The sequence below is a fragment of the Elephas maximus genome, chromosome 7, assembly GCF_024166365.1.
Source record: "Elephas maximus indicus isolate mEleMax1 chromosome 7, mEleMax1 primary haplotype, whole genome shotgun sequence".
Classification (NCBI taxonomy): domain Eukaryota; kingdom Metazoa; phylum Chordata; class Mammalia; order Proboscidea; family Elephantidae; genus Elephas; species Elephas maximus.
In genome coordinates this window covers 32,051,554-32,295,346 of record NC_064825.1, presented here as the reverse complement: position 1 = coordinate 32,295,346, position 243,793 = coordinate 32,051,554, and the positions used below count along the sequence as shown (strand labels likewise).

Genomic DNA, 243,793 nt, shown 5'->3' with positions numbered 1-243,793 from the left:
GGCAATAGGGAACCCAAAGTTAAGAAGGGAGAGTGTTAACATGTCATGGAGTTAACCAATGTCATAAAACAATATGTGCACTGTTTAATGAGGAACTAGTTTGTTCTGTAAACCTTCATCTAAAGCGCAAAAAAAATTTTTTTTTTTAGAAAGCAAACTAAGCCCCAAATACATGTATGTTGGTATATGTGCATATGTACACATGCACACACATATATTGAAAATATATGTGTGCGTGTGTCAAAGAGTAAAACACTCAGCTCTGTAAAAGCAAAATGAAGAGTTTTATTGAGAGAAAAATACAGTTTGAACTGGGAAGCACAAAGTGAGAGTATTAAGTGTTCTACAGTACAGAAGACAAGCAGGGGTTTTTATACAGTAGAATCAGGAACTTAACAAAAACTTGATTGGTTGACATTTTAAAATCAGTTATGAAATGATCATGGGATAATCACAGCATTTCAAAGGTTCCTGTTATTTGTCCACTACTGACCAAATGACCTCTTGAGTAAAGAATTTACAATCTATTTTCTGTTATGGTTTAACTTTTGTGAACATATGCAAGAATCTCTTCCTGGAACATTCTTAAACAATCATTATTGTAATCTTCCCTGTTCGTGAAAACCATTCTTTCCTATTATCTATTTTAAACCATATATTCCTTAAGCCTCTCTGCAAGCATTTCTGAGAACAATAATCATGAGTTGTTGTTCTCAAAGTTAATGATAAGCTGGGATAAGCAGAAGTCAATGTAAGACAAAAATGGAGCTTGGTTCAAGATGGGGTTTGGCTCACACTTAACTCTGCTATCCTGGTCATGCCAAGTGGTTCAGTTTTAAAGTGCTCTTTCGTAGATAGATAAATAGGCAGATAGATAGAAGAACAGATACATATAGATATACATACATAGATATATAAATAGATATAGATATAAAATCAAATATATACATTTATTTGATTTTGAGTTTTTATTATTATGTAAAATCACAGCCTTTCCCTCCCATAATTCAGTGAACCTAAAGAAGGTTAAAAGTTGAATAAGTTCTTATTGCATTCTTTGTTTTAGGGCTTATTAAGCAGAGTATAATCCTGTAAAAATTGATAGTTTCTTCCCAAATACCAAAGAAAAGAAATATAAAGACCTATGGTGATGATCATTTTGTTCAGAGGTTCTTAACCTTCAGTCCTTGCTTGTGAAGATTGTTTGCGGGCCCCCCAAAATTGTATGTAGAAGTCTGTACATACGGAATAATATGAATTTTTAATCAGGTTCTCAAAAAGATACATTCCCCCCAAAATATTAAGAATTACTGACTTGGTCCAAATGAGAATTCTTAATCCGAGAGCGAGAAGTAATTTGCCATAGTCACACCATTAGCCAGTGACACTGACAGCTTTGGAACCCAAATCCCTAGGGCTATTCATGCTAGTGTGCACTCAAATACTAATACCTGAACAAACAGATTATGTTCCTTAAATTTGCTTCAACTTGTGAACAACCTTCGCTGTTTTATTTGTTGCAAAGGTAAAGTGAGATTATACAGATTTCAAGGATACCATTTCACATTTAACATTCATTGCCATTAAAATTAATGACTTAAATCATTAATGACTTGCATGACAATAATTTGCCCTAGAGAAAGAATCCCCCCAAATAAAACAAAGCTCTTTTAAAGGAAGTTCTGATGTCGTTCCTACCTACAGAGGCAAAAAATACCTATGCTTAACTTTTAACAGTAGCTTGAACATCTAACTAGAATTTAAAATAAGCAAGGAGGTTCATCTACAATAGTAGACCTGCACTGAACTATCATCGTTCTTCTGAAAAATCTTACAGTTTTATTAAAATTAGGTATATTAACATAATCACATAAATAAATTAAGATTAGTAAGGAGTTATGCAACAGTATTGCACATCAAGCCTGGACTAACTCACTGGAAAGATTCTTTTTACTGGTTCCTTTGAATACATGTGTTTATGAAAATTCTTTTTAATTCAAAAAGTGCTGCCAAGATGTACTGCTTATTAAATATGCTTTCAGAGCTAAATCTGCAGGAACATTGCACATTTCCCATTACCTTTTCTGACTCACCTTCCTTCCACAGGAGGCAGAAAAAAGAAGTCCAAGGAGAGGAACAACTATCTATAAGTAAACGTGCTTTAGGCATTCAACCCTAAGATGGTTTAGCATGCTTGATTGCTATTGGTGACAAATAGCAAAAAAAAAAAAAAAAAAGATGACAGTACCATCTGTCATGTTATGTTACAGCATGCAAGACTTTAACAAAGGCAAGAAAAATCATACTGCAGATATCAGCAAGGTCCTATATTTGCTAGTAATTGATAGATAGCTACAACACAAAATCACTAAAGTGTACAACAAATGCCTTAATTCTTAAAGTAGTGAAATGGACTTGTCCTTTGAGTTAAGAAATATAATGCCCAGGGAGCATAAACTGATAGAATCATACAGTGTAGTCCCAATATTGACTTTAAATCCAGTAATTCCCTATTGAGACCTAAGATTACACATAAAGCAACAATAATATTCTTGATATTGAACTTAAATCTAGATAACTAATGAAGTATTTCCTGTTGTGTAGTAAAATATGCTTTTCCTGTTCAGGAATATGACTATAGTTTCAATGTCTCCAGTATACACAGGAAAGAGATCTTGTATCTCAATGCTGACTGACAGATATGATGCCCTTTGGTCTTAAAGCACAAATTAAACAAAGCACCTTTAGAGGCTAAAAACTAACAGGAAGTGTGCCTGGGGAAATGGTGATTAAAAAAAAAAAAAAGGCTGAAAAAGGAAAAAAAAAGATATTAGTTTGTAAGTCCCTTTATAATTGAAAGTAATATTTTCTCAGTACTCTATAGTAGATTAAATAAGTTGGGGATGAAATGGATCTAGTAAACCACTGTGTCTAATGCATGCCAAGGGAGGGCAGATTTCCCTTCGCACAGGAAAAAAAGAAAAATATAAAAACAGGTGCTATTATATCTACATCTGCACAAGGTTCAATCAGCATATAGTTTACAGATATCAAGTAGAGGTATGAACATCAGTAGTGAGAAAGATTAGCTGTTGGCACAAAGTACCCGTATCAATACAGAGTTCTGTGTTGTATTTTTAAACATCTAATACATTTGCCTGGAGGTTTTCCAAATTAAAGCTACTCTGTTTATATGCAACATAGAAAATGTAATCTCAGTTTCAATGAATTTTTAATTTTGTTCAATCTTGCATTCGTTCAACCAAAAACAGTTTAAAGAGGACCTAGGCTATCAACCTCACAGTGAGCAAGTTCGGCTCCTCACTAGAGACTTCTTGAATCTGCCATAAAAATCAACAGTGTGAGGCTAATAGTTTTCTTTTAATTAGAACATTGAAAAGTGAATCACCACATCGAATATTCTGCAGGGCCTCTTTGGTTTCCAGATTAAACATGTATTATTACCTGTTATCTTGCCACATTCTCCTCATTTCCATTTTAAATAATCATAAATAAGAAAGCCTTGTTACTCTTTGGCATGACATAACTGATTCAGCTGAGTTTCAAAGTCTTAAAAATTGCACTCATTCCTTTTTTGAGTCCTGGTTCATCTCAAAGGTTTTCAGCTGAAAGATTCTTTATTGTATTCAAATCTTGTCCCGTATGAGTTGTTCTGGTTACTCAGTTTATGAAGAGTCTTGGAAATTGAATTGGGCCCACAGCAGAAAACACCAACTGTTTTCCTGGGAAAAGAGGAGGAAGAAATGGAAAATCAGGTGGAACATTAGGCAGGACATGGCAAGAAGTATGTTTTACGAGCATGATTAAGGGTATTAACAAAGTGAATTCTCTGTTGCTCTCTATATTGAAAACACCCTTCTCAATTATCCCCACGTTTTTTTAGTTTTTTTATAAGTGACTACCAGGAAAATATTTTATTTGCCTCATACTTTTCATATCAGAACTATGGATAATTCAAACAATGTAACTATGAGCACATATTCACTTACTATCAGATAGTGAGTGGCCTGCCTTAGGCTTTTCATTACAGTCCATCAGTGAAGCCAGAAACCAAATCAAGAACATGACTTCCAGTGCACATGGCACCATGTTCTTTCTCCCCTTACTAGGTATTTTACATATATTTTGTAAAAAGCTCACATAGATTTTCATTGGTAGTGATAAACAAGGGGAAAGAGAGAAAAGGCATAATCAATTTGAAAAGATCATTTAAAAAGACTAATTTATATTCACACTGAAACAAAAAACATATTAATCAGGATACATGTTCTTTTTTATTTCTGCACTGCAATAATCATAAGAAATGTAAGTAGGTTTTATTACTCACTAATATAACATTTTAATAGTTAAATTATACATATACCTTCCAAACAGACTAAATAAATCCTAAGAAGTAACTATTATTTCACATTCAAAAGTTTGCTGATTTGCTTTGAATTTTTCCAAGGATATCAAAATGATTCATAATTCATATACTATCTTGGAAAAATACAGTACATTCTCATCTGAGAATAAGTGATGCTGAAATAAGGCAGTGAATCTATTTAAATGGGTACAAATATTCATAGTAAATACTAAGAAAGTTTTATTAAAATTTTTTCACCTTGAAAAACTAAACAGAATTTTTTTTTTTATTTATGAAATAGAAATTTTACTTCAGACTATGGTAGTATAACAGAAAAAAAGTGTAACAGGGACTATATTATTCTCTTGCATTAAACACTAGAAAAGCAAAAGAAACAAAATACATGAAGCAATTCTTTTCAGACCCTGAACAATAGACAGCACAGAACTGTGCTCCCTGAGGAAGGGGGATAAATAAGGTGAGTCCAGCAACTGTCTAAGCTTACTGTCAAGATTTAGTTTACAGGCTGCAGCACAGAACGGAAAAGCCCTTGTAGAGACTGAGATTTCACTGAGTTGAGGTGTCAAAAGAATGGAGTTCACAGAGACCAAGGAAACTAGAATACGTGAACTAGAATACCTATAGAGAGAAGGGAACTTCACAGCAAGAACTCTTGGAGATCTGTAGTTCACAGCTGACATCTGGGATCTGGAGATCTCAAGTCTTTGGCTGAGGGCTTATTCTGCTCATGAATGAGAGAAAACTATAGGAGTTTACTCAAGAACCACCAGGGAGCAGTAAGTCAAACAATTTCCACAAGTCAGAATGAAAAGGCCCCATAATACATGGGGCAATGAGTACTGTTCTCAGAAAATGATTACCGTATATGAGGAAACAGGGATAAAAACTATCTTACACTAAAAGCTGCTCTAGACTTTCATTAACAAAGCTTAAAAGTAAGCTTTCAAAGGATCAATTTGAATCCAAGTAATGTAAATGTATCCCAGAAACAAGTTCAACACTATTAATTTGAATAAAAGAAAATTTGGCATCTAACAATGTCAACTTCAAAATTTACAGGATTAAATAAAAAATTAATAGGAATGCAAAGAGCAAGAAAATGTGAACACAAAAGAGGAGAAAGATCAGTCGATGGAAATACACCCACGATGACAGAGAACATGGAAATAGCAGGTGTGGTCATTAGAACAACAACAAAAAAAAACAACAGTGATTATAAATTGACTTCATATGTAAGAAGGTAGAGGAAAGTGTATCAACATGATAAAAAGAAAAATGGAGGATTTTATAAAACACCTAAATAGAAATTATAGAGCTTAGATACAGTATTCGAAATGATAATAGAATAGGCACTACAGAAAAAAAAATATAAGTAAACTTGAAGACAAAGCACTAGAATATATTCAAATTGAAGCACACAGAGAAAAATGACTAAAAAAATGACCCGTCTAATATTATCAACTAGTATAACCTACGTTTAATTAGAGTCTGTCTTAGACTGGGCTCTCTACAGAAGCAAAACCAATGAAGCATATAGATAGATTAGATAGGTTAGATAGATAGATGATAAATAGACAGACAGACAGATAGATGATAGATAGATAGGTAGGTAGGTAGGTAGGTAGATAGATGATAGATAGATAGGTAGGTAGACAGACAGATAGACAGATAGATAGATAGATTAAATAGATAGATAGATATAGATGAGAAAGAGAGATTTACATCAAGGAAATGGCTCACACAGTTGTAGAGGCTGGAAAGTTCCAAGTCCTTGGGTCAGGCTGGAGGCTTCTCCTGAATCACATAGCTGCATGACCTGGTGAACCCAAAATTGGCAGGTCAGACAGCAGGCCTCTTGCTCATAGTCTGCAGAGGCTGACAAGTTCCAAGATCAGCAGGTAAGCTGCTAGCTTAACTCCCAAGAACCAGAAGTCAGATGAACATGAGCCAGCTGCAGGATCCAGAGCAAGCAAAACCCCACCAGCCTTGACAGAAATTCTACCTCTATTGGATGTAGGCCACACCCTCAAGGAAACTCCTTTCAATGGATTGACAAAGCAGATCCCATCATGGAGGTGATCACATTATATCAGATCTCTTCATGGAAGTGATTACATCATTATACAATTGCCAAACTACATCAAAACTGCCAAACCACTGAGAATCATGGCCCAGACAAGTTGACATACAACCTTTACCATCACAATCCATCCCTTGTCAGCTTGGAACCTGTATACATCTCCTTAAAAGACAGATAATCTCTGAATAAAGACAATTATAAAGTCACACTTGTGTCTAACATGATACAACTAACATGCATACAACCAAAAATGCACTAGCCCTGTTTATATCATATATTTTATAAGTGAAGAAAACAAAAATATTTGATGCACACATACAATGAAGAATACTCATAAGACTTATGGTCCTCATTTCTGCAACTGGTCACATAGTTGTAATTGGTATTTAGAACTACCTTCCCCCACCACCCATTCTGTATTCCCTTTGTCCTCAGCAAACACTTCAGCTGGTTATGGTTCTTTGCCTGGTGGGGTGATCCAAACCTTCATACCTGAAGGGTCTAGGTCATCAGCAGTCATGTCAGAATTGGGTTGCTGTAGTTTTCCATTGACTTTAATCACAGGGCATGGTTGTACCAGGACATACCCTAAGGGATCTCCTGCATTCCAGACATACTCTTCTTTACCTCCATTATGTAATCAAGGTCAATCACAGCACCCAATATGGTAACTACTGTCTTTGCCTGTTGATTCAGAGGCATAAGGAGCCCAAAGCGGCCAGGTAGCATTCTTAACTTCCAGTTCAGTGGAATCAGTGATGTGTCTCCAGGTGGGACCATTCTTCCCTTTGGAACTAAGACCTCTAGAGCCACAGAGCATAAGGCCATGCAGACAGGAAGCAAAAATTTTACTAGTGGATCACTAGGTGCAATAGTGAGTGGTGCCTTCCATTTCCACCCCTTGATTCCTGGACCCATGCATCCTGGCTATGGGAAAAAACTGCACCATATATTGGATGCTGGTTTAGAGCATATACAGCTTCCTGGAGAACAATGCCCCAGCCCTGCAAGGTATTACCATGTAGCTGATGACATAATTGTGTTTTTAGAAGGCCACTGTACCATACTATCAAGCCAGCTTCTTCAAACTGATGGGTGACACAGTAAGTCTAGTGAATTCCATAAGCATGGGCCCATTGCTGCATTTCATCTGCTGGGAAGTGAGTCTCTAAATCTGAGGCGATGCTGTGTGGGATAACGTGACAGTGACTAAGGCATTCTGTAAGTCCACAGATCGTAGTTTTGGCAGAAGCATTGCGTACAGGGAAGGCAAATCTGTATTCAGAGTGTCTATTTCCAGTAAGAACAAAATGCTGCCCTTTCCATGATGGAAGTGGTCGAACCACCAGGTTGCTGGTTGATCACCTTAAGGAATGGTGCCATATCAAGGACTCAGTGTTAGTCTCTGCTGCTGGCAGACTGGGCACGCAGCAGTGGCTGCAGCCAAGTAGGCCTTGGTGAGTGGAAGTGCATGTTGCTGAGCCCATGCATAACCTCCACCACATGATCACTTTGTTCATGGCCCCACTGGTCAATTACAGGAGTGGCTGAGGAAAGAGGATGACGGGTTTCCACTGAATGCATCTTTCTATCCCCTTGATTGTTAAAATGCTCCTCTGCTGAAGTCACGTTTGGTGAGAATTCACAAGAGGCATAATTATCTTCACTTCTTTGGCCCACTCAGAGAGGTCTCTCCACATATTACTTCTCCACACTTCCTTGTCTTCAATTTTCCAGCCATGTTCTTTCCAAGTCCCTGACCAACCAGCTAAACCACTGGCCACAGCACATGAATCAGTATACAATAGCACATTTGGCCATGTCTCCTTCCTAGCAAAGTGAACTACCAGGTGCACTGCTCAAAGTTCTGCCCCCTGGAATGATTTTGTTTCACCACTGTCCTTCAATGAGGTCCCAGAAAGGGGCTGTAGTGCTGCCACTGTCCACTTTTGAGTAGATGCCTGCACATTGCACAAAACCATGTGGAAACCAGGCACAGGTTTTTAACTCCTCAGTCAACTGATCAGAAGGAACTCTCCATGAGGCCATAGGTGCAGATTGGGTGATGGAAGGAAATGTGACGAAGTAGAGACCATGGGCATTTGGGCCACTTCCTCATGCAACTTACTTGTGCCTTGAGGTCTTGTTTGGGCCTGATCTTGTATATACCACTTTCATTTAATGATGAAGTGCTGCTGTGCATGTCCAACTTTATCGCTCAGTGGGTCAGACAACACCCAGTTTATGTTGGCCAACTCAGGCCGCATGGTGACTTAGTGGCCCATTGTTAAGTGTTTGGTCTCTACTACGGCCCAGTAACAAACGAAAATTGTTTCTCAAAAGGAGAGTTGTTATTTGCAGAGGACGGCAAGGCCTTGTTCCAAAATGCTAAGGGTCTGTGCTGTGATTCACCAGTAGTGGCCTGCCAAAGACTCTAAAGAGCATATCTGCCACTGACACTTCAAGCACCACTGGATTAGCTGAATCATATGGCCCAAGTGGCACAGCGGCTAACGTGGCACCCTGAACCTATTGCAAAACCTTCTTATTCTGGGCCTTACTCAAAACTAGCAGCTTTTCAAGTCACTTGATAAATAGACTGGAGTAGCACACCCAAATGAGGGATATGTTACCTCCCAAATCCAAAGAGGTCCACTAGGCATTGTGCCTCCTTTTCAGTTGTGGGAGAGGCCAAATACAATAACTTGTCTTTCACTTTAGAAGGACTACCTCAACTTGCCCCACCCCACTGAACTCCTAGAAATTTCACTGAGGTGGAAGGCACCTGAATTTTTGTCAGATTAATTTCCCACCTTCTAGCACACAAATGTTTTACCAATAAGTCCAGAGTCATTGACACTTCTTCCTTACAAGATTCAATTGGCATAATGTCATCAATGTAATGCACCAGTGTGACAGCCTGTGGAATGGAAAGACAATCAAGGTCCCTGCAGACTAAATTATGACATAAGGCTAGAGAGTTGATAAACCTCTGTGGTAGGACACTGAAGGTGTATTGCTGGCCTTGCTTCTGGCGGTCCTTTGAAACAGGTATGGAAAAAAAGGCATTACCCAGATCAATAACTGCATACCAGGTACCAGGAGATGTATTAAGTTGCTCGAGCAATGAAACTACATATGGAACAGCAGCTGCAGCTGCAGTCACCACCTGGTGAAGACTTTGATAATCCACTGTCATTCCCCAAGAACCACGTATTTTTTGCACAAGCCAAATAGGCAAGTTGAATGGTGATGTGGTGGGAATCACCACCCCTGCATCCTTTAAGTCCCCATTTGTGGCAGTAATCTCTGCAATCCCTCCAAGAATGTGGTATTGCTTTTGGTTTACTATTTTCCTAGGTAGGGGCAGTTCTAATGGCTTCCCGTTGGCTTTTCCTACCATAATAGCCCTTACTCCACTTGTCAGGGATCCATTGTGGAGGTTCTGCCAGTTGCTAAGTATTTCTATTCCAATTATGCATCTAGAACTGGGGAAATCACTACAGGATGGGTTCAGAGAGCCACAGGACCGACTGTAATATGGACATGAGCTAAGACTCCTTTAATAACTTGACCTCTATACGCCCCCACTCTGACTGGTGGGTCACAGTAATGTTTTGGGACTCCTGGAATTAGTGTCAGTTCAGAGCCAGTATCCAGTAATCCCTGAAAAATCTGAATATTGCCTTTGCACCAATGAATAGTCATTCTCATAAAAAGCTGTAGATCCCTTTGGGGAAGGCTGAGAGAAGGATTAACAGTACAACTTTTTGGTGATATAGAGGGGTCTTTCCTCAAGGGGACTGCCCCCCACCCCCTTCATTCAAGGGGTTGTGAGTCTTTAAACTTGCTCAAGTCTAGGAACTGACTAAAGAGAATTGACTCTCTATTCTGGCAATTTGAGTTAGACTGCTATTCACTTGACCTAGGACTCTTTCTCTTGTATAGATCAAGTAAATGTTTTGTAGATTTCCTATCTACTTCACTCCTAGGGACAGCAGGGCTAAGTAGCCAACACCATAAATCCATATGAGTCAGACTATTCTGATTACTGCTTTGACTCTTCTGTCCATTAGGGTAACCATGCCTACCTTGTCTTTGTCGATTGTGTGTTGCCACTTGGCTCCTGCCACCATGGGGTTCAATCAGTCCCACTGTAGTTACATGTCTTAATTCAGTTAGGGCAGTTCCCACTGTCAAATCTAACTTACATAAAATAGCAATCACAGTAGTCTTCAGTGATGCTGGGTCTCCCTTCACAAATTTGTTTTTCACCGTTGTGGTAAAAGGTGTGTCCTCTGGGCACTCCATGTGTGGGTCTATGGGTCTAACCTGATAAATCCACTCTAGCGTGCCAATTTTCTTAAGCTTTTGGATACCTTTTTCTGCAGTATACCAAGGTAGGTCCGATACTTCAACTTGATTTAGTGTAGACCACCGTGTAATCACTGCTTCGGTGACTCAACCAAATAAACTATTAGATCCTTTCCTCTCGAGCTGAAACGCTGAATGATGAATCTGTGCTTAATGGGCCTATATCAATAAAATCAGACCGATCCATCTTTATGTTCCTTGAGCCATTATCCCACACCCTTAATAGGCATATTCCACACATATTCCCCAGGTTTCTGCTTGTACATATTAGGAAAGTCAAGCGGTTCTTTTGGAGTGTAGCATACTTCCTCCTGTGTAACACTCTGCACTTCACCTTTTGTAGTTCATTGGGACTTAAGTCTAGTTACAGATCTAGAGGTCAAAATGCATGATGGAAATATGTTTTGAGAACACTCAGCATTATCTCGTAAGGCATCTATCTCAGGCAATGACCCAGGCAATGACTCAGACAAAGGCCTTCAGACACAGCTTGGTTAATCCCACCAGATGGGGGTGGAGGGGTTAATGGTTTTCCTGGAGCAGGTGGCTAAGCAGAGAAGAAGGGAGTGAAAGGCCTGGTTCTACTGGCAGTAGCGATTCAATAGAATTTAGGGACTCAGTGTTACCAGCTTCCTGATTATCTACCCATATGTCCCCATCCCAAGTTTCAGGATCCCATTTCTTTTCAGTTAATGCCCTCACTTTAATTTCAGGCACCACTCAAGGTTGGGAATTCAGTTGGCATTACAATTCAGCCACTCTTATAATAAGACTGTGGGTTTGGTTTTTGGCAATATCAGCTCTGTTACAAGAAGTAAGGCTTTCTTTCAAGGCACAAGTGATACGTTTGAGATCATTTATGTGGTACTTGAGCTTTGATTCTGAAGCTCTGAGCTCATCTCTTTCTTTCACTACTTTGTTTAGCAAAAAGTAGGATCATCCAACCAGTTTCTTTATACTTCTCATTCTGATAAAATTGTAGAAAGGTATCAAACATGCAATCATCCAGTCTCACCTCTCACCAATACTTGATCTTTTGGTGGTGATATTTTGCATATTTCTATTGCCACCTCATGCTATGGATTTGCACTGCCTTTTTTACTACAGGAAGCAGTGTCATCAACATCTTTTTTTTTGATGATTTCTTTAACTCAACATCTTTAAGACTAACCAGACTTTAGAACCAATTTAGAAAACTCATCCTTACGATTTTGTTTTTCTAGACTACACTCTCAGGTACCAAATGTCTTAGGCTGGGTTCTCTAAAGAAGCAAAACCAGTGAAGTATATAAATATATTTATAGGGAGAGAGATTTATATCAAGGAAATGTCTCATGTGGTTTTAGAGGCTTGAAAGTCCCAAGTCCATGGGTCAGGCTGGAGGCTTCTCCTGACTCATGTAGCTGCCCAGGTTGGTGAACCCAAGATTAACAGGTCAGACAGTGGGCCTCTTGCTTACAGGCTGCAGAGGCTGACAAGTTCCAAGATTGGCAGGTAAGCTGATAGCTCACGCTCCAAGAACTGGAAGTTAGATGAACAGGGGCCAACTGCAGGATCCAGAGTGAGCAAAAGCCCAAGGGCCTTGACAGAAAGTCCACCTATATTGGATGCAAGCCACACCTGCAAGGAAACTCCCTTTTAATTGACTGGATACTCACAGCAGTTCCCATCATGGAGGTGATCACATTATATCAGATCTCATCATGGAGGGTATAACATCATAATACGACTGCCAAACTACATCATAGCTGCCAAACCACTGAGAACCATGGCCCAGCCAAGTTGACACACAACCTGAACCATCACAGAGTCCCATCTAAATAGAAGGCACAGAGGAAGAGAAAAAATATTTCGAGAAATAATTGCCATTTTTTCCCCAAAATTGATGACAAGAAAACCACAGATCCAAGAGTATCAATGAACCTCAAGGAAAATAACAGGCAAAATCTCACCAAGGAAACTCATAAGAAAATTGCTGAAAAGTAATGATAAAGAGAAAAACATAAAAGCAGCCATAGGGAAAAAACAAAAACATATTACACATTACAAACAGAAGATCAAAGATAAAAATGACATAAGAGTTTTTGTCACAAATTATACAAGTCAGAAGGCAATTAAGTGACATATTTAAAGTACTGAAAAAGAAAAAAATATGTCAACTGGAGTTCTATGTCAAACAAACTATCTTTGAAAAATTAAGACAAAATAATATATTTTCAGACGAACAAAAGGTGAGAGAATCCATCATCAATAAACCTCCTATAAGAAATAGTAAAGAAAGTTCTTCAGAAAGAAGAAAAATAAAATCAAATGGAAATTTTAATGTACCTAAGACATGAATAGCACAAAAATTGAAAATATGTGAATAACTATAAAATATAATTTTGTCTAATTTTTAAACTCTTAAAAACATAACTGTTGTTTAAAAATTATAAGAAAAATACATTACAAATTTACAGCATATGTAGAAGTATGATGAATGATAATAATAGCAAAAAGGCCAGAGTGGGAGAAATGGAATTGATAAAGTATTATAATATTTCTTAAACGTAGACCGTGATACCCTAAAGATGTATACTATAAACCCAGAATGGTGTGTTTCTGATTTTAATTTCATCAGAATCCCTGAGGGGTTTAACAAAACACAGCAAGGCCCCACACCCAGAGCTTCTGATGCAGAAGATCTTGGATAAGTCTCAAGAATTTGATTCCTTAACAAGTTCCCAGGTGATGCTAGTCCAAGGCATGCAACTTGGGAGAGCTAATATACTAAAAACAAACAAGTGAAAACAATGAAGTGGTATGGCTAATATGTCAGTGTTGGAAATAAAAGTATTAAAAAAAATTAATCGAAAATAAATCAAGAAATGAAGAAGAAGAAAAAAAAGGAGATAAGTAGAAAAATAATTAGTAAACTCCTAGATTTAAACCCAACCATATTGTCTACTATATTAAATGTAAATAGTTGAAGGATGAAATCTAAAAATCAGAAATTACCAAATTGGATAAAAAAGTAAAATCGAAATATATGTTGTTTACAATACATTCACTATAAATAGTATAAAAAAAGTTGATAGTAAAAGATACACTAACTATGTAAACATTAACCTAAAGAAACTGAGGTGTCTAAATTATTTCAGAAAAACCATACCTCAGAATAAGGATGTTATCAGGGATAAAGAGGAACATTTGATAATAATAAAGAGATCAAATCATTAAGAAGACATAACAATTCTAAATATATATAAAATCATAGAGCTTCAAAATACATGAAGCAAACACAAATAGAATTACTAAGACAAACAGATCCACAATTATAATTGATGATTTCACCACTCCTCTTTCAATACTTGACAGAACAAGTAAACAGAAAATCAGTACGTGTATGGTAGACTTGAATACCACTATCAACAAATAGGAACCAGTGGACATTTATGGAATGCTCTATCCAACAACAACAGAATACAAGCAGTTCCTGGATTATGAATAAGTTCCAATCCTAAATCTAACTTTAAGTCAAATTTGTACATAAATTGGAACAGTTAGTGTGATGGTTAAGATTGTGTTAACTTGGCTGGGCCAGAATTCTCAGTGTTTATCTATGATCACCCCCATGATGGGATCTGCTGTAAGTAGCCAATCAGTTGAAAGGGAGTTTCCTTGGGTGCATAACCTGCATTTGAATATAAGTGGACGTTCTTGGCTTTTGCCTGCTCTGAATCCTGCAGCTGGCTCCTGTTCGTCTGGCCTCTGGTTCTTGGAACTTGAGCTAGCAGTTTACCTGCCGATCTTGGGATTCGTCAGTCTTCACAGCCTGTGAACAAGAGCCCTGGCTCTCTGACCTGCTGATCTTGGGTTCACCAGCCTCTGTGGCTACGTGAAGCAGAAGAAGCCTTTATCCAGATCCACAGACTTGGGACCTTCCAGCATCTATAATCATGTGAGCCGTTTCCTTGATATAAATCTCTTTCTATATATATTATACGCTTTACTGTTTTGGTTCTCTAGAGAACCCAGCCTAACACATTTGGAACCAGGAACAGGGTGCTGCTCTAATAGATATCTAAAATGTGGAAGCAGTTTTGAAATTGTGACCAGGTAACGGACTCAAAAGGAAATGGGAGTGCTGTTATACTGTTGATGACGTAGACAGCGAGAACCAGCAGCAGCAGAGAACGGGCAGCGGCAGAAGACCGGCAGCAGCAGAGGACCAGAGGTCAGACGAACAGGAGCCAGTTGCAGGATCCAGAGCAGACAAAACACAGAATGTCCACTTATATTTGGATGCAGGCCACACACCCAAGGAAATTTCCTTTCAACTGACTGGCTACTCATAGCAGATCCCATCTTGAGGTATTCGCATATAAACACTGAGAATCATGGCCCAGCCAAGTAGACACACAATCTTAACCATCATGGTTAGATAAGGACCTTCCATAACTTCAAATGCTTGCCTTAGAATATAGTATACAGTGTACCTTTCTTTGTATAACAAAAACACCAAACCTGCTGCCATCGAGTCGATTCCAATAAAAACATTAAATAAACACTTCCAGGCACACTAAAACATCTTTAACATAATAATAACCCACTGCCATTGAATCGAATCCGACTCATAGAGACCCTATAGAACAGAGTAGAACTGCCCCATAGAGTTTCCAAGAAGCACCTGGCAGATTTGAACTGCCAACCTCTTGGTTAGCAGCTGTAGCACTTAACTGCTATGCCACCTGGGTTTCCGAACATAATAATACAGTAATAATAATAATAGCTTTTTATTTTATTTTTCACATTATGCTTTTAGGTGAAAGTTTTGTTGTTGTACCAGTGCCAGGCTGTTTTGACTACTGTGTTGGTATAAAAGGGTCTAAACTCAGGTAGTATGAGGTCTCCCACTTTGTTGTTATTCTTCAGTAACGATTTACTTATCTGGGGCCTCTTCCCTTTCCATATGAACTTGGTGATTTGTTTCTCCATCTCATTAAAAAATGGAATTTGGATCAAGATTGCATTGTATTTGTAGATCTCTTTGGGCAGAATTGACATTTGCACAATGATGAGTCTTCTTATCCATGAGCAAGATATGTTTTTCCACTTATATAGGTCTCTTTTGGTTTCTTGCAGTAGTGTCTTATAGTTTTCTTTGTATAGGTCTTTCACACCTCTGATTAGATTTATTCCTAAGTATTTTATCTTCTTGGGGGCTATTTTAAATGGTATTGATTTGGTGCTTTCCTTTTTGAACTTCTGTCGGTGTAAAGGAATTCATTTCATTTTTGTATGTTTATCTTGTATTCTGATACTTTGCTGAAATCTTCTATTACTTCCAGTAGTTTTCTTGTGGATTTTTAGAGTTTTTTGTGTATAAGATCATGTCATCTGCAAATAGGGATACTTTTACTTCCTCCTTATCAATTTCAATGCCTCCTATTTCTTTATCTAGCCTAATTGCTCTGGCTAGGACCTCCAGCACAGTGTTGAATAAGAATGGTGATAAAGCGCATCCCTGTCTGGTTCCCATCTCAAGAGGAATGCTTTCAGACTCTCTCCATTTAGGATGATGTTGGCCCTCGGCTTTGTATAAATGCCCTTTGTTACGTTGAGGAATTTTACTTCTATTCCCAAAGGCTCCTCTTAAAAATTTCATAATAAAATCATTTTTTAAAGCATCCATAATATCATGATGTTTTTTACTTTTTCTTTTTCAACTGTTAACTTGTTTTTATTCTGTAAGATCCTCATTTGTGTGATTTGAAGCATTCCCCACTGTTACTTTCACTAACTTAATGAAATCTTGGAAGTTTTTCAATATCTACAATTTCTTTGCAATCCATTTGCACACTACACTTGCACTAGACTTCTGCATTCTAAACACCACCCAGAGATTTAGCTGTAAAAACTTCAATGAGAGAAGTGGACATAGACACAAGTTCTAAGCAGCGAATGATCTTTAGAGGCAGATGTTTAGAAATAGTTCTATTAGTGTCCAATATATTTATACCAATATTTGTTTTTCTACGCAGATTTGTGTGAGACTGCGTATGATGAATACCTGGTCCCTTAGAATTGGAAGGGATCGTAGAGCTTATTCATTCCAATTCCTTGTACTATAGATGCAGAAGTTTTGAGTCAGCTGACCCAGGAACACAGAAACAAATGTAAGAGGCCAACTCTAGGTATTTCTATTCTGTGTTGTTTTGAAGACATTCCAAGGTAGCAAAATAAAGATACAATCTCAGATATTTCACCCAATCCCAACAATTCTTTACTCTAAATCCACGTAAAATCAATTCTTACTTTCTCCCTTTACATTTTGCATAAACCTAGACAGCTAAATATAGGATATACGATTTTATTATAAATGATAAAAAACTGAATTTGGGCTAGATATAATAAATTATTTTCTGACAGGTCATTAAATACTGAGGTTAATAAAGTAATATTTAGAATATCTCTGCTTCTGAGAAATTAGTTATTGATGCTTTTAATATATTACAGTTAGCATTCTGCTGCAACTTATACAGTGAACACAGCAGTTTACTGCAACACTTCACTGCCCCCAAGGAGCCAGAAAACAAAAACCCATTGCCTCTCACTGATTCCGACTCATAGGGACTCTAAAGGACAGAATAGGACTTCCCCATAAGGTTTCCAAGGAGTGGCTGGTGGATTCAAACTGCTGACCTTTTGGTTAGCAGACTGAGCTCAGCCTGAACTCTTTTTTTTTTTTTAGTGATTTTTATTGTGCTTTAAGTGAAAGTTTACAAATCAAGTCAGTCTCTCGCACAAAAACCCATATACACCTTGCTACACACTCCCAATAATTCTCCCCCTAATGAGACAGCCCGCTCTCTCCCTCCACTCTCTCTTTCATGTCCATTTCGCCAGCTTCTAACCCCCTCCACCCTCTCATCTCCCCACCAGGCAGGAGATGCCAACATAGTCTCAAGTGTCCACCTGATCCAAGAAGCTCACTCCTCACCAGTATCCCTCTCCAACCCATTGTCCAGTCCAATCTATGTCTGAAGAGTTGGCTTCGGGGATGGTTCCTGTCCGGGGCCAACAGATGGTCTGGGAGCCATGACCACTGGGGTCCCTCTAGTCTCAGTCAGACCATTAAGTTCGGTCTTATGAGAATTTGGGGTCTGTATCCTACTGCTCTCCTGCTCCCTCAGCGGTTGTCTGTTGTATTCCCTGTTAGGGCAGTCATCGGTTATAGCTCGGCACCATCTAGTTCTTCTGGTCTCATGATGATGTAGTCTCTGGTTCATGTGGCCCTTTCTGTCTCTTGGGCTGGTAATCGCCTTGTGTCCTTGGTGTTCTTCATTCTCCTTTGATCCAGGTGGGTTGAGACCAATTGATACATCTTAGATGGCTGCCTGCTAGTGTTTAAGACCCCAGACGTCACTCTCCAAAGTGGGATGCAGAATGTTTTCTTAACAGATTTTATTATGCCAATTGACTTAGATGTCCCCTGAAACCATGGTCCCCAGACCACTGCCCCTGCTACACTGGCCTTTGAAACATTCAGTTTATTCAAGAAACTTCTTTGCTTTTGGTTTAGTCCAATTGTGCTGACCTCCCCGTATTGTGTGCTGTCTTTCCCTTCTCCTAAAGTAGTTCTTATCTACTATCTAATTAGTGAATGCCCCTCTCCTACCCTCTCTCCTTCCCCCCTCTCGTAACCACAAAAGAATGTTTTCTTCTCAGTTTAAACTATTTCTCAAGTTCTTATAATAGTGGTCTTATACAATATTTGTCCTTTTGCAACTGACTAATCTCATTCAGCATAATGCCTTCCAGGTTCCTCCATGTTATGAAATGTTTCACAGATTCCTCACTGTTGTTTACCAATGCGTAGTATTCCGTTGTGTGAATATACCATAATTTTTTTATCCATTCATCCGTTGATGGGCACCTTGGTTGCTTCCATCATTTTGCTATTGTAAACAGTGCTGCTATAAACATGGGTGTGCATATATCTGTGTAAAGGCTCTTATTTCTATAGGATATATATTCCAAGGAGTGGGATTGCTGGATCATATGGTAGTTCTATTTCTGGCTTTTTAAGGAAGCGCCAAATGGATTTCCAAATTGGTTGTACCATTTTATATTCCCGCCAGCAGTGTATAAGTGTTCCAATCTCTCCACAGCCTCTCCAGCATTTATTATTTTGTGTTTTTGGATGAATGCCAGCCTTGTTGGAGTGAGATGAAATCTCACTGTAGTTTTGATCTGCATTTCTCTAATGGCTAATGATCGTGAACATTTCCTCATATATCTGTTAGCTACCTGAATGTCTTCTTTAGTGAAGTGTCTATTCATCTCTTTTGCCCATTTTTTAATTGGGTTAGTTGTCTTTTTGCAGTTGAGTTTTTACAGCATCATGCAGATTTTAGAGATCAGGCGCTGATCAGAAATGTCATAGCTAAAAACTTTTTCCCAGTCTGTAGGCAGTCTTTTTACTCTTTTGGTGAAGTCTTTGGATGAGCATAGGTGTTTGATTTTTAGGAGCTCCCATTTAACTAGTTTTTCTTATATGTTCTTTATAATGTTTTGTATACTGTTTATGCCATGTATTAGGGCTCCTAACGTCCCTATTTTTTCTTCTATGATCTTTATCGTTTTAGATTTTATATTTAGGTCTTTGATCCATTTTGAGTTAGTTTTTGTGCATGGAGTGAGGTATGGGTCTTGTTTCATTTTTTTGCAGATGGATATCCAGTTAAAAAAAAAAAATGCCAGCACAATTTGTTAAAGAAACTGTCTTTTCCCCATTTAACTGTTTTGGGGCCTTTGTCAGATATCAACTGCTCATATGTGGATAGATTTATGTCTGGATTCTCAATTCTGTTCCATTGGTCCATGTATCTGCTGTTGTACCAGTACCAGTCAGCCTGAACTCTTAACCACTGCACCAGCAGGGCTTCATCCCCAAGAGGGATATGGTAAAATAAGACTGTCACTTTTTATTGGGGACAAGCAAAATGTGCCTTATGGTGAAGTCCATTGAACCTGTAGTCAGAAGATATGGGTTCATGTCCAGTTTCTAACTCATTAGCCATTATTTTAGACAAATCATTATCTTTTCGGTTCTCACCTTCTTCATTTGTAAAATAACGATGTAAGACAGGGTGACTCCAAAAGCTCCGTCACTTTTCATGTTCATGTGATAAAACCATCATGTAATTCATTTTCTGACTTAAAAAAAGCCACACAAAGAACCCCTCTCATGCAAGTGTGGAAAAGTAAATTGATTCAGATTTTTGCCTTGTAGGGCAATGTCTAAATGTGTCAGCAGCATCTGAGCCAGCAATTGCACTTGTAGGATCCTAAGCTACTGCAATACTTTCACAAGAGCGCTGAGAATTTATGTAAACAGACAATTACTACAGCACTGTTTGTAACAGTGAAGAAGCAGAGGTAGCCTGAATATCCGTAATAAGGTAGTAATGGTCGAATTATCCATATTCTAGAATACTGCCTCATAGTATTGCATGGAAATTATTAGTGATCTATATGGAAACCCTGGTGGCGTAGTGGTTAAGTGCTACGGCTGCTAACCAAAGGGTCACAGTTCAAATCTGCCAGGCATTCCTGGAAACTCTATGGGGCAGTTCTGCTCTGTCCTATAGGGTCACTATGAGTCGGGATCGACTTGATGGCACTAGGTTTGGTTTTCGGGTTCTTTATATTAGAGTGCATCTGAAAAAAAGTTGAAGAATTATACTAATTTATAAGGTTGCTATGAGTCGGAATCGACTCGATGGCAGTGGGTTTTTATATGCATCTCTGTCCTATTTTTTTTTAATTTATATTTCTTCAAATTATGTACATGTGGTGAATCAAAATGTTATACCTAAAATGTTATATTTACATGGTCACTGTTAGCTAAATAATGAATCCTAAAAATGTGGATCCATTCTTTTCCTCAGTATGCTACACAAAAATCTTTTTAAAAATAATGCATTGTATTAGATAGCTGCCCCATAAAAAAAAAAAAAAAAAAATCAAGTACATAATGTCAAAAGTGTTGTACAAAATGTCAACAGTAGATGGTGCACATCTACTCTTCTAAACCAACTTTGCTGTTTCAAGAAAATTAACAAACAACCAAACCAATATAGGAAACTATCTAAAACATGAGTATAACAAACAAGAATCCTTAAAACTAACCAAAGATATCAACAATCTCAATCTAATTTGCTGTAAATGATCCTCTGCGGCTTTGGGGCTTAGTTTTAGAATTCAGGAAAAGAAACTAGCAAAGTTTTCAGCACAATACTACGAAAACCAGTAAAAGAAAGTCTGTCAGAGGTCAGTTAAATGGCATTAAGGAAGAACACGCCTGTAGTACATAGCAAGAGACTAGTGAGTATGACAACACTATAAGACCTAAGGCAGGTGATATTGGAGAAACATAGGAAAGGAATATGGCTGAACTGGTTGGCATACATACGGAAACCCTGGTGGCATGGTGGTTAAGAACTACATCTGCTAACCAAAGGTCGGCAGTTCGAATCCACTAGGCGCTCCTTGGAAACTCTTTGGGGCAGTTCCACTCTGTCATATGGTGTCACTATGGATCAGAATCAACTCGAAGCAAAGGGTTTAGCTGGCATATACATACTTTGTTTTGTAAATAATGCTTTTTCACCCTCAGCCCAAAAACACTTTCAGGGAAGGGAAATACTACAGAAGTGGTTTCAAACATGGCTGCAATCTGAATCAATTCTTCACCAACACCAAAATTCAAGGCATCAATTCTTCTTCTGTCTTCCTTATTCATTATTCAGCTTTCGCAAGCATATGAGGTGCCTGAAAATACCATGGCTTGAGTCAGGCACACCTTAGTTCTCAAAGTGACATCTTTTGCTTTTTAACACTTTAAAGAGCTCTTTTGTAGCTGATTTGTCCAATGCAATCCGTTGTTTGATTTCTTGACTGTTGTTTCCATGAGCATTAATTGTAGATCCAAGTAAAATGAAATCCTTGAGAACTTCAATCTTTTCTCCATGTATTTTGATATTGCGTTTTGGTCCAGTTGTAAGGATTTTAAATATAGGTCTATGCAATTTTAAAAACAGGAGAGTCTATTTTATAAACACATTGTTGACTCTTTCTAGGCCAAATTTTAATTATTTGGACTTGCAGATATTTGGTTGATTCCTGCCCCTGCTTCCTCCTTTGAGCGTGACAATTGAGAATTTAAGTGAGTTTGTAATTTGTACATCTATTGCTAATTCATCTTTTTAAAACTTCAGGTGGTGATTTGGAAATATTTTCATATGACCATTAACCACATGTCAAGTTCTTGGAGGAACAGTACTTACCCTCTGTTACATTTGGCTATTTCATCAAACAGAATTTTCCACCGAGGCCGTCCAATAAAAAGTCTCGAATTCAGTGCCGGATATTTTTCTCCAATTATTTTCTGCCAAAAAGAAAGCATTTTATTTTATATGACTCACAGATTTAGACAAATAACTCACTGCTCTAACATCCTTTCTGCTGGTGCTGTGGCTTCCTACCAAATTGCAGTGATGTAAAGAATATAAGTGTCAAACAACAAACCATTAAGTACAGTCATTTCAAAGCATCATTTCCTTCCTCTTTTCCTTTAAAATCCATTATCTCCCTGAATGCCATTCTCACAAATGGCTGATATTCTTAGACTTCAGTTCCATTTTTAAACAACTGCAATGTAAAACAAAGAATGCACTCTAATGGCTCACTCTCAAACGAGGCTCAGCACATACACTTTACGGAAATATATGCACCACAAGTACAGCTATCATCTTTGGCTCATTATATGAATAAAATACTGCAAAATGTCATCGTAAATTGGGAAAAAAACAATCCTAGAAAAGACAGGCCAAGACCGCAGAGCTCCAAACCTCATGTCTATCACCAAATGACTGCAAATGGGCTGGTATTTCCAATTAACAGAACCCAACTCAAACCAAACCCATTGCTTTTAAGTCAATTTCAACTCATGGTGACCTATGGGACAGAGCTGAACTGCCCCATAGGATTTCCAAGGCTATAATCTTTACACAAGCAGACTGTCACATCCTTCTCCCACAGCACTTGCTGAGTCTGAACCATCGACCTTTTGGTTAGCCGTTGAGCACTTAACCACTAAGCCACGAAGGATCCTTAATTAACAGAACATTAGATATAAATAGATGGTGAAAAATTACACTGAAGTGAGCAGAGAGGAGAAAGTGTCTAGGACTCAGGCCGACTTAAACTGGGAACCAAATGTAATTTATGATCCAGGCCTTAACTACAGTGATATCATGAGGAATAATGGTACTGACCTATTTCATGACAGTAGCATAATAAAATGATTTTTTTTTTTTTAATGTGACAAATAGGTTAGAAATCTGACTAGAAAAAATACGGTTGGAATAATTTTTGGCAACTGACAAGTCTTATTTTGTATGCAGAGTATTACGTAAATGTATGATAGGAAACACTAAAATTTGGTGAAAACATTCACACCCAGATTTGTATTCCTATCCTGCTCTTCAAATGCTGTATCTAAACACTAGTTTCTTAATCTGTAAATGGAGATAATAACATCATCTGCTTTTGGAATCTGTTCAGATTATATGAGATAATAAACATGAAATGCTTAGCAAAGGGTCTACCATAGTGAGTGTATAATGTATGACAGTTATTAATTTTTAGTTTTCCATGGGGGGAAATAAGCTGAATTGTGTATGACCTCATCTTCCATCTCCTCATAAAACTTGCATTTGACTAACACGGTCACAAGGCTTCATTTATGGCCTGATATCTAAGGGTAAGGACTTGAGGTTACACATAAGGGAATAGAGATGGACTCAGAACGTCTGTTCCAGCCTCTTGTGAGGAGGACAAATGAAAGGCACAGTATGGTTGACTTCAACTACTAGCCAAGAGTTTTCTGGATACAGTCCAAAGGAAGCCTTCCTCTAGGAGACTTCTGTATGAAACACCTGCAGAAATTCTCTTCCAGCACAGTTCCTATAGTAAATCTTCTATTATCAAGAGACTTGTTTAATTTACAATAATATCCAACCACATACCTGTATTCCATCTGTTTGACTGAGGTACAGCTGGATGTTAACATAGTCAGGTCTGTTCTCTTGCCAAAACTGAAGAGACATAAAAATGAATAGGTTTATTAAAATTCTTTCTGTACACTCAGACTTTCCCTATTTTAACACATGTAATCCTAGAATTTGTTAACATATATCTTGGTTTATCATGGTCAACACCCATAAGCAAGTGGATATATATGTACACACACACACTCATAATATGGACTGCCAGAAGAATGAACAAATCTGTCTTAGAAGAAGTACAATGAAAATGCTCCTTAGAAGTGAAGATGGTGAGATTTCATCTTATATACTTTGGACATGTTATCAGGAGGGACCTGTCTCTGGAGAAGGACATCATGCTTAATAAGGCAGAAGGTCAGCAAAAAAGAGGAAGACCCTTAATGAGATGGATTGATACAGTGGCTGCAACAATAGGCTTAAACACAGCAATGATTATGAGGACGGTGCAGGACCCAGGCAGTGTTTCCTTCTGTTCTACATAGGGTGGTTATGAGCTGGAACTGACTGGATGGCATCTAACAACAACAACAACATATATATACATGATTCTAACATTAATAACCTGCCCCACTGGTATAGCTAGATATGATGGTGCTGATGGAAGGGAATAATTATGTTATCTTAATAGTTACATAATCTAGCAAGTTAAACCCTACACTGATATTTAGCTAAATATTTCACAAATATTATTCTTTATTTTCTTCCCACCGAGTTCCTAAATTTTACCCAGGGGTTCATCCATAAAGAACACGATTCTCTTTTAAAAAGCAGTAGTGATATGTACTAGGTATACTAGGAAATAATCATAACAAATTTCTTAGCCTATTATTTGTTTTTTCTAACTCTCCTGAGCCTTAGAAAGTATAATACAGAATGTTAAAATACAAAACAACACAAACAAAAACAAACAATGAAAAGACACATTCCTCTTTCTGCCTTCCTTCTATTCAGCACTGGTTTCCCTTGTATAAAAGTCTAAGTGGGAACTATACCTGCCAGAATAAAACAGTATGGAGAATATATTGAACAGTTCAATATCTTGAAAAGCAAAACTTAGTAAGAAAAATATCATCTGAAGGAAAATAAATTCAACAAAGGGGCAAAAGAGTTGTTGTCTTCATATGCTTCCTTTTTCTAGAAGACAAAAATGAATCTCGTAATGGTTGGCTTTGCTCTGACTACACTTTATTGCTATTGGTTTCTCTCTCTATCTTCCTCCCTCCCCGGATGCACATGTGCAACCCTGCGCACATGCGCGTGCACGCGTGCACGCACACACGCAATGAACTTGGTGACATAGATGCCAACACAGAAAAGATACATCTATACTATAAAATACTTTAGCATTATAAAAAGGAGGTAATTCTATATGTACTAATACTAAAAAATGTTCAAGACATAAAGTGGTAAGTTAAAAAAAGCAATTTTCAGAATGACACACACAGTATGATACAATTTATAGAATATCCACAAGGTACCTCTGTTTATATAAACTGGGTGGGGAAAGTAGTCAGGGAGGATTTTGCTTTATTTATTTATAATTTAATTTATTTGCATTTGTGTATTAATTGTATAATTTTAATAAATAAAGACAAATAAATAACAGGTAAATAAGTTTCCCTTCATCTAGCTTTTCTCACTACCCTACAGACACATGCATACATTTCTATGTAAAAACATTCTTTGCTATAGATATATATTCAAACCCACAAACAGTGATATCTGGAAAGATATGTACCAAATTATTGATAGAAGTTACCTCTGTGTTTTAGGCTTAAGAGATTTTTTTCTCTTTGTTATTTATCTGCATATTTTCTCATTTATTCTATAACAAGCGTTTGTTATTTTTGTAATATGAAAGGCAATTGCTGGATTTTTTTCTAAAATTAGAAAAAAAATTGCAAAACTAATTTTACCTTGTTATGCAACACACAGAGTAAGTCTGCAAACCAACGGAAGGATTGAATATCTCTGCACACCCAGATAAAATACAGTCTTCTAAGCTTGTATGGTTTCCAGTCATCCCTTTAAAATTAAAATTACATAACAGGCATTAGGAGGGCAAAAAAAAAAAAAAAAAAACCCTAGATTCTTAAAAGTTTGCTTTTCATTAGTAAGTAACCAAGAGAGAAACCAGTCATTTACATTTTAGTGTCTGATATAGCACTTTCTATAACCACAAGTAAATTTAAAATGCAACATGATGACTTAACGATATGACATACCCCATACATTTAAATGATTATACTTGTGAATATTATATGCATATCACCTGTTTCTAGTAAAAGCTACTAGGTTAAGCTTCCAGATCAAGATAATATTGGATACTGCATCTAAGAAAAACAAGTATTCTATTTTCAGTAAATTCTATCACTGAGCAGGTCTCCAACGTCATCCAGTCTTATCCTGGCTTCTGATCAAAATGACCCGAAACCATTCCAGAAAGTTGGTTGTTTATCCCCTTCTTAATAATCATTAAAGAAAGAGATTTCACAACCATCTAGTATGTAATGCATTCCAGCAACCCATAATTTCAAGTCTGGATACATATTTATAATTATGAAGTAGGGTTGAGGTTAAGAAAATGTTCTTCCCTTTTCATAACATTAAAAAAACATAACATTAGGCATCCTAATAACTTGTAATGTGTTTGTCAGAAACAAATGTTTCCTGGCTTAGAATATGGTTATTTTTGTAAGAAACTCCAAAAAGTTTCAAATTTATATCATGCATTTAAAATTCAAATTAGATATCATGAAAATATATTGTTTCAACTCAGTGTTTGTTTTTGGGCACTTCATAAAGCAGACTTTTAATGCAACTGGTACCTACCTGAAAAATGAATGGAACAGATTTGGAGATAAGTTCCTGCTGTCATTTTATTTGTGATTTCATGGCAATTAATATCAATCAATTAATTTTTGCTTGGAATTAAAATAACGTAGAATTTTCCTAGAATTAATATAACTGAAATAATATTTTCTCTTTAAGCAATCTTACTTTTGAAGTCTCTTTTCTTCAGTCTGTTGTAAATTTTCTGAGTAACAGACCAAGGAATGATGTGTTCATCTGTCGTCTCCTCAGAAAAGCCTTCACTGACCACATTTCCACAGGAACCCCAGTTCTTTATTTCCAAATCCTATTAATCTGTCTTCTTTTCATGACAGTTCTAATCATCCTCTGAATTTTTATATTTATGAATTGTTTATTTATTTTTTACAGGCCCCACTGAAAGCAAGTTTCTTAAGTACACAGACTCTGTTTTGTTCATTTCTGTATTCCCAGTATCTATAAGACCAATGGAAACCCTGGTGGCGTAGTGGTTAAGTGCTACAGCTGCTAACCAAGAGGTTGCAGTTCAAGTCCACCAGCCGTTCCTTGGAAACTCTATGGGGCAGTTCTCCTCTGTTCTATATGGTTGCTATGAGTCGGAATTGACTCAATGACAGTGGGTGTATAAGACCAACTGGTCCTCAGGAGAAGCTAAAAAACATCTGATAATTGAATGAATGAGTAGTACCCCTTAGCACTGATGAGAAGGTAGAGAAATGGACAGTAGGGAATGATTTTAGTAGAAGGAAAAGAGAAGAATGGACAATCCTGATACTGACATATTTTATAAGACAGCTTAGTGGGGGCAATAAAGCACATGCTGAGAATAACTGAATTATCCCCCTCATCAATCAGTAAATGGAATACCTCAAACAATGAGTAGAAGAATTCTGTAAGCAATTATTCCATACTTCAAAAGACAGACCTCTTAAATGTTCACAGTTCTCTATCTGGACTAATAAAATGGATCAAAATGACATACAGCAGAGTGTTGAGTATTGATGCAAATGGGGTTACTCCAATGCCTCCAGCCACGCAGAGGCTAACCTCATAGTTCAGTGATTCTTCAAATGGACTTCCAAATGGACCATCGATGTATAGCCTGTAGATAAGGCAGATGAAGTTAGAGAAAACAAAATAAGGCAAATCGATTTTATATAATATGGAATAAACATGCTGAATCTAAAGCTTTATTTCTGGGCTTCATGATAGCTCAAGTTTTATTTCATTGCCTCTCATAGTTTTGAGCCTAAGGGAATAAAGAATGTTGTTTATGAAACGTCAGTATTAAAACAAGTTCATATGCTTCTAAGTAGGTCCTTTTTTGGAGGAAAACATTAATTAAAAATGTGGAGAAATATAAATAGGGCCATGTGGAATAAGCTAAGGACAAATTCAAGTTCTTACATTACTATATTTGACTAAATTATTAACTGCTTTGGTGTGTCTAAATTCAATCAACAATGTTCCTATTGACTGCAAAGTCAATGGCAGAAATACTTACCAAACATTTACTATGTACCTGCAAAAAATAATAGGAGACAAAAATCTAATGCTGTTACTCTTCTTGCCCTAGTTAGGTTTTTAAGAATAGAAGCAGCTGGAGAACAATTTCAAAGGAAACTGGCATCATATCAAAAGTGTGTGTGGGGGGGAGGGGGAGGTTTGTTTAGAATGCATTAAATGTATATTAACGGTGGTGGGATACTTCATAAAAAGATAGCAAGAATGGTTGCACAACTTGAAGGATATCACCAGTGTTACTAAAGTGGACATGTAGAAACTGATGAAATAGCTTATGTTTTGTGTGTACATCACTATAACAAAACGTGTGTGTGTATGTGTGCATTGTGTGTGTGACCCTTCTTAGCTACAGCAGAAATTGCTAATTGTTCACTTAATATCTATTCTCAGATTCTTTCTTAGTAACACAGCATTACTTTTATTCAGGGAAGCAAAGTGGCCAGCCAAAATATGTTTCCCAGAACCACTTACACTTACGCGTGACTATGTTCTGGCCAAGGTGGTGGTGGTGGAAGTGTTATTATAACAACAAGGACGGCTCCTTAAAAGTTGTCTCAGTTGGACGCTGGCCTTCCTTTCCCTCTCCTTTTCCCCTTTCCTCCTCCCTCCTAGTGCCTGTAACATTGACTTTATGATCTAAATCGTTATCTTCAATAAATGGAGAGTTACCATACCCTCTGTGGACTGCCTTGCTCCAGATTTCTTTACATAAGAGCAAAAATAAACATTTATATAAGACGCTTCCATTTAAAATTATTTTTCTATTATATATATATAAAAAAAAAAACTATTCTAAAAAAATAATAACTGTCCTAAAAAGTGCATTTTATAGTCAGACTTAACTATATTCATGGAGTATACATGTCTTTTATGGTTAGGAGCCATTGCGGCAGTAAATAAGATTAGGCATCTATGGGCCTTAAATTAACAGTTAAATGCTTAGTAAATGTTCCCAGTTGTGACCGAATTGATTCCTACTAATGGCACCCTATGTGTGTCAGAGTAAAACTGTAGGGTTTTCAATTTCTGTGACCTTTTGGAAGCAGATCAACAGGTCTTTCTTCTGTGGTGCCTCTGGATGTGTTCAAACTGCCAGCCTTTTGGTTAATAAACAAGTGCCTAACCAATTGTGCCACCCAGGGACTTTAAATGTTAGTTAAATGAATTAATAAATGTGCATTTCCTTGAGCTCTGAGCTCTACGGCATGTAGACTCTATTATTGCCATTATATCATTTCCTGTCCTTCCTGAGTACTCAGTAGACCAGACTTGCAGGCTTCTTGCGGTTACTATGGACCATATGACTAATCTGACCACTGGACTATGAGTGCAAGCAATACTTGGCACTTCTGGAATGAGCCAGGGAAGTCATTTCCCTTCCATGGGACCTAAAAGACATGAGTTGAACCAGAAGACAGATGCAGACTGAATCCTTGAATTACCACTTAGTGGAAGCTGCCCTGGGGAGTCACAAGGCCCATGGAAGTCACTGCATGGGCAAGAGATAAACCTGTCTTGTGATGATTTGTCACTCATATTTCAGAGTTAATTAGTTCTGCAGCAGAACTTAGACCAACGTGGACATTACATACTTGGGAACTGAAGGGAAACTTGCAAGACTGCTGCTTTATAAAAAAAAAATATGAGATCTACTAGAAAAGCTACAATTTTTTTTTTCTACACCCCAAGGAACAATAACTAATGTTTAAATGCCTAACACAGTGTCCCGAATAGAGCAGAAATTCCAGAAACCTTAATAAGATTCAAAAACTTGTTGCCATCAAATCAATTTCAACTCATAGTGACCCCATAGGACAGAGTAGAAGGGCCCTATGGGGTTTTCAAGGAGTAGCTGGTAGATTCCAACTTTTGGTTAGCAGCCTGGCTCTTAACCAGTATGCCACCAGGGCTCCCCATGATAAAATTATATACTAACAAATACACTTAAATCTTATCAGATCCACTTAATTAACATTTTACAGTTTAATTACACAACAAACATGCACTATGAGCCAACTATTTGTAAGATGCTATTTTGGGTACTAGGGCCTCAAAGATAAAAATGACACTATACCTACCCTGAAGAAATTTTTGTATCTTCATGTGAAAACCACACTAAGTGGGCTTGGAGGATGAAAGAAACACAAAACACTAAAACACACTGATCTTTGTAAGAATAAGGCGCTTCAAAAAAATTAAAAATAGTGGTGAAGTTAGCAACTTATTTTAAAATACCTTTTTAAAGAGCAGAATTTAGGATAGGATTCTGCTTTGTGCTTGTCTAAAGATGTGTATGATAGCTTCTAAAAAAACATTTCCACTGAAGAGAAAAAAAAAAACCCATTGCCATTGAGTGAATTCTGACTCATAGTGACCCTACAGCACAGGGTAGACCTGCCTTACAGGGTTTCCAAGGAGCACCTGGTGGATTCGAACTGCCGACCTTTTGGTTAGCAGTCGTAGCTCTTAGCCACTATGCCATGAGGGTTTCCAATGAGAAAAAGGACACCCTTAAAACAAGGCTATTAGTGGAAAATATATGAAAGTTAATGAGATTAATATTTTGGATTCTTGATAGAAATTTCAAAATATCAGTGACTTAAAAACAACCTATGTGAATTGATTCCGCCACTTCTCACCAAATAAGCAAATCTAGAACATAAACATTCAGCAATATTAGTATTAAAAACAAAATGACAACAGCAACAAAAAATATTTAAATGCAAAACAAGATTCTTGCAAATCTCTACAACTATTTTAGAGTCCATTAGATCTAATACGAGCTTCTCTTAATTAGTGATTCATTTATTAATTTACTCAACAAATATTTTTATGCACCTGCAATGTGCCAGGGATTGTTCTAAGTGTGTGTTCTCGTGGGTCTTCAGTTCTAATGGGGGAGGGAGTAGCCTGTAAATAAAGGTATTTTTAAAAAGTATATAACACCAGGCAGTGAGAATTACTTTTAAAAATAGGTGACGCATAACAATTGCTGAAGCTTGGTGATTTTGGACATGGAGTTTTATTATACTGATCTATTTAAAATATCTCTTCTGCCCTCAACAATTTTGGTGATGACCACTTCTTTACTCATGACTGGTTCCCAAAAGATAGACACAAGGACATTTTATTTGTAAAGGATAAGGAAGGAATAATGTAAAACACCCCATTCCAACTTGTCTTCTTTCCAACTTCCATAGCAACAAATCCTGTCCCCTGTCCCCTCCCCCCCAAGCCATGCAGCTATTCTTCAGTGTTTCTGAATAACTTTGGAATAGAAGACAAGAATTCAACTCATGGTTCTAGTCACTTACTAGGGATGGTATTATGGACAAGTTATTTATCCTCTCTAAATCTGATTTCCTGCATCTATAAAATGGTTGACCAGATATGATAGCACAGAAGCAGCCTGCTAAAAATTGTAGAAAACCCAGTGCCATTGACTCGATTCTGACTCATAGTGGCCCTATAGGCCAGAGTAGAACTGCTCCATAGAGTTTCCAAGGAGCGCCTGGCAGATTCAAACTGCCGACCTTCTAGTTAGCAGCCATAGCACTTAATCACTACGCCACCAGGGTTTCCAAAAATTGTAGAAGACCACACAAATGTCAGAAATGCTTTTTGTTAATAGCATCGATGAGTGCCTACAGTGCAATATTGGGCTGTCCTAGACAACCAGCATCCAGATAAGAACTAGACTAACATTACTGTGACGTGAGAAATACAGAAGGGAATCTGATTTGCAGAAACTTAGAGAAGCAGCTGTTTTCTCATTTGAAATGCTTTTGTTTTGCACAAGGTAAGACAGAATTTTGTGAGGAAGCATGAAGAAGGAAGGTACTAGTAATTGGTTACTTCACAATCCCTGGGTTTTTGAGGGAGGCAGAAAAAGGAACTGCTTAAAACAATTTTCACATATTTAATCTGGTTCACATGCAAAATATGTTGCCTTTTATTTACAAGCAGTGGTTTTCCACCTATTTTAGCAGGTGACCTTTAAAAGAATGCTGTTACGACTATCATTACACAGGTAGTCCCTGACTTACAGCTCCTTCCTTAATCGGTTCTGACGTTAAGTCGAATACCTCTTTTTTACTGTTAAATATTATTGCCTTTTATTATCAGCATTTTTATAGATCTGATCTTCAAACACCTGTAAGTGACCACCTGAGAATGATAATATCAGCAAATTACATGCTGCAACACTGTATGTAGTACATATTACTAATGGTAAAATGTAAACAAAATTAAAAAAGACAGTCTAAAGTGGGGTTTGTCCTGCTCGAATAAGTCATAAGCAGGGGACTACCTGTTGACGTGCTGAGGCCACAGAAATGAAAGGAGGCTATTCAAAGTTTTGCAATCATACAGTGAAGATGAAACCAAACACATTTTTAAACGTTCACTGATGACTAATTAAAAGATCTTTTTTTTTTTTTATGAAGGACTGTGGGTCTAAGAGAGTTCTAAGGAAAGGAGGGATCCTTTTCTCTGCCTCACTCAAAAATATACAGATATTTTTTGAAATTTAAGTTTTTCCTCTTGAAATTGAGTTCATTCATATTTTTTTTAATTGATTTAATCGTTTTAATGAGTAAGACTGATGGATTGTCAGATCAGGTATATCAGATGTCTTTCTTCAGTGGCGAAATGCATCAGCTACAATATTAATTCAGTTTCCCACCACCTCTCCCTTAACATCCTGCTATCATTTAAAAACAAGTAATGACAAGTGTTTGAGGTAGGCACAGTATTTTTACCATTTAACAAATGAGAATCTTGAGACTATAAGAAATACTATGACTAGTTTGAAGCTCCACACCTCCTAAGTAGGCTACTAGGGTGGGTTAGAGGAGGAGGTATCAGGAGGAGCAAAAGGTGAGGGGAGAAGTAAACAAGGCTAAGTCCTTAAAGAGCCCTGTAAGGTTGTACATCTCAGTCACAGGTCTAAGCACATCTTCTTGACCAAGCAAGAAATGGGTGTGAAACACATGGTATCACACATATGGGGTCTTTTTCAAAAACCGTTTCCTCTGCCTGCCTGGAAAATCCAACTCAATTCCTCATAGTCTCTTTGCCACCCTAATCACACCCTTCTCCTCACCCCTCCTCCACATATCAATCTTGCTTGATAGACTTTTTTTTTCATTCTTTTAAAAATAAGAAAATTCAGTTCTAATGTCCTCTCTTCCATAAAGCCTTCCCTGACCGTTCCTAGGTACTCTTCCAATGCACTCCCATAATATACTGGGCATATCAATTACTTCATATTTGTAGTTTTAACAGGTCTGTCTCACCCACTAATTCTAAGTCCCATGAAAGAATTCTTCTTCTATATCTGCATTCACCGTGTCTAATACCTGCAAAGGTACTTTTTGTTACATACTAAATAAAAAAAAAGTCCCCGTGGAGTCGATTCCGATTCATAGCTACCCTGTAGGACAGAGTAGAACTGCCCCCCTGCCCAGTTTCCAAAGAGCACCTGGTGGATTCGAACTGCTGACCTTTTGGTTAGTAGCCTTAGCACTTAATCACAATGCAACCAGGGTTTCCTTTTGTTATATATAGCTAAATGAAAACACACCAGATAAAGCTTTTAGGACAGTATCTGGACACAGTAAGCATTTGATAATACTAAATATTATATTGCTATCTAATTAATATAATCTAATAATACCTAATTGATATTACCTAATATCTAAAGCTTATAATTCACTTCCGTTTAATTTGATGTAAATGTACATTTTTGGAAAATCATTTGGTTTTCTTATCCTTATGACTAGCTCTTACTTTAAATAGTTCTTCTAATAAATTTTTTTTTTTTTCCAAAAAATATCTGAGGCCCTTACCTCAGAAACCTAAAATGAGACAGAATAACAATACATGCTCTTACCTGAACATTTAAGAATTCAAGCGAGGGCCTGTACTAAAAGTTCTGCACGTATCTTCACTTCTAGTCTCGAAAAACTTTCACAAGGAAGTGTAATCTCCGTTATTCTAGGGTGGGACCTAAAACTCAAAAATGTTAAGTAATGTTCTCAAGGCCACACTTCTATGAAGTTGAAAGACTGTTACTAAATTTCTTGTATGTCTGACTCCAAAGCTCATTTTCCTAATAATCACATATTAATCATTACAACCAATTATCAGTTATTTTTGATAAGGATACTAAAAGCCAAAAAAAAATCTGAAAAGGACACATTGTGTCAAGAAACCTTCGCTGAACAATCCTGCTTTGTAGGCTGGAAGGGTTCTGGCCATCTGTCATCTAACAATTCTTTCTTCTTCCAGGAAAAGGAAGAATGTGAATAACTATTCTCCAGGAGAGGATAGTATTGCAGTTTTAGACCATTCCCTTCCCAGGAGATAATCATACCAGTAAAACAACAAGAAAAAAGGAGGGTACAAAAGTCTGAGATGGTCTTCAGGATCTTTCTTTCTGGCTCTAATGGTTCTCAAGTTGAAGAGTGCATCAGAATCACCTGGAGGGCTCATTAGCATAGAGTGGTGGGTCCCATCCCTGTATTTCCGATTCAGTAGATCTACTGTAAAGTCCAAGAATTTGTATTTCTAGAAATAGTCAGGTGATAATGATTTTCCAGGTAAAACACGCAAGGAGATAGAAAATGAGGTGGTGTGCAATGTAATTTTAAATACTTTCAATATTTCACCTTAGGAAGGTGGGATTTGAGCAAAGACTTGCTGGAATGAGGTGGTAGAGGTCCTCATTGCTAGGGCTTTAAAAACAATTTAAGGAAAGAAAGCTTGGCAGCCCAGGACTAAGGAATTCCTGTAATTAAAGTGTGACTATTTTTTTTTATTACCTCATACTACCTCATGCATACAATAAAAACAACAGTGTTGGAAAAACCACTTTGATTGATATTTGTCTCTTAGAGTGCTGAGTCATTAAATAAGGCCCTTATAAACAAAAGTCATTCTCTTTCTTCAATGAGAAAGAACCTTTAGCAAGGAATTCCTGTAAAATATGCACACTGCAAAACTATACTACTATAACCATTAAAAAATGATAAATTTAATGTAGGACAGGCTTTTAACTGTTGTTTTAATGTTCTTTTTACCTAAATTGTTTCTGAATACATAGTTTAACTCTGATAAAATCTCACTCTTCCAAAGCTGAGAATATTGGTGAGGAGCTACACATCTCTTAAGTAAAAGGGGAGTGGGTTAGTTTTTAATTCAAAGATGTTAAGATGGGATTTTAAGATTTTTAGCGAAGGATGAACTTTGGGCCACTTTCCTTCTTAAGTGACAGACTTAATTTCTCTATAATGTATAGGTCTTACCACATTGCTATAATTCCTCCATTACACTCTGTGGAGTCTACTTTTTCACACTGAACTCAAGGTCCCTGAAGCTATAGACCATGTTCTAATCATTTTTGTATTCTCAGTAATTATGACTGTTTCTGGTATACAGTAATTGCTCAATAAATATTTGTTGAATGGCTGGAAGGATGGATGGATAGATGAATAAAAGGAAATATAGAAGAGTTCAGTATACTTTGGAGGCAAACAGAACTGGGTTTGAGACTCAGCTTTACCAGTTACTAGCCATGTGATTTTAGGCAAATTACTTGTTATGTTCTAAATCTCAGTCTTATGACTAAAATTGGAACAACAGGACTTAACTCTTATGAAATGGTAAGGACTGAATTAAACAATGCATTTTAAGTTGAATGGTTTAACTACTTAAGTTGATCTTTGTCCTTGTTTCCTGAGAAATTACACTAACCCCTTGAAATTTTCTGAGTAATTGAAGTGCTTTTGTTATTTACAGGCCTCCAGACCACATACGAGGGTTTATGTTAATGAGGTGATGAGGGGGGCAGTGCTAGCTAGGACATAAAGACCACCAGATGATATCAGCCCAACCTGGGGGTTGGGGGACAGATTCAATCAATCATGACTATGTAATGAGGCCCCGACACAGAAGCTCTACGAGCTTCCTGGTTGGTAAAAGACACTGCTTCATGTGGGAGGGTAGCACATCCTTTGAAACATGGATGCTCAGCATTGTGAACCCTTTCAAATCTCACCCTAAGCACCTCTTCATTTGTATCCTTTTGCTATAATTAAAACTGTAATTATAAGCATAGTGCTTTCATGAGTTCTGTGAGTAGTTCTAGTGAATTATCAAACGCAAGGGAGTAGTAGGAGCCAGCAGGTCAGAAGTGAGGAAGGCTGGGGAGCCTTGAGCTTAAGGTTGGTATCCTGAGGGGGTAGAAGGGACCCCCAAATTTATGACTGGTATGCGATGTCTTGGGCAGACATGGAAGTCTGGGGGACTATGTCCTTTACTTGTGATCTGCTGGGCAGTCAGGGTCAGAGGAAAAAATGCTGCACGTGTCGCTGATGTCAGAACCAAACTGGAGTTGAACAGGTCAGTACAAATGCACATTGTGTAAGTCTTGGCATGTAGAAAGTCTTCACTGAGTGATAATTTTTATATCAGGTGATATGTATATTATAGAAATGGAGAATAAACAAAAATTACTGAAGAGGGAGTAAGGGTCTCTAGAAGAAAAGTTCAAAAAAAAATTTGGGAAAAGAAAGGAAGGTAAGCTGGACAATGGGAAAAATCTCAGCAAGTCAGATGAGGCTTTGCAGTTTAAGGGTATCACTCAACATCACCATCTGAAGCCATTTTTAAGCAGTCCAGTGGAAATGACATTGGGTTGGGATCTGCTTTTATTCTCTAAACAATCGAGGTTGTTCTTTGGTGTTGAAATAAGCCAAACAAGAACAGCTCTGAACTTTGTCAGAAATAATATCCCTCTCTCTAAACAGTTCTGACATTAGACAGCCCAGGGAACCAAATAAACATATGCTTACCTTTTATTCCTGTATTTTTACAATATTTATATGTACAAACCTTCCAGAGCCATTGGGTCATGTTTTGCTGGTCTAACTGCCAAAGTGGATGCATGTCACTGGTGAGTAAAATGATGCCAAATGTCCTCAACTATTTTACATATCCAAGGAGCATTGACAAAGATAAGGAATACTATAGTTACCCTCTAGTCTAAATACATTATAAACCTAAACCTTCAGAGTTAATGACAATGTTACCAGCTAAGGAATGAGCAACAAAACTTAAGTTCCTGTATCTCCATTCCTTTTCTTAATCTATGAATTAACAACATGAGTTTTGTATTAAAAGTACATTCCTTTTTTTTTTCCACTCCTCTGTTTCTCTTTCTGACAACTGTTACACGTATTTATGCTCTGAGAATTTTCATGGAGCAGTCTTTGTAATTACATTCTGATGACAGTAGATGTACCTGGCTTCGGCAACGGGTCTAAATGCAAGTTCCTGGATGTAACAGGATGATTAATGAACATTACTATTTTTAGATCACTATCCTCCAGCTTCATACAGGTAACTCAAACACACACACGAACCCATACACATTTCAGAAACTGGACAGTCATTTTCTTCTTCATGGATGTTTCCCCCAGATAAAGACAAACTTTCACACTTTTCCATATTTCATTATTTGTTAGGTTTCCCTTGCTAACAAGATTTTTAGAATTATAGGGACACTCAAGACCCAGCCAAAATTCTAAATTACCACAGTGCATTAATCAGACTACATGAACCAATGTACAGTGAGTCAGACTTAAAGATGGCTGGCGGGCTATGCTACACTCTGTCAATATTACTGAGACGCTACATGCAATAGGACAATCAACTTGCTTTTTCTCCTTTATTTTAGTTTTGGAAACATGTCTCTCACTAATAGTCTATATCTAATGAATCAGCCAAACAACCAGGCCAATGAGGGAAAAATCTCAATGTATATACATATAATAGATTGTGAACAAAATAAACAAATTCCAATTGTTTGACTAAATGTTCAGGTTTTTGGAAGTTTTTCTGTGTCACAAAATTACAAATGCATTTGCTTTCAATTATCTACAATAACAAACAAAGCATCATTGTAAATAAAACCATGGATAATACAAAATTATTTTAAATTGGGTCTTGATACCCACAAATTCCTATTCACCCATATTTATTAATTTGCTTTTACCACAACTCCCTCCATTCCTACCCCAATACCTTCTTTACATGGCCAGAGTCTCTGGCCCTTCACCCTTCCCTGGCCTAAATCAATACTCCTAAAGCACAGCACAAATACACAGGTTTTTATTATTCTGTCTCTGTCTCACTCTCAGCTCCTAAATTCTGCTGCCAAACTAGACATTAAATGAGTAATAGGAAGATGGAAGTACTTAATATTCCATAATTTAAGTAAACTGTATATGATCCAGAATTGGTTATATAAATATTATTCAGATTCCAAAATCTTTCATTAGCTTTTAAATATGATCCCATTTGATAGTTTGGAAAGCTGCAGCACATAAAGATATTGAGTGATCATCAAAGCAGTGCCTCACATTAACATCTAACAATAAGTTAGAAATACTGAGTAAATAATACTTCCCTAGATGTTAATAGGGGCAAGTTGACAAAAGTATCCTGATATAAGTGCTATCCTTCCAGATCAATGAACAATCTATTTTCCTAAGGAGTTCAGAAACTTGCAACTGTCATTAATTCTACACTCAATTTTAAATGAATAATAATAATACCCAAGTCGATTCCAGCTTATAGAGGCCCTATAGGACAGGGCAGAACTGCCCCACAGGGATTCCAAGGAGTAGCTGTTGGATTTGAACTGCTGACCTTTTGGTTAGCAGCCAAGCTCTTAACCACTGTGCCAACAAGGCTCCAATAAATACTAGCAGCTAAAATGGAGTATTTACTATGCGCCAAGCATAGTTCTAAATATTTTTTATTACTTCATTTTATCTCACAACAATTCTCAGAATGATACGTATTCTTATTATCCCCCTTTAACACAAGTGGTAACTGAGGCACAGCAGTGTTATGTTGTTCCAGGCCATAGAGTCAGTTAGTAAGACAGTCTGCTTCAGGCTTAACTGCTATAATACGTTGTGTGGTGTTATCAATGACACCCTTTTTTCTTCTAATTCACCAACCAAAACCAAACCCAGTGCTGTCGAGTTGATTCCGACTCATAGTGACCCTAAAGGACAGAGTAGAACTGCCCCATAGAGTTTCCAAGGAGCACCTGGCAGATTCAAACTGCTGACCCTTTGGTTTGCAGCCGTAGCACTTAACCACTACGCCACCAGGGATTCCTTTTAATTCACAGGTGTCAAAAAAAAATTTGCACCTCCAGTTAGACACTGAAGAATGATTATCACGTGCTATTTCTCTTAAAGATTGGAAAGGGTCACATCACCATCAAAAAATGTAATCTTAGATGAAGAAGGAAGAATGTAAATCAACACAAGTCAGGAAATTTAGGAAGTAGCTGTAAACAGATTACCAGCTGAGAAACCACTGTGGGTCTCCTTTTGAAGCAAAGGCTTCAGGCAGACAGTAAGCCTAAGAGGCAGAAACACAGGCATCATTGGCCTCTGTAAACAACAGCTGTGGGCAAAAATACTAAGAGTCATGCACCAATCTCTTCGGGCATATCCATGCTCCCTGTCAGGATGAACCTGAAGGGCAATGTATGCATGTGAGGGTGTACAGGTGCATATATACTTCTGCGTGTGTTGTAAGACATCAGAAGGTTGTTACTAAAGATTTAAACCGGATTAATACCTGTCCCTAGAGAAGGGCATCATGCTTGGTAAGATAGAGGGTCAGTGAAAAAGAAGAAGACCCTCAATGAGATGGATTGAAACAGTGGCTGCAACAATGGGCTCAAACATTACAATGATTGTGAGGATGGCACAGGACTGATAAGTGTTTCGTTCTGTTGTACATAGGGTCACTGTGAGTCGAAACTAACTGGATGGCACCTAACAACAAGAATACCTGAAACAAGAACAGGCAATATAATTAGAGCTTTATATCTATGTATTGCCATCAGAGTTAAGTATTATCAAAGCTAAGTGCTATATAGTATTGAATTGTATCCCCCCAAAATATGTATTGTAAATCCTAATTTCTGTGACTGTGGCTATAATTCCAACTGAGAATGGGTTGTCTTTGTTATGTTAATGAGGAAGGATAAGTGCTGGGTGTGTCTTGAGCCAATTGCTTACAAGACAAAAGGAGCAGATTAAGCAAACAAAGGTGGGGGAATATAGATGCCAAGTCATATGGAGATCGCCAAGGAACCAGGAAACAGAAGCTGAAGAGACAAGGTCCTCTAGACTCTAGAGCTGGTGCCCTGAATTCAGAGTTCTAGACTCCTAAACTGTGAGAAAATAAATTTGTTTGTTAAAACCATCCACTTGTGGTGTTTCTATTATAGCAGCACTAGATAACTGAGACACTAATATTAAAACAAAAATTAATCTCAGAAAATTAAGTTCAATTATTTCAATACATTTGACATAATGGTTAGTTTTGAAGAAATACATGCAAACCAAGGTCTAATTCTTTATCATAGTAACCTTTTCCTTTTCAATATCAGTATTAGTTTATTCATTCTCCAGCTTCTTGCATACTAGTCAATAAAGAAAATCAGACACTCATAAAGCAAAGATTCACAAGATTCCACAGAAAGGATCAATATACCAGCATCAATCTTTAGAGAAAACCCAGTGCTGTCGAGGAGACACAAAATAAAAGCCTGGTATGTTCTTATCCACTGGGACAATAAAGGTATATTCTTTCAGTCGCTTGTGGCACTAAGAGAAGGAAAGGTCTATCCCAGTTACCAAAGAGTCAGAAGGGTTTGTGCCCCCCTCCCCCGTATCGACATGGTAAAGAAGAATATATAAAAATCATTAAAATCTTACTTACTGTATTTTTACACAAATAATGCATGCCTTCTATGTGCCTGCCCCCCTATTCCTAAGTGTGCTATGCGAATTTTTTATTATACCAACACGTAAAAAAAATTGGCATAGCAGAGCTTATGTAAATAACTTGTGGGGGGAGGGGGCGGTTGGCAAACAAACGTAGAAGGTGCATGTCATTTGCATAAAAATACAGTAGCATGTGGTCATTTTAAAGAGCACTTATCACAATATGAATTAATTAATGGATTTAAAGAAAGCATGAAACCAGATATGAAGAGTACGAAACGTTTTTTTTTTTTTTTTGCAGGAGATGTCCCTGTTGGTTAAGTTAAGTTGTTCAAGCTTTTTCTGAAATTCTAACAATGAATAAATTTTGTCTTTGCCCTCCTTGATCTCTCCCTGCACAATGCCTGTTCCCTTCTGAATACTAAGTGAACTCCTATTGCTTACTTGGGATAATTCCTAGATTGAATGAAGGGCAGAATTTCAGAGTCTTGACTAGGTGAAGGAAGTAGTAAATCTCGGAATCGTTCTGTCAAAAGAAAAATAAACATCAAGCTGTGGAAAAATAAGTCATGAAAATAATTTCAACGTAGAATTTTTACCTATTATTTTATTTCATTAACCATATTGACTGCATATCTTTATTATAAATTTATCCACCATTTTGTATATATCTTTTTCTAGTAAAAAAAAAATCCAAATTCTGCAAATACGAAAATACCAAATATTCATTAGTATAAACTCAGGATCTTATAATTGAAAGGTTAGACATGTATAACCAATAAACATACGAAGAGGTGCACAACCTCATTAGTAATCTGGGAAATGCAAAATGAAAACTTCACACAATTACATAGGATTTACATTAGGTGTCATTCAACTAATAGAAATTAGTCTGAGAAGATCAAGTGTTAGAGAGGATGTGGATCAATATAAGCTCTACATTGTTGGTGGGAGTACAAATTGGTACATTAGCTTTGGAAAACAAACTGGAATTACCTTTTAAGTTTAATCTTTGCATACCCTATGACTCAACATTTCTATTCCCAGGCATAAACCCTACAGGAACTTTGACATATATCTTATAAAGCAAGTAAGAGGGTGTTCCTAGCAGCACTGTACATAACAACATAAATGGAAACTATCTGAAATATTACACTGAAATGGAACTGAATGACTTCAGTTACACATAGAAACATGGTGATCGTATTAATATAATGTGTAACAGAAAAAAAAAACAGTATATAACATAGAGCAAAATATTATTTTATTCAGTTAAAAAGCAACTAAATTAAGAAATGCATTGTTTAGGTATGTTATACATAAAACAAAGTAAAGAAATGGGAAAAAAAGAATAATACATATAACTCTCCATAATGATTACCTTTTGGAAGGCGTTAGGAATGAAATGGGAGAGAAGCAAAAAGGTAGGTGTAAGTAATTGTTAAGTTTCCTATGTATTACTTATAGTATTATAAATAAGCGAATAAATGAATGAGGGCCACGAAGAGTCCCATGATGACAGTAGACCATGAATAACAAGGTGATTAATTACATTCTGTGCAAATGAGATCCATAATGAAGGAAAGAAGGGAGGGAGAAAAGCTGGCCTAAAGGACAGGGGGGAAATGAAAGGGGAAGAAGGTGGGGGCGTCAGAGGGAGGAAGGACCCTCAGTTCTCTCCTGGATATACGTATACAGCATAGCTATCTCTACTGTACAGAGCAATCTACCACTCTAGTAACAATCCTATATTTTCAGGGTTAGATGTTGATTACCTCTAGAGTCAGGCCTATGAGAAGGCTTCCTTGATTCCTTTCTTGTTACTCTTTCCTCCTTCACCTACCAATCTGGAATAGGTGGTCCTACTGTATTCACCTAGTATACTCTACACTTGCACTTTCACAAAATTTATCACATTATGTCTTTATATGTATTTGTCTATGCACTCCCTCCCTCTCCTTCTAGTAAATGGGTATGGTACCCCTGGGATACAGAATTTTACCTGATAACATATTCAGGTGCTAAATATTTGTTCACAGAATAGCATCAGTTTCCATTTGTATTGGATACAGAAAACTGTTTGCCAACTCTTAAAGAAAACAACTGGGCATATACCAACCTCGAAAAGCAAGGGAGCCCACACTCAGCTGCAACAGAATCACACTACCAGGATAAGACAGGTTGCAAAGATAAAACTCCGGGCTGCAAGAATTTCATCACTAACTGAAGGTGAGCAATTTCCATGTTTTACTGGAAATCTACTTGATGACAATCCTCATTTTTCCAGTTACTGTATGTTAAATCATTTGTGAGCACCATGGTTGCAAAGCATGACTGAGAAACAGGATGTGGATTTTACTTATTTTCATACTTATTAAAAAAAAACACTGAATCAAAGATTCTTAACTGCCCTCCATTTTACCTTTTTTTAAAAAGGAGTCCTCGTAGTGCAGTGGGTAAGCACTTGGCTGCAAAGCAACGGGTCAGCAGTTTAGACCCACCTGTCATTCCCTGGGAGAAAGATGTGGCAAGAGGCTTCCACAAAGATTACAGCCTTGGAAGCTTTATGGAGCAGTTCTATTCTCTCCTACCAAGCCACTATGAGTTAAAATTGACTCAATGGCAGCAGGTTTGATTTTGACATATTCTAAATTTTGTTTTCACCAACACTCACAGTTCTTACAATACACTTGGGGTGGAACTAAGAAGATCCAGAAATAGAGATGGCTATATTCTGGAGTTCACAGATTCAAAAAAGTACCATTTTCTTTTCTCCTTTAAGTTCCTCTAGTCTTTTAATACCTATAGCATCGCTATGAGTCGGAATCGACTTGATGGCAGTGAGGTTTATAGAGTCTTTAATTTGAGCTCATATTAAAAAAAATATATATATATTATTGACGGGCATACTGTTAATTTTAATCAACAAGGTAAACATTTTTCCAATGAAATGCTTAGTAAGTTCATCTGATGGTATACGGCCCTTGCTTTTCATTCTTCTTCCCACTGTATGTAGCATCTCATCATATACTAGTGATTTGCAGTGTTTTTCCTTTTTTTTTTTTTTTTTAGGGTTTATCCTTTTTCAAGGTTTTTTTTTCCCCATTTAGGCCTTTTTCCAGCAATGGTCTTGAAAAATAAAACCAAAACCCAATAGTAAACAATAACTTTACATATCAAGTAAAGAATTTTTTGATCAAATGTGTATATTGGATATGATATTCATTGGTACAAAAAGTATAAAGTTTTAACTGAATAAGCTTGTTTAAAAGCAAACAAAAAATCAGAATTTTTAATGCAATCATTACATAATGCATCGATTTCTCAGTGATAGCTTTTTTTCCTGGTCATATAATCACAAAGGACATTTGACTGTAAAGCTGGAAGAAAATCTCACTATAGTCAAAAGATTTTAAAAAATCAGCAAAAGCCACATAAAACAGATCACTTATAACACTTCTAAGGCTACTCGAACTAAGAAATCTATAACTAATACTCCTACATCTGAAGCATCCTTTAATCAGAAGCACAACATCGTAAAAGCAAAGAATACCAAGCTGTCGTGACTGTCAAGAAATAAAAAGTTCATATAAAAACAAACAGAAAGTATATGCAGAACTTTTAAATTATGTCTTTGTTAGGTTTACATTTTTATCCTTATATCCATAACTTCATAAATGTGAACAACTAATTCCACCACGTTAAAGTATATTGATTACTTTTTCTTTATGGGAATAAAAAATAAATAAAATGTATCCTTAGAAAAATCCAAGCAAATGAAAATTATTTATAATTTTTACATTAGTCTCTGTTTAGATTTCTACCTAAACCCATTGCCATTGAGTCAATTCCAACTCACGGTGGCCTTACCTCTTACAGAACAGAACTGCTCCACAGGGTTTTTTTTTTTTTTTTTTTGGCTGTAATCTTTACAGAAGCAAATTGCCAGACTTTTCTTCCCAGGCACTTCTGGGTGGGTTCAAAATGCCAACCTTTAGCCTAGTAGCTGAGAGCAAACCATTTGTGCCACTCAAATATTTATGTAGCATCTCATTCTTTATCTTGTGTTGGAAAAAAATACCTAAAAGTAAATTGATGTTCCCTTTGTTAAGTAACAAAAATTTTAAAATGTTACCTCTTCTCTTGCAGCAAAATATCAAACCAGATGACCTTGTGCTTTCTCAGTAGACCCAGACTTATATGCAGAACTTTTAAGCTGGCTAATATTTTTTAAGTAAATGGCCCAGTTATCCAAATACTAGAGCTCAGTCCTTTCACAAGGCTTCTTAGAACAAGTTATTAAAACTACTGAAAAGAACCAAAGGATTTTTTGCAATGTGACATTGCCATGAGCTGACTCATGTGGTAAAGTCTGAACATGATTTTCCACCAGTAGGAGAGATATCTTAATTATCTCAAGATTTTGGAGACTTTTACCCGCTTTTCCATTCTCTCATTCAATCAAAAAAATGATTCTGAGGCTACCAGACCTGGATGACATACTAAGCACGATTACATTAATTTGGGTTCTTTGGACACTCAATGTGAGAAAATATGCTTCATTATTTAAAAATAAAGATGAGAAAAATAAAATATTCTTTCTAGTTATAATTCAAGGGCTTTTTTTTTTTTTTTTGGTACATTTACTATGATGTAAGTTCTTTCTTTATTTTTCCCTTTCTGGAAAATGGTCAGTGTATATAATTCTCCCAAATAATGGAAGTATACCAAATGCAGTAAGAATCTGCATAACTACCCCAGCTACCACATAGCCAGGTAATTAAAAACCTAAAACCAAACCTGTAACCTTTTTTAACCTGTAATTATGTACATATTCTAGTCATGGTCCCTTCCCCAAATATACAGTCCCACCTATGACAGTGACAAATTGACCTGCTACCAATCATGATTCTGTGATGATTTTCTTTGTCCTCTATAGTATACGGTAGACACAATGACTGTGATTCAGTGGATTCCTTAGGCCTCTGTACTGAGCAAATGCTGAGACTCCCTCATTTGAATGACTGTCTTTGTCTTGGCTTAATAAGAATCTTTTATGATTTAAAAAAAAAAATTTGCATAACTACAAAAAATTAGCATATAGATATATTCTTGGGATGAGAAGAAAATAAAATTTTCTCCCTAGAAAACACAAAAGAAGAAAGGAGGAAGGTAGGAAGCAGGAAAGCAGGAAGGAAAAGATGGAAGGAGGGAGGGAGGGAAGAGAGACACAGAGAATGAGAGAAAAAAGAAAGATAAAGAGGAAAGGAAAGAGGAAAAAAAGAAAATAAATGGGGGGAAAAAAGCAATGCTGACAAATGCTACTCTTTTATAACTAAAAGTCCTTTGTATCTCGAGATGTGATCACCCCACCTAAATAGTGGCCTCGACAACAACCTAAGGAAGTGCTTTCTTTACTGGAGGGATACTGTCAAGGTCTTACCAACTCCAAATCATTGCTTGCTTCCTGGCAATCCTCCCTCGCCATATCTGCCTCCCCACTGTATCCAACAATTGACGCCTTTGAATTATGGTGTTGGCAAAGAATAATGAATATATCATGGACTGCCAGAGGAGTGAACAAAACTGTCTTGGAAGAAGTACAGCCAGAATGCTACTCAGAAGCAAGGATGGTGAGGTTTGTCTCCCATACTTCAGATAAGTTATCAGGAGGGACAAGTCCCTAGAGAAGGACATCATGTTTGGTAAAGTAGAGGGTCACTGAAAAAGAGAAAGACCCTCAATGAGATGGACTGACACAGTGGCTGCAACAATAGGCTCAAGTATAACAACGATTGTGAGGACGGCACAGGGCCAGGCAGTGTTTCATTCTGTTGTACATAGGATCATTACGAGTCAAAACCAACTCAACGGCAGCTAATTACAACAACAACGTAGTCCCTATATGAAAAATGAATATTTTAACTAATTTGATTATTAGACTGTCGGGGCAAAGAAAGAAAATTTGATAAAACTTCTTTAAAGAGTTAGAATATTGTCCCCCCCACAAAAAACAAAAACTGAGGGGTTCTTTGCATTTACTAATAGATACAAAATTTTTCTTCATTCTCTTAATGCTCATATTACACTTAATATGCCAGTTTTATTTTTTTCTCAAAAAGTACTGTAACAAAATCCTTAAACCCCATTAAAGACTTAATCCTAGTTAACAAAAAAAGGCCAATATAATGTAACATAATATTGGACATTATAGAACAAATTTTGCAAGGAATTAGACATTTCCCTTATAACTTAGTATTAAAACAAAATCAACCAGATGATTATGCCATAACATATATATTGGTGTTGGTATTATTTTACATTTCTTTTGCCATAAAGACAGGATTATCTCATAATATGAGAAGTATTATAAACAAGTATGCTCGATAAAGGAACATACCTTTATTTAGTTAGAGTTTGTAATACTTAAAAGCAACAGGTTACAACAGAAAGGACACTGAATTGGTTTTCAGAAAGCATGAGTCTTTGATCTCCTTTTGCCCCTATTCTTAATTCCTTTTTCAACTGACCCACCAAACCAACCAATTCCATTGCCATCAATTCCGACTCATAGAGACCTCATTGGATTTCCACAGCTGTAAATCTTTATGGAAGCAGACTGCCACATCTTCATCCTGCGGAGCCACTGGTGTTTCCAAACCACCAACCTTTCTGTTTGCAGTTGAGTGCTTTAACCACTGTGCCACCAGGGCTCCATTATCAACCGACAAATGAGTCAGATGAGTTCAATGATCTTTAAGCCATCTTTCAACTTTAAGCTTCTTAAGGAACATATGCTTAGGGAAAGGGAGGGAATTTTGTCAAAGCCAACGATGGATAGGGTGTCCATACGTTCTTGATTTGCCTGGGACAGTTCTAGTTTATGCTTGCTGTCCTGGTTTCCTGATCCACGTAGTATTTATCCCATATTTTCATCTTTTAATTAAACATTACTAGCAAAATAAGCTTGGGATCTAGAGAAAAAAGAAAAACAAACGATTTGCCATGGAGACGGTTCCGGCCTATGGCAACCCCATATGTGCCAGAGTAGAACTGTAATCCATATGGTTTTCAATGGCTGATTTTTCAGAAGTAGATCACCAAGGCTTTCTTCCAAGGTGCCTCTGTGTGCATGTGAACTGCCAGCCCTTTAATTAGCAGCTGAGCTAACCACTGCACCACTCAGGGACCCTGATACACAGACCAAAACCCAAACCCACTGCCTTCAAGCCAATTTCAACTCATAGCAACCCTATAGGACAGAGTAGAACTGCCCCAGAGCGTTTCCAAGACTGTAAATCTTTATGGAAGCAGATTGCCACATCTTTCTCCTACGGAGTGGCTAGTGGGTTTGAACCGCAGACCTTCTGGTTACCAATTGAGCACTTTAATCACTGTACCACCAGGGCTCCCTTGATATATAGACACACACTCCCAATTTTCATTCATGGAAGGACCTGTTTCCCAGGTGTGGAGAGTGCAGTCTGCAGGCAGCTTCCAACTATCAGCTTTTTCAGGGTCTGCCCAGTTGCAGACAGTTGTCTGGCAGAGGTAATGCCTTTCCTAGAAAAGCTCACACTCAGTGACTGAGCAAGGGAGGAGCAGTTCAGTCCTACACAGCCCTACAGTCTGGCTGAGAGTTCCTCCCTGGTCGGCAGAGGCTTTCTTGGGTGCACATGGCTGTTCAACTTCTTCCTCTGTCCAGTCCCACTTCACTCCCCCTTCCCTTAACAGGTATTGATCCCTAATAAGCATTTTACATTCACAAATTCCTTCCCCATGCCAGCTTCTGGCAAACTCAACCTGCAACAGATAGACTTGATAGGCCTTTACTTTGTACTTAAGAGCGTCTACAATAGTCGCAGAGGCCGGCTTGATAGGCCTCTACTTTGAACTTAGTTTCTGCCGTGGTCTCATCTACTATTTGATGCACATGTATGTGGTTAAGTCGGAGTAAAGATCAGCAATAATATATCTCTTTTTGAAACCTTTTCCAGATATATTATAACCAACACCTCCCCTCTAAGTATACATGCTTATTGTTAAAATGTAGGGATCTCAGGCACATGTACTTAGGACAAGTAACACCATCCAGCCAGGGGTGATAACAGGAGAAATAAGCAAGTGCCCCTGGTGAACACTTGGTGTACCAGCCACTTGTGCCATGCCCTGGGGTGCAACTCATGAGATACACAAAGTCATCAAGCCTTTAGGTGGTGTGATGAGTGGAAATACAGAAAATTATAATTTAGGTTGATATGAAAAATGTATAGGAAATAGAGGTTAAATATAAGTATACATAGTTGCCTGAACACTTGTTATACTGGTTTTGTCCCTTATTATAAGGTGAAATAAACCAGTCCAACAGCAATAAGCCAAAAAAAAAAAAAAAAAAAAGGTTTATGCTTAATAAAACAGTAAATACTAAATTTCATTTTCTTTTTCAAGGACGTTGATGATGAACATGTAACTTGAACAAAATGTTCTTCAATATTTGCTATCCACTCTGGTCGACAAAATGATTTCACGTGAAAACGCTCAAAAACTTTGCTGCAGATAAATCATCTACTTCAAAAACTATTCATTATTTTATGAAAACTATATCCAACAATGACGGCTCAACACATAAAATGTACAGAAGGTAAAATAGGTAGCCAAGATAAAGAATATATGCCCTCTCCTCACTTATCGACATGGCTAGGTTCCAAAGACCAGGTTCTTATGCGAAATCGGCATTATGTGAAAATAGAGGATGAGCACATCAGATCACAAAATGGAGGATGAATACATCCTTACATACCTGCCAAATTATATCATTACATAACTGCCAAGCCACTGAGAATCATGGCCCAGCAAAATACACACAAACTTAACCATCAAATTCAGTGTTACTCTTGCCTTGCACCTCCGCATTCATTACTGTCAGACGTACGTTGTTAAGCGCAAAATAGTCCGATAGAAGATTTTTTTTACTATTGCCGTAAATGTGAAATGTCAGAAAACAACATAATCAATAAGTGAGGAGAAAGTGTATATAACTTGAGTATAACTGGGATCCAGATGGCCTCTCTGTGCATAATGTCAAGTTAAAGATTAGCTACTCATCAAAATAAAAAAAAAAAAAAAGCAATTCTAATTTTACAGGCTTACTTAAAAACCATTCATCGGTGGGAAGATGGGTAAGAGTGAGTAAAGAGTACATTCTAAGTTCACATTTTAACCTGTCCCAGCACTTCTTCTCCCACAGGCTGTTTATCTTAGCATTCTCTGTTGGAAGGCCGCCTTTTCCCCAGAAAGTCTCAACTTAGGAAGGAGCTGTGCCTCTTTCATTTCTCCTTTTTTTCTCCTATCCTTGTCCCTACCCTCAATTCTCTGTTCTTCTTCTTCTTCTTCTTTTTTTTTTTTTTAATAAAACTCAATCTCTTCCAATGAAAACCCCCTTTTCCTGCTTCTCTATTTAGTCCTTTTCTGCTCATCCTCTTGACTGGGCATCACAAAACCCAGTAATCGTTCCCAAAGACACCCATCTCTTTAGAAGGTGGACTGGAGGGAAGGAACTAAGCTGGTAAAGTCAATGTTCTGGTTTGTGGGGTATATGCTAGAGGTGAAGTCTGTGAACACTTACCTTTTAACAGCTTTTATACAAGTATAAAAGAATGGTGTTTAACTACTGAAATCAAAGAATATTGGTATAGGTGAAGAAGTAAATTTAAGACTAGCAACAAAATGAAACATAGCTTAAGGCTCCTTTCTACCTGAAAGTGCAAAATATCAAGAGTAAATTATACACACACACAAAATAAAAAAGGGAGAAAAAGGAGATTATACAGGTAAGAGAATTTCTGAGTATGTTTATTCTAATCATGCACTCTGGAATTGGGCAAAAAAACATGGGATAAACTCAAGGACCCATGGGACCTATAGTGACACAGACTCAAGCCAAAACTCTATTAATCAACCATAAGCCCCCAGTGTTACAGTAGTCATGTTTTGATTCCTCAAAATAGCGTCAGCTTAGAGACAATGTTCAGTTCCCAAAAAGTTGAATATTTCTCTTTCTCCAATGCACAGTAATACAAGCAAATGGCTGAGGTCCCTTTGGGAAAGGCTAAAAGAATGATTTTACAGTTAAATTTCTGACATGTAGAAGGGTCATTATTCAAGGGGATCTGGATACCATCATTAAAGGGGCTCAGAATCTATGAATTGGCTCAAGACAGAAAACTGGATGAAGGGCTGTAATTCTCTATTGAGATGATTCAGACCATTAATCCTAGAGTTTTCTTTTAATGTATATAAGTCAAGTAAGACTTCACTAAGTTGTCCATCTATTTTAGCACTAAGAACACCATGGTCAACTAGTCAAAATCAAAGAACTCTACAGGTCAATCCATTCTGATTACTGTTCCAGCCACGCTTCCCATTATGGTAATCACATCCACACTGACTCTTTAAGTGCTACCACTTGGCCCCTGCCTCTCTGGGGAATCATCCCCACAACTTCAAGGAGCCCAATTCAATGATAGCCTCTCTTTGTCACTCTGAGCCAAACAAACATCTCAGAGCCTTTCAAGTATTCTGGAATGCCCATCAATAACGTATGCCTAAAAATCTTGGTGAAAGTCTCCCTGGGAAATTACTTAGGGAGTTGATCACCAAAAACCAAATGCATTGCTGTTGAGTAGATTCCGACTCATAGTGACCCTATAAGGCAGAGTAGAACTTCCCCATAGGGTTTCCAAGGCTGTAATCTTTAAGTAAGCAGACTGCTAGATCTTTCTCCTAAGGAGCAGTTGGTGGGTTTGAACTGCCAACCTTTTGGTTGGCAGCCAAGTGCTTCTTAACCACAGGGCTCAAGTAATAAATTCACCACAGCATTCTAATCTCTCTAAGGCATGAATAACTTCATCTACGATATACCTAGGAAGTCTATCAGCTTATACACCAAAGAGTAAAGGATTTGAGATTAAAGGAGGGGAGGGAAAAGGTGTTCACTTTTTATTTAATCTATATCTTAGATTGTATGAATTTTAACAATTTTTTTTATCTATATCTTAGATTGTATGAATTTTAACAATGCTATCTAAAAATAGTAATTTTTAAAAAGAGTAGATGTAGGTTGTGGATGAAGAGTAGTTGACCACACTCCCCACATTACAGCTTTTGTACTGCTGTCCACTGTCCCACTTCCTGAGGAAGATACAACACTGATGCAGAAACACATACACACACATGCTTTCTAAAAGAGAAGGTACAACATTAATTTTTCCCATAGCACTTAGGAAGTACTATTTACATATATTTCCCTGAATGATTCAAATGGTTCATGTGCTTGCTTGCTAACAGAAAGGTTGGAAGTTTGAGTCTACCCAGAGATGCCTGGGAGGAAGGCCTGGTGATCTACTTCCAAAAAGTCAGCCGTTGAAAACCCTACGAAAGCACAGTTCTGTTCTGACACACATGGGCTTGTCATGAGTTGGAATCAGCCTTGTGACAATTAGTGTATTATTATGTAAACATATACACATAAAATAATGTACATCTAAAAAATTATTTTTTCAGAAAGCATTTATTGATCATGTACTAAAAGTCAAGCCCCAAGCTAGGTGCTCAAAGAGCTAAAAGTCTAGTGGGGAGGCACGTGTAGTCAAAAGATACATACACTACAAATAAATAACTGCTAAACGTATATTCTTGAAGTCCAGAAGAAAATAATGGCCGTTTTTACCTGGATAAGCTTGTAATAAACAGCAAAAGAAGCATGGAGGTTTTGTTTTTAAAAAACAAACAGAAAAAACCCAAAACAACAAAGAAGTCCTTATGATCCCTAGTGTTAGCTGAAGTGAGTATGTTTGCTTATTTTCTTGCTCTATTTCCTTGTCTCAACAGTCTCTAATTGTGGAGAATTTAGAACTGGGAATAAGACTGACATTTTGAGCAGAGGGAATCTTATCAATTAAATCATATTTTATTCATTATTCACTAACTCAATCAACATTTATTATGTACCTATTATTTGTCATGCTATGAATAAAACAAATTCTTATCTTCAAGGGCAAGCCTGTTTATCACCAGAGAACCCCAGTACAACAAAAGAATTAGAATGTCATTACAGCTACTTCAAAAGGGATTTACAATGTAATTACAAAATTACTTAAAGAGAGAAAGAAGGGCTTTTCTCATAAGAACTCAATGAAATTAATGGTTTGTCAAAATTTGACATTTTATTTTACTTGGGAAAAGAAATATGTACACTAATATTAGAAAAACAAATGGCTTCAAAAAATGAGAGAGGGCAGATTTAGAGTACATCCATACCCACTAGAGACATATAGAATATAAATTTTATTTTTCTGAAAAGTTTAAATCAAGTGAATGTTCTTTATTGCCATGGTAACTCAGCATTGAATAACAATAGTTACAATTTAAAATATTGCTTTCAAAGCAACATCAAAGGCATTCAAATTTTACTCTCCAGATAAATCAGGAAATGTGGTTGTAGAGCAAGAATACTGTCTTATTAAAGACATAGTTAAACTTCTGTTGATAAAACTGAAATGGAAACAGACTATAATTTTAGGAGAAAAAAAGTCAGTTGCATGCTCTGGCTATATAAACCCACCTTCTCCACAAAAATTAAGACTAATGTCAAAAGAATATAAAAAATTAGAGCTATTGTTATCTTAGAAAAGGAGAAAAACAAAATAAAATATAAGTCCATACATACAATCTTGCCAATGGCAACACAGAACACAATGTAGATACAATCAGAGCTAATAAATTAATAAAACTGGAATAAAAAACCCATTGCTGTCAAGTTGATTCCAACTCACAGTGACCCTACAGGGTCACTATAAGTCGGAAAATTGTAATAGGAAAAAGAAAAGCACTATAAAAGATACAATACTTGGATTATAAAACCACAACCTGTCGCCGCTGGGTCAATTCCGACCCATAGCGACCCTACAGGACAGAGTGGAACTGCCCTATAGGGTTTCTAAGGAGCAGCTGGTGGATTTGAACTGGCCACCTTCTGGTTAGCAGCCAAGGTCTTAATCACTGCACCACCAGGCATCTTACTTGGCATATATAGCCCCCACAATATTCCTATGAGCTTTTCTCAACTATACGAAAATCAATCTATTATTGTTCCCACTTTATGTTGAATTAAATGATCCGTATTTTAGAATTTATTTCTCTGAAAAGATTTATATAAAGTTTTACATTAGCAATGACCTGAGACGTGAGGGAAAAACTCCCTCAATGCAGCACGTTGATGGTGAGGAAAGTAAACACCAGAAAAGCTGGCTCACGGGCCCACGGTCTCAAGACTCGCAAGATGCCAAGAGATTAAAACACAAATAAAAACAAAAACACGCATTCTTTTCACTGCATCACACTGCCTCGACCTCAATCACTGGAGAGAACACACTGCAATCCCTTTTTCTCATCCTCCCTCCTTTTACTTCCTTCTTGTCTAAGGGTTACATAAGAAAAACACTGCAGAGTCATACAGTCTACACGCCTTGACACCTGGTTCCTTTAAACATTGTAAAGTCTGAAGGTAGACAATACAGTAGACAACTTACAAATAGGGAAATTATTTAATATATCCTTCTATATTCAGAGGAGCACAATCATAAAACTCTATTTCTGTGATACTCATGACTCTACCCAGTGCCATCAAGTTGATTCTGACTCATAGCGACCCTATAGGACAGAGTAGAACTGCCCCATAGAATTTCCAAGGAGCGCCTGGCAGATTCGAACTGCTGACTCTTTGGTTAGCAGCCATAGCACTTAACCACTACGCCACCAGGGTTTCCAAAAAACCAAACCCACTGATGTCGAGTCAATTCCGACTCATAACAACCCTATAGGACAGAATACAGCTGCCAGATAGAGTTTCCAAGAAGCGCCTGGCGGATTCGAACTGCCGACCTCTCGGTTAGCATCCATAGCACTTAACCCCTGCACCACGAAGGTAGTTGCTCTTATGACTCTGGAACCTACTTTTTAATCACACTATTCAAAAAAAAACAAAAAAACAATTCAAAAGCAGCCTTTGAAAAAACTGTAAACAGACTTCTTGGCCTCTAAATACATCAATGAATCAATGCCTGTAACTGGCTTTCTTTTAAAATATAAATTCTGTTCTATTGCCACCAAGGCTAAACTACAACAAAAGTTGACAGGGAGAAAAAAACCGAACAGAGGTTCAAGAAAAGTGAAAGCAAGTAGCAGAATCATATTTGGATAAACACATTGCTGCTACTAAGCTTTTCCATAATCCACCTATTAGGGAAAATGGTGCATTTTTCATTTGTCACAGCAAATGCATTTTTTAACAATGTCAGCACTCCATAAAAGCAATACCTCAAAATGACCATGGCTCAGCTTGACACTAATTCAGTTCCTACTGTCTGCACAAACTCTGAATGGCCTTCCTGGGGGCATATTCAAGAAGGACCAGGCAATTTTATCTATAAACAAAGAAACTGGAGGTTTTCTTTTATATTATTATGAAGTTTTAACCTGAAATCCTGTGCAAACAACATTGAAGACATGCAATATACGGTCCTTTGAAGCCTACCAAAACCAACCACGGCAGTCAGTCTCCTCTGTTCTTAAATAGGGGACATCCTGGCCAAAGACCAAACCTATGGCTTATGTGGATCAGAGAAGAACAATAAATTTAAGAGTTCACTTCTTTTGTTGTTTCACTGAACAACTGGGTTTTCCTTGACCCCTCTGATTTTCTCTTGCATATGCTTTTCCCGCTGCCAGGACTAATTTTCTTCCCTTAACTAAACCCTGTCCAAGATTTAAGTGCCGGCTTTGATTCCCTTTCCTTGAAGATGTCTTCCCTGACTATGCTAACCGATAATGATCTTTATTTTCATTAAACCCCTACAGAAATCATAGTTAATAAGAGACATTCCAGCACAGTGATTAAGGGTTTAGGCACTTGATCCAACTCTTCAGACAGGGTTTGGACTGGACAATGGGATGGAGAGGGATGCCGGTGAGGAGTGAGCTTCTTGGAACAGGTGGACACTTGAGACTATGTCGGCATCTCCTGCCTGGAGGGGAGATGAGAGGGTAGAGGGGGTTAGAAGCTGGTGAAATAGACACAAAAAGACAGAGTGGAGGGAGAGAGCGGGCTGTCTCATTAGGGGGAGAGCAACTAGGAGTATGTAGCAAGGTGTATATAAGTTTTTGTGTGAGAGACTGACTTGATTTGTAAACTTCCACTTGAAGCACAAAAAAAAAAAAAGCGTTTAGGTGCTTGAGTAGGGATTCTCAAAGTCACTTGGGGAATACAGAGTAAAGTTTAATTTGTCTTCGAGCGTAGAATTCTTAAAAAACCCTGGCTCCTACTTATCTTTGCAGCTTTATCTCCTGATCATTACCATTATGAATTCTAAATTCAGCTGCGTTAACATCACCTTGTCCCATAGTCACATCTGTCTTTTACATTTTGAGCCTTACCATCCGTGTTGTTTCTTGACAGGGCGCCCTTCCCTGCCTTCTCTGCCTAGAAATCTCCTCCTCAATCTCCGTTTCAGCTCTAATATAGCCTACCACTTCTACATGAATTTTCAGATTTCTGAAAGCAGGTTATGCGCATTCTCTTAAAGAACTTTAATCACATATACTTGAGACTAAACTGTCAATACTTTTTAATCCTCATAAGCAATAAATATTATCAATAGAGAAAATCTGTGTTCATTTGATAGCTAAAACATAGTAATACAGTTATTTCAATTAACATTTATTGGACTATTATACCTTTTTCAGAGATTATTCTTTTTGAATTGAAATAACTCTTTATATATTAAATATATTACTAGTTAGCTGCTTTTTTCTGTTTAATTCCCTTTTGTTTTTGACATAAGTTCTTAATTTTTGTGTAGTTAAAGCTATTTTTCTCTGTGAATTCTTCCAGGAAAAAAACGGCCTTTCATATCCAGAGATTGGAGACCATTAATTTCCATTTTCTTCTGACTTTTTTAAGAGACTGATTTTTTATGTTAAAGTATTTAACCTATTTGGAATTAATTTTTTGTAATCTGCTTTTTCAATGGTTAAGTGGCAAATGCTTTATCTATTCACAAACTAACACTTCCTATTGATTTAGGGTGCTTCCTTTACCATGTAATACATATTTTTATTTGTGCTAGGGTCTGTTTCTAGGCTGTTTCACTCTGTTGATACATTTCTTCTCATTTTTGCTCCAGTACAACAGTGTTTAAACTATTTGAACTTTATAAGAGGCAGCATGGGTAGTAAAATAATGCATGTTTTAACAAGGACTCAGGTACATGTACACCAATGCTCACTGTAGCACTATTCACAATAGCCAAAAGGTGGACAGGACCTAAGTGTCCATCACAGAATGGAATGGATAAACAAAATGTGGTATATACATAGAATGGGATATTACTTGGCCATAAAGAGAAATGAAGCTCTGATATATGCTACAACAGGAATGAACCTGGAAAACATTATGCTGAGCAAAATAAGTCAGACAGGAAAGGACAAACATTGTATGATCCCACTTACATGAAATATCTAGAATAAGCAAATGCACAGAGACAGTTTATTAGTGCTTACCAGGGGCTCAGGAAGAGGGACATGGGAGGAGTTAATACTTAATGTACGCTGAGTCTTTGTTTAGCGTGATGAAAAACATTTGAAAATGAATCCCAGAATAATGGTGAAAAATGTACAACATGGTGAATATAAGTAACGTCACTGGATTATACTCTTGAACGTGGCTAAAATGGAAAATATTATATATATTTTTGTTAAACTATAAGTGAAACTATAAGTTTTATTGTGCTATAAGTGAAGCGTATCATTTACTACAATAAAAAAAAAATCCATGGTCAAATAAATATGGAAATATTAACAAAAAGCCCCAAGTGTTTTAAAGTGAAGCTGAGTTCAGATTCCAACTCGTTCACTTAACAGAGCTTTATTTTCTTAGGCAAACTAACATTGTGAATTCTTGGCTTGCTTGTAAAATTTATTTCACTTTATATTTCAATAGGGCAAGTCCTACCCTGTTATTCATTTTCAATTCTTACAGTTTCCCAAATAAACATTAATAATATTTTTATTTCTTATTTTGACTGAAATTGTATTAAGCATATAATTTATTTTGGAAAGAACGAACTTCTACAAAATTCAACCTTTCTATCTAGAAACACAACATGTCTCTCTAAACTTCTCTATCTCTTAAGAAAATATTATTTTCTTCACATAGCTCAATTCTCATTTCTCACTGAAATGACATTAAATTTTTCTCAAAATGATTTTTTTTATTTGAAAAAGATAACAAACACCATATAAAGGCCTTTAATGGACTTATGAAATTTTTTTCAAATTTTTTGCTTTGCAAAGACCAACTCCCCTGGTTAAATGAACAAACAAATGAAATACATAATAAATGTAATTAAGAACTTCTTTAAAAAAGATGACTGAAAATGTTGCCCTCAGTTCCTGCTTTGTGGAAAAAATGCAGCAAAAGTGGGAATACTTACTCATGCAAGCTCATTCCCATACCAAAAAAAAAAAAAAAGTTTCCCATTTCTATTGGGCTTAGAACTTGCCCTGGGCCTGTCTCACTCTGAAGTCTGTTCTCTTTTCCACTACACACACTGCCAACTTTGAAGGTCTGGATGGTTGAATACTATGTTTCAACCAGGGAGGACACAATATCCCAAGCTACCACTGAACAGTGCTCCATTCCAGGATCAACAAAAGATATTCAGTATTATTATGAAAGTGGAATGTCAAAAGACTACACAGTAAATAAGAAGGAATTCGTGAAAGAAAGGAAGACAAATCTCTTGATTACTCATGAATAACATTCCAACTCTTAAAATGTGTTTTTTTATTTGCTCCAATTGGAATCACAGATTTTACTAGGTATTGTCACTGAAAACATCTAGATATACAAAAATTCCTATGTGTATCATCTCTCCTTTCCCTTCCCTCCCAATTATACTGATAGCTGCACCCCTAAGAATTTTATTACTTTCTCCAGAGAGTGCCAACAAAAACACAAGATCAACTTCTATTTTTAAGGTCTTCATCACATTGAAGCAGGCCATTTTAACCACTTACTTTTCTACCTTTTATCTTCTCTTGTTCTTGTTAGCTACCATTGAGTCTGCCCCAGACTCATGGTGACCTCATGCACAAAGGAATGAGACCATTGTGATCTACAGGGTTTTCAATGGTTAATATTTCGAAGTAGATCACCAGGCCTGTCTTCTTACGCTATTTTAGTCTGGAAGCTCTGCTGAAACCTGTTCAGCATCATAACGCGCAAGCCTTCACTGACAGATGGGTGTGGCTGCGCTTGAGGTATACTGACAAGGAGTCAAACCAAGCTCTCCTCATGGAAGGCAAGAATTTCGCCACTGAACCACCACTGCGCATTGTTGTATTCCAGCCAGGTGTATTTCTCAGTGTTCCCTAGCATTCCATGTCGATTACAGAAATGCCACCTCCAAATTTTCTCAAAATCTCACTTCATGGGAAAGTTCAGAGTTTTCCATTCTGCTGATATCCCTGCTTATAAAATCACATCCTCCTCCATTGTTAAAGTTCAAAAATCATAATAATAGCAGTAGCATTTTCACCAGACACCATTCCTACAACTCCCTGACTTGTTTTTTTGAATTCACAAAAGATAAATACCTTCCTCTGGTATTAATACATTTAATGTCTTTGGTGTGTTTATTTGTATGACCTTATGAACTCCATCTACATCATTACTATCCATCAAGTTAAAATTCTGCTTTAAAAATTATAATTTATTTAGAGAACAGGAACTTCATTCATTTACCTCCCTTTATAAAGTACTTAGCAAGTGCATCAAGAAAATGAGTACTTTAAAATGTTCCCCGTGGTAACGATAATGGCATAAGACTACTGCCTTTTTGTCTTTTTAAAAATTATTTAGTGCATTAACGGTGGACTGACTTGGCGAAGTGACATACACCTTCTTGACCATCAAGTACATTACTGTCATACTCTTGACATTATTTAAAAAATTTAGTGACTAAGAAAATTTCTCATTATTCTTATTTTCCTTGATTGTATGTAGTAAAAATTAAGCAGGAAATACTAATTTAAACTTCCCTTAGGAACAGAACAAGTCCTAATATAAACAGAAAACATGCAAGTAATCCACTAGGCTCTCCTAAAAAAATAATTCTGCTTCCAAGTGCTTTAGAAACTATATAATTTATGTTCAAGTGTAAAATTCAACTATTTTTTTTATTGGATAGAAAATAAAACAAAATTTCTGTATATCCCTCAGATTTCAAAATGGCTAGACTAGAACAAAACCTGACGACTAGTGACTTCCAGTAAAACACTAGGCAGTCCCTATATTTTTGTGACATTATAAGTGAGCTGTCATCTACTAAAAAATGACAGCATAGATTTATTTCATCTCCATAAACTGAGAAACCAAAGGAAAAACAATTTATCCTCCCTCCTGAGAAAAGATGGCCATTTAAAGGATAAAGCTCAGATCACATGCTTCTCATTTCCCTGATATAAAAACTTCCTTGATTTCTAAGGCTATGAATATGAAATTTAAACCCAGTTCTTATTTATTAATACTTGTTATATTACGATGGCAAAAAAATCTATATTAACTTCCATAAATTAATTAATAAATTATCTTCGATGATTTCCACACAGCCTAATAGAGTCCTATTTGCTATGAGTTGGAATAGACTCCACAGCAGTGGGTTTGGGTTTTAGTTTTTTTATTATAGAAATGGAGCCTGGTGGCAAAAGGTCAGCAGTTCGAATCCACCAGCCACTCCTTGGAAACCCTTTAGGGCAGTTCTGCTCTGTCCCATAGGTTCGCTATAAGTCAGAATCAACTTGATGGCAATGAGTTTGGGTTTTTTGGTATTATACAAATAATACATACTTTAAGACATAATAGGTTAATCCCATCCTTACGCAGATCTACCTAGATATACACATAGGTAATTGTATCTGTATTTGCTAATCCTCTCCCATTGTAAATCACAGGCCAGGTAAGCATATATTCGATCACTCGCAGAGTTCTGGGAAATTTAGAACTAGGCCCATTTGCTATGTGCCTCTTATTGTACACTAGCACTGCACTTACAGGTCTCCAATTCACAGCAATCTGTACCATCTCCAAACCTCTCCCCTGTATTTCCCCAATGAGATCATTTTTATAAGGTTAGCAGTAATCCTTTTCCATAGTTATTTTTCAGCCCTATTGCACAGGATACCATAGATTACTTCCTCCTCAGAACTTTCTATGTTCCTGGCTTCCTTAACACTATGATAAATCTTCAAATCTTCAAATTAGTCATTTTGCCTCTAACCCAGTCTTCCTCCTTTCCATCCTGTATACAAGTAGTCCCCGACTTAAGATGTACTCAAATCATGATGAACTGCACTTAGGAACATGTTTTTTGTACATCTTATGGTTAGCAATACGTACTACATACAGTGTTGCAGCACATATCTAATGAAGAAATTAACAAGAAACTTTTAGGTAATTTGTGGCCATACATTTGAAAGTAGAAAGCATGACTTATTTTGGAAGGGGAACAAAATATCACTTCAATTCAAAGAGAAATCTACTTAGGCAATCCACTCCAGCCCATTCTACCACCGTCATTTCAAGGAAAAATCCTGAATTGTGTTTAAGGGGTTTTAAGAGTTTTCTAAACTTAAGTCTTCAGAACACACAGGGATGCATCTAGATGTCTAGGGGGAAAATATGAGGCTTTGATGTCTCCTGTTGTGCGATAGTTGCTTCATTCGAGACCTGGGTACTCTACAGTTGGGTGGAGTTGATTAGTCTTGGAAAGATCATCAATGGGGCAGTCTTAAACCTGTCCTTTATACCCCCTCAACTGCCCATGGAAAACGTATTTCAGGGAAGAAAAGGTCACTCTAAAACATCTCTTATTCTATTCAGAAAAGTAAACCTCTGATATTCAACCTCCTAAGCATCTCTATGGTACTTCTAATACCTACTGTTGTTAATGCTGAGTTTCAATCAGCTCTTTCAGAATAAAACCCAGCAATCCCTGATCCTTTTCTTACCTAATTATAATTCCACCGTTTTTAGGACAGCCTAACCTTTTTTTTTTTTTAACTAAAGTGTCAGATGGTGGCAGGATTATTTAGAGGTTCTTTGCATGAATGCTTGACTTTTTTTTCCCCCAAGTCAACAAATATTTAAAAGTCAACAACCAAGAAGGTCTATTAATTGAAAAGCACCTGACTGAAAATGAACTCTGAATAGAATGATCTTGTTTCTTCTTCAATGGCACAGTACATAAAAAAGGAGGATAAAATTAGCACTATTAAGCATTCCTTATTAGAGATTAAAATAAATGGTGAGCCAATCAATTATTTTAATGAGCTACTGATATAGAAAATAACTGTGTAGAAATTCAGTAATAATAGCTAGTAGTATACCATCATGAAGTTTCTGCTTACCCTTAAGAGTTAAACAATGTCTTCATTGTGCCTGTTTTCCACTATAGAATTCTGTCAATTACCATTCATTACTGAACTTAATTCTTAATATATTAAGATTCTTACCAGAAAAGAATGGTACTCATTCCTAATGTCACAGTGTAAAACAAGTGTGATTATTCCACTCATATACCAAGTTACGAAAATTAATATTTCCATACTATACCAAGTGTTCTCCTAACAATTGACGCCTATGATTTATTTTGAATAACACTACATGAACAATATCTGTTTAAGCCTGGCTTCCCACGGCTACATATAAATCATTACTGCTTAAAGATCTTTTGATTCATTTAGTTGCTTGCCCATCAAATCCCATGTTACATATTTTCTTCAAATTTCCGATTCCATGCTGGCTGCCCTCTCTATAGACAAAGAACTTTATAAACCTATTATTACTGTTTTTTTTTTACTATATGATATAAGCTCCTTCAACTTCCTCCTCCTCTTCTCAAAATATCTCTTGCTCTTTACCTAACATTTTACCCTTCCCTGATTATTACAGAAATTGATTCCTCCTTTTATCCAATGCTAAATTCTCAACCTTTGCTCGTAAATCCCATTCCATCCCAGCCTCCTCCACTGACTCCTTCCCCTCCGCCTCCGAGCACCCACAAGTTCTTCTTGACTCTAATCCATACAATTAGCAATTTAATAGCATTTTTTTCATCGTGTTGCTTCGAATCCTTCCATGATTCTCTAAAGTCTATGTTGCTGTTGTTAGCTGCCGTCATGTTGGTTCCGACTCATATGACCCTATGTACCACAGAACGAAACACTGCCCGGTCCTGCGTCATGCTCACAGTCATTGTTATGCTTGAGCCCATAAAGTCTACAGGTTCTTCTAATCCAAATATCTTTTCAAGGCATTTACCTAAACTGACCCCAGCTGATTTTTTCATACTACTCTCTAGAAGAAAATCTTTGCTTCTCCTAGACTGACTCATACTACATGAATAAGCTTCAATCATTATCTGCCCTGATTTTTGGCAATGCTGTAAACTTCACTTTAAATTACCTACTTTTATCTTCATTTGCCCAATTTCTAAGGTTCAGCTTGAATTCTCTCTTCTTTATGAAATTTCTTTCACAGCCCCACCTATACTGAGCTTTCCTTTTTTTGACATCCTATAGCTTTTACAAACCAAGCTCTTGTTTAGGATTTAATTATAAAAGCCTTCAGTTTACATTTACATTCATGTTTATACCGCATCCGTTCCTTCAAACCCCCAACCTAATCAATCAACCAACAAATCAACATTTATCGAGCACTCACTTGTCAGTTACTCTGGTGGGTCAAGGAAATATGAGAATGAATAATATTTCTTATATTTCCTCAGGACATTCAATGTAATATATCTCTCAGATAATCAAAAGAATTTATTGAATAGATGAATGGCATACCACGAGTAGATCTGCTATTAGTAGTGAACACTATTCCAGATACATATATACCACAGAAAAGATCATGCAAAAGCTGGAATATCTGAGTGATATCAGTCCTAGGTGTTGATTATTTTGAGAGCCAAACCAACCACTAATTTAAAGATTGTGTTATCTAATAGGCGAATTTCAGTGCTCTTGTATTGCTCGTGCATCTGGCAAGTAAACAGAACCTCTGAAGTGAAAGCACAGTGAACTGTACATCATTAATAACTACTGACACCCAGGATACAATTCCAAAAATGTGTCTCACAGGAAGAAAACTGATGTCAAAACTGTACAAGCAAAGAAAGAAAACAAACAATAGCCTGAAAACATATGCATACTTCTATACATGCTGGTTGTTTTACTACTCAAACACATTCAAATTATTGTATATCCCATTATTTTCAAAATATGTATCTTAAAAGTCTATGTTCTACATACCTGTCCAGTCTCCTACTATTTTAAGATGGACTCCAAACGTTGCTTTGGTTTTAGTAGGACACTAAAAGAAATAAACACTAGAATCAATTCCAAATAATACATATTCATTACCAGACTATCATTCAATTACAATTTCTATTCTCATAGCAAGTCCCCCAAATCAATAGAAAACAGGAAGGGACAGACTAAAATCTATATAGGCCTTCGTTAGTCGGAAGAAAGCCATGCCTACCACTCAAAGAGACAACTTATATTTCTCTAAATACCCGTATTTACAATATACAATCTAAAATTGTTAGTATATTATAAATACCGTAAGTATAATCTAATCTAATCTAAGTACCGTAAGTGCCATGTGCCAAGGACTGTACTAAGTACTTTATTTCACCCTGAAAAGTTATCTCTTATATATAAGAAACTTGAATAATTTAGACTTAAAAATATTAACTTGTCCGAGAGCATACAACTAGTGAAAACCACCTCAGAACTCGGATTCAGGTCTGTCTGACTCCCCAGTTCTAAACTATGGTATCTCACTGTCTCAGTTAAGACAAACATGTGGAAAATGGGCGAAGAATGCATGAGAAATTCAATGGAGTAAGAGGAAAGAAACTGTTGAGTATAAGTATAATCAGCATACAATAGTATGAATCAAGGGGAAGGATGGATTTATAAGGTCCAAATTAAGGCACAGATAAAAGAAAATGGCAGCGGTTTTGAAGGGTCCTCTGAACAGAGACTGGGTTATATAAAAAAAACCTCGCGATCAGTCGGAATTGACTCGACGGCAGTGGGTGGAACCAAATCTATTGCCATCAAATCGACTCCAACTCATAATGACCCTGGAAGACAGAAGAGAACTTCCCCATAGGGTTTCCAAGGCTGTAATCTTTATGAAAACAGACTGCTGTATCTTTCTCCTCTGGAGCAGCTGGTAGATTTGAACCGCTGACCCTTCGGTTAGCAGTTGAGCACTTAACCACTGCACCACCAGGGCTCCTGGGTTATATAAAGCAAGCCTAGTATCCCTGAGTTCACTGTGTTGGTTAATTAAAGTAGGTCACGTAAGAATGCTTTGAGGAAAGAAAACAGAGGAAGAAGATGCAGATACGTTTGCAACCCTTGATAAATGTAGTTTTAAAGTCAATAAAAACACTCATTAAAAAGTAAGGTCTTATAAACCAACTAAAAAGCACATGATCTGATAGCTCTTCATGATGGGAATTAATGTTAATGTGGGATTTCCAAACAACTACTCTGCAATCGGTGTTTTCAATAGGATTGTTGCTGCTAACAGTATAAAATATCAAAGTAACCTGAAATACTTTTTAAATTATGTTATTTAAATATTTATATTGTTAAATATTATTTTAGTTCTAACTGTGACTCTGATACTCAATTATCCCACTTACATTTTGGTTTTTAATAACTCTGACAGCAACCAGTTCTGTCACTAGTAAATCAGCCAATAAGATGTTGTCATCTGTAAAAACCTCCCACTGTTTTTACTTCATGACATTTAAAGCTGGTTTAATGAAAGCTCTAGCTCATAGAAAGCAAGAAGCCCAGCTGTGTTCCCTGCTACCACCAAGCTGATTGCCACATACCACTTGGTGTCTCCTTTACTGCAAGCTGTATTTTCAACAACAACAAAAAAAAAGAACATCAACAGAAAGATTCATATAAGAAAAAGAATCCCAGATACGCCTTTTAGAAAATAAAAAGTTGAGGGGAGAGGGAAAATGCGAGTAATTTATCAAAATACCACTGTAAAAGACACTTGAAAAAAATGAATTTTTCCTACCATTATAAAGCAAACTATTTTGATGGTACTGACCATGAATTGTATCGATAAAAAAAAAAAAGGGCTCATATGGGGGAAGAAAAAAAAAAGATCTAAGCCAAGAAAGTATCAGAATGGGGAGCAAACAAGTTAGTCTTTGTGTGGCTCAATTTGCTTCTGGCTTGATTTAATCTTACGATGTATTCTAAAACAAAACACATGTTTTGCCAAATATTCTTATCTCTGTGCTATTCTTTCAGTATAGACATTATAAAATATAATTACATATGATGTTTACCATCCCCTCGGGTCTTGTAGGAGACTATAACCCTCCCTCTCCTAAGTGCTGGCCGAATGCATCAATATAGGTTCAAAGGCTAATATGGTTCTGAATGGATAAAACACAATAATGTTTCTCAACCACCTTGGGAATGATGCCTTTATAAATTACTGATACATCCTCAAAGTAACTAGGAATTAAGAAGATAGACTTTAACATAGTCTTTATCTAAGCAGATCACCTGAAATTTAAACAGGGCCTGAACAGAGTAACACAAAGAACCGCTTCAGCATGTATGATATGAAGCACTGAGTGAAGATCTTAGAATCATACATTTCAGTATCTTTGCGCAGGTAACGCTCAAATTCACTTACGTTGCCTAAAGTACGGTATGGTGAGTCTTCAATATTTTCTCATTGTCTTTATAATCGGGTTTAGAAAACTTCTCAAAGGAAAGAGATAACAAAAGTATTGATATTTATGGCTATCTTGTTTCTCTTAGAACATTCATAAAGAAATATGCTTATGGAAATTTTCAGTTTAAAAAGTTACAGCATGATATGTGTAAAGTTCACTTTATTAAAATAAAAAGACATAATATTAGTGTTTTTCTCTACGTAAAGAAAAAAGTTGGAGAGACTATATAATAAGCTATTAAGAGCACTAACTTCTGGGAAAGTAGAATTGAGCGCAGAGGAAATAAGGGCTCTCGTTTATTTTATATGTACCTATGTTATTTGATTTTATTATAAGTCTTTGTTATTTTTGTGATTTAAAAAAGTTTAATTTCAAACATAAACATTAAAACGTTGCTAAGCATCTTAGTTTCCCAGGATGTAAAGAATGGATTTTGGCTCCTGTTGACATTAATATAAGTACCACAGAATATGTATCATCTAACTCTAAGGATAAGAAAATAAAGAGTGACAGATTTTGACTCTAACAGCAGAGTTGGAAGAATGTGTACTTTGATATCCTGGAGAAAAATAACTTTTTTTTCCTTCCAGTTATTTGTTCAGTATGACATTAAGTTTTTAATGTGCCCAAATGTCTAATGATTTTATAACAGGCCCACAAAAATATAAAAAGATTTTGCGTAACTCCTCTGATCTTTGGGAGCTAAATGTTTAAAAGTGATGTCACTGAACTAAGATTTATTTAACATGGAAAAGAAATTCAAAAGAAGCTGAAATATTTTTGTTTTTAAATCAAGAGCCTTGAAATAATAAGTTAAAAATAAATAAATAAAAATAGTAACATGTAAATTTTCAATGTAACCAAATTTGTTAAACCAGAGAAAACGATCACAAGATACGACGTTCTTTAATCGTTTTTTGTCAGGTCTTTATTTTTAATACTTTCTTCCCAACCTCTAGTTTCACACTTTCTACTGCCTGCTGGACACTTCCTCTTGAAATTCACTCTAAATTTAACATATCTAAAATTGCTGTTATCTTACTTCCTAAATTACCTTCTACTGATTCCCCTACGTCTGAAAATCAAACCTACATCTTTCTCAGAACAGAGGTTCAAATCTCAGGGTAATATCAGGTATTTCTCTTGCTGACATCATTCAATCAATTTTCAAGTTCTTTCAAATAATCTTACCAAAGAAAATGTCTGATCACAGCAATCTCCAACTGATTAACCTTTTGTGTCTTCTTATGGAAAAACACTCAAATTCTTTCTTCCCTATAGTCTAAGGCCAATCACAATTTTCTCCAAAGTCTTTCCAGCTTTATAGTTCTTCTTCTTCATTCATTATAATCTAGCTAAATTAACACTGATCCAACACAGGGTTCCCCCGCTATCCCAAAGTAGAGCATTGCCATGAAATCTTTTGTAAGCCGAAATGATGTAAGGCGAAGAAGCAATCACCATTTATTTACATGGGAAAATTTTATGAGCATTCCCAGAACCAAAAAATAACCTACCAAATAACACATAAACCCTAAAATAACACCAATATATCATAAAAGCTGGAATGATATGACAAAATGAGCTTGGCGACATCACTCTTGCTGCTCAGGGTACATGCTACCTCTCTAAAGGCTTGCTGTAAAACAAGGACTCAGTGCTATTTCTGCTTTTCATCTTTTTTTCATAAAAGCAAAAATCCTCTTCTGATTTCTTTCCGTTAGCCAGAACAGGTACTAATGTAGGTCTTTCATAAAAGTGGCCTAATGTGAACTTTCAAAAAGTAGGGGATGGCAGTAACATGTTTTTCTGCCCCTTTATTTGCATACTTACTAGTATGCTCATTTAGAATGGCTTCAATCCCGTTTCTCATACTGAACCCTGGCAATTCTTTAAGGACTAGCTCAAATGCTACCATCTTAATGAAGGTATCCCTGAATTTCCCTCACTTATCTGACTTCCCAGATTGTATGACTTTATGCCACTCACTAGATTTTACCTCTTCATTTTTGTATCATTTTTCTTTCTGTATTAATACACTGCAACTGTCTTAAGACCAAGAATTATTTCTTACTCAAAATTGTATATTCTTTAGTACCTTACACATAGAGCATGTACAAATATCAGTTGAATATGGGAGGATTAACTAGAAAATAGATAAGAACTTCAAAGACGGACAGTTTTCCTACAATTTATTCATATACTCAACAAATATTTATTGAGTGTCCAAAATGTGCCCAAGACTATACTAAGAGCTCATGTAAACTTCATAAATGAGAATTGTTTAAAAGCAAAAGAGCAGATAATAGGCCAGGAACACTGAGTCCATCACAAGGAATATAACCTCATGACACTAAACATTTGACAAAATCAAAAAAAAAATTAATTTTTATTTGTCTAGTTGAAGGAAAAGGGGCACAGGTGCACAATGGTTAAAGCACTCAGCTGCTAACCCAAAGGTCAGTGGTTCAAACCCACCAGGTGTTCCATGAGAGAAAGATGTAGCAGTCTGCTTCCATAAAGATTTTCAGCCTTGGAAACCCTATGGGGCAGTTCTACTCTGTCTTTTAGGGCACTGTGAGTTGGAACTGACTCGACAGCAATGGGTTAGTTAAAGGAAAAATGTTGTGTTTACTTGTATATTTAAATGAAAATTATACTCATTATTAAACAGATCCTTGAAGAGTATATAAATGTGATTTTTAACTTGGATTGACTGTGTGTTTATTTCAATTCACTCAAGAGAAACGATACACTAAACTAACAGTTTAAAAAAAAAAAATTAGAGATATAAAAATACAAACCACAATGGCAAAGATAGCATGGGCACCGACAACAACAAAACGATGTCAATTAATTTCTGAAAGATGAAATGTGGATGGGATATTTATGTGGGAACTGACGTAACAAAACATATGAAGTTGAAAGTCCACTGCCTTAAAAAAGGGGATCAACTTGAGAAGTCCATCTTTCCCTCACAACGTCAAAAAAAAAAAAGCACAGGTATGAGAGGCAATAAGAGCAGGCCAGGGTTGAGGATCATGACTAAAAAAAGAATAACTATGTTCGTGTCTATATGTGGGGTAATTTGACCTCCAGATCCATCTCACCCCAAGCACAAGCACAACTAGTCTTCCCCAAACCCAAAAGGTTCTAGATGCAGGAATAATAGGTATAGTGGAAAGCAGGGCTGAGTTGCCATTCATTCATTTAGCAAATACTAAATGAAAGCATACTATGTGCCACTTCAAACTAACATGTCCAAGACGAAGGTCTACATATTCCCATCAGCACCTGTTCCCTTCATAGCTGTCCCTATTCTCAGTTAACACAACTCCAGATGCTTAGGCCAGACATTTTGGAGTATAACTTGACTCTTCTTTTTCTTTCATATTCCATACCAATTTATCAAGTAATCTTGTTAGCTGTCACTTTAAATTCAGAATCTGATCACTTCTCACCACTTTCACTGCCACCATCTTGGACCAAGCCATCTTCATACCTCCACCGGATGACTGCAACAGCCTCCTAACTGGTCTCCCGGCTTCTGCTCTTGTTTCCCTTCATCTATTCTTAATACAGTAGCCAGAGTGCTCTCGCTAAAAAGGAAGCCAGATCATGTCATTCCTCTACTCAGAACCCTACAGTGGTTCCCTTCTCACTCAAAGTCAAAGCACTTACACAGTTCAATAAAAGACTGCATAATCTGGCTCCTTGTTACTTCTTAAACATCGTCTCCTGCTATCCTTGTAAGTAGCTCTGGTGGTAGAACAGTTAAGTGCTTGGCTATTAAGGCTGGTAATTGAAACCCATCCAGTGGCTCCACAATCTGCTTCCATAAAAATTACAGCCATGACTCATGTACTCACCATGAGTCAGAATAGACTCAATGGTACCAAACAACAACATCCTCCTTTTGCTTAGTGCACTCCAGTCACACTGACCTCCTCTCTTTCACACACACACACACACTCACACAGATACAGCTCAGTAGATATCAAGTATCACTCAGAACGAAAACTAAATTTAAGATGTATTTTAGACTTCCAAATAGAAATATGTGGTAGACATTTGGATATATGAAGCTGAATTTCAGAGCTGGTATCTGGGCTGGAAATACATATTTGGGAGACAATAGCATACAGATGCAAAAATAAGACTAGATGAGATCAACAGAGAAATGAGTGTGGCTACCAAGAAAAAGTTCAAGGAATAGACCTAGAGAACTCCAATATTTAGAGGTCATGTGGATGAGGAGGAACAGCAAAAGAAATTGAGTAACAGTGGACAGAAAATTAGAAAAACCAGGTGAACGGATGTCCTAGAAACAAAGTGTTTCCATAAAGTGAATGATCGGCTGTATCAAACGCTGCTGATATGTCAAGCCCATTGAGGATGGGAAATGACCACTGGATTTAGCAATATCATGGTCATTGCTGATCTCGGGAAGAGATGTTTTAGTGGAGTGCTGTGGGCAAATTCCTAGTTGGAGTGGATTAATAGAGAATCAGAGAAAAGGATTTAAGAGCTGAGAAACCGAGCAGTAGCAGGATAAAGAAGTAGGTCAAGAAAGTACCTGGGTAATAAGAGACATCCAAATTATCAATTAAGCAAATTAAGATTATTATTAAGTAGTAGGTCTGTTCTAAATTCATTGATCTTTTTAGGTTAATATTTATCATGCCACCTCTCAGCACTGAAGGAATATTTTCTCTTCCCCTGGAAAAAAAACAAGCAGCATAGTAATGTAGAACAGTTAGGTGACATTTAACCCTCAAAGAAATCAGATATCCTGGTATGTTTCACGAACATTAATGACCTTCTGAGGCAATTCCCATCACTGTGTCTGGTTTATGGTTAAGACACATTGTTGTCGTACTTATTTATTATCTATCCCAACTGGGTCTCTAAGCTGTCGAAGCAAAAGATTTGTGAAACTCTGTGAAACTCTATAGAAAAGCAATTTTTAATAGTTAAAGAGAGCAAGACCAGAGATCAAAACAGCTGACGCAGACTTCCTGGTTGTTTTTAAACTCCTGGAATTAAAAAATTGCAACAATAAAACTCTGCCAATTTGAGAAACCCATGCACATTCTTGTCTGGTTTTTATTGAAAACTGGAAAAACTATTCCCAAAGTGGCTAGCGGGGAGATTAAAAACACAAAACAGAAAAAATGATGGCAAGTGGAGGCATGCTATGTAAAAGTACAGACAATAACAAACTAACAGCTAGACTTGCCTCTGACTCATGGAAAAAGAAATACGTGAAATAAGGATATGCAAGCTTAAAAATAATGAATCACACAACTTCGAATACAGACGTCAAGAAAGCACGTGTTTCCAAATAAAAATAATAATGCAAGGACACAGAGGTATCCATGTAAACTCCAATATATTACTATTATTAAAAAAACGACAGACTGCATTATTTCTATAATTGATAATGCATGAAAAAATATTAATGAACATAAAAAATGTTTACCTCACCTAAATACTAGGGCATGCTGTATTTTGTAGTAAGTAGGTTTTCATGCTCTTTAAAAATCATCTCTGATTTACAATCTAAATTAGGTGAGAACACCTTAATAGAGATTGGGATTGGTAAGAGAAATCCAAAAATTGATAATTATAGAGCACAGCTGGAAAACACTTTTAGAGACTCACTACATAACTGAAAAACAAAATGTGAAACTCAAACCAGATTTTAAGTCAATAAGGGTCTAAAGAGGAAGAAGAATCAGGAAAGTTGGATTCTGGTTTCAGCTTCATCATTAATTGTATGACTTTGGTTTGACTTACTTCAACAATCTATGGTTTAAACTCCCAACAAGTAAAGAAACAAATACATTTGGACTATAAATTCTTCAAAGTCAAATGAGTTTAGATAAACTAGGATTTATATAGTCTCAATTTTAATGTCAAGTTTTAAAAATATAAAACTATCTCACAGAAGGTATATTTTTAAAACATACCATTTGTAGTGGAAACTGTGGTGTACTGCCCAGGTCCTCTCCATTCTCCCTCTCGCCCTCCTCTTCACCTTTCACAATGAAAGCACTGATTCTCCTTTTACTCAGGTACCAAGAAAGTTATCTGCTGAGAGCTCACTGCTGAGATGTACCCCAAAATCTGCCATGTATAGAAGGAAGCTCCCTTGCTCATATTTAAGTACTTCTCCCTGGAGGCATCCCCAACCCAATGACTGGTCAATTGGAGGCTACAAAGTTTTCACCCCCTACTTCAAGATAGGTCACATCTGAACTATCATTTCACCCATCTGTGAGGTCTTTGTGTGACAATATCCCAGTCCGATGTATGTCTTTGCTTCCCAAGTCCAGTCACTTCTTACCAGATGTTGATTTGAGTACACTCCCTAACCAACCTCCTGCATGCAAATCTCTGCCTCCTTGTCTGTTTCCCAGGAAATCCAACTTCAGACATCATTCATCCTTAATGCTAATAAGCCACTAGGGGCAAATCATTCGTCCCCCCAAATGACTGTTCCTAAACCAGTTAACAGCCAGAGTTTGGTTAGTTGCCATGCTGCAGAATGAGGCAAAATATTCGGCTTAATCCTTGTCTTGGTTCCTTGGCCAATAACTGAAACAGCAACCATAACAACTTCCATTTATTTAAAGCTTACTACGTGCCAAGCACCATGTTTAACATTTGATAATATCTTTGTCATTAGCGTTCTGAGTAACTCTATAGAGAAGTTAATATTATTATCCGCACTTTATAAAAAAGTAAATCAGTGGTTGAATGGGTTAATTATCTTTCCCAAGGTCAAAATACTAGTAAATGGGGGATCCAGGCATCCAACCCATGCTGTAGGATACCAAAATCCATGGCTTAATCACCACATAATGTCCTCTGATCTCCATCAATCTTGTCAGTAGACAAGTGCTTGCTATTTCAGCCCTGAGAGGGTGCAGGTGCACCCAGAGAAAACAATCATGAATTTCTGGGGAAAAAACATCAAATCAGCATGTCATCCTCTGTGTAAAAAAGTCAATGCCATGTATAAGAAATGTTGAAACACACTAATTGAAACTTTAACCTTTTGATTCCTAACGAAATTCATGCTCAAAACTAGTTTTGCCTTGAATGAAGCTGGTGAAATGACTACAGTACTGCTGTGCTTTATCTTTCGTACTGCAGTTGTATTTTCAGTTTTGTAAGCTTAAACTCCATTAGAAAAAAATAAGGTGAAATGCAAAGCTAATGGATTTGTGGTCACTGTATTTTTTTGTATATCTTATATATTTGATTTTTTTTTTTTCTGAACACTGACACAGGATATGAAGTAAGTATTACACATTTTTTTTCTTAGAGAAGAATTTATTTGACTTTCAACTCTCCATAATATTAGAAGGGCTTAATAGTAGGGACAATCCAAAGCTATAAACATATTTCTCTTGAGAATATATTTTTACATATTTCCATTAAGTCCCTCTTATAAATGATAATTATTTTTGTTCTTTGATTCTTTCAGCAAAGATGTCCAAAGGGAATAGAAATAATAGAAATATGAAAACCCGGAGCATTGAGGGGTGTTGGGAAGGATAGAGAGAGTGCAGAAGAGCTAATAACAGCCTTTCTGCCAGGCACATCTGTGTTTGTGTCTGACCTCTGCCACCAACTAGTTGTGTGACTGTGGGAGTTCCATTATTTTCTTTATCATATAGAGTTAACAGTACATGCCCCATAGGAATATAGTAAAAATTAAATAATATAAAGGCTATGAAACAACTTCATAAGCACTTAATTAATGTTGTTGTTGTTAGGTGCCTTCAAGTTGGTTTCAACTCATAGAGACTCTATGTACAACAGAACAAAACACTGCCCAGTCCTGTGCCGCCATCATAATCATTGCTATGTTTGAGCCCATGGTTACAGCTACTGTGTCAGTTCCTCTCATTGAGGGTTTTCCTCTTTTTCACTGACCCTCTATATATTACCAAGCATGATGTCCTTCTCCAGGGACTGGTCCCTCCTAATACATGTCCAAAGTAGGTGATACTAAGTTTCACCATCCTCACATCTAAGGAACATTCTGGCTGTACTTCTTCCAAGACACATTTGTTCCTTCTTCTGGCAGTCCATGGTATATTCATTATTCTTTGCCAATATCATAATTCAAAGGCATCAGTTCTTCTTTGGTCTTCCTTATTCACTGTGCAGCTTTCACATGTATATGACGTGATTGAAAATACCATGGCTTAGGTCAGGCACACCTTAGTCCTCAAAGTGACATCTTTGCTTTTTAACAATTTTCAGAGGGTCTTTTTCCAGCAGATTTGCCCAATACAATATGTCATTTGATTTCTTGGCTGCTGCTTCCATGGGCATTGATTGTTGATGCAAATAAAATAAATCCCTGACAACTTCAATCTTTTCTCAGTTTATCATGATGTTACTTATTGGTCCAGTTGTGAGGGTTTTTGTTTTCCTTATGTTGAGGTATAATCCATACTTAAATAATTGGAACTATTTTCTTTGACAAAGATGGGATCTATACATGCCCCTGCCCCGCCACCATGGGAATCACCATGACAGAAATAGCTTTGCTTTGCTTTGCTTTGCTTTATTTAGAAAGAACCGTTAAGGGAACTACGGAGTAAAAATGTTTGAGAAGTAGGCATGACTTTTTACATGTAAGTGCAAAATAGATGTAATTGGACCAAAAGAAGGAAATGGCAGGAAAAGACAGTAAATTAACATAATACTGTATTAAAAAAATATTATTTTTTTTATAAAGTAAAATTCAGCTTAGAAATGTTTGCTCTACTCAAATTTATTTCTAGACAGCAGGAAAATTTCCCTCTTTTGAAAACAGAAACTCTCATGAGGGATAGTTTGAGTAAGTCAACTAACAAATCCCTTCCTTTCCAAATCTGGGAAGGCTATAAACCATTTCCTAAGCCTCCACACAGGACATAGCACACAGATGGTCTGATGAAAATCATTTCCTTTGGGTAGCCAATTTAAAATATCTATGAGATATATTTTTAATAAGTATACTTCCAATTTTAGGTTTAAAATAACAAAGCCTATAAACAAAAAATAAGACTGCATGTGATTACAAAGCTTAAACTTGCACAATTGAGAACCGTTTTAACTTATATTTTATGAAGTAAACCTAAGAAATGTTGATAGCATTTTCCAGACAGACACAAAGTCAGAGATAAGTAATTTTCCATTGTTGTTAGCCCTGGGATTGAGGGTAGGAAAGGTAAATGTGATCCACTGCCTCTGACCAGATGTTACCCATAAATTGTTTCTCCTTTGGCTTTGATAGGAGTCTCTGGGAGCTTCAAATGGTTAACACATTCACCGTTAACCAAAAGGTTGGCTGTTCAAGTCCACCCGGAGGTACCTCAGAAGAATGGCCTGGCAATTTACATGAAATTGGTAGCACAGTTCTATGCTGATACACACGGGGTCACCATGAGTTGGAATAAACCGGACAGCAACTGGTTTTTTGTGTTTTGTTTTGTTTTCATCTTTTGATGATTCTTCTGCCACCATCTTTGCTATAGGTACATTTTTTCCCTCTTGCCAACTAAGGCATTATAACCATAAAGATTAGACTTAGCACCTGGCTGGCCAGCCTTGCCTTTGATAGACAGCCGCTGCGGCAAAATCACTCCTCCTTTCCTGTTAGTCCTAACTTTTCCTTCTCTCCAGCTTTACCTTCCAAGTAAGGTATGCTGAAAACAGAAGGGAGGAACAAAAGGAGGCTAACCATAAGGTATTTCTTAAGCAAAGTTTCAAACACTAATTATCTGCAACATTAGGCGTTTTTCACTCTTTCAACAGATATTTATTTACTATTCTACGTGCCAAACACTGTGCTATATCGATGAAAAGGCTCATGACGTTTATGGTCTAGGAGGAAGACAGGCATTAGCCAAATCATTAATTTTATAACATTGCTGTTGACCACGGTACACACTATGCTGATAAGAGCAATAGGCTGAGAAATCCACCCTAACATGGAGCGTCAGTGAAGATTCCTCAGGGGACGTGACCGTGCGATGAGATGTGAAAGATGAGCAGGAGTTACACAGGCAACGACAATGTATGGTGTGGTGTTTGGGGTTTGATTAGGTGGGAGAAGTAGAGTGTGGTTCCCATATAGAAGAGACTAGTTTATTATGCAAAGGTCCTAAAGTGAGAAAATAAAAGGTTATGTAAGTGGGTAAATTATATTTAATGAATTATTAAAGAACTTTTTATAACCTTTAATATGCTAATAGGCACTATGAATTTCTAAGAGTGATATACATTAAGCAGCAGCTCCCAAATTACAAAAAACTGTCTTTTATTATTTTTTCCCTTCCCTCAATGAATTGAAGAAATGATCCCAATAACTTGCTTTAACTGCATTTATTCTCTTTCCCCTCTCTATCTGTCTGGTGAGAAATTCTGGTAGAAGCAGAAAGAGTAAGAGGGATATTTTGCTAATTGTAGAGAAAGTAAGAAAGAACACAAAAATGTGTGAATTAAACCTCTCTGCCTCCACCCAATGCACTTTTCTGTTTTAAGAAAGCATAAAAGTTTTAAGGTATAGAACATTACTGAAACATTAACTATCTTCCATGTTTCTGTCACAGTTGGGTGATAGGCACGTGGCGATTTACTGTTCTATTATCTCTACTTTTGTACATATTAGAAAAGATTTTTTAAAAAAATAAATAAACTATCTTCTCTGTAGTTGGCATTCAACAAATTCCTTCCTTTCTTATCCCATATTCTCTATCTACTGTGATGGTAAAGAAACAATTCTGAAAATAAATCTTCAAACACAAGAAAAAGTTAATTTTTGAAGTCAATTTATCACACCACCAAGATTAGGCCAAACTACTCAAACTACTAAATAAAGGCAAACTTGTGCATTTTCACCTTTTCAGTTTGTCCCCCCCCTCCTTTTTTTTTTTTTTCCTGGTATCACTTTCTTGTTTATGGAATGTATAGATGCAGAGGAATGGAAAAATATGTATTGCTTTATTTAATGAATTGAATTGTGCCCCCTAAAAAGATATGTTGATATCCTTACCCCTAGTACCTGTGAATGTATCCTTGTTTGGAAACTGGTTTTTGAAGATGTTATCAGTTAACATGAGGTCATGCTGGGGTAGAGTGAGTCCTAATCCAAGATGAGTGATGCCTTAAAAAAAAAGAAAAGAAGAGACAGAGAGAAGGTGGCCATGTGAGGAAGGAGGCTGAGACTGGAATGATGCACCCACAAACCAAGGAATGCCAAATATCACCGGCTGTCACCAGATGCTAGAAGAGATACACAGAACATCCTCCCTCAGGGCCTTTGAAAGAACGTGGCCAACACCATGATTTCATACTATCAGCCTCCAGAATTGTGGGGCAATAAATTTCTGTCCTTATAAGCCACCCAACTTGTGGTACTTCTTCACAATAGCCCAAGGAAACTAATACACCTTACAACTATCAGAAGTAAAATATAAAACTTTTGAGTATATTGGACCCAATCATGTGAAAATAGCTTCATGATTCAGCTGAAACTCCACACCCAAAGATTTGTTAATTAGATTTATTTGCCACGCTCCCTGCTACCCTCACGGTGCATGGATAATCCTATCAAACTACCTTGTAGGGTGTTCATAGTCTATAGGAGTGATGGACATGTCATGGCTACTCGGCTGCTGGTAACAGCTGTGTCCTAAAGACTCTGAGGTCATGGTTTTATATTCCATGTAGGTAACTAAGTTTTACTATTCCTCCCCTTTAGTCTGCCACTTACACTAACAGCACCAAATGAAAGCACGTCTGGACTGTATTCAGCTATCACATCTATTAGGGAAACAAGTATAAATTAATTTCCTCTCTGTGGCAGGTCAGTACTGCCATTTTCCTGACAAAACACAAAGTTGTTCATTATTTCACTAGCTGCCAAACTACCTTTCTTTAATCATTAGTATATACGTTTGCTACATACAGAGTGCAAAATTTGGAGTAAATATTTATTTTTTCCTTTTAAGAAATGCTATTTAATGAATAACTTTTAGTTTTCCCCTAACCAATTAATCACTTCTCTTCTGTCTCTTTTGTTCATTAAATACAGATTTTTCTGACCTAGCTGTCCTCGCAAGTATATGTTCTTAAAGGGCAAACTCAAACTGAAAATCTAAATACCAGTTATCAATGGGCAATATTAAATAAATTACAGTACTTTCCTATTATGGAATATCATGCAGCCATTAAAAAGAATGAGGCATATGTAAATATAATAACAGGGAAAGTTGTTCATGGTACATTGTCAAGTAAAAAAAGCAAGTTAGAGAAGAATATGACCCAGCAAACAAATGTTAGACAACCGTATACATCAAAATATATAGCAAAAATATCTGGAAGGATATATGTCAAAACTAAGGGGAGAAGAATTGGGAAATGGGAGAAATGAGTAAGACTTTCCTATTTTATTTAATACACTTGTGAACTGTTTGAATTTTTATAATGAGTTCATGTTATTTTTATAACGTAAGAAACAATTCTGATGAAAAATCCAAGGAAGTTTTAAATAAACGGACATAGTTCATGGAGAGGAAGACTCAATTTTGTTAAGATGACAGTTCTCCCCAACTTGATCTTTATATTCAATACAATCCCAATCAAAATCCCAGCAGGTTATTATGTAGATATCCACAAACTAATTCTAAAGTTTATACGAGAAGGCAAAAGACCTAGAATACCCAATACATTATTGAAAAAGAAAAACAAAGTTGGAGTATTGACACTACTCAACTTCAAGATTACTATAAAGCTATAATAATCAAGACAGTGTGATATCGGCAAAGAATCAAACAAACAGATCAAAACAGGAGCAGAATAGAGAGCCCAGAAACAGACCCAACACAAATATAGCCAACTGATCTTTGATAAAACAGCAAAGGCAATTCAGTGAAGAAAGGGGAGTTTTTTCAACAAATGGTGCTAGAACAAATGGACACCCACATTAAAAAAAAAAAGAATCTAGAAACAGAACTTAATTTTTTTTACAAAAATTAGCTCAAAATGGATTACAGACCTAAATGTGAAATGCAAAACTATAAAATTTCTAGAAGATAGCATAGGAGAAAATCTAGGTAACCTTGGATTTGGCCATTAGTCTTTATATAACACCAAAAGCACAATCCATGAAAGGAAAAATTGATAAGCTGGACTACATTAAAATCATAAACTCCTGCTTTGTGAAAGACACTGTTCAGAGACTGAAAAGGCAAGCCTCAGACTGGAAGAAGATATTTGCAAAGCATATATCTGATAAAGGACTTATATCCAAAATACAGAAAGAGCTCTTAAAACCCAACCATTAGAAAACAAAAAACTCAATTGCAAAATGGGAAAAAGATTTGACCAGACACTTCACCAAAGAAGATGTACAGACAACAAAAAATCATATGTCATTAGGAAATTGCAAATTAAAACAAGATACCACTAGACACCTATGAGATGGGTTAAAATTCAAAACAATGAGAGCACCAAATAGTGAGGAAGTGGTGCAACAGGCTTTCTCACTGGTTGGGGGCAATACAAATAGTGCAGTCACTTTGGGAGACAGTCTGGTAGTTTATTACAAGATAATCTCATCACCATGCAATCCAACAAATGCACTCCTAGGTATTTACCCGAATATTTTTAAAACCTATGTCCACACAAACACCTGTATATGAATATTTACAGCAGCTTTATCCATAATGAAAAGGAAATGAGCTCTCAGTCCACAAAAAGACATGGAGGAGCCTTAAAAGCATATTGCTAAGTGAGAGAAAACCCATTACCCACCTTAGGGTTTCCAAGGTTGTAAATCTCTATGAAAGCATACTGCCACATCTTTCTCCTGTGAAGTCAGTGGTGGTTTCAAACCACTGATCTTTTAGTTAGCAGCCCATCACTTTAACTACTATACCACCAGGGCTCCTAAGTGAAAGAAGTCAATCTGAAAAGTCTACATACTGTATGATTCCAACTATATGACATTTTAGGGAAAGCAAAACTATAAGGACAATAAAAAGATCAGTGGTTTCCAGGGGTTTGGGGGATGGGAGGAAGATGAATAGGCGATTGTTAGGGCAGATCAGCAGCAAATCACTTGCTCAAAAATCAAAACGGAAAACAGCAGTCTTAGTCATCTAGTGCTACTATAACAGAAATAACACAAGTAGGTGGCCTTAACAAAAAGAAATTTAATTTCTCACAGTCTAGTAGGCTAGAAGTTCAAATTCAGGGCATTAGCTCCAAGGGAAGGCTTTCTATGTTGGCTCTGGAGGAAGGTCCTTGTCACCAATCTTCCCCTGGACTAGGAGCTTCTCCATGCAGGAATCCCAGGTCCAAAGGATGCGCTCTGTTCCCAGCAGTGCTTTCTTGGTGGTATGAGGTCCCCAACTCTCTGCTTGCTTCCCTTTCCTTTTATCTCTTGTAAGATAAAAAGTGATGCTGGCCGTACTCCAGGGAAACTCCCTTTACATTGGATCAGGGATGTGACTTGAGCAATGGTGTTACATCCCACTCTAATCCTCTTTAACCACAGGCAGAGATTATGATTTAATACACATAGGAAAATCACAAAGTGGAGGACCACACAATACTGGGAATCATGGGCTAACCAAGTTGACAGATATTTTAGGGGGACATAATTCAATCCATGACATTCCATCCTTTGACCCCCCAAAATTCACATCCTTGCCACATGAAACATATATTCACCTCATATCATAGCAAGTCTTAAATCAACTCCAAGTCCAAAATCCAAAAATTCATCTTCATCTGTGACATCTAGAATACAAGTTATCTGTTTCCAAAGGTACAATGGCAAAACAGGCACAAGCTAGACATTTCCATTACAAATAGGAGAAACTGGAGGGAAAGAAGGGATAACAGGCACCAACCAAGTCAGCAGAACTCATTACATTAGCCTTCAACACTTGAAAATAATTCTCTGTTCTCTGAGACAATTTACACAATGGCCCAGCCCTCCAGACTCTAGGTATTGACCACATTCTCAGGATTCTGAGTGGAGGCCCCTTGCCCCTGGGCTTCAACTCCACCTTCCAGGCGTACTGGTAAGGCAACTCTGCTCCTTCAGCTTTAGGCGGAGGAGTCGTCATCCGAGTGGTGACTCCACCCTTAGAAACACCAGAGGTCATGGCTCCACCCTTTGAAATCCCTGAGGTCGTGGCCATACCTGTGTTCCTTGGCCTCTCCACCCTCGGACCTCACGCCTGCATCTGCCCTGCTGGGGCAAGTGTTCCAAAGCTCGGTAGCTCCACCAATAAGTGCCTGGAGGCACCCCACTCCACCAGGAAGCCTGCACACAGGCGTGGGTCTCACTCTGTGGGTCAGCTTCAGTGCTTATCTCCTGGTTCTGTTGTTGCTGGTTCACTGTTGCTGCCAGTCCTCTGCTGCTGCTTCTTACCATCTAACCATCTACACCTTCTCTGGTGTTAAAGTTCTCCTCACTTCCTTCTGAGTCTTCTATTCATTCACAGTTTCAAAACTACTTCCACATTTTAGGTTATCTGTTAGAGCAACATCCCACTTTGGGTACCAAATTTTGTCTTAGTCATCTAGTGCTGCTATAACAGAAATACCACAAGTGGATGGCTTTAACAAAGAGAAATTTATTTTCTCACAGTCTAGTAGGTAGAAGTCCAAGTTCAGGGTGTTAGCTCCAGGGGAAGGCTTTCTCTGGCAGCTCTGGAGGGAGGTTCTTGTCACCAACGTTCCCCTGGACTAGGAGCTTCTCTGCGCAGGAACCCTGGGTCCAAAGGACATGCTCTGCTCCTGGCACTGCTTTCTTGGTGGTATGAGGTCCCCAACTTCCTGCTTGCTTCTCTCTTTATATCTCAAAAGAGATTGGCTTAAGACACTATCTAATCTCGTAGATCTCATCAATATAACCGCTGCTAATCCATCTCACTAACATCACAGTGACAGAATTTACAACACATAGGAAAATCACAAAATGGAGGACAACTACACAATACTGAGAATCATGGTCTAATCAAGATGACAGATACTTTTGGGGGACACAATTCAATCCATGACAACGTCCAATTGTTTTTTTTTGTAAGTTCTTCCTTCAAATGCAAATCTTCTGTTCTCTCAGCAGTTCTGGGTAGTTCTGCGTGTTTTTTTCAAAAGCAAATCTGAGAGGGGCTCAGGTTTTCAACCTAAAGTCCCCACCCTATACACAAGGCTACTGCATGCAAACAACCTGTGTTTCTCTTGGGCAAATCCTATTTCCCCTTTTAGCAGATCCAATCAAATATTGGCTGAAGGCAGAGTTACACACTCTCTGTAATCTATAATACCCAATATTCATTTCTAGCATACATTTAGGTCTGCTTTACAACATGAGATATGAGAAACATTCATATATCCATACTACCCTCAGATAAATGAATAATCCTAAACATATAACCCTTTTAAAATATTCCAGTTTAGTTTTCTCTACACCTTAACTATCTTCCCATTCATATGCATATGGTCTTGGGCCTCTGACTGGGTGGGACCAGAAGACCCTGGTCCCCTATCAATCATTCTCCTTATGTGGCCTGGCTTTTGCCCCAGGCCACTCCAGGTGCAACTTTTCAGTCATTACAGGTAACAACTACCAAAGTAATGATCTAAGAATCAAAAGTTTCACTTCCCAAGCCCCTTTAGTCTTTATCCTACAAAGTCCCAAGCTTTCATGAGTCTGGAGCCATTGCAAAGAATCCCACTTCTGACACCAGCTGTAAAAATGGCCAGGGGGCAGTCTCTGACCTTCTCTTCACAAGGGAAAAGGAGAATCAAGATCAACAGCCTGTCTGATTCCCAGGAGGCAGAGATCAGACATGCCTCCTCTCTCTGCCATCTTTACTAATTCAGCATCAACCATCCCTTCCACAGTACTTTCTACAGGGTTAGATAATTCATTGCGATGGCCCCACAGAACTCACAGACCATATGCACAATTATGGGGTTTATTAGGGAAGTAAGAGTTACAATTCAGGCTCAAGAACACCTCAGGATATAGTTCTTCTATCAGGATAGCCTCTTCCCAGCTGTGCTTGCAGACACACCTCTCCCTGGCCCTCAATCTCTGCCTGAAGGCACTCAGCTTTCTCTCTCTGTGGGCTAGGATGCCTACCATACTGTCTCTTGCTGCTGGATCTCTCCTTCCTTGGTAGTGGTAGACTCCTCCCCTTTGCTCTGGAACTGGCTCTCTTTTAATGCAGAACTGACTAATCCTCTTGGTAGTCCACAATTACCCTACCACACAATCACCTGAGTGGGAGTTACAAGACCATGGCTAGAAAGGCCACATGCAAAAGTATTAATCCACCACAGGTAGTGAAATTATTCTGTGTGAGTCTGTAATAGTGAATATATGACCTCATACATTTTTTAAAACCCAGAGGACTATACGACACAAAGAGTGAACACTTATATAAACTATGAACTTTAGTTAATAATGTATTAACATTGGTTCATTAATTATAACAAATGTAACACACTAAGATAATAATAGGGGAAACTGGGGTATGTATATGTGAAATCTTTGTACTTTCTGCACAATATTTCTATAAACCTGAAACTGCTATGAAAAGTAAAAATTATTAATAATAATTTTAGGAACATACCAATAGGTTACAAGTATTTGATGGCCCCAATCAGTTAGCTGGAATCTCCATTATTTACACTACTTTATTTCTCCAAGTTTATTTTCCACTACCTCCCCCATACATAGCATGGATACTAATGACATTGGGCTTTACCTATTCTAAACACTGCCTAGATTTTCTAATGCTTCCATCTCAACTAAGAATACCCCCTTTTTTCTTAAATTCAATTACCCTAAAAAGAAAATATGCCCATATGAGACTCTGTGCACATACGAGAATTGTGCACATAGAGAATTGTACAAACATGAGAACATGATGTACTTTATAAAAGAAAAAGTAGAGACTTCCAAGGAATTTTCTGCATCTTGAATGAACACGCTTTAACAAATCTTTAATGTATCACCTCCTGAATTGTAAAGTAACAGAAAATAATAAATAAGTATAAAGTTTCTGAACAGATAACCGTATTTCTGTATAAAACAATGACTTTCTTAAACATTAAGGATATTACGACATCCCTGAATAATTTTTAGAATAAGATAGAGAATACAAAGAAAGCAAAAAAGTGCATTTCACTTCAAATAAAAAAATTAAAAATCAAGAACCAAATTTCTTACCATTGTGAGGGTAAATGGATGATTTTCTAATGCAGACACACTGGGACAATGTAGGATGATATACTAAAAAGAAACAGATCATTTTTAAATGATCAAGAAAGGAGCTCACATATTCCAATGATGCTATGTCTGCTAATTTTCAAAAACTAAATAAGAATAAAGGGTATGTTAAAAGTTGCTGACCACTAACTCACCTGGCCAGGTCTTGCTTTAAAATTTTCTTTGACCATTCGAATTTCCATGACATTTGAGGGATGACTTATGACTGAGATGATGGTCACTGGCTTATTGCTTCGAATACATCTGTAAAGTCTTTCAGCACAGTATAGACACAAAGGTCCAGAAATCCAGAGCCAAGTCTAAAGAATTTTTGAAAATACCCTTAAGAAATTGCTTATCTCACACATTTTAGTAATAACATTTGAATCTGTATTTTTTTTTTTAATGATTTCATCAGGTTATTAACTGTCTTAGGTAAATTTTTTTTTTTTTTAATTTTTGTTATGCATTAGATGAAAGTTTACAGAGCAAATTAGTTTCCCATTCAACAGTTTGTCCATGAAGTGTTCCATGACATTGGTTTCACAACGTGCCAGCACTCTCCCCATTTCTGCCCCAGGTTCCTCGTTTCCTTTTGTCCTGATTTTCTACCCCTTCCTGCCTTCTCATCTTTGCTTTTAAACAAATGTTGCCTTTTTGATCTCATTTTTTTTTTTTTTTTAATAATTGGTCTAAGGAACACCTTCTTCTCAGGTGTTACCGTTTATTTTACAGGACTGTCTATGGCTTGGCTGAAAGATGGCCTCAGGGAATGGGTTCAGTTCCAGTTCAGAGGGGTGTCTTAGGGTCATAGTCTTGGGGGTTCCTCTGTATTTTAAAATCTATATTTTAAATAATAAAAAGTGAAGGACTAAAAAACAATAAGTGCTCACTGCAACTCATTCAAATAATACAGATATAAAAAATAAAAGAGAAGTGATGCTAAGACCACACTATCAAACCCCAGGCCCCAGGTATAACAATCATTAACAGATAGGTATACATCCTTTCATAATTCTTCTGTGCACACAGCAAATGTATAATGTGTATATACAATATCTTTCTGTAGAAAGAAGGAGGTTGAAAGCACAGGTAAATCTGAGAATGAGTTTAGAAAAAAATGTAACAGTCCAATGTTTATTAAAAAAAGAAAAGAGAAAATCGTAGATATTTTATAACTTATAATAGACACATATTCTAAAAAATGGGATATGTTAGGCATTATTTTGCAAGTTACTTTTACATAATATCATATAAACAGAAGATAATGCTTAGAATTTGAAAACAATGGTAAATTTTAAATATGTGCTAGGTGGACAGCCCTGATCCCTGGATAACTGAGTACTTTGGGAAGTATAGAAGCCTGTGTGGCCAACCTTTCTCCTACAACTGCACACTACATCTTCCTTATCACTATGAGGCCTCTACTCAAAAATCACCATTTTAATGGTTACATTTTAAAATCTTATTTATATAGTTGTCCTAGATCTACCACCTTCCATGCAGACAGATCATGTCTCTTCCTCATATAAGAGCATTTAGCCCAACAGTGTGTGAAGACCAGGCAACACAGAACAAGCCCTGCTAGGTAGTAACCCTGCAACTTTGTGACAAATACCCTTTAAGCATCAGGTCCAACATGAGTAAAATAGGAGTCCCCATACCTGCCCTATCTAGCATTCAGCATTGTGTAAAGGCCAGAAAAATTCTCAACACTGTCAATTCTAATGGAAATTAAAGGACTATTATTAATAATAAACACAAGACTAGCACACTTATTCCAATATTATCCTCATATTGACTGTAGCTTTCGGCTCCCTTTTCTTCTCTTTTGAAGACAGACATTTAGCATCACTATTTTAGAATTCTACTTTGTATAGGAAAAGAGTACAATTTTCTGTGTGGGCAGCCACAAGTGAAGATTTAAAAAACCAAAAATGCATTGTTGTCAAGTTGATTCTGACTTATAGCAACCCTATAGGACAGAGTAGAACTGCCCCGTAGAGTTTCCAAGGAGCACTCGGTGGATTCGAACAGTTGACCTTTTGGATAGCAGCCGTACCATTTAACTACTATACCACCAGGGTTTCCAGTGAAGATTAGGACCCTTATTTAACTACCTGAGCAATTACTTTCATGAAGTAATATGAAGAAGATAGTCTAACATGCATTCATATGACGCTTTATAGTCTACAAATCACATTTGCATGCATTGATCTAATGGCTGTACAACAAGCCTTTGAGTTCTTATCATTATATCCACTTTACAAGTAAGATGAGTTGAGATTCTGACTATTTAAAAAAATTAGTTGAGTTCAGAGGTAGAGTCAGAAAATAAACTTAGGTTTTCCAACTCTTGGTGCAGGGTTTTTCTCCCAAAGTTAACCTCCCATGGTGCTTCAATGACATTTAGGGAGTATCTTTTCACAGGTAGCAGGGATGCACACATAAGAAGGCAGGGGAAGAAAATCTCTCTCAGGGATACTACATAAAAGCCTCAGGGACTTTCTGTTGCCAGGGTAACTTCAGTTCACAAACTGTTTGTTTATCTTGACCTCATTCTGAGACGGGGCCTTACTCTTCTAAATTGTTGCTGAAGAATACACAACTATGTGAAATAGAACCATTAAACTATAAGAAAAAGGGGCAACTTTAATCCAATTTCCATAAGAAAAATGTTTAAGATTTAAAATAAACTCATAACTATGTAATGTGCCAACCACAGTGGGCTTGCATTTCCCAAATAAACTAAGAGGCAGGCTCTTCGGCTTTAATAAAAGCTACCAGTTTAAGAATCAAGTACTTGAAAGTCAAGGTACAAGTGGAACCTCAGAAGTGAAGTGGAATGCTGATTAGTAAGAAAAGAGGAGGAAAGAAAGCACAAGGAAAGCGCTGTTGATCAGGCAATGCAACATTTCCTTTGTGGGTAAGCACTTTTCCCTAAGTTAAAAAAAAAAAAAATGTAAGAACTTGGGTTTTTTTTGTTTCAAGTGAACCAAGGAAGATATAATAGGAAAGAGAAATTGTGAGGAAAGATAGCATCTGAAGGGCACATTTGTGTACCAATGGAGCTATCACAATATAACCTCTGGTTTCCTTTTCCTGATATGAAGAATGACTGCTATTAAGTCAACATTTCTGTTTTTTTCTGCCCAATTTTAGTGTAATTATAAGACAAATAAGGAGCCTTGTTAGTAAGTGGTTAAGTGCTCAGTTGCTAACCAAAAGGTCAGCGGTTGGAATCCACTAGCCATTCAACAGGGGAAAGATGCTGACAGTCTGCTTCCGTAAACATTAACCAGGAAGACCAAATTCGTTGCCATCAGGTAGCTTCTGACTCATAGTGACCCTACAGGACAGAGTAGAACTGCCTCAAAGGGTTTCCAAGGAGTGGCTGGTAGGTTTGAACTGGCAACCTTTGGGTTAACAGCAAAGCTCTTAATCACTGCACCACCAGTATACCATGAAGATTAAAGCCTTGGAAATCCTATGGGGCAGTTCTACTCTGTCAAATAAAGTCACTATGAGTCCAAATCGATTCCACTCCAACGTGTATAATACAAATATTCAAAAAGCATTCTCATCATTCCACAAGAATAATTGCTTTATATAGCTTCAAAAAACCTATTTAAATACAATTTTGATCAACCATTATAGGAACCGGGATTTGCAGAAACCATCTAAGACACAGAATTAATTTAACCTGTGGAAAATTAGCTTGGAACCTGGGCTCTTCCTTACAAATCTTCACAAACATATTCCGTGTAAGCTCATCTGGTTTTGAAAATTCTCCAGGGAAAAGTTCATGGAAGTCCTCTGAGAGATACTCTGGTAAGGAAATATTCTGGTAGCGGGTCCAGTTAAGACTGATGCAGCCAGGAGGGTGGGTATCTAAATTAGTTTGATACTTCAGCAGCCCTCTAAAATTGAAAAAAAAAAAAGAGGGGGATAAAAAAATAATTGAGAGCAGGGGACATAATAAAGAAAATAACCCTTCTCTTGGTAACTTCACATAGCATTTTTCTAAAAAGTATTCCTTACGTATCATATTTAGGAGAAACCTCAAAATTTTTAATAAATTATTTTATAGGGAACTAAATGAAAATTTCTGGCCTCCCAAACAAATGCCAAAAATGCGTAATAGGGAAGAACAACTGCACTCTAACTATTCCTGAACTTGACAGCCTTTACTTCAAGTCTATTAGACTTCTGTGCAATCACACAGAAGTTTTTACTTCAATAAACACTGTAATGATGAGCGATTTTGTTATACCTTCAAACAGAAATGGAAAAGTACAGGGATCACATCTGACTTGGGTAAGACTAGATAAAACAAGCCCTCCTGATTTAGACAAAAATGTTCAACAGTAATAATAACAACAGGAACTGGAAGCTTGCCTCCTCTATGATCTGAAAACAAAATTACACATACCAATTAGACCCTAAACCTGTTTACTTTTCTATTTCTCCATAAACAGGATGACATATAAGTCTCAAAATAACGAAATCTGGCAGGAGAGCCTAAAGTCCTGAAATTCTATTTTGATTCTTTTTTTTACTTTGTAACATTCTAAGACAAAATATTCAACTTTTTATTTCCTACTAATAAGGAGTTAAGTAGGATCTACCTCATGGGGATAGTGCTTCAAATTATAGATTTGCAGAGCATCAATAAGAAAGAGCACTGCTTCATAAGCAAATGTAGAAAAAATAAGGTAAGATTATGAAAGGCACTGAAAACTTTGTTGTGTGTTTTATTTTTACTTTAGAGGGCAGAAAAAGTATTTTGCTTCCAAAATGATTTTTTCTGGTTGGCTAAGGAACAGGGTGAGGCAGTGGTTAAGTGCTCAGATGCTAACCAAAATGTCGACAGTTCAAACCCACCAGTCGCTCCACCAGAAGAAAGATGTGGCAGTCTGCTCCCATAAAGATTACAGCCTTAGAAACCCTATGGGGCAGCTCTGTTCTGTCCTATAGGGTTCCTATGAGTCAGGATTGACTCAAGGGCTGCAGGATTTTTTTTTAAGTGTGTGTTATTTTCAAATTACCCTTCATGTTCCCCAATAATTAATTTAAATAGCTTAAAAGATGTATCTTTAAGTGTATCATAGGTATAATAATTTTACAAAGACAATATTTTAAAATAACAAAAACTGTAACACAAATAATGATACTAAATAGATAATAAAAAATAATGATACTAAATAGATAATAAAAAAGTTAGGAATGCAATGGCTGAGGCAGACCTTGGCAGAATTTGCTATCTCTTTAACCTGACCACTTTCCTTTTTTTTACTGTTTATGTTCAGCTCCTTGTATCTCTTCTTTTTGTTTTGCTTTCTTCCTTCAAACTAGTCATCATAAAGTCATTAGGGAGCACAAAGTACAGGTCGGGGCAACTAACTAGTGGACTGCATTACACCACATTCATCTATGGTAGGCCACACACACATATTTTTCCTTTTTGAGTAAGAGTAGATAATGGCCTGGGTGTGGCATAAACTGACAGATATCATATAAGTCAAATATATAAGTATTTTCTTTTTGTCAATATCCCTTCATAGGGTTCTAATCCCATATTACAATTGTTGTAATATTATCTTGGACAAGCTATTACTTTGATTTGCCTCCATTACACTTACTGATTTACCCAACCCTATTGCTTCCAATAGTAGTTGGAAAATATGGCCTTGGTGATAGAAACAATGCCAGAGATCGAATGATAGAATTTTGCAAGACCAACGACATCTTCATTGCAAATACCTTCTTTCACCAACATAAACGGTGACTATATACATGGACCTCGCCAGATGGAACACACAGAAATCAAATTGACTACATCTGTGGAAAGAGACGATGGAAACGCTCAATATCATCAGTCAGAACAAGGCCAGGGGCTGACTGTGGAACAGACCATCAATTGCTCATATGCAAGTTCAAGCTGAAACTGAAGAAAATCAGAGCAAGTCCACGAGAGCCAAAATATGACCTTGAGTATATCCCATCTGAATCTAGAGACCATCTCAAAAACAGATTTGACACACTGAACACTAGTGACCAAAGACCAGACGAGTTGTGGAATGACACCAAGGATATAATCCATGAAGAAAGCAAGAGGTCACTGAAAAGACAGGAAAGAAAGAAAAGAGGAGACTCTGAAACTTGCTCTTGAGCATCAAGCAGCTAAAGCAAAAGGAAGAACTGATGAAGTAAAAGAACTGAACAGAAGATTTCAAAGGGCCTCTGGAGAAGACAAAATAAAGTATTATAATGACATGTGCAAAGAGCTGGAGATGGAAAACCAAAAGGGAAGAACACGCTCGGCACTTCTCAAGCGGAAAGAACTGAAGAAAAAATTCAAGCCTCAAGTTGCAATAGTGAAGAATTCCATGGGGAAAATATTAAAAGATGCAGGAAGCATCAAAAGAAGATGGAAGGAATAAACACAGTCATTATGCCAAAAAGAATTAGTCAATTTCCAGCCATTTCAAGAGGTGGCATATGATCAGGAACCAATGGTACTGAAGGAAGAAGTCCAAGCTGCTCTGAAGGGACTGGTGAAAAAGGCGGCTCCAGGAATTGATGCAATATCAATTGGGATGTTTCAACAAACAGATGCAGCACTGGAGGTGCTCACTCGTCTATGCCAAGAAATATGGAAGACAGCTTCCTGGCCAACTGATTGGAAGAGATCCATATTTATGCCTCTTCCTGAAAAAGGTGATCCAACCGAATGTGGAAATTATACAACAATATCATTAATATCACATGCAAGCAAAATTCTGCTGAAGATCACTCAAAAACGGCTGCAGCAGTATATCCACAGGGAACTGCCAGAAATTCAGACTGGTTTCAGAAGAGGACGTGGAACCAGGGATATCATTGCTGATGTCAGATGGATCCTGGCTGAAAGCAGAGAATACCAGAAGGATGTTTACCTGTGTTTTATTGATTCTGCAAAGGCATTTGACTGTGTGGATCATAACAAACAAACAAAGTGTGGATAACACTGTGAAGAATGGGAATTGCAGAACACTTGATTGTGCTAATGAGGAACCTTTACATAGATCAAGAGGGAGCTGTTCAGACAGAACAAGGGGATGCTGATTGGTTTAAAGTCAGGAAAGGTGTGCATCAGGGTTATATTCTTTCACCGTAACTATTTAATCTGTATGCTGAACAAATAAAACGAGAAACTGGACTATATGAAGAAGAACGGGGCATCAAGATTGGAGGAAGACTCATTAACAACCTGCCTTATGCAGATGACACAACCTTCCTTGCCGAAAGTGAAAAGGACTTGAAGAACTTACTAATGAAGATCAAAGACCACAGCCTTCAGTATGGATTACACCTCAACATAAAGAAAACAAAAATCCTCAGAACTGGACCAATGAGCAACATCATGATAAACGGAGAAAAGACTGAAGTTGTCAAGGATTTCATTTTACTTGGATCCACAATCAACAGCCATGGAAGCAGCAGTCAAGAAATCAAAAGACTCATTGCATTGGGCAAATCTGCTGCAAAAGACCTCTTTAAAGTGTTTAAGAGCAAAGATGTCACCCTGAAGACTAAGGTGCACCTGACCCAAGCCATGGTATTTTCAGTGGCATCATATGCATATGAAAGCTGGACAATGAATAAGGAAGACCAAAGAAGAGTTGACACCTTTGAATTGCAGTGTTGGTGAAGAACATTGGATATACCATGGACTACCAAAAGAACGAACAAATCTGTCTTAGAAGAAGTACAACCAGAATGCTCCTTAGAAGCAAGGATGGCAAGACTGCATCTTACATACTTTGGACATGTTGTCAGGAGGGATCAGTCCCTGGAGAAGAACATCATGCTTGGCAAAGTACAGGGTCAGCGGAAAAGAGGAAGACCCTCAACGAGGTGGATTGACACAGTGGCTGCAATAATGAGCTCAAGCATAACAACGATTGTAAGGATGGCGCAGGACCGGGCAGTGTTTCGTTCTGTTGTGCATAGGGTCGCTATGAGTTGGAACCGACTCGATGGCACCTAACAATAACAACAACAACATTGCTTCCATTGACCCTCCTGAGGGTAGTGGTTGACAGGCGGGTAAGCAGAAATCTCAGGGATTTATTCTACTTGTCAGAGGTTGAACAAACACTGGCACGATACACTTAGCACTACTATAACCCAAATAGCACTACTATAAACCCACTACCGTAGTACCTATAGAGTTCAAAGAAAAGACAATTCTGATCCCCACTCTCCAGAAACTTAAATTTTTGTTTGGAAAATATCACTGGAGGAATACAACATAAGTCAGACCACAAATAATAATTGAAATAGAGTTTTTATAGTAACAGCTCAGTAGTTCTTGGTCAACACCACGTATAGCACAAAGCATTTTATATACATTTCACACTCTCCTCACAATGCATGCATAAGAATTATTATTCCCATTTTACAAATGAAGACTTTAAAAGAGTAAATAAATAATATGCCTATATTTGCACAGCTGATAAGTGACAGAGCCAAAATTTGAACCCCGATCTGACAAATTCTATGCCCTTCACCTTTCACTAAACAGAAGACTAGTTCCTTGGATCCTGAGGAAAATTGATATTTATTAGTAAAGTATCCTATCAGGGTTTCTTAAAATGTCTGTTTCTCATTTAAGCTTCTAAAGAAAATAATCATATAAAATAAGTTTTCTCATTCCCATTTCATAGATGAGAAATCTAATGCTTTTGCTTGGGCAAGAGATTAATCACTCAGCTGCTAATGAAAAGTTGGCGGTTTGAACCCAGCTGATACTCCATGGGAGAAAGATGTGGCAATCTGCTACAGTAAGGAATACAGCCTTGGAAACCCTATGGGGGCAGTTCTACTCTGTCCTATAGGATTGCTCTGAGTTGGAATAGACTTGAGGGCACACAACAACAGTCAAAGCATGGGGTTCAGAAACCTGATTTCCCTCACTCCAAAAACCAACGTTATGCAAATCAAATATGCTGGTTAAAGAAGAAGACATTTTAAATGGTTCAAAATGAACAAAAGCATGAAAATAAGATCAGTGTCATGGATTGAATTATGTCCCCCCAAAAACGTGTGTATCAACTTGGTTAGGCAAGTCTGTCTTAGTCATCTAGTGCTGCTATAACAGAAATACTACAAGTGGATAGCTTTAACAAAGAGAAATTTATTTCCTCACAGTAAAGTAGGCTAAAAGTCCAAATTCAAGGTGTCAGCTCCAGGAAACGGCTTTCTCTCTCCATTGGCTCTGGAGGAAGATCCTCGTCCTCAATCTTCCCATGATCTAGGAGCTTCTCAGGCACAGGGACTCTGTGTCCAAAGGATGTGCTCTGCTCCTGGTGCTGTTTTCTTGGGGGTGTGAGGTCCCCAACTCTCTGCTAGCTTCCCTTTCCTTTTATCTCTTGAGAGATAAAAGGTGGTGCAGGCCACACCCTACGGAAACTTCCTTTACCTTGGATCAGGGAGGTGACCTGAGTAAGGGTGGTATTACAATTCCATCCTAATCCTCTCAACATAAAATTATAATCACAAAATGGAGGACAACTACACACTACTGGGAATCATGGCCTAACCAAGTTGATACACACATTCTTGGTGGGACATAATTCAATCCATGACATTCTACACTTTGGCCTCCCAAAAATCAGTATGTGTGAATGTGTGCAGGGTGTATGTATGTATGAATGTGTGTGGGAAGGAGAGATAATAATGGAGAGTTTAACCTCAGGCAAATGAATGTTACTTATTCCTTCTGCTAAGCCATAAGAGCGGTCAGGTGGATATAGCCTTGCCATGTTAATTAATGGTCCTTAGAGTGATTAAATGTTACCATACAGTATACCGCTTCAGGTCAGCCCAGTCAAATAAACAGTGTTGTTGCTCTTGACACAGAAAGTGACACACAATATTCTATTGTCCTTTTGAGAGCTTTATGAACTACTGCTATGCTAAACAGTGGAAACTGGTGATGTAGTGGTTAAGTGCTACGGCTGCTAACCAAAGGGTCGGCAGTTCAAATCCGTCAGGCGCTCCTTGGAAACTCTATGGGGCAGTTCTACTTTGTCCTATAGGGTCGCTATGAGTCGGAATCAACTTGATGGCACTGGGTTAGGTTTCGTTTTTTGATGCTAAACGGTATAGGTTATCTCTATCTTAAAATCTCACTAAAATTTCCTTTCTTTGTCTTAGTTTATAATTGCTGCCATCAAAGAAACATGGATAAGAGAAAAGATCTAAAGACAGAAAATGATAACAAACAAAAAATATCATTCATCAAAAAAGAAAAATCAAATATAGACTCTCATGTTATTTGGCTCTAACTAGGGGGTGAAGATACTGAAAGTCCAACAAGGAAAGACACTCAGTAGTCAAAGGACTAGTGTTAGGTACAACACACACCTGCTTTGCTTAAATTTCATAACAAAACTGTGTGGTAAGAATCAATAACCCTATCTTACCAATGAGTGAATATATTCAGAGGGTTTAAGTCATTTGCTTAAGACTACACTGTCAGTGTCACCATGAGAACCTAAGTACGACTGTGAGTATATCCCACCTGAATTTAGAGGCCATCTCAAGAATAGATTTGACACGTTGAACATGAATGACTGAAGACCAGCAGAGTTGTTGAATGACATCAAGGACATCACACGTGAAGAAAGCAAGAGGTCATTAAAAAGACAGAAAACAAAGACCAAAACTGATGTAAGAAGGGACTCTGAAACTTGCCCTTGGGAAAGTCAAGAAGCTAAAGTAAAATGAAGAAATGATGAAGTAAAAACTGAAAAGATGATTTCAAAGGGCAGTTCGAGAAGACAAAGTAAAGTATTGTAATGACATGTGCAAAAAGCTCGAGATAGAAAACCAAAAGGGAAGAACACACTCGGCATTTCTCAAGCTAAAAGAACTGAAGAAAAAATTCAAGCCTTGAGTCGCAATAGTGAAGGGTCGATTCTATGAGGGAAAATATTAAACAATGCAGGAAGCATCAAAAGAAGATGGAAGGAATACACAGAGTCACTATAACAAAAAGAATTGGTCGACATTCAACCATTTCAAGAGGTAGCATACTATTAGGAACCGATGGTACTAAAGGAAGAAGTCCAAGCTGCACTGAAGGCATTGGTGAAAAACAACACTCCAGGCATTGAGGGAATACCAATTGAGAGGTTTCAATAAACGGATGCAGCACTGGAACTGCTCATTCATCTATGCCAAGAAATTTGGAAGACAGCTACCTGGCCAACTGACTGCAAGAAATCCATATTTATGCCTATTCCTAAGAAAGGTGATCCAACTGAATGTGGAAATTATCGAACAATAACTTTAATGTCACACACAAGCAAAATTTTGCTAAAGATCATTCAAAAGTGGTTGCAGCAGTATATCAGCAGGGAACTGCCAGAAATTCAGGCCAGATTCAGAAGAGGACGTGGAACCAGGGATATCATTGCTGATGTCAATGAACCCTGGCTGAAAGCAGACAATACCAGAAGGATGTTTACCTGTGTTTTACTATGTAAAGGCATTCAACTGTGTGGATCACAAAAAATTATGAATAACATTGCGAAAATGGGAATTCCAGAACACTTAATTGTACTCATGCGGAATCTGTACATAGATCAAGAGGCAATTGTTCAGACGGAACAAGGGGATACTGCGTGGTTTAAAGTCAGGAAAGGTGTGCGTCAGGGTTGTATCCTTTCACCATACCTATTCAATCTGTATGTGGGGCAAATAATCCAAGGAGGTGGACTATATGAAGAAGAACGAGGCCATCAGGATTGGATGAAGACTCATTAACAACCTGCATTATGCAGATGACACAACCTTGTTTGCTGAAAGTGAAGAGGACTTGAAGCACTTACTGATGAAGATCAAAGACCACAGCCTTCAGTATGGATTGCACCTCAACATAAAGAAAAAAAAAGTCCTCACAACTGGACCAATAAGCAATGTCTTGATAAATGGAGAAAAGACTGAAGTTGTCAAGGATCTCATTTTACCTGGATCTACAATCAACACTCATGGAAGCAGCAGTCAAGAAATCAAAAGACTCATTGCATTGGGCAAATCTGCTGAAAAAGACCTTTTTAAGGTATTGAAAAGCAAAGATGTCACCCTGAAGACTAAGGTGCACCTGACCCAAGCCATGGTATTTTCCATTGCATCATATGCATGTGAAAGCTGGACAATGAATAGGGAAGACTGAAGAAGTGACACCTTTGAACTGTAGTGCTGGAGAAGAATACTGAATATACCATGGGCTGCCAAAAAGAACGAACAAATCTGTCTTGGAAGTAGTACAACCAGAATGCTTCTTAGAAGCAAGGATGGCGAGATTGCATCTTACATACTTTGGATACGCTGTCAGGAGGGATCAGTCCCTGGAGAATGGCATCATGCCTGGTAAAATACAGGGTCAGTGGAAAAGAGGAAGACCCTCAACGAGTTGGATTGACACCGTGGCTACAACAATGGGCTCAAGCATAACAACAATCGTGAGAATGGCACAGGACCAGGCAGTGTTTCGTTCTGTGGTACATAGCGGTGCCATGAGTTGGAACCAACTCAATGGCACCTAACAACAACAACACACTGTCACTCAGAGGCAGAGCTAGTGCAGAAAAGCCAGTCTGATTTCAAAGTCCATGCTGCTTCACCTATGCCTAGCTCACTTCCCTTCACAGAATATCCGTTCTACTTTTTTGTATGCATTGAACAAAATTTTATGACACTGCATGGTCATATATTTAGAAAAGGCAGTAGAGTATATTACTACCAAACTGGTAATTTCTATATTTGCTGTTTTCCAAATTAAATTAAATGCAACAACTTACTTTTTCATTGTGCTAGTAAAAAATAAGAGCGCACACTTGTTACTAGTGCAGAATTTTTAGAATTCCCAGAATATGTATTTTTAGAAGACAATATTTCATAAAGATTACATTTCAAGCCGATTAAAATAATTTCTTTCTGAAGAAGTTTGGATAGGTATAGCTCTTTGCCACTGAGTTGATTCTGACTCTAGTGACGCAGACTAGATATTATAGATACCTCGATCGACAAATTAAAAATCAGATATTGTCTCTGTAGTGTATTATTTCACGTTAACCACGTTTGTTCAAATTTGAGTGATAAGTTCTGTGTGGTTTTTGTAGCTGTTTTGAATCCCCAGTACCTTTATTTCAGCTGACATAACATCCATGTCTTTCTTAAGAGTTTGATGTAACCATCTCATATATAAAGGAGTCCACTTTTAACAACACGCAGCTCTGTCCATTTACCAGATAATACTGATCCCCCTCCTTGCCCCACATCACTAGCCAAATATATCTATTTTCAAATGTATTATTTTACTAATTTTTGAACCTTATTTATTTAAATAATACAGCTTAAAGAAGTTTACAATCTAGTGTTGTCCAATAAAACTTTCTGTGATGGTGAAAATGTTCTAAATTAGTGTTCATTCAATATAGTAGCCATGAGTCATATGTGGCTACTGCCCACTTGAAATGTGGTGAATGCAGGTGAAGAATTGGATTTTTCATTTCATTTAATTTTAATTAAATAGCCACAGCTCAGACCTCATGGGTACAGTCAGATATGAAAGCAACAACACCAAGGCGAAATAAGTAAATGTTGCATTATTGTATAGTGACCTCTTGAGGGCATGTAAGTGTGATGAACTGTGACTAGGAAATTCTGGAAAGGAAAAGGAGGCAAGAATACAGAGATCCCAGTGGTGAGAGAAGAGCAGGATGGCGTTCCAAGAGAAAGGTACAGGATGAATAAGGATACATGGATTATTACCAAATTGGAAGGAAGTATGCCTTATGCAAAGAGTCCTGGTGGGGCACTAATTAAGAGCTCAGCTGCTAACCAAAAGATTGGTGGTTTGAACCCACCATGGGTTCTGTGGGAGAAAAGACCTGGCAATCTGCTCCTGTAAAGACTACAGCCTAGAAAAGCCTATGCGGCAGATCTACTCTGTCCTGTAAGGTGACAATGAGTCAGACTTGACTTGATGGCCCCTAACAATAAAACAACATGTCTTACGCATTTATATATCCCTTTACGTGTCTGTGCTGTTGTTTGCTGCTAGACAATCGATCCTGACTCATGGTGACTCCACGTGGCCGAGTAGAACTGTTCCATAGGACTTTCCAGGCTGGGTCCTTTCCAAAGCAGATCGCCAAGTCTGTCTTCTGAAGCACCTCTGAATGGATTTAGACCACCAACCTTTGGCTAGTAGTTGAGGGCTACAGTTTGTGCCACCTAGAGGCTGCATCATGTGTCCATAAAAAAACACTGACAAATACTACAGCCATCCAGCAAGTTTCTTGCACACAGTAAATCTCCAGTGCATTTATTATTTTTTTTATTGTACTTTTGATGAAGGTTTACAGAAAAAACTGGCTTCTCATGACATTGGCTAACAACCCCACAACATGTCAACACTCCCCTTTCTCAACCTTGGGTTTCCTATTGCCAGCTTTCCTGTCCCTTCCTGCCTTCTACTCCTTGCTCCTGGGCTGGTATGCTCCTCTAGTCTCATTTTGTTTTATGGGCCTGCCTAATCTTTGAATGAGTGGTGATCCTCGGGATTGATTTCACTTCTGAGCTAAAAGGGTGTCTGGGGGCCATACTCTCAGGGTTTCTCCAGTCTCTGGCAGGCAAGTCTGGTCTTTTTATTGAATTAGAATTTTGATCTACATTTTTCTCCAGCTCTGACCAAGACCCTCTATTGTGATCCCTGTCAAAGCAATCAGTGGTGGTAGCTGGGCACCATCTAGTTTTACCGGACTCAGTCTGGTGGAGGCTGTGGTATAGTTGTGGTCCATTAGTCCTTTGGACTAATCTTTCCTTATATCTTTAGTATTCTTCATTCTTCCTTGCTCCCAAAGGGGTGAGACCAGTGGAGTATCTTAGATGGCCACTCACTTTTAAGACCCCAGACGTTACTCACCAAAGTAGAATGTAGAACATTTTCTTTATAAACAATGTTATGCCAATTGAGTTAGATGTTCCCCAAGACCATGGTCCCCACAGCCCTCAGCCCATCAATTCGATCCCTCAGGGAGTCTGGCTGTGTATATGGAGCTTCCATGACCTTGCCTTATACAAGTTGTGCTCGTTTCCCCAATACTGTGTACTGTCTTACCCTTTACCAAAATTACTGTTTATCTATTCTCCATTTAGTGTTTTTCCATCACCACGCCTTCCCTCCTTCATAATCATCAAAGATTGTTTCTTTTTGTGTGTAAGCCTTTTCATGAATTTTTATACTAGTGATCTCACACAGTATTTGTCCTTTTGTGACTGACTTATTTCAGTCAGCGGAATTCCCTCCAGACTCATCCATGTTGTGAGATGCTTCAGAGATTCATCATTGTTCTTTATCATTGCCTAGTACTCCACAGTGTGTATGTACCATTCATCTGCTAATGGGCATCTAGGCTGTTTCCATCTTTTTGTTATTGTGAACAATACTGCAATAAACATGGGTGTGCATATGTCTATTTTTGTGACGATTCTTATTCCTCCAGGATATATTCCTAGGAGTGGGACTGCTGGATTATATAGTATTTCTATTTCTAGCTTTCTAAGGAAGCGCCATATCGTTTTCCAAAATGGTTGTTACCATCTTGCATTCCCATCAGCAGTGCATAAGAGTTTCAATCTTCTCACAGCCTCTCCAGCATTTGTTATTTTCTGATTTTTGTTCATGCCAGTAATGCCAGGGTAAGAAGGTATCTCACTGTGGTTTAGATTTACATTTCTCTAATGGCTAGTGATCAGAAGCATTTCCGCATGTGTCTGTTAGCCACTTGAACATCTTCTTTGGTAAAGTGTCTGTTCATTTCCTTTGCCTATTTTTTAACTGGATTATCTGTCTTTTTGTTGTACAGGTGTTAGATAATCCTGTAGATTTTAAAGGTTAGGCCTTTGTCAGATTTGTAATAGCCAAAAATTTTTACCCAGTCTGTAGGTTCTCTTTTTACTCTTTTGGTGAAGTCTTTAGGCGAGCATAAGTGTTGATTTTTAGAAGATCTCAGTTATCTAGCTTATCTTCTGGAATTTGTGTGTTGTTGGTTATGGTCTGCATTCTATTAATGTTGTATATTAGGGCCCTAGGCATTGATCCTATTTTTTCTTCTATGATCTTTATAGTTTCTGGTTTTCTATTTAGGTATCTGATCCATTTTGAATTACTTTTGTGTATGGTGTGAGGTATGGGTCCTGTGTCATTTTTTTGCAGATGGACATCCAGTTTTCCCAGCACCATTTGTTAAAAAAGACTGTCTTTTTCCCATTTGATGGACTTTGGGCCCTTGTTGAAGATCAAATGACTGTAGGTGGATGGATTTACATCTGGGTTCTCAATTCTGTTCCACTGGTCAATGTATCTGTCATTGTACCAGTACCAGGCTGTTTTGACTACTGCAGCTGCATAGTAGGTTCTGAGGTCAGGTAGTGGGAGTCCTCCTACTTTATTCTTCTTCTTCAATAGAGCTTTACTTATCACGGGCCTCTTCCCTTTCCATATAAAGTTAATACAGAGGGGTGGGGCCAAGATGGCACAGTAGTCAGACACTTCCAGGGATCCCTCTTACAACAAAGACCCGAAAAAAACAAGTGAAACAATTATATATATAACAAGCTAGGAGCCCTGAACATCAAAGGCAAACTTAGGAAATCAGACTAAGCAGCAGGGGTTCAGAAGTGGCGAGGAGTTGCCAGACCTGACTCAGGAGAAACCAGTGCCTCTCAGGCACAATCTGCTGTAGCAACCACGATGGGGCTGGTGGTAGCGTTCGGGATGCACTTTCCTCAGGAAGAGACAGTGAGCCGCAGAATCTACTCATGCTTTCAGAATCAGAGAAGAACAGAGCTCTCAGCAAAAGCTAAGTACTTGTGTTTATTTTACCACATCCCCAGCCCCCAAGCTGGTTTCAGTGGCTGTCAATTTCCCTGGGCCTGAGATAGGTCCTGCTACACGTCTTGAGCCATTCTCCTAGCCTTGGTGAAGGAATAAATTAACAATTGGGGTAAAAGATAATCTGCCAGATCCACTAAGCTGGGGAGCTCAGGACAGAAGTGGCTCCTGTCCGGGCACAAATGGTCCATGGACTCTGAATACCTCTCACCCCACATGAACCTGTGTGGGCCCATTATAGGAGATTAGGTCTTTGTTACTGCAACAGTGTATGTGCTTGAAATCTGACTTCAGCTGTTTCAGATGTGCAGTGGAGAGGTGGGTTTCTGATGTCTGACATCTCTTTGCCTATTAAACAGGGCCCTCACCTACCCACATCAGAGGCCTGTGGACTGGTGGCTCCACCCACATCACCTAGCCACATGCGACAGGGGTCCAAGGATAAGTCATGCCTCCCAGTCCTTACAACCAAAATCATTGGGTGCCCTCAGTCCGGCTGCAGAACTGACCCACTTCTGTGCTCTAGGGAACAGGGACACGCTTTCCTCACAGATACTCGGGGGATGGTTGTCAGCTCGCTGCCTTGTTCAGAGCATGACCCCCTACTGCAACCAGATACCTGTGCATACATCAATCACCCCCACCCCTCTAAGACTATAGGGCAGAGCCTGTACCACACACTTGATGACCAACTACCTGGGCACCTGAGCTGAATCCATACAAGAAAATTGAATGGACTCCTAGGCTCATATACCTGGTAACAGCTCTAGCCATCCAGTGACAGGACGTTAGAGCTTCAAAGGTGCAAATAACCAAGCTAGCTCACTCAAACAGCTTATTTTGGCATGTCAAAAGAAAACAAGGCAAGAAGCTAGGATACAGAAAGCAAACATAAAATAAATTAATACTAAATTTTTTTTTTTTTATAACTTATAGGTGGCTCGGAGACAACAAGTCAATATCAAATCACATAAAGAAGCAGACCACGATTGCTTCAACAAGCTCTCAAAGTAAAGAACCAAGGAATCTTCCAGATGAAGATGTATTCCTGGAATTACCAGATGTAGAATACAAAAGATTAATATATAGAACTCTTCAAGAGATCAGGAAGGACGTCAGGGAAAATGCAGAACAAGCCAAGGAACACACAGATAAAGCAGCTGAAGAATTTAAAAAGGTTATTCAAGAACATAATGAAAAATTTAATAGCCTGCAAGAATTCATAGAGACAAAGCAATAAGAAATTCAAAAGATTAACAATAAAATTAAAGAATTAGACAACTCAACTGAAAATCAGAAGAGAATTGAGGAAACGGAAGGCAGAACTAGTGAGACTGAAGATAAAACACTTAGTACTAATTTATTTGAAGAAAAATCAGATAAAAGAATTAAAAAAAATGAAGAAACCCTAAGAATTATGTGGGGCTCTATCAAGGGAAATAACCTACGAGTGACTGGAGTACCAGAATAGGGAGGGATAACAGAAAATACAGAGAGAATTGTTGAAGATTTGTTGGCAGAAAACTTCCCTGATACCGTGAAAGATGAGAAGATATCTATCCAAGATGCTCATCAAATCCCATATAAGGGAGACCTCAAAACAAAGTCCCCAAGGCATATTATTCAAACTTGCTAAAACCAAAAATAAAGAGAGAATTTTAAGAGCAGCTAGGGATAAATGAAAAGTCACCTACAAAGGACAGTCAATAAGAATAAGCTCAGACTACTCAGCAGGAACCATACAAGCAAGAAGGCGATGGGATGACTTATACAAAGCACTGAAGGAGAAAAAATTGCCAGCCATGAATCATATATCCAGCAAAACTGTTTCTCAAATATGAAGGTGAAATTAGGACATTTCCAGATAAATAGAACTTTAGGGAATTTGTAAAAACCAAACCAAAACTACAAGAAATACTAAAGGGAGTTACTGGTTAGAAAATCAATAATAGCAGATATCAACCCAGGACTAGAACACAGGACAGAGTGACCAGACATCAACCCAGATATGGTGGGGAGGTAGGGAGGGAGAGGGGTATTAACTAATTAGATAGTAGACAAGAACTATTTTAGGTAAAAGGAAAGACAACACACAACACAGGAGAGGTCAGCACAACTGAACTAGACCAAAAGCAAAGAAGTTTTCTGAATAAACTGAACACTTTGAAGGCCAGAGTAGCAGAGGCGGGGGTTTGGGGACCATGGTTTCAGGGGACATCTAGGTCAACTGGCATAATAAAATCAATTACGGAAACATTCTGCATCCCACTTTGGTGAGTGACGTCTGGGGTCTTAAACACTAGCAAGTGGCCATCTAAGATGCATCAATTGGTCTAAACCACCTGCAGCAAAGGAGAATGAAGAACACCAAAGACACAAGGTAATTATGAGCCCAACAGACAGAAAGGGCCACATAAATCAAAGACTACATCAGCCTGAGACCAGAAGAACTAGATGGTGCCTGGGTACAATCGATGACTGCCCTGACAGGGAACACAACGGAGAACCCCTGATGGAGCAGGAGAACCTTACTGCTCTAGCAAGGACTTCTAGTACAACCTTAAATAGGAGTGGTGTTTCTGTCTTGTTCCTATTCTCAAGGGGTATGTTTTCAGCCTCTCTCCATTAAGAATGACGTTGGCTGTCCGTTTTGTATAGATGCCCTTTATTACGTTAAGGAATTTCTCTCAATACCTATTTTATTGAGAGTTTTTATCATGAATGGGCATTGGACTTCGTCAAATACCTTTTCTGCATCAACTGAGATGATAATGTGATTCTTTTACTTGTGTAGTAGATTACATAGATTGATTTTTGAATGTTGAACCATCCTTGCATACCTGGTATGAATCCTACTTGGTCGTGGTATATTATTTTTTGATATGATGTTGAATTCTATTGGGTAGAATTTTGTTGAGGACTTTTGCATCTATATTCATAAGAGATATTGGTCTCTAATTTTCTTTTTTGTGGTGTCTTTGCCTGGTTTTGGGTATCAGGGTTATGCTGGCTTCACCGAATGAATTTGGAAGCATAGCTTCCTTTTCTATGTTCTGAAATAATTTGAGTTGTATACAGAGCATTTTTTGTGAATGAATTTTAAAAGCAAATAATGCTTACATAATTAGTTTTAAATGTAGCAAGTGCATTTAAGAGTCAAATAAAAGGGAATAATCTTGCAGGTATTGTATCTTTCATATTAAATAATATATAATTTGAAACTGAAATACAGGAAGGAAGATATTAGTGAATGGTAAACAGAATCTTGCCAAGTTAGGACAGTGATATGGTGGAGGACCAGAAGGCAGCTCACAGGCTACGCGGGGATAGGCATGTTTATTACTAACGTTTTTAGTTGTGTTGTATTACATTTCCAAACAGAAATGCTGAAGTATCTGTGGAATGGCTAGTACTCTCCTATCATGAGAAATTAGGGATTTTATGGCGTATCAAAATACATGTTTGTGGATGCTACTGTTTTTTAAATTCATAAGATCTTACCATGTGCTTCCATCAATCAAAAGTGTTTCAAAAAAATAGGTGTCTTTCTTCTTTTTCTTTTTTCCTCAAGAGCCATTAAAGTTACACTACCATTTTTAGAAAAATTCCTGACTGTGGCAAAGTCATAGAAAATAATACACATAACTTAATGCTATTAGGTTAATCAAAAACCAAACCCATTGCTGTTGAGTCGATTCCGACTCATAGCGTCCCTATAGGTCAGGGTAAAACTGCCCCACAGAGTTTCTGCCTGGTGGATTTGAACGGCCAACCTTTTGGTTAGCAGCCATAGCACTTAACGACTATACCACCAGGGTTTCCTGCTATTAGGTTACAACATACAAATCATAAAAATAATTTTATGGCAAGAGTTAAGTATTACAAAATACCATACCTGCCAGGAGGACAATCACAAAAATCATCCCTACTTTAACTGCATGTTAAAAACCTCTTAACAAATGCAGTGTTATTTATGTGATCTTTATGTTTGCGGTGATTTTAATCCTTATTCAAAGAGGAGAAAAAACACCCCTGTCCCATGAGGAACCTGCTTTTATCCAAGTATTCTGTAAGACATAAAATGCTGCTTTTTTTCCGAAAAAATAATAGCTTGTTTCTGACAGCTCTTTTTATTTTTCATCAAGTACAAAAAGAGAGTTTAGTCAAGAAAACAAACCAAATTCTACATTTCAAAATCCACTGGAACACTCTAACATCTGTGGAATCTACCAGAATGTATACCACGTAAGGTCAAGGATTTGTCGTTTCACTGCTATTTTTCTGGTTTCTAGAAAAATGTCTACAGCATATAACAAGTATTCAACTATTCACTGAAAGAATAAGTGAATGACTATGCAACAGTATAAACAATTTGTTGTTCTTATTGTTGAAACACATAACTGAGGAGTCATCTAGTTTTAACAAACTCAGGGCTGGTTTTGAACTCAGAGTCTACCTTCAAAAAAGATATCCAAATTTTAGCAAATGGTATTCAGTAAAATGAACCATATGATTATATTCACCTTTGCAGGAGGGTAGCACTAAGTCAGTCCACACCTCCCTCACCCATGGGTTCTGCCGCATCCCCTTTCATTCTGAAAAAGGAGTCCTGGTGGTGCACTGGTTAGAGTGCTTGGCTAACCAGTTCAAACCGAGCAGCCACCCTGAGTGAGAAAGACATGGCAGTCTGCTTCCATAAAGATTTACAGCCTAGGAAACCCTATGGAGGCAATTCTATTCTGTTCTATAGGATCACTATGAGTCGGAATCAACTCAACGGCAGGGGATTTGGGTTTGATTTTGCTTCATTATCAAAAGTGTCCAATTTGGGCAATGAATTATACAGTTACTGAAAATCTAATGACAAGGAAAGGGAAACTCAAAAGAAAATAAAAGGGAAACTAAAATTCTCCCTCAGTGCTAGAAAGATTTGGCTTAACCCAAGTTAAATTAGGAGTGTGGCCCCACCCAAGCTCCCATTTGACATTCTAAGAAGAGCAGGTGACTCTCTCTATAAGAAAGAGTACCCAAGCCTCTCTCCCTGTCACATCAGTGGGTAAAAAGAGAGAAGGTATTTCTAAAAAAGAAGATAGATACTTAGGAATCAGCAGCTATACTGCCTAAATACCTTCATCCCTAATTTCCTAATAAAAAATAACATACCCCTAATTTCCTCATTTTTTTTTTTTTTAATTTCCTCTTCCTGAAGGCACAGTGGAGAGAGAATATATTAAAATCTGCGCAATAAGCTAGCCTCACAAATATTTGTCTAGCCCTGGCTAACTACTTGAGGCTAAGCTCCTACGAAGCTGACAGTGCCTCTGGTTCATGAGTGCCCTTGCTTACAAAGGCTACCCACCGTGTGCCCCTGGTTTAAATAATAAATACCTATAGAAACATACACGTAGAAAACTATTCTTCTTAAATCCCCTAGAATAAAACTTATATTCTATATTCATATTTATATTCAAGCAGAATATAAATCGTGGTCCACAGTGAACTCCTGTCACCTAAAAGACATACAACTCTATTTAAAGAATTCTTCAGGTATCCTTATATAACAAAAATGGCCTGAGAAGTCCAGCAGAGCTGGCATAGGATATTATTTACACCATTAATTTGCTCTCATTACTATTCATCATGTTTGAGTAGGATTTTCCTCCCCTCGTTTCCAGTATTATTGCATTATACTCACTCTCTCATTTAAATGGAAAAATAATACAATCACTACCCACGCAACACTCTCAAGCCACAACCAGTGGGAGTGTTGACTAGGGGAAGACTGCAGAGGTGACGGTGCCATATCTCATTGACAATGCATTCCCTCCACATGCCTTTCAAAGAAGCAGGTCACTGGGGCTCTGTGACTTGCATAATTGCTTTTCCCTCCAATATCCGTTTAGTCAGTAAGTGAGAATAACACTATAAGTCTCCTCCTGATGAATCTTTCAAACGAAAATGAAGAAAGAAAGTCCAGTTATATACATTTCTAGAAAAAGGGAATGGTTTTGGCTTCCCCCTGCCCAGCATCTTCTGAATTGATACATCTTTAATACAGTAAACAAATACTAATCTCTTAGGAAGATGTACCAAAAATTAGAAGGAAAATTTCCTTAAGGCTTTTTTTGCTAGTCCCAAGATAAACGTTCATTATTAAAACCAATTCAATTTTAGAGACTTCCTAATGCTTTAAAAATCACTGCCCTTTTTATGAATAGTCTTTTGATCTGCTAAGCAGTTTTCATTATATGTTCATCAAATTACTTTGCCAGTAGGAAAATTGGGGCTGTTCTAAAGTGATATGCCTAATGTTGTTAACAATAAAAATGATTCTTCAAATAGTCAAATGTGGTCTTTCCTTCAGCATACCACTTTCAGTGAAGGAAAGGACATCCAGTAAGAAGCTCAATAAAGACATGAAAGATCTAAATGTCACAACCCACCTGACCTCACAGACATATACAGAACATTCCACCCAACAGCAACCAAGTATACTTTCTTTTCTAGTGCACATGGAACATTCTCTAGAATAGACCACATATTAGGTCATAAAGCAAGCCTTTGCAGAATGTAAAACATCGTAATACTACAAAGCATCCTCTCAGACAATAAGGCCATAAAAGTAGAAATCAATAACAGAAAAACCAAGGAAATGAAATCAAATACTTGGAAACTCAACAATATCCTGCTCAAAAAAGATGAGGTTATAGAAGACATTAAGGAGGGAATAAAGAAATTCATAGAATCCAATGAGTATGGAAACACTTCCTATCAGAACCTTTGGGACACAGTGAAAGCACTGCTCAGGGTCAATTTATATCAATAAAAGCACATATACAAAAAGAAGAAAGGGCCAAAATCAATGAACTGTCCCTACAACTTGAACAAACAGAAAGAGAGCAACAAAAGAAACCCTTAGGTACCAGAAGAAAACAAACAGTAAAAATTAGAGCAGAATTAAATTAATTACAGAACAGAAAAACAATTGAAAGAGTTAACAAGACCAAAAGCTGGTTCTTTGAAAAAAATAACAAAATTGATAAACCATTGGCCAGACTGACTAAAGAAAAACAGGAAAAGAAATAAATAACCCAGATAAGAAATGAGATGGGTGATATTACAACAGACCCAACTGAAATTAAGAGTCATACCAGATTACTACGAAAAATTGTATTTTAACAAATTTGAAAACCTAGAAGAAATGGATGAATTCCTAGAAATACTGCCTACCTAAAGTAACACAAACAGAGGTAGAACGACTAAACACCCATTACTAAAAATGAGATAGAAAAGGTAATCAAAAAACTCCCTACAAAAAAAAGCCCTGACCCTGATGGCTTCACTGCACAGTTCTACCAAACATTCAGAGAAGAGTTAACACCACTACTACTAAAGGTATTTCAGAGCATTGAAAAAGACGGAATACTCCCTAACTCATTCTATGAAGCCAGCACATCCCTGATACCAAAACCAGGTAAAGACACAACAAAAAATGAAAATTACAGACCTATATCCCTCAAGAACATAGATGCAAAAATTCTTAACAAAATTCTGGCCAATAGAATTCAACAACATATCAAAAAAATAATCCACCACGACCAAGTGGGATTTATACCAGGTATGTAGGGATGGTTCAATATTAGAAAAACAATGAATGTAATCCACCATATAAATAAAACAAAAGACAAGAACCACATGATTTTATCAACTAATGCAGAAAAGGCATTTAACAAAGTTCAACAGCCATTCATGATAAAAACTGTCAGCAAAATATGACTAGAAGGAATATTCCTCAATATAACAAAAGGCATTTATTTTTTAACAGCCAACATCATCCTAAATGCAAAGAGTCTGAAAGCACTCCCCTTGAGATCCAGAACCAGACAAGGATGCCACTTATCACCACTCTTATTCAACACTGTGCTGGAAGTCCTAGTCAGGGCAATTAGACTAGATAAAGAAATAAAGCGCATTCAGATAGGTAGAAAGAAGTAAAAGTATCTCTATTTGCAGATGACAGGATCTTATACACAGAAAGCCCTAAAGAATCCTCAAAAAAACTACTGAAACTAACAGTTCAACAGAGTAACAGCATACAAGATAAACATACAAAAATCAGTTGGATTCTTCTATACCAACAAAAAGAATATCAAAGAGGAAATCACCAAATCAATACCATTTACACCAGCCCCCAAGAAGATAAAATCCTTAGGAATAAATTTTACCAGAGAGGTAAAAGACCTATACAAAGAAAGCTACAAGAAACTACTGCAAGAAACCAAAAGAGACCTACATAAGTGGAAAGACATACCTTGCTCATGGATAGGAAGACTTAACATTGTAAAAAGCTACCTATAGATAAAATGCAATTCCAATCCAAATTCCAAAGATATTTTTTAATGAGATGTTGTTGTTGTTAGGTGCCGTCAAGTCGGTTCCGACTCATAGCGACCCTATGCACAACAGAATGAGACACTGCCCAGTCCTGAGCCATCCTTACAATCATTGTTATGCTTGAGCTCATTGTTGCAGCCACTGTGTCAATCCACCTTGTTGAGGGTCTTCCTCTTTTCCGCTGACCCTGTACTCTGCAAAGCATGATGTCCTTCTCCAGGAACTGAGGCCTCCTGATAACATGTCCAAAGTATGTAAGGTGCAGTCTCGCCATCCTTGCCTCTAAGGAGCATTCTGGTCGCACTTCTTCCAAGACAGGTTTGTTTGTTCTTTTGGCAGTCCATGGTATATTCAATATTCTTTGCCAACACCACAATTCAAAGGCATCAATTCTTCTTCGGTCTTCCTTATTCATTGTCCAGCTTTCACATGCATATGATGCCACTGAAAATACGACAGCTTGGGTGAGGCGCACCTTAGTTTTCAAGGTGACATCCTTGCTCTTTAACACTTTAAAGAGGTCCTTTGCAGCAGATTTGCCCAATGTAATGCGTCTTTTGATTTCTTGACTGCTGCTTCCATGGCTGTTGATTGTGGATCCAAGTAAAATGAAATCCTTGACAACTTCAATCTTTTCTCCATTTATCATGATGTTGCTCATTGGCCCAGTTGTGAGGATTTTTGTTTTCTTTATGTTGAGGTGCAATACATACTGAAGGCTGTGGTCTTTGATCTTCATCAGTAAGTGCTTCAGGTCCTCTTCACTTTGACCAAGGAAGGTTGTGTCATCTGTATCAGGCAGGTTGTTAATGAGTGTTCCTCCAATCCTGATGCCCTGTTCTTCTTCATACAGTCCAGTTTCTCGTTATTATTTGTTCAGCATACAGATTAAATAGTTATGGTGAAAGAATACAACCCTGATGCACACCTTTCCTGACTTTAAACCCATCAGTATCCCCTTGTTCTGTCCGAACAACTGCCTCTTGATCTATGTAAAGGTTCCTCATGAGCACAATCAAGTGTTCTGCAATGCCCATTCTTCACAGTGTTATCCATAGTTTGTTATGATCCACACAGTCAAATACCTTTGCATAATCAATAAAACACAGGTAAACATCCTCCTGGGATTCTCTGCTTTCAGCCAGGATCCATCTGACATCAGCAATGATATCCCTGGTTCCACATCCTCTGCTGAAACCGGCCTGAATTTCTGGCAGTTCCCTGTGGATATACTGCTGCAGCTGTTTTTGAATGATCTTCAGCAGAATTTTGCTTGCGTGTGATATTAATGATATTGTTGTATAATTTCCACATTCGGCTGGATCACCTTTCTCAGGAATAGGCATAAATATGGATCTCTTCCAATAAGTTGGCCAGGAAGCTGTCTTCCATATTTCTTGGCATAGACGAGTGAGCATCTCCAGTGCTGCATCGGTTTGCTGAAACATCTCAATTGATATTCCATCAATTCCTGGAGCCTTGTTTTTCTCCAATTTCATATAGAAGGGAAAGAGTCCCCAGATAAGTAAAGTATTACTGAAAAAGAAGAACAAAGTGGGAGAACTCACTACCTCATTTTAGAACCTATTATACTGCCACAGTAGTCAAAACAGCCTGGTATTGGTACAACAACGGACACAAAGACCAATGGAACAGAATTGAGAATCCAGACATAAATCCATGCACATATGAACAGCTGATATTTGACAAAGGCCCAGTGTCAGTTAATTGGGGAAAAGACAGTCTTTTTAACAAATCGTGCCAGCGTAACTGGATATACACCTGCACAAAAATGAAACAAGACCCATACCTCACACCGTGCACAAAAACTAACTCAAAATGGATCAAAGACTGAAACATAAAGTCTAAAACAATAAAGATCATGGAAGAAAAAATAGGGACAACATTAGGAGCCCAAATACATGACATAAACAGAATACAAAATATTACTAAAAATGCAGAAGAGAAACCAGATAATTGGGAGCTCCTAAAAATCAAACACCTATGCTCATCCAAAGACTTCACCAAAAGAGTAAAAAGACAACCTGCAGACTGGGAAAAAGTTTTCAGCTATGACATCTCCGACCAGAGCCTGATCTCTAAAATCTACATGATTCTGCTAAAACTCAACCACAAAAAGACAAACAACCCAATTTAAAAATGGGCAAAGGATATGAACAGGCACTTCACTAAAGAAGACATTCAAGTAGCTAAGAGATACATAAGGAAATGCTCACAATCATTAGCCATTAGAGAAATGCAGATCAAAACTACAACGAGATTCCATCTCACTCCAACAAGACTGGCATTAATCCAAAAAACACATAATAATAAATGTTGGAGAGGCTGTGGAGACACTGGAACACTTATACACTGCAATGGGAATGTAAAATGGTAGAACCACTTTGGAAATCAATTTGGTGCTTCCTTAAAAAACTAGAACTAGAACTACCATACGATCCAGCGATCCCACTTCTTGGACTATATCCTAGAGAAACAGGAGCTTTTTCACAGATATATGCACACCCATGTTCAGTGCAGCACTGTTTAGAATAGCAAAAAGTTGGAAGCAACCAAGATGACCATCAACAGACGAATGGATAAATAAACTATGGTATATTCACACAATGGAATACTGTGCATTGATAAAGAACAATGATGAATCCGTGAAACATTTCATAACATGGACAAATCTGGAAGACATTATGCTGAGTGAAATTAGTCAGTTGCAAAAGGACAAATATTGTATAAGGCCACTATTATAATAACTAGAGAAACAGTTTAAACAGAGAAGAAAATATTCTTTGATGGTTACGAGACAGGGGAGGGAGGGAGAGAGGGAGGGAGGGAGGGAGAGAGAGAGGTGTATTCACTATTTAGATAGTAGATAAGTTTTATTTTAGGTGAAGGGAAAGACAGAACCCAATACAGGATAGGTCAACACAACTGAACTAATCCAAAAGAAAAGAAGTTTCCTGAATAAAGTGAAAGCTTCAAAGTCCAGCGTAGCAGGGGCAGGGGTTTGAGGACCATGGTTTCAGGGGACATCTAAGTCAATTGGCATAATAAATCTATTAAGAAAACATTCTGCATCCCACTTTGGAAAGTGGCGTCTGGAGTCTTAAATGCTAGCAAGTGGCCATTTAAGATGCATCATTTGGTCTCAACTTACCTGGAGCAAGGAGGAATGAAAAACACAAGGTAATTATGAGCCTAAGATACAGAAAGAGCCACATAAATCAGAGACTACATTAGCCTGAGACCAGAAGAACTAGATGGTGCATGGCCACAACCGATGGCTGCCCTGACAGGGAACTCGACAGAGAAACCCTGAGTGAGCAGAAGAGCAGTGGGATGCAGACCCCAAATTCTCATAGAAAGACCAGACTTAATGGTCAGACTGGGACTGGAGGGACCCCAGAGGTCATGGTCCCCAGACCTTCTGTTAGCCCAGGACAGGAACCATTGCCAAAGCCAACTCTTCAGACAGGGATTGGACTGCAATAGGGGATAGAAAATGATACTGGTAAAGAACGAGCTTCTTGGATCAAGTGGACACATGTGACTATGTTGGCATCTCCTGTCTGGAGTGGGGATGAGAGGGTAGAGGGGGCCAGAAGCTACCCAAGTGGACATGAGGAGAGAGAGTGGAGGGAAGAACTGTGCTATCTCATTGGAAGGAGGGCAATTAGGAGTATATGGCGAGGTGTATGTAAATTTTTTTTATAAGAGACTGACCTGATTTGTAAACTTTCACTTAAAGCACGATAAAAATTAATTGAAAAAAAAAAATGTGATCTGTCTTTCTTACACAACTATTAGTACTGGTATTAACATATTTTTTCTTGCTAACATTTACTGTGCACTTCTATGATCTGTCTAGTTTGCTATATTCACTTATTTAAAGTCAAAACGACCCTTCGGTGTAGGAAATTTAATTATCCCATTTGATAAACAAGAAAAAGTGAAATTATCTGCCAAGTCATACAGCTATTAAGGAATCTAACTCTTAACCACCATGCTATACTTGCCATCTTGGGAAAGAAAATCAATTTATTTTAAAGATCTATTTGGACACTGAGAAGAAACAGCTGTGCTTAGTATATATAAACTGCAGTAGTTTTTTAGACTGCCATGCAATATGGACTTCCTTCTACGTGATAAAAAAAAATCTAAACTATAGGTAACAAGAATGAAAATCAGATTAAACTAAGGACATGGATAACCATGAAATGGGATAACTGTATCTTAAATAATACTGACTGCAATGTTTAGAGTGAAGAAGGTGCGGCTTCCACTATGCCGATATCACATCACACTACTCTGAGAACCAGGTGGTATTCACACTTTAAAAGGGATACTGAGAAGCTGAGCCAAACTAGAGGCAGTACAATGGTTAGTGGTTAGGAATGTGGGTTCTGGAATCAGATCGTTGTTGTTAGGTGCCTTAACATCAATTCTGACTCACAGCAATCCCATGTGACAAAGAACTCCCTCAAAGGGATTTCTTGACTGTAATCTTTACAAGAACAAGTCACCAGGTCTTTTTTTCCTCAGAGCAGCTGTTGGGTTGGAACACCACCTTTCAGTTAGCAGCCAAGCACATAACCATTGTGCTACCAGGGCTTCTTTGTAATCAGGTTACCTAGATTCAAATGCAAGCTCTTCTACTTAGTAGCTGTGACCTCTCACCTTTCCTGTCCCCTCCTTTGTAAATGGAAATAACAATATCTACAGTGTGTTGGGAGGATTTATGAGACAAAGCATAAGCAAGAAAAAAAAAACAACAACTCAAGCAAACCTGCTGCTGTTGAGTCAATTCCGACTCATAGCAACCCTACAAGGACAGTGTAGAACTTCCCCATAGGGTTTCCAAGGAGTGCTCGGGGGATTCTAACTGCTCACCTTTTGTTTAGCAGCTGTAGCTCTTAACCACTATGTCTTCCAGTTCCACACAGGTGATATCAGATTCTAAACTCAGTGTTCTTGCCATATGAATGATTTTTCCACCGAGCTCTTCTATGATATTATCCTGATCAAAGGCTTAGAGACTGTTAACATAACTCAGCAATTTTTTCCATATCCCCTGCATGCATTTTCCCATAACTTCCTCCCAGGAAGATGCAATGTTCCTGATACACTGAAGAACACTCTTCTTCTTTCAGAAATCATGTGTTACCGTACCTCTAGCCATTGCAGCTATTGCCTGAGCAAAGGTAGTCTGTAGAAGTATGCCTTGAAGGTGGCAATTGAACCTTGCTTGATCCATAGGCTGAATCTCAGCTGTCCTATCAGGAGATATGTACACCACTTTCACATCTTGATTTAGATCATCTAGGCGAGGAGCATGTCCGGGGGGTATTTACAAGTAGCAGCAAAATCTTGAAAGGAATGTTCTTTTTGCATGTACTTCTGGAGTGAAACAACTTAAAAACTGGTCTTAAAATAACGCAATCATCATCCAGGCCTTGGAGTTACTTCTGAGGTAGACCTACAGCTTATTTTTGTCAATGTTTTTGAATGCTGGGGGGTTTTCAGAATAGTAAACAAGAAAAGATTTTTATTTAAATCCTGCAGCATTTCCTCTAAGCAGTAGTGTGATTCTGTCTTTAAATGCCTTGAAGCCAGGCGTTGACTTTGCCTTTTTGTGAATGTAGCTCCATTCTGGTACCTTTTCCAAAACAAGCCTGTTTTATCCACGTTGAAAACCTGCTCTGGTAGATATTCTTCATCTTGTATTATCTTGTCGGGCTCATCAAGAAATTTTTTGACAGCTTCTACATCAGCATTTCCTGCTTCTCCAGTTATATGCATGTTATGTAAGCCATATCTGCATTTGAAGAGGTAAAATCAGCCTTTGCTAGCACTGAAGTACTGAAGTAATCTTGTCCTTGCAGTTCCTTCTGATTTCAAAAAGGCGCATGCTTTCATTTGAATCATCAGTAAACTCATAGGAATCCTCTTCTGGATTTGATCTTCTATCAAAATCATCAACAGCTTTTCCATCTCGTGAATTGGCCCTTGCCTCTTCGTTAGAATTGTCAATTTTATGCCAATAGCTCCTTCAGCTGCCCCCAAAATACTATTCTTATCCTTTATGATTGTCAAAAAGGTCATATGAGACAGCCCTTCCTGATAGGCTATTTCACTGACTTTCTTTCCCTCTTTCCATTATCAGGCCTTAATGATCTTCATCTTTAGAGCCATGTCTATCTAGAGCCTTCCTCACCTTCTTTTTTGGATTAGAATTTCCAGTGGCACAACTTCTTTTGCTAGATATATTGTTGGAGGTATAAGCAGTGCAGGTGTTACAGTTAGAGAAAGTTAAATAACTTAGCTTCAAATTAATAACTGATGCTTCTTATAGTCTGAAACGGTGAGTAAGAACGTGCTATAGGCCTGGTCTACAACAAAATCATCAGTGTCATAACGATGAAGTCGGAATCATAACAGCTGTTGGGCGCTTGCACTGTTCAACTGTTAAATGTTGTTAGAGTTGAACACTGCCCAACTTTCTATTCATTACGACTCCCAACACTGACTATATTGTAGACCAGGTCATATGGCAATGTTTTGAACAGTAAATCATAAAACTGATTATCTTGGAGTGAACATGTGAGAATAACATCAACAACTTACTTGCTGCAACACTGTAAAAAAAAACACTGTATGTAGTATATATTACTATGATAAAATGTAAAAAAAAAAAAAGGGGCAGTCACAAGTGTGGTTCGTCGTAACTCAAATACGTCAAGTCAGGGAGTACCTGTAATAGGTTGATTAGTACAACTTTTCCTGTAGATGCCTTTTGCTATTTCTTTGAGCAAATTAAAGGTATCTTATTTTATGATTCTGTTCTACAAAAATAAAATCAAAACCTAAATATGTTCTACCTTTACCTCAAAAAAGGAATAATGAAGACGCTCTAAATATAATCAATCTTCTTTAAACTTAAGAAATCTATTTGAACTCCTGAACCTCTAAAAAAAATGGTTCTACTTTGAATTACAAAGGAGCTAATTTTTTTCAGAGTTTTAATTTAGTAAAAAGTGAAAGCAAAAGAATGCATAATTCATTATACTAACAAGTGACTGCATTTTTCTCTCATCTTATGTACACATATAGATCACAACTCCAGATAAGCAAAGATCATAAACTTAAAAAAAACCCCAAACTTAACCCAAAATCTCAGAAGTACAAAGTTGTACAAGAAATAAAGCCTAGTAGTAAAGAATAAAGGATTTGATGGCAATGGGTTTGGTCTGGTGGTGCAGTGATTAAGCACTGGGTTGCTAACCAAAAGGTTGGTGGTTTGAACCACCAGCCACTCCATGAAAGAAAGATGCAGCCGTCTGCTTTCATAAAGATTACAGCCTTGGACACCTTATGGGGCGGTTCTACTCTGTCCTATAGGGTCACCATGAGTCTGAATTAATGGCAATGAGGTCTTTTTTTTTTTTTTTTAGGAAAGAATATGAATTTTTGAATCAGTGTTTGACTTTGAATACAGTAGCCATCAGTTATATAAACTTCAGCAAGTTATTTAATGTCTCTAAACCTCAGACTTCCCACCCATAGAGTACGTTTAATATTTTTATCTATCCTCATAAACTTCTGGGCATCTAGTGACATACAGTATAGAAACCATTTTGAGTGATATTGGCATACACTAAACGTTCTGTAATTATTTGAAATAATATTTATATATAACTCAATTCGTATTGTTATTATCTGATTACCTGTAGGCCACTCTGTGATAGCCCTGAGCCCTCTAAAACAGAATATAAAGCAAATTTCTCTATCAAGGGCTTTTTGTAGCCCTAATGCCCCACAAAGATTGATAAACAGAATGAGGAACATTCAGTGGCCACGGCCCTCTTCCCCGGGCTGAAATGGCTAGAAGTTGGGCTTCCAGTGTGTGGCCACGTTTCTGATCTGCTACAGCTGTATGTTCTAGACTCACGGTATAGAACAAAAGCTAAACAGTACATATGGGAAACCAAAAACCAACCAAACCCAGTGATGTCGAGTTGATTCCGACTCATAGCGACCCTACAAGAGACTCATTTAATACCGTTGTTTAAACTGGCAGTCTCCAAAATTAAGGGAAAAAAACATTTTGAACATGCACCCTGAAATAAATCTGTAATTTACATATATGTCCTGCTGTACTGATAATGTACATTATAAAACATTCTAAAGAAAGGATTAACAGCATGCCTGAACCTTTCTCCAAACACTTTCTCCCTGGAATCATTTTCGGTTAAGATAAATGGGGCGTGCCAGCTGTGTTACCATGCATCATTGTTTATTATTAGTGAAATGCCTTGGAACTGGGAGGACTGAGTGAACTCTAAAATAATTTTGGGAAACACAGGCCTCAGCATCCCTGTGCACAATGTTTTCTGGCAACTCAGTGCATTCCCCGAGGGGTCTCAGGCTGTTACCAAGATAGTTGTTCTTGTGTAGCATGAGGTTTACCCAAGGGAAGGTAGTCCATGTCCATCCATCCAGTCTTCTCTTCTCCAAAGAGTTGTTACATGAGTTGCTACATTGGGTGGGGTAGGAGGCAGGTGAAAATGGTTCCTGAGCAACTATAGAGGCCCCATTTAAGAAAACCCTGACATTTTTCTACTAACATCCTATGTCTCCTGTTCTGCATCCTTCTGCTAAACCAAGTGAACCTTATACAACACAATGGCCTATTGCGTCATATGAGTGTGACTAAGTTCACTAGTGGTCAGGCAAACACATGCATACACAAAAACAGAAATTCATAAAGTGTGTATTATAGATATGTGTTTGTGTTATACATACATATATATGTATTCTATCTTGGAAGAAGTATGACCAGAATGCTCCTTGGAAGCAAGGATGGTGAAGCTATGTCTCACACACTTTGGACATGTTATTAGGAGGGATAAGGACATCATGCTTGATAAAGTGGAGGGTCAGCGAAAAAGAGGAAGACCTTCGATGAGATTAACTGACACAGTGGCTGCAAAAATGGGCTTAAGCATAACAATGATTGTGAGGATGGCGCGGGACAAGGTAGTGTTTTGTTCTGTTGTACATGGGGTCTCTATGAGTCAGAACCCACTCAATGGCACCTAACAACAACTGCACCTATTACTGCCTCTAGGCTTTTCTAAATGAAAAGACTAGTAATGCCACTGTTAGAAACTCTGCAGCTGTAAGACATAAGCGGTTTCTGAAAATAAAAATACTAAAACATCTCTTCTTGAAGGTCATCATTCTTACTTTAATTTAGAGGCTATCAGGATTTCTTTATAAAAACCAAAACCAAACCCACTGCTGTCGAGTCCATTCTGACTCACAGCAACCCTATAGGACAGAGTAGAGCTGCCCCACAGGGTTTCCAAGGCTGTAACCTTTATGGAAGCAGACTGTCACAGCTTTCTCCCTCGCAGCAGCTAGTGGGTTTGAACTGTCGACCTTTTGGTTCGTAGCCGAGCACTTAAACCACTGTACCACCGTGGTTCCTTTGGATCTCTAGGGGGCTATAGAATTAATTATACGTCATCAATTTTAATTTACTTTAAATTATGTGTAGAATTAATTCTAGTCATCAATTTTAATATTCTTTTCTACCAGTTTCATTAAAACATGATACGTTAAAAACAGAATTATGCTTCTCTATAGAGTTCATTCAAAACCCATTTTTAGGCACACATGATCTTAATTTTGTTTCAGTTATTTTCCACGTTACCTACTAGTATATTTGAAACTATATTAGAGTACCTCGATCTAAAATCTCAACTCAATCATACCCAGGAATAAGATATGGACTATTTTATGCATTCTTTAAACTTACCCTGAAACATGCAACATCAGCAGCATGTAGAAGACAAAGAAGAGATTATGAGTATACCAGAAGATGTCATAGTTAGAAACTCTGAAAAAACAAATAACAGTTTCAGTACTACTTTACATTTCTTCTTGCTAAAAAGAGTGCACTATTTCAAACATATGCCTCAATTTAACAAACCTAAAAAAAGAGCTCATCTTAGATTTTACTCCATAATACCAAAGCATCAACATACCACACAAACAAAATTGACAAAAATTATAAATAACAAATTATCAGTTTGAAGGTTCTTTGTATTTCAAATAAAGATATGTAAAAAGGACTAAAATAAGAGGATGTTTATTTTAAAGTTATTATGATGTAAGGCTAAGAAGTGGCTGATAGCCTGCTAATTTACATTTTTATTGCTCTTTATCAATATTCTCAATTTTCAAGTGATATCTAAAACTAATGCTCCCATTCCAATATATATTTTGAGTGTAGTTCGAAGGGAAATCAAATGCAGAGCAATTCAAATAAATGCTTGTCAAAGCTTTTTCTTGTCCTGGACAGTGTTAAATACCTTGGAGTTATTGCCATGGGGGTGGATAAAGAATCTGAAAAGGAAGGACTATGAGAAGCACAATCAATGAAATGTTTGGGAGAAGGAGAAAGATCAGCAATTATTTCATACGCTTGCGAGTAGGCAGATATTCATTATCAGCATCTTGGAAGTGGAGGGCAGGTATTTGTAGTCTTCCCAGGTGATTCTGATACAACCCCTAAAACCTTTCAGACCCTCTGATTTAATCAACGGCTAATTGTTTTTTTTAAAAAAAATTCACAGTTGTTGCTATTTTTAGAAAAATCATTAACATCCTGATAATAATATATAAAAAATATATATATACAGTATATAAAATCTCCACTGAATTTCTTATCTCAAAGAGTGTTTGAAAGTACTTTGAAAAGGAGAAAAAATATATGTTGTTGTGTTTCTTCCTTTTACTTTCTTTAACCTTATTGCACAAAGTTGATTCTTTATTGAATCTAAGTTCCCAGAAATGGAATCACTAGATCAAAGGACATACATCTGTAATGCTTTTAATCCATACAGCCAATTGCTCTCTACGAACATGTTTATCAATGAGAGATCCAAGTGTCTGTTCTCCCAAAGCCAGACCAAACTTGGTATTATCATGCTAAAAAGTCATTCAATTTTGACTGGCTAAAGTGGTACCTCATTTTATAAGTTTCCATTATTTTTTTATTAGTGAGACTGAGCAATACTTCCTATGTGTATCACTTTAATCTCCTGCGTGATTTCTGTTCACAGTCACTACCCATTTTTAATTGGGTATTATTCTTAATTAGTATGTAAACTATTTACATTTTAAGAATGCCAACCTGCAGTAGTTCCATGTGACTGGTAATAATTTCCCCAATAACGTGTTTATTATTTCTATGATATATATCAATAGGCACAAGTTTTAGTTTTCATATTTTTAGGCAAACATTTCCTAAATGATCCCTTGCCCATCCTGAGGTCTGATAAACATTAACTTAAAGTTTCTTTTAAAATTTTAATGGTATGTATCTATCTTAGTCATCTAGTTAGGTTATAACAGAAATACCAAAAGTGGATGGCTTTAACACAAAGAAGTTTATTTTCTCACAGGGTTGTTTAAAGTTGACTAAAAGTCCAAATTTAGGGCGTCAACTCCAGGGGAAAGCTTTCTCTCTCTGTCAGCTCTGGAGGAAGGTCTTTCTTGTCAATCTTCCCCTGAACTAGGAGCTTCTCTGTGGAGGAACCCCAGGTCTAGAGGACGTGCCCTGCTCCCAGTGTTTTTTTCTTGGTGATATGAGCTCCCAGTCTCTCTGCTTGCTTCTCTTTCCTTTCATCTCTTAAGATAAAAGGCGGTGCAGGCCACACCCCAGGGAAACTTCCTTTACATTGTATCAGGAAGGTGATGTGAGTAAGGGTGGTGTTACAATCTCACCCTAACCCTGTTAACATAAAATTACAATCACAAAACGGAGGACAATCACACAAAACTAGGACTCATGGCCTAAACAAGTTGATTCACATATCTTTGGGGGGACATAATTCAATCCATGACAATACGTATCAACTTTTATAAGAAGCCCTGGTGGCATACTGGATAAGTGCTCGGCTGCGAACCAAAAGTCACCTTTTACATTTAACTCTATAATTCATCTAGAATTTTATTCATTTAAGCTTTATCTTCCTCATAAGTTTGTAATGGCACCTTTACTGTTTTATTTTTTGTTTTTAGAAATTAGAACTTCTATATATCTTCAATCTTGTAAACAAATCTGGCAGATGCCCTAATTTTTCTTCAAGAACTCCTAAAAATACAGAAGTTTGCCTAGGACTGTTTTACCCAATTAAAATAAAATATCTCCCACAAAATGCATAGAGATCTGCCTTTAAATAAGGCAGTTTTTCTATTCGTATAAAAAGTCTTAAAAATATGCTTACCACTTGACTCAGCTACTCTACATCTAGGAAAGTGTCCTTAGGAAATAATTGAAAAAGTTTGCAAAGACACGAGAATAGGATGTTTGCTTCAGTATTGAAATAATGGAAAACTGGAATCGACCTAAAATCTTGAAAAATAAAGGACTAGGAAAATAAAGTATATCTATTTAGGTATATGGTAATATGCTATGCAGTCAGTAAAGACAATGACAGAAAAATATTAAAGTGGAAGAAATGTTCCTAACATATTTAAATAGAAAGCAAATTAAAATACTTTGTATAACATGATCAAATTTTTGCAAAATACACAGATATATGGAGAAAGAGAGAAAGATCAGTAGCGAGAGAGGGAGAGAAAAAGTGTGGTTTGGAGGGGGAGCAGGAGGTGGGTAAAGAGTAAGCAGAGATAAGTAGGTTCAAGTCTATAAACATAAATGCCAAAAAGGTTATGATGAGATTACTCATGAGGCTTTGGCGTGTGCATGTGTGTATAGGCGTGTTTACCAGTGTAGGGACAGACTCATTTGAGTATATTATTGGGCAATTATTTTAAAAGCGTGTGTGAGAAACAGAGAGAGATTTTATATATATATGGACATATATATCTTCAAAGAATCTTCACTCTACTTGTTGAGATAAGAAATTTAGTGGAGATTTTATATATCTGTCTATATATATAGGTATATGTATTAGTGACGAAGGTATACATGTATATATGTATACATACGTACACAATCTCCAATGACTTTTTTTATCTCAACAAGTACAGTGGTTGGAGATTGTTTCAAAGACAGGAAGAAATATATGTTGTTGTGTTTTTTCCTTTTACTTCCTTTAACCAAAAGACTTGATAAGAAATGGAAGACACTAAAATATTCTGAAAAAATCGCATGTGTCCATCAAAAAGGACATGTTAAAGTGCTCAGAACAATGTCTACCTGTAATTGCTCAAAATTTTTTGAAGTAGGAATAAACTCGAATGCATATACTTCCAATTATTTTACCAGAGTTCAACTTCTGAAATGTTTCCATAGCTTCTTTTAGAAGAGTAAGCTAAATTACAGCAAAACGAACTCACCTCAGGAAGTTAGTTAGAAGATAGTTTTAAATGGCATATTCCAAGGATTCTCAAAATCCCTGTGTCTGTGTTAAATTCAATCCCATGTCCCATAGAGGTACTCTGCCCTTCAGAGGGATAATCCTGAAGAACTCAAATTTCCTCAGTCATCACATTAAGTCTCCATATACAATTCCTTACCAGCCAAGAGAAGTTGACTAATGAAGAGATTTTTAAAAAACAGGAACTCATAAATAGAAATATTTGTACTTCAGTCTTTATTATTCAGAACATTCCACTAACCAAGTTATTGCATTGGCTAAGGAGTTTTTGGTTAATCAAGGCTGTTTCTACATGTGAAAATGAAGATAATCTGAAGAAAAATTTAATAATCTGACCAGTAAACATGGAAGTAATGACTCTGAAACTTACCGGATTGCATATGTAGAAGCTGTAATCATGAGGAATAGCACCAACACCATGCAAACCCCTGTCAGGCCAGGAACTATAAAAATGTACATAAATACACTTTAACTTAAATCATACGGAGGAAAGAGTACAAAGAATTATGACCTTGCACTCCAAAGTACTATGCTGCTCTGTGGGACGCCCAACTCAATCACTTATCTTCATGTATGTTTCTGCCTCAGAGATGACTTTTTGCTAATTGTCACAGTTTCAAAGCACTTAAGACAAAACAGGCTTTTTTGCTTCCTTTAACGGAAGAACCCCTTTTTTTTTTTTTTAATAATCTTAAATATGCCATTCAGATTGGTGAATATGTATAATAATTTTTACCTCCACAGGCACATGCTATACCACATGTCACTAATCAATGCAAAGGGAAGATTTAACATTCAACACTCTACAGTTCTGATTTTTTCCACCACAGTACTAAATCTCCCCTAACTACCTGCTTTTAATGGAATCATTATCTCTTTCAGTTTCAATTTCAAATAATTGCTTTTGGTCTTCACTACCAGCAATAATTTTAAAGAAAAAAATAAAATCTAAAGCTTTCTAAAAACTATAACTTCAAATATAGAATATAATGTATTTCAAGAAAAAAATACAATGCTGATATTTTTAGAACATTTGCAGACATATTTCCTCTTGGTATTGAAAACATGCTGAAATCATTTCTTCTAACACGGCATAACATTTGCTTAGGGAAAAAAAGAAAGAAAACATGCAAATGTGTTAGTTTTGGGAGTTAATGACAGGATAGATTGTTACAAATCCATTGTCAGTCCATATTGCCTGTTCAAAATGAATAGCTGATAGGCTATACCTAAAAAAGGTAAAAACTCAGTTCTTATTACTTTATTACTACCAAATTAAATATCCTGTCTCTAAATTACGTTACAGTCATAAAAGTAACATCTAGACCAAAATGCCCAGGGGAGAAACTCCACCTTAAGTCAGGGCACACAGAAAAGCTACTGGAACAATTCTCTTTCAAAAAGTACAGACATTCCCCTACTTCTGTTCTTGCCAAGGAACCACCTAAGAAACAGGACTGTCATAGATTGTGAGCCACTTAACAGAAGCAGACAAGCTGGGTACTATGTAAAACCAATACAGGTGTGCATCATCAAGATTCCAGAGACTCTAAAATCATTGGAAAATGACAAAATTAAAAATCACAGTATAGTAGGAACAAGTTTGTACTTATGGGCCTACATGGGAAATAAGGAGAGAATATCTTTGGATTCTTATACACTTTATTACCTTTCCTCCTCACTTCTGCCAATACAAAGACATAGTAGCCTAATAAAACTTTCTCTTTCCCCATGTGCCTCATTCAAATCATCTCTCCTCTATACTTCCTTCCCAGGTTCCTCTCTTTCCCAAAGTCTTTTCCATTTTCTCCAGGTGAGGGCTTACTTCTTAAAACCAAGAAAATCAAACCCATTGCCGTCGAGTCAATTCTGACTCATGGCAACCCCACGGAACAGAGCAGAACTGACCCATAGGGTTTCCAAGGAGTGGCTGGTGGATTCGAACTGCCGAACTTTTGGTTAGCAGCCAAGTTCTTAATCACTGCGTGACAGGGGTAAGAAAAAAAAGCAAACTAAACAAGTTCACACTAAAGAATCAAAGAACAGAAAATGTACTACGTAAAAAGAATAGCATCCCTGCAAAATGACCCGGCCATTTACCCAAGAGAAACACTGCATATGTTCACACAAAGACTTACTCAAGGATGTTCACAGTCAGTTAACTTTTAATAGACAAAAACTGTAAACAAATCTTCATCAACAGATGAATGGAGCAACGATTTATGTCCACAGCTGGAAAATTAATCAGCAATACACAAAACCATAAATTGATGACATATGCATCAACATAGATAAATCACAAAATTATTAGGCTAAGTGAAAAAGCTGTGTTGTTGTTAGTGACCATCAAGTTTATTCCAACTCATGGCAACTCCATATGTGCAGAGTAAAACTGCCCCATATGGTTTTCAAGACTATGATCTTTCAGAAGCAGATCGCCAGGCCTGTCTTCCAAGGTGCCTCTGGGTAATTCAAACAGCCAACCTTTTGGCTAGTTGTGGAGTGCCTAACTATTCGTGCCACCATCCTAAAAAAAAAAAAAAAATTATCTTTTTTTTTTTTAGTGTAAACTTCTAGAAGATTCAAACTATAGTAATAAACACTATATCAGAGGTTGCCTCAGAGGAGCAGAGGAATGAATGCATTACAAGGGGCACAAAAAAATTTGGGGGGTGATGGAAATATTTGTTATCTTGATTTTGATGATGGTGTCAAATGTGTACACATGTCAAAACTGAACAAACTGCATATCTTAAATATGTGTAGTTCAGTGTAGCTCAATTACAACTCAATACATCTGAAGGAAAAAAAGAGGGGGAAAGTCAACCTCTCTGTCCTCAAGTCATGAAAAAAAAAAAAGACCTTTATTTGGCCAAATAACAAAATGATAGCATTTCAGATGGCTCCATAAGTATGAAATTTACAGTTGGAGAGGTCTTCTCAATAATTTTATTGGACCTTTATTAATGTTCTACTCTGTCTACATACGAGGTTTCCTATGTGGTTCTCAACATGCCAAGATTAGTTATGGAATGTCTGCAAATCAATTCATCTGAAAGACACTTGAATAAAATGAGTATGTTTAGCATAGAGCCGTAATTTTCAAAGTGTACTATTTGGAACATAAATTCCTTGAGATATTAATTTCTATTACTCAAAAATGTTTTATCCATTCCTTGGAGAGTGTTACAAGGCATATTAGTATAATAAAAGATTTGAGAAGTAGCAATGTCAAGAAATCCTTTTAAACTTAAACAAATTTCCCTCAAACTCATTTGACTAGAGAACTTCCTTTAGAGCAGAACATGGAAAACATATTGGAGAGACTCTGAGGGGGCAAAATAGTTGACTTAGGTTATTTGAAGATGAAGTAGAAGCCCCAGAAAACCCAACCGATGGTCAATATACCCTAGGGTTATTTGTCCCTTAGGCAAATTCCTAATCTTGTTGAAACTCATCTCAAGACTGAGATCAGGGAGAATGAATTCAATGATATTAAATGTTCCTTCAGACTTACGAAGTTATTTATCTAAAGAATTAGTTTTTCCTTTCTATCTCCCCAAAATATAAAAAGACTAGAGTTTAACATTTACAAAGTAAAAAATTTCAGATCAATAAAAAAGAAAAATGTATTACAATTAGTATGGTCAAAGAAAGAAATATTGGGCTATCTTGAGAAGTAATGAGTTCCTATCACTGGAAATAACCAAACAGGTAGGCTAACCTATTATCTGGATGTTAACAGAGATGATCTATGCATCAGATAGAAGAGTTAAAGAAACGGGTTTTATGCAGTCAATAAATATTTTCTGAGCATCTATAATGCACTGTCAAGTGCAAGAGATAAAATGAATGCTGCTCTAAAAGAAACACTGGTCCAGTAGAGGAGACAGAGATAGGCAATAGCGACATAGGATATTAAGTGTTAAAGGAGCGCTAAGTACATAAAAAGATACCCTACATAGCCTTGGGTGACAGCTAAGTCCCAATATATTAGCCTGTAAGATTCCTGGGGGAAACCCTGCTGGCATAGTGGTTAATAGCTATGGCTGCTAACCAAAAGGTTGGCAGTTCAAATCCACCAAGCACTCTTTGGAAACCCTATGGGGCTACTCTGTCCTATAGGATCACTGTGAGTCAGAATCAACTCAACAGCAAAATGTATTTTTTTAAGGTTCCTGGGTGGCACAAATGGTTTGTTCTTGGCTACTAACTGAAAGGTTGGCAGTTCAAACCCACTCAGCAGTGCCATGGAAGAAGGGCCTGGTGATCTGTGCCCATGAAGATGACAGCCGAGAAAACCCTTTGGAGTAATTCTACTCTTTAACACATGAGGTCACTATGAGTCAGAATTGATTTGACAGCAACAGGGTTTTGTTAGTTTATGACCACACGTGGAGTCCCTGAGTGGTACAGACGGTTAATGTGCTCGGCTGATAAAAAAAAAAACGATTAGAGGTTTGAGTCCACCCAGAGGTGCCTCAGCAAAAAGACCAGGTGATCTACTTCCCAAAAATCAACCACTGAAGGCCCTACGGAGCACAGTTCTACTGTGACACACACAGAGTCCCCATGAGCCGGAGTCAACTCCATGGAAATTGTTTGTTTCTTTCTTTTTTTACTACACATATTCCAAAAGCTAGGAAGCACGGGTTGGAGACCTTCAAGCTAGTCTAATCTCACTAGGCAAAATTACTTGCACAAGTCAAGTACATTGATTTGTCTCTGAACTCTTTAAGCCTTCCAAGTTAAAAAGTCTAACTGATACATATTTCCTTAGGAAAAGTCATGCTTGTATGTTTATACTTATTACTTTTAACCATGCATATTAAATTAATTAGTTAGCAGCCTTTATAATGAATTAATGTACTATACTGCCATTTCTAGATGAACCTGACCATTTTCATCCATACTCAGATGTCGTCAGGAATATACCATCTTGCATTCATTATCTTATCTTTTCTAACATAATTGGAAACATAATTATATTTGATTATGAAAGTGTTTCTAAATGAAATTGGATATTATACATTTTATTCTCACCATACAAGATACTACCAAATTTGGAGATACGGAAGAAGAATTTTTATAAGAATATTTAGATAATTAGGTCTATTTCACTATTTTATAAATTTTAATTGGAATGTTTTTAACATCTCCTTTCCAGTGAGTCTACCTACCATATTTATGTCACTTGTACTACCACTGGCTTTATTTTCCATGTGACAATCTTATTTTCTCGGTTACAGGTTACAAACTGAAAATTTTTAAAGAGAGGAGATTCTATATGACATGAAACAAACTAAAATCCAAGAAAACCGTATACTAATAAAAATATTTTCTGTCACCGAAAAAATTTAAAAGCATGCATGAATTCATTCATCCAAAACTTAATTTTTGCTAGGCACTGTAAAAACATTCAAAGATAACTGTGGAATAGATTTATTCAGAAATGCACCAGTAACACAAGCTAAATTAGGTCTATTTGTGGAAAACATTATCTCCCACCCAATTACAGTCCTTAGACCTGCTTTTCTCTCTCACCTGCTACTCTACAGTGAGGTCAACCAGATGCCCCAGGAGTTCCAAGCTCTTGTTTAGGGGTCATCCCTGGCCCCCATGTCTGAGCTGCACCTCCAGGAGAAGGGCCTGGCAAGTAGATGGCCCCTGAGCTGGAGCACACTATTTCTTTTGTGGTAGTGTGTAAGATGGGCCACCAGAATGGTGCTGACATGCCTATTTGGTGAAAGTCAAATTGTTATTACTAACAGGAGACCTACAAAAAAAAAAAAAAAATGCCTGAGGCCCTGCATGCCCTACAGAAGGAAGCCCTGCCCCATCCTGGAGAAGCCCACTTTCAAGTGGAAGGAGATAAATTAATCTAAAATGTATTTTTATAAGTAGCTTTAGGAACCTAGGACAAAGAGAGAAGAGCTTATGCATGATGGGGCATGTCAGCTATCACTTAAAGGATGAACTGGTGTAGACCAGGCAAACAAAATAGACTAGGCTATTGCAGGCAAAAGATATGTACTGGTGAGAAGTATGATGAGATAGATGTTCAGCAGTGGCAGAATGGTAGCTCCCAAAGTACATGGGAAGGTTGGTAAAAGACATTTCCGGGCCCCACTCTAGACAATCTCTAGGATGGGGGTCAAGGAAATTTGAATTTTTAAGTATCTTCTCCACTTAGACCATTCAAAACCAAGTATGAGACCCTTGGGCAAGAACATAGGGTGATGGGCTCCATTCTAGGTGATAAGGATGGAGGTTAAGAGTCCACCTACTTATATAGAAGTATTAATTACACTAAGTATTTAAGTACACTATTTTTGTCACATAAGGTTTTTTTTTAAATATCTTTGTAAACTTCTCTAAACACTTTAAATGTTCCCAGTCTTCAAATAAACTTTGTACCATAAAAATAATACTAAAACAACATTCGTTTATTTCTCTTAAATTACTGCAATATAAACCAAAAAATACATTGATTTCATACATAAGGTTTTATTTTTCTGATTTTTCCTCCTCCTATTTCTCATCCAATTCTTAACTGCCCCAATTCTTAAGGCTTAAGTAAAAACATGTTTTCAGTGAGCAAAGCTATAAGCAAACCTAAAATGTATTACTAAGGAGAACACTGAAATACTATACAAGTGACAAATACATGTCTATATGTGGAAACAAAATATATTTTGTAAATCTAAGTACACAGTCGTGACATGGAGGGAGAAAGCATCTGAATGTTTGCTGTTTTTCATCATAGAACTGATTCAAAAGAAAAACAATGTGCTTAACAAGGCAAAGCCTCAGTCCCATATCCAGTTCTGATCCTGAATAGGGTGTTACAGCCAATCACTTAGGACAGACCATCTCAGCTAGTCAATTATCCTAGTCCCTGCAATCTGTGCTAAATATCCTAAAATGTAGCTTTTTCCTTTCATCATTATACATGTGAGGTTGAGAGACGAAGAATGCTAGCAAGAATTGTACTAACATCAGGGCAAGATTTTGTTGCGTTCAACTGTGCTCTAACAAAATTAATAGTCTAGACTGAGATTTCATGGGCAACATGCTTAAGAAGGAAAAATAAATTGCAAATGAAAATGGAGACATGATTCGAGAAAAATAAGTTATTTTCATGACTATGTTTCTCCTCCCTTTTGCTTAAATGTAAAATTGCTATATCATATAGGTTTTTGATCACAAGAGGTCCTACTCAATTACTGAATAATAAAAACTACAGTGGTACCCAGAGTGCTTGGTGTTTCCTCTCATTATACATGTATTATCCTCCACAGTACTTGCCACAGCACTGATCACAAAACAGGTTCTCAACAAGCATATGGTGTTACACTGTTTTCATTGCAAGGACATATGAAAGGGAAATGTTTTTGCTCACTTTTACTCTCCATTCTTTCACACCCCAATTTTTGGCCTTGGCCTTCTGGTTTTTTTTCCAAAATTTTATTTATCTTACTGCTGCCATTGAGAACATACACAGCAAAACACATACCAATTGAACAGCCTCTACATGCACCACCCAGTGACATCAACCACATTCCTCAAACTGCACAACCATCTCCACCCCACCCTCCTGAGGTGCCCCTCCCCACCAACACAAACCCAGAGCCCTCAAGGTTCCTACCCAACTCCTGAGCTGCTGTTCTCCATCAGATCCCACACAGACCGTTCCCAAAGCAGGCCTCCCACCACCAGCCAAGTCAAACCACTGTTTTACTGCAACCTTATACCTGACCCCCTAATATTTGCTCAGATATGCAAATTTACGATTACATTTTAACACATATCTAATTGCTGTACCATTTGAAGATGCTTATTTTCAAAGATTTTCCTGAATGTTCAGAGAGAACAATAAATAACAACTTACCAGTTGTGAAGAGAAGCTTTCTAGGATCCTGAGAGAAGGAAAAAAAAAAAAAAAATTAGACCGAAAAATAAAACACCAACGATGTAGAATTCTACAAGGGATCTATAGGGTCTAAGAGGCATGTATTGGCCCATTAACATACTGTCCTCCCAGTGGAAATGAGAGGTTTAAGTTTCAATTTTTTTTTTCCATAATACTAGAGAATGATTATAACAAGTACAAAATCCAACTCAGAGGAACCTATCCATCTGAGAAAGGCCGAGTGCTAGATGAGAGGTCAGAAGATCTCGGTTTTAATTCTAATGGCCACTTACAAGCTAGTGGCAGTGGCTTCAAGCCCACCTTCTGATCATTTTGAGACTTGGTATCTTTGGCTATCATGTGAAACCATTAATACATACACCGTGTACCATAATTTTCAAACTGAATTCATAAGGAGTCAAAACAGGAGGATCACACGTAGTGAAATCTGTAACAGAAGGTGTACACTTTAAACTTGGTCCTAAAAAGACTAATTGAGAACTTACTCTGTTTCAAACACTGTAAAAAGTGGTGAGGGTACACAAATAGAGGACAGAGTTCCCACTACTCACAAATATAAAACAATATTATTAATATTGTAATATTAATTGTTATTGTAGTATTTCCTTTAAATTATATCTCTCATGTTTAAATGGATCAAAGTCAACTCCCTTTCTTCCTTCTGGAAAACACTGATCAATTCTTAATAGATTTTTGGATTCATTTTTTATCCTCACGGCAGATACTGCTGCACAATTTCTGAATTCCTTTCCTTATCTCTCCTTTGAATCTGAAGTCAGGCCAGGTTAAATACTGAGGAGGAAGTCATTTAGATGGTATGATTTCAGGGGCCATGAATAAAGGCCCCTTGTTCAAGAAGTTCCTCAGCTGGCTTAGCTTAAATGACATACCCCTGGTATTAAAAACATGGCTAAAGGGTGAGATGGAAAACCTAATATATAAAAAACTAGTATTAATATAATACAGGTTGAATGAAGTGACAATAGTAGAAATATGAATGAACAGCTTTGGAAACCCAGAAAATGGAACACTTAATATTGTCAAGGAAGGAAAATAGAACATGAGAGTCAGAGACTGTTTCATAAATGACAAGATGAGGTAAGTTTAGTTAGGCCAACAGAATGTGATACAAGTTGGAGGGTAGGTCATTTCAGACAAATGTAAAGCATAAAGCAAGAACAATAAGGTGCACAGCACAAATCTGTTTTTCCAAAGGCATTTCACATATATACAGAGAGCCCTGGTGGCACAACGGTTAAGCATTCGACTGCTAACCAAAAAGGTCAGTAGTCAAACCTATCAGCTATTCCACAGGAAAAAAGACCTGGAGATCTGCTCCGTAAACGTTACAGCCTAGGAGATCCTATGGGGCAGCTCTACTCTGTCATATAGGGTCGCTATGAGTTGGGATCGACTTAATGACATACAACACACACACACATAAATATATACATAAATACATATGTATTTTTTATTATATATTTGTTAGTTTATATAATTTTTTTCATCTTACCTAGCATATTGCCCTGTACCTGCTAGGTGCTCCGTAAATATTTATTGAAAGAAGAGCAGGATAAAGGAAAAAGAAAAGAAAAATAGGAAGGAAGAAAAGGGAAAATATAAGTTAATGAGTCGACATTCTTCCACCAAATTGGCAAAAATTAAAAAAAAAAAAGACAAGATAAGCAAACAGCCATTCTCATGGCCGAAGTATGTAAACTGTTAAAGCCTTTTTGGATGGTAATTTGGCAATGTCCACCGAAACTAAACTTTTGAACCAACGGTCTAATTTTATGAATTGGTCTTACAGGAATACTACTAGAAGCGTACAAAGAAATAAGTTTACTGAAGTGTGGTTTACAACAAAAATATAAAATCAACCTAGATGTCTGTAAATAATAATGAAGTTTAAAAAATTATGGCACATCCATATGAAAAGAATTATATACACATTAGAGAGATGGAGAGAGAGAATGAGCAGGCAAATATGCCAGAATAAATGGATACAGGCATACTGCAGAAACATATGCTTCATGAAGTACAGCTAAAAATATCTGCAAAGAAAACATAAAATAATTAACTGTGACTATCTCTTTTTTTTTTTTTTAGTGGATATCTCTGGAAGAAGATTTCACTTGCGTTTGAGCTTGTATTACCCTTGAAATAAAACAATTTCAATAACTAGAAGTCCAAAAATATCTAAAAATTTTGGAGTACTAAGCAAAAGGTTGGTGGTTCTAACACATCAGCCACTCCACAGGAGAAGGATGTGGGACTCTGCTCCCATAAAGATTTAAAAAAAAAAAAAAAAAACCAAACTCATTGCTGATGAGTCAATTCCAACTCATAGCAACCCCATAGGACAGGGTAGGACTGCCCCATAGAGTTTCCAAGGAGTGCCTGGTAGATTCAAACCGCCGACCTTTCTGGTTAGCTGCCGTACCACTTAACCATTACAACACCAGGGTTTCCTACATAAAGATTATAGCCTTGAAAACCCTATCTAGCAGTTCTACTCTGTCCCAGTTCTACTCTGGGTCACTATGAGTCAGAATCGACTTGATGGCACACAACATACACATACATATGTTTATGTGGGCAGCCCTGGTGGCATAGCGGTTAAGAGCTTGGCTGCTAACCAGAAGGTTGGCAGTTCAAATCCACCAGCTGCTCCCTGGAAACCCTATGCGGCAGTTCTACTCTGTCCTATAGGGTTGCTATGAGTTGGAATCAACTCAACAGCAACAGGCTTTAAGCAAAAGTATACTACATTCAAAGGATATAACTACTACAGTTATTAAAGTTTTAAAAACTTACAAGAAAAGCAAAGAAGGAAAAGAGAAGCAAAAAAGTAAACAGTAGGACAGGAGCAAGAAACAAAAACCCCAAGATATATGAGCAGAGGGGGAAGGCAGTGAGAGACAGAGAGAGGTGGTAACACTAGATCAAAAATCCTTACATGTGAAGAGCTTGCATTGGCATGCTACGCAGCTGAACTTTTCAGTGGTTCTCCAATAGTCACCTGGTGAGCTTTTTAAAAGTATCAATGCCTGCGCTCCACCAGAGACCAGTTAAATCACATGAGTGTTTTTAAAAATTACCAGCAGAAGTAAGGGCTGTATCAAAGGCTACTTGCTACTTCAGTTTCATGATTTGTTTCTGTTTGTTAATATTCTTTCCTTCGTTTTGTTTTGGGACACAGACCAAGCTCATGATCTCGACGGTATTAACCTAGATAACTCTGGTGACAGGTGGAGTAGGGAATGGAGTGGGTAAGATGGAGAACAGTCTTACTTAGTTACCACCACACTGAGTCAGCAGAAGGGTCTTGGTCAAATAGGACACCACCCCGAGCAGTTTGGTTGCAGGTATAGCCTTGGTGTTGGGAAGCCAAGGCAGGCTGAGGACAGTATGAAAGCACCAAGCAACAGAGACCTATTGAGGTGTGTGCATATCCCATTCATCGGGCTCTGACCCAGCACCTGGCACATATAATTTCATTTGCTGGGTCACTTCTTATGGACAGAAGAGCCCCTGGGTCACATGTTGCCTACTTTAGAATTCAGCTCAAGAGCACCTCTTTCAAAAATAAAAAATTATAGAATGAATCATGAAAACTCAACAATAATTTTTTTAAAGTCAAATAAACTGATTATCCAGGATCTACAAATAATCAGTCATCCTGCCTTCCTGCCCCTCTTCGTGCACGCACAGTATTTGGGGTGTTAAAGGATTTTCACCTTCTAATGACACTGTCCACATTCTCCGGTGAATGACAGAAATTAGACCAGAGTTTTGAGAGTCAAGAGGCAATCCTGAGTGGCACCCAGGTGAACACTGCAGAATATAAAAAGAGGATACTCTCCAAACTCCCATTTGCAGCAGGAAAAGACTATGAAATAGTAATTACCTATATTTTCTATTGAAAAGGAATAAAACTGAACTTGACAACTGCATTTTAAAAGCACTCGAAAGGAGCAGCAAGGTACAAATTTCCTGTGAAAACTGCAGACCCTCATTAGTCATCCTGTGACAAGTGAAAGGAAAACAGGAACACAGCCCACCCACCTCATCTCGGTACCTCGCTGCATTTAGTTCCACAAAATCCTCGCTGTAGTTCACTGAGAAGTTGAGGACATTCACCAGGTGGGCAGCCACATGCACGCCTACAGAATCACAAGAGGCACAAGTCATTGGGTTGTGCTCCATGGCAAGGAGTCAGCTCCTCTCCCCAGAAAAATACAGGGTCAAACTTTGACAGCTACATGAGCAGAGGAATACTAAAGAAAAGAGTAAAGCCTTAAGATACAAAAACATTTGAATATAGACAGTTTGGGTATTAGAGATCATGTAGAAGGGCCAAATTTTCAAAGGCTGGGATGAAATAACCCCAGCAAGTAAAGCCTAGGAAATATTTACACGCATACATTAAACACAGACACACACGTGTGTGTATAATATGTATGTATATATATGTATGCACACATGCACGCTGCTCCTGGATATTTTAGATGCTCGACCTTTCACCTCTACCATAGCTCCGACTGTTCTACATACCTTGTGTATTTCACTATCATACCTAGAATATAGGCCACAGATTCAAATCATAATATTCTAAACCCAACAGCAAAAGTGTGGGTAACCCTTCATGGAGAAAGACGTCAGGAAAATAATCATAACATTTAATAAATAATCTACCTTAAAGGAACTGCCATTCTCTCTGAATTCTTCTGAAAAATAACCTTGGATAACAGCAGTATGAGATATAACCTTAAGTGAAACATTCACCTTCTTTAAAAGGCCCTTTAGTTTAAAAAGAATTCAGGACCTCTAATTTTAGACAAAGGGAAGAAGTATGTCAGGCACTTTGTATGAACTGTCCCTAATCCAGAAGTCTCCGGGTGCTGCAAATGGTTAAAGCACTCAGTTGCTAATGAAAAGGTGGGAGGTTCAAGTCCGCTCAGAGGTGCCTCGAAAGAAAGGCCTGGAAATCAATTTCTGAAAAATCAGCAATTGAAAATCCTGTAGAGCACAGATCTACTCTGACACACATGTGGTCACCATGAGTCGGAATCGACTGTATGACAACTGGTTTGATTTTGGTTTTTAACCCTAATCCATCTTTAATCTGGGCCTCATCTCGTCCTGGACCCTTACACTATCTCTACCCTGGAACTACACTGGAGTCATCATAATCCCATTCCTGAGCCTCTTTTCATTTCTTACCTTCAGAGGTGTGGACTACCAGTGAGTAGATACTTAGCAATAGCAGAGTGAAGATATATGCTTCACTCTACTTGGCAATCTTGAAAAAGCTAAAAGTTTAATGATATTTTTGTAATGGCTGCATCAAAACCTTGCTGAATCGAAATGGCTATACATAAATGACCAGTGAAAATGTCCTTAGTATCAAAGCAGGTATGTTGTATCAAATAGCAGCCAAGTCAAGATGGCAAGTACTATGCCACTAGGATAATTAAAACTGAGATTGTAAATTAGAATAGCTAATTCTAAGAACTTTATTTGTATTTTCTGGTTTTAGCCTTCCAACGACCTATGAGGTAGGTACAACTATCAATCCATTTTACAGTTAAAAAATCAACAAACAGGATCTGAGAGGTGGTGTCACACAGTAAGACAGAAGAGCAGGTGGGAAGAGAACCTAGGCAGTCGGACTCTGGAGTCCATGTACTTTATCACTACGTTTATTGCTTTCTGTTAAAAAAATGTGAAAAGTATGATATAAATGCTCGGAATAAAAACTTATTTTATAATGACTCTTAAAAACCAAAAGATACTCACTCTACTTTTTAACCTAGAATGAAGCAAGGCAAATTTCCATAAATTTTGACATTTACTCTTCTACTCAATTATTACCAAAAAAATTATAAAATATAATTTAGGGTGGAATCATATTCTACAAGCTTGCATTTTACATTCTAATTTTCATGCACTTTTAAACTCATGTCACATTGTAACTTTCAGAGCTTAAAACTTTTAGTCTGCTTCTTTCCATCTGTCTAAAGGAAATTATTTACGTTAAAAAAACAGCCAGTATCAGCTTGGAGGCCAACAGTTGGATACTATAATGCAAAAACATCATAAGAAATTTTCTGTAACCTCCAAAAACATCATAAGACATTTTCTGTAACCTCCCCCCCAACCAAAAACCAAACCCAGTGCCCGCGAGTCAATTTCAACACATAGTGACCCTTTAGGACAGAGTAGAACTGTCCCATACGGTTTCCAAGGAGCGCCTAGTAGATTTGAACTGCTGACCTCTTGGTCACGCCTCCAACAACCCTTTTTAAACACGCTGAGGAGAAAATTAAGTTATATAATTAAAAAAAAAAAAATCACAATTTGGTAACAGCACATAACGTACAGAAAAATAAAGATACCATTTATAAACATATAATTTTAATGTAATATTTAATACCTTTTGACGTTCCTACCTGAGAAAATACAGATAGTAACACCACAGGTTATGTGGAATGTTCTGCTTTTATCCAACAATCTTCTCGTTCGCCTGCTTGGAACCTAAATAAAATAATTTATTTTGGTAAAAATGATGCAACAAATAAGATACGTGTACACAGTTTTTCACTGTAGTATCAAAAACTTGGAAATATGGAAATTTCTAGAATATTTGAGTTTTACAATATATACGATTTCCTTTTGTAGTCCAAAAATGAATTATATTTTTAAATGAAGCAATCCATTTATGGTTTTAAATGCCTGCTTGATCTTACAGGAAAATGTCAAGCATCTTTTAATGCCTATGTTTCACACGAGGGGACAATTATTGAAGACTTATTAAATGCTGAGAGACTTAGGTAGGCACTTTTCATTTCCTGCCACTTATCTTCTGTTTCTTTATGCCAAGCCAATGGCCAGCCACGGGGATCAAAACCTTTTACAATGGTAGGCAGCCTGGGGAAAGAGTTATTTCCACAAATTACTGCATTAAAAGTAGAGTTTCCAATTATAATTACATGAAAATGTTGAAAAAATTTTCTAGAGTAAATCCACTGATACGAGCTTCACAGACCATAAAAGCTACCTCAAGTTAACAACCTCTGTAGTATCAGCATCTATCCAGCAGTGCCTTATCTTAGTGAGGAAAAGAACACACACACACTTACACACACACACACACACATGCATGGAAAATCGAAAAAGAAAAAGAATTTCAGTTTAGTTTTAACAGAATGATTCTCAAAGTACTTTTCTGTTTTCTTACATCTTTCGTGTTATAACAATAAATATCACACACATGACATCGGTATCTAATCAAGGCATCTTTTCAAGCTTGTTATACAGCTTAAAATAGGTATGTGTTTTAAGTAGAGGTAAGTTACCCCCAACATCAGCAATCATCCTGTGTATTATTCTAAGGTCACCGGGCTCTAGATTGCTCACTTGGATTTGACTAAATGAAAATACAGGATCTCAATAAGGCATAATACAGTTCTGGAAGGAGCTCAGAACTGGGATTGATTTTAGCCCTGCCATTCACTAGCCTTATGATCTTGGTCAAGTGATTTAAACTCTCCTTGCCTCAGGTTCCTCACGTGTAAAGTAGAATTAACAATATCTACTTATGGAATTGTTGAGAGGTTGGATGGTCATCTATGTGAAGTGTTTACCACAATGCCTGATACCCCCCTCAGTAATAATTATTGATAGTATCCTCTGCCCTTATCTAGCTTTGCAGAATAGCTCACGGATCACGTTGACAGGTGACATCGCCCTGACCATCATCTTTGAAGAAATCACTCCGGCAGAAAGTCAGAAGACACTTGGTCCCCCCAAAATATGTGTTGACTTGGTTAGGCTATGATTCCTAGTATTGTGTGGCTGTCCTCCATTTTGTGATTGTAATTTTATGTTAAAGAGGATTAGGGTGGGATTATAACACCACCCTTACCCAGGTCACATCCCTGATCCAATGTGAAGGGAGTTTCCCTGGGGAGTGGCCTGCACCACCTTTTATCTCTCAAGAGATAAAAAGGAAAGGGAAGGGAGCAGAGAGTTGGGAACCTCGTATCACCAAGAAAGCAGTGCCAGGAACAGAGCACGTCCTTTGGCCCCGGGGTCCCTGTGTGAAGAAGCTCCTAGGCCAGGGGAAGACAGATGAGAAGGCTCACAGAGAGAGAAAGCCTTCCCCTGGAGCTGACACCCTGAATTTGAACTTTTAGCCTACTTGACTGTGAAGAAATAAATTTCTCTTTGCTAAAGCCATTCACTTGTTATATTTCTGTTATAGCAGCACTAGATGACTAAGACGATCCTACAAGGAAAACTAAGCAGAACTAACATGCTATTGTTACACTCGATTTTTCTGCTGGAATCTGTAACTAGGATTTTTTTTTCTTACCTTCTGGGATCCTCGAAGGTAAGCCAGGAGGGTTCGGCACATGGGCAAAAGGATAAGGCTGCAGTTGAGGTTAAGAACAGATGCGGAAGCTCTGCTTAGACACAATCCTAGCTGAACAAATAAGGCAAGGGTCAAAACACAAAGACAACAAGAAACTACAAACAACCCTGAGCTCAATCTACACACTCAGGTCTCACTCTTCTCAGCCTTTAAGGATCATAGAAATACCAACTCCTTCAAAAGTCTTGGATAATCCTTCCCTTTAAGAAAAACTGGTATCTTTCTGTTCTGCGCTCCCATCAAACTTAGTATTTCTCTCACTTCTGATAGCATTATAATCACCCAGGTGCATTCTTCAGCACAAGACCAGTTTTTTGCTCTGCTCCCATTGTAATGTTTTGGTGTTGAGAGCCCTACGGAGCCTCAGCACATTCTGCACCTCCACGTTGGCACAGTGTTGGAGGCTTTGTTCACTGATGATGTCACAATTTCAAATGAAGCTTTTTCATTTCTGTTTTTTCTCTCTGGAACACTCTCACCCTGCAGACAATGCCCCCCACCCCCTTACACACCACTGACTGCCTCACTCATATTTCAGATTTCATTTTAGACACTATTCCTTAAGAGAGCCTCCCTGGCCCTAAACTAGGAGAGATCCCACTGTTAAATCGCTTTCATTGATTTCTGTACTTCCCTCATTATAACATCTTCTAACACTTCACCGCAATCACTTGTTTTAATAGACTGTCATTTCCTGGTCGAAAGTGAGCTCTGTGAAGAAGTAAAACATGTTTGCCTTGTTCACAGTTGTATCTACCTGATACTGTCAAGAGTCATCACACCTTGTATATAAACCAAACCTGTTGCCAGAGTCAATTCCATCTCATACCGACCCTACAGAACAGAGTAAAACTGCCCCATCAAGTTCCCAAGGCTGTAAATCTTTACAGAACCAGACTGCCCCATCTATCTCCAGTGGAGCGGGGCGGAGGTGGGGGGGGGGTTCAAACCACTGACCTTTCGGTGAGCAGCTGAGCACTTAACCGCTGTGCCACCAGAGCTCCTTACACTTGTATATAGTACGTGCTTAAACATGTTTGCTGAAGAGATGAATAGAGGAATAGAAATCTTAAGCCTCTGATACCTTCACCAGTTTATCTTCAGCATTTGCAGAGAGATTTCCACCTCTCCTTCCCAGCTGACCCCACCTTCCCCGAACCCAGTCCCTCCTTTTCATCCTCATCCTCTCCTCAGGGAACAAAATTTGTAGTCCCTGTTGCTGGTAGGATGATCTTCTTCAACAGGAACAGCATTTACAAATAATGTAAACACGTAAGGTAACAGAAATCTACTTTTGATTATTTGAGCAAAAGCTCACTCTGTAACTCAATAATATGCCTTGGAGAAGGCTTGGAAACCGTGGTGGCGTAGTGGTTAAGAGCCATGGCTGCTAATCAAAAGGTCGGCAGTTCAAATCCACCAGGCACTCCTTTGAAACCCTATGGGGCAGTTCTGCTCTGTCCTATAGAGTCGCTATGAGTGGGAATAGACTTGATGGCAACGGGTTGGGTTTGGTGGCTTGGAGAAGGCTTTGATGCCTGAAGCTTCCATTCCAAAGCTTTCCACGACCTCAAGCTCAGCCATAAAATTCAAAATGACTACTGTTTGCTCTTATTTTTACAAAGAGGTCAAAGGGCATATGACCTTCATGTCTCCATTTATAGAGATTCTTATTTCTTATAAATTGCATAATTCTGCCTTCCAAGTCCCACATGTTAATTCTAACCAATTAACAGTTGATATGTCTGGAACTGAGGCATGGATTCAAGATGACGATATCACAGTGGTGTATTAGTAAGCCAGCTCCCTAGGGGGAAAAAAAGTTGGATTTTTAGCAATTTGCCCATATCCGTACTGCAAATAAGGAGCCCTGGTGGCACAGTTATTAAGCACCCAGCTGCTAACCAAAAGGTTGGTGGTTCAAATCCACCACCCACTCTGTAGGAGAAAGATTACAGCCTCGTAAACCCTATGGGGCAGTTCTATGTTATCACATAGGGTCACTATGAGTCAGAACCAACTTGATGGCAACGGGTTTCATGGGTGGTGCTGCAAATACTCTCACCATGACCAATTTCAAACTACCAAGGTGACATTACTGAATATAGAGTTGGGAAGATACGAGAACAAATGCCTCCCGCAGCTGGTGTGAGTGGGCTCCAGAACACCACCACATGTACCTGTGCCTCAATGTCTCATCTATTTACCTGAATAGTAATGGCACCTACTTCACTGGACTTTTAAGAGGATTAAATAAGACAATACTATTTTAAAAATACTTAGAATCCTCCCTGGAACCCAGTAAATGCGCAACTAACTGTTAGTTGTTTGCTGCTCCACTGAATGATGGTGGATCGAATTCCAGGTGATAAGAAGTAGGAATGAGATGGTTCCATTGATGGCCCTGGGTCATTTCCCTCACCAAAGTTCTCTGGAAACATGAATGCACAGAATAGGATGCAAAGGTCTCCTAGCAGATCCACAGACCTACTACGGTCACTAAAATCACTCCAGGGATGATGGGTGGAAGATGAGAAGAGTCCCAGTGAACTGAAGAAAAATCTCTGGATACCATCAAAGCTATTCTATAAACACACCCCGAAAGTCTTTTTGTAAAAAGTTTCCTAGCTTTTTCCCATCTTAAATAAGATGGTGCCTTTAAAAACTGGGATTCATATGTTTGAGTATATGTTGGGAGCAGGATATAGCTGTATTTTTTTTTTTTTTTTTTGAGCACCAGTTACCATTTGTTACTGTTGTTGTTGTTACACGCCATAGAGTCAGTTCTGATTCATAGTGACCCTATGTATGACAGAACGGAACACTGCCCAGTCCTGCGCCATCCTCACAATTGTTATGCTTGAGCCCACTGTTGCAGCCACTGTGTCAATCCTTCTGGTTGAGGGTCTTGCTCTTTTTCACCACCCATCTACTTTACCAAGCATGATGTCCTTCTCCAGGGACTGGTCCCTTCCAATAACATGTCCAAAGTATGTGAGACAAAGTCTTCATTTATTTATAGCTTATTTGAAGTATTATCTTCATATTGCAAAAAATGAAGATTATAGAGTAGAATGCAAAGATATTAGCAAACACATATATCAACCAGTTGCCCATTGAGTTGATTCCAACTCAAAGCAACCCCATGTGTGTCAGAGTTGTATGTGCGCTATTAGGTTTTCAATGGTTGATTTCTACAGAAGTAGATCACCCGGTCTTTCTCCTGAGGAGCTTCTGGGTGAACTTGAACCACCAACCTTTTGGTCAGGAGCCAAGTGCTTAACTGTGTTTGCACAACCAGGGATTCAAACATATAAATGCATATATACATACATACATATATATATACATATATACCTCTTATTATTAACCAAGCACATTTTGAAGTGCTTTATATTCATTAACATAGTAAACCTCCTACAACTCGGGGAGGTAAGTAACATTACCATCATCCCTCTTATATAAGTGGGGATGTTGACTCATAGAGAAATTATGAACTTACCCAACATAACAAAAGTAGGAAGTTGCAGAGTCAGGGTTCAAATCCAAGGCTCTATGACATTAACTCTACTTTCTACTGCCTTTCAAATAGGTTTTTTAAAAAATGCTAGAGGGTCCTAGACAAAGCAGGAAGGAGAAAAGTGTAGAACAAAATTCAAATGCACAAAAGAAGACCAGGCTTACTGGTCTAACAGAAACTATGGCCCCCTAATATTCTGTTGACTTAGAACTGAGGCCACTGCGGAAGTCCACCTTTCAGCCAAAGATTAGACAGGCCTATAAAAGAAGTCTCTCCAGAAGTCCACCTTTCAGCCAAAAATTAGACAGGCCTATAAAACAAACAATAACACATGTGAGAAATGTGTTTCTTAGTTCAATCAAGTATACACGACCAAATGGGCAACAGATACCCAAAAGCAAAGATGAGAAGACAGGAAGGAACAGGAAAACTGGACCAATGGACACAGGAAACCCAGGGTGGGAAGGGGGAGAATGCTGACAAATTTTGGGGATTGCAACCAATGTAACAAAACAATTAATAATTTTTTGAATGAGAAACTAATTTGCGCTTTAAACTTTTAACTAAAGCACACACACATACACACACACACACACACACACACACACACAAATGCCTGTAACACTGGCTAGTATATTTTGTCGTATGACTCAATGAGTGGAAGTTTGAGGTAAGCACTTTTAGACAACAGTCCTAGACAAGACTCCCCTTTTTACCCTTTTGCCCAATACCAACAAAGTCATTGTTCAAACTATCATCAAAGAAGCTTGAGGTAGAAATGTCTGAGAAGTACTGAAAATGGTCATGGCACATACTCACTAAGGACAGCCTACACCCTGTGGCTGGAATGGGACACCAAGTACACCTACTCTCCACTATGTCCATTTAGCATGTGGCATGTTACCTTGAACCTTTTATGTTTTTGTCCTGTTTCTCCAAGCAAATAGTGAGCCCCTCAAGGACAGGGTGCTGTTGTTGTGTGCCGTGGAGTTGACTCTGACTCAGCAACCATTTTGGACAGAGCAGAACTGCCCCATATGGTTTCCAAGGCTATAATCTTTATGAGAGCAGACTGCCACATCTTTCTCCTGTAGAGCAGCTGGTGGATTTGAACTTCCGACCTTTCAGTTAGCAGCTGGGTGCTTAACTACTATCCCACAACGGCATGGTAACTCTGTCTATAATGCTTTAATATCATCTTACATTTTTATTTCAAATCTCACTTTATCAATAGCTTTTGAATATTTTTTAAATTCAATTCTCAGGACAACACTGTAAGGTAGGCTAAGTAGGTGTTATAGTTGCCACTTCAGAGATGAAGAACTTTCACAAAATAATAATAACTAGGTCCATAGCCAGAAATTCTGATCTAGTAATTGGCTTGGGGTAGGGCCTGGACACCAACATTTTTGAAAGCTTCCCAGATGTCTCTAATATGCAATCTAGGTTGAAAACCACTATCTTAAGCAATTTAGCTAAATTTTACTATTTTCCCTACCAGACAAAAAAAATGTCAAATCAATAAATTATAATGGTCTATATAACACAAATTATAAGTAAAAAAAATCACATATTTCCAAATTTACTGGCCAAATTTAACTTTAAACAATTAGTTACATTTTTATAATAAAAGTTACAAAAGTAAATATTCTAAATGGGCATAAATGAAAAAACAACAGCAAAAGCTTCTTCTATGGAAGGATGACATAGGAAGGCACAACAAACGTAAGGTTTACCATCAGCTGCTGCTCCAGTAGGTCTGGAAGGCAGAGCTGAAGCCCATGGCCAAGGGGCCTGAGCTCAGAATCCACAGAGCGTGGCCAATACCTACAGTCTGGGGTTGCTATGAGTCAGAAACGACTCGGGGCAGCAGCTTTGGTTTTGGCTTTAGAGGGCAGGGCCATTGTGTAAATGGTCTCAGAGAACAGAAGACTACCTTCAAGCCTTAAACGTTAATGTAATGTGTTCTGCGGACTTGCTCAGTACCTGTTATTCCTTCTTTCCCTACAGTTTCTCCAATTTGCAACGGAAATGTCTAGCTTGTGCCTATTACACCACTGTCCTTTGGAAGCAGATAACTTGTATTCTAGATTTCACAGATGAAGAGGATTTTCTTGGATCTTGGACTTGGAGTTGATTTAAGACTTTGCTATGATATGATAGGGTGAATATATTTTATATGTGGCAAGGACATGAATTTTGGGGAGCCAAAGGATAGAATTTCATGGATTAAATTGTATCCCCCCAAAATGTCTATCAACTTTGCTAGGCCATGATTCCCAGTATTGTACGATTGTCCACCATTTTGTGATCTGAAGTGATTTTCCTATGTGTGTTAATGAGGTGAGATTAGCAGCAGTTATATTAATGAGACAGGACTCAATCTACAAGATTAGATTATATCTTAAATCAATTTCTTTTGAGACATACAAGAAAGAAGCCAGTAGAGAGACATGTGAACCTCATAACACCAAGAAACAAGAGCCAGGAGAATAGTGTGCCCTTTGGACCCAAGGTCCCTGCACTGAGAAGCTCCTCAACCAGGAAAGACTCATTACAAGGGCCTTACCCCAGAGATGACAGAGCTCTTCCCTTGGAGCTGGCGCCCTGAATTTGGACTTCTAGCCTACTAGACTGTGAAAGAATAAATTTATCTTTGTTAAAGCCATCCACTTGTGGTATTTCAGTTATAGCAGCACTAGACAACTAAGACACCATCTCCTTGCTGTCTAATATGGAAAGCCACTGGGCTAGGTGCTATTAAACGCATCACAGGAAACTGTTTTTGAAAACTTGCAAGGTAAATACAAAAAGACAAACAACCCAATTAAAAAATGGGCAAAAGACTTGAATACACTTTTTACCAAAGAGAATATGCAAATGGCTAAGGTGTGTATAAAAAGATGCTCAGCTGTCATTAGCCATTAGGGAAATGCAAATCAAAACCACAATGACATACTACCTTACCCCCACTAGAATGGCTATTATTAAAAAAAAAAACCCTGAAAATAACAGGTGTTTGAGAGGATGTCAAGAAATTGGAACCCTCATCCATTGCTGGTAGAAATACAAAATGGTTCAGCTGCTATGGAAAATGGTTTGGTGGTTCCTCAAACAGTTAAACATCACATGGTCTAGCGGTCCCAATCTTACGAATATACACAAAAGAACTAAAGCAGGACTGCAAGCAGAAACCTGTACGCCAGTGTTAATTGCAGCATTATTCACAATAGCCAAAAGCCAGAAACAACCATCAAAATGTCTATCAACAGATGATGGATAAACAAAATGTGGCATACACATACAATGTAATATTATTCAGCCATAAAGAGAAACGACGTCCTAATGCATACCACAACACAGGTGAACCCTGAAAACATTACACTAAGTGAAAAAAATCAATCACAAAAGGACAAATACTATATGATCTCACTTATATGAAACAGGAAAATACATACAAACCAAAGCTTATTAGTGGTTACCAGGGGTGGGAGGGAGGAAGAAAGGAGGAGCTTCTGTTAATGGTGGTAGAATAATTTAGTAAAGGATATTGGTCATGGTCGCACAACATGATGAATGTAATCTATGTCATTGAATAATGTAAAAATTGTTGAAATGGCAAATGTTTGTTATGTATATTTTATCACAGTTTTTTTTTAAAAAAAAACTATTATACTCATTTTACAGATGAGTTAGGTAAAGGTCTGAGAAACTAAGTTACTTGCCCAAAGTCACACAACTAGTGAGAAATAAAGTCTATACCCTGAACAATATAACTGTGTTCATCTGAGGGTTAGCCAAGGCAAAAAATTTGGTGCTAGAAGATATGGAAGAGAATTAAATTAAGAACAGTGAGGAAAGCTTGTTCTAATAGTGCCCACAGACCGTATATATTATGGTGTAGATGGTCAGAACAGGGTTAGTCAAGCCAGCGACTTGGGTTTCATTGGCCTTCGGGCCCGAATGCTTCACTTCATTCCTTGGTTAGGAGTTACTCTTTTAGTTCTAGTCAAAACCATTTCCTTTTCAGGGGCACATTCATAAATGTGTTTATGTGTCTTCTTAGACTCCAAACTTTGTTGAGTTTCTACCCATTCCCTTGATTCCTATATATTCTCACAAGGACAGTCCTTACAGAGGCAGAAATCTCAAAAGTACCTCACGTCTCCTCATAGCTGCCTCCCAACTCTAGGATTTGGAACTACTGAAACTGCTTACTTCTTTCTATTCTTTCTTCAGGTTATAAATTTCTCGAAGGCAGGGACCTTGTCACTACGCCTTTGCACCATCAGCCCCTAACAACATGGCAATATGTGGTAAAAGTTTATTGAATTTAACTGAGTTTTTCAACACATATATACCATGCTTTGATAGTCATTTTATTTGGTTACAACTCTAAACTTAGTTCAAATATTTGCAGTTTTCATGATGATTTTATCATGAAACTTGGTTGTCTACAAATAACTGTAAAACGATCAGTTTATGAGTGTCATATGAAAGAGATATGAAGGCAGTCACTCACTGGAAGTTTATCGCTATTATCTAGGAGACAAAGTTCCTCTACCTACATGAAATACAGTATTACACAAGTCGATAAAGAGAAAAATATGTCTTTTACAAAAGACAGGCACTTCAAGAAAATAAATTTCTAGTTTCATTTTTCCTACCCTCAGAATATGTATGAAAATTCTTCCATGAAATGGACACTCAATAAATCTTGAGTGAATGAATGAAGGAATGAATACAAAAATTGAATAAATTCATGGCAAATACATTTATACGCACACACATATAAATGTTCATATTCACAGATTTTGAAAAGACTGAAGAAAATATTTAGTCTAAAAAAAAAAGAATATTTAAACCCAACATAAACCAAAAAAAAAAAAAACCAAACTGACTGCCGCTGAGTCGATTCCAACTCATAGCGGCCCTACAGGACACAGCAGAACTGCCCCCATAGAGTTTCCAAGGAGTACCTGGCGGATTCGAACTGCCGACCTCTTGGTTAACAGCCATAGCACTTAACTGCTATGCCACCAGGGTTTCCACCCAATATAAGCTTTGGGACAAAAGAAAGTGAAATAAAAGCACCAGGTTCTCATTAGAGAACGCTTTATAAGTCATAGGCCTTGGAGTCAAATTGACTAGAGTTCAAATCCCACTAGCATTTCTTCCAGGCTCTGAGACTGTGGGCAAACTATTTGACTTCTCTGATCTTTGCTTTACTCATCTGCAGAGAGAAAACAATACCATTTGCTGAGAAAACTCAACCATAAACTACTTGTAACATGCCCAAAAGAGGATTTCTATTCAACAAATAAACAAAAAGATTGACAAATTCAACTATATAAAATGAGTAATTTCTATATACTAAAATATAGCCTGTCTTAGAAGAGGTACAGCCAGAATGCTTGTTAGAGGAGAGGATGGTGAGACTTCATCTCATGTACTTTGGACATGTTATCAGGAGGGACAGGTCCCTGGAGAAGGACATCATGCTTGGTAAAGTAGAAAAAAAAAAAAAGTAGAGGGTCAGCAAAAAAGAGGAAGATCTTCAAGGAGATGGATTGACACAGTGGCTGCAACAATGGGCTCAAACACAGCAAAGATTTTAAGGATGGCACAAGACCGGGTAGTACTTTGTTCTGATGTACACAGGGTCACTATGAGCCAGAACTGACTCAACAGCGCCTAACAACAAAAACATACCTTAATAAAAGTTAATTGTCAAGCCATAAACTGGTAGAAAATACATGCAACACAACTAACCAAAAAGTATTAGTATAAAATTTTACATAGCACTCCTACAAACCCATAAGAAAAGACAACCTAATAAAGTTTGAGGAAATAGGCATTTCCCAAAGAACAAACATACATGGTCAGTAAATCTAAGAAGAGATGCCCTACCTCATTAGCAATCAGGGAAATACAAATGAAAATATAGAGCTACTACTCTATACACATACAAATAGCAAAAAAAAAAAAGAAGTCCGATACTACCAAAAGATGGTGATTAACAAGAATACTATACATGTCTGGTAAAAGTATAAACTGATTCAGCCACTTTGGAAACCTATTTTGTACTATCTTGTAATACGCATTCATATAACCATGATCCTACAGTTCCACTCCAGGTACTGTACACAAAAGAAGCCTTTTACATGCAAAACAAGTGCTATATACAAGAACGTTTATAGAAGCACTGCTCATATTACTAAAAAAAAAAACTAGAGCAAAACACAAATGCTCATTGACAGGAAAACTGAAAAAAAAAAAACGGAGAATGTTCACACAATAGAATTATTGTACAGCAGCAAAAAGTGAACAAACTGCAGCTTTCGAATACAATGAACCTTAGCAACATAATATCAAGTGGAAAAAAAACCGTTCTAAAAAAAATACAGAATACCGTTTTAACAAGGCTCAAAATCAAGCAAAATAAAAAACACATTAAGTATACACATACGTGATAAAACTCTTTTTTTTAACGTCAGAGAAATGACAAATCCAAAATTCAGAATAAATAGGGGTAATCTCTGGAAGGATAGGGGAGAGAGAGGCAGATAACTGATAGGTAGGATAACTGATAATATCCTAGGACATTCATTATATTAGAAGTAGTATTATAATAAATGACAGTCACTAATTAAAATGATGTTAGTGTGGTATCAACTGAAAGAAAAAACAGTAGCTGTTGAGTCATTACAAACAGAGGAGTGTTATTAATCAGATTCTGTGCTCCTGAAGCTCACTTAAAATAAACAAAAGAATGTATGTCTTTAACATTTAACATGCTTAATTCAATGCCTGCCACATGGCAAATCTCAATAAATGGTAAAAAAGAAAATTATTAATAAGAACAATACTTTCTGGGTCACCACTGAAGTCTACATCCCAGATTGGCTGCACTTCATACAAAGGTAATTGTAACCAGATTGTACAAAATATTTTTCAAAGAGTCAATCCCCTTCAGTGTTGATGCAATACTTTCTGGCAACTAATTTTAGATCAAATCCTTGCTAGATTGTCATCTGCTATTGTCTGGTACTATCCACATTTTTATATTAGTAGTGTATCATGCAAACAAGAGATAGAGTCGTATTTGTACACTTGCCCTGAAGTAAGCACAAAGCTACTCAATTTTATGGGTAGGACTAATACTGTGTAACTCAGACGCTTTTCTTTCCGTGCCCCTGAGATTTTCAACTTAACTGCTGGCAAAATATCAACTCTCTGACAAAGTGTTTGTCAGTGTAAAATATTGTTCCTAAAAGCAAACAGGGTAATGAGTGGTGTCTGTAGAAAAGTAATAATTTTCATTGACTGATATCACAAGTAATTAATGTGTCCAGTTAGGCTATTTTTAGACCATGAGTTAGAACACCTTAGGGATACAGTCAATAAACATGCCAGTAAGTGTACAAATAGAAATTAAGCTTCCTTGGAATATTTCAAGAATATGTTACATATAATTTTCTCACCTCAATCAGCAAAGTTACGATGATTTGGGGTCATGGATTTTCACTGTTTAATTAGGCCTCGAGAGAAATAAGAGTAATTCTCTGCATATCTCTTTTGATCTGGGATCAGCATATATGAAAATTTTAGCTTAAGGGATTTTAGATGACAAGTTTATCTGAAATTTGAATGTACTGGGACAATAATTCATTTAAAATAACTCAGCTAAAAGCTTTCATACAAGTTCAAGTTATAAGAGAAACAAAGAAATTCTTTATATTTCTTCTGGGGTTCAGTAATTTAAAGAATACTCTTATTTATCTTCATTTTCTAACCATTTATTGCATGGTTATAAGTGTTTTATTATAGTGTTTACATTAAATCATGTAATAATTTAATTCAAAGTGGCTTCAAGTATTCCCTTGGGATAGGTGGAGTTTATTTTGGCATTCTGCTAGCTCCTTATGATACTGCAAAATTCAAACAGAAATTTTACCAGTTACCCATTTTCACATATATATTCATTCTTCAATATACTTAGTTCCTTCAACTAAAACTGATTTTTACCAAGCTTTCAGAGTGCAAAATTCTCTCCTTCAGAAGTAGTGGAGAGAGCGGAAAAGATGGAAACGGATCCAATTCAAATGGTACAATAACAACAAACAATGTTATTTATTTACTACATGGGTAATATTCTAACACATAAAAGCATTTGTTTTATTTAGTCATTATTGATCCATGAGCTCCTTAAGCATCAGCTACCTCCAGTGTTCCTAAATAATAATAAAAAAAAAAAACCCAGTGCCGTCGAGTCAATTCCAACTCATAGCAACACTATAGGACAGAGTAGAACTGCCCCATAGAGTTTCCAAGGAGCGCCTGGCGGATTCGAACTGCCAGCCCTTTGATTTGCAGTCGTAGCACTTAACCACTACACCACCAGGGTTTTCAAAAAAGAAATACCGGAAACCAAAAACCAAACCCAGTGCCATCAAGTCGATCCTGACTCATAGCAACCCTATAGAGAGAGTAGAACTGCCCCACAGAGTTTCCAAGGAGAGCCTGGCGGATTCGAACTGCCGACTCTTTGGTTAGCAGCCACAGCACTTAACCACTATGCTACCAGGATTTCCAAAATAAGAAATAATAAAAAGAAAATAGCTGTCCTAAATTAGGTATCTGCCCCACTCTTTGTGACTGAATTGTTTTACCATTCCCAGAGGGCTTAATCTGACAATCCGAAGTTTTCAAATTCCATGCAGGTTAGTTGTCAATAGATGGCAGTGTTACCTGCACATTGCAACTCCCACCTGTCCACCTGTCAGGTCTCTAAGAAGCATAAAAAACCAAAACCAAACCAAACCCAGTGCCCTCGAGTCGATTCATAAGCATAGTGAACAGAAAAATCTATATGTAATTGCTAAAATTATGAATATTTTAAATGAGTAGGTTGAAAAAAACATAGCTTACTTAGTCCTATAGAAAATTATAAGAAAATAAGCTATTTGAGGCAAGATATAAAAGAATATAACACCTAGGCACAACAAATACACGGTCATTTTCCTAGAATCTCAAAGACCTAGTTTATTATTTCAAATCTGGTACTTTGTAATTTTTAATCTTGAGCTAGTTAACAGACCTATTGAGACAAAGTTTCCTTAACTCTAAACTAAATGTAATATTACTAGCTCTCGGGGCTTTTGTGAAAAGTGAAAAACACTTAAAAATATGCAAGCACTATATAAAATTAACTTATTAATTTATAAAATGTATTTATTACTTAAGGGTCACTGTATTACATCCTTACCCTAACTGCTCTCTTCTATATTTCTACCTTAAGTGTTATCTGTACTACTTACTTAATTCATTTATTGACAAATATTTATCATTGACCTACTGCGTGCCAGGGACTATGCAAAACACCAGGGGTTCAACAGTTAAGTAAAAACAAAAAATGCCCTTCCCCTTAGGCTACTTATATTTTAGAAGGATAAAGAGATACTAGTCAAATAGCTACATAAGTAATTGTAACTGATCAATGTTGTGAATGAGAGATAGAGAAGTAACAGCACATATAACAGAAAATTAGGTCTACATAGGAAGGTCAGGATGGCTTCCTTGATTGAGTGAAACGTGAGCTGAGATCTGGAAGATCAGACTAGAAGTCATCTTAGGAAGACTATCCATGCAGAAAATATGGCATGAGAAATGGTGTATGGCAAATGGCAGCATGGTGTATGTAAGAAATTAATAGTTAAGTCAATATGGTTGGAATGAAAATGGAGGGCAGTACAACATAAAGCTGGAGAAGTAGGTAGGGTCCGACCTTGCTGGACTTTGAAACTCATGTTAAGAAGGAGGTGGTATGAAGAGATCAGTATCTGGTAACGGTTACTCTGAATGAGAGCGCAATAGTGGTTCAAGTGGCAGAACTCTCGTGTTTCACGTAGAAGCCCCGGGTTCAATTACCAGCCCGTCTGTCAGTGGAGGCTCGCATGTTGCTACAGTGTTGAACAGGTTCCAGGGGACCTTCCAGGTGGAAATGAACTAGGAAGAAAGGCCTGATGGTCTGCTTTCAGAAATCAGCCAATGAAAACCCTATCGATCACAACGGTTCAGTTCCACTGTGCATGGGGGTGGACTTGACAGCAGCTAACAACTCTAAATGAAGTGTGAAGAACAGATTGGAAGGAAACTATTTTAGCAATAGATAATCACACTAGTAAAATTTTACTAGAGACAAAGACTACATTTTATGGTAATTACATCTGAGTCTTATATATGGAAGGGATTCGAATATTTTACTATTCAAATATTTCATTAAACTTATTTTGCTAAATAATTTACTAAAACATACACTTGTAAAATTGGAGAGGTGAAAAGGCCTGGACCAGATCCCATTTCCCACTCAGTGTCTAGATCCCCTTTCTAACAGCACTGAGAAGGCAATCCACCCTCTGCTTGAATCCTTCCACGAACAGCAGCCTGCTCCACTGTCAAAAACTTCTATTTTATTTTCTTACACCAAGATGTAATGTTTCTCTGTAACTTCCACCCACTGAGTTGCTCTTGATAATAGTTTTCATAAGACAGACATTCAAAACTGAATACAAAAGGTGGGTGGGTTTTGGGTTTACGATTTCCTAGCCCAATCTTGTTTTTCTCCATGCTAAACACAATTTGTTGCTGTTGTTAGGTGCCGTCAAGTCGAGTTTTGACTCATACTGACCCCACGTGACAGAGTAGAACTGCCCCATATGGGTTTCTTGACTGTAATCTTTATAGAAGCAGGTCACTAGGTCTTTCTCCCGCAGAGCAACTGGGTAGGTTCAAACCACCAATCTTTCATTTAGCAGCTGAGAGCTTAAATGCTGCACCACCGGGGCTCCTTTAAACATAATTAATTGCCTCTATAATTCTTGATATAATACAACTTTAAGGCTCTGTCATAATCTCAGTGACCTTTCCGAGGGATCATCATTAAACGTGGTAGCCAGAATTCAGCCAATCCTCAACACTGACAAACAGTACAGAGTCGTCCTGGAGGCCATTATCTCCCTGGCTCTGAATAACCATCCAGTTGTTGATGAGTCCACCATGGCTCATGGCGATGGAACTCCCGGGCGCTGCACATGGAGAACACACCTGGCTGCTAACTGAATGGTTGGACGTTGGAGTTCACCCAGAGGTGCCTCAGAAGAAAGGCCTGGGGATCTATTTCTGAAAATCAGCCATTGAAAGCCCTGTGGAACACAGTTCTACTCTGACATGCATGAGGTCACCATGGCTCTGAATACGATCTGTTAATTCTAAATACTGTGTTACACTGTGGTGCGCTTATGTTGCATAATGGCTATGTTAAATTTGCAATGTATAGATTTTCGTCACGTGAATTACTATCAAGCAATAATCTCTCTACCCTATATTATTAAAAAAAAAAAAAGCGGATGGAGAGGGCAGTTGCATAAATGCAAGAATTTATCGGTTCCAGACCATTCTAATGGTTATAAATTCTGATATTTATCCCTTTCGACTTTGGATCAACTGAAAATTTTACATTCGTATTTTCTACATCTTCATCCAACTTCTTGATGAAGCTATTAAAATGTAACAAATCCTGTGAAATAGCTGACTCTAGAGAGGGCTTGCAAACTACCTTTTCTGGTAAATTAACTTGCAAATAAACAATCTGCTGTCCAGTGGGAATTTTCTCCACAATCTTGGGGAAATATGATATTCTACAAGTAAAACTATTGTTCAAAGGAGTCTGAAAAGGCCAGAGAAGGATAAATGTAAGTGTTAATAGCTGGTCATTTTTCTAGCTACCTCTTTTGGTGAGTCAACAATTAGTCATTCCAGGAAAAAATAAAAATTGCCTTAGGAGTTTATAAATGATTCTTTCTATATTCTGATTTGGAGTTTCCTACTCCTTATGTTTGTGTAAAACATGTAAATTTGCACTCACTAAGGTCAATTTTTTTTGGCTCTTTTCCCCCAAGGATCCATTTTTAATTAGACCAAATAAAGCCTATATAACATCTATATCTTACATGTTTCATCATCACTCTAACCTTGGTCCAACTTTCTTTTTGTCTCTACTGACACTTTATGTCTGTAAAGAAGCAGGATTAGAATCCAGACCTCCCCTCCATGCTCTCCATCTTTCCCGAACAACACGATACTCTCCAGAGATATGAGACCAGAATCATCGTCTAGTGCTCTTTCCAAACCATAATACAGCAAAACCTGCAAAAGCCGGAACCTGCGTAATTCAAAAACCTGTCAAAGAAAGAAAACGCAAGTATTTTCCACTAAAATGAGCAATATAAAAGTGGTAAAACCACACTGTCAAAAGTGGAAAACTTGCAAGATCCAGAAAAACCAGGCGGTTCTATCGAGTTATAGCTCCCATACGTTTCACTGTACTGCCTTACACACCCAGTTGCTTATATTTTTACCCAACCTGTAGGCTCTTTCCTGCCATTCTATGTAAATCGTTACAAGGGCTCTCCCAACCTGACTGCACATCTAAACCACCTGATGGGGCTATTTGAAAGTAAAGGTTTTTTCTGCTGTACTTCCTGGAAATTTGATTCAGTAGGTCTGGAGTGGGGTCCTGGGGGATATAGCCAGGCTTGGCAATCACTGTGACAAAACACTCTGAAGTCAGACAAGCCTAAGTTTGAAGCCCCTCTATTAGCTATGCAGCCTTAGATAATGCTCTTAACCTCTTTCAGTCTTATTTTCCTCATCGTTAGAGTAAAAAGATAATAATAATACATCTATCCCAAAAATTACTGCGAGTACTATGTGAGCGAATTTAGTACTCAGTGCAGAGCCTGGCAGATAGTAAGAAGCTTTTATGATCACCCAGGTCCCTAGCAATCTACAAAAGTGATACAGCTTCAGAATTTAAATTCTCTGATAGCATGGCTTCCTGCTGCCCACTCTTTCCGGACTTGTCTTTCCATCCTCAGCTCTGGAGAGTGATGTTCCAATTGGAGCTATGGGAGCTAAGCTTTATTCTACTCAACTGCAACTAAAGATTTCAAGGAGACGTCTATGCACCTAGTACTAGGTAAATAAATGGTGACTGAATGAATGAATGAACGTACCTAAGAGAAGATCCTGTTCAATATCTTCACTTTAAAAATTAAAAAAGAAAAAAAAAAAAACAAGTGATTACCCAAGAAAATGGCAGATCCAGGACTAAAACTCAGGACATGCTCTTTCCATCATACCATATTGTGCAAGGATAGTGACTCCTTCGCCCACCCCACCTATGGAATTTACCCTATGGAACTCAGCAACACTCAATTTCAAGAAAACTGTCAGGGGCAATATAGCTCTTTGACAGTCTGTATAGCTAATATAAGGATCACTGGTGGTGCAGTGGTTAAAGCACTCAGCTGATAACTAAGTGGTTCAAACGCACCAATCATTCCATAGGAGAAAGATATGGCAGTCTGCTTCCACAAAGACTTACAGCCTTGGAAACCCTATGGGGCACTTCTACTCTGTCCATCGGGTCACTACATTGTTTGTTTGTTTTATAGGTAACCTAGCCCAACCTTCTCTTTGTCTCATCATATACTACAAATCTCTTTTTAAAAAAGCCAAATTGATGGTCCCATAAGGCCACATGGCAATATTTTTATGTTATATGACTCATTTCACCTCCTGGCTGCATTACCCAGAATAGCCATTCCAAGTTTTTACTATGTCTCAGTTCCCTCACTATCCATCACTCAGGCCATTGCCATTCCCTCTATCTGAGATGCCATTCCACCTCTTCCAACCCCCATGCGAACAACCAGATGAGCTATTTATTATTTGTCAAGTCTCAGCACGACAATCATTTTTTCTGTGAGTCCTTGCTATAGCCCACATCCCCACACCCCTACCCACATTTCCATCTCTCTTTTTCTCCTTCTTCACATAACCCTGACAAATTCAGAACATCGTTCTCAATACTTCCATTTTGTCTTACACTGTATCTCTCTTAGAGAACCTACCCCTTTATACTGTAACAGTTTACCTGTTGGTCTGCCCCGAAAAGGTAGTAAGTGGAATTGCTGGAAACGTGGTAAAGCCCAAACTATCTCTCCTCCTTGGGAACTTCAAAAATCCACGATCATTAATGAAATTATTTCTAAAAAGTACTTTTGGGGGATAGTAAGCTCTGAGCAATGAAAGTAAAAAAAATAATAAAATAAAATACTAGTCACGGGGCAGACAGATGCATAAAGAGACACAAAGTATTTTCCAAATTATTTTTCATTGTCTTTCTAGCAACCACCAGGATCCAAGGCAGAAAATCAAAACAATTTACTTTTCTACACCTATAAATCAAACCCAAACTCATGATCCTAATTTAAATGTTTAGTTTACACCATTAATAAATTATGATGCTGTTGTTGTGGTTAGATGCTGTCAAGTCAGTTCTGACTCATAGCAACCCTATGCACGACACAGGGCTGTGCCATCCCCAAAATCGTTGTTACGCCTGAGCCCATGGTTGCAGCCACTGTGTCAATCCATTTCATTGAGGGTCCTTCTCTTTTTTGCTGACCCCTACTTTAAAAGCATGATGTCCTCCTCTAGGGACTGATTGTCCTGAGAACATGTCCAAAGTATGTAAGATGCAGTCTCGCCATCCTTGCTTCTAAGGAGCATTCTGGTTGTACTTCTTCCAAGACAGATCTGTTCATTCTTTTGGTAGTCCATGGTATATTCAATATTCTTCGCCAACACCACAATTCAAAGGCATCAAATCTTTGGACTTCATTATTCATTGTCCAGTTTTCACATGCATATGTGGCGCCTGAAAACACCAGGGCTTGGGTCAGGCCCACCATAGTCTTCAAGGCGACATCTTTGCTTTTCAACACTTTTAAAGAGGTCTTTTGCAGCAGATATGCCCAATGCAATGTGTCTTTTGATTTCTTGACTGCTTCTTCCATGAGTGTTGATCATGGAGTCCAGGAAAACGAAATCCTTGATGATCTTTGATCTTTTCTCTGTTCATCATGATGTTGCTTATTGGTCCAGTTGTGAGGATATCTGTTTTCTTTCTGTTGAGGTATAATCCATACTGAAGGCTGTGGTAAGTGCTTCAAGTCCTCTTCACATTCAGCAAGCTTGTGTCATCTGCATAATGCAGGTTATTAATGAGTCTTCTTCCAATCCTAATGCCCTGTTCTTCTTCAGAGTCCAGCTTCTCGGGTTATTTGCTCAACATACATATTGAATAAGTACGGTGAGAGGATACAACACTGACGCACACCTTTCCTGACTTTAATCATGCAGTATCCCCTTGTTCTGTTCAAACAACTGCCTCTTGATCTATGTACAGGTTCCTCGTGAGCACAATTAAGTGTTCTGGAATTCTCATTCTTCGAATGTTATCCATAATTTGTTATGATCCTCCACACAGTCGAATGCCTTTGCACAGTCAATAAAACACAGGTAAACATCTTTCTGGTATTCTCTGCTTTCAGCCAGGATCCATCTGACATCAGCAATGATACCCCTCCCGGTTCCATGTCCTCTTCTGAATCCAGCTTGAATTTCTGGCAGTTCCCTGTCAATATACTGCTGCAGTCGCTTTTGAATGACCTTCAGCAAAACTTTGCTTGCATGTGATATTAATGATATTGTTCAATAATTTCCATATTTGGTTGGACCGCCTTTCTTGGGAATAGGCATAGATAGGGATCTCTTCCAGTCGGTTGGCCAGGTAGCCATCTTCCAAATTTCTTGGCATAGATGAGTGAGCACTTCCAGTACTACACCCATTTGTTGAAACATCTCAATTGGTATTCCGTCAAGTCCTGAAGCCTTGTTTTTTTGCCAATGCCTTCAGTGCAGCTTGGGCTTCTTCCTTCAGTACCATCGGTTCCTGATCATAAGCTACCTCCTAAAACGGTTGAAGGTTAACCAGTTCTTTTCGGTATAATGACTCTCTGTGTTCCTTCCACCTTCTTTTGATGCTTCCTGTGTCGTTTAATATTTTCCCCATACCCACTGACACCCACTGCCATCTCAAGGCTTGAATTTTTTCTTTGATTCTTTCAATTTGAGAAATGCTGAGCATGTTCTTTCCTTTTGGTTTTCTGTCTCCAGGTCATTGCACATGTCATTATAATACTTTGTCTTCTTGAGCCACCCTTTGAAATCTTCTGTTTAACTCTTTTATTTCATCATTTCTTCCTTTAGCTTTAGCTACTCTACGTTCAAGAGCTAGCTTCAGCGTCTCTTCTGACATCCATTTTCTCCTTTTCTTTCTTTCCTGTCTTTTTAACGACCTCTTGCTTTCTTCATGTATGATGGCCTTGATGTCATTCCACAACTCATCTGGTCTTTGGTCATTAGTGTTCAATGTGTCAAATATATTCTTGAAAGGTCTCTAAATTCAGGTGGGATATACTCAAGGTTGTACTTTGGCTCTCACGGACTTGTTCTAATTTATTTCAGTTTCAACTTGAACTTGCATATGAGCAAATGAGGGTCTGTTCCACAGTCAGAACAGATAAGGATATTCATTCAGAACATAATAGATATTCCATGGAAGTAAGATTGTACTTAACAAAAAAAAAAGGACTTTTCAGTGAAGGGCTACATCAAAAGTATATTACCTAACAATTTTGATAAAGTTTCATATGAAAACAATAATAAAGAACATGTCCTGAGCAACTAGAAAGTAGTTCATAATAATTGGAACAATCATTTCTTGAAAAAAATTCCAAAATTAACTACCAATTCAGTGCTCTTGGGATATATCCAAAAGTTCATGAATGTCCCTCCATGCCATAATAAACTGTAATTTACTCCTTGCTGGTTTCTGTCAACTAGCTGCCCTGGAGACTTTTAACCATGATGTCATTTTTGACTCATGTTGACCTCTCTTTCCATCTCTGAACTTCTATTCCTCTCTCTCAAACACTGACTCCCAAAGAAGCCATCAGTTCTAAAGGAAGAAGCTGGGGGGAACATTTTTTTTTTTTTTTTTCATAAAAGTAAAAAAAAAAAGAAACACCAAAATTACATAATCTATCCTGACTTCCTATTCAGAATTTTTTTTTATCCTGACTTCCTATTCAGAATTTCCTTATGCGTATCTCAAATCTTTCTTATCTTTTATATTTCATCATCCTTCAGTCTACCCTTACTAAAAATGAACTGTCTTATATTTCTAATAGGAATATGGTCTTTCTCTAGAAAAGGAGTCCAAAGAAAATATAGGTATTTTAGCAAGAGAAGAAGGAAACAGAATAGTAATGTACCACAATTTTGTCTACCTTGTCTTTCCCATGCCAAAAGCTCAGGAGGCAAAAGGGAAGAGATTTACTTCTAGACCATGTGTCTGTCTGGGAGGTTAAAGTTCAACATAAATGGGATTCAGAATTGCAATATGACCACATCCATGGGCTTCCAAAGGCAATGTTGTCTAGTAGACGGGTCACCAGATTGAAAGGCATGAATTTTCATCGCAGCTAACACCTATGACCTCACTTGACATCTCTCCGGAACCTATATGGAACAATTTAACGAAACATTAACTTTACTATCCCTTTAGGGCTTTTCTAAGGGCAAAAATACATCAAAAGAAAATGGTCTGAACTCTTTGACAAAAAATACTATTGAAACAGAAATTTTTTTTTTAATTCATCTACTAAATTCTTGTCACTATTTATGCTCGTCCCTTAGAAAGTAGTAAAGATACTCCTTTCTAAGACACAGTAATAAAGGCCTCAAGAGTTACAGATGATCTCATTTTAGTTCATTGTGACAGTTCCCTCTTTCTACAGAAATGACCCATGCAGAGGGAAAAGCATCAAGGAGTGGAATGTATTTTGCAGAACCTGGTCAGCTAGAAAGCTGAGACAGGCCCTGTGTTTCTCCTACATCATGAGTCCAGCACATCTGATCACAATTACTATGCAGTTAGTCGCCTCTCAGCTACTCTTCATCAGAAATAATCGTTCCAAAACCTTGCATCGTCTTCTTTATTTTTTAACCATTTTTAGTTTCTTAGCATTACTCTTATAATTTAGAAGCAAAAACAGATACACCGGTGGCCTGAGCTGATGGAAAAATTTTTGAGAGGAAACAACATTCGTAACAATGGTACCCCTCATCTAGTTATAATCTTAGACTATCCGTAATTAGATATATTAAAGCTCATATGTTAAATATAAAAAAAAAAATCAAATCCACTGTCTTCAAGTCAATTCCCACTCATAGTGACCCTATAGGACAGAATAGAATCGCTCCATAGGGTTTCCAAGGAGCAGCAGGTGGATTCGAACTACTGACCTTTTGGTTGGCAGCCGTAGTTCGCCACAGCTCTTAACCACTGTGCCATCAGGGTTCCAGCAAATTGAAAATAGGGTATTTAATACTAAAAGTTTTTTCTCTCATGTCTGCCAAGCATATCCTACTTAATATTACCTATTTTCCTTCTGCACTCAATCTAGTTTCTAATTCTTTTTAATTGAGTCTATAAAATTCTCTTTAAATTCTATCTCTGCCCTCAAAGTACTGGCAATCTAGCTAACTCAGCATATCTTTTCACCACAACTTTAACTGTTGAATCAAGTTGGACTTGATGTTCATCATGATGCTGCTTGAAGTAGCAGGAAATTGGATAAACTAAGAGTCCATCTCCAGGAGAATGGATAATCGAACTGGGGTAAATGCAAACTATGGGATTAAAAAAAAAAAAAACCTGTTGCCATCCAGTGGATTGCGACTCATAAACTATGCCACAATTAGACATAATGGGCCAAAAAAACACGGAGTAACAAGTACAGTCTTAGAAAACATAACAACAGGAAGAAAAAAAAGTAGTAAGAAACGGAATTAATCTTCTGGCACAATACCATTCTTGTGAATTAAAAGAAACATACACTTAAAACACCAATTAAAACATGAGAAAGTTTTCTATTGTAGGGAGAAGAATGGGAGTAGAGAATGGAGAATGATTAAAGGAAAGAATTAGTAAATGAATGAGTGCTAAAGAAAGCCAAAAAGGAGCCTTACATAGACCCGTGAAGATAGCATGATATGAACAGAGGTATATATTTAATTAAATACCCTGGCCTACTTCCAAAAACATAAGTGTTTGCATTTTACTTAATCTTTTGTTTTTACAGAAAGGATTCACTGCTAACATCATATGAAAGGAGTCCTCTTCCTGTAAACATCCATCTATGGGTTGTTTGACAGGGATTTGAAAAAGGTCAAGAAATTTGGAGCTAAAATTTGAAATTCATGGCCAATTGAAAATAAATCAACCATGAGTTAGGATATTTTCAAAATTATAATTAAGAAAACAAAAAATACACTGCCATTTGAAAAACATTTTTTAAAACACTTCAGAATTTATATATTGTGAAAATTAGGAGCTGATGTCTCTCAGTTATGGTAAGTTTTTGCAGTCATTACAAATACATAAAAGTAGATTTTAATATCAGAAGTCTTAACAGTTGTTTCCTGAAAGGAATGACTCTAGCCTTGTCATAAATTGGTCTACTATTCATTAGGAAGACGGGTTTTAACACTCACTTCTTCTTATATAATCCTCCCTCTGAAAAAACCCTGTAAAAGAGACATTCGGTTAAACTCAGTAAAAATGTCATTTTTATAAGTAAAAAATATTTTAATATTGCCATTTTCATGCAGTTGAACTTAATATAATTTCCAGTTTAAAATTGAGGCTCTGAAGGTTTCAATACGTTAATTAAAGATACATTTGGTAAGAGGTAAACTCAAGATTTCAAGTTAGGTCAGTTTAACCACAAAAATCAATGTTCTTTTCACTACATCATCCTGCTTCCACTGAACTTTTGGAGTTTTTGCAGTTATTATATTTGAAATTTGACCTAACAGTCTCTCCATGCTTAGAAAAAGGCAATAGCAGACCTTTGATTTTAATAAGAATTAGAATTAATGTCCTAGATAAGACTTTAACAAATTAAATTTCATGTATCCAAAATCTGTGGGTTGAAAAAAATGTTTTATTTTCTTCTTTAAGCATGACACACTCAAGCTTTAAAGCCATACAAGTCTAAGGCCAGTTTTCTTCAGGCAAACCAAAATTAGGAAAATGTAACTAAATTCTTCCAAGATTTTCATTTGACGTATTCTTTCCCTCTTACATTTTTAAAAATGTACAAGATCAAAAGAGCTGACCAGTTCAGTGATGGGTTCTACATTGTCTAAGCCAACCCTCAATTTGCATAGAAAATTCCACGGCAAATTACAAATGGAACACAGACAGACAAGCCCAACAGCAAATGGCATTTCTCTAGTGGAGGAAGAACATTCTTGTTGAAGGTCTACATTCTTTAGTTTGAAATGAGTCTTTTTTTTTTTCCAGCTGGAATCCATTAGTGTAGACCACTGATGGTGTCTGCTTGGTTTTCTCTTTAGCTACTCAGTGTCATGGGAAAAAAAAGGAAAAACCTACTTTCCACCTTTTGTTTGCATAACTCAAAGTACTTTATAAATGTGCTTTGGGGCTCATGCTTTTCAAACCAAGACAGTGAACAAAGCTCAAAGGCCCAAAGTAGCTTATCAAAGTAACTTGACCAAGGAACATCACTGAGAGGCAAAAGCACTCTCATTACCCTATCTCATCAGTGTCCTCAATAGATGGTTCTCATCTTCCTGTTCCATAACTCTCACTCCTCAGGGCACCTTCACCCCCCTTGAAAAATCAAAACAAAAGATTCATAGTCTTTCCAAGATGTTGAAAAGTGATTAGGTTGTGTAACAGGGATATTACTCAGTATAAGATACCAGTGGGAAGGCACACAAAGGAGAACATGTTGAGTAAAAAAGACAGTTCAAAAGAGAACCAATAGTGTGGAGGGGAAAAAAAATGTGTTTGGATCATTGCTGCTCCAGCTCCTTCCGATGGCCCTGAGCTTTCTAAGATTACATTAAGCAAAATTACTTGCAATGTGAAATAAGCTATTTGAAAATTCTATCATAGAAAAAATATAGTCAGAGGCATTCATCATGGGTCATTTTTACAAGTGTATCTTGTTAAAGTCCCTACCCTTTTATCTCAGGTACATAAACGCTTGCACTCTGAGTGCATTATCCACCTTGTCTCACCTCGAACTACATCAGACCTCTGATATTCTGGATGCGTCTGAAGAGCTTTAACAATTTCCAAATCCATAAAAACCACTAAAGCACGTATTTTTTCCCACATAGAACATATGCTGGATTCATTCATTTATAGGTGGCAGTCAATGCCAAATTTAACTTTCCAATTTCTAAAACTGTACACAAATTCTATTGCTCACCCTCAGTTCAAGCCTTAGAAGAAGTATTAATTACAACATGTCACAGATCATCAGGATTCCACTTCAACAGTTAACACTGTATATATAAAGAGTACTGGATGGTAATGGTCATCTGCCATTTTTTTGTCATAAAGGCAAACTTTCTCTATTCCTTTGTCCAGGCTGTTCTTAATAACCCGACAGATGCTGTGTAATGGCACCATGGCTGGAGCTTTAAAGGCTCCGAGGAATGACAGCAGACAGAAAAAAATACGTAACAAACGTATACAATAAAAATCATCTTTCATGTCTGTTGTGCTTTCAATTCTTCTAAGTACTTCCATATCTATTAAGTCATCTCTAGTGCTCAGTACAGCACTCTGAAATGAGTAGGAGAGTTTCATCATGTTTTACTGGGATACAGAACAGTTCAGTGAATGGTTGTCTAACACCTTGAAGAATAAGAACAGAAGGGAAAAAAAAGAGGAAAACTGACATTTTTGGAACTTATATTGTGTAACAGGCTTCATGCTAGGTGCTTTTTAATCCATGGGCAAGACACTTAAAATTTCTGTGCTTTAGCTTCCTCTTATGTAATAGAACCTACCTTGTAGTGTAATTATAATTACCTTAGCACAATGTCTGGCCCATGAGAAGATTTCAGTGAATGTTGGTTCTAGCTATTGTTTTTACTATTTCTTTCAATTTAAGGTTTATAATAATCTTGCGAGATAGGTATTATTTCCCCAATTTATCTGTGGATTACTACAAGATTCAGTGAAGATTAATAACTGCTTTTTTGAATGAAACATATTCCAGCTCAAACTAGAATTCCACACAGCAATCATAACCAATTGCCCACAAGTTCTGTGCCAATTACAAATTGAAGTACATCTCCTTCTTCCATCCAGAAGGCTCAGGGAGGCAGCCAGAGGTCAAATAAAAGACTGAGGCTAAAACATTCCAGTTAAACAGCAGACACACAACCTCATCATCAAACATCTATTTATTAAACAGCCTTGTGACCACTGTACTAGTGGACTGAAGGATAAGTCTGCCTGTCCTAGATGCCATCTGCTATAAGCTCAGCAAGTTCCTCCAATCTTTATATTTCTCTGAATTCTTTTTAATACTTATGTTGTTGTTGTTAGGTGCCATTGAGTTGGTTCCGACTCATAGCGGCCCTATGCACAACAGAACGAAACACTGCCTGGTCCTGCACCATCCTCACAATTGTTTGTTATGCTTCAGCCCACTGTTGCAGCCAGTGTGTCAATACATCTCATTGAGGGTCTTCCTCTTTTTCTCTGACCCTCTGCTTTACCAAGCGTGACGTCCTTCTCCAGGGACTGATCTCTCCTGATAACTTGTCCAAAGTATGTGAGACGTGGTCTTGCCATCCTTGCTTCTAAGAAGCATTCTGGTTGTATTTCTTCCAGGACAGATTTGTTTGCTCTTTCAGCAGTCCATGGTATATTCAATATTCTTTGCCAACGCCACAATTCAAAGGTGTCAATTCTTCGGTCTTCCTTATTTATTGTCCAGCTCTTGCATGCATATAAGGCGATTGCAAACACCATGGCTTGGATCAGGTGCATCTTAGTCCTAATGCATTTATATTTATGTATAAATAATTTTTATATTTACTTATAATTTATATTACTATTTAATAATATTAATAATAGGAATACTATTATTAATAAAAAATTTTGCTGGTATTTGAAATACCAGTGGCATAGCTTCCAGCATTAGGAAACATGCAAGCCACCACAGCACAACAAACTGTGCGAGAGCTGAAATAAAAAAAAAGACAGAAGAACTGATGCATTCAAATTGTGGTGTTGGCAAAGAACACTGAATATACCATGGATTTCCAGAAGAATCGGCAATTTAGTCTTAGAAGAAATACAACCAGAATGCTTTGTAGAAGTGAGGATGACAAGACTTCTGCTCGCTTACTTTGGGCATGTCATCAGGAGACACCAATTTCTAGAAAAGGACATGATGCTTGGTAAAGTTAGAGAGAGGGTCAGCACAAACAAGAGAAACCCTCAATGAGGTGGACTGACAAAATAGCCAAAACAATGGACTCCAACATACCAATGATGGGGAAGATAGTGCAGCACCAGGCCAAACTTCATCCGTTATACATAACATCACTGTAAGTCAGCGCAGACTTGACAGCAGCAGCAACAATATTTATAACTTTTTTTACCACTTGCTGAGTGACAAGTGCTAGGTATTTCACGTGTACTTTCTCATGTAATCCTCACAACTAACAACAGAGGAAGGTTTAAGCCCTATTTTATAAATGAGTTAAACTTAGGCTCCGAGAAGTAATTTGCGAAAATCATAAAGGGGGAGAAATGTCTGAACCAAGACTCAAACTCATAATCTATAACTACAAAACCTATGATATTTTCTTTTTTTTGGTTTTTAGTTTATTTTATCCCACAACATGTCGACACTCTCCCTTCTCGACCTTGTGTTTCCTATTACCAGCTCTCCTGTCCCTTCGTGCCTTCTAGTCCTTGCCCCTGGGCTGATGTGCCCATTTAGTCTCATATTTTTTTTTTTATATGGTTCATCCACATGTGTTATTGTTTGTTTCATAGGCCTGTCTAATCTTGGCTAAAGGGTAAACCTCAGGAGTGACTTTGGAACTGAGTTAAAACGGTGTTGGCGCCATACTCTCAGAGTTTCTCCAGTCTCTGTCAGCCTAGTAAGTCAGGCTTTTTTTGTGTGTGTGTGAGTTTGCATTTTGTCCTACGTTTTTCTCCTGCTCTGTCTGGGACCCTCTATTGTGATCCCTGTCAGAGCAGTCACTGGTGGTAGCCGGGCACCATCTACTTGTGCTGAACTCAGTCTGGTGGAGGCTGTGGCCGTTGTAGTCCATTGGTCCTTTGGACTAATCTTTCCCTTGGATCTGTGTTTTCTTCATTCTCCCTTGCTCCAGGTGGGGTGGGACTAGCAGGCAAATTTTAGATGACCACTCACAAGCTTTTAAGAGCCCAGATGCTACTCACCAAAGTAGAATGTAGAACATTTTCTTTACAAATTGTGTTATGCCAATTGAGCTAGATGTTCCCTAAGACCATGGTCCCCAGCCCTCAGCCCAGTAACTCGGTTTCTCAGGGAGTTTGAATGTGTCTATGAATCTTCTAGGACCTCGCCTTGGTCACAACTTAGGCACTTTTAAAATCAATTTTATGATAAATTTAATGCTTAGCATGATAGGCATAAAGTACTTCTGACCAGGAGTTAGAAAACTTACCATACAAGTTCAGCTTTGCACTGCATAAAGAAGGTATTTATTGTTATTTATTGCGCTATTTTCAACTCATAGCGACCCCATTTGACAGAGTAGAACTGCCTCATAGGATTTTCTTGGTTGTAATCTTTATGGAACAGATCGCCAGGTCTTTCTCCTGTGGAGCCACTGGGTGAGTTCAAATCACCAACCTTTTGGTTAGCAGCCGAGCACTTAACCTTCGTGCCACCAGTGCTCCTTAAAGAAGGTATTCAACTATACTAAGTCAATCTATTAATTGACACAAATGCACTAAACCAATCCCTAAGGTCCCCATTTTGCAGTTCTACAGGTCCCCCCTCCCTCAAGGAATGCATACATGACGAGGACAAGGACAACCATGACTGCTACTACTAATGGCCTCAGCAGCATGAAAGGCACAATTAGCCCCTCAACATTTACTCTGCTCTTTTTCTGGGAGTCAGGTAAAAACTCAGTCTCCGCAAGTACTGCTCTTGATGCCAAGGTCTAAAAATCAAAACGAGATATTGATACTGTTCCTCAGGGGTACTTATTTACCTCATTTTTTCCTTTTGGAGAGTACAGGGAGTAAGGGGTGTGTAAGAGCAATTCATGTCCAAAATAGTTGTAGTGTGACACTAAAACTAAAGTTCTACAAACAGCTGAACAGGAACACCGCACCATGTTCCTAAATGGGATTGAGAAGGGCTCTTTGCAATGTCATTCTGGAAAGCTAGTGTTCAGCTGGGCTTTTAATATCAAGGAGAACAAAGCTCCGTTAAGCCAAGATTACTTCCTCAAAATGCATGCTTAGGTTTCAAAGGAAGACTGGGAAAGTTGGTAGTTATCAGTTTGGACGGGATATGCTTCAAGCTTAAGAACAATTCATAGACTATATCCTTACCTTTACTTCTGATTGACTAACAGATACAGAAACACACTAACAAACACACATTAAAAAAAATAACCACAGCCGTCGAGTGTATTCTGACTCACAGTGACCCTGCAGGACACAGTAGAACTGCCTCATAGAGTTTCCAAGGTTGCAGTCTTCATGGAAGCTGACTACCACATCTTTCTCCCACAGAGCGACTCGTGGGTTTGAACCACCCACCTTTTGGTTAGCAGCCAAGCACCTAATCACTGAGCTATTAGGACTCTTAACAAACACACATACGCACATATAAACGGGTCTATTCAGAGCCAGTGTTGTAGGAGGCAAAAGAACCCTTGGAAAAGAGGGAGAATTCCAAGTTCTAACCCTAATTGTGCAAGAACGTCACCTGGTAAAGTGCAGTGATCGATAGCATGGCCTTCGGTGTGAGGCTATTGTTGGGAGTTGCCATTCAGTCAGTTCTGACTCATGGCGACCACATGTGTGCAGAGTAGAACTGCTCCATAGGGATCTCAAGACTGTGACCTTTCGGAAACAGATGACCAGGCCTGTCTTCCAATGTGCTTACAGATTGGGGCTCAATTCGGCTTCCCTACTTGTTACTTGCATGATCTGGGGAAAATGACATACCTAGTCAGCATCTCAATTTTGTAAAAAGGAATATTCTAATTCCTATCTTCCAGGATTGTTCTAAGGATTAAATGAGATTACAAAAGAAAAGACCCCAGAACTGTGTCTGGCACATAGTATGTGATCAAAAAATGCTATCAGCTATTATTAGGTTGAACCATATGAAACTGATGATATTTAATTATTTTTGATCTACTAAACTGAAAATTCCAAATGGCTCAACCTAATATTTATATCCCTTAGAGGCAGAAAAGCATAGTGGTTAAGAATACACGTTCTAGAACGGGGTCTTTGGGTTGGCAAGTTATAGAACTTCTGTAATTCAGTTTCTCAGTTGCAAAATGAAAAAAAAATTAAATAAATAAAATATATATGTGTATATATATACACACACACACACATACGCCAAAGGATGAATGACAGGGTTAAATAAATTGATCCATTCAAGTTGTTAGATGAATGCTTAGTACTTAGTCCTCAATTAATGTAAGTGGCTAGTGATATTATTAATAACAAAATGAAGAAAGTAGATTTGAAAACCTCTGAGACTCATGCCAGCTTCCAATCCTATGCTATTTTGGATGGTGTTGATAAAAGAGAATTATACAGTGGGAAATTAGCTGTATATAACAAAAAGGTTAAACATTTTTGAGCAGTAGAATTCTGGTATTATGGAATGAGAAATAACTTTAAAAGTCTCATTTATCTGAGACAAGTTTAAAACAAATATAATACCAAAAATAAATTTTATCTCAACAATAGATCAATACTTTTCTTTAACTTGACATTTTTAAATCTCATTTCTCATACAGTGAAAAGCTAGTGGTCCATAGAGTATGGGGTTTAGCGTGTTCTCATGTGTGTACATACGGCTGTTCACTGCAGGGGGCTGAAAAGTGTACTGAGAAGGTCAGTAGACCTGAATAGTGGCCAATCCACTAATTCAGTGTGTCATAATGAACAAATCATGTCAACTTCATTTTTCTATTTTGGAAAATGAAAAGAAATCTAAGTAAAGATACCTAAGCTCCCTTCCAAGTCTAAAATTCTATGATTCTTTATATTGTAACTAGACAAAGAATATTATTTCATGAAAATAATACAACCTATTTCACCTGTCAATAGACAGGAATAAAACTGTTATCAAATAGTAGAATGTAAGAATAAAAACAATTAAAAAAATAGTAATAATATTTAACTAAAAAAATATTCCCTAAACTGAAACCATAATACATGCCTGGACAATTTCAGCCAGCAACTTTTATATTCCATGCAGGACAAGGAAAGAGTTAATGATCAAGCCTCTTCTGAAACTGACAGGAGGCACGTATTCCCTCTCAGCAGAATCAAAACTGCCCAGGCCAAGTGTAAAACCAAAACTGATATAAAATCCTAGATCCACTGGTCCAGAGACTCTAATCTCTGACCTTAAGAAAGTCACATGACATCAGATTTCTGTCCCTGTAAAATGTTAATTAAGATATAACTTCTAGGACTCTTGAGAGGGTAAAATAGTTAATGTTTCTAAATCACTTACAGGATAATTATTGACTAAAGAGGTCATCATTTGTGTCTCACTAGAAAGTTAGGGAGAATCTCAATGCTGACAATTTCCTTCTAATTAACACGGGTATCATAATAAGAGTTAAAAAATAAGATCTGAATGACTATGCCACAGATCTAAAATAATATCTGTTAAAAAAAAGGAAAAAAAATTTTAAATCTCTTTATGGCATTCTGAGGATGTTGTTGTGTGCCATCCAGTCGATTCCAACTATACATAGGGACCCTATAGGACAGAGTAGAACTGCCCCATAGGGTTTCCCAGGCTGTAATCTTTACTGGAGCAGACTGCCAGGTCTTTTTAATCCCCTGAAGTCAATGGTGGGTTAGAGCTGCTTTCTTCACTTAGCATCTGAGTGCTTTACCATTGCTCCACCAGTGCTCCTTATCCTGAGGCTAATCCCACTGCAGTCGGGTCAATTCCGATCATAGTGACCCTATAGGGCAGAGTAGAACTGCCCCGTACAGTTTTCCGGGCTGTAAATCTTTACACAAGCAGACTGCCACATCCATCTCCCACAGAGCGGCTGGTGGGTTCAAAGCAACGACCTTTAGGTTAGCAGCCAAGCCCTTACACTGCGCCACCAAAGCTCCATCCTGAGGTTGAAATACTAGGTTGAAATTTAACATTCTACACACAAGTGTTAGTTTGGTGGGGAGGTGGGGAGAAGGGTATAAAACCAAGAACACCGAATCTGGTACCAAAAAATGCATTATCTTTTCAAATTATAATGTTTATGTGAATTACATATCCTTTAGTTATTGAAATTTCAGAAATACAACTTAAAAAATAACAGCTTGAATGTGAAGCCCTCTACAGATAGCTGAATTAAATTGCCCCAATATTTAAAAAAACTTAGGAAACTAAACTTCTCAGGGTTGATCACAACCCTTTTGTACTTTCTATTAAAGTACCAAAGGAAAGGAATGCTCGTGGAGCAGTAGTTAAGTGCTCAGCTCCTAACCAAAAGGTTGGTGGTTCAAACCCACCAGTTGCTCTGTGCGACTTCCACAAAGATTATAGCCTTGGCCAAAACAACTAGATGGTGCCTGGCTACCACTACCAACTTCTCTGACGAGGATTGCAATAGAGGGTCCTGGACAGAGCAGGAGAAAAAATGTAGAACAAAACTCAAATTCACAAGAAAAGACCAGACGTAGCAGTCTGACAGAGACTGGAGGAACCCCTGAGACTATGGTCCCTGGACACCCTTTAACTCGGAACTGAAGACACTCCTAAAGTTGACCCTTCAACCAAAGATAAGACAGGTCTATTAAAAAAAACAGTAACACACGTGAGGAACATGCTTCTTAGTTCAATCAAGTAGATGAGACCAAATGGGCAACAGCTGCCCAAAAGCAAAGACGAAGGCAGGAAGGGAAAGGAAAACTGGATAAATGGAAACTTGGAGCCTGGGGTAGAGAAGGGGAGAGTGTTGATGCATTGCGGGGACTGTAACTAATGTTACAAAAAATTTGAGGATAAATTTTTGAATGAGAAACCAATTTGCTCTGTAAACTTTCACCTAAAGCACAATTGAAAAAAAAAAAAAGATTACAGGGCAGTTCTATCCTGTCCCATAGGGTTGCTATGAGTCATAATCGACTCGACGGCAGTAGGTATTAAAGTACCAGCAACCATATTCTCCATTCCTTGAAAACAAATAAATGACAATAAATTTCATGTTAAGAAATCAGTAGAGTCTTTTATTTAAAAAAATTGCTATGGGAGGGTGGAGGAGGATATTCTTTGGTTTTTGTGCGTGTGTGTGTGTGTGTGTGTGTATTTGACTTCCCTCAAAGATTTTTTTTCCCTCCTAACCAATTTTAAGATTCCAAAACTCACAGCATGTCATAATTAAACATCTCCTAGGAAGTGCACAGCCTGATTAGCACATTAACTCAAGCATAAACCAGCCGTGACCATGCTGCCTCCAGGTCTGGGTCAGACCAGCCTGGAAAGGACAATCACGATAAAAACTCTCACTAAACCATATTAATCCAAACACTATTTTATCTTCCAAAATTTAGTATCTTATTTTCCCTGTCAGTTCTTATGTAATTTTTTTTAATCCTTCATTTTGGTCTGGGGATAGTCACGGATCAGCCTACCTAAAAATAAAAACATACACTCCAGTTCTGAGAATCAAATACTTTTACCAATTATGGTCACTATGAGTTGGAATCGACTTGACGGCAATGGGTACGGGTACCTTTACTCAAAAGGCTCCTACCACCGGATAGCTCAGAAGATGAGGCAGAAGTCAGAGAGATTTTTATAGCGGTCCATCAATAACCATAGCCCACAAACTTCTAATTATCAACTCCTATTTTAGAGAAAAGGAACAAGAAGAAGACTAACGACATCCTGATGTCTTAGCTATCTAGTGCCGCTCTAACAGAAATATCACAAGTGGATGGCTTTAATAAACAGAAATTTATTTTCTCACACTTTAGAAGACTAGAATTCTGAATTCAGGGCACCAGCTCAACAGAATGCTTTCTCTCCCTGTGGGCTCTGCAAAAAGGTCCCTGTCTCTTTTGTCTGCTCCTGGGCAATCTTCATGTGGTTTGGCCTCTCTCTTCCTCCATCTGTGCTCTGCTTGCTTGTTTAATCTCTTTTATATCTCAAGAGATTGGCTCCAGATATAATCTTTACCAACCCTGCCTCATTAACATAACAAAGATAACCCATTCCCAAATGGAATTATAACCACAGGCGCAAGGTTAGGATTTACAACACATATTTTGGGGGGACATAATTCAATACATAACAGTTGGTTGTCTTCAGCTCAATGATAAATGCATCTGACAATGAAGGTAGAGATATCTTCCCCCACAGTATTTGCCTGTGCTGTCCAATATGGTAGTCACTAGACACACATGGCTGCTGAGCATGTGAAATGTGTCAGGAATACCAGCGTATTGAATTATTTAGTTGATTAATTCTTCTCGATTTAAATTTAAAAGCCAATGCACAATTCTGTTATTGACAAATTTTTAAGTATGTTTGGAAACATTTGAGTATGTGAATCTACTTTTTCACCATAAATTTTACGAAATTTCAATCTAGACCAAGTAATTCTGATGAAAATTCAGTGACTGAATTGTGATGTGCGTGAGTATAAAATACACACCACACTTCCAAGAATTAATAGGTGAAACAGAATGTAAAATATTTCATTAATTTTATCACATTGACTACATGTTGAAATATTTTACATATAAATTGTGTTAAATAAAATATACAATTAAAATTAAAGCCACTGATTTCTTGATACTTTTTTAATGTGGCTACTGCAGAACTTTAAATTATATATATAAGTATATATATAAATATAATTTACATATATAAATATATAATTTATATATAAAAATATATATGACTTATATATAATAATTATACATATCTCTATATAATTATTATACATAAATTGTATATATTTTTATATATACGATTTATATATATAATTATAGATATAGATATATAATAATTATATATAGATATACATAATTATTATATATGAATCGTATATATTTTTATATATAAATTATATATTTATATATGTAATTTATATTTATATATGTAATTTATATTTATATACATATATATTTATATAAAATTTTTTTATATTTATAAGTATATACATAAAAAAATTTTTATACTTACATACATATATATATACACACACATATATATGGCTCACATTACATTTCTATTAAGCAGCACTGATAAAGAATAACACTAACCAGTGTTCTAAATACCTGTAATGGGTCAGTGAAGTGTCTGTAACTACCGAAAAGCTGTGTAGTATAAGGCAAAAGCAAAAATACAAGATGTGACCACATTCAAACCCTCGCTCTGACACTGACCAACCAAAGGGACTTGCACAAATCATTCAGTTTCCTTAGCCTATACGTCCTTATATGGAAAATGGGGAAAATAATTTCCACTTAGTAAGGCATTCAGGAAAATTAAACAAAATATTAATGCCTGGTATAACATGAGTATAAATAATTGTTTTTCAACAGAAAACAGAGGTTTCAAACAATTACTAACAGTTAACTGCTTCTCAAAGTCCATGTCTTCCTGCAAATGGGCCATATTCTGTGGACCCTTCCTGCCCATAACACTACTGCAACTTTACACATTACGTTTTACAGATGCATACTCAACACTATTATCAAAATTTCAACAACTAATGGAAGTAGTGTTTTTGTTTGTATTTTAAGCGGTAGCAATCAAATTCATTTTCAGAAATACCATCATGATTTTTACGAAACCTATAATTCATCTTAAAAATACTTATAATATCAGAAAGCTTATGCCCTTATCAGTATTTCTACATTTCTACCATGGTGGGGGAAACCCTGGTGGCACAGTGGTTAAGTGCTATGGGTGCTAACCAAGAGGTCAGTAGTTTGAATCTGCCAGGCGCTCCTTGGAAACTTTATGGGGCAGTTCTACTCTGTCCTATAGGGTCGCTATGAGTCGGAATCAACTCGACGGCAGTGGGTTTGGTTTTGGTTTGGTACCGTGGTGGGACCATTTTCTTGTGAGTATTTGGTTGGTTCTAAGATGTACTGCTTTATGGCATTAAGTTAATATGTTGTTGTTGTTTTGTACTGTCAAGTGAATGCTGGCTCATAAAGACCCTATATGACAGAGGAGAATTGCCCCATAGGTTTCCTAGGCTGTAATCTTTATAGGGGCAGATTGCCAGGTCTTTTCTCCTACAGAGCGGCTGGTGAGTTCAAACCCCCAACCTTTCAGTTAGCACCCAAGATATCATTGTGCCACCAAGACCATAGTTAATTATATATAGTTATTAGAAATGTAAAACATGGGAATTTATAATATCTGCATTTTCTTGTGACTTGTAAAATGCCTACAGATTCTCATCCTACGAATAAATGAATAATTTCTTTTAGAAGGGTCAGCACAAAGCTGGTTCCTATGAGGCGGAGGTTAAAGATGTCCCAAATGTCTAACTTTTCCAAGCTGCTGTACCACTCCATCATCTCTAACATCAACTACTGCCTCTCACCTCGGTGCTGTCCCTCTTGCCTTTGAGTCTCCTAATTCACTGCAACTTCTCACAGAACTCACGGACCACATAAAGGAAATGGCTCATGTGGTTGTGGAGGCTGGCAAGTCCCAAATTCAGTTTAAGGCATAGGTTTCTCCCTGGCCCTCGGTTTCTGCCCAAAGGTACTCAGCTTCCTCGCTCCACAGGCCAGGAAGCCCACTGTGCTGTCTCCTGGGGGTCTCTGCTGCCAGTCTCTTCTTCTTTGGTGGTGGTGGGCTCTCCTCTCTGCTCTGGAATTGGCTATCTTTTAAGGTAAAACTGACTAATCCCCTCGGTGGGCCACAATTATTGTATTTGCATAGCCCCACCCAATCACCTGGGTGGGAGTCACAAGACAATGGCTAGAAAGGCCACACACAAAAGTAATTACTCACACCACAATTAAATAATACAAGGATCATCAAAAAATTAGAAAAGATAACCCTAGGAAGAATGACATGAAACAATCTTTTATAAAGCAAATAGTAAAACTATACAGAAAGCTCCTTTTTCACTAAAAAGTAACATAGGCAGAAAATATCTATTCCAAAGTGGTTTAGAGAAATTAATGACTGGAAAATTCATAACAGGTGATTACTAGAAAATGAGGAGTTTAGAAGTCATCTTTTATCTTCCAGCATGATGGCAAGAAGACAGACCATTCCTGTCCACAATGACTTTTGGTAAAATGTTGAATCCTGACCAGACGGCTTAAGTGTCCACGCATTATGACCATTCTTATGTATGCATGGAAACTGATTTAAAATGACACCCTTCTTCTTCAACCTGCTTCTTGCCCTTTTTTCTCCTAGTCATCTTTTTTTTATTCATTCATTCGATCAATGTTTACTGAGCCCATACTATGTGCCAGAGAGAAAGATGTGATTACTTCCATAAAGATTCACAGCTTTGGAAACCCTACGGGGCAGTCATACTCTGTCCTGTAGGGTTGCTATTAAGTCAGAATCAACTTGATGGCAACAAGTTTGATTTTTTTAGTTTACTCTGTGCCAGCATTCTACAGGCCTTACCACTGGACCTCACTAGCCTATCACTGACATTATCCAAACAAAAGCACTAAAGGGAGATGGAAGTAGAGAGAAGTGGAATATATATACATTTTTTTAAAAAATCAGTTCTGAGATATAGATAGATAGACAGACAGACAGACAGACAGGTAGGCAGGTAGATATACAGATAGATCGATCTACAGATACGGAGTCCCTGGGTGGTATAAACCGTTAATGCACTCGGATCTGCTGCTAAACAAAAGGCTGAAGGTTAGGTCCACTCAGAGGTACCTCAGAAGAAAAGCCTGGCTATCTACTTCTGAAAAGTCAGCGATTGAAAACTCTGTGGAATATAGTTCTAACACACATAGCGTTGTCATGAGTCAGAATTGACTTGATGGCAACTGGTACTGCTATGGGGGGTGTATGTGTATGTATGTGTGTCTATATGCATGTGTGTGTGTGTGTGTACGTGTGTATACATATATATATATTTTTCTTCATCTGACTGGTTACCAAAATAAATTTGAAGTTCAGTTACACAGCACTCAAGTTCATAAAATTAACTTCTTTTCCAACATAACTATCTTTTTTAATATGGCATTATTTTAGTTTATAAAAATGTTACAAAGCTGAAATCAAAATTTCAGCTGTGGCTTTCCAAGATGCCTATTCTCAGACTTTATACTAACACACATACCTCCTGTAATAAACATCCTGTAATGATCAAGAGCAAAATTCACCATCATAATTCTCAAGAGTTTTTTCCAAGTTGTTGACCAAGTTATGTAATAGATCAGAGAAATCTCCCACTGAAAAATCTCATGTTCACCAGCTCACACATAAGGGGAATATCTATGAAGTAAAATAAAAAATGATAAGCCAGCAAACCTCATGTATTTATTAGAGAACACATTTATTTTTAATGGATTATAATTAACTTGTTAGTTTTTCCTTCTGATTGCAAGCAACTTGAGGGCAGAGATGAGGTCTCTACTCTTTATGAGCCCATTTGACAAGTACAGGTATTTATTACAGTTTACTAAAAAAATTAAAAACTAGATGGTTGGATATTGCATTGTTTAAAACCAGGAAAGGTGTGCGTCAGGGTTGTATCCTTTCACCATACTTATAAAATTTGTATGCTGAGCAAATAATCCAAGAAGCTGGACTCTATGAAGAAGAATACGACATCAGGATTGAAGGAAAACTCATTCCCAACGTGTGTTATGCAGATGACACAACCTTGCTCGCTGAAAGAAAGGGGATTTAAAGCACTTACTGCTGAAGATCAAAGACTACAGCCTTCTGTATGAATTACACCTTAACATGAAAAAAACAAAAATTCTCACAACTGGACCAATAAGCAACATCATGATAAATGGAGAAAATATCAAAGTTGCCAAGAATTTCATTTTACTTGGCTCCACAATCAATGCCCACGCAAGCAGAAGTCAGGAAATCAAATGACATATTTAATCTGGCAAATCTGCTGCAAAAGACCTCTTTAAAGTGTTAAAAAGCAATGATGTCACTTTGAGGACTAAGGGGAACCTGACCCAAGCCATGGTATTTTCAATCACCTCATATGCCTGCAAAAACTTGACAATGAATAAAGAAAACCAAAGGAGAATTGATGTCTTTAAATTATGGTGTTGGGGAAGAACATCGAATATACCATGGGCTGCCAAAAGAATGAACAAATTACCTTGGGAGAAGTACATCCAGAATGCCCCTTAGAAGCAAGAATAAGGAGACTTTGTCTCACATACTTTGGACACATTATCAGGAGGGACCAATCCCTGGAGAAGGACATCATGCTTGGCAAAGTAGAGGGTCAGAGAAAAAGAGGAAGACCCTCAACTAGGTGGATTGACACAATGGCTCAACAATGAGCTTAAACATAGCAATGATTGTGAGGACCAGGTATTTTTTCATTCTGTTGTGCATAAGGTCACTATGAGTTGGAACTGACTTGAAGGCACCTAACCACAACAACTGATGGTTGGATGGAAGGATGGATAAATGAAAGAAAGAAATGAGTGTTCAAATTTGAGTAATCAGTAAAATGAGTTTAGTCTCTGAGACAATTTTTCTCAATCCATTAGCTAAAAATATATGTACAAAACTTGAAAAATATAAAAAATTATGTGATCTAATAAAACCAAAAACCAAACCCAGTGCCGTTGAGTCGATTCCGACTCATAGTGACCCTATAGGATAGTGTAGAACTGCCCCACGGAGTTTCCAAGGAGCGCCTGGTGGATTTGAACCGCCATCCCATTGGTTAGCAGCCGTAGCACTTAACCACTATGCCACCAGGGTTTCCATGTGATCTATAGTTGTTTAAACTAAAATATCAATTAATTAATTAAAAAAAAAATTTTTTTTAATTTAGCTGCTATTTATTGCAAGCTTAACATGTGCCAGGTACTGTGACAGGCACTGAGGTTTCAAGATGAATAAGGTCTGCAAGTGTAAAGCATGCAAGGGGTGGCTGGCTCACTGAACTCATCCATATTATTCATAACTTTAATCATTAAACCATGAATAACAAAGCAATTCATCTACCTAGAATGCCATCTCCCTGTACAAAGTAAGATGTCCTCAGTGACACTGTCTTTTGTCAATGAGTCAAGTAGAAAGGTGATGGAAAGGAAGATCAGAAACATCATGGAAGAGACAAAGGAAGATTGCTTCAACAAAAAATAAACCAGAGAAACAACATTTTTCTTATATTAGACCAGCATACTGAAACCACAATTGGCCACTAACCTCTGGAAAAGTAGCTGAGAAACGTCTAGAAATGAGTAACTCCATTAGATAGAGACTTTGTGAGAATTGCCAGTAAAAGTAAACAGTACCCAAATTCTCTGAGTAAGCTCTCTGGGCAGCTGAAAGTCTTGATAAGTGAAAACTAAAAGCCTGTCATCAGTTCTCCTGGTGAAGCAGATCCCTCAGGGCATCTTGCAGCTGCAAGCAGCAACTTTTCTCAGGCACTACTAGAGGGTCCTGCAGGTTCATTCGTTTTCATTGAGCAGGTATTATTTTTAGTTCTTAAATGAGCAGCTCTTTTTCAACTGGACAAACCAAGAAAACCTGTCTTGACCACTTTGGAGAACAAATGTTTCTCCAAAGAATGGAAGAAATGACCAAGCCTTGCAGCAATGTCTCCTCACATTAAGCCCATTCCACCAGGTCACCCAAGCCCCACTTACCCCCAACATCTGGTGGAGGTAGTGATACTCTGGTCCTTGGTTATACTGCAGAAAAGTTTTCCAAAAAAGCAGGACGTTCAGGGAGAGCCAGATGACCTAGAATAATCAGACAAAGGGAGAGAGAAAACAAAAATTAAAAATAAACATTACCTGATAAATGGAAACCACAAATTCATTCACTGGACACGATTTTCAATGGAACCTCGGACAAACAGAAATTGCAGAAAGCAAGCGTTCTTAATTAATCGGCAAGCTGAAAACCACTCAGAGGGGAGAGGAAACCCTGACCTCATCTGTCCCTTCACCTGAGATGAATTAGGTATTTGGGTTGCAAACAGGTCTCCTAAGTATCTACAGATCTTCCCTTCTGTATGAAATGGCACTAAGCAATTAGTGGCATCATGCTCCAAGTGTTATGTAGTTAAAACAACACATCAAAAAAACAACCAGGGACAAGAGCAAAGGGGAAAATGTTTGAAGGGTTAAGAAAAAGCTGTGTTCACTTCCCACTTCCTCCACATCCGCCCTGCTATCAGTATGTATGAAAGTTCGCAAGGATTTGGAGGAAGGGGGATGGTTATTATCTCTAGGTAAGCAAAGTTTTATAAGTTAAAAATGTTGGAATAGGCGAAACTTCCGCTTCCCTCTTCCCACCCGCGCACGCTCAAAAAATGAATCAAAATCGCTGCACAAGAGACAAAATGCAAGAAAAGCCTTGCCCGCCATCCTACCAGGCAGAGGTGTTTAACCCCTTCGTTGGCCAGCCAGCTCTTCCAGGACACAGCCATGCCGCCGGCCCCGCCGCGCTGCGCTCTCCGCCGGCCAGCCCGAGAAGGAGCGGGCGGCCGCCCCGGCTGCGGCTACAGTTGTGCGACCCGCTGGGGGTGGGGTCGGGTGGGGACAGAGGGTCAAAGAGTGAGTAGAAGCCCGGAGGCCCGGCGCCGAGCCAGCCCGGGCGGGGTCTGCGCCCCGGCGCCGGTTCTTCCGGGCCCCGCAGCCGCGGAGCGCGCGGGGTCTGCGCTGCCCACCCTGCAGCCCCGACCCGGCTCTGTGAGCGCGCGCACTCAGGCCCGCGGCCCGGGCTGCACGAGGCTGAACCGCCGCGCCGGCCCCTTTGTCCCGGCGCGAATCTTGTGGCTGCTGCTGTTCAGGATGTCCCGGGCTGGGTACTAGGGGCGGCCCCCCGCAGCCTCTAGCCCGGCCTGCCCAGCTCTGCAATACCGACAAAGATGTGGAGACTGATACTCATAGTAAAGTGGTGACGCTCGGCCGGCCCCTCGTTCACACACGGACACACACACGGACACACACACGGACACACACACACACACACAGACAACTAGTTCTTTTGGAGTGATTGTTTTCCAAAAAGAAAAAAGTTCAACTCATGGAGCCTTAGTAATGAAATTCGAGCCGGAAATAGCCTTTTGTGTACCGGCGTCCCCTTCTCCCGCCCAACAATTCATCAACCCCCCCCGCAAAAAAAAAACAAATGCCTTGCTCAAAACCCTTCCTGAAAGCGTCCGTCTATCCTCCCCAGATACTGATGCAAAACGTTTTAGAAAATTCTGGATAAAAAGAGCCGGTGGCTTAACGGTTAAAGCTGTAGCAATTCCCACGGGCTTCAGGGAAGCTTGGAAACTCTGGTGGCCTATTGGTTAAGTGCTACAGCTGCTAACCAAAAGATTGGCAGTTCAAATCCACCAGGCGCTCCTTGGAAACTCTATGGGGCGGTTCTATGAGTCGGAATCGACTGGACGGCAGTGGGTTTTTTTTTGGAGGGGGGGGGTGTTCAGGGAAGCTCAATTTCACTCTACTTAGGAATTTGCAATTTATTACCTCGTATCAGTCTGTTTAGTAATAGGAATCTTCTCAGATTTGTACCAGAGCCCCCAGGAAGGGTGAAAAGAGGTGGAATTGACAGAGGCTACCTGTTTTTCAGTGCAATTTATTAGTGGTTTATGAGCTGTTAAAGTAGCAGGATTAGAGAAGAGAAAAAAAATTCATTCATATGGAAGAATGTCTGACACAAAGTAGGTGTTCAATAACGGTTTTTTAAACCAAGATCTTTCCCAATTTTAAGAAATAGCAAGTCACAGAAGTTAACCGTTAGTAACTTAATACATTAGCTTTCAAGCTCTTTACTTTTTTTTTTACTAAATACATTTTACAACACAAGCCAAAGTATACAATTGAAAGTAACATTTCATAAAATCGTACTATCTTTATACAATTTACCAAAGCCATTACCCCAGTCGATTCCAACTCATAGGACCCCATAGGACAGAGTAGAACTGCCTCGTATGTTTTCTAAGGCTGTAAATCTTTAAGGAAGCAGACTGTCACATCTTTCTGCCACAGAGCCGCTGTGAGGTTCGAACCACCTCCAACCTTTCATGTAGCAGCCGAGCACTTTAGCCACTTCGCTACCAGAGTATATATATAATTCCATACATACATACAATGTATACATACAATCCCAATTAATTTCATGACCCACTAATGATTGCAACCCTCAGCTTGAAAAACTGGAATGAATCCATATAAAGCCACTACTAGATTTAATGCAATTCTCTTTCTAATAGTCTTCATCTTTCTTTGATGTGTGACTCTCCTTTTTCATGTGCGATCCAACATTGAAAACTGTCTCAAGTTTTTCTGCAGTTAGAAAGCATATTATTCGTAAATAACACCCTGTTCTTACTGATCATGTGATATTTAAAGGGCCAGAAAAAAGAATTAAAAAAAAGAGAGTGTCAGAAAATTCAAATTTGGGGACACATTGGAACTCCTCAAATCACATCCTGGAGCCTTAATTTCAATAGGTTGGTTGGAGTGGATCTGACAAAGTGGTTAAATTTTTGTAATGAGTTGAGAGGAGTGAGGCAATGGAATAATAGTAAAATAGAAGGGAATTAACTAAAAAACTTATCTACTCTCAGCAAAAATAAAAACAAAAATAATGGATCCAACTCTTACTGTGTACCTACCAAATACCAGGCCTGTCCATGGCATTTCATATACAGAATCTCACTTAATTTTCATAGCAGTCCTCCATGTGGATGTTATTGTGTGCCATCGAGTTGATTCCAACTCATACTGACACTATTATAACAGAGTAGAACTGCCCTATAGGGTTTCCTAGGCTCTATAGGAGCAGGCCGCTAGGTCTTTTCTCCTGCCATGCCACGGGGTAGGTTTGAACCAGCACCTTTTTTTTCTGGCTAATAGCCAAGCACTTAAAGATTTCACCAAGAGGGCGCCTTTGTGTGTGTGTGTGTATGTGGCAAAACTGGATTTATTTACAGTTCAAACAACCCATAATAGGTACTTTTGTAAAACAATGAATGCTCTCGGAATGTCATCATTTGTATCACTGTTACTTTGTAATACCTCTGTAAAAGGGGCCTGGGACCTGACCACCCATGGTGCCTCAGAAGAAAACAGTAGCACAAGCCATCCCCAAGGGACAAAGCTTGTTCTCCTTGCTCTTCTTAATGAGTTTCTTTGCAATAAAATTTTCTCTAGGTTGTTTTTCCCAGCTTAGGGGAGGTTGTCTTTGAAAGTAATGAGGAGAGAGTTCTGTAGCTATATCAGTATTGCACAGACCATAATGAAAATCACACCTTTGCCAGGAAAATGCTCCACAAGAAAATCTCAAATGACAAATACCTTTGCTTTTCGCAGAAATAATGGTAAAATAGTAGAGTAACACTGGTCATCTTATGCTGACTATAGACATTGATCAGCTGTTAGAGAGGTTCTTGATCTAATATTACTTAAAAGACACATGCTTTGTTTTAGAGAAGAGGTAGAGAAAGTCCTTCAAAATATGGACTCCACGGGGGAAACGTGACAGAAGTTTACCCCTTCAGCCTGTTTTATTACTGTGCTCCTTTATATCGCAGCTCAGAGGCACACCCTTCCCATGAAGCTTTCCATAGCCCACCTCCCCTCCGTATCATCACAAACTCATCTTGGTGATGTGCACTCTTCAGTATGTTCATAATACTCTGTGCACATGTCATTACTGCATTTTCATATATTAATTTTATTATTTGTACATTCGAAAATGAAGCCAAACCACTTGCCTTCAAGTCCATTCTGATTCATGGTAATCCGGTGTGTTTCAGAGTGGAACTGTGCTCCACAGTGTTTTCAATGGCTGCGAGCTTTTAGGAAGTAGATCACCAGACCTTTCTTTGAAGACATCTATGGGGGGTTTCAAATTGCCACCTCTGAGGGATTTCAAACCACCAACTTTTTGTTAGTAGAAGAGTGCTTAACTGTTTGTGCCACCCAGGGCTCCTAATTATATGTATGTTAAAAACAAAGCGTATCACCATACTCTTTGTCATTGCATTGATTCCATGTCATGGTGACCCCATGTGTTACAACATAGAACTGCTCCATAGGGTTTTCTTGGCTGTAATCTTTATGGGAGCAGATCACCAGGCCTTTCTCCCACTGGATCAGTTCAAACCACCAACTTTTCAGTTAGTACTCAAGCGAAAACTGTTCCACGTAGACACCTATATGTATGTCAAACAAAAAACTCATTGTTGTCAAGTCGATTCTGACTTGTAGCAACCCGGTAGAACTGCTCCATAGGGTTTCCAAAGACCGCCTGGTGAATTTGAAGCACCAACCTTTCGGTTAGCAGCGGTAGCTCTAAACCACTATGCCACCAGAGTTTCCAAACAAAACCCACTGCCATTGAGTTGACTCCGACTCATAGTGACCCTATAGGACAGAGCAGAACTGCCCCATAGAGTTTCCAAAGAACACCTGGTGGATTTGAACTGTCAACTTTTTGTTAGCAGCTGTAGCACTTAACCACTATACCATCAGGGTTTCCGTTATGTAAGTAGGTGTGTCTAATTCCCCCAACAGACTGACCTCCTTAAGGACAAGGCTCCTGTCTTAATCATTTTTTATTCCAGGGCTAGCACAAAGCTTGACACGTGTAGAAACTCAGACAATGTTTGGTAAATGAATAATAAATAGTGGATAAGTGCACAATCCTTCTTCCTCTGCCTCTCTCATAGTCCAGTTTCTCAAGTGTAACTTTTCAGTAATATAAAAGAAGTAGCTGCCCAGCCTGATAATGACTACAAATGGGATAGGGCTCCTTGATATGGATGACATCTGTACCACAGGTCACGTAATATGCATTTGAGACAAGTGGGCACCTAAGTACATGTAACTGATGGCAATTTTCTTTCCCTAGTTGGATTGCCAGCCTTAAAGAAGAGATTTTTTGAGGAAATCTACCTTAAGAAATAAAAGGTAGGGCTTCTAGTTAGCATTTTTGTCAAGAGGTTAAAAATGATAGACCAGGAATCAGGTCTGATAGAATGCAATAAGATTTCTTAATCTGTGTAACTTGATTGAGTTTACTGTTTTTGTTATCCCATATCTGTTTATCGGGAGTGATTAGCATTAAAACTTAAAATCAAAAGTCTATGTCTTCTTAGGAACATCAAAGAGGAAACTAGGAAAACTCTGACCCAGTATGCAGCATAATTGGTGGAGTAGGCAAAATAATCCTAAAGGTCTGAATAACCAACAGCAACACTGACGAGAAATGGAAACTACACCATGTGCTGAGTCCTTGGCAAGGGAGAAGGGCCCACCAGGGAACCAGTGAGAAATGGCCCAAAGGCTTAACATCTACAAGTCTGAGGACAAGTTCCAGACAGTGACTCATTGTCATTTTTATACAAAAACAAACGTAGACCACCATCTGATTCAGTCATTTAGGCATGTCTACCGTGCACTCACACAGCTAGGTCAGCTCCTGAGCAACAGTGAAGATGCTGGGGATGTTCCTACACCCTCAAGGACCAGATATTTTGTTGCAGAATAAGGCTTAAAAATTTGAAGGGAATTTAAAAACACCAGACTAAAAATGCTCAATAAAAGTTTCTAAAATAAAATCAAATAAAAATAAACTCTTGTTTCAAGTTGCAGTACACAAAATACTCTTCCAGACTTCTGGATTTCCTAGACCAATAAAGTATTAAAAAGAATAGACAAATGGAAGCCAACACAGACTTGCCAAATTTTTGTTACAAATAAGGACATTTTTTAAATGAAAAAAGAAACAAAAATACCTCCCACTGCCACATTTATTAAAGAAAAATAAATGTTTTGCCAAAAAAAAGTAAAAAATGTTGAATACCGTCTACTTCCAAAGAAACTCATTACATTTTCTCTCATGTGCTCTCACTCTCTCTCTCATTTCGCAAGAGACCTATGAGTAGATTATTTTTCATTGTTTGATCCTCAAAACTCTTCCATAAGATGGTTAGGGCTATTCTTACTGCCACCCTAATTTTATAGATGAGGCAACTGAGGCCCAAGAACAGAGTGACTACCTTACTTGCCCAAGATCACCACTGTATTAAGCAGTAGATTCCCAGGAGCCAACACCCCTGCTCCTTCCTCTACAGCATGTAATCATTGCTGAAAAGGACTTCCATGTGTTCTGAGCTGTAATATTCCAGAGACCAAAGACAGCTGTGGTTAGCAACTCTCCCCAACCATCTGATGTGTACAGGGATTTACCAGTGGGCCTCTGTATTCCCAAGGCAGTACACACTCCCAAAACACCAACTTGTTTGACTATTGTTTGTGACATTATTTGTGCTTCTTGTATAGCATCTCCCGAACTTAGCCATTAACAGAATAATTCCCGGATGTTTGTGTTATGTCATTGTTTTACAAAGTTTTAAACAGAAGAAGTGTATTGAGAGGCTAAAAAATGTTCCTAACACCTGGCTTCCAGGATTCTGGTTGCATCCTCAAACAGCTTTGCAATAGAAAGAATAAAATTGGACTTGTTCTGTACTCTCACTTCACTTTCTGAACATATCATAAAAAACATAATGCATAACTGTCAGAATCCAGGCTAAATGATGATGAGTTTTAGAGTCATAAAATATTAGAGTTGAAAGGAACCTTGGGGAGCACCGTATCCTACACTTATTTTATTAGAAAGGAAACTGAAGAACTTTCCTCAGCCCCTTGAGCTCACCATGCCCCCTCATGCATAGCCTGTTAGCTTGTATTTATATATTTATTCATGAGCTTATTTGATTAATCCATCTTTGTCACAAATTGTGAGCTACCCAAAGGTAAGCATCATGTCCATTTTCTCTCATTCTTATTTCCCCAGAGCCAAGCAAAGGGCTTGGAGTTTGAGTAAAATCACACCAAATCTGTTGCCATCAAGTCGATTCTGACTCATAAAAAAGAAAATTTTTTTTTTTTTTAGTGACCCAATATTACAGAGTAGAATTGCCCCATAGGGTTTCCAAGGAGTAGCTGGTGGATTCAAACTGCTGACTTTTTGGTTAGCAGCTGAGCTCTTTAACCACTAGGTCTCCAGGGTTTCCTTTGTTTCCTATGCCTGCCACAAATTGGGAGGCTTAAGAAAATAAAATCGTATTCTCTCACAGTTCTGGAGATTAGAAATCTAAAATTAAGGTGTTGGCAGTGTTGATTGTTTCTGAGTACTCTCAGGGAGAACCTGTTCCATGCTTCTCTCCTACCTTTTGATGATAGGTAGCAATCTAGCAATCTTTTGCTTTTGTTGGATTGTAGACACATTACTCCAATCTCTGCCTGTCTTCACATGTCATTTGTATGTCTGTCTCTTTGTGTCTCTTCCGCTTTTCTTATAAGGACACTAAAAAACCCAAACCAAACCCATTGCCATCAGTCACATTGAATTACGGTCCATCCTAATTCATGTTATTTCAGGTTAACTAGTTACATTTGCGAAGATATTATTTCAAAGTAAGGTCACATTTACAGATACTAGGGGTTAATACTTGAGCGTATCTTTTTGAGGGACACAAATCAACCTATAACAATGCTCAGAAATTATTCTGAGATACTGAAATGAAATCCAGAATGAGAACCTAGATCTTCCAAATTCTCTTCCAATAATCTTTTCACATTGACACTCCCTTTTCCACACTGATATGATGTACCCAACCCAGTGAAAAAGTCACTGATATGATGTATAAAGGACCTCTTTAATACTTTCTCTTCCCAAACATAACCTGTTTTGTCACAATGTCAACTGTATGTGCATGCTATGCTTGCTTCCTGCCACAGCTTACCTGGGGATGCTCACTTTAATCTCCAGGCTCAAGACAGGTATTGCCTCCTCTTGGAGTAGTATCCTTGTTCTTCCCAGATGCATCAAAACCTCTTCCCTGTGAGCCTGTGTTCACCGTGTGCTGCCCCCTATCAGAACAGTTATCACACTGCATTTCTTGATGTCTTTTCTAGGTTATTCCTCTGATTAGACTGTGAGCACCCTGAGGATGTGAAATTCTTCTCCACCACCTAGAGCCTGGTACACTGTGAAAGTCTAGCATGAAATAACAAAGTTATTTTCAAAATGAAAACTCAGTACGAAATGAATACTTAGCAATCTTATTCTAATTGCCAGGACTGTACCAAAGGTTTTAGGTTAGAACTTGATGGAGAACAATTTCAGGAATATTAAAAAATAAAGAGCAACTTTGACTTTTGTCGTGTCTACCTCCAGCTTTCAGCCAAACGTGTTTCCTATTCTCCAAGAATTTGAAGGTGGAAATTTCAAAAGGTTTTCTGTTTTTATTCCCATTCTCATATATTGACTCACTCTTACTATATCTGCAGAGCATCTTAAATGTTCCTAATATTAGTTCATATCATACTGTATAATACATATTGGTTTATCTATCTCTGTCATGGGAATTAGTCTTCTTGAGGCCAAGGAAGGTATATGATACATCTCGCTATGAGTTGGAATTGACTCGATGGCAGTGGGTTTGGTTTTGGTTTGGTTTTTGTTGTCCCAGGTCTTAGCACAATGACTGTCTCATACTCCAATCAATAAATATTTGATAAACAAAATAATTTTTAAGAGCCTTTCCCAGATTTTGTATCATTCTAAAGTCTGAGGAGTTTGACACCGAGGTAAAGAGTGAGATGGAGAGAAAAACTATATTAGGGATGAAATTATATTTCAAAGATAAATATCTTTGAAAACAATTATATAGGATCAAATGCTAAAAAGACGAGCGATCTTTCACCTTGGCATTCTAGATGCTTGCTTGATATTATGAGCTGAATTCTATCCCCCCCAAATAATTATTTTGAATCCTAACCTCTACTCCTGTGATTATAATCCCATTTGGGCATAGGTTGTCTTTGTTAATGAGGCAGGATTAGTGTAGATTATATCTTGGGTCAATCTATTTTGAGATGTAAAAGAGATTAAACAAGCTAGCAGAGCAGAGATTGGGGAAGAGAGAGGCCAACCCACATGAAGATGGTCCAAGAGCAGAAGCTTAGAAGAACCAAGGACCTTCCTCCACACCCGATGGAGAGAAAAAGCCTTCCCCTAGAGCAGACACCCTGAATTCAGACTTCTAGCCTCTTAAACTGTGAGAAAATAAATTTCTGTTTGTTAAAGCCATCCATTTGTGATATTTCTGTTATACCAGTACTAGGTAACTAAGATACTTCACAAATGAAACTTTCAGTTAAGAATAAAGTTTTGCATCTTTAATGCCCCGTTCCTTTTCTCTCCATGTTCTACCTATTTTTAAATCTGGAAGCTTTCTTGAATCTTGAAAAAGTCTCCTACAGAAGGCAGCGCTGTGTCTCCTCTACTCTTCCATAGCCCTTTGCTCAAATTTACATAAATTCAATTATCACACAGCAATGGAACTATTTGCTAATCTAATATCTCCCTATCGATGGTATTTTACTGGAGTGGCAGAGACTGCAAATCTGTCATTCTTCTCTTCTTCCCTTTAGTAATAAAACACTCTGAATTTCACCTGGGCCATAGCTTTCTATCTAGAGACTGACTACATGGCCCAGTCTATCTTACAGTAAAAGCAGGCATTGCCTGTGTTTCCACAAATGGGATGTGAGTGGAAAAAATGTGTATCTACCTATCACAAAGGGAACTGCACATCACTTCCCTTGTGCACATCACTCCCTGAAAATGAGCTTTGAGCATAAAGGTAAAGACAATATTCTAAATTATGATAAAGAAATAAGGATATTAAGAATCTGAATGGCCTTGTGAGTGAGTCACAGCTGACCACCTTCTGGACTCTGTGAGGGAAATAAATAAAAACCTGCTTTACATTAGCCAGTATATTTGGAATAACAGGTGCTTAAATTATACTCTATTATAATAGAAATTGGTTCCCAAAAGTGGGGTTGTTGTTGTTAGGTGCCAGGTTTTTCAACTCATGATGACCCCATGTGACAGAATAGAGCTGCCTCATAGGGTTTTCTAGATTGTAATCTCTATGAGAGCAGATCCCCAGGTCTTTGTCCTCTGGTGCCACTGGGTGGGTTTGAACTTCCAACCTTTCAGATAGCAGTCAAGTGCTTAACTGTTGCATCACCAGGGCTCCTTAAAAGTGGGGTAACAGCATAATAAAAAATAAAGATACTCGGCACTAGTTCAGCATGTTTGGTGGCAGATAGAGAGGACAATACATCAGGCTGGAAAGCAAGGCTCCTTGTTTATGCCATCCTAAAATATATGCTAACTTGGAAACAGTCCCAGCTTTATAGCTCTAAGGGAATTGCTTGACTATCAAGCTTATAGCACTAATAGGCTAAAAAATACCAGATTTTTGGTGTGTGTTGGCTACTGCTTAGAACTTTTAGCAAATTACTACAAGAGACACGAGATGAAGCTAGGCAAGAAATGACTACTTTGCAAGTGAGGATGGAAGGGGCTACAGCTCTATGACTTGCAATCTAAATGGATTTAAAGTCTATTAATTTGGATCCTTAGAAGGTTGAAAACCCAACTGCTTCTCTCTCCCAAAAAGCAGGGCATAAGAACCAGTCCAGTAGCAAGGATCAGTTTAAGATTTTTGGCTTCCCAATTGTAAAAACGGCTCAGTGGCATCAGAGGTCCTCTAACTTCAGAGGGGTAGAGGAGAATTGACAACAGCATCAGCCTGAAGTTGATTCCTATGAAGTGGAGGCCAGACATAATACCTCCCCTCTCCAACCTTTTTACCAATTCTGACACTAGCCATCCCCCCACGACAATTTCTACTTCTCCGCTGGATTCAATAACTTGTTGCAATGGCCACACAGAGCTCACAGACAATACTCACGATTGTGGGGTTTATTAAGGAAGTAACAGGTTACAATTCAGGATCAGGAACAACTCAGGATACAGTTCTTCACTCAGGACAGCTTCTCGACCATGTCCACAGGCAGGCGTCTCCCTGGCCTTTGGCCCCATGGCCCCTTGGCTCCACCGGCCTTTGCCTTGCTTGGACAAATGTTAAAAATTTCTTTAGCTCAACCAATAAGTGCCCAGAGGCACGCCATTCGATCAGCAAGCCTCCTGCCCCAAGACATTCAGCTTTCTCTTTCCACCAGCAGGGAAGCCCGCCATACCATCTCCTGCTGGTCTCCTGGTTATGCTGCTGCTGATTCTCTGCTGTGCTTGCCACCACTTCTCACCATCTTGTGCCATCTCCAGTGTTATAGCTCCCTGTCTCCTGGGTCTAGGAGGTTCTCAGTGCAGGGACCCGCAGGTCCAAAGGCCATGCTCAGCTCCCAGCTCTACTTTCTTGGTGGTAGTGAGATCTCCCTGTCCACCTTTAGGATGGCTCATTTTAAGCCTAGTGAGATGACAAAATGTGACCAATCCCCTCATTAGGGCTCCATATACCTTATTTGCATGGTCCCACCCCCACAAGGGTGACATACACTTATGCATTATTAGCAAGCTATCCAATTCCCTTGGTGGGCCACAAGCACCCCATTTGCATAGTCCCACCCAGTCATTTGGTGGAAGTTACAAGACCATGGTGAGAAAGGCCATATAAAAGCCCAGTACTAATCAAATTCCCAAGCTTTTACTTTCAGATGGCCTCAAGGTAACTGACATTAATCTAAGGGAAAGATGGATGAGTAGAGCAGAGCAAACTGTAAATAAATGAAGAGAGCTTATGGGCTTAAAGGCTTTGTCCAAAAGATGTCTTCGGGTGTGGTTACTTCACATGGAATTGACTGGGGGCAATCAGACAAGAAGCCTACTAAGGTATACAAGAGCCTATGATTGTTAGATCTCTAATACAATACTCAAATCCCCAAAGATGCACCAAAGTGAGCACACTCTCTCTTGTCCCCTTCTGATATGGATAGTGTACAAGGAAGAACCTCCAACATGAAAGCCACAGGGACAATGGCAAGGGAGATACTCCCAGAGAGCAGAACCATTTATGCAGACGAGTTAACCAAGGAACTATCTCTATCAGGAGGATGGGGAGCTCTCACAATTCCTGCCCAGCAGAATTTAACATCTGCTATTTTTATGAATAAAAAAAAAAAAATTTTTTTTTTTTAATGAACCAAAAGGAAACCCTGGTGGTGTAGTGGTTAAGTGCTACAGCTGCTAACCAAAGGGTCGGCAGTTCAAATTCGCCAGGTGCTCCTTGGAAACTCTGTGGGGCAGTTCTACTCTGTCCTATAGGGTCGCTATGAGTCAGAATGGACTCAACAGCACTGGGTTTGTTTTTTTTTTTTTTTTTGGCTATTAACCAAAAACTGCTGTGTGCTTTTTATTCTTTATATTTCGAAATGAGCATTTTAATTGCTACGCTAGTGGCATAGTGGGTACATGCTTGGCTGCTAACTGAAAGGTCAGCCATTCTGACCTACCAGCCACTCCCCTGGAAAAGATGTGGCAGTCTGCTGCTGTAAAGGCTACGCGTGGGAAACCCTAAGGAGCAGTTCTACTCTGTTCTATACGGTTGCTATGAGTCAGAATCCACTCAACAGCAATGGGCTTACTCTACCATCGTATTCTTACTCTACCATCATATAGCAGGGTTGAGAAGGCATATAACTTGTGTTTAGGTGATGGGCTGCCAGATCACAAAGAACCACTTACAGAAGTAACTGAAAAGACTACACTTCTTGGATTTTCAGCTGCATATAGTAACTGGATAGAATTTTAGCTGGGCCCCCTGGAAGAAAGATTGAGTGCATTTATGGAAAATGAGGCTGCATAGATACCTGTGTGGCTGAAGGGAAAAACTGTGATAGAGACTGCAAATTGTCTGTGGTTATTCATTCTCCCCTAGTCCACTTAATAATAGAACTCCCACAGTTTAATCGGAGCATAGAACTGCCTTGCTAGAGGCTACATTTCCTAGTCTCCCTTGGAAGTAGGAGTGAGCATGTGACTACGTTCAGGACAATTAGATATTTTAGAAGTAATGTGTTAAACCTTCTAGATACATCCAATAAAAAGGAAATTGCTTACATTCCATTTCCTCTCTCTTTCCCCTTTCTATGGGACTAAAAAATGTACTGATGAATCACTTTTCACCAGGAGATTGAGGGCCACACTTGATAAGGTAATTGAGCAACATGATAGAAGAAACTGGTTCCGTAGATGATCTCCAGGAGCAAAGGTCCTTGATAGCCAGGATTGGGTGACCTCCTATTTAAGAGAGAAAAAGAATCTACCACCTTGTTCAACCTGCTGTATTTTTGGAGACTATATGTTACAGTAACTTAGTCTATACCCTAAGAGTTATAATTAAATTATGAAAATATGGACTCATAATGAGAGAATATTTTTCATATTGAGAAAAAAGCCATACTAACATTCAAAACTTTTCTTTACATTGTAAGCTATTGATTAGTCAGGAACTGTATCTTAATCTTTATATTCCTATTGTTGGACCTGTAATCAAGCCATATTTCTTTCATTAATTGGTCAAATAATTTAAATAATGATAACAGTAAAGTAAGAACAGTTTTATGATCTAAATAGCTTTTCAAATGAACATTAGTTCCGTTGCCTCTACTTATTCATTGCAAATTTTTCCCCCTCAGTATCTATCTCTGTGCCTTACCATCAAGAATTGAACTGAATTACTACTCATCACGTTTCTTCTAAGGAGCCCTGGTGGCACAGCAGTTAAGCGCTTCACTGCTAACTGAAAGATCCGTGGTTCTAACCCACCAACCACTCTGTAGAAAGATGGGGCAGTCTGCTTCTGTAAAGATTACAGCCTTGGAAACTCTATGGGGCAGTTCTCTGGTCTATAGCATCGCTATGAGTCAGACTTGACCGAATGGCAATGGGTTGTTGGTTTGGTATGTCTCTCCTATCTGAATGAAGAGTGCCCTTGATCTCTATTTATTTGTCCTAGAAAAATCTAATGATTTATTTTAACAGTAAATTTAGAACAAAGGCAGTACTAAGTGTTTGATAGTGTGGAGATGTACTTGTTAGAAGATTTAAAACATCTTTTTTAGTCTTACAGCCAAATTTTCAGTGGCAAATTCCATATTACAGAGAAAGTATTCCAAAATTTTACAGGATTCCACAGAAAAAAGTCCTCAAATTACCTCTCCCACCCCAAATTAATTAAATAAGAAAAGAGTTCAATTCTATTTTTGATAACATCTGAGTGGTAATGCTTATTAAAATGGACTCTGTAACAGAATATAAACCAGAAATGTGCTTGGAGAACATTGGAATAAAACAGCTATGCCACAGTCTTCAACACAACGGAAGAAAAAACCTGCCGTTTGTTTTCCTCTTATCAAATTGTGTTTCCTCTTTTAAGCTCATTAGTGCAGGATATGGTATTGTTTTCCTCAGTAAGTGAAAAATCAGATTGTGAAATTAAACATGATGCATTAGGGAGGATGTCTGATGTATTGGGACAGAGCAGTGAATTGGGAGTTAAAAAACCTAGGTTCTGCTTCCTCCTGACTCTGCCACTAAACTTTTAGGTAGCTTTGGTGAAGCAGTTTAGCCTTTCCAAACTTCAAGCTCTTAATTTATGAAATTAGTAGGATGGGCTAGGTGATTACTAAGGTATTTCATGGCTCTAGAGTTTTATGAGTCTGTAATTTCCGAATCCATCCCCCATAACATTAAAAATTTGTGCAACATATATTAATTGAACAATATATTTTGTGTTAGGCACCATGGTAGATCAAAGCTAAGGATAAATGGCCAAGATAGACATGATCCCTGTCCTTCTAGAGCTTACAGACAAGTGAAAAGATAGACACTATATTAATAATTACAGAACTAAATAATCAATTATGTTTGCGGGACAGTCTGCGAAAAAAAGAATAAAGTGCCATAAGATATAAAATAAGCAAACCTATTCTAGCCTAGAGTGCTAGGGAATCATATTCGATTAAGAAACATTTATGCTGACTTTAGGACAGTAGTAAGGGAAAGAGGAGTTGGAGCAGAGGAGGAATCCAGAGGAAATAGCATGAGAAAACCCCTTGGTTCAGTTGCTGAAAGCAAGCCTGTGTTGTTGGAGCACACAGAGTGAAGGAGAAAGTGGTACAAAATGAGATGGGAAAGGCAAGCAGGGTCAACTCATTTAGGACCTTACAGACAGGCATATTATCAAATTTATGAATTTTGGGCTCTGTATACAGAACTACAGGAAGAGATGGGTTTGTTTTCTTGTTTTTGTTTTCTAATTGTACTTTAGATGAAGGTTAACAGAACAAACTAGTTTCTCATTGGACAGTTAGTACACATATTGTTTTGTGACATTGGTTACCACCCCACAACATGTCAGCGCTCTCCTTTCTCAACCTTAGATTCCCTATTACCAGCTTTCCTGTCCCCTTCTGCCTTCTAGTCCTTGCCCCAGGGCTGGTGTGCCCCTTTAGTCTCTTTTTGTTTTATGGGCCTATCCAATCTTTGGCTGAAGGGTAAACCTCAGGAGTGACTTCATTACTGAGCTGATACGGTACCCAGCGCCATACTCTCAGGGTTTCTCCAGTCTCTGTCATGCCAGCAACTCTGATCTTTCTTTTTGAGTTAGGGTTTTGTTCTACACTTTTCTCTAGCTCTGTCTGGAGCCCTCTATTGTGATCCCTGTCAGAGCAGTCAGTGGTGGTAGCTGGGCACCATCTAGTTTTACTGGACTCAGTCTGGTGGAGGCTGTGGTAAATGTGGTTCATCAGTCCTTTGGACTAATCTTTCCTGTGTAAGAGATTAAAAAAAAAAAAGGTTTTTTTTTAGAGATGGAGGGGTTTTAAGTAGGGATGCAACATCATCAGATTTACTTTTAAAATATTACTTTATTGTTGAGGAATACGTTAGAGGTACCAACTGTGGGTATGGGGAGACCACACTGGAGGCTATTGTAGTGATTCTAACAGGATGGTTAGAGTTAATATAGTAATAAATGGATAGATTCATGATATATTCAGAAATTAGGACATACCAAAATTGTAATCAGATGGATATTGGTGTTGAGGAAGAATGAGGTGTCAAGAATGATTCCAAATGCTCAGGCTCGAGTAGTTAGTGGATGTGCATACCATACATTAAAGTAGATTACATCACAGGATGATCACGTGGGAAAGAAGAGAAATCATGAAGTGCTCAGTACCTCCCATCTTTTACATAAAAGTTTAATAAAAATTTAGAGTTTCTTTTGAAGCAATGCTAAATCAGCCTGTCCAGGCTGCCCATTTCATTTGGACCAGCACTCAGAAAAAGGAGGAAACACTAAGCTACCTGCTAGGGGTCATGGCAGTTACTCAGAGAGCACTTACTGGAGAAGGTGACAGGGTAGAAATTAGTTAGCTAGGAAAAAGGTGAAGGTGTGAGGAAAAGTTTTCAAGGAAAGAAACAAGTATATAGCATATGTAAAATCTCAGAGTAGCACTTTATTCTATACAAGGATATCCATTCAGAAATTGTTTCTTTCATTCAAGGAAAGCCCTATACTGGCCAAAATAAATAAATAAACCTACTGCAGTCAAGTCAATTCTGATTCATAGTGACCCTATAGGACAGAGTAGAACTGCCCCATAAAGTTTCCAAGGAGTGCCTGGTAGATTTGAACTGCTGACCTTTCAGTTAGCAGCCATAGCATTTAACCACTATACCATGAGGGTTTCCATATACTGGCCACTCTGAGGAATACAAGGATATGTTAGAACAGTTCTTAATGAGGCATATTGAAAGCAAAGACTTGTAGCTTCGCCTGGACTTTTTACTTCCTAGATTACAAATTTAAGGATAGGGAACATGACTTTTTTTGAACACCTCGGTTCATTTAGTACCTAGCCTAATACTTGGAATATGGTAGGTATTCATTAAATATTGATAAATGGATGAATAAATTTGACTACTAGTGTATACCCCAGCATGAATTATGTAACTGTATTTGTGAACAGAATATTTATATTTAAACTAACACAGAAATATACTTTACTACACCTTTGGGCAAAGACCATATAATCTTTGTTTTAGTACCTCCAATTTCAGAGAATGTGCTACATTTTAAAGAAAACAATTGATTTTTGGGTAGTTCTGGTTGTTGGAAATATATTCCTGATATTGTGCCAAAATTCTCTGCCTGTAATTCCTACCTTCATTCATATGTCATACTTCTGAATTCCAAAGCAACTGAGAAAATTATAAATTCCTTCTCCACATGACAATGATTTAAATACATTAAGGTGGTTACCACTTATTACCTTTCCTTCTATTCCCACCTTGTTCCCACACCAAGCCTTCTTTTCTTTAAGCTAAATATAGAAGTCTCTTCTTTCTTTCATCAGTCAATCTTCGTTAGCCGTTACTCATTCTTTGAATCTCAGATTAAGTACTGCTTTTTCAGTGTAGTGTAACATAGGAAGATTAGGTCCCCTCATTATACACTCCTATATATCACCTTAATTTTTCTCCTTCAAAGCACTTCCTAAGTTAAAAATTGATAATGTCTGCTTTCCCTGCTAGATAATAATTACCTCAAGAGAAGTGGGTCTGCAAAGAGGAAAGACAAACAAAATCACTAGCTATATGGAGTTTATAGCCTTTTAGGAAGATTATTGTTAAATGAGCAAGTAAGGAAGTAGACATAAAATTTGAAATTATATAAATCATAATGAAGAAAATACTCAATAGAGAGTAACACAGGAACATAAATTTATGTGAAAGGGAGAGTCAGGGAAGGCTTTTCTAAGAACTGATATTAAAGCTGAGGACAAAGGAAGAGTACAAGTTACTTAGGTGAAAAATTAGATTAAGGATATTCCAGAAAGAGAGGGCCCACATGGCAGAGGGCTCTGAGGTATAGCATGCTCGTATAGCTCACCTGTAGTTAGTGAGGGGGCAACTAGAGGAAGAATTCAAGTGAAGAGAGTGAGGATGTTGGATTGTTTGATGAAAGTGTTATGTTAGAGAAAAATAAGGATATTGAAGCTAGATAATTTACTTTTTTTTTTAATTGTGCTTTAGGTGAAAGTTCACAGCTCAAGTTAGTTTCTCATACAAAAATTTTTATACACGGTGGACCAAGATGGCTAACTAGTCAGAAGCTTCTGCTGAACCCTCTTGCAACAAGGCCTGAAAAAACAAGAGAATTGATTACATATACGACAATCTACAAACACTGAGCATCAAACACAGAACTAAGGAATCTATCTGAGTGACCGGGGAGCGAGGGATGGAGCAGTAGCAGTGATGAGTTGCCGAACCCGCACAGTGCCTCAGGTCCAATTCCTTGGTGCCATTCTTTAGCGTGGCAACAACGGGGCTGATAGTAGTCTCCTGAGACACGGCAGCTTCAGTGAAAGAAGACAAGCAAAGAGGTGCACACCTGACCCTGTGGCGTGTCTACAGCAGGGCTTCCCACGGCGTTTAGGAAGTGGCTGCTTCAGAGAAAGAAGGAAAATGAAGTGCCTGCACCCTGATCCCCTGGTGTGACTGCCGTGGGTCTGGCTGTAGGGTTTAGAACAAAGCTGCTTCAGCTAAAGAAGGCAAGTTCTGGACGCAGCCCTAACCTCCTGGGGCAATCTCAGCAGGGATACAGCCAGCTCACACAGGCTACACATGCATCTGGAAACTGAGATGAAACAGAGCTCTCGACACAAGATAAGTTATTTTGTCTAACTTACCACATGGATCTAACAGCTCCTTCTTTTGAAAGAACTCTCTCCTATCTATCTGATCCCTTCCCTCTCTACCCCAGCTGGCTTCATTAGCAGTTGAATTCCCTGGGCCTGAGCTAGAATGTGCCACTGACTCAGTATCCTTGCCTGGGAGAATGAGCAAACTAACAAACAGGGGATGGGGGGGGTGGGGGCTGGGGGTTGGGGGGGCAGGGGGTGGAATACTTTCATGGCTCCCCTAAACAGGAAGCTTAGAGCAGAAGCAGCTCAGTCCAGGTACAAGCGATCCACAGACTTTGCCCTTCAACCCTACGTGGAACCAGGTGGCTATTATAATGCAAGGGCTAATCTGTTATCGGTCTGACTGTAATTGTTTCAGCTGTGCAGCAGAGAGGCAGGTTTTAGAGGTCTGATACCACTGTGCCTATTAAACAGAGCCCTCACCTACCCACAGCAGGGACCTGAGGGCTGAGACTCCAACCACTCCACCTAGCCACCCATGAAAGGGGTATGAGGATAGTGGTACCTACCAGACTTTGCAGGTATAAGCGTTGGGTGCCTAAGCTACAGCTACAGAGCTCACCCAGAAGAGTGCTCTAGAGAACAGAGACACTCCTTCCTCACTGACACTTGGGGGAAGGAGGTCAGCGACCTGCCCTCCTCAAAGTGTGACTCCCTGCTGCTACCAGAAACCAGTGCATACAAACAACATCACTACTACTCTAAGTAGATGAGAGCCTATACCACACACCAGGTGACTATCAGGACACCTGATCTGAATCTATACAAGAATAGTGAATGGACTCAGGCTCATATACCTGGTAACAGCTCTAACCATCTAGTAACAGGACATTAGTGTTTCAAAGGCTCCAATAATCAAGTTAGCACACTCCAGTAGCCTATTGGGGTAAATTGAAAGAAAACAAAGCAAGAAGATAGGACACAGTGAGCAAACATAAAATAAATTATTACAACAACTTATAGATGGCTCAGAGGCAACAGTTGACATCAAATCACATAAAGAAGCAGGGCATGATTGCTTCAACAAACTCCCAAAGCAGAGAATCAAGGACTCTCCCGGATGAAGATGTATTCCTGGAATTGCCAGATGCAGAATACAAAAGATTAATATACAGAACACTTCGAGACATCAGGAACGACATCAGAAATGACATAAGGAACAAGATCAGACAATATACAGAAAAAGCCAAGGAACACAGAGATAAACCTGTTGAAGAAATTAAAAAGATTATTAAAGAACGTGGTGGACAAATTAATAAGCTGCAAGAATTCATAGAGGTAAAGTATTCCAAAATTCAAAAGATTAACAATAAAATTACAGAATTAGACAACTCAATAAGAAGTCAGAGGAGCAGAATTGAGGAATTGGAATGCAGAACTGGAGAGATGGAGGATAAGGCACTTGACATCAATATATTTGAAGAAAAATTGGATAAAAGAATTAAAAAAAATGAAGAAACCCTAAGAATCATGTGGGACTCTATCAAGAAGAATAACTTGCTAGAGACTGGAATTCAGAACAAGGAGGGATAACAAAATACAGAGAGAATTGCTGAAGATTTGCTGGCAGGAAACCTCCCTGACATTGTGAAAGATGAAAGGATATCTATCCAAGATGCTCATGGAACCCCATACAAGGTGGATCCCAATACCAAGAGGTATTATCATTAAACTTGCCAAAACCAAAGATAAAGAGAAAATTTTAAGAGCAGACAGGGATAAGTGAAAAGTCACCTACACAGGGGAATCAATAAGAAAAATTTCGGGCTGCTCAGCAGAAACCATGCAGGCAAGAAGGCAATGGGATGACATATATAGAGCATTGAAGGAGAAAAATTGCCAGCCAAGAATCACATATCCAGTAAAACTCTTTCTCATATATGAAGGTGAAATTAAGTCATTTACAGATAAACACAAGTTTAGGGAATTTGCTAAAAGCAAACAGAAATTACAAGAAATACTAAAGGGAATTCTCTAGTTAGAAAAATCAAAATTATCAGATATCAACACAACACTAGGAGACAGAACAGAGCATCCAGATATCAACTCAGACAGGGAAATCACAAAAATAAAATAAGATTAAAAAAAAAAAAACTCAAAACAGGGAATCAATGATGTCGGTATGTAAAAGGTGACAACAATCAATAACGAGGGAGTAAATAAAGTAGGCAAAGATCTTCCATATGGAGAGGAAATCAAGGTGATATACGGAGATACAAGTTAGGTTTACACTTAGAAAAATAGGGGTAAATATTAAGGTAACCACAAAGAAGACTAACAATCCCACACTTCAGAATAAAAACCAAGATAAATATAAAGACTCAGCATAAACAATTTCAACTACAATGAAAAAGAGGAACACATAATTTACAAAGAAAAACTTCTCAGCACAAAAAAATAAGTGGAAAATGAAACTGACAACGCACAAAAAAAAAGGCATGAAAATGACAGCACTAAATTCATACCTGTCAATAATTATGCTGAATGGAAATGGACTAAATGCACCAATAAAGAGACAGAGAGTTCCAGAAAGGATAAAAAAAACATGATCCAACTATATGCTGCCTACAACAGTCGCACCTTAGACTTAGAGACACAAACAAACTAAAACTCAAAGGATGGAAAAAAATATATTAAGCAAACAACAATCAAAAAAGTAGGAGTGGCAATACTAACTTCTGACAAAATAGACTTTAAAGTGAAATCCACCACAAAGGATAAGGAAGGACACTACATAATGATTAAAGGGACAATTTACCAGGAGGATATAGCCATATTAAATATTTATGCACCCAGTGACAGGGCTGCAAGACACATAAAACAAACTCTAGCAGCCCTGAAAAGTGAGATAAACAGCTCCACAATTATAGTAGGAGATTTCAACACATCATTTTGGTGAAGGACAGGACATCCAGTAAGAAGCTCAATAAAGTCACAGAAGATCTAAATGCCACAATCAACCAACTTGACCTCATAGACCTATACAGAACACTCCACCTCACAGCTGCAAAGTATACTTTCTTTTCTAGTGCACATGGAACATTCTCTAGAATATAACACCCATTAAGTCATAAAGCAAGCCTTTCCAGAATCCAAAACATCGAAATATTACACAGTATCTTCTCTGACCACAAGGCCATAAAAGTAGAAATCAATAACAGGAAAAGCAGGGAAAAGAAATCAAAAGCTTGGAAACTGAACAATACCCTGCTCAAAAAGATGGGTTATAGAACATATTAAAAAAAAAAAAATTTTTTTTAATTTTTTTAATGGAATAAAAACATTCATAGAATCCAATGAGAATGAAAACACTTCCAATCAGAACCTTTGGGACACAGTGAAAGCAGTGCTCACAGGTCAATTTATATCTATAGATGCACAATACAAAAAGAAGGAAGGCCCAAAATCAAAGAATTACGCTTACAACTTGAACAAAAAGAAAAAGAACAACAAAAGAAACCCTCAAGCACCAGAAGAAAGCACATAATAAAAATTACAGCAGAATTAAATGGATTAGAGAACAGAAAAACAATTGAAAGAGTTAACAAGATCAAAACTGGTTCTTTAAAAAAATTAACAAAATCGATAAACCATTGGTCAGGCTGACAAAAGAAAAAACAGGATAGGAAGCAGATAACCTGAATAAGAAATGAGATGGGCAATATCACAACTGACCTAGCTGAAATTAAAAATAATCATATCAGATTGCTACAAAAAATTGTACTCTAACAAATTTGAAAACCTAGAAGAAATGGATGAATTTCTAGAAACACACTACCTACCTAAACTAACACAGAGGTAGAACAACTAAACAGACCCGTAACAAAAGAAAAGACTGAAAAGGTAATCAAAAAAACTCTCAACAAAAAAAGCCCTGGCCAGACAGCTTCACTGTAGAGTTTTACCTAACTTGCAAAGAGTTAACACCAGTACTACTAAAGATATTTCAGAGCATAGAAAAGGACGGGACACTCCCAAACTCATTCTATGAAGCCAGCATACCCCTGATACCAAAACCAGGTAAAGACACCACAAAAAATAAAGAAAATTACAGACCTATATCCCTCATGAACTTAGATGCAAAATCCTCAACAAAATTCTAGCCAATAGAATTCAACAACATATCAAAAAAATAATTCACCGTGACAAAGTGGGATTCATACCAGGTGTGCAGGGATGGCTCAACATTAGAAAAACAATTAATGTAATCCATCATACAAATAAAACAAAAGACAAGAATCACATGATTTTATCAATTGATGTGGAAAAAACATTTGACAAAGCTCAAAACCCATTCATGATAAAAACTCTCGGCAAAATAGGAATAGAAGGAAAATTCTTCAACATAATGAAGGGCATTTATACAAAACCAACAGCCAACATCATCCTAAATGGTCAGATTCTGAAAGCATTCCCCTTGAGAACAGGAAACAGACAAGGATGCCCTTTAACACTGCTCTTATTCAACATTGTGCTGGAGGTCCTAGCCAGAGCAGCTAGGCTAGATAAAGAAATAAAGGGCATCCAGATTGGCAAGGAAGAAGTAAAAGTATCTCTCTTTGCAGATGACATGATCTTACACACAGAAAACCGTAAAGTATCCTCAAGGAAGCTACTGAAACTAATAGTTCAGCAGAGTATCAGGATACAAGATAAGCATACAAAAATCAGCTGGATTCCTCTACACCAACAAAAAGAACATCCAGGAGGAAATCACCAAACCAACACCATTTACAGCAGCCTCCAAGAAGATAAAATACTTAGGAATAAATCTAATCAGAGATGTAAAAGACTTATACAAAGAAAACTACAAGACGCTACTGCAAGATACCAAAAGAGACCTACATAAGTGGAAAAACATACCTTGCTCATGGATAGCGAGACTTAACATTGTAAAAATGTCTATTTACCAAAAGGCATCTATAGATACAATGCAATTCCAATCCAAATTCCAATGACATTTTTTAATGAGATGGAGAAACAAATCACCAACTTCATATGGAAGGGAAAGCACTACTGAGAAAGAAAACAAAATCGGAGGCCTCACTCCACCTGAATTTAGAACCTATTATACTGCCACAGTAGTCAAAATAGCCTGGTACTGGTACAACAACAGATACATAGACCAATGGAACAGAATTGAGAATCCAGACATAAATCCATCCACATATGAGCAGTGATATTTGACAAAGGCCCAAAGTCAGTTAATTGGGAAAAGACAGTCTTTTTAACAAATAGTGCTGGCATAACTGGATATCCTCTGCAGAAAAATGAAACGACCCATACCTTACACCTTGCACAAAAGCTAACTCAAAATGAATCAAAGACCTAAATATAAAATCTAAAATGATAAAGATCATGGAAGAAAAAATAAGGACAACACTAGAAGCCCTAATACATGGCATAAATAGTGTACAAAACATTACTAAAAATGCAGAAGAGAAACCAGATAACTGGGAGCTCCTAAAAATCAAACACCTATGCTCATCCAAAGACTTCACCAAAAGAGTAAAAAGACTACCTACGGACTGGGACAAAGTTTTTAGCTATGACATTTCTGATCGGCGCCTGATCTCTAAAATCTACATGATACTGCAAAAACTCAACTACAAAAAGACAACTAACTCAATTAAAAAATGGGCAAAGGCTATAAACAGGCACTTCACTAAAGAAGACATTCAGGCTGCTAACAAGTACATGAGGAAATGCCCACAATCATTAGCCATTAGAGAAATGCAAATGAAAACTACAATAAGATTTCATCTCACTCCAACAAGAGTGGCATTAATCCAAAAAACACAAAATAATAAATGTTGAAGAGGTTGTGGCAAGACTGGAACACTTATACATTGCTGGTAGGAATGTAAAATGGCACAACCATTTTGGAAATCAATTTGGCGCTTCCTTAAAAAGCTAGAAATAGAACCACCATATGATCCAGCAATCCCACTCCTTGGAATATATCCTAGAGAAATAAGAACCTTTACACGAACACATATATGCACACCTATGTTCATTGCAGCACTGTTTACAATAGCAAAAATTTGGAAGCAACCAAGGTACCCATCAACAGATGAATGGATAAATAAATTATGGTATATTCACACAATGGGATACTATGCATTGATAAAGAACAATGATGAATCCATGAAACATTTCATAACATGGACAAATCTGGAAGACATTATGCTGAGTGAAATAAGTCAGTTGTAAAAGGACAAATATTGTATAAGACCACTATTACAAGAACTCAAGAAATAGTTTAAACAGAGAAGAAAATATTCTTTGATGGTTACAAGAGGGAGGGAGGGAAGGAGAGAGAGAAGGAGAGGCATTTTCACTAATTAGATAGTAGATAAATTTTATTTTAGGTGAAGGGAAAGACAACACACAATACAGGAGAGGTCAACACAACTGGAGTAAACCAAGAGCAAAGAAGTTTCCTGAATAAACTGAATACTTCAAAGGCCAGAGAAGCAGGTGAGGGGGTTTGGGGACCATGGTTTCAGGGGACATCTAAGCCAACTGGCATAATAAAATCTATTAAGAAAGTATTCTGCGTCCTACTTCGGAGAATGGCACCTGGAGTCTTAAATGCTAGCAAGCGGCCATCTAAGATGCATCAGTTGGTCTCAATCCACCTGGAGCAAGGAAGAATGGATAACACCAAAGACACAAGGTAATTATGAACCCAAGAGATGGAAAGGTCCACATAAACCAGAGACTACATCAGCCTGAGACCAGAAGAACTAGATGGTGTCTGGCACAATCGATGACTGCCCTGACAGGGAACACAACAGAGAACCCCTGAGGGAGGAGGAGAGCAGTGGGATGCAGACCCCAAATTCTTGTAAAAAGACCAGACTTAATGGTCAGACTGGGACTAGAAGGACCCCAGAGGTCATGGTCCCCAGATCTTCTGTTAGCCCAAGACAGAAACCATTCCCAGGACCAACTCTTCAGATAGGGATTGGACTGGACTATGGGATGGAAAATGATACTGATGAAGAATGGGCTTCTTGGATCAAGCAGACACATGAGACTGTGTTGGCATCTCCTGTCTGGAGGGGAGATGAGAGTGCAGAGGGGGCCAGAAGCTCCCTGAATGGAAACGAGGATAGAGAATAGAGGGAAGGAGTGTGATTTCTCATTAGAGGGAGAGGAATTAGTAGTGTATAGGAAGATGTGTGTAAATTTTTGTATGAGAGGCTGACTTGATTTGTAAATTTTCACTTAAAGCACAATAAAAATTAATTAAAAAAATTTATACACACAATGTTATGTGACCCTAGTTGCTATCCCTATAATTTGACAGCATACTTCCCCTTTCCACCCTGAATTTCCCTTGTCCGTTTTTTTTTTTTTTAGTTCAACCAGCTCCTATCCCTTTCTGCCTTCTCATTTCTGCTGAGAACAAGAGTTGCCCATTTAGTCTCATGTATCTTTTTTTTTTTTTTTTAATCTACTTGAACTAAGAGCACTCTTCACGAGTATCATTTTATGTCCTATAGTGCAGTTTAATCTTTGTCTGAAGAGTTGTCTTTGGGAAAGGTTTTAGTTCTGGGTTAACAGAGACTCTGGGGGTCATGTCTTCTGGGGTTCCTTCAGTCTCAGACATACCATTAAGTCTGGTCTTTTTACTGGAATTTGAGTTCTGCACCCCGCTTTCCTCTTGCTCCGTCAGGGATGCTGTTGTGTTCCCTGTCAGGGCTGTCATTGGTGGTAGCCAGGCACCATCTAGTTCTTCTGGTCTCATGCTGAGGAACTCTCTGGTTTATGTGGCCCCTTTTGTCTCTTGGGGTAATATTTTCCTTGTGTCTTTGGTGTTCTTCATTATCCTTCTCTCCAGGTGGGTTGGGACCAACTGATGCATCTTAGATGGCTGCTTGCTAGCTTTTAAGACCCCAAATGCCATTCACCAAAGTGGGATGCAGAATATTTTCTTAATAAACTTTGTTATGCCAATTAACCTAGATGTCCCCTAAATCCACAGCCCCTAGACCCCCCACCACTGCTGCAATGTCCCTTGAAGTGTTTCATTGTGTTCAGGAAACTTCTTGGCTTTTGGTTTAGTCCAGTTGTGCTGACTTCCTCTGTATTGTGTGATATCCTTCCCTTCACCTAAGATAATTCTTGTTTTTTTATCTAGTTAGTGAATTCTCCTCTCTCTCTCTCCCCAATCTCATAACCATCAAAGAATGTTTTCTTCTGTGTTTAAACCTTTTCTTAAGTTCCTATAATAGTGGTCTTAAATAATATTTGTCCTTTTGCAACTGACTAATTCAGTCAGCATAATGCTTTCCCAATTCATCCATGTTATGTGATGTTTCACAGATTTTTCATTGTTCTTTATCATTGCATGGTATTCCATTGTGTGAATATACCATAATTTCTTTATCCATGTATCTGCTAGTGGGCATCTAGGTTGTTTCCATCTTTTTGCTATTGTGAACAGTGCTGCAACGAACATGGATGTGCACATATCTGTTCATATGATAGCTCTTATATTTCTAGGGTATATTCCAAAGAGTGGGATTGCTGGATCACATGGTATTTCTATTTCTACCTTTTTAAGGAAGCTCCAAATCTATTTCCAAAGTGATTGTACCACTTTACATCCCCACGAGTCATTTATAAGTGTTCCAGTCTCTCCAAAACCTCCTCAGCATTTATTATTTTGTGTTTTTTGCATTAATGCTAACCTTTTGGGATGGGAAACCCTGGTGGTGTAGTGGTTAAGTGCTACAGATGGTAACCAAAAGGTCGGCAGTTCAAATCCACCAGGCACTCCTTGGAAACTCCATGGAGCAGTTCTACTCTGTCGTATAGTGTCACTATGAGTTAGAATCAACTTGACAGCAACAGGTTTTTTGTTTTTTTGTTTTTTTTTGGTTTTGTTGGGATGAGATGGTATCTCATTGTACCTTTGATTTGCATTTTTCTAAAGACTAATGATCGTGAGCATTTCCTCATGTATCTGTAGGCTGCCTGATTGCCTTCTTTGGTGAAATGCCTGTTCATATCCTTTGCCCATTTTTTTTTTTTTTTTTTCTTTCTTTTTTTTTTTTTTCTTTCTTCTACTGATTAATCAATAAAAAAACCCTCTCCCACCCCCCCTCCCTCCCCCCCTCGTAACCACAAAAGTATGTGTTCTTCTCAGGTTTACTATTTCTCAAGATCTTATAATAGTGGTCTTATACAATATTTGTCCTTTTGCCTCTGACTCATTTCGCTCAGCATAATGCCTTCCAGGTTCCTCCATGTTATGAAATGTTTCAGAGATTCGTCACTGTTCTTTATCGATGCGTAGTATTCCATTGTGTGAATATACCACAATTTATTTACCCATTCATCCGTTGATGGACACCTTGGTTGCTTCCAACTTTTTGCTATTGTAAACAGAGCTGCAATAAACATGGGTGTGCATATATCTGTTTGTATGAAGGCTCTTGTATCTCTAGGGTATATTCCGAGGAGTGGGATTTCTGGTTTGTATGGTAGTTCTATTTCTAACTGTTTAAGATAACGCCAGATAGATTTCCAAAGTGGTTGTACCATTTTACATTCCCACCAGCAGTGTATGAGAGTTCCAATCTCTCCGCAGCCTCTCCAACATTTATTATTTTGTGTTTTTTGGATTAATGCCAGCCTTGCTGGTGTGAGATGGAATCTCATCGTAGTTTTAATTTGCATTTCTCTAATGGCTAATGATCGAGAGCATTTTCTCATGTATCTGTTGGCTGCCTGAATATCTTCTTTAGAGAAATGTGTGTTCATATCCTTTGCCCACTTCTTGATTGGGTTGTTTGTCTTTTTGTGGTTGAGTTTTGACAGAATCATGTAGATTTTAGAGATCAGGCGCTGGTCGGAGATGTCATAGCTGAAAATTCTTTCCCAATCTGTAGGTGGTCTTTTTACTCTTTTGGTGAAGTCTTTAGATGAGCATAGGTGTTTGATTTTTAGGAGCTCCCAGTTATCGGGTTTCTCTTCATCATTTTTGGTAATGTTTTGTATTCTGTTTATACCTTGTATTAGGGCTCCTAGGGTTGTCCCAATTTTTTCTTCCATGATCTTTATCGTTTTAGTCTTTATGTTTAGGTCTTTGATCCACTTGGAGTTAGTTTTTGTGCATGGTGTGAGGTATGGGTCCTGTTTCATTTTTTTGCAAATGGATATCCAGTTATGCCAGCACCATTTGTTAAAAAGGCTGTCTTTTCCCCAGTTAATTGACACTGGTCCTTTGTCAAATATCAGCTGCTCATACGTGGATGGATCTATGTCTGGGTTCTCAATTCTGTTCCATTGGTCTATGTGTCTGTTGTTGTACCAATACCAGGCTGTTTTGACTACTGTGGCTGTATAATAGGTTCTGAAGTCAGGTAAGGTGAGGCCTCCCACTTTCTTCTTCTTTTTCAGTAGTGCTTTGCTTATCCGGGGCTTCTTTCCCTTCCATATGAAATTGGTGATTTGTTTCTCTACCCCCTTAAAATATGACATTGGAATTTGGATCGGAAGTGCGTTAAATGTATAGATGGCTTTTGGTAGAATAGACATTTTTACTATGTTAAGTCTTCCTATCCATGAGCAAGGTATGTTTTTCCACTTAAGTATGTCCTTTTGAATTTCTTGTAGTAGAGCTTTGTAGTTTTCTTTGTATAGGTCTTTTACATCCTTGGTAAGATTTATTCCTAAGTATCTTATCTTCTTGGGGGCTACTGTGAATGGTATTGATTTGGTTATTTCCTCTTCGGTGTTCTTTTTGTTGATGTAGAGGAATCCAAGTGATTTTTGTATGTTTATTTTATAACCTGAGACTCTGCCAAACTCTTCTATTAGTTTCAGTAGTTTTCTGGAGGATTCCTTAGGGTTTTCTGTGTATATAATCATGTCATCTGCAAATAGTGATAACTTTACTTCTTCCTTGCCAATCCGGATACCTTTTATTTCTTTGTCTAGCCTGATTGCCCTGGCTAAGACTTCCAACACGATGTTGAATAAGAGCGGTGATAAAGGGCATCCTTGTCTGGTTCCCGTTCTCAAGGGAAATGCTTTCAGGTTCTCTCCATTTAGAGTGATATTGGCTGTTGGCTTTGCATAGATGCCCTTTATTATGTTAAGGAATTTTCCTTCAATTCCTATTTTGGTAAGAGTTTTTATCATAAATGGGTGTTGGACTTTGTCAAATGCCTTTTCTGCATCAATTGATAAGATCATGTGGTTTTTGTCTTTTGTTTTATTTATGTGATGGATTACATTAATGGTTTTTCTGATATTAAACCAGCCTTGCATACCTGGTATAAATCCCACTTGATCAGGGTGAATTATTTTTTTGATGTGTTGTTGGATTCTATTGGCTAGAATTTTGTTGAGGATTTTTGCATCAATGTTCATGAGGGATATAGGTCTATAATTTTCTTTTTTTGTAATGTCTTTACCTGGTTTTGGTATCAGGGAGATGGTGGCTTCATAGAATGAGTTGGGTAGTATTCCGTCATTTTCTATGCTTTGGAATACCTTTAGTAGTAGTGGTGTTAACTCTTCTCTGAAAATTTGGTAGAACTCTGCAGTGAAGCCGTCCGGGCCAGGACTTTTTTTTGTTGGGAGTTTTTTGATTACCGTTTCAATCTCTTTTTTTGTTATGGGTCTATTTAGTTGTTCTGCTTCTGAATGTGTTAGTTTAGGTAGGTAGTGTTTTTCAAGGAATTCATCCATTTCTTCTAGGTTTTCAAATTTGTTAGAGTACAATTTTTCATAATAATCTGAAATGATTCTTTTAATTTCATTTGGTTCTGTTGTGATGTGGTCCTTCTCATTTCTTATTCGGGTTATTTGTTTCCTTTCCTGTATTTCTTTAGTCAGTCTAGCCATTGGTTTATCAATTTTGTTAATTTTTTCAAAGAACCAGCTTTTGGCTTTGTTAATTCTTTCAATTGTTTTTCTGTTCTCTAATTCATTTAGTTCAGCTCTAATTTTTATTATTTGTTTTCTTCTGGTGCCTGATGGATTCTTTTGTTGCTCAGTTTCTATTTGTTCAAGTTGTAGGGACAGTTCTCTGATTTTGGCTCTTTCTTCTTTTTGTATGTGTGCATTTATTGATATAAATTGACCTCTGAGCACTGCTTTTGCTGTGTCCCAGAGGTTTTGATAGGAAGTATTTTCATTCTCGTTGCTTTCTATGAATTTCCTTATTCCCTCCTTGATGTCTTCTATAACCCAGTCTTTTTTCAGGAGGGTATTGTTCATTTTCCAAGTATTTGATTTCTTTTCCCTCGTTCTTCTGTTATTGATCTCTAGTTTTATTGCCTTGTGGTCTGAGAAGATGCTTTGTAATATTTCGATGTTTTGGACTCTGCAAAGGTTTGTTTTATGACCTAATATGTGGTCTATTCTAGAGAATGTTCCATGTGCGCTAGAAAAAAAAGTATATTTTGCAGCAGTTGGGTGGAGAGTTCTGTATAAGTCAATGAGGTCAAGTTGGTTGATTGTTGTAATTAGATCTTCCGTGTCTCTGTTGAGCTTCTTACTGGATGTCCTGTCCTTCTCCGAAAGGGGTGTGTTGAAGTCTCCTACTATAATTGTGGAGGTATCTATCTCGCTTTTCAGTTCTGTTAAAATTTGATTTATATATCTTGCAGCCCTGTCATTGGGTGCGTAAATATTTAATATGGTTATGTCTTCCTGATCAATTGTACCTTTTATCATTATATAGTGTCCTTCTTTATCCTTTGTGGTGGATTTAAGTCTAAAGTCTATTTTGTCAGAAATTAATATTGCTACTCCTCTTCTTTTTTGCTTATTGTTTGCTTGATATACTTTTTTCCATCCTTTGAGTTTTAGTTTGTTTGTGTCTCTAAGTCTAAGGTGTGTCTCTTGTAGGCAGCATATAGATGGATCGTGTTTCTTTATCCAGTCTGTGACTCTCTGTCTCTTTATTGGTGCATTTAGTCCATTTACATTCAGGGTAATTATAGATAAATAAGTTTTTAGTGCTGTCATTTTGATGCCTTTTTATGTGTGTTGTTGACAATTTCATTTTTCCACATACTTTTTTGTGCTGAGGCGTTTTTCTTAGTAAATTGTGAGATCCTCACTTTCATAGTGTTTGACTTTATGTTAGTTGAGTCGTTACGTTTTTCTTGGTTTTTGTCTTGAGTTATAGAGTTGTTATACCTTTTTGTGGTTACCTCATTATATACCCCTATTTTTCTAAGTAAAAACCTAACTTGTATTGTTCTATATCGCCTTGTATCACTCTCCATATGGCAGTTCAATGCCTCCTGTATTTAGTCCCTCTTTTTGATTATTGTGATCTTTTACCTATTGACTTCCATGATTCCCTGTTATGTGTATTTTTTTTTTTAATTAATCTTAATTTGTTTGTTTTTGTGATTTCCCTATTTGAGTTGATATCAGGACGTTCTGTTTTGTGACCTTGTGTTGTGCTGATATCTGATATTATTGGTTCTCTGACCAAACAATAACCTTTAGTATTTCTTGTAGCTTTGGTTTGGTTTTTGCAAATTCTCTAAACTTGTGTTTGTCTGTAAATATCTTAATTTCGCCTTCATATTTCAGAGAGAGTTTTGCTGGATATATGATCCTTGGTTGGCAGTTTTTCTCCTTCAGTGTTCTGTATATGTCGTCCCATTCCCTTCTTGCCTGCATGGTTTCTGCTGAGTAGTCAGAACATATTCTTATTGATTCTCCCTTGAAAGAAACCTTTCTTTTCTCCCTGGCTGCTTTTAAAATTTTCTGTTTATCTTTGGTTTTGGTGAGTTTGATGATAATATGTCTTGGTGTTTTTCTTTTTGGATCAATCTTAAATGGGGTTCGATGAGCATCTTGGATAGATATCCTTTCGTCTTTCATGATGTCAGGGAAGTTTTCTGTCAGAAGTTCTTCAACTATTTTCTCTGTGTTTTCTGTCCCCCCTCCCTGTTCTGGGACTCCAATCACCCGCAGGTTATCCTTCTTGATAGAGTCCCACATAATTCTTAGGGTTTCTTCATTTTTTTTAATTCTTTTATCTGATTTTTTTTCAGCTATGTTGGTGTTGATTCCCTGGTCCTCCAGATGTCCCAGTCTGCATTCTAATTGCTCGAGTCTGCTCCTCTGACTTCCTAGTGTGTTGTCTAATTCTGTTATTTTATTGTTAATCTTTTGGATTTCTACATGTTGTCTCTCTATGGATTCTTGCAACTTATTAATTTTTCCAGTATGTTCTTGAATAATCTTTTTGAGTTCTTCAACAGTTTTATCAGTGTGTTCCTTGGCTTTTTCTGCAGATATCCTAATTTCATTTGTGATATCATTAAGCATTCTGTAAATTAGTTTTTTATATTCTGTATCTGATAATTCCAAAATTGTATCTTCATTTGGGAAAGATTTTGATTCTTTTGTTTGGGGAGTTGGAGAAGCTGTCACGGTCTGCTTCTTTAAGTGGTTTGATATGGATTGTTGTCTCCGAGCCATCACTGGGAAACTAGTTTTTCCAGAAAATCCGCTAAAAAAAAACTGCAGTCAGATCCCTGTCAGAGTTCTCCCTCTGGCTCAGGCTATTCAGATGTTAATGAAGCCGCCTGGGGAAGGTGGGGGAGGGAACAGAGAGATAGGAGAGTAGCACCTCAGAATATAGCCAGAGTTGCTTGTCTTGCTTGGAATGACTATTATATCTGAGATTCCCGCGGGCGCGTCGCCTATGTGTGCTGTCTGTGTGGAGATTGCCCCCGGGGGGTCTGGCCCGCTGGAGTCACGGTCAGATCCTCCGCTTCCAGCCCCACGCCCAGCGTCAAGGCTCCCCTACTGGGACGGTGCACTCTCGACTCCAAAATCAGTCGCTGCCTCCCGGGGACTTCTCGTCCCTCCAGCCGCGTGGCCGTGCCGCCCCCGTGAACCAGGTGGGCCCCCTCCCGGGGTTAGTTCAGATGGGTGGAGTAGCTCCCCGTGCTTGTGCCGCGACCGAGTGTCCCGGCTGGAACGCTGTTCTCCCCGCTCCAATACCAGTCGCTGCCTCCCGGGGACTTCTCCTACCGGCTGCGTCCCACGCCGCCCGCGCGACCCGGATGGTCACCTTCCCGGGGTTAGTTCAGGGGGTGGAGCAACTCTCCGTGTTTATGGCGTACCTGCGTGCAGTCCAAATCCCTGTGGGACGGTTCCCCGGCTCGGATGCTGCTCTTTCTGCTCCAAGATCAGTCACTGCCTCCCGGGGACTTCTCCTAACGGCTGCGTCCCACGCCGCCCGTGGAACCGGCTAGTCCCCCTCCCGGGGTTAGTTCAGGGGGGTGGAGCAGGTCTCTGTGCTTGTGCCGTACCTGACTGGTACGCTGGCTCCAGGCTCTGGAAACAATCGCTGCTTCCCCGTATTAGTTCGTTCTCCGTCTCTAAATCTGTGTTTGTTGTTCAGGGTTCGTAGATTGTTATGTATGTGATCGATTCACTTGTTTTTCCGTGTCTTTGTTGTAAGAGGGATCCGAGGTAGCGTCTGCCTAGTCCGCCATCTTGGCTCCGCCTCTCCCTTTGCCCATTTTTTAATTGGGTTATTTTCTTTTTGTTATTGAGGCTTTGAAGTATCTTGTAGATTTTAAAGATTAGACCCTGATCAGACATGTCATGGCCAAAATTTTTTTCCCAGTCTGTAGGCTGTATTTTTAGTCTTTTGGTGAAGTCTTTTGATGAGCATGCATGTTTGATTTTTAGGAGCTTCAAGTTATTTAGTTTTTCTTCTGGTGTTTAGCATTGTTAGTTATGTTTTGTATTCTGTTTATGCCACATAGTAGGGCTCCTAGCAATGTCCCTATTTTTTCTTCCATGATCTTTTTAGATTTTATATTTAGGTCTTTGATCCATTTTCAGTTAGTTTTTGTGCAAGGTGTGAGGTATGGATCTTATTTTATTTTTTTGCAGATAGATATCCAGTTACACCCACACCAGTTGTTAAAGAGATTATCTTTTCCTCATTTGACAGACTTTGGGACTTTTTTAAGATATCAGCTGCTAATAGGTGGATGAATTTACATCTGGATTCTCAATTCTTTTGCATTGGTCTATGTATCTGTTGTACGTACCAGCCTGTTTTGACCACAGTGGCAGTTAATATGTTCTAAAATCAGGTAGTGTGAGGCCTCCCACTTCATTCTTCTTCTTCAGTAATGCTTTACTTATCTGGGGCCTCTTTCCTTTCCATATGAAATTGGTGATTTTCTTCTCCATCTCATTAAGAAATGTTGTTGGAATCTAGATTGAGATTGCAATTATCTGTAGATCACTTTGGGTAGGACTGACATTTTCACAATGTTGAGCTTTTCTATCTATGAGCTAGGTATGTTTTTCCATTTGTATAGGTCTTTTTTGGTTTCTTGCAGTAGTGTCTCGTAGTTTCCTTTGTATAGGTCTTTTATGTCTCTGGTTAGATTTATTCCTAAGTATTTTATCTTCTTGTGGGTATTGTATATGGTTTTGATTTGGTACTTTCCTCTTCAAAGTTCTCTTTGTTGGTGTAAAGGAATCCAAATGATTTTTGTATGTTTGTCTTGTATCCTGATGCTTTGCTGAAATCTTCTATTAGTTCCAGTAGTTTTCTTGTGGGTTCTTTGGGGTTTTCTGTGTATAAGATCATATCATCTTCAAATAGGGATATTTTTACTTCTTCCTTAACAATTTGGATGACTTTTATTTCATTTTCTTGCTTTATTGCTCTGGGTAGGACTCTCAGCACAATGGTGAATAAGAGTGGTGATAAAGGGCACCCTTTGTATGATTTACTATTGTAATAGAAACTGGACCGATATCATTTCTAATGAAGATTTCTTCGTTATTATAGGAACACTATTTGTAATCAATATAAAAATATAATTAATTGAACTTTTGCTTCCAGCCAAAATGGTGTAACAGGGAATAGATTTTGCCTCCTTCCCAAAAACTATTCAAAATATATAAAACAATGGATTTCAAGACATTGAACATAAGGTGACAAAAGATAGTGATCCCTGAAAAATGAAAATAAGTAAGTTGAGCTGTACAATTGTTCCAGCTACTGCATTGAGAGAGCTTCTAGGCCAAGGCATAGGGAGTGGAGATACACATGGAGCCTAAAGGACTTCCTGAATTGACAAGATAGAGCTGAGAATCTGGGACACCAAGGAGTTTAGAGTTCACGGACAGAAGAAGCAGCACACAGAGAAAAATTCAGAGATGTGCATATAAGAAAACTACCTGAAACAGGAAAGAATGACCCGAGAGGATTAGGGGAACACTGCTCAGTGCTCAAACAGGGTCTGGAATAGTGCCTGCTCCCACCACTCAGCGTAAAAAATATAATAGTATACAGGATATTGGGTAGAATACTCAAGAGGACCTTATGTCAGCTGAGGAATAAAAAAAAAAGTCCTAGACTAGATGCTGTTTTTGTGTACAGAACAAACCTTAAAATCAAAAAACAAAAAGGATCAAAGTGTTCCCATTTAATTTGTGACCCAATATATGCAGAAATTTTATTTAGCAAAATCCCATGTCCATGTCTGATAAAAATTCTCAGTAAATTAGGAATTGAAGGGAACTTCTTTTTTTTCTCAGCTGGATAAAAAGTATCTATAAACAAAACAAACAAACAAACAAAAACTACAGTGAACATCACACTTAATGGTGAAAGGCTGCTTTACCCCTAAGACCAGGAACAAGACATCTTTTCTTATCACTTTAACAACTAATTGTTCAGGAGGTTCTAGACAATACATTGTAGGGGTGGGGTGGGGGGGTTATATACAGTTTGGAAAGGAAGCATTAAAACTACCTTTACTCACAGATAACATGTTTATCTAAGTTGAAAATCCTAAGAAGTCTACAAAAAAGTTACTAAAACTAATAAGGGAATTTAGCAAAGTGGCAGGAGAGAAGAGCAATGTGAAAAATCAATTGTATTACTGTGTGCAATCAACAATCGGAAACTGAAATTAGAAAACATAACATTTTTACTATAGCATCAACAAAATAACATCAAAAATATTAAATATTTGGTGGTAAATCTGACAAAAGATGTACAAAATGTATACACCAAAAACTAAAGAACAATGAGAGAAATTAAAGAAAACCTAAGGAAATACAAAGATACACCATGTTCATTGGTTGAAAGACTCAGTATTGCTAGACAACCAAGTCTCTCCTGACTGATCTGTAGATTCAGTGCACACTCCATTAAAATCATAGTAGGATTTTTTTATAAAAATGACAAACTGATTCTAAAACTCATATGGAACTATGAAAGACCCAGTATAGCCAAAACAACTTTTTAAAATAAAGAATAAAGCATTACCTGACTTATTATAAAGCTACAGTTATCTAGACAGTATAGCATTCATATAAATGGGACTGAATAGACACTTCAAAACTAAATCTTCGCATATAAGGATGACTGATTTATGATGAAGTTTCAAAGGCAATTCACTGGAGAAAATACAGTCTTTTTAACAAATATTGTTGGAACATTACTATGAAAACAAACAAATTACTTGTATCCACTTCTCACATTATAAGTGGACACAAACTCAAAATGAATCATAAGCTTGAGTATAAAACCTACAACTATAAAACTTCTAGTAGTAAACACAGGAGAAAATGTCTGCAACCTCAAATTAAGAAAAAAAATTACTAAGTATGACACCAAAAGCATGATTTATAAGAGTAAATATTGACAAATTAGACTTCATCAAAATACTGTATTTGTATGCAAATAATGTGTGCCTTCTATGTTTATTTGCCAGCTGAACCCTCCCCCCAACAAGCTATGTCTGTAATCACACTAGGCTAATTTTTTTACAGCAACATGTAAAAAAAAATTGGCATCACAGCACTTGTGAAAATACCTCATAGCGGGAGGGCATGGCTGGCAAACAAATGTAGAAGGTACACGTTATTTGCGTAAAACACAGTATAAAACTTCTGCTTTTCAAAAGACACTGATAAGTACATAGGAAACTAAGCCACAGGCTTGGAGATAATATTTGTAACTCATATATCTGACAAGAGCTTGTATCCTGAATATATAAGACCTTCAAAACTTAATGATAAGAAAACAAACAGCCCAATTTAAAATAGACAATTTACCAAAGAAGATATATGAATGGCAAATATGCATAGGAAATGATCACTAATCATTAGAGACAAGAAAATTAAAACTACAATGAAATGTCACTACACACCTATCTGAAGGAGTAAGAAAAAAAACGATTGACCATCCCAAGTATTGGCAAGAATATAAAGGATCAGGAACGCTTACACACTGTGACTCAGAATGTAAAATGGTACAATCACTTAGGACAATAATTTGGCAGTTTCTTAAAAAGGTAAAGATATACCTACCATATGCTCTAGTCATTTCAGTCCTAGATATTTACCCAATAGAAATAAAAGTGTGTGTCCATACAAAAACTTACACATGAGTGTTCTTAGAATTTTTATTTGAAATAGCCAAAACTGGATTGGTAAACAAACTGTGGTACATTCGTACAATGAAATACTACTCGTCAGTTAAAAGAGGTGAGCTTTTGATACATACTACCACATGGATGAATCTCAAAATAATTATTCTGGGTGAAAGTATCCATACACACTGCATGATCCCAATTATATAAGCATCTAGAAAATACAAACCCGTTGCCATCGAGTCGCTTCTGACTCATAGTGACCCTATATAGGACAGAGCAGAACTGCCCCATAGGGTTTCCAAGAACCAGCTGGTGTCTTTGAATAGTCTTATCCACTGTACCACCACGGCTCTAAGAAAATACAAACTTATTTATATTGATAGAAAGTAGATCAATGATTTACTATAGACAGGGGTGTGTTGTGTGTGGAAGGGTATTAGGGAAGGATTACAAAGGAGAATGAGAAATCCTTTGGAGGCAATGGATATATTTATATATTTATTGTGTTGATTATGGTGATGATTTCATGGGTGTATCCTTATGTCAAAACATGTCAAATTGTACCCTTTAAATAAATGCAATCGTACAGTGTATGATCTGTCAACCATACCTCAATAAAGTTATATGTGTGAGTGAATAAGCATGTGTTTCTGTGTGTATGGTTTTATAAGAAGGTTAAACCTTTTAAGACTCAACTATTTGACGACGACCTTTTGTAAAAATCATCCTTGAGGCGGGGCCAAGATGGCAGACTAGGTGGACACTACCGCGGATCCCTCTTGCAACAAAGACTCGGAAAAACAAGTGAATCGATCACATACATAACAATCTATGAACCCTGAACAACAAACACAGATTTAGAGACGGAGTACGAACAAATACAGGGAGGCAGCTATTGTTTTCAGAGCCCGGAGCCAGCGTACCAGTCAGGTGACCTTCGGCGCCCGATTTGGGGCAGAGCCCAGGGGGGCAGACGGCACAAACAAGGGGCCTAGCCCTGGCCCCCGAACTCATTCTGGGAGGGGGCCCAGCCAGTTCGCGCGGGCAGCGTAGCGGCGCAGCCGGTGGGAGAAGTCCCTGGGAGGCAGTGACTGGTCTTGGAGAGGGGAGAGCGGCGTCTCAGCTGGGGAGCCGTCCCGCTGGGATTTTGGCGGGACGCAGACACAGGGAGCTCCTCCACCCCCCTGAACTAACCCCGGGAGGGGGCCCAGCCGTTTGTGCGGGCGGCGCGGCGACGCAGCCAGTGGGAGAAGTCCCCGGGAGTCAGTGACCGGTCTTGGAGCGGGCAGAATGGCATCCCAGCCGGGACACGCGGTCGCGGCGCAGGCGCCGGGAGCTGCTCTGCTGGCCTGAGCTGACCCCGGGGGGGAGCCCAGTCAGTTCGTGGAGGCGGCGCGGCGACGCGGCAGGCGGGACAGGGAGTCCCCGGGAGGCAGCGACTGATTTTGGAGTCGGGAGTGCACCGTCCCAGGCTGGCAACGGAGGATCTGACCGTGACTCCAGTCGGCCAGACGCCCTGGGGGCAATCTCCACACAGCCAGCACACATAGGCGACGCGCCCCGCGGAAATCTCAGATATAATAGTCATTCCAAGCAAGACAAGCAACTCTGGCTATATTCTCAGGTGCTACTCTCCTATCTCTCTGATCCCTCCCCCACCCTCCCCAGGCGGCTTCATTAACATCCGAATAGCCTGAGCCAGAGGGAGAACTCTGATAGGGATCTGACTGCATTTTTTTTAGCAGATTTTCTGGAAAAACTAGTTTCCCAGTGATGGCTCGGAGACAGCAGTCCATATAAAACCACATAAAGAAGCAGACCATGACAGCTTCTCCAACCCCCCAAACAAAAGAATCAAAATCTTTCCCGAATGAAGATACAATCCTGGAATTATCAGATACAGAATATAAAAAACTAATTTACAGAATGCTTCAAGACATCACAAACGAAATAAGGCAAACTGCAGAAAAAGCCAAGGAAAACACTGATAAAACTGTAGAAGAACTCAAAAAGATTACTCAAGAACATACTGGAAAAATTAATAAGTTGCAAGAATCCATAGAGAGACAGCATGTAGAAATCCAAAAGATTAACAATAAAATTACAGAATTAGACAACGCACTAGGAAGTCAGAGGAGCAGACTCGAGCAATTAGAATGCAGACTGGGACATCTGGAGGACCAGGGAATCAACACCAACATAGCTGAAAAAAAATCAGATAAAAGAATTAAAAAAAATGAAGATACCCTAAGAATTATGTGGGGCTCTATCAAAAAGGATAACTTGCGGGTGATTGGAGTCCCAGAACAGGGAGGGGGGACAGAAAACACAGAGAAAATAGTTGAAGAACTCCTGACACAAAACTTCCCTGACATCATGAAAGACGAAAGGATATCTATCCAAGATGCTCATCGAACCCCATTTAAGATTGATACAAAAAGAAAAACACCAAGACATATTATCATCAAACTCGCCAAAACCAAAGATAAAGAGAAAATTTTAAAAGCAGCCAGGGAGAAAAGAAAGGTTTCCTTCAAGGGAGAATCAATAAGAATATGTTCTGACTACTCAGCAGAAACCATGCAGGCAAGAAGGGAATGGGACGACATATACAGAGCACTGAAGGAGAAAAACTGCCAGCCAAGGATCATATATGCAGCAAAACTCTCTCTGAAATATGAAGGAGCAATTAAGATATTTACAGATAAACACAAGTTTAGAGAATTTGCAAAAACCAAACCAAAGCTACAAGAAATACTAAAGGATATTGTTTGGTCAGAAAACCAATAATATAAGATACCAGTACAATACAAGGTCACAAAACAGAATGTCCTGATATCAACTCAAATAGGGGAATCACAAAAACACACAAATTAAGATTAATTAAAAAAAAAAAATAATACACATAACAGGGAATCATGGAAGTCAATAGGTAAAAGATCACAATAATCAAAAAGAGGGACTAAATACAGGTGGCATAGAACTGCCAGATGGAGAGTGATACAAGGTGATATAGAACGATACAAGTTAGGTTTTTACTTAGAAAAATAGGGGTAAATAAAAAGGTAACCACAAAAAGGTATAACAACTCCATAACTCAAGATAAAAGCCAAGAAAAACGTAACGACTCAACTAACATAAAGTCAAACAGTATGAAAACAAGGATCTCACAATTTACTAAGAAAAACGTCTCAGCACAAAAAAGTATGTGGAAAAAATGAAATTGCCGACAACACACATGAAAAGGCATCAAAATGACAGCACTAAAAACTTATTTATCTATAATTACGCTGAATGTAAATGGACTAAATGCACCAATAAAGAGACAGAGAGTCACGGACTGGATAAAGAAACACGATCCATCTATATGCTGCCTACAAGACACACACCTTAGACTTAGAGACACAAAGAAACTAAAACTCAAAGGATGGAAAAAAATATATCAAGCAAACAACAAGCAAAAAAGAAGAGGAGTAGCAATATTAATTTCTGACAAAATAGACTTTAGACTTAAATCCACCACAAAGGATAAAGAAGGACACTGTATAATGACAAAAGGGACAATTGATCAGGAAGACATAACCATATTAAATATTTATGCACCCAATGACGGGGCTGCAAGATACATAAATCAAATTTTAACAGAACTGAAAAGTGAGATAGACACCTCCACAATTATAGTAGGAGACTTCAACATACCACTTTCGGAGAAGGACAGGACATCCAGTAAGAAGCTCAATAGAGACACGGAAGACCTAATTACACCAATCAACCAACTTGACCTCATTGACTTACACAGAACTCTCCACCCAACTGCTGCAAAATATACTTTTTTTTCTAGCGCACATGGAACATTCTCTAGAATAGACCACATATTAGGTCATAAAACAAACCTTTGCAGAGTCCAAAACATGGAAATATTACAAAGCATCTTCTCAGACCACAAGGCAATAAAACTAGAAATCAATAACAGAAAAACTAGGGAAAAGAAATCAAATGCTTGGAAAATGAACAATACCCTCCTGAAAAAAGACTGGGTTATAGAAGACATCAAGGAGGGAATAAGGAAATTCATAGAATGCAACGAGAATGAAAATACTTCCTATCAAAACCTCTGGGACACAGCAAAAGCACTGCTCAGAGGCCAGTTTAAATCGATAAATGCACACATACAAAAAGAAGAAAGAGCCAAAAGCAGAGAACTGTCCCTACAACTTGAACAAATAGAAAGTGAGCAACAAAAGAATCCATCAGGCACCAGAAGAAAACAAATAATAAAAATTAGAGCTGAACTAAATGAATTAGAGAACAGAAAAACAATTGAAAGAATTAACAAAGACAAAAGATGGTTCTTTGAAAAAATTAACAAAATTGATAAACCATTGATTAGACTGACTAAAGAAATACAGGAAAGGAAACAAATAACCCGAATAAGAAACGAGAAGGGCCACATCACAACAGACCCAACTGAAATTAAAAGAATCATATCAGATTATTATGAAAAATTGTACTCTAACAAATTTGCAAACCTAGAAGAAATGGATGAATTCCTGGAAAAACACTACCTACCTAAACTAACACATTCAGAAGTAGAACAACTAAATAGACCCATAACAAAAAAAGAGATTGAAACGGTAATCAAAAAACTCCCAACAAAAAAAAGCCCTGGCCCGGGCAGCTTCACTGCAGAGTTCTACCAAACTTTCAGAGAAGAGTTAACACCACTACTACTAAAGCTATTTCAAAGCATAGAAAATGACGGAATACTACCCAACTCATTCTATGAAGCCACCATCTCCCTGATACCAAAACCAGGTAAAGACATTACAAAAAAAGAAAATTACAGACCTATATGCCTCATGAACATAGATGCAAAAATCCTCAACAAAATTCTAGCCAATAGAATTCAACAACGTATGAAAAAAATAATTCACCCTGACCAAGTGGGATTTATACCAGGTATGCAAGGCTGGTTTAATATCAGAAAAACCATTAATGTAATCCACCATATTAATAAAACAAAAGACAAAAAACACATGATCTTATCAATTGATGCAGAAAAGACATTTGACAAAGTCCAACACCCATTTATGATAAAAACTCTCACCAAAATAGGAATTGAAGGAAAATTCCTCAACATAATAAAGGGCATCTATGCAAAGCCAACAGCCAACATCACTCTAAATGGAGAGAACTTGAAAGCATTTCCCTTTAGAACGGGAACCGGACAAGGATGCCCTTTATCACCGCTCATATTCAACATCGTACTTGAAGTCCTAGCCAGGGCAATTAGGCTAGACAAAGAAATAAAGGGCATCTGGATTGGCAAGGAGGAAGTAAAGTTATCACTATTTGCAGATGACATGATCTTATACACAGAAAACCCTAAGGAATCCTCCAGAAAACTACTGAAACTAATAGAAGAGTTTGGCAGAGTCTCAGGTTATAAGATAAACATACAAAAATCACTTGGATTCCTCTACATCAACAAAAAGAACACCGAAGAGGAAATAACCAAATCAATACCATTCACAGTAGCCCCCAAGAAGATAAAATACTTAGGAATAAATCTTACCAAGGATGTAAAAGACCTATGCAAAGAAAACTACAAAGCTCTACTACAAGAAATTCAAAAGGACATACTTAAGTGGAAAAACATACCTTGCTCATGGATAGGAAGACTTAACATAGTAAAAATGTCTATTCTACCAAAAGCCATCTATATATATAACGCACTTCCGATCCAAATTCCAATGTCATATTTCAATGGGATAGAGAAACAAATCACCAATTTCATATGGAAGGGAAAGAAACCCCAGATAAGCAAAGCATTACTGAAAAAGAAGAAGAAAGTGGGAGGCCTCACTCTACCTGATTTCAGAAGCTATTATACAGCCACAGTAGTCAAAACAGCCTGGTACTGGTACAACAACAGGCACATAGACCAATGGAACAGAATTGAGAACCCAGATATAAATCCATCCATTTATGAGCAGCTGATATTTGACAAAGGCCCAGTGTCAGTTAATTGGGGAAAAGATAGCCTTTTTAACAAATGGTGCTGGCATAACTGGATATCCATATGCAAAAGAATGAAACAGGACCCATACCTCACACCATGCACAAAAACTAACTCCAAGTGGATCAAAGACCTAAACATAAAGACTAAAATGATAAAGATCATGGAAGAAAAAATAGGGAAAACCCTAGGACCCCGAATACAAGGCATAAACAGAATACAAAACATTACCAAAAATGATGAAGAGAAACCCGATAACTGGGAGCTCCTAAAAATCAAACACCTATGCTCATCTAAAGACTTCACCAAAAGAGTAAAAAGACCACCTACAGACTGGGAAAGAATTTTCAGCTATGACATCTCCGACCAGCGCCTGATCTCTAAAATCTACATGATTCTGTCAAAACTCAACCACGAAAAGACAAACAACCCAATCAAGAAGTGGGCAAAGGATATGAACACACATTTCACTAAAGAAGATATTCAGGCAGCCAACAGATACATGAGAAAATGCTCTCGATCATTAGCCATTAGAGAAATGCAAATTAAAACTACGATGAGATTCCATCTCACACCAACAAGGCTTGCATTAATCCAAAAAACACAAAATAATAAATGTTGGAGAGGCTGCGGAGAGATTGGAACTCTTATACACTGCTGGTGGGAATGTAAAATGGTACAACCACTTTGGAAATCTATCTGGTGTTATCTTAAACAGTTAGAAATAGAACTACCATACAACCCAGAAATCCCACTCCTCGGAATATACCCTAGAGATACAAGAGCCTTCACACAAACAGATATATGCACACCCATGTTTATTGCAGCTCTGTTTACAATAGCAAAAAGCTGGAAGCAACCAATGTGTCCATCAACGGATGAATGGGTAAATAAGTTGTGGTATATTCACACAATGGAATACTACGCATCGATAAAGAACAGTGACGAATCTGTGAAACATTTCATAACATGGAGGAACCTGGAAGGCATTATGCTGAGCGAAATGAGTCAGAGGCAAAAGGACAAATATTGTATAAGACCACTATTATAAGATCTTGAGAAATAGTAAAAACTGAGAAAAACACATACTTTTGTGGTTACGAAGCGGGGAGGGAGGGAGGGAGGGAGGGAGGGAGAGGGTTTTTTATTGATCAATCAGTAGATAAGAACTGCTTTGGGTGAAGGGAAAGACAACACTCAATACATGGAAGGTCAGCTCAATTGGACTGGACCAAAAGCAAAGAAGTTTCCGGGATAAAATGAATGCTTCAAAGGTCAGCGGAGCAGGGGCAGGGGTCTGGGGAACATGGTTTGAGGGGACTTCTAATTCAATTGGCAAAATAATTCTATTATGAAAACTTTCTGCATCCCACTTTGAAATGTGGCGTCTGGGGTCTTAAATGCTAACAAGCGGCCATCTAAGATGCATCAATTGGTCTCAACCCACCTGGAGCAAAGGAAAATGAAGAACACCAAGGTCACACGACAACTAGGAACCCAAGAGACAGAAAGGGCCACATGAACCAGAGACCTACATCATCCTGAGACCAGAAGAACTAGTTGGTGCCCGGCCACAATCGATGACTGCCCTGACAGGGAGCACAACAGAGAACTCCTGAGGGAACAGGAGATCAGTGGGATGCAGACCCCAGATCCTCATAAAAAGACCATACTTAATGGTCTGACTGAGACTGGAGGAATCCCGGCGGCCATGCTCCCCAGACCTTCTGTCGGCACAGGACAGGAACCATCCCCGAAGACAACTCATCAGACATGAAAGGGACTGGTCAGCGGGTGGGAGAGAGACGCTGATGAAGAGTGAGCTAATTATATCAGGTGGACACTTGAGAGTGTGTTGGCAGCTCTTGTCTGGAGGGGGGATGGGAGGATAGAGAGAGAGGGAAACTGGCAAAATTGTCACGAAAGGAGGGACTGAAAGGGCTGACTCAATAGGGGAAGAGCAGGTGGGAGTACAGAGTAAGATGTATGTAAACTTATATGTGACAGACTGATTGGATTTGTAAACGTTCACTTGAAGCTTAATAAAAGTTAATAAAAAAAAAATCATCCTTAAATTCATCCCATGCTTCACTTTAGGATCCTGAGTAGATGTAATTACCCTACTTCAGAATGTTTCTTGTGTAATATCCAGCTTCGTTGTGGTCATTTTCGTACCTGTTATGTCTTACATGAGACTGTTTGCTATTTAGAAATTCTATTTTATTCTTTAACTCATCTCTTACTTTCGGCAGTGCTCAGCTTAGTACTTTGCACATGGTAGATATTAGCTAATTCGTAGTTGAGTTCAGGAGTGCTAAATTTCTAGAGGGAATTACTTCTCCACTCCTTCCCCCCTAACAAGGAGAGTAGTGATGGGACTTAAAAAAAAAAAGAGCTTTTTTTTTTTTTTTGAGAAAATCAGAGTTTAATTCAAAGAGCAAAAGCATCTTGGAAACAAAATCCAAAGAGTTAAGTTCAGCTAACCCAATTTAAACCTTGTATCTGCCTTCACAGTTTATATAGAGAGAGATTTATTTGTATACTAAGTACTCATTCATTTACAATAAATACAAACAGGGAAATCAAGTAAACCGCCTTTGAAGATGGTATGAAATGCAATGAGAAGTCCTGATGGTGCAGTTGTTAAGCACTCGGCTGCTAACCGAAAGGTCGGCCGTTCGGACTCACCAGCCACTCACAGGAGAAAACACCTGGTGAATCTGTTCCACTAAAGATTACAGCCTCAGAAGTCCTATGGGGCAGTTCTACCCTGTCTAATAGGGTTACTATGAGTCAGAATCAACTCGACAGCACACAACAACAACAGAACGCAATAACTATCAGTATGCAAATTGACCTTTTCCTAACCGCCAAGACACTGTGAAATATACAAATCTTAATGTCTTGGGGTCGTCATGAGTTGGAATCAACTCAACAGCAACTAACAGAAAACAATATCAGGAAGTCTTAGAGGCCACCTAATCCAAACACTCATTTTTCAGAAAAACTCACTTCTTTGTTGGTTGAGGCTTAGAAGTGACTTGCTCAAGGTCACCCAGTGAGGTTGTCTGTACCATGGTGTGATGTGTCCTATAAGTGAAAACTAGCTCTCTGACAGGTGCTGCTCTCTAGCTCGTCTGTGGGCAGATAACCCAGAGCTTGCCAATACACTTGATAGTAACGATAATTATCAGCATCTCTGAACCATTTTTTTCTTCAGCCCATCTAAGATAAATCATGAGAAAATAAAGGCAGTTATATTAAATACATATATATATATATACACTCACACACACACATATATATGTATAAAACCAAACACATTGCCGTTGAGTCAATTCTGATTCATAGCTACCCTAGAGGACAGAGTAGAACTGCCCCATAGAGTTTCCAAGGAGCACCTGGCAGATTTGAACTGCTGACCCTTTGGTTAGCAGCCATAGCACTTAGCCACTACGCCACCAGGGTTTCCTGTGTATATATATGATGTTTGCGATGTGCCCAGGTCTAGGCCAGATTATAGCCACTGAGATAGGATCCAATCATGTAACAAATGACACATCATTGATTCCATTCCCATATTTTCAGGTGTGGCCAGAAATTGTCCTAATAGGTACATTTCTTTGGGAAGAGGTATTAAATATATGAGAAGAAAGTCATGGAGAGAGGAGGGATGAGAAGAAAACTAATAGCTGACTTTCTGCAATCTCCAGGGTACTTTCTCAGGCCTGTTTAAAAAAAAAAAAAAAATCAAACCCACTGCCGTTGAGTCAATTCCGACTCACAGTGACCCTATAATTATCTGTGCTCTAAAAAAAAAAAAAAATTTTTTTTTTTTTTTTTTTTTTTACTGTGAGAGTAATGCTCACAGTACTCTGTAAGTTAGCTATTGTTGTTAGTTGCTGTCCTGTCCATTCTGACTCATGAAGACCCCATGTGTGCAGAGTAGAACTGCTCCATAAGGCTTCCAAGGCTGGGTGGGACCTTTTGGAAGCAGATTGCCAGGCCTGTCTCCTGAGGGATGTCTGGGTGAGTTCAAACTGCCAATCTTTCAGCTAGTAGTGGAGAATTTAACCATTTGGGACACCCAGGAACTCCACAAGCTAGTTTTATTAACCCCATTTTATAGATGGAAAAATCGAGACTCTGAATGTTTAGGCCACTTGCTAAATTCCCAATGCAACAAACTTATTGAATTGTTATTCAAATTCAGGTTTGTGTGACCGAAAAGCTTCTACCATGCTACATAGCCTCCCAGACAGAAAGATCCAATGCACAGGTAAAAACTGGTATTTTCATATGATTCAGGAAATACAGTTCAGATCCAATTTCAGACCATGATGTCACCAAGGGGCTTATCAAGATATGTCTCTTATAATGATGTTTTTAAAATGATGAATGCTATGACTCTAGTCCTCAAAAAAAAGAAAATAATAGAATCAGAAACAATAAGCAGAATAAACTTGTAAAGAATAAATCATTCTGGGCAAACCTAATTACTTTTTTTCTTGCAGCAGAATTACATGGCCAAGAAATAATGGGAGTACAAAAGATACAATATATCTTGGTTCCTAATACAACAGATAGTGTCTCTTAGACATTAACTAGCACAATAAATTGAAAATAGTTTCAATCTGAAATAAAAGTTGACTTAATAGGAACAAAAGGGCAATGTCACATACTGTTAGAGGCCAGTCTGGGTTATTTGCCTTGCCCAGCACCCAGTGCCATTTATAATGGTACTTGTAGGAGCAGCCGTTGTCTGAAATTACAAAGCAGACAAATATTTCTGTCTGGTCTGGCTCTGCCTATGTAGGAGACAAAAACATACATTATCCACTGCTGTCGAGTCAGTTGCAACTCATAGCAATCCTGTAGGACAGAATAGAACTGCACCATAGGGTTTCCTAGGCTGTAAAACTTTACGGAAGCAGACCGCGACATCTTTCTCCTGTAGAGCAGCTGGTGGGTTCCAAAACTGTCCTTTCGGTAGGGCAGCACTTAAGCACTGTGCCATCAGGGTTAGATAAAGATAAAAGTTGGGAGCCACCAGGAAGTTCCACACTGGAGAAATGAACAGCAAGTACATAAGGATTCAGGGAAGAGGTGTGAAAAACCAATTTCAGGAGTTATAATGACTCTCAGAACTTTGTTACTAAATTTAAACCAAATTTAGCAACCCATCTGAAGAAAGAATACATCTATCAGAGGGAGATTAACTACCCTTGCAAGCAGAGGAAAAGAAACCCCTGGGGTAGAAAATAATGCACTGCTAACTGGAAGGTTGGTGGTTTGAGTCCACACAGAGGTGCCTGGGAAAAAAATCCTAGTGATCAATTTCTGAAAAATCAGCCACTGAAAACCCTTACAGGGCACAGTTCTACTCTGACACCCATGGGGTTGCCATGAGTTGGGACTGACTCCACAGCAAGTGGTTTGCTTTGGTTTGGGATAGAAAATAAACTATTTGAGCCTTAGCAAGGTTCAGTAACTTGTCCAGCCATCAGGTATTGGTTGCTGTAGGACAGGGTAGAACTGCCCCACAGGGCTTCCTAGGCTGAAATCTTTACTGGAGCAGATCTCCAGGTCTTTTCTCCCGCAGAGCCACTGGTGAGGTGAAACCGAGAGCTTTCAGTTAGCAGATGTGCGCTTTAACCATTGTGCCAATAGGGCTCCTTCAGGCATTGTAGCGAGAACTAAAACAGGAGTGTGTCAGCATCCACTGAGTTCACAACCGACTAAACTGCTCTGATGTCACCCTGCATAGAGATGAGTGATGATACTCAAACTTCTACACCTCCTCTATTTCAGATACTGCTCGGCCTTGCAAAACAAAGAGATAATGACCCGGAAGTAGTAGAAGTGATCTAGTTGGTAGTAGAAATATGGACGACCACCAGATATGAAGATAATTAGAGCCTAAAACCAAAAACCAAACTGGCTGCTGTTGGGTCAGTTCTGAGCCATGATGACCCATGTATTTTCAGAGTAGAACTGGGCTTGATGGCATTTTCAGTGCTATGATCTTTCAGAAATAGATTGCCAGGCCTTTTATCCAAGGGGTCTCAGAGTGGACTTGAACTTCCACCTTTAGGTTAGCAGCCATCTTAACCATTTGCACCACACAAGAACTCCTATTTCGAGCCTAAAAATGAAACCAAACCCATTACCACTGAGTCGATTTCAAGTCATGGTGACTCTATATGTTACAGAGTAAAATTGCTCATAGGGTTTTCTTGGCTGTAATTTTTATGGAAGCCTTTCTTCCATGGCACCACTGGGTGAGTTCCAATCAAATTGCCAACTTTTTCATTAATAGTTGAACAGAAACCATTCGTGCCACCTAGGGACCTAATTAGAGCTTGCAGATTAGTAAGTAGAGATAAAGCTTCCTCGCTTTTTTTTCCCCCTCCCTAGGAATCCGTTGATTCTTCGAAGAAAATAGACCTTGGTTTAATCAGAAGCTATGGAAAGGCTACTGCTTAGTGCACTTGTTGACCCTCCAGCCAGGAAAGAGATGGCCATGTCAGCCAAAGTGATCACATTCAGGCTTTTGCAAGGACGCCTCCTCCTTGTGCCGATTTTACATAAAGTGGCACCTTCAACTACTTATTAAGAAGAAGGCAAAGACCATTCCTCATAAATCGTAAAGAGGAAAGAGGCTTATGTTTGCTGTCCAGAGATAGGTCACCAAAAAAAAAGTGATAAATGAACGCATGATTTTATATATATATACGTACATACATATATCTATAAATTGGGCTACATCGAAATTTTGAAAGTCTGTGCTAAAAATGGTACCATCAAGGAAATGAAAAGGTAATCAACATAATGGGAGAAAATGTTCACCTGTACAGACATTAGGTCCCAGGTCAATAACTTCTATTGCTTAAGCTGGAGATAAGCAAACTCACCTTAGGCAAAAATAGGAAGTCTGCTAAATGTTTTATGTCCCTGGGATCCTCTTTTGAGTGTGATAGATTGAGACTACTACCATTCAGGAGCAGTGGTTCTCGAAATTGCTTACATGGAAGAATGCCTCAAAGTTGCAGTAATTTCTGCAAAAAAAAAAAAAAAAAAAAGAATAAAGTTTTAAGTAGTAGCAAACCATGTAATTTTATACTGAATCAGATGCAATTTTATACTATAGTGTTGATAGCAGATACAAATGATTTGGAAAAAATCACAGAAAATGAAAAGAATAAAAACTTTCTGTTAACTAAAAATGTTTGGTAAATTTTTCTGAAAGAAAAAAAATTAATCTTAGTGATGGGATGCTTCTAGCTTACATGCTACATATGCATATTACTTGAGAAACACTGGCTTGGATCTAAGAATTGCTTAATTTATGAAAATTCTATTTGAGGACTCAAACTTTATTTATTCCTAAAGCAAATCTACAAGTGACCACCTCCTCTGGGCTTGTAGTCTCCTAGCTCTTCAGTATCTAAGGACAGATGAAGACTCTTCAAACTTTAACACAATCCTGCTTCAAAGACCTTGGATACATGTTTTCTGGATTATGTATTGTAATATTTTTTTCTGAACATAATTCCTTGCATGCTGCTATCTGCAACGTTACCATTTATCATTGCTATTGAGCTCCTATAGCTTTTTTTTTTAATAACTTTTATTAAGCTTCAAGTGAACGTTTACAAATCCAATCAGTCTGTCACATATAAGTTTACATACATCTCACTCCCTACTCCCACTTGCTCTCCCCCTCTTGAGTCAGCCCTTCCAGTCTCTCCTTTCTTGACAATTTTGCCGGCTTCCCTCTCTCTCTATCCTCCCATCCCCCCTCCAGACACAAGTTGCCAACACACTCTCAAGTGTCCACCTGATATAATTAGCTCACTCTTCATCAGCGTCTCTCTCCCACCCGCTGACCAGTCCCTTTCATGTCTGATGAGTTGTCTTCGGGGATGGTTCCTGTCCTGTGTCAACTGAAGGTCTGGGGAGCATGGCCGCCGGGATTCCTCCAGTCTCAGTCAGAACATTAAGTTTGGTCTTTTTATGAGAATTTGGGGTCTGTATCCCACTGATCTCCTGCTCCCTCAGGGGTCCTCTGCTGTGCTCCCTGTCAGGGCAGTCATCGATTGTGGCCGGGCACCAACTAGTTCTTCTGGTCTCAGGATGATGTAGGTCTCTGGTTCATGTGGCCCTTTCTGTCTCTTGGGCTCTTAGTTCTCGTGTGGCCTTGGTGTTCTTCATTTTCCTTTGCTCCAGGTGGGTTGAGACCAATTGCTGCATCTTAGATGGCCGCTTGTTAGCATTTAAGACCCCAGACGCCACATTTCAAAGTGGGATGCAGAATGATTTCATAATAGAATTATTTTGCCAATTAACTTAGAAGTCCCCGCAAACCATGTTCCCCAGACCCCCGCACTTGCTCCGCTGACCTTTGAAGCATTCATTTTATCCCGGAAACTTCTTTGCTTTTGGTCCAGTCCACTTGAGCTGACCCTCCATGTATTGAGTGTTGTCTTTCCCTTCACCTAAAGCAGTTATCTACTGATTAATCAAAAAAAAATCCTCTCCAACCCTCCCTCCCTCCCCCCCTCGTAACCACAAAAGTATGTGTTCTTCTCGGGTTTACTATTTCTCAAGATCTTATAATAGTGGTCTTATACAATATTTGTCCTTTTGCCTCTGACTAATTTCACTCAGCATAATGCCTTCCAGGTTCCTCCATGTTATGAAATGTTTCAGAGATTCGTCACTGTTCTTTATCGATGCGTAGTATTCCATTGTGTGAATATACCACAATTTATTTACCCATTCATCCGTTGATGGACACCTTGGTTGCTTCCAACTTTTTGCTATTGTAAACAGAGCTGCAATAAACATGGGTGTGCATATATCTGTTTGTATGAAGGCTCTTGTATCTCTAGGGTATATTCCGAGGAGTGGGATTTCTGGGTTGTATGGTAGTTCTATTTCTAACTGTTTAAGATAACGCCAGATGGATTTCCAAAGTGGTTGTACCATTTTACATTCCCACCAGCAGTGTATAAGAGTTCCAATCTCTCCGCAGCCTCTCCAACATTTATTATTTTGTGTTTTTTGGATTAATGCAAGCCTTGCTGGTGTGAGATGGAATCTCATCGTAGTTTTAATTTGCATTTCTCTAATGGCTAATGATCGAGAGCATTTTCTCATGTATCTGTTGGCTGCCTGAATATCTTCTTTAGTGAAATGTGTGTTCATATCCTTTGCCCACTTCTTGATTGGGTTGTTTGTCTTTTCGTGGTTGAGTTTTGACAGAATCATGTAGATTTTAGAGATCAGGCGCTGGTCGGAGATGTCATAGCTGAAAATTCTTTCCCAGTCTGTAGGTGGTCTTTTTACTCTTTTGGTGAAGTCTTTAGATGAGCATAGGTGTTTGATTTTTAGGAGCTCCCAGTTATCGGGTTTCTCTTCATCATTTTTGGTAATGTTTTGTATTCTGTTTGTACCTTGTATTAGGGCTCCTAGGGTTGTCCCAATTTTTTCTTCCATGATCTTTATTGTTTTAGTCTTTATGTTTAGGTCTTTGATCCACTTGGAGTTAGTTTTTGTGCATGGTGTGAGGTATGGGTCCTGTTTCATTTTTTTGCAAATGGATATCCAGTTATGCCAGCACCATTTGTTAAAAAGGCTATCTTTTCCCCAGTTAATTGACACTGGTCCTTTGTCAAATATCAGCTGCTCATACGTGGATGGATCTATGTCTGGGTTCTCAATTCTGTTCCATTGGTCTATGTGTCTGTTGTTGTACCAATACCAGGCTGTTTTGACTACTGTGGCTGTATAATAGGTTCTGAAGTCAGGTAAGGTGAGGCCTCCCACTTTTTTCTTCTTTTTCAGTAGTGCTTTGCTTATCCGGGGCTTCTTTCCCTTCCATATGAAATTGGTGATTTGTTTCTCTATCCCCTTAAAATATGACATTGGAATTTGGATCGGAAGTGCGTTAAATGTATAGATGGCTTTTGGTAGAATAGACATTTTTACTATGTTAAGTCTTCCTATCCATGAGCAAGGTATGTTTTTCCACTTAAGTATGTCCTTTTGAATTTCTTGTAGTAGAGCTTTGTAGTTTTCTTTGCATAGGTCTTTTACATCCTTGGTAAGATTTATTCCTAAGTATCTTATCTTCTTGGGGGCTACTGTGAATGGTATTGATTTGGTTATTTCCTCTTCGGTGTTCTTTTTGTTGATGTAGAGGAATCCAAGTGATTTTTGTATGTTTATTTTATAACCTGAGACTCTGCCAAACTCTTCTATTAGTTTCAGTAGTTTTCTGGAGGATTCCTTAGGGTTTTCTGTGTATATAATCATGTCATCTGCAAATAGTGATAACTTTACTTCTTCCTTGCCGATCCGGATACCTTTTATTTCTTTGTCTAGCCTAATTGCCCTGGCTAGGACTTCCAACACGATGTTGAATAAGAGCGGTGATAAAGGGCATCCTTGTCTGGTTCCCGTTCTCAAGGGAAATGCTTTCAGGTTCTCTCCATTTAGAGTGATATTGGCTGTTGGCTTTGCATAGATGCCCTTTATTATGTTGAGGAATTTTCCTTCAATTCCTATTTTGGTAAGAGTTTTTATCATGAATGGGTGTTGGACTGTGTTAAATGCCTTTTCTGCATCAATTGATAAGATCATGTGGTTTTTGTCTTTTGTTTTATTTATGTGATGGATTACATTAATGGTTTTTCTGATATTAAACCAGCCTTGCATACCTGGTATAAATCCCACTTGATCAGGGTGAATTATTTTTTTGATGTGTTGTTGGATTCTATTGGCTAGAATTTTGTTGAGGATTTTTGCATCTATGTTCATGAGGGATATAGGTCTATAATTTTCTTTTTTTGTAATGTCTTTACCTGGTTTTGGTATCAGGGAGATGGTGGCTTCATAGAATGAGTTGGGTAGTATTCCGTCATTTTCTATGCTTTGGAATACCTTTAGTAGTAGTGGTGTTAACTCTTCTCTGAAAGTTTGGTAGAACTCTGCAGTGAAGCTGCCCGGGCCAGGGCTTTTTTTTGTTGGGAGTTTTTTGATTACCGTTTCAATCTCTTTTTTTGTTATGGGTCTATTTAGTTGTTCTACTTCTGAATGTGTTAGTTTAGGTAGGTAGTATTTTTCCAGGAATTCATCCATTTCTTCTAGGTTTGCAAATTTGTTAGAGTACAATTTTTCATAATAATCTGAAATGATTCTTTTAATTTCATTTTGTTCTGTTGTGATGTGGTCCTTCTCATTTCTTATTCGGGTTATTTGTTTCCTTTCCTGTATTTCTTTAGTCAGTCTAGCCAATGGTTTATCAATTTTGTTAATTTTTTCAAAGAACCAGCTTTTGGCTTTGTTCATTCTTTCAATTGTTTTTCTGTTCTCTAATTCATTTAGTTCAGCTCTAATTTTTAGTATTTGTTTTCTTCTGGTGCCTGATGGATTCTTTTGTTGCTCACTTTCTATTTGTTCAAGTTGTAGGGACAGTTCTCTGATTTTGGCTCTTTCTTCTTTTTGTATGTGTGCATTTATTGATATAAATTGTCCTCTGAGCACTGCTTTTGCTGTGTCCCAGAGGTTTTGATAGGAAGTATTTTCATTCTTGTTGCTTTCTATGAATTTCCTTATTCCCTCCTTGATGTCTTCTATAACCCAGTCTTTTTTCAGGAGGGTATTGTTCATTTTCCAATATTTGATTTCTTTTCCCTAGTTTTTCTGTTATTGATCTCTAGTTTTATTGCCTTGTGGTCTGAGAAGATGCTTTGTAATATTTCGATGTTTTGGACTCTGCAAAGGTTTGTTTTTATGACCTAATATGTGGTCTATTCTAGAGAATGTTCCATGTGTGCTAGAAAAAAAAGTATATTTTGCAGCAGTTGGGTGGAGAGTTCTGTATAAGTCAATGAGGTCAAGTTGGTTGATTGTTGTAATTAGATCTTCCGTGTCTCTGTTGAGCTTCTTACTGGATGTCCTGTCCTTCTCCGAAAGTGGTGTGTTGAAGTCTCCTACTACAATTGTGGAGGTATCTATCTCGCTTTTCAGTTCTGTTAAAATTTGATTTATATATCTTGCAGCCCTGTCATTGGGTGCGTAAATATTTAATATGGTTATGTCTTCCTGATCAATTGTCCCTTTTATCATTATATAGTGTCCTTCTTTATCCTTTGTGGTGGATTTAAGTCTAAAGTCTATTTTGTCAGAAATTAATATTGTTACTCCTCTTCTTTTTTGCTTATTGTTTGCTTGATATACTTTTTTCCATCCTTTGAGTTTTAGTTTGTTTGTGTCTCTAAGTCTAAGGTGTGTCTCTTGTAGGCAGCATATAGATGGATCGTGTTTCTTTATCCAGTCTGTGACTCTCTGTCTCTTTATTGCTGCATTTAGTCCATTTACATTCAGGGTAATTATAGATAAATAAGTTTTTAGTGCTGTCATTTTGATGCCTTTTCATGTGTGTTGTTGACAATTTCATTTTTCCACATACTTTTTTGTGCTGAGGCATTTTTCTTAGTAAATTGTGAGATCCTCATTTTCATAGTGCTTGACTTTATGTTAGTTGAGTCGTTACGTTTTTCTTGGTTTTTATGTTGAGTTATAGAGTTGTTATTCCTTTTTGTGGTTACCTTATTATTTACCCCTATTTTTCTAAGTAAAAACCTAACTTGTATTGTTCTATATCGCCTTGTATCACTCTCCATATGGCAGTTCAATGCCTCCTGTATTTAGTCCCTCTTTTTGATTATTGTGATCTTTTACCTATTGACTTCCATGATTCCCTGTTATGTGTATTTTTTTTTAATTAATCTTAATTTGTTTGTTTTTGTGATTTCCCTATTTGAGTTGATATCAGGACGTTCTGTTTTGTGACCTTGTGTTGTGCTGATATCTGATATTATTGGTTCTCTGACCAAACAATATCCTTTAGTATTTCTTGTAGCTTTGGTTTGGTTTTTGCAAATTCTCTAAACTTGTGTTTGTCTGTAACTATCTTAATTTCGCCTTCATATTTCAGAGAGTTTTGCTGGATGTATGATCCTTGGCTGGCAGTTTTTCTCCTTCAGTGTTCTGTATATGTCGTCCCATTCCCTTCTTGCCTGCATGGTTTCTGCTGAGTAGTCAGAACATATTCTTATTGATTCTCCCTTGAAGGAAACCTTTCTTTTCTCCCTGGCTGCTTTTAAAATTTTCTGTTTATCTTTGGTTTTGGTGAGTTTGATGATAATATGTCTTGGTGTTTTTCTTTTTGGATCAATCTTAAATGGGGTTCGATGAGCATCTTGGATAGATATCCTTTCGTCTTTCATGATGTCAGGGAAGTTTTGTGTCAGGAGTTCTTCAACTATTTTCTCTGTGTTTTCTCTCCCCCCTCCCTGTTCTGGGACTCCAATCACCCGCAGGTTATCCTTCTTGATAGAGTCCCACATAATTCTTAGGGTTTCTTCATTTTTTTTTAATTCTTTTATCTGATTTTTTTTCAGCTATGTTGGTGTTGATTCCCTGGTCCTCCAGATGTCCCAGTCTGCATTCTAATTGCTCGAGTCTGCTCCTCTGACTTCCTATTGCGTTGTCTAATTCTGTTATTTTATTGTTAATCTTTTGGATTTCTACATGTTGTCTCTCTATGGATTCTTGCAACTTATTAATTTTTCCAGTATGTTCTTGAATAATCTTTTTGAGTTCTTCAACAGTTTTATCAGTGTGTTCCTTGGCTTTTTCTGCAGTTATCTTAATTTCATTTGTGATATCATTAAGCATTCTGTAAATTAGTTTTTTATATTCTGTATCTGATAATTCCAAGATTGTATCTTCATTTGGGAAAGATTTTGATTCTTTTGTTTGGGGGGTTGGAGAAGCTGTCATGGTCTGCTTCTTTAAGTGGTTTGATATGGATTGTTGTCTCCGAGCCATCACTGGGAAACTAGTTTTTCCAGAAAATCCGCTAAGAAAAAATGCAGTCAGATCCCTATCAGAGTTCTCCCTCTGGCTCAGGCTATTCAGATGTCAATGAAGCCGCCTGGGGAGGGTGGGGGAGGGAACAGAGAGATAGGAGAGTAGCACCTCAGAATATAGCCAGAGTTGGTTGTCTTGCTTGGAATGACTATTATATCTGAGATTCCCGCGGGCGCGTCGCCTATGTGTGCTGGCTGTGTGGAGATTGCCCCCAGGGCGTCTGGCCCGCTGGAGTCACGGTCAGATCCTCCGCTTCCAGCCCCACGCCCAGCGTCAAGGCTCCCCTACTGGGACAGTGCACTCTTGACTCCAAAATCAGTCGCTGCCTCCCGGGGACTTCTCGTCCCTCCAGCCGTGTGGCCGTGCCGCCCCCGAGAACCAGTTGGGCGTCCTCCCGGGGTTAGTTCAGATGGGTGGAGCAGCTCCCCGTGCTTGTGCCGTGACCGAGTGTCCCGGCTGGGAGGCTGTTCTCCCCGCTCCAATACCAGTCGCTGCCTCCCGGGGACTTCTCCTACCGGCAGCGTCCCACTCCGCCCGCGCGACCCGGCTGGTCCCCTTCCAGGGGTTAGTTCAGGGGGGTGGAGCAACTCTCCATGTTTATGCTGTACCTGTGTCCAGTCCAAATCCCTGTGGGACGGTTCCCCAGCTTGGATGCTGCTCTTTCTGCTCCAAGACCAGTCACTGCCTCCTGGGGACTTCTCCTACCGGCTGCATCCCACGCCGCCCGAGGAACCGGCTGGTCCCCCTCCTGGGGTTAGTTCAGGGGGGTGGAGCAGCTCTCTGTGCTTGTGCCGTACCTGACTGGAACGCTGGCTCCAGGCTCTGGAAACAATCGCTGCTTCCCCGTATTAGTTCATTCTCCGTCTCTAAATCTGTGTTTGTTGTTCAGGGTTCGTAGATTGTTATGTATGTGATCGATTCACTTGTTTTTCCGTGTCTTTGTTGTAAGAGGGATCCGAGGTAGCGTCTGCCTAGTCCGCCATCTTGGCTCCGCCTCCTATAGCTTTTTAATGCTTAATATAAGGGATGGTTTTTTCTAGTAGAAATTTCATAAGCAAGGGTTATTGTTGAAGGCTAGTCCTTTCCAGGGTGTCTAACTGCTAACAGATATTCTGATAACAAAGATAAGATCTGGTTTACACCTGTGTGTCAGAAGACAGCCTAAGTCCACACTCCATACTGACTGTGTCCTTCTTCTGAAACAACAGTAGAACCCTCCTAAAATTGCTTCTTTTGAGCAAATTCTCACTCATACCTAATTTAGACAATTCAGAAGATGAGATTTTAGACTTTAAGTAGATATTGGAATGGGTTAAGACTTTCGGGGATACTGGGATGGAGGAGAATGCATTTTTAATGTGAGAAGGACACGACTTTTGGGACTCCAAAAGGTGGAGTATTAAGAATTTAATTGTGTGTCTCCCAAATTATGCTGAACAACTCATGTCTGAATAGGTGAATATTTTCTCCCATTATGTTGGTTACCTTTTTGTTTCCTTGATGGTACCATTTTTAGCACAGATTTTTAAAATTTTGGTGTAGCCCAATTTATAGATGTATGCATGAAGGCCTATATAAGAAACCATTTTCTATTCAACGGTCAAGGAGATTTACCCCCATGTTTTCTTCTAACAATTTTATAGCTTTAGCTCTTAGATTTAGGTTTGTGATCCATTTGAATTTAATTTTGTGTATAGTATAGGAAAGGGGGAGCCCAGATGTCGCAACAGTTAAGAACTTGGCTGTTAACCAAAAGGTCAGCAGCTTGAATCCAGCAGCCTCTCCTTGGAAACCCTATGGGGCAGTTCTACTCTATCCTATAGGGTCACTATGAATCAGACTTGACTCGCTGGCAATAGGTTTTTGTTTTTCTTAGGGGAGGGCATCAACTTCATTCTTTTGCATATATATATCCAGTTGTCCTAAGACCATTCATTTAAAATAATATTCTTTAGCTATTAAATTTTCTTAGCATTCTTATTGAAAAGCAATTGTCCATAAACATACATGTGTGTTTCTGGGCTTTCAGTTCTATTCCATTGACCTATATATTTATGTCAGTACCATACTCTCTTAATTACTGTAGCTATGTAATTAGTTTTAAAATTGGAAAGTGAGAGTCTTCCAACTTGGTTGTTTTTAAAAACTGTTTTGAATCTTCTGGGTCCCTTGCATTTCTATGTTAATTTTATGATCAGCTTGTCAATATTTGCAAAAAAAAAAAAAAAAAAAAAGTCAGCTAGGATTCTCATTGGGATCACATTGAATCTATAAATCAGTGTAGAGAATATTGCCATCTTAACAATATTTAGTCTTCTGATCCATGAGCATGGGATGTCTTTCCATTTATTATGTCATTTTTAATTTATTTCAATGATATTTGATAGTTTTAAATGTATAAGCATTGCATTTCTTTTATAAAATTTATTTCTAACTTAAACCTTCAATCAAAAACGTACCCTGAAGTCTTCTTAAAACCAAATGATAGTTTAGCTTAACTAATAAAAAATATCTGCCTTGAGCATCATGCTCTTTTAAGAACTATCTATATGCAGTCAAATTGGCAACAGCAAGTCAAAAGATTAGACAGGAACCTTAAAAAAGCAGTGAATTAATATTAAAGGGGCTGGAACAATTCAGAAAGGGAGGGTGAGTATGGTTGCACAACTCAAAGAATGTAACCTGTGTCACTGAACTGTAGAAACTGTTGGTTTATGTTTTGCTGTGTATATTCTCAACAACAAAAACAATAAAATTAAAAAAATATTTCTAAGTTGTTCTTTTTGATGCTATTTGTAAATAAAATTGTTTTCTTAATTTTATTTTCATATTGTTCACCTCTAGCTTATAAAAATACAATTGATTTTTGTACAATATCTTATTTTGCAAACCTACTGAACTCATTTACTTCCACTAATAGTGTTTATCCAGATTCTCTATATATGACCATGTTATCTATAAAAAGAAAGTTTTGCTTTTTCCTATACAATCATTTCATTTTCTTGCCAAATTTTCCTTTCTAGAAAATCCAGTAGAAGGTTTATTAAAAGTGGCAAGAGTAGGCAACCTCGTCTTCATCTTACTCTTAGGGAGAGAGCACTTAGCGTTTCATATGATGATAGCTGTGGGTTTTTTTGTAGATGCTCTTAATCAGGTTCCCTTCTATGCCTAGTCAGTTGAATGTTTTTATCACAATGGGGTGTTGGATTTTGTCAGTTGAGATGATCATGTGATTTTTGTTCCTTATTCTATTAATATGGTATATTACATTGATTGGTGTCCATATCTTAAAGCAACCTTGCATTCCTTGGATAGATTTGTAATGTTAGTTTTGCCTGTTCTAGAGAGTCATATACATGAAATCATTCAGCATGTTCTTTTCTGTGTCTGTTATTTAGCTCAGCATGATATTTTTGAGATTCATTCACATTGTTTCATACTTCAACAGTTCATTTTTTTTTTTTTTAATCATTGAGTAGTATTCCATGGTATGGATATAATAACATGGTGTTTTTAATCCATTCAGCAGTCAATGAACACTTGTATTGATTCTAAGTTTTGGCTAGAATGAGTAAAGTTGCCATGAATACTCTTGTGCAATTCTCTGTGTGAACACTTGTCTTCATCTATCTTGCTTAAGTATCTAGGAGGGCAATTTCTGGGACATATGTACATGGATGTTTACATCAATAAGAAACTGATAAATCGAATTCCAAAATAGGTGTACTATTTTAAATCACCACCAACAATGTATGAGAGTTTCAATTGGTCTACAGCTTCACCAACACTTTGTCAGTACTTTTTTAAGTAGTCCTAATGGATGTATCATAATGCTGAGCATCTTTTCATGTGCTTGTTGGTATGTAACTCATATATCTTTTATGTAAAGTGTTTATTTCTTTGAAAACATCAATAACATTCATACTAAAACAACACAAATAATGCAATACAAAGAACAGAGATAAAAAGATTGGACAAAATAATCAGAATTTCAGATTCATGTGAGACAATATCCAGTTATCCAATATACACGTGACTGGAGTACCAGATGGAGAAGAGAGAATGACAGAGAGAGAGAGAAGGAAGCAGGAAAATATTTGCAGAAAACTCAGCTAACAATATCCTAAAGCCCTTGAGAAACAATCTGTACACTGATTATTTCTTCTGCCATCTCCATTCCGCTGTATTGCTCATCTAATAAATTTGTAGTTTTCACCTCAAGAATTTACAATGGCTATTTGATGTCTTGTTTTCATTTTTCTGATGATATTTTCTATCTGTTCAGTATACTTTTACTTCATATTTAGCATTTCTTAAGCTCTTTATGCCATCATGTGTTTGTCAGTTTGTTGTACTGTGGGGGCTTGTGTATTGCTATGATGCTGGAAGCTATGTCACTGGTATTCAAATGACAGCAGGGCCACCCATGGCAGGTTTTAGCTGAGCTTCCAGACTAAGACAGACTAGGAAGAAGGACCTGGAGGTCTACTTCTG

General features: G+C 38.0%; 1 protein-coding gene across 3 annotated transcripts; it reads right to left on the bottom strand.

The window, feature by feature from the left end:
- Positions 1-295: 295 nt before the first annotated feature.
- Positions 296-182,291, bottom strand: NOX4 (NADPH oxidase 4). 3 transcript variants are annotated; one of them, XM_049889568.1, is made up of 18 exons: positions 181,669-182,291; positions 180,938-181,033; positions 140,442-140,552; positions 138,517-138,601; positions 136,130-136,227; positions 132,020-132,047; positions 124,499-124,571; positions 120,534-120,614; positions 89,054-89,270; positions 85,506-85,670; positions 85,312-85,374; positions 64,567-64,627; positions 41,578-41,659; positions 27,771-27,890; positions 25,873-25,981; positions 23,918-23,986; positions 22,175-22,275; positions 296-3,743 (listed from the first exon to the last, which is right to left on the bottom strand). In XM_049889568.1, exons 1-18 carry the CDS (start codon positions 181,723-181,725, stop codon positions 3,623-3,625), a joined length of 1,737 nt encoding a protein of 578 aa, XP_049745525.1. In that variant the 5' UTR covers positions 181,726-182,291; the 3' UTR covers positions 296-3,622. The 3 variants fall into 3 exon arrangements, with proteins under 3 accessions (XP_049745525.1, XP_049745528.1, XP_049745527.1); XM_049889570.1 differs by lacking the exon at positions 296-3,743 and adding an exon at positions 6,028-6,203; XM_049889571.1 differs by lacking the exon at positions 181,669-182,291 and having other exon boundaries at positions 140,442-140,548; positions 180,938-181,022.
- Between the last annotated feature and the right edge of the window lie 61,502 nt (positions 182,292-243,793).

Bases quoted from the DNA above. Each gene is read 5' to 3' on its own strand.
- NOX4 (XM_049889568.1), bottom strand. From the start codon at position 181,725: ATGGCTGTGTCCTGGAAGAGCTGGCTGGCCAACGAAGGGGTTAAACAC. The intron at 136,228-138,516 runs GTAGGAACGTCA...GTGATTCTGTAG, and splicing joins TACTATCTGTATTTTCTCAG to GCGTGCATGTGGCTGCCCAC. The intron at 3,744-22,174 runs GTAAGTACTGTT...CTCTTTTCCCAG, and splicing joins ATAGCCAAATGTAACAGAGG to GAAAACAGTTGGTGTTTTCT.